This window comes from Pseudophryne corroboree, chromosome 7 (genome assembly GCF_028390025.1).
Source record: "Pseudophryne corroboree isolate aPseCor3 chromosome 7, aPseCor3.hap2, whole genome shotgun sequence".
NCBI lineage: Eukaryota > Metazoa > Chordata > Amphibia > Anura > Myobatrachidae > Pseudophryne > Pseudophryne corroboree.
Window position 1 is genome coordinate 43,195,604 of NC_086450.1, and position 288,358 is coordinate 43,483,961.

The following is a 288,358-nucleotide window of genomic DNA, read 5'->3' on the forward strand; positions in this document are numbered from 1 at the left end:
TCCCCCTCCTCCCTCCTCCCGAGTACCCAGCTCGGGGGGCGGTGTTTCGCGGAATGACGGGATTGCGTCGTGACGTCACGACGCACCGTGTCATTCCGCGAAACTCCGCCCCCCGAGCTGGGTACTCGGGAGGAGAGGGGATTTTAAAGTGTTCAAGAAGTGCTGCGGCGGGCGCCCCATGCGGTTGCACGGCTCGCCCGCCGCAAGAAACGGCACTGGGTCTAGCACAGACCACTCAGCACACATCTCTCCCCCCGCTCAGCACAGTGTGATGTGCTGAGCGAGGGAAGGGGGGGGGGGGGGGACAGACACGGGAGGGCGCTCATTTCACCCAGTGGTGAATGGCCAATCTAGTATCGGCGATACGCGCATTGCTGTCGTCTGCACCCCTACACACGGCGTGATGTTCTAAGCAATCTAGTCAGATTGCTTAGAAATGAGCTGAACATCGTTCCGTGTTTACTCCCCTTAAGACCACATGAGAGCATCCAACTCTCAGGTTCAATAAACTATTTGGGCACTTTTGTAAATGTTCTTTCAGCCTGAGGCATTTATTTATTTATTGGAATTTGTCAGCCTGTATCAGTTATATACAAGGACAATAAATAAAGACCATTATTTAATTCAAGTGAATGTCAATCACAGCCACAGTAAGTGTAAAAAATTAGGGAAACAGTGTCGCTTAAAGGAACTCTGGGGGTCATTCCGAGTTGTTCGCTCGCTAGCAGATTTTAGCAGCATTGCACACGCTAGGCCGCCGCCCTCTGGGAGTGTATCTTAGCTTAGCAGAAGTGCGAACGAAAGATTAGCAGAATTGCAATTAGAAAATTCTTAGCAGTTTCTGAGTAGCTCACAGATTGCGATCAGCTCAGGCCGTTTCGTTCCTGGTTTGACGTCACAAACACGCCCTGCGTTCGGCCAGCCACTCCCCCGTTTCTCCAGACACTCCCGAGTTTTTTCCTGGCACGCCTGCGTTTTTCCGCACACTCCCAGAAAACGGCCAGTTTCCGCCCAGAAACACCCACTTCCTGTCAATCACACTCCGATCACTTCAACGATGAAAATTCTTCGTTCGGACGTGAGTAAATCTACAAAGTTTTGTGTTAAAATACTTAGCGAATGCGCACTGCGTACCATGCGCATGCGCATTTTAGCCTTAATCGCTCCAGTGCGAAAATCGGCAACGAGCGATCAACTCGGAATGACCCCCTCTATACGTCGCTGTAAACAAATGGGCTACATGGCAGGGCCGGATTTAGGGGGGGGGGGCGAAGGGGGCGACCGCCCCCCCTAACACAGTCATAGCCACACCCACTTTTGAGCTGAAGAGAGCTCTCCAGGGAGAGCCTGAGGCAGAACGCTGTCCGCAGCCTATACCACAGCAGCACAGAGGAGCCAGGAGAGCAAGGGTTATAGAGCATATGCCCCTCACTTGCAGGTGTGTGGGTACTAGGGCTAATAAATACCATTACCCCACAGCACAGTAACATGTACATAGAACAATCACAAAGCACTATCTCAGTCTCACTCAAAAAGTTCAGTTTTTCAGGAATTGAGAGAGGAGGAGTTAGGATTTGTGATGGGAGGAGTTGGGACTAGAGAGGGGAGGAGTCAAGATTAAACAGTAAAACCCCCCCCCCTAAAAGAAAAGTCTAGATCCGTCCCTGCTACATGGTTACTGGAGGAAATACTCAGTTATTATGGTTTCACTAGTGACCTCGTAATGCAAAGCTTAATGCTTCAAGGTCAGCAGTGACTGTAAAATCTGACTTAACAGACATAAACAGGGCTCGGTCTGCACGGGCATGAGTCAAGGATTTCAAAATCATTATGACTAAAAGACCAGAAATGTGAGCTATTTAGATGTACAAGGTGCCGTATTACGCAGCAGACATAAACACCCCTTGGTAACAGGATGAGAGACTGCTCCAGGCCAGTTTCTAAGGTGCCTAGAAAAGGAGGCTTTGTTTACTATGTAGCAAAATATGTAATCTCTGAACATTAACTGTGATACTTATACCAAGGATTTCCTTTGTTTTTGTCTGAAAAATACATACCATCCAACATGCAGTCAATGGACGTCTTTATTTAAAATATATCCCTGATAAACAGATAAGCATCGGTCATGCAAAGCAAGATGGCAGGGGATTTTTGTTTAAATCTTTGCAAGGATCATCTTTGGGGACTTTGCAAGGATCATCTTTGGGGAATAGAACTGAAAGGATTACACCTAATACTGAAAATTGAGACTTTAGTGGCACAGCCTTAACAAACTCACGGTTCTCGAAGCTGAATTATCTGACTTACAGGATATCCTGCAGATCCACCTGTGCGCCTTCTGCTGGCCCTGCCCCCTAAACTCATTATATCACGCCTAGGGCCACTGTCTTCGTGTGATAGCACCACTTGCACACCCCTGGTTATGGCCTGTTATGAGTGACTACTGTGATCCTGAGCCTACAGAACCCACATGCCAAGTTCCAGGCCTTTAACAACCCCGTTTCCCAGAACTACTATTCTTCACTGGTACTCGGCTGCCGCCAGGACTTCGCAAACACATATATTTAAAGGGAACATGACACTTCAAACTTACTAAATGACATAAGGCACTAAAAGCACTTGCTAAGTGTATCCTAAGACTAGACTGCACTAAGAACCAAAGTTTCCTAGCTAAATATGCCAATTTACTAGGAATACTAAAACTATATAGAGAAAATTGTTAGCACTGATAATTTACACTGAAGTATGGTGGTCATTCCGAGTTGTTCGCTTGCAAGCTGCTTTTAGCAATATTGCACACGCTAAGCCGCCGCCTACTGGGAGTGAATCTTAGCATAGTAGATTTGCGAACGAAAGATTAGCAGATTTGCGAATAGACAGTTCTTAGCAGTTTCTGAGTAGCTCGAGACTTACTCTGCCACTGCGATCAGTTCAGTCAGTTTCGTTCCTGGTGTGACGTCACAAACACACCCAGCGTTCGCCCAGACACTCCCCCGTTTCTCCAGCCACTCCCGCGTTTTTCCCAGAAACGGCAGCGTTTTTTCAAACACTCCCATAAAACGGCCAGTTTCCGCCCAGAAACACCCACTTCCTGTCAATCACACTACGATCACCAGAACGAAGAAAAAAACCTCGTAATGCCGTGAGTAAAAAACCAAACTTAATAGCAAATTTACTTGGCGCAGTCGAACTGCGGATATTGCGCATGCCCATTAGCGACTAATCGCTCCGTTGCGGAAAAAAATAACGAGCGATCAGCTCGGAATGGACCACCTATATGCTAGCAGGTTTTCTAAGTAGCACAGATAATTATACTGGGCAAATCCTCCAGATGGCACAGGTAATTTGCACAGTGAAGAAAAACTGGCAGGCAAAAAGTTTTCTGCACAATACAGACAACTTCACTGTATAGATATGCTGACAGATAACAAGTTTCCTGCGTCGCCCAGATAATTGCTATCTTTCAAATGACACAGGTAGTTTGCACAATGGAGAAATGCTGCCAAGTAACAGGTTTTTCGCAAAGCACAGATAACTTCACTGTAGGGTTTGCTGACAAGCACCAGTTCCGCTGTACTGCACATATACTTGCATTGTACAGAAATGCTAGCCAGATTTCCCAAATAGCACAGGTGATATACACTGTAAAGAGAGGCTGTGCAGCTCTTCTGAATAGCCCAGATTAGTTGCTGTGGAGACATACTGCCAGGGCTTCAGGCTAAACAGCACAGGTAATTGAACTGTAGAAAGATGCTGGGAAGGTTTTCTCAATAGCCCAGATTCATAACACAGTAAAGAAATACTAACAGATCTTTCAAGTAGTACAGAATGATACATAGCTCCACTAAGCAGAACAGACCAGATGCATCATCGCTTGGAAAGTGATAAAATAGAAAGTGAAAAAGTACCAGCCAATCAGCTCCTAACTGTCTTGTTACAGGCTGTGGTTGAAAATGGGCAGTTAGGAGCTGATTGGCTGGTGCTTTTTCACTCTCCATTTTATCACTTTTCAAGCGATGACGCATCTAGCCCCAGGTATCCAAGCGAACGGCAAAATCAGACTGATTACAACCCGCAAACGAGTGGCAGATGGAAATATCTAAAGCCAGGTTCTGAACTGTAGCAATCAAAAGTCAGAAAATAGATCAGCATGATAACTCCTGGCCTGCACACCTGATTGGTTGCCAGGAGACTGATTAAAGCTACTAGAGCAAGGGTTCCTAACCATGGCCCTCAAGACACACTAACCTTAAAACCAGTAGTCCAGGTTTTAAGAGTTTCCGTACTTGAGCACAGGTGACTTATTACCTCAGTTATATTGATGTAACTATCTCTACTCAAGCATGGATATCACTAAAACCTGGACTGTTAGTGTTCCTTGGGGTGGTTGGGAAACACTGCACTAGAGCTAACCTAACCAGGAGCTGCTGAAGTGTACTTCTTCCGGATTCTAACATGGCCCTGGTCCTGCATGTGCCCAGCCGCATTACCACAGGTCCTGCAGTAGGGGTGGCCATTAACCATTGATGGTTGCACACCATTAACAGCTAACAACTGATGGAAGATGGTTTTGCCATCGATGGGGATGAACCAAATAGTTTTCCACCATCAATGGCACAGAGCCTCCCAATATTTCTCTTCCCCGATTAGGTGATGGGAGAAGGCGCATTACTCTTCTCCCAGAGCACCCACAAAGCCCTGCCCCCAGGCTCTACTTGGCCTGCAGTTCAGTAGGTCATAGAGCAGGGATGACCATCGGTAGGTGAAAACATTGATGGTCTCCATGTGAATGGTTATATACCATCAAGGTTTACTACCATTGATGGTGCTTATCGATAGTTAACCCCCTATAGCCATCCCTATCCTCCAGACAGTGTGCTGGCCTCTTGTCTAAGGCTGGTGGGAAGAAAGAGTCCAGCTTGCTGCAGAACACATACCCAGCAGCCGGCACCTATGGGGATTCGCCTCCTCCTGAGTGTACAATACCCCAGCCCTCACATTCCCTCCTCACAACTGTACAAGGGGACAATCAGTGGCGTATCTATAATGGGTGCAGTGTGTGCAGTGCAAACGGACCCCTGGGTCCAGAGGGGGCTCACACTGCACCCATTTCTCCTATACTTACCTTTCTGGTGTCCATCGGTGTCCGTGTGTGGGCCCCCTCCTCTCCTGAGTCCCGTAGCCGGCAGCGCTGTTAGATCTCTGAGTGAGCACTAGAGACTCTGGCACAGTGCCAGAGTCTACAGCGCATGCTCAGGTCTCCCAAAAAATGGCCGCCGCACCATTTTTTTGGAGACGCACGCATGCGCTGTAGGCTCTAGCACTGTGCCAGAGTCACTAGTGCTCTCTCAGAGATCTAACAGCGCTGCCGGCTACGGAACGGGAGAGGAGGGGGCCCACACACAGGAGTCTGCACACGAGTCCCCTCCTCTCTAGAAACGCCTATGGGGACAATGGCTCCCATATCTGCTGACCCGGCCCCCCGCTGGGCCCCTCCAACAAGCCCGGTCCCGGCTAATTAGTGCCCCCCTCCTCCTCGATACCACTGTAAGGTACAGCAAAACTTGATTTTTTTTGCTGCAAACATCAGTTGCAGTGTTTTCATATCTGTACTTCACAGAGGACAATTAGTCTCATGAAACCCGTAGTCTCAGCTGAGCTGAAGGTGAGTGCAGTAAGGACGATGTAATATGTGTACAGAGCCAAATGTCAGTGTCAATTTTATATCTTACAGACACATCTACGGCAAACTGCTGACATTAGGCAGGCGGCACTGGCATGGGGACCAGATACTGGCAGAGAGAGAGTTCTGATGCCCACTCTCACAGTAAATCCTTCAGCTGCAGGTAACAGGTGACAAACCCCAAAGTCTATCTAATAAACAAGAAACATCCAGAAAGAGAGTTATATTTGTAAAACTGACCCATCCATTCTATTAAAGAGCAATTCCATTCCATCTTAAACATAAAAATGCATATGTTTATATAATCTGACATTATAGTTTTTTTGGGGGGGATCCGGTCTGAAGATCGACACTGTCTAGGTCGACAATGTTTATGTCAACCACCATAGGTCGACAGTGACTAGGTTGACAGGGTCTGAAGGTCGACAGGGTTTCTAGGTCGACATGTGCTAGGTCGTCAGGTCAAAAGGTCGACATGATATTTTCAATGTTTTTTATTTTTTTAACTTTTTCATACTTAACGATCCACATGGACTACGGTAATCTGTGCCGAGCGAAGCGGCAGCGGAGCGAGGCACCTTGCCCGAAGCCGCTCGCCATGCGAGGGGACACGGTGCACTAATTGGGCTTCCCGGTAACTGTACGGAGAAAACGACACCAAAAAAACATGAAAAACTCATGTCGACCTTTTGACTTGTCGACCTAGCACATGTCGATCTAGAAACCCTGTCGACCTTCAGAACCTGTCGACCTAGTAACTGTCGACCTATAGTGGTCGACCTAAGCATTGTCGACCTAGACACTGTCGATTTGATGATCCACACCCTTTATTTTTAGTTTTCTGCTACATTTCATGTCCCTAGCTGATAGAATGGATTAGTTTCACAAAGTATAATAATCTAGGATTGAAACAAAAAATAAATAAATACATAAACAATAAATCAACGTTTTGCAGATGCAAGACACACCTATTGCTTTTTCCTACCCTGTTAATCAAACTGTTTTCAGTTACTGCACAAGAAGACTAGTAATGGTAAACCAAAAATAATTTCACACATGGGCCCTCATTCCGAGTTGTTAGCTCGCTAGCTGCTTTTAGCAGCATTGCACACGCTAGGCCGCCGCCCTATGGGAGTGTATCTTATCTTAGCAGAATAGCGAACGAAAGATTAGCAGAATTGCTACTAAATAATTCCTTGCAGTTTCTGAGTAGCTCCAGACCTACTCCAAGATTGCGATCAGCTCAGTCCGTTTAGGTCCTGGTTTGACATCACAAACACGCCCTGCGATCGGCCAGCCACTCCCCCGTTTCTCCAGCCACTCCCGCGTTTTTACCTGGCACGCCTGCGTTTTTTAGCACACTCCCTGAAAACGCCCAGTTTCCGCCCAGAAACACCCACTTCCTGTCAATCACACTATGATCACTCGAGCGTTGAAAAAACGTCGTTCGAGCTTGTGTAAATCTCCAAAGTTTTGTATTAAATTACTTAACGCATGCGCTTTGCGTACCATGCGCATGCGCAATTTCCACCTAATCGCTGTGTTGCGAAAAACAGCAACGAGCGAACAACTCGGAATGACCACCATAGTTCATGCACGGCAAAGTAATAACCAGATTTATAAGCCTGTATGATAACGACACAGACAGACTACCATTTTTGGAGCTTACCGAGCTACAGCAATGCAGAAATAAGGAATCAAAATACTTTGGGGTCCATTTGTTATCTAGCATCGGAAGGAACACCCTTATCCATTTTTAAATGGCACACAAACGTGCACTCTGCAGTGTCTATTGCATACCTCCCAACTGTCCCGATTTTCGCGGGACAGTCCTATTTTTTTTGGGACTGTCCCGCTGTCCCACCCGCGGGCCGCAGTGTCAAGAGTGGCAGGTGCAGTTTCTCCGTCTGACCGTGGTCTCCAATGCCAGTGCGTCTGTGAACGTGGCACCCGCTACATTCCTATATGACTCACACTGAACAGACCATAAATAAACCTTGAACTTACCATGCCCAAATTACTCTAGGGGTGCAAAAATATGTACACTAATGACGGCCTTATGGAATTCTAAAAGACATGGATTAAACTATTTTTTTTTAATGCTGTTATAATAGCTGCACATGCGTGCAGATCTGCTACCTACAGTAATATTGCAGTACAGCTTAGTTCTGAAGGGTAGTCCTAAAACCATAGCATACTGATAGCCACAGCAGACACTAAAACCTATTTTCCACTAGCTTTAAAAAGACGGGTAAATGCGCCGGGGCGCGCATTTACCTGTGTTTTTTCCTAGTGGAAACGGCCCCCCCTGCAAATTCCCGGATCAAGTGATCCGGGAATCCAACCCGGGGTGGCTTGCCGGGTTTAACACGTGTTCAACCCGGCAAGCTGTGTAGTGTGAACACAAGCCGTGTCGATGCGACACGGCTCCAGCTCACAGTGTATGGAAGGGCGGCGCTGGGAGATCATGTGATCTCCCAGCGCCGCCCCTGCCACGTCACTAGCAGTGCCACCAACCCGGCAATATGCCGGGTTGGTGAGCGCTGTGGGAAAGGGGGCTGTAGCACGGGTCGCAGCCGTGTCAGGCTCCCGGCTGCGATCCATGCTACAGATGGAAAAGGGGTATAAGACAACTATAAGATACAACAGCACCTAGGTCCAGGGTCACCGATCCCTAGAGCACAGAAGCCTCTCCTGTAAACAGGAGCATGCAGTCTTGTACAATATCGTTAGAATTCAAGGAAAGAACTAAAGATACAGGTTGAGCAACCCTTATCCAAAATCACATATTTTTGGTTCCACTACTGAGATAATGACACATATATATTATATAATATATCTATATATACACATAATAGATCTGCCGGATCGGACGATGTATCGCCAAGTGTGTCCCCAGCCTTAGTGGACCCACCAGATGAGGTCCCCTGGTCGCGGTTGGTGGGGGGCCCATATTTTTGGCCACAATTATGCTAAGCACCTCAATTTTGATCTAAGCTAGATTGCAGAGTTTATTATAATTGTTCTGACTAGCAGTGCTTAGTATTATAGTGTGCACCTGCATGTTCTCTTCTTTTTCTTTGTGAAGCTACAAGTCTCAGCATGGTAGCACCTCTTATTATATTTAGAATTAAGATGTGCAGTCTGCCCCCCCCCCAATATATATTGACATAGTGACCCTGCTTTACCAAACCAGGAATAGTAACTTTGTGTTGCGGGGACCACAATGACTCAATAATAGCGCAACACCCCTGTACCACTCGCCGGCAGCCCCCTCCAATCATATCCTAGCTATCGTTTTACTGCCAGTACTTGGTAAATGATAGCAAGCAGCTGATTGGATGCGATTGGCAACACTTCTACTTGTTCTTTCTAGAATGTTTGATGCATCTTCTCCTATTAGAACCTTGCATTGTCACAGAGTGGGATATACACACACAACTCCCCACACACCACATATTATTATTATTATTATTATTATCATTATCATCAGCTGTTATCAGTTGCCAGAGGGATCACAGCTGCTGCTGCTGCTGCTGCATCTCTTCCTGACACGATGACACATTTCCGGACCATAACCAAGATGTCGCCTTCCAGGCTTCAGGCGGAGACGCGACGTCACCCGGGAACGCCCACTCCAAGCGCTGCATCTTCCATTGCCGGCGGGCGCGCGCGGTGTGTTGGAGGCAGCGACCTCCGATTGGCTGGAGGAGGATGGCGCGCTCCAACGACATGATCGGGAGGAGGAAGGTACGCGCAACACCAGGCACCACCACCGATACACGCTCGCACTCATCCACAGTCAGTCACCCAGCACCAGCAGCAGAAGCGGCGGCACAGCGCTGAGCACACAGCACGGAGAGGGAGCAGCTGACGGGCAGCACGGAGCCGGCGCGCAACCTCCTCCATCTGACGGTGAGTACAGGTACGCCGCTGCTGGTGTACTGCTGCTCTCCCCGGTCATGTGCGGCTGCTCCCGGTGTCTGCACAGCAGTAGCGGGGACACTGCTAATAATAATCAGGCTAGTGCTCACTGTAGTAATGGCAGGAGTATTAAAATTAGCAATAACCGCATTAACACTAGTAGTAATAGCAATTGTAATAATGATAGTAATAACAGCAGTAGTAATAATGGTAGTACTAGCTATAATAGTGCAGTAATAGGAATAATAATGGTAATAATAGGAGTAGTAATGATGATGATGATAATAGTAATACGGTAATAATAGCAGTAGTAATACCTATAAAAGTGTAGTAATAGGAGTAGTAACAATAGCAGTAGTAATAATGATGATAGTAATAGCTATAATAGTTTAGTAATAATAATAGTAGTAATAATTATAGTAATAGCTATAATAGTCTAGTAGTAGAAATAATAACTAATGGCAATAGTAATAAACACTGTAGTAATAATGATAGTACTAGCTATAATAGTGTAGTAATACTAGCTATAATAGTGTAGTAATAGGAATAATAATGGTAATGGCAGTAGTAGTAATGATGATAATAGTAATAGCGGTAATAATAGCAGTAGTAATAGCTATAAAACTCTAGTAATAGGAATAGTAACAATAGCAGTAATAATGATAGTAATAGCTATAATAGTATAGTAATAGCTATAATAGTCTAGTAATAGGAATAATAGGCCTGCACGGGGGGGGGTGATGTAATGTGGTATGTAGGCGCTGTATAGCACGTCATTGTATGGCGATGCAATATACATCACATTGGTGGGTCGCACCGTCGTTCAGGTGCGTACCCAGCATTACCTAACAACATATGTAAACTAGTAATTGAACATAATTAACGTTTACTAGCTGTCTAGATATATCTATGGTGAAAAGTTAGCATACCCCATCTTGTGATCGTTAGCCTGCAGCCACCTCCAAGTCCTGCTCGTTATAGGGTGGTAGGTACCTGCTGGTGACAGTGATATCTCCTGCCTGTGATAGGGCGTTACATACCTGCCTGTGTTACCTGCTGGTGACAGTGATGACTCCTGCTGGTGACAGTGATGACTCCTGCCTGTTATAGGGTGGTAGGTACCTGCTGGTGACAGTGATGACTCCTGCCTGTAATAGGGTGGTAGATACCTGCCTGTGTTACCTGCTGGGGACAGTGATGACTCCTGCCTGTTATATGGTGGTAGATACCTGCCTGTGTTACCTGCTGGTGACAGTGATAACTCCTGCCTGTTATAGGGTGGTAGGTACCTGCTGGTGACAGTGATAACTCCTGCCTGTTATAGGGTGGTAGGTACCTGCTGGTGACAGTGATAACTCCTGCCTGTTATAGGGTGGTAGGTACCTGCTGGTGACAGTGATAACTCCTGCCTGTTATAGGGTGGTAGATACCTGCTGGTGACAGTGATAACTCCTGCCTGTTATAGGGTGGTAGATACCTGCCTGTGTTACCTGCTGGGGACAGTGATGACTCCTGCCTGTTATAGGGTGGTAGATACCTGCCTGTGTTACCTGCTGGGGACAGTGATGACTCCTGCCTGTTATAGGGTGGTAGATACCTGCCTGTGTTACCTGCTGGGGACAGTGATAACTCCTGCCTGTTATAGGGTGGTAGGTACCTGCTGGTGACAGTGATAACTCCTGCCTGTTATAGGGTGGTAGATACCTGCTGGTGACAGTGATAACTCCTGCCTGTTATAGGGTGGTAGATACCTGCTGGTGACAGTGATAACTCCTGCCTGTTATAGGGTGGTAGGTACCTGCTGGTGACAGTGATAACTCCTGCCTGTTATAGGGTGGTAGGTACCTGCTGGTGACAGTGATAACTCCTGCCTGTTATAGGGTGGTAGATACCTGCCTGTGTTACCTGCTGGGGACAGTGATGACTCCTGCCTGTTAAAGGGTGGTAGACACCTGCCTGTGTTACCTGCTGGTGACAGTGATGACTCCTGCCTGTTATAGGGTGGTAGATACCTGCTGGTGACAGTGATAACTCCTGCTTGTTATAGGGTGGTAGATACCTGCTGGTGACAGTGATAACTCCTGCCTGTTATAGGGTGGTAGGTACCTGTTGGTGACAGTGATAACTCCTGCCTGTTATAGGGCGGTAGGTACCTGCTGGTGACAGTGATAAATCCTGCTTGTTATAGGGTGGTAGGTACCTGCTGGTGACCGTGATAACTCCTGTCTGTTATAGGGTGGTAGGTACCTGCTGGTGACCGTGATAACTCCTGTCTGTTATAGGGTGGTAGGTACCTGCTTGTGACAGTGATAACTCCTGCCTGTTATAGGGTGGTAGATACCTGCCGGTGACAGATTCTAAAACGTATATCGTCCAGCTTCGGAGTAAAACTTTCCCTGTCATCTTTATCTAATCAGCATATGGTAACAGGACGGCTACCCACACTTTCCAGCGTCTTCTCCCATTTACAATGCTTTTGTTATCTTTTACATATTTGTATCTGTTCAATAAAGTTGCTACATATTTACGAACGTTTACTTGTTAATATTCCATGGCACTTTACTATTGCAAGCATATATGAAGCAAGACTTGCATATGGGTGAAAGGGCCCTGCTTGCAATCTGTAGGTATACACTGGATTTAGTTTACTGCTAAACAGGCCCAACCCACCCTTTAATGCTTCTAATACTGATTTATTTAACTGTAGATGTGGCAATACCAGTTACTTGGATATAGTTGTTTGTCGGTGTGCTTTAAGGAGATGGTTTGGAATTATCAACGTCAGACCCCCCCCCCCCCTTCTCTCATTGGTTACTGGTGTCTCTTTGAGAGGTCTTTTAAGCAGTGGTGTTATTGTGTCAGCTTAATGTATGGGCTTGTGTGACCATCTGCTGCTTTCTTCTCGGGGCCGGCACACACACCCACACTGAATGACCCAGTGTCCCCTATGAAGTAATCACGTGAATTCTTCCACGTTACGTTGCATTGAACGAGAATAAAAAAAATTGCAATGTGCATCAGATTAAAACCTCTGCGCATTTAATATTCTTGATTTATGTCCGAATACCTATTACCGATTCTTCAGTTTTGCATCAAGTCATAACGTCCGCACCATGCCCACGTTATCTGTGTAGATGGGTTGGCCTACGCTGTAGGTAAACACGGTGTGTTTTTGAGATGGAAATGCGGCACGCCGGGTCCCTGATGTAGTTATATTCTAGAGCTGTAAAGTTGGTAAGGCGATCTGGAATGAATGAGTCGCCTGCTTTGGATTAACATCTAGATTGCTCTGCATATAGAAGACCTGCTGCAGTATTCTTGTCCCATCCCCCACGCACAGATCCTGTCATTAGAAAACTGATCACAGCATCCTTTAGCTCCGTGTGAGCGTATACGTTCACAGCTTATATGTGGCATGCACCAACCCTGCAGTGTCCTGATCAGATTAAAGAACAGGGATTCTTGCAAGACTGGACTGTGCAGTATTTATTTAATGTTGCCTTCAGAAATGAGTGCCTTGTCTAAATATGTGCTGTGCATCCTTTAGCAATGCCTTGCGTGCCCCACTGTCAGGTAAAGTGTGGGCCAGCTGCTCTTTGGCTTTAAGCTGTTTAGGTCCCTTCTCCCACTCCGATTTAGAACCAACCATTTATCAACCGTTCTTTTGGGGAGTGGTGTGCTACACACATCTGGGTTTACAATTTAACTTTGGATCATGCTTTCACAAGGTTATATGGGGCGCTAACATTATTGTACAATAAACAGCTTAAAGCCAAAGAGCAGCTGGCCCACACTTTACCTGACAGTGGGGCACGCAAGGTATTGCTAAAGGATGGTTGGTTCTAAATCGGAGTGGGAGAAGGGACCTTCTAATGTCACTAGGGGAGGAGACACGTCGGCAGGGGGAGGAGCTACGGCCGAACAGGGTATCCGAAAAGTACCCTCGCGGGCTCGCTTCGCTCGCCACGCTTCGGGCTCGGTGGTTCGCTCCACTTCGCTCGCCACCTGATTACTAAAGGTAATAGCTAGTGGCATGGATAGTAGAGGAACTATTCCGGTGGCCCAGCTCCTCCCCCTTGTGATGTGGCTCCTCCCCCTGACATAAAAGATCCCTTAGGCCACTTGAATCTAGCATCTACCGTTGATAAATACGTGCTCGAAATAGCGAACATTGCTCATTGATCTCTCTTGGGCTATTCGGGTGTGATTCAATTGTTTGAGAGAATTACAGTAGCTCCCGTCTACAGTGGCTGGGAGCTGATTCAGTTGTACTGAGCATCCATCCCCTAGGTTGCACTTAAACATCGAAACATAGGGGGCAATTCAATTTTCTCTGACGTCCTAGTGGATGCTGGGAACTCCGTAAGGACCATGGGGAATAGCGGCTCCGCAGGAGACAGGGCACATCTAAAGAAAGCTTTAGGATCACCTGGTGTGCACTGGCTCCTCCCCCTATGACCCTCCTCCAAGCCTCAGTTAGATTTTCTGTGCCCGACGAGAAGGGTGCACACTAGGGGCTCTCCTGAGCTCTTTGTGAAAGTTTTAGTTTAGGTTTATTATTTTCAGTGAGACCTGCTGGCAACAGGCTCACTGCATCGAGGGACTAAGGGGAGAAGAAGCGAACTCACCTGCGTGCAGAGTGGATTGGGCTTCTTAGGCTACTGGACATTAGCTCCAGAGGGACGATCACAGGTTCAGCCTGGATGGGTCACCGGAGCCGCGCCGCCGGCCCCCTTACAGAGCCAGAAGAGCGAAGAGGTCCGGAAAAATCGGCGGCAGAAGACTTTCCTGTCTTCAGATAAAGGTAGGCGCACAGCACCGCAGCTGTGCGCCATTGCTCTCAGCACACTTCACACTCCGGTCACTGAGGGTGCAGGGCGCTGGGGGGGCAGCGCCCTGAGACGCAATAAATCGATAGAAAACCTTTTATGGCTAAAATAAATGCATCACATATAACTCCTGGGCTATATGGATGCATTTAACCCCTGCCAAAACCTAAAGAAAACGGATGATAAGGATGCCGAGAAAGGGGCGGAGCCTATCTCCTCAGCACACTGGCGCCATTTTCCCTCACAGCTCAGTTGGAGGGAAGCTCCCTGGCTCTCCCCTGCAGTCACTACACTACAGAAAGGGGTTAAAAAAGAGAGGGGGGCACAAATTAGGCGCAGTATAAACAATACAGCAGCTATAAAGGGAAAAACACTTATATAAGGTTATCCCTGTATATATATATAGCGCTCTGGTGTGTGCTGGCAAACTCTCCCTCTGTCTCCCCAAAGGGCTAGTGGGGTCCTGTCCTCTATCAGAGCATTCCATGTGTGTGTGCTGTGTGTCGGTACGTTTGTGTCGACATGTATGAGGAGAAAAATGATGAGGAGACGGAGTAGAGTGTCTGTAATAGTGTTGTCACCCCCTGGGGGGTCGACACCTGAGTGGATGTACTGTTGAAATTGCGTGACAGTGTCAGCTTTGTATAAAAGACAGTGGTTGACATGAGACAGCCGGCTACTCAGCTTGTGCATGTCCAGACGTCTCATACAGGGGCTCTAAAGCGCCCGTTACCTCAGGTACAGACGCCGACACGGATACTGACTCCTGTGTCGACGGTGAAGAGACAACCGTGATTTCCAATAGGGCCACACATTGCATGATTGAGGCAATGGAAAAAGTTTACACTCTTCTGATAATATAAATACCACCAAAAAAAGGGGTATTATGTTTGGTGAGGAAAAACTTCCTGTAGTTTTCCTGAATCTGAGAAATAAAATGAGGTGTGTGATGATGCGTGGGTTTCCCCCCGATAACAATTGATAATTTCTAAAAAGTTATTGGCAGTATACCTTTTCCCGCCAGAGGTTAGGGTGCGTTAGGAAACACCCCCTAGGGGGGATAAGGCGCTCACACGCTTGTAAGAACAAGGGCTCTACCCTCTCTGGAGATGGCCGCCCTTAGGGATCCTGCTGATAGAAAGCAGGAGGGTATCCTAAAATGTATTTACACACATACTGGTGTTTATACTGCGACCAGCAATCGCCTCAGCCTGGATGTGCAGTGCTGGGTTGGCGTGGTCGGATTCCCTGACTGGAAATTTGATATCCTAGATAAGGACAGTATATTATTGCCTATAGAGCAATTAAAAGATGCATTTCTATATATGCATGATGCACAGCGGAATATTTGCCGACTGGCATCAAGTATAAGTGCGTTGTCCAATTATACCAGTAAAGTGGTCAGGTGATGCGGATTCCAAACGGCATTTGGAAGTATTGCCTTAAAAAAAGGTCGCCTCTCAAAATAAGACGCCGTATTATCAGGCGCAGTCCTGGTTGACAAGCGGACAAAAGGGTTCCTCTTTTCTGCTCGTGACAGAGGGAGAGGAAAATGGCTGCAGAGATCAGCCAGTTCCCAGGAACAGAAACCCTTTTCCGCCTCTGCCAAGCTCTCAGTATGACGCTAGGGCTTTACAAGTTCAGGCACGGTGGGGGCCCGTTCTCAATGAATTTCAGTGCGCAGTGGGCTCACTCGCAAGTAGACCCCTGGATCCTTCAGGTAATATTTCAGGGGTACAAATTGGAATTCGAGACGTATTCCCCTCGCCGTTTCCAAAAGTCTGTTTTACCGACGTCTCCCGCTGACAGGGAGGCAGTTTTGGAAGCCATTCACAAGCTGTATTCCCAGCAGGTGATAATTAAGGTACCCCTCCTGCAACAGGGAACGGGGTATTATTCCACACTATTGTGGTACCGAAGCCAGACGGCTTGGTGAGACCGATTTTAAAATCTAAAATCTTTGAACACTTACATACAGAGGTTCAAATTCAAAATTGAGTCACTCAAGAGCAGTGATTGCAAACCTGGAAGAAGGGGACTACATGATGTCTCGGGACATCAAGGATGCTTACCTTCATGTCAAAATTTACCCTTCTCACCAAGGGTATCTCAGGTTATGGTACAGAACTGTCACTATCAGTTCAGACGCTGCCGTAGGGATGGTCCACGGCACCCCGTGTCTTTACTGAAGTAATGACCGTAATGATGATATTCCTTTGAAGGAAGGGAATTTTAGTTATCCTTACTTGGACGATTCCCTGATAAGGGTGAGATCCAGGGAACAGTTGGAGATCGGTGTAGCACTACCTCAGGTAGTGTTGCGGCAGCACGATTGGATTCTCAATATTCCAAAATCGCAGCTGGTTCCGACGACTTGTCTTCTGTTCCTGGGGATGATCCTGGACACAGTCCAGAAAGAAGGTGTTTCTCCCGGAGGAGAAAGCCAGGGAGTTATCCGAGCTAGTCAGGAACCTCCTAAAACCGAACCAAGTCTCAGTGCATCAATGCACAAGGGTTCTGGGTAAAAATGGTGGCTTCCTACGAAGCAATCCCATTCGGCAGATTCCACGCAAGACTTTCCAGTGGAACCTACTGGACAAATGGTCTGGGTCGCATCTTCAGATGCTTCAGCGGATAACCCTGTCACCAGGGACAAGGGTATCCCTCCTGTGGTGGTTGCAGAGTGCTCATCTTCTAGAGGGCCGCAGATTCGGCATGCGGGACTGGGTCCTGGTGGCCACGGATGCCAGCCTGCGAGGCTGGGGAGCAGTCACACAGGGAAGGAATATCCAGGGCTTATGGTCAAGCCTGGAGACATCACTTCACATAAATGTCCTGAAGCTAAGGGCCATTTACAATGCTCTAAGCTTAGCAAGACCTCTGCTTCAAGGTCAGCCGGTGTTGATCCAGTCGGACAACATTACGGCAGTCACCCACGTAAACAGACAGGGTGCCACAAGAAGCAGGAGGGCAATGGCAGAAGCTGCAAGGATTCTTCGCGGGGCGAAAAACCATGTGATAGCACTGTCAGCAGTTTTCATTCCGGGAGTGGACAACTGGGAAGCAGTTTTCCTCAGCACGACCTCCACCCGGGAGAGTAAGGACTTCACCCAGAAGTCTTCCACATGATTATAAACCGTTGGGAAAAACTCGACAGGTATTGCGCCACGTCAAGGGACCCTCAGGCAATAGCTGTAGATGCTCTGGTAACACCGTGGGTGTACCAATCAGTGTATGGGTTCCCTCCTCTGCCTCTCATACCCAAGGTACTGAGATTGATAAGATGGAGAGGAGTAAGCATTATATTAGTGGCTCCGGATTGGCCAAGAAGGAATTGGTAACCGGAACTTCAAGAGATGCTCACGGAGGATCCGTAGCCTCTACCTCTAAGAAGGGACCTGCTCCAGCAAGGACCTTGTCTGTTCCAAGACTTACCGCGGCTGCGTTGACGGCATGGCGGTTGAACGCCGGATCCTGAAGGAAAAAGGCATTCCGGATGAAGTCATCCCTATCCTGATCAAAGCCAGGAAGGATGTAACCGCAAAACATTATCACCGCATTTGGCGAAAATATGTTGCGTGGTGCGAGGCCAGTAAGGCTCGACGGAGGAAATTCAACTGGGTCGATTCCTACATTTCCTGCAAACAGGAGTATCTATGGGCCTGAAATTGGGGTCCATTAAGGTTCAAATTTCGGCTCTGTCAATTTTCTTCCAAAAAAGAACTAGCTTCAGTCCCTGAAGTTCAGACATTTGTTAAAGGGGTACTGCATATACAGCCTCCTTTTGTGCCTTTAGTGGCACTTTTGGGATCTCCAGGTGGTTTTTGGGTTCCAAAAGTCACATTGGTTTGACACACTTAAATCTGTGGAGTTAAAATATCTCACAGAAAAAGTGGTCATGCTGTTGGCTCTGGCCTGGGCCAGGCGCGTGTCAGAATTGGTGGCTTTATCCTGTAAAAGCCCTTATCTGATTTTCCATTCGGACAGGGCGGAATTGAGGACTCGTCCTCAGGTTCTCCCTAAGGTGGTTTCAGCGTTCACCTGAACCAAACCTATTGTGGTGCCTGCGGCTACTAGGGACTTGGAGGACTCCAAGTTGCTAGACGTTGTCAGGACCCGGAAAATATATGTTTCCAGGACGGCTGGAGTCAGGAAATCTGACTCGCTGTTTATCCTCTATGCCCCCAACTAGCTGGGTGCTCCTGCTTCTAAGCAGACTATTGCTCGTTGGATTTGTAGTACAATTCAGCTTGCACATTCTGTGGCAGGCCTGCCACAGCCAAAAATCTGTAAATGCCCACTCCACAAGGAAGGTGGGCTCATCTTGGGCAGCTGCCCGAGGGGTCTCGGCTTTACAACTTTGCCGAGCAGTTACTTGGTCAGGAGCAAATACGTTTGTAAAATTCTACAAATTTGATACCCTGGCTGAGGAGGACCGGGAGTTCTCTCATTGGGGGCTGCAGAGTCATCCGCACTCTCCCGCCCGTTTGGGAGCTTTGGTATAATCCCCATGGTCCTTACGGAGTTCCCAGCATCCACTAGGACGTCAGAGAAAATAAGAATTTACTTACCGATAATTCTATTTCTCGTAGTCCGTAGTGGATGCTGGGCGCCCATCCCAAGTGCGGATTGTCTGCAATACTGGTACATAATTATTGTTACCAAAAAATTCGGGTTATTGTTGTAGTGAGCCATCTTTTCGAGAGGCTTCTCTATTATCATGCTGTTAACTGGGTTCAGATCACAAGTTGTACAGTGTGGCTGGTATGAGTCTTACCCGGGATTCAAAATCCTTCCTTATTGTGTACGCTCTTCCGGGCACAGTATCCTAACTGAGGCTTGGAGGAGGGTCATAGGGGGAGGAGCCAGTGCACACCAGGTGATCCTAAAGCTTTCTTTAGATGTGCCCTGTCTCCTGCGGAGCCGCTATTCCCCATGGTCCTTACGGAGTTCCCAGCATCCACTACGGACTACGAGAAATAGAATTATCGGTAAGTAAATTCTTATTTTTTTATTTTTAGGCATCGGCCACCAGGTGGTGCTCGGCGGCAGCAATTCAATTATACTGCCATTCAGACGCGATCACCTCAGCCTCCTGAGGTGGCAAGCAGAAATGTGAAAAGTCTTTTTGCGGGGGCTACTTTAAATGGGATTAGCCGCTATTTGCGGCTAATCACGTATATATGGGCACCCTAAAACAACAATTGAAGCACCCCCATAGAATTTGACGGCAGATAAGAACCACATGGCCCATCCAGTCTGCCCTTTAGGGTTAGTTAGTTTTAGGGGTTTGGGTGATTAGGGATAGGGGTGTCAGGGTTGGGTTAGGGTTGCGGACTAGAGGTGCTAGGGTCAGGATAAAGGAAGGAATGTGATGCGTCCTTGATTTACTGGGATTGTACTGGATTCGGGGCGTGTGCCCCAGCATCCCTGAAATAAAATAATCCAAAATGAAATGACATTCAGTATCTCGGACCATTTCTGAATGGACCACTTGGCGCCAAGGCACCAGCTGCAAATGTATTGCAGCATCCCGGTGCGGCCTGTCCCAGCATGCAGTGAAAGGCTGTCCTCTGTGAGATGCCAGGGCACTGCATAGACAAGTTCCAGTGTTAACAGTAATGCTCACAGACCTAAACTAAACTGCATTAAAAATATATCTATAGCTGTAAAGCACTTACCACAGTTCTCTGCTCTCACCCCCAGATGTGCGAGTGCAAATCAGATAATGAAAATGCATGACGCAAGCCTACTATATGTACGCAATATTTGTGCTTTTTTTTTTTTTTTTTTTTAAATGTACGTTTTTACGATGTATGGTCGGACTTGTAGACAAACTTTGATCTACAAGTAAAATATGATGGTTTCTGGCCTTGGCTTGTACTAGCTGTATTCTCCACTTCCCTTGTGAATCATGTCAGAACACAATTGTGCTTTAATGGCAAGCTTTTACAGGGGTGGTATTAATATAATTGGGGGATGTTGTGGGACGGATAAAGGACCGCGCGGATATCGGCGAGCGTAAGCATTCACAAATCCTAAATCTGCACACAGCTGAACACAGGGAAAGCCTAAAGCTTTATCTAACATAATGAGTTCCTCTATTCTGAGCACAATGAGGCAACGCAAAATTGAGGTTAATGCCTTTAGTATATATTTGCCACAAACCACAATTGTTTTTTTTTTTTCTTTATCTGTTTGAAGAGCTGATAATGCTTCAGTGAATTGTCTTAACATTGGATTATCAGTGTTGTGAAGAACTGCCTGTTATGAACAGTGTTACAGCCTAGTGCATTCAGGATTAAACTATACGCCAAAAAATTTAGTTTTCCCCTTTATACCGCTTTCACATTGCAAACCAAGGGGGGCATGTACTAAGCAGTGATAAAAGTGGAGAATTGAGCCAGTGGTGAAGTTGCCCATGGCAACCAATCAGCATTGATGTAACATTTATAATTTGCATACTATAAAAGTAGACTGAGCAGCTGATTGGTTGCCTTGGGCAACTTCTCCACTGGCTCACTTCTCTACATTTATTACTGTTTAGTATATGACCCCCAAAGGTAGGACCTGGCTTTTGAACCTGGGTCCGACCCAGATCTAAGCAGCCCAAGACTCTTTCACATTGCAGTTTCAACCTGGGTTATTCCCGGGTTATTCCAGGGCTGGTGCCTTTCACACTGAGACCGGGTCACCCATGTTAAACACTGTGATGTGATATAAAATGGACTTTTCTGGCTCACATTGATGAGGTTTCAAAGGAAATAAAAGGAGGGGCGGGGACTGCTCTGAGCAGACACATAAACAGCTAATCAGCACCATTTTCTGAGACCCGGGTTGAATATCCCGGGTCAGAGGTTTTCACACTGCACAGTGACCCGTGTTTAACCCTTTTTTTAACCCAGTTTGAAATGCAGGGTTGCTCAACCCGGGTTATTCACTTTGGCGCTTTCACAATGCACCTCGACCCGGGTCGACCTGGCATCAACCCGGTATTAACCCGGGATATTTTGGCGATGTGAAGGGGTATTATTTGTCTTGTGCTGATGTGTAACTATACACTTTACAAATAATTTCTCTTGAAGAAGAGAAATCAGGTTTTCTCTGACGTCCTAGTGGATGCTGGGAACTCCGTAAGGACCATGGGGAATAGCGGCTCCGCAGGAGACGGCACAAAAAGTGAAAGCTTTAGACTATCTGGTGTGCACTGGCTCCTCCCCCTATGACCCTCCTCCAAGCCTCAGTTAGATTTTTGTGCCCGAACGAGAAGGGTGCAAGCTAGGTGGCTCTCCTGAGCTGCTTAGAAGTAAAAGTTTAAATAGGTTTTTTATTTTCAGTGAGTCCTGCTGGCAACAGGCTCACTGCATCGTGGGACTAAGGGGAGAAGAAGCGAACTCACCTGACTGCAGAGTGGATTGGGCTTCTTGGCTACTGGACATTAGCTCCAGAGGGACGATCACAGGTTCAGCCTGGATGGGTCCCGGAGCCGCGCCGCCGGCCCCCTTACAGAGCCAGAAGAGCGAAGAGGTCCGGAGAAAGCGGCGGCAGAAGACGTTCCTGTCTTCAAATAAGGTAGCGCACAGCACTGCAGCTGTGCGCCATTGCTCTCAGCACACTTCACACTCCGGTCACTGAGGGTGCAGGGCGCTGGGGGGGAGCGCCCTGAGACGCAATAAAAACGATATGTAAACCTTATATGGCTAAAAAAAATGCATCACATATAGCTCCTGGGCTATATGGATGCATTTATCCTCTGCCAGTTTCCTGAAAAAAGCGGGAGAAAAGGCCGCCGTGAAGGGGGCGGAGCCTTTCTCCTCAGCACACAAGCGCCGTTTTCTTTCACAGCTCCGCTGGAAGGACGGCTCCCTGACTCTCCCCTGCAGTCCTGCACTACAGAAACAGGGTGAAACAGAGAGGGGGGCACTATTGGCAGCTAATATATAAATACAGCAGCTATAACAGGGAGTAACACTTATATAAGGTTATCCCTGTATATATATAGCGCTCTGGTGTGTGCTGGCAAACTCTCCCTCTGTCTCCCCAAAGGGCTAGTGGGGTCCTGTCCTCTATCAGAGCATTCCATGTGTGTGTGCTGGGTGTCGGTACGATTGTGTCGACATGTATGAGGAGGAAAATGATGTGGAAGCAGAGCAATTGCCTGTGTTAGTGATGTCACCCCCTAGGGAGTTGACACCTGACTGGATGGTGGTAATTAAAGAATTACGTGACAATGTCAGCACTTTGCAAAAAACTGACGACATGAGACAGCCGACAAATCAATTAGTGCCTGTTCAGGCGTCTCAGACACCGTCAGGGGCGCTAAAACGCCCGTTACCTCAGATGGTCGACACAGACCCTGACACGGATACTGAATCCAGTGTCGACGGTGACTAGACAAACGTAATGTCCAGTAGGGCCACACGTTACATGATCACGGCAATGAAGGAGGCATTGAACATTTCTGACACTACAAGTACCACAAAAAAGGGTATTATGTGGGGTGTGAAAAAACTACCAGTGGTTTTTCCTGAGTCAGATGAATTAAATGAGGTGTGTGATAAAGCGTGGGTTTCCCCCGATAAAAAACTGCTGATTTCTAATAAATTATTGGCACTGTACCCTTTCCCGCCAGAGGTTAGGGCACGTTGGGAAACACCCTCTAGGGTAGATAAGGCGCTCACACGCTTATCAAAACAAGTGGCGTTACCGTCTCCTGATACGGCCGCTCTCAAGGAACCAGCTGATAGAAGGCTGGAAAATATCTTAAAAGGTATATACACACATACCGGTGTTATACTGCGACCAGCGATCGCCTCAGCCTGGATGTGCAGCGCTGGAGTGGCTTGGTCGGATTCCCTGACTGAAAATATTGATACCCTGGATAGGGACAGTATATTATTAACTATAGAGCATTTGAAGGATGCATTACTATATATGCGAGATGCACAGAGGGATATTTGCACCCTGGCATCTAGAGTAAGTGCGATGTCCATTTCTGCCAGAAGAACGTTATGGACGCGACAGTGGTCAGGTGATGCGGATTCCAAACGACATATGGAAGTATTGCCGTATAAAGGGGAGGAGTTATTTGGGGTCGGTCTATCGGACCTGGTGGCCACAGCAACGGCTGGAAAATCCACCTTTTTACCCCAGGTCACCTCTCAGCAGAAAAAGACACCGTCTTTTCAAACCCAGTCCTTTCGTCCCTATAAGGGCAAGAGGGAAAAAGGCCGCTCGTTCCTGCCCCGGGGCAGAGGAAGGGGAAAAAGACTGCACCATGCAGCCTCTTCCCAGGAGCAGAAGCCCTCCCCCGCTTCTGCCAAGTCCTCAGCATGACGCTGGGGCTCTGCAAGCAGACTCGGGCACGGTGGGGGGCCGTCTCAAGAATTTCAGCGCGCAGTGGGCTCACTCGCAAGTGGACCCCTGGATCCTGCAGGTAGTATCACAGGGGTACAAATTGGAATTCGAGACGTCTCCCCCTCGCCGGTTCCTGAAGTCTGCTCTACCAACGTCTCCCTCCGACAGGGAGGCAGTATTGGAAGCTATTCACAAGCTGTATTCCCAGCAGGTGATAATCAAGGTACCCCTCCTACAACAGGGAAAGGGGTATTATTCCACGCTGTTTGTGGTACCGAAGCCGGACGGCTCGGTGAGACCAATTTTAAATCTAAAATCTTTGAACACTTACATAAAAAGGTTCAAATTCAAGATGGAGTCACTCAGAGCAGTGATAGCGAACCTGGAAGAAGGGGACTATATGGTATCTCTAGACATCAAGGATGCTTATCTCCATGTCCCAATCTACCCTTCTCACCAAGGGTACCTCTGTTTTGTGATACAAAACTGTCATTATCAGTTTCAGACGCTGCCGTTTGGATTGTCCACGGCACCCCGGGTCTTTACCAAGGTAATGGCCGAAATGATGATTCTTCTTCGAAGAAAAGGCGTATTAATTATCCCTTACTTGGACGATCTCCTGATAAGGGCAAGGTCCAGGGAACAGTTAGAGGTCGGAGTAGCACTATCTCAGGTAGTGCTACGTCAGCACGGGTGGATTCTAAATATCCCAAAATCACAGCTGATTCCAACAACACGTCTACTGTTCCTAGGAATGATTCTGGACACAGTCCAGAAAAAGGTCTTTCTCCCGGAGGAGAAGGCCAGGGAGTTATCCGAGCTAGTCAGGAACCTCCTAAAACCAGGACAAGTGTCAGTGCATCAGTGCACGAGAGTCCTGGGAAAAATGGTGGCTTCTTACGAAGCGATTCCATTCGGAAGATTCCATGCAAGAACTTTTCAGTGGGATCTGCTGGACAAATGGTCCGGATCGCATCTTCAGATGCATCAGCGGATAACCCTATCTCCAAGGACAAGGGTATCTCTCCTGTGGTGGTTACAGAAGGCTCATCTTCTAGAGGGCCGCAGATTCGGCATTCAGGATTGGATGCTGGTAACCACGGATGCCAGCCTGAGAGGCTGGGGAGCAGTCACACAGGGAAGAAATTTCCAGGGCTTGTGGTCAAGCATGGAAACGTCTCTTCACATAAATATCCTAGAGCTAAGGGCCATTTACAATGCCCTAAGTCAAGCAAGGCCTCTGCTTCAGGGTCAACCGGTATTGATCCAGTCGGACAACATCACGGCGGTCGCCCACGTAAACAGACAGGGCGGCACAAGAAGCAGGAGGGCAATGGCAGAAGCTGCAAGGATTCTCCGCTGGGCGGAAAATCATGTGATAGCACTGTCAGCAGTGTTCATTCCGGGAGTGGACAACTGGGAAGCAGACTTCCTCAGCAGACACGACCTCCACCCGGGGGAGTGGGGACTTCATCCAGAAGTCTTCCAAGTGATTATAAACCGTTGGGAAAAACCAAAGGTGGACATGATGGCGTCCCGTCTCAACAAGAAACTGGACAGATATTGCGCCAGGTCAAGGGACCCTCAGGCAATAGCGGTGGACGCTCTGGTAACTCCGTGGGTGTTCCAGTCGGTATATGTGTTCCCTCCTCTTCCTCTCATACCAAAAGTACTGAGAATCATAAGAAGGAGAGGAGTAAGAACGATACTCGTGGCTCCGGATTGGCCAAGAAGAACTTGGTACCCGGAGCTGCAAGAGATGCTCTCGGAGGATCCGTGGCCTCTACCTCTAAGGAAGGACCTGCTCCAGCAGGGACCTTGTCTGTTCCAAGACTTACCGCGGCTGCGTTTGACGGCATGGCGGTTGAACGCCGGATCCTGAAGGAAAAAGGCATTCCAGATGAAGTCATCCCTACCCTGATCAAGGCCAGGAAGGATGTAACTGCAAAACATTATCATCGCATTTGGCGAAAATATGTTGCGTGGTGTGAGGCCAAGAAGGACCCTACGGAGGAATTTCAACTGGGTCGTTTCCTACATTTCCTGCAAGCAGGATTGTCTATGGGCCTAAAATTAGGATCCATTAAGGTTCAAATTTCGGCCCTGTCGATCTTCTTCCAGAAAGAACTGGCTTCAGTGCCTGAAGTTCAGACGTTTGTCAAAGGGGTACTGCATATACAGCCTCCTTTTGTGCCTCCAGTGGCACCTTGGGATCTCAATGTAGTTTTAGGGTTCCTAAAATCACATTGGTTTGAACCACTTGCCACAGTGGATTTGAAATATCTCACATGGAAAGTGGTAATGCTTTTGGCCCTGGCTTCAGCCAGGCGCGTATCAGTATTGGCGGCTTTATCCTATAAAAGCCCTTACCTGATATTTCATTCGGATAGGGCGGAATTGAGGACTCGTCCTCAATTTCTCCCTAAGGTGGTTTCAGCGTGTCACATGAATCAACCTATTGTGGTACCTTGTGGCTACTAGGGACTTGGAGGACTCCAAGTTGCTGGACGTAGTCAGGGCCCTGAAAATATGTTTCCAGGACGGCTGGAGTCAGAAAATCTGACTCGCTGTTTATCCTGTATGCACCCAACAAGCTGGGTGCTCCTGCTTCTAAGCAGACTATTGCTCGTTGGATTTGTAGTACAATTCAGCTTGCACATTCTGTGGCAGGCCTGCCACAGCCAAAATCTGTAAAAGCCCATTCCACAAGGAAGGTGGGCTCATCTTGGGCGGCTGCCCGAGGGGTCTCGGCTTTACAACTTTGCCGAGCAGCTACTTGGTCAGGGGCAAACACGTTTGCTAAATTCTACAAATTTGATACCCTGGCTGAGGAGGACCTGGAGTTCTCTCATTCGGTGCTGCAGAGTCATCCGCACTCTCCCGCCCGTTTGGGAGCTTTGGTATAATCCCCATGGTCCTTACGGAGTTCCCAGCATCCACTAGGACGTCAGAGAAAATAAGAATTTACTTACCGATAATTCTATTTCTCATAGTCCGTAGTGGATGCTGGGCGCCCATCCCAAGTGCGGATTGTCTGCAATACTTGTATATAGTTATTGTTACAAACAAATCGGGTTGTTTATTGTTGGAAGCCATCTTTTCAGAGGCTCCTACGGTTATCATACTGTTAACTGGGTTCAGATCACGAGTTGTACGGTGTGATTGGTGTGGCTGGTATGAGTCTTACCCGGGATTCAAGATCCTTCCTTATTATGTACGCTCGTCCGGGCACAGTATCTTAACTGAGGCTTGGAGGAGGGTCATAGGGGGAGGAGCCAGTGCACACCAGATAGTCTAAAGCTTTTACTTTTTGTGCCCAGTCTCCTGCGGAGCCGCTATTCCCCATGGTCCTTACGGAGTTCCCAGCATCCACTACGGACTATGAGAAATACTATGAGAAATAGAATTATCGGTAAGTAAATTCTTATTTTTTTTTTTTTTTTTGGAGCACCCATAAGTAATGGGTGCCCAATATTCAGTAGTTTTGCAGGTGGGCACGATTGCTGCGGGCTCCCGGTCACGCCCAAATGCATCGGGTTTAGTCTCGTAAAGTGGATAAACCTGTGCAAAACATCAGTTTGGGCGCCCAAAATCCTAACTTTGGGTGGATTTCTGCATGCCACCTCAAGAGGGTGTGAACAGAAAGTCTGGACGCTCGGCAAAATAATTGGATAGCTCCCATCGGGCACACTTTGCAGCTCGCAGCCTCCTGGTGTGGTATGCTGAGATGTGTGAAAACTCAGCTTTTTGGGCGCCCAAACTCCATTTTGAATATTTCCCCGCCATCTCCTGTTACTTTAAAGAGCAGTTCGGGATCCAACTAGAACTTAGCGTAAACAGCATTCGCGTGAGAACTGGTGCTACTGCTGTTAAGTGTAGTTGAAAATGGGGAAATCTGCCTGTACCCCTCCCCCCAAAAAAAACAATATAGGATAACAGTATAGAAGTGGCCATAATAAAAGTGAGTTCTTAATTGTGTCTGGCTGTTATAATCAATGATAAATGACAGGGGTTTTCTACAAGATACTTAAATTTGGAATACATAAAAATGGGTCTTTATGTTTCGGTCATTTTAAGCCACTTTAAAAAATAAAAAAAATTAAACCCCTTTCCCCAATAACTACTGGGTATGGATCATCAGATGTACATTGAATAAGGTCTACAGTCAATCAGTTGACCACTATTGGTCGACATGCATTAAGTAGACAGGCTGAAAAGGTTGACATGACAAAAGGTCAACACATGAAAGCAGGTTGACACAACATATTTAAGTGTTTTTCCTGCTATTGTTTTTGCTGTCAAAGGTCATAGAACCCCAATTATTGTGCCACATCCCTCGCATGGCTCGCTTCGGTCTCTTTGCCTCGCTCCGCTACTGCTGCGCTTGACGCTGAACGCTATTCCCAATCGTAGTCTGCATGGATGGTAAAGTATGAAAAACCTGATATACGATGCTAACTCCCCCCCCCCCCCCCCCCCTTAAAAAAAAAAAAAAAAAAAAAAAAAAAAAGCTGTGTCGACCTTTTGCACCTGTCGACCTTTTGCATGTCTACCTTTACATGGTTGATCTAGAGCCTGGATACCATAACTCACACCAGCAAGTCTAAAAACACTTGTTCCACTCATAAAACACTCCCATATACCTGTCCATACCTTGTACCCTACTTTTCTGCATTTTACATTTGTTCACCCCCAAAATTGTCATTGGGGTCGATTCTATTCGGCAACTTAAGAATAGCGCCGTGAATTATCTCCCGACGCTATTCAATTAAGCTCCAGTTAAGTCGGCGATGTCCCGTTCTCGCCGACTTAACAGGTAGTTTTGTCGGGAGAACGGGCATTCTCCGACTTAACTACCCGCGGCGATGCTGATTCCCGACAGAATCAGCCTCGCGCCGGCCGCGAGGCAGCACTTTTGTCGGGTTTCTTCTCTCATCCCCCGGGGATGAGAGAAGAATTCCCGACAATTGCGGGTCACTAGCAGCTGAATTGAATAGCGTCGGGAGCTAATTCCCGGCGCTATTCTTAAGTTGCCGAATAGAATCGACCCCATTGTTAGATAATGAAAGACTAAGTGCCTATTTAGTCATTAAGGGGGGGATGTCCTAGAGGGTTGGGGTCGGGTGACGGCGATCGTGGACACCCACGAGTGGGAATAGCCCTGGGCCCCTTGCCGGCATCCTGACGTTCGGTATGCTGACCGCCGGGATCCCAACTGCCAGTCATCTGACTACATCCCGTCCCAGAGGTTCTGAACCAAGGACCTAATTCAGAATGGATTGTTATTTTGAGAAATTGCCGTTGTCTGCGAGTAGAAAGGCGCCGCCCCCGACAGGAAGAGCAAACGCCCTGTGCAAATTTACGAATACATCACAGATCGCTATCCATTTGCAGATGCATACGCAAATCCCGAACCATTGTTTTTGCCGCCTGTGCAAATGTGAGTAGGTCTGAGGCTACCAGCAGACTGCGACTGAGAAGGGCTGGAAGTGGTCTGCGCTGTCAGAGAACCTCCCCAAAAATGCCTGGGCACACCCAGAAAATGGCAGGATTCTGCCCAGAAACTCAGGCTACCTGTCAGTCAGCGGCTACATTGCGATTACGATCTGTACCCGATTTCTGTCGCTATTACCCATTGTGCATGTGCGATGCGAATGCTATGCTTGCACAGTCGTTCAATAATCGATCAATTTATGAATTCTCTGAATAGCAACACCATGCTGTATTAGGCGCCAAGTTCAGACATTTTGACCTTTTAAAATAGGTATTTTCCCCAACTTTTCATCTGCTCAGGAGGAGGTAAAAAGAAATTTGCAGTAAGCCTATGGAGAATTATCACCAGGATTTTTTTCCAGTTAATTGGATAGGTCCGTTTTTGCGAATCGCGATAAGTCAGTTATTCGTGTGAAAACGGGTCATCGCAGACAATTGAATGTCGCCCCTTTATTGTGTTGGACCATATTATTGTATATACCATGATAGAGTTTTTACCATTACATTTGGTTTAAACACAACTATTTTGTAAATGTTTAGGTCAGGCGGGTTATCATTGTGCTGATTGATGAGAAATGCTTGGTGTGGTGTTTATAGCTAGCTGCCCTAGTATAAAAAAAAAAATTATGTTGTGTTGATAGAAAGCTTCTATCTTCAAGACAGAGGGTCATAGTATTTTATTATTTTAACCTGCTTTGTGGGTCAACAAGACTTTGTTTTTCTTCCATTTACAATCTTTGCGTTTTATAAATGTGTGCAGTGTAAATTAACTCTTGTACCTTACACCATGAGGAGCGTGATTAATCTGCTGTATTGTACTGGTGGTGGATCTATCTCTTTAGAAACAAACAGAAGTAAATCAAAAGTATCGCTGTTAAAAGATTTGATTAAGAGCGTCCATGAATAATACAGCACTGACGGAATGCATTCTGTATTGCATCAGGTCAGAATACGTTTGTAGACCGATTGGCAAGCTTACCAGTCACGTACTGTACACTCGCATGAAATAGGTGTTGCTATGTAATCCTTGTGCAATATAGATTAGTATCGGTGATTGCTAGTAAGATGGAATTGCATAGCAGATAATGAGCGCGGTCCACGTGACTGTACATGGCGCTAACAACCTTCTCGCCTATTTGGAGGGGTCATTGCCCCAAATTTTTATTTACAACCTGTACTGAGTATTTGACATGCGACCCTCCAGCTGCCGTGGAACTACACATCCCAGCATGCTCTGCCACCGTTTTGCTATTAGGACATGCTAAAATTGTGGAAGGGCATGCTGGGATGTGCAGTTCCACAGCCGCATGTTAAATACCCGTCATATATAGTGGCTGGATTGCATCTCGCTAATGCCGTGTTTCACACCTGTCCATGCTTAAACACAGGTGACTTGAGGAGTCAGTTTGCTGTAACCATGTCTGCTCAAGCATGCCTATCCTTAAACCCTGGAAGGTCGGGGGGGGGGGGGGGGGGGATTTGCCAGACCTCTTAAAGAGGACATGTGCAAGCCCATAGCAACCGATCAGTTTTTGAAAATCATTGCATAGAATGTGCCATATAAGCGATCGCTAAAAGCTATATTTAGAAGGTTTGATACATGGTAGGTAACCTGTAGCACTACGGATGCAGTAGGACTACACATTCCAGCATGCTTTGCCACAGTTATAGCAATTTGGGAAACACTGCTCTGGTGGGGTGTGGTATGGCTGACCAATGGTTTCCTGACCGCAGGTCAGCATGCCGACGCCAGGATCCCGGCAGCATACGACAGGGAGGGGCAAGTGCAGCAAGCCCCTTGCGGGCTTGGTGCGCTCACCACGCTGTGGGCTCGGTGGCGACCTGCAGTTGCCACGGGTTCTATTCCCACTCTATGGGTGTCGTGGACACCCACGAGTGGAAATAGTCCCTGTTGGTCGGAATGCCGACCGTCGGGATAGTGAGGGGGCAGGATTTTGGGGGAGGTCATGTGACAGTCGGTCTGCTGACTGCCGGTCACACGAATACCACCCCTCTGGTGGTTAAATAGCACATGGTCACATATCACATTTGCTTTGTCTTTCCGTTCTGTTTTTAGCATAGGATCCTCCAGTTCTATTAAAGCTGTATTGTTAGCTCTATTGGTGTTTCCTGGTGGTCAATCTTATCTTGTCCGCACTTGTCCCACCTCAACAAATAACTATTTCATGCACGTCCTAAAAAGAAATTAGACTCCTACCTTGGTAAAAGTGGGACATGGAATGGTCTGAAATCCATCCCACGTGATTGAAAGTGGATACGGGCCTTAGGTCGACAGGCATTAGTCGACATGCGGTCAATTTTTTTTTTTTTATACATTTTTTGAACTTTCATACTTTATGATCCACGTGGTCTACAATTGGGGATAGTAACCTTTGCCGAGCGCAGCAAGGCACCTTGCCCGAAGCATGGCGAGGGGACACGGTGCACTAATTGGGGTTCCCCCTCACTTTACGAAGAAATAGACACCAATAAAAGGAAGAAAAAACCTCATGTAGGCCTTTCCCATGTCAACCTTGTTCAGGTAGACATAGGGGTCAATTCAATTCGGCAACTTATGAATAGCGCCGGGAATTAGCTCCCGACGCTATTCAATTCAGCTGCTAGTTACCCGCAATTGTCGGGAATTCTTCTCTCATCCCTGGGGATGAGAGAAGAAACCCGACAAAAGTGCTTCCTCGCGGCCGGTGCGAGGCTGATTCTGTCGGGGAGTTAAGTCGGAGAATGCCCGTTCTCCCGACAATTCAACCTGTTTAGTCGGCGAGAACGGGACATCGCCGACTTAACTGGAGCTGAATTGAATAGCGTCGGGAGCTAATTCCCGGCGCTATTCATAAATTGCCGAATCGAATTGACCCCATAGTGACCATGTCGACCTAGTGACCCATACCAATTGAAAGACCTGTGAAAATCAAATCCACTTTCATTAGCTTTCCTTCTATTTTTTTTTTTAATGCAACTAGGCTCATTAGTGGGTGAGGACCTTTGCAAGAGTTTGTATGGTCAGTATAGTGGAATACAGGCTAGCATTTCCCTGAATAATACAATATAAACAAAGGAGTTAATCCAATAAGCTGTAATGTTCGCACAGCAACAGATGCACTTTACAGCAACCCGACTGCACTCAAAACTGCATAAAATTAGCAATTTGACTTGGAGTGCGTCATAAGAGGTGCGCGATGCAGTACTATTACCAGCGTTTTTACGCCACTGCAACCTGAACCCTTCACGGCTAATTGGATTGTCCTCAAAGCCTGCTGGTTTGAAAAGTTTGCAATTCTCCAAGAATACTGTAGCGGTGTCGCAGTCCCCTGCGCAGCATAGAATGGGAAATTAGGCGTTGGATTACTGGTTTCTCTGCAGAATGTCGGAAAGCCATTACCAGTCTAGCTATCGTTATATATTCATGGTTATATGATTAATTTAGCTCTGGCAAATACAAATGACTAGCTGTACAAACAAAAGCAAATGTAATTAAATATTCATGTCTGTCTGAGGGTATTTGTTGGACATGTAATGAAATACATTCTTTCGGTTACATGTTCTGCTGTAAATACCATCTAGCTTATTTGTCAGGTGTAGGCCGTTTGTTCTTCGTCTCAGTTTCCAATTTTGGAACTGTGCTTGCTTTTCGTTCGCACAATAACCTGCTTTGACTGAGATCCAAGCCTCAAGGTGCCGCCCGTGCAAGGAATAAGCAAAAAAAAATGTTTTACATGCTTTCCGAAGTCCCTGGTTTCACCACCAATTCTGCAATGGGTGACCGTTTTTATTAGGTCCTTCAGTAACAAAAGATCTGACTGGTGCTGAGAATGACAGCTTGCCTGCTTTGTTCCTCGCTTGGTCAGGATGTGACACGGTGTCCTGCAGCACTGCCATCTGTTACCCCTTATACTGTGTGGATGTAATTGTAAATAAAAAAAATACTACGTTTGTACATAGACGTGTATGTATGTATGTGTATATAAATTGATTACCGTTTTTTCCAACGTGACTTTGGATTCACCATGAAGAACTAACAGACACGTGTCCCCCAAAGTCCTCGCCTGACGCCCCAGCTAATTACTGCTTTGTGATATTTTGTTTAAAAGTCCTGCTGATCTGTTATGACAGGTGTTTCTCATTGGGGTCGATTCTATTCGGCAACTTAAGAATAGCGCCGGGAATTAGCTCCCGACGCTATTCAATTCAGCTGCTAGTGACCCGCAATTGTCGGGAATTCTTCTCTCATCCCCGGGGGATGAGAGAAGAAACCCGACAAAAGTGCTGCCGCGCGGCCGGCGCGAGGCTGATTCTGTCAGGAATCAGCATCGCTGCGGGTAGTTAAGTCGGAGATTGCCCGTTCTCCAACAAAACTACCTGTTAAGTCGGCGAGAACGGGACATCGCCGACTTAACTGGAGCTGAATTGAATAGCGTCGGGAGCTAATTCCCGGCGCTATTCTTAAGTTGCCGAATAGAATTGACCAGAATTGACCCCATTGATGGAGTGTATTCATTTAATTTACTGCGAAGATTAAGGGCGATAACCAGTTAGCCGCCAAATCACGACAATTTTGTAGCGCATATTTTATCAGCTTCTATCGCATGAAAACGGTTGCAAAACCAACTTTTCGTGGGTTTGCGCGCTCCCGTTTTTTTCGCCCTATCCTATTCCAAGCATGCAAAAACGGGACTTGGGCGGAAAAAAAAAAAAAGTGAAAAATCAGCGTGAAAATAGGGAAATCGGCCTGTATTTAAAAAAAATGGGAGTGGGAGATTAGGGAGAGGGGGGGGGAGGGAGATTCTGAACCAAATACAGACATTTTAAGCTTAATATAGGGATCTCCAAATTTTCCACCTGCTCAGAGTAGGTGAAGTGAGATTGCGGTAAAATTATTGCTGGAAAAGTTTTCACAGCTAGTTGGATACGTTTTTTTTTTCACAACCTGCAGTAAAAGTCCGATTCTTCACATGAAAACTGTTTATCAGCGCGGGTGGGATACCCCCCCTAAGAGTGATGTGCGCCACTTCTGAAGGTTAGAAGGCCGCCCAGTGTGTACCCGGGAGTGTAGCAAGCTAACATTGGTGGAGACGGACAGCAGTCGCAGCATCCGTGGTCTTATAAAGCTCCGCTTGCATTACATGTGCAAAAGTCAACCTAAATTTTCTATTGTCAGTTATCTGTTTACATTATTATATTATCCAGCGAGAATGACCTATGCCAGTGGTTCCCAAACTTTTTTGAATAACAGCTCTCTAGAGAATCAGAATTTTTTTCACAGCACCCTTAGGCCAAAAGTTTGTTATGGAAAATTCATAAGAATATATTAAATTAAGTAAATTGTACTTATATATGATCCTTAGGTTCAGTTATGTGGTGAGAGAAAGGGTTCGCTTCTGTTTGTCCACATATTTCATGATTGGAAGCACTAACAACTGGTTTTGCCTATTGCATTGACCAAAAATAATTTGAATTGGTCCTGGACCACCAACCCAAGGCACCCCTGCAAGTTCTCCGAGGCACCCCAGGGTGCTACGGCACACAGTTTGGGAAACACTGACCTATGCATTTGTTTTCTTCCTGTCCTATTTGCACCGTCTGTTTACGTACTTTGGGGCAAATGTATTAAGCCTGGAGAAGGGATAAAGCAGTGATAAGTGGAAGGTGATAACGCACCAGCCAATCAGCTCCAATATGTAAATTGACCGTTAGGAGTTGATTGGCTGGTGCGTTATCACCTTCCACTTATCACTGCTTTACAGGGCTGGCTCCAGGCATGTTCGAATAGAGTGGCCACGCGGGGCGCCACCATATTCGAACCTGGAGCCGGCCCTGTGCAGCATTACCCTGTCCCGGCCTGTGTGCCAGTGCGGCATCGGTGTCTGACGTCGGCATAGCGCACACAGGCGCTTTGGAGCCCGCCCGACCCCTCAGACAGCAGCACTCCTCCCCCTCCCAGCGCCGCAGGTATTGTTGGGGGCATTTATGGCTGGCATTGTGGGGGTCATATCTGCACTGTGGGGGCATTTTTGTATCTGGCCCTGTGGGGGCATTTTTGTATCTGGCACTGTGGGGGCATATCTGGCACTGTAGGGGCATTTATGTATTTGGAACTGTGGGGTCATATCTGGCACTGTGTGGCCATTCATGTATCTGGCACTGCTGGGGGGCATGTCATGTGTAGCTGGCACTGCTGGGGAGCATATTATGTAGTGTTTCCGCTAGGCGTCTGTGGCTAGGCAGTGTGTCTCAGTGCTCTGCCTGGCGCAGTGTGTCTCAGTGCTCTGCCTGGCGCAGTGTGTCTCAGTGCTCTGCCTGGCGCAGTGTGTCTCAGTGCTCTGCCTGGCGCAGTGTGTCTCAGTGCTCTGCCTGGCGCAGTGTGTCTCAGTGCTCTGCCTGGCGCAGTGTGTCTCAGTGCTCTGCCTGGCGCAGTGTGTCTCAGTGCTCTGCCTGGCGCAGTGTGTATTAGCTGCACTACTGTGTGGTGTAATGCGAATTGCCACTATTTTGTGGCCACACACCTTCTCCATGAAGCAACGCCCCTAAATTTTTGCTGCGCACTGTCCATGCTTTAGCATGTAGGTAGATGAGCACCAAGCATTACAGTATGTACATCATTTTGCCCTCCTAACTAAAAAATGTGCCCTCCCTGTGATCAGCACCCTGCCCTAAAAAGTGAACACTATCATGTGTAGCTGGCACTGCTGGGGGGCATATTGTGTGTAGCTGGCACGGCTGCGGGGCATGTCATGTGTAGCTGGCACGGCTGCGGGGCATGTCATGTCTATCTGGCACTGCACATTATGTGTATCTGGCACTATACTGGAGACATTGTGTGTATCTGGCACTATGCTGTAGACCAGGGGTGTCCAACCTTTCACCTTCCCTGGGCCACATTAGAAGATGAAAATTTAGATTGGGCCGCACATAAAATAAAATAACAGTAACGATACCTGATCATCCCAAAAAACCATAGAAAACATAGTTAACATATTAAACTTACTTGTAGCTGTGCCCCTGTAGCTGCGTCCCTTGTAGTTGTGCCCCTGTAGCTGCGCCCCTTGTAGCTGTGCCCCTGTATCTGCGTCCCTTGTAGTTGTGCCCCTGTAGCTGCGCCCCTTGTACTGTGCCCCTTGTAGCTGTGCCCCTGTAGCTGCGCCCCTTGTACTGTGCCCCTTGTACTGTGCCCCTTGTAGCTGTGCCCGTGTAGCTGCGCCCCTTGTAGCTGTGCCCCTGTAGCTGCGCCCCTGTAGCTGCGCCCCTTGTAGTTGTGCCCCTGTAGCTGCGCCCCTTGTAGCTGTGCCCCTGTAGCTGCGCCCCTGTAGCTGCGCCCCTTGTAGTTGTGCCCTTGTAGCTGCGCCCCTTGTAGTTGTGCCCCTGTAGCTGACCCCTTGTACTGTGTCCCTTGTAGCTGCCCCCTTTTACTGTGCCCCTTGTAGTTGTGCCCCTGCAGCTGTGCCCCTTGTACTGTGCCCCTGTAGCTGCGCCCCTTGTAGTTGTGCCCCTGTAGCTGACCCCTTGTACTGTGTCCCTTGTAGCTGCCCCCTTTTACTGTGCCCCTTGTAGTTGTGCCCCTGCAGCTGTGCCCCTTGTACTGTGCCCCTTCTAGTTGTGCCCCTTGTAGTTGTTGCCCTGTAGCTGCACCCTTGTACTGTGCCCCTTGTAGTTGTGCCCCTTGTAGTTGTGGCCCTGTAGCTGCCCCCTTGTAGATGCCCCCTTGTACTGTGCCTCTTGTAGTTGTGGCCCTGTAGCTGCCCCCTTGTAGCTGCCCCCTTGTACTGTGCCCCTTGTAGTTGTGCCCCTGCAGCTGTGCCCCTTGTACTGTGCCCCTTCTAGTTGTGCCCCTTGTAGTTGTTGCCCTGTAGCTGCACCCTTGTACTGTGCCCCTTGTAGTTGTGCCCCTTGTAGTTGTGGCCCTGTAGCTGCCCCCTTGTAGATGCCCCCTTGTACTGTGCCTCTTGTAGTTGTGGCCCTGTAGCTGCCCCCTTGTAGCTGCCCCCTTGTACTGTGCCCCTTGTAGTTGTGGCACTGTAGCTGCCCCCTTGTATTGTGCCCCTTGTAGCTGCGCCCATGTACTGTGCCCCTTGTAGCTGTAAAAAAAAAACACACACGCACAGACACATACTTACCGTTCCTGCAGCGCTGCCTCCGTCTCCGTCCGCCGCTCCACGTGTTCTTGTACAACCAACTTCTCTGCTGGGCTCCTCTACTCTCGCGCTGCTCAGTCACGTGTGCCGCTATGCAGCGGAGGAGGGCTACACTGTGACTGACAGCGGAGAGGGCGTGAGCTGGTGCTGGTCCCAGCAGCAGCAATCCAATCAGGATGTGCTGACAACTTGCTGGGGCCGGATCAGCCTCACATGTGGTGTCCGTACTCGGGAAAAAAAACAAAAAAACCCTCTGCTGCAGCGCAGCTCCTGGGCCGCATTACTAGCCGACTTGGGCCGCATGCGGGCCGCGGGTTGGACAAGCCTGCTGTAGACTATGTGTATCTGGCACTATGCTGTAGACAATGTGTATCTGGCACTATACTGGAGACATGTGTATCTGGCACTATACTGGAGACATTGTGTGTAAGGAACACTACTATGGCTGCTAATTGTGTGCGTAGAGGGGGTGTGAAAATATATTTATTTATAGTCTAATAATATGAAGTTATGAGGCCACGCCCACTTTTCCAGAAGCCGCACCCACTTTTCCTGGAGCGCGCGCATGTGGGTGGGAGGGGGGGGGGCTGCTAATACATGTTCTTGCTCGGGGTACTAGTAGGCCGGGAGCTGGCCCTGCTGCTTTATCACCTCTGCGGGCTTAGGGGGTAATTCCAAGTGGATCGCAGCAGGATTTTTGATAGCAATTGGGCAAAACCATGTGCACTGCAGGGGAGGCAGATACAACATGTGCAGAAAGAGTTAGATTTGGGTGGGTTATTTTTATTTCTGTGCAGGGTAAATACTGGCTGCTTTATTTTTACACTGCAGATTTGATTGCAGATTGAACACACCACACCCAAATCTAACTCTCTCTGCACATGTTATATCTGCCTCCCCTGCAGTGCACATGGTTTTGCCCAATTGCTAACAAAAATCCTGCTGCGATCAACTTGGAATTACCCCTTTAATACATCTGCCACTTTGTAAGGTGTTACAAAATCTTTCTGGAATCCTATAAATAATGATACAATAGAACAGGGATTGCAGGCAGCCGGTGGAAGTTCAACTGTATCAAACAATCAGCTGTTGAGCCTATTTCAACATTTATTTATTCTGTGGGCAGGTCACATTCCGTCATCATTGTCTGTAGTTACAGTATTTATGCAGTACCCACACAAATGTAATTACATCTCTGCAGTGCTTGGAATGAGGCCTTTAGCAGTGATGAGGTTAAAGCACTGCTACTTGGATATTTGTATTGCCTATATTTGCCAGTCAAATGTCAAAGTACACCTTAATAAAATGAGTGCATGTAGCCTGTTGGTAAACAGGGAGGATCTAAGTATTTGGTAGAAGACAATTCAGAGCTTTCTTTTAAGCATGTGTGTGCATTACATTTTGATCATGGCCACTGAGTCCTGTATTTTTACATATATTGTCAGCCTGTTTTGATCATGTTGGGTATAATACGTCACTAAGGTAGGATCCGTGTTTTTACTTTTCTCATGCTATTTCGTGCTCCACAAAATCTGTCTTCATATACCTACCTCTTTGCGCCATATTATGCGAGAAGCCTGGCTCGACTAAGATGCTCCGTCACAGGTTAGCGATTGTCTTAATTCACTAATAATGCGCACTAGGTCCTATAGGACCTGTGTCTTTTGCCTGTGTACCCAGGTTCCATATTTTTCAGTGTTTCACAACTTAATGTGCTCGTCAGAGCAATTCACCGATCAGGCACTTAAAATCGTCGGGTTTAGGGCGTGTCAGACTAAAATACTGGGTGTGGATTATTGCATCGACCGTTTCTAGGTCGACAATGTTTGAGTCGACCATTATAGGTCGACAGGCACTAGGTCGACAGGGTTGGAAAGTCGATAGGGGTTCTAGGTCGACATGGTGTAGGTCGACAGTTCAAAAGGTCAACATGAGTTTTTCATGTTTTTTTTTTTTTGGGTGTCATTTTCTCCGTACAGTGACGGGGAAGTCCAATTAGTGCCACGTGTCCTCTCGCGTGGCAAGCGAGCTTCGGGCAAGATTACCGTTCCAATTGTAGTCCACGTGGATCGTTAAGTATGAAAAAGTGGAAAACAAAAATGTGAAAGTCATGTCGACCTAGAAACCATGTCGACCTTGAGACCATGTCGACCTAGTGGCTGTCAACCTAAACATTGTCGACCTAGACAGTGTTGATCTTCAGATCGGATCCCAAAATACTACCCACATCATGAAAGGTCCCATTGGGACCTGAAATTTCTCCACCTGCCGCTCTTTGTGCCCAAAAGGTGCAACAATTGAATTGCTGTCATGTAGCAGCCACGGGGTAAAACAATTGAATCGTCCTCCGCATAGGAGACAATTCAATTGAAGGCGAATTGAATAGCACCAGGAAGGAGGTCCCGGCTCTGTTCAATTCAGTGTGCTGCTTTGCCGTAGAAGGCCCGTACTCGCGCCTTAGACAGGGTGTGCCCTACTGCAATGCGGCCACATTGTCCAGGCTCAGCTGGGGTCCTGTGATGCGTCATCTGTCATGGATTGGTTGGGAGTGTGCCACACAGTGATGTCACCACGTAGTACACTCCCAGCCGATCAGTGACTGACATATCTATAATGGGGCTCCATCTATTAATATGGGCAGCTTGGAGAGCCTGAGGACTGGATAATGCGACTGGAACACAAAAGTTAAGTATTATCCCACTGCCCCCAGCCCAATGCACAGTGTGTTTTTGAGTACTGTAAAACTCGGGATTTACGGATTGTACTCCTGGGTGTATTTGGACCTCAGACGTTCTGGATCCGAGATCCCAGGGCTGGCTTTCCTTCTAGCCTGTTTTTGTTTTGCTCCCTAGTCAGCCCTATAATTGTGGTATTATGATAGCGCCAGAGTTCACCACAAAACTTCTTTTCCTTGTTAGTTATGAGGCGTGGTGTCCCTGTGATGTCATCCCAGCTGCAGTCATTTGGGAGCACATATATATGCCTCCTATTTATCTAGAACGTGCGGCCGGCAGACCACGGTGATGCAGGCAGCTAGCAGTGATCCGCGCTCATCTTCTGTCCACACGTACCAGCAACATTGCTTTATATCTGTTTAGAATCGTTTTCAGGCCACGTGTGACATGGTTACGCATGTGTGCTCAGCATTTACTTTGTAAAGTAGGAACATCGCACACGTATACATTCTGCACGCAGCACAGCAGAGCTGTCACTGTGCATTCAGTGTCAGAGAGGCGGACGCCAGGTTCTAAGCACTGTGCTTTATCCTTGATCATCCTCCACCCTGGCGTGCAGACAGGACAGGGGCGACAGTATAGCTTGTGCTGACAGCCCGACTGTAGCTCAGCTGATGGACTGAGCGTTTGCTGCTTTACTTGCTCTCTCCAGGGTCACTGTGGGCAGGAAGGAACCCATTATGGGGTATATTTTCCTTACGACGGTGCGTGACAGACTGATATGGGTAGCAGACCTAAGGGTATCACAGTTTGGGTCACTAATAACACTGCACTGTTATCTACCGGTGTACCGCTTTATACTGCTGTTCCGCCACTTGCTGTTTCGGTGGAACATTAACGTTGCTAGTGCTTTAGGTCCTCCAGTCCCTGCAGTGTATAGAGGGGCAGATTTATTAAGCCTGGTGAAGTGATAAAGTGGAAGGTGATAACGCACCAGCCAATCAGCTCCTAACTTCCATGTTACAGGCTGGGTTTGAAATATGACAATTAGGAGCTGATTGGCTGGTGTGTTATCACCTTCAACTTTATCACTTCACCAGGCTTAATAAATCTGCCCCAGAGTCTGTTATTGTAAAGACTTCTATATTAGCACTTGAAACCGAGGAGGATGTCTGTTCAGGTATATTCCTGGGTTTCAGGGGAGAGTCTGATGGGATTTGCAACTCAAATAGCAGCACACTTACATTGTCCAGGCACATCCATGCACCCACCACGCCCTACATCGCCCTGGCAGACCGTTTGGTTATTATCCAAGTCCTAATAATAAAACTAATTTTTGTCCTTTGTTTCCTTGCTGTTGCATCTATGTATTTTGTAGGTCTTTGCTAGAAGAGCCCTATGTTTGGTTAGTACAGCAGTATCAATCAGTGCTGTATATCATCACCCAACTCTTCACTTAGATTTGTTTAACCGAGTAGTACGCTGCTGTAATCCAGCAATTATTTACTAAGAACAGCCCTGATCTTTGTTAATGCTGTTTTATGATGTTGGTCTGTTTATTTATATATATATATATATATATATATATATATATATATATATATATATATATATATATATATATATATATATATATATATATATATATATATATTTAAAAATAAGTCTCCATCTGAACATGTTACACACAAAGGGGTGGGTATGAGGCGGTAGTAAAGCGAATAAGTGCAAGTAAAGCAGGGTACACACTATAAGGTAGTGCGTTCCATTCTGATAGACGCTCTGATCTGATGGAGTGATTATTGGATCGGTGGGAAAGAGGTGCAAATGTATGTGGTCGATTCAATTCACCGACTGTTGATTAGCGCCGGGAATTAGCTCCTGGCGCTATTCAGTGCAGCGCCAAGTGACACTAATTGTCGGGAATTCTTCTCTCATCCCCGGGGGATGAGAGAGGAAATCCGACAAAAGTGCTGCCGCGTGGCCGGCGCGCGGCTGATTCTGTCGGGAATCAGCATCGCGGCGGGGAGTTAAGTCGGAGAATGCTTGTTCTCCCGACAAAACAACCTGTTAAGTCCCGGAGAACCAGCATTCGCCAACTTAACTTGAGCAGAATCGAATAGCACCGGGAATTAGCTCCCAGCGCTATTCAACTGTCGGTGAATTGAATCGACCCCTTTGTGTATGTATATCTAGCTATATTTTTTATTTTTTCTATGGTAAATCCTGGCTGCTTTTGCATGGAACCCACAAATGCTGGGCAGCTATAGACACACCACTCCCAAAAATCAAAGTCTCTCTGCACATTTTACATCTACCCCACCTGCAGTACAGCATGAATTTACCCAGGTGTACAGTTGCTTGCTTGGAGCAGTGCCAGGTTAGTAATGGGCTTGCTGGTTAGTAAGTAGTTGCTGTAAGTTAGGTGGGAGATAATAAGGTGCCTTGCTGGTTAACATCTGATGAAATTTCACATGGGAGGATATGTAAATTGAGAAAGGAAGGGGCTTGGCGCTGTTCCCTGGGGAACTCCTTCTGGATGAGGGTGCAGTGGTAGAACCATCAAAGGAGTGATTGGTTATATCGGAGAGATATAAGACTGACATTATGCTAAAGGTGCTTAGTATGTATGATTGGCCGATCATCTGTGTGGAAAGCAGCTGTCAAGTGAAGGGCCATAAAGAGTGATGAAGTTTTCAGCTGTGTTTAGGAAAGACTTTGGTCAGAGCAGCTTCAGTAGGATACACAGGGACTAATTCAGAGTTGATGGCAAATTTGTTAGCAGTTGGGCAAAACCATGTGCACTGCAGGGGGGGGCAGTTTTACCCAACTGCTAACAAATTTGCTAATGCGATCAGCTCTGAATTACCCCCACAGAGCGGGGAGCAGTTTGTAAGGGGAGGGCACCTCTCAAAGTATAAGGGGTAGAGCTCTACATTGGCTTTCTGTGTACTGTAATACAGTAGCTGAATTTAGTCCACAAAATCATGTAGCAATTGAGTTGGACAAAGGAACATTGGGGGAGAGTCCGTTATCACTGCAGGGATGTAGCTCTATGGTTTAGTGCCTGTGGATTCCTGTTCACACCCTCCTTAGGCTGCGAGCAGGAATCCGTGGTCACTAATGCCTCAGGCCTAGTCACGGTATTAGTGTATGGTTAGAATGTAAGCTGTCGCAAGCAGGGCCCTCAGCCCTCGTGCTTATCCTTCTCTTAAACTCCTCTACGGCACCTAATCCCACGATTTTCTGCCACTCTGATTCTTATGTCAGTGTTATTTACCCTGTACTTGTCCTATATTGTCTTCAACTGTAAGTCACTATTGTCCCGTTTTGATTTTTCATTTATGTAATTGGGCGCTGTGGATCCCTTGTGGCATGATTATAAACAATGGATAATAATGGTATCAGTATTGCTCCTGGAATATAACCCAGGAGATGCAGTTTACCACAACTAAGCCATGGGCATTAGACAGTTAGGTGCATCGCCAGGGGTTAAGTGCAGTCATTTGAATAGTTCCTGGCACTTATCCCCTGGGTACTACATCCCTGTGATGTTAACTGAATCGCCCCCATATTCTTTTTGAAGTTGGCTGCAAACTGACAATCAGGATTTTAGTCCTATCTTTTTATTCTTTTCCGAGTAAAGGTTTTAGTCACAATAATAATTTTTGGTCAGGTTGCTTGTCACGTTTGCTTTGGTCCATGGCTACAGACAAATGCCACTGAATAAACGCACTCCTGTGCCAGCTACTAAAGGTTAGCAGTCATACACTGCTCAAAAAAATTAAGGGAACACTAAAATAACTCATCCTAGATCTGAATGAATGAAATATTCTTATTAAATACTTTGTTCTTTACATAGTTGAATGTGCTGACAACAAAATCACACAAATTATCAATGGAAATCAAATCTATTAACCCATGGAGGTCTGGATTTGGAGTCACACTCAAAATTAAAGTGGAAAAACACACTACAGGCTGATCCAACTTTGATGTAATGTCCTTAAAACAAGTCAAAATGAGGCTCAATAGTGTGTGTGGCCTCCATGTGCCTGTATGACCTCCCTACAATGCCTGGGATGCCCCTGATGAGGTGGCGGATGGTCTCCTGAGGGATCTCCTCCCAGACCTGGACTAAAGCATCCGCCAACTCCTGTCTGTGGTTCAATGTGGCGTTGGTGGATGGAGCGAGACATGATGTCCCAGATGTGCTCAATTGGATTCAGGTCTGGGGAACGGGCAGGCCAGTCCATAGCATCAATGCCTTCGTCTTGCAGGAACTGCTGACACACTCCAGCCACATGAGGTCTAGCATTGTCTTGCATTAGGAGGAACCCAGGGACAACCGCACCAGCATATGGTCTCACAAGGGGTCTGAGGATCTCATCTCGGTACCTAATAGCAGTCAGGCTACCTCTGGCGAGCACATGTAGGGCTGTGCGGCCCCCCAAAGAAATGCCACCCCACACCATTACTGACCCACTGCCAAACCGGTCATGCTGGAGAATGTTGCAGGCAGCAGAATGTTCTCCTTGGCGTCTCCAGACTCTGTCACGTCTGTCACATGTGCTCAGTGAGAACCTGCTTTCATCTGTGAAGAGCACAGGGTGCCAGTGGCGAATTTGCCAATCTTGGTGTTCTCTGGCAAATGCCAAACGTCCTGCACGGTGTTGGGCTGTAAGCACAACCCCCACCTGTGGGCGTCGGGCCCTCATACCACCCTCATGGAGTTTCTGATCATTTGAGTAGACACATGCACATTTGTAGCTTGCTGGAGGTCATTTTGCAGGGCTCTGGCAGTGCTCCTCCTGTTCCTCCTTGCACAAAGGCGGAGGTAGCGGTCCTGCTGCTGGGTTGTTGCCCTCCTACGGCCTCCTCCACGTCTCCTGATGTACTGGCCTGTCTCCTGGTAGCGCCTCCATTCTCTGGACACTACGCTGACAGACACAGCAAACCTTCTTGCCACAGCTCGCATTGATGTGCCATCCTGGATGAGCTGCACTGCCTGAGCCACTTGTGTGGGTTGTAGGGAGGTCATACAGGCACGTGGAGGCCACCCACACTACTGAGCCTAATTTTGACTTGTTTTAAGGACATTACATCAAAGTTGGATCAGCCTGTAGTGTGTTTTTCCACTTTAATTTTGAGGGTGACTCCAAATCTAGACCTCCATGGGTTAATAAATTTGAATTCCATTGATAATTTTTGTGTGATTTTGTTGTCGGCACATTCAACTATGTAAAGAACAAAGTATTTAATAAGAATATTTCATTCATTCAGATCTAGGATGTGTTATTTTAGTGTTCCCTTTATTTTTTTGAGCAGTGTATAAACTTTCATAAGTTGAAGTCTGTACAGTGTTTAAGAATAAAAAAAATAAAAATTGGTGGAATTGAATAGCGTGTGAACGCCTATCATTCTGTATTATAACGTGTTGATATAAACAAGGAATTTAGGCCGCTTTTGCTGGGCATTAAGTTTTTAAAAATGTGTAGTCTCCATCCTCAATGGTTCTCTGTAATGACTATGATGTATGGCCGTCATAAGACTAGGGGGGATATCCAGTTAGCCCTGGGAATTTACCGGGGCTAATTGTCCCGCCGGGGGCTTTCCTATTACCTCCGGTAAGCCAGCACAAGCGGTGGCTTATCGGGGGTTACCTGATGCTGTACCGGGTGCCATCTGCTGACAGCTCCCGATGCAGCACTGCTCCTCCGGTTCCCCCCGGTCACATGGGCGCTCCCCCGTCATGTGACCGCTGGCGGGGGGAGCGGTCACGGCACTGCATCGGCTTACCTGCTAGGGGTCACCGCGCCGAGTGGCAGCTTCCATGCCGCGGCGCCATGCCTGCGGTCCCAGTCTGCTGCAGCGGGCATGGGACGCTGCAGGTTGTCTGTGGTCATCGGGGATTTCTGAGGCAGGCGAAACCAAATCCCCAGAAACAGCCCTGTTTTGAGCGAAAACGGGGCTGTTTCTACCAAAAACACACAGGTTTCACTGAACCTGTGTGCTTTTGGGAGAAAGGGCATTTTTTGTTTTCTTTTTGTTTTGTTTTTACAGGTGATCAATCTGGATAGCCTGTAAAAACAAAAAGGGAAAAATCACGAAAAACATACGTTTTTCGCACCCGATGTTTTACAGAGGCTGATTGGATATCCCCCTAATACTTAACATTAACTTGTTCTTATTTTAAAAGTTTTTATTTTTATTTTTTATTACATCTGAGTGTATTTTGTATGTATTAATATGTATAGTCTATCTACATATATTCAGATGTAATAGGAATAATAAGCTGTAAAAAAATGGTTTTATTGAAATATGTAAAAAAAAAAAATCAATCAAAGACTAGTAACATTCTTAATGTTAGAAATCATTAAAACATGGTTGATCAATGTTCCTAATACATGCTAAAATTTTTTTTTTCATTAATGCAAAAAATAAAATAAAAACTGGTTTAAAAAAAACCCTGCATCTTCCCCTAAGTGACATAAAGCTCCAGACAATGTTTTTTTTTGTACGTAAAGGTCACACAGGATGCTACCAATGTTGTACTGCAGGGACCATTACCTATTTATTCGGTATCCGGGTGGTATGTCAACGGTACTTGGGTCAATATGTTGACCACTATTGGTCGACATTGGAAAAAGGTTGACTCGGGACAGGTCAACACATGAAAAGTTCGACACTACTTTTGTACAATTTTTATTTTTAACTTTTCCATACTTCACCATCTTCGTGGACTACGATTAGGAATAGTAACCTTTACCAAGCACAGTGAGGCACCTTGCCCGCAGCATGGCAAGCGAAGCGCTACACTAATTGGGGTTCCCGGTCATGTTGCGCAAAAAAAGACACCAAAAACATAAAAAAAAATAATTTATGTCGACCTTTTCATGCATAGGCCTGTCCCATGTAGACCTTTTCACTGAGTCTGCCTTTTTCCCATGTCAACCAATAGTGGTCGCTCCATTGATCCGTAACCCTTTATTCTGTCTTCCTATTGCCTCAATAAGGAATCTTTTGCACTAACATTTGATATACTCCGACTTTCTAGTGGGGATTTCCCTACTTGCAGAAAGTGTTTGTGAACACGATGTAGACTTGTTATGCAATACAATGTAGATTTATACGTCCCTCCAAATCACATGGTACTGTCCAAGCCATATGTGGCAGTAGAGTGAATCCGCTTTCAAGTAAGAAACACGCAAGACATTCTAACATGTTAAGTACTACACACTGTATTTATTGCTGGGGCATGTTTATCTTGGATGCATAAGCAAAGGAAGAGATGAATTTGTTCTAATAAAGATTGCTATATGCTTTTAACACTTTCTGCGCAACGTTTAACGCGCGGGACAGTTTGCATCCTATAATGATGAACACTATTTTAATTCCAGGATTGGAGAACAAAAATGTTTTGTGTAGCTTATGTTTTAGACAAGTTCTAGGCAGCATTTTGGCAAAATTGGCAAGTAATAGGATTAGGGGCCGATTCAATTGTTTTACCACACGTGGGCTGATCTTTTTTTCTCACAGCCTCCTGAGGTGTGAGACAAAATGTGTGGAAACTCGGCACTTTGGGCATCCTAACGGGATTTTAGACTGCATGCGCGATCTGCGTGGGCGCCCAAACACAATTGAATTGTGACAATTGTTTGGGCATCTGAAAAGTCCCGTTTAGAAGGGATAGATGCATAAAACAATTTAAACGACCCCTTAGTGTCCAGTTTGGCCACAAGCTATTAGACCAAATGCAACAATCAAAATAGAGGTCATGTTTTAACATTATGTACTAACATTATCGATAATGACCCTATCGGATTTAGGCCACTCAAAGTGATATTAAGCCAGTTGCCAGGTGACTGCTGCAGTATGTGTGGCCAATGTAGGGTTACTCACTCCGCTAGCAGACTAATTAAATGTAGACCTAGTTATAATATACAGTAGAACAACTTTCTATACTATGCGCTCTGTTGGTTTTTGACATCTAAAGTTGACCTTCGAGACGTCTTCTATGTCTCTTTACGTGTTTTAGACTATTAGGCGGTGATTCAATTGTTTTAATGGCCTTAATAATTACTGGGTGCTTGATTAGACCAGATTTTGCCATGTATAGTGGCTTAACCCGTCTAAACGCTCAACTTTTTGCACACTTTAGCTCTCCACCTGAGGAGGCTGCAAGTAGAAGTGTCCCATCTACCGCGGTAACTCTCACCCGAACAGAGCAAAAATGGAATTGCTCTGTTAGTGGTAACCACTAGGGAAAACACTTGAATCGCCGCCCCCTTTAAAGTATTTTAAATGGCATATGTATAGAAATGTATAAGCATTTAACAGAAGGGTAGGCCTAACTGGTACAAGGATGTGGTGTTTTTATATTTAAACCACAATCTGTTCAGTACAGATGCAGGTGAATGACTGCAAGACTTGTGCTGGCAAAACATATTGGACAGTTGGCAGTGTGTGGGCCCAAAGCAAATCTTGATGTCCACTAATGCTCCATTTGTAATTCTAATTGGGCAAGTTGGAAATAGTCATAAGATAAATCCATCTGTGTAACTCCATTAACTACGGATACATCAATATTTTCTAATGCACTGGTTCCCAAACTCTGTTCTCAAAGCAGCCTAACAGTCCAGGTTTAAAGTAAATCCATGTTTAAGCACAACGTGCATCAACCCGAGATTTCTCCGGCAGGGTCCACAGGATAACATTGGGATATGATGAAGCGACAGCGGATTTGAACCAATTGGTCAAAGCTTTTCGGCCTCCCAGCATGTAGCGGGCCCGTCCATATAGTCCCCGGCTCAGGCAAATCAGTTTTTTGTTTGGTGCGGCAGGAGCCGGACCATGGTCAGAGGGATGCTGGTTTTTAGCAGCCCTAAGCGTTCTTATTTTTTTTTCTTTTACGTCCTAGAGGATACTGGGGTTCCATTTAGTACCATAGGGGTATAGACTGGTCCACTAGGAGCCATGGGGACTTTAAGAATTTAATAGTGTGGGCTGGCTCCTCCCTCTATGCCCCTCCTACCAGACTCTATTTAGAAAATGTGCCCGGAGGAGCCGGTCATGCTTACGGAAGCTCCTGAAGAGTTTTCTGCATTTATTTTATATGTTTGTTATTTTCAGGCAGGGATGGATTGCACCAGCCTGTCTGCTTTGTGGGACTTAAGGGGGGTGGGGGGTGGGGGGAACGGCCCAACCTCTTGAAGGGTTAATGGTCCCGTTCCCCGCTGACAGGACACTGAGCTCCCACAACACTCCGCCACCCCTAACAGAGCCAGAAAAAATAAGAGTGGTGAGTACTAAGATGGCGTCCCGTCTAGCGGGTGGCCGGCCATTATGGCGGCATGAGGGTACGGAGATGCACGGCTTCTAACTGGGGCGGAATGCGTCTCCAGACACAGTACACAGCTGTGTCTCTGTACACAGTACCCACACTGGCAAAAACAGCCCTAGAACGGTTTTCTCTCCATTTTAAGCAGCAGATTACCTCAGCCAGTATAAAAAAAAAGCGGGAAGACCGTGTGCCATTGAAGGGGCGGGGCTTCACTATGAGAGGATTCAGTAGCTCACCAGCGCCGTTTTTCCTCTGCAGTGGACACAGATGCTGACTGACAGGGATGCGCAGCTCCTCCAGTGTGATTCCAGATTACCTCAGCGGTACCAGGGGGTCATAGCAGGAGAAGAGCAATTATTTGTGTATTTAGTCCCCTATCGGGGTACTTTGGGGTATATGCAATTACCGGTGAATCGCGGCAATTTTTCGGCCGGTTTTTAATTTGACACAATTCGACCGTCGAATTCCGGCAAGTGGGTGTTGAAATTCACCATATTCAATAAAAAACGTATTCGACAGTCCCGCTGTTGAAAAACGGCCGATTTGATGGATTTTGATCCGATTTTTAAAAAACGGGAAAAAACGGGTAAAAAGTAAAACCCGAAAAAAAAATTGCGTGGGGTCCCCCCTCCAAAGCATAACCAGCCTCGGGCTCTTCGAGCCGGTCCTGGTTCTAAAAATCCGGGGGGAAAAATGACAGGGGATCCCCCGTATTTTTAAAACCAGCACCGGGCTCTGCGCCTGGTGCAAAAAATATGGGGGACAAAAAGAGTAGGGGTCCCCCGTATTTTTTACACCAGCATCGGGCTCCACTAGCTGGACAGATAATGCCACAGCCAGGGGTCACTTTTATACAGCGGCCGTGGCATTAAATATCCAACTAGTCACCCCTGGCCGGGGTACCCTGGGGGAGTGGGTACCCCTTCAATCAAGGGGTCCCCCCCCAGCCACCCAAGGGCCAGGGGTGAAGCCCGAGGCTGTCCCCCCCCCCCCCCCCCCCCATCCAAGGGCTGCGGATGGGGGGCTGATAGCCTTGAGAAAATTGAAAGAATATTGGTTTTTCCAGAAGAACTACAAGTCCCAGCAAGCCTCCCCCGCAAGCTGGTACTTGGAGAACCACAAGTACCAGCATGCGGGTGGAAAAACGGGCCCGCTGGTACCTGTAGTTCTACTGGAAAAAAAAATACCCAGATAAAGACAGGAGACACACACCGTGAAAGTAAAACTTTATTTCACACCTGCCGACACACACATACTTACCTATGTTGACCCGCCGACTGCCACGCCCCCCTAGTCACTGAAGAATCCTATACTCACCTGATCCAGTGTCCAGATTATAATCCACGTACTTGGCAAAAAAAAAAACGAACACCCGGACTAGGCGGACTGAAAGGGGTCCCATGTTTACACATGGGACCCCTTTCCCCGAATGCCGGGACCCCACGTGACTGCTGTCACAGAAAGGTCTCTTCAGCCAATCAGGAAGCGCTACTTCGTGGCACTCACCTGATTGGCTGTATGCGCGTCTGAGCTCAGACAGCGAATCGCACAGCTCCCTCCATTACTTTCAATGGTGGGAACTTTGCTGTCAGCGGTGGGGTTACCCGCGGTCAACCGCTGACCGCAAAGTTCCCACCATTGAATATAATGGAGAGGCTTTGTGATGCGCTGTCTGACCAGACGCGCATAGCCAATCAGCAGAGTGCCAGGACGTTGCGCTCGCTGATTGGCGTAAGAGACCTTTCTGTGACAGCAGTCACAGGGGGGTCTCTGCATTCGGGGAAAGGGGTCCCATGTGTAAACATGGGACCCCTTTCAGTCCGTTTGGTCCGGGTGTTCGTGTTTTTTTCTTTTGCCAAGTACGAGGATTATAATCTGGACACTGGATCAGGTGAGTATAATTTTATTCACAGGTACACGTGGATTCTACTTGGACAAGTGGACCGAACGTCGTGTCAACATAGGTAAGTATGTGTGTGTGTCGACATGTATGTAATAAAGTTTTACTTTCACGGTGTGCGTGTCCTGTTTTTATTTGGGTATTTTTTTCCAGTAGAACTACAGGTACCAGCGGGCCCGTTTTTCTCCCGCATGCTGGTACTTGTGGTTCTCCAAGTACCAGCTTGCAGGGAGGCTTGCTGGGACTTGTAGTACTACTGGAAAAAACAATATTCTTTACATTTTCTCAAGGCTATCAGCCCCCCATCCGCAGCCCTTGGATGGGGGGGGACAGCCTCGGGCTTCACCCCTGGCCCTTGGGTGGCTGGGGGGGGGACCCCTTGATTGAAGGGGTCCCCACTCCCCCAAGGTACCCCGGCCAGGGGTGACTAGTTGGATATTTAATGCCACGGCCGCAGGGCGCTGTATAAAAGTGACCCCGGATGTGGCATTATCTGTCCAGCTAGTGGAGCCCGATGCTGGTGTAAAAAATACGGGGGACCCCTACTCTTTGTCCCCCGTATTTTTTGCACCAGGCGCAGAGCCCGGTGCTGGTTTTAAAAATACGGGTGATCCCCTGTCCGTTTCCCCCCCGGATTTTTAGAACCAGGACCGGCTCGAAGAGCCCGAGGCTGGTTATGCTTAGGAGGGGGGACCCCACGCAATTTTTTTTTCGGGTTTTTACCATTCCATTTAAAAAAAAATATTTTTAAAAATATATAAATAATACTAGTGCCTCCAAAAAAGACAAACCAAGTACCTAATCCCTTCTAATATAAATAGATATGCTATTACCAATAAAAAAAACACCCAAAAAAACATGTTTTAAATTTTTTTTATTAGATTCCGCCACCAAAGTGTGGCGGATTGAAAATGACGAATTTACTGTCTAAAAGCACTGTTGTCGAATTTCCAAACTTCAATTGAATATACTTTTGGCGAATTGCCGAATTTGTACCATTGCAGAAATGTCGAATTTCACAAATGTCGAATTTCAAAAAGTAGAATTTGGAAAGTCCGTTTTTTTGACGAAAAGTACTGAATTGCATTGTCGAATTTTTTTTTTTTTTTGGTGAAAAAGTCCAGTTTTTCGACAATTTCGGGTATTCGACCGCAATTGCATATACCCCTTAGTCTGCAACCCGGCTAAGCTTTGCATTAGCGATAAGGGCGCGGTGGGGGCTGGCTCCATATTACTGTCAGTTACATTATGTCAGGCAAAGAATGTGTTTCTTGTACAGTGGAGTGTTCCTCTTCACCAGGGGGCTCACTACTGGGTACCCAGGACAGTGCACCTTCCCAAAATAGCGGGAAATGAACAGGAATGGGTTAATTCCATTAAGGGAATGATCTCAAATATTTCTACAAAACGATCCCGCAATGAGAAAGACGCAATACTTAAGAGACTGTGGATGATTTTATGTATAGAGACTCAGTCCCCAAACCAGCGTCTCAGTCCCCTCCCATTTGTGCGCAAAAACAATCTCTGGCCCATATCCTGTAGTCGGACTCTGACGGGTAAGACATGAAGGAGGGTGAGGTGGATTTGGAGGGGGGATGCCACTCTGTCACAGGGAATAGGGGCTCTTATAAAGGCTATCAGAGATGTTCTGCAAATTCCTGATAAGGTGTCAGGAGTGTGAGGAATCTTATACCCCTTTCACACCGCAGCTTTAACCCGGTAAATTGCCGATTTTTCAGCCTTCCTAAACGGTTCTAGCTGCGATGTGAAAGGGCCACCTTTCTGGTATTTTGAAACGGTTAAAAAGCAGAGTCCTACCCGGTACAGAACCGTTTCACTGTGCAGTGTGAAAGGCTCTGAAACGGTATTTCCAAGCCACAGGAGGTGATAGGCTGTCTCCATGTGTGATGTCACCAGGCAGAAGCAGGAAGCTGGAGGAAAAACACATCAGACACATGAGAGTGGGTTTAGAAGCGTTTTCTTACTGCAAATATATTATACAGTGGCAACTTGGAGTGATGAAGAGGTGAGGGAGCTGCTAAGAATCAGAGGGGATGAGGAAATCTGCAGACAAATAACTGGGACAGTCAAGGATGCACTCGTATATAAAAACATGGTTAAAATGCTTCAAGCTGCTGGGTTCCATCGTACGACTATCCAAATTATTAATAAATCATTAATTAATAATTATTAATAATGTGTGGGCCAGAAAAGTCCATTTATAATGACAACCACTGTTTTCTATGGGTGAAACGGGTTCAGTGTGAAAGGTACCAAAACGGTAATGAAATGGTAATATACTGGTTACAACATGCGATGTGAAGGGGGTTTAACTGCTCAGACCCGTTTAAAGAACCGTTTCAAAAGCAGGTTTTGCGATGTGAAAGCAGCATCATTTTAATGTAAATAAGAAGTCCTCAGTCACTTTTCCTGTGTCTAAGGAATCCAATACCCTGTTTGAAGAACCATGGGGGTGATTCCGAGTTGTTCGCTCGTTGCCGATTTTCGCTATACTGCGATTATCCGCTAACTGCGCATGCGCAATGTTCGCAGAGTGCATGCTCTTAGTTATTTTACACAAAAGTTAGGTATTTTACTCACGGCATTACGAAGCTTTTTCATTGCTGTGGTGATAGTAGTGTGATTGACAGGAAGTGGGTGTTTCTGGGCGGAAACTGGACGTTTTATGGGAGTGTGCGGAAAAACGCAGGCGTTCGAGTTCCAAAACACAGGAGTGGCTGGATAAACGGGGGAGTGGCTGGGCGAACGCTGGGTGTTTTTGTGATGTCAAACCAGGAACGAAAAGGACTGAGCTGGTCGCAATGGCTGAGTAAGTCTGGAGCTACTCAGAAACTGCGGGGTAATCGTTAAGAGAAAATTAGCGAAGCTTTCGTTCGCAATTCTGCTATGCTAAGATACACTCCCAGTAGGCGGCATCTTAGCGTGTGCAATGCTGCTAAAAGCAGCTAGCGAGCGAACAACTCGGAATCACCCCCCATGGGTTAATCCTGATAAGAAATTTATAATCCCTCAAAGGTTGCTCTCATCTTTTCCTTTTCCTCTGGAGAATAGGAAAAAAAAATGGGAAAATCCACCGATAGTGGACGCATCAGTCTCTAACCTGGCAAGAAAAATTGTATTGCTTGTCCCTGGTGCAGCCTCCCTAAAAGATACTGCTGATCGTAAAATTGATACTACACTCAAATCATTGTACACAGCTGCTGGGGTGGCACAGCGACCCACTATTGCATGTGCGTGGACATAAAAGCCATTGCTAAATGGTCTGGTAACCTAATTGAGGGGGTTAGATTTCCTGTCTTGGGATGTTTTACTCCTGCAGAATATACAGGACTCGGCAAACTTTATGGTGGAAGCCATAAAGGAGATTGGTTTGCTTAATGCACACACCACCGCTATGGCTGTGTCAGCACGCAGGGGCTTGTGGCTACGCCAGTGGACTGCTGATGCGGACTCCAGGAAAGGCTTGGAAGGCCTACCATTCACAGGAGAGGCCTTGTTTGCAGACGAACTAGACAAATGGATCTCCAAAGCTACTGCGTGTAAGTTTACGTATCTTCCTTCCGCAGCTGCCCCTGCCAGGGAAGCTTATTCAGCTTCAAATTTACAGTCCTTTCGGACAGCCAAGTTTAAGGGCAAATCCAGAGGTGCTTCTATGGCCTCCAGAGGCGCAAGAGGTAAACCACGCAAACCAGCAACTGCAGGTGCTCAGAAACAGAGCTCAGGCACTGCTTCCTCAAAGCCTTCAGCGTGGCGGTGGACCTCGAGGACTGTCAGGTGGGAGCCCGACTAAAATTCTTCAGTCAAATCTGGTCAAGTTCGTGCCGGGTTCCCTGGGTAAAAGATCCTATTTCCCAGGGCTACAGACTGCAGTTCCATGAGCTCCCACCTCACAGATTCTTCAAATTAGGCTTACCAGCTTCACAAGAGGCAAGTATAACTTTGCAGCAAGCCATTCAAAAACTGGTACAGTATCAAGTCATCGTTCCAGTTCCACCTCATCTACACAACAAGGGGTACTATTACAACTTGTTTGTAGTACCGAGATCGGACGGTTCAGTACTACCAATTCTGAACCTCAAGTCCTTGATCCCGTTCTTAAGAGTGTTCAAGATGGAATCTCTGAGAGCAGTGATCTCATGTCTGGAGGAAGGGGAATTCCTAGTGTCTCTGGATATCAAGGATGCGTACCTTCACATTCCGATCTGGCCGCCTCAGGCTTATCTACGGTTTGCACTGCAGGACTGTCACTACCAGTTCCAAGCCCTGCCATTTGGTCTCTCCACGGTACCAAGGGTGTTAACCAAGGTGATGGCAGAGATGATGTTTATACTCCGCAGGGAGTGAACATAATTCCGTACCTGGACGACCTACTGATAAAAGGCTTTCTCCCTGCAAGGATCCACACTGTTATCAGCTGCCGTTGGAATCTTTCATCCGTGCATAGGAGCCCGGTAATACATTACCGCTATCGGGAGCACTTGCACTGCAGCTCCAGTCCCCGTGGCCACAGCCGACTACGTAACCTGGGGAAGCGAAAACAACGGGTGCCGCTCCTTCTCATCCCGGCGCAGACCGGTAAACTCCGGATCACCAGCTAAACAGCCTCCCGTCTGCAAGTGCGGAGGTACCGGAGGTGGCGTGGACCATCTGGAACGGCTCGTTGGGGCTCCCTGCACGGCGCAGCATCAGTCATACCCGCTGAGGCTCTGGTGTGTGTCTCTGACGGGTCGGTGAGACGACACCAGGGAGCAAGGATAGAACAGGCTCCTGCCCAGCGGAGGTAATTCTTTCATTTACTTTTAAAGCAGCAATTCACTGCAATGGATCTGTGATGCACGCAATCTCTTCTGGCATACCTAGCCGTAAGTGACTCTTGTATAGATACAATATCTATTAGTTACATACATTCTCCATCAAAATTTTGTGTGTACCAAGTGAACCCAACACGGTTGAAAATCTCCCAGGTGCAGTTACCAAATAAGCATGTGCAAATAGGTTCACCTATTACTAATGGTTTTTTGAGTAATGGATAATGAAGTTATAAAACAGTGCACATTGTTATTGCTGTGAAATCTACACCATTATTTTATTCTCCCGGGAGATTGTTGTAATTTTTACACATTGTATACAAATAAATGTTTTTTAATTTATCTGATTGTCAAGCGCCACTTGTTATTTGTTGGTTAGTGTTTGTTTCAAGGGACTGGCAATTCCCTTTATCAGGAGGCTGCTGACAATCAAAGTGCAGTGCTTCTCACCTAAGCGCTTAGTTTTTTCCTTTTTTGTACTGTCCAGGGAGAGGTTGCTGGACAGCATTGGCCTCTCAACCAAACTTCTCCAGGATCATGGGTGGATTCTGAACCTTCCGAAATCTCATCTAGAGCCAACACAGCGGCTCCCATTCCTAGGAATGATACTGGACACGGAGTCGCAGAAAGTGTTCCTTCCGTTGGAAAATGCATTGGTAATCCAGTCGATGGTTCGGGATGTCCTGAAGCCAATCCGGATATCGGTGCATCTGTGCATTCCCCTTCTGGGGAAAATGGTGGCCTCTTACAAGGCACTTCAATACGGACTGTTTCACGCAAGACCCTTCCAGCTCGATCTGTTGGACAAATGGTCCGGATTGCATCTTCACATGCACCAGAGGATTCGTCTGTCACCAAAAGCCAGGATCTCCCTTCTGTGGTGGCCACAGACCTTTCACCTCGTCGAAGCTCGGAATTCAGGACTGGATCCTGTTACCCACGGATGCATGCCTGCGAAGTTGGGGAGCAGTCACCCCAGGGGGTGCAGTTTCAAGGAAGATGGTCAAGTCAGGAAGTCATCCTTCCAATCAACATTCTGGAACTCGGGGCCATATACAATGCCCTTCTGCAGGCCTCTTATCTTCTTTAGAATCAGGCCATTCAAGTCCAGTCGGACAGCGTGATGGCAGTGACGTACATAAACCGACAGGGCGGAACGAAAAGCAGAGCAGCATTGTCAGAGGTGTCAAGAATTCTCCTCTGGACAGTAAAAAACGCTGTGGTGTTGTCGCCGATCTTCATTCTGGGAGTAGACCACTGGGAAGCAGACTTCCTCAGCAGACACGACCTGCACCCGGGGAAGTGGGGCCTTCACCCGGAAGTGTTCAGGTGCTTGACACGTCGGTGGGGATATCCACACATCGACATGATGGCCTCTCGTCTCAACAAGAAGCTCAGGCGGTATTATTCCAGGTTGAGACACCACAGGCAGTGGCGGTAGATGCTCTGACTCCATGGGTCTATCAAATCCCAAGAATTCTCAAAAGAATAGAAAGGGAAAAGGTTCAAGCAATACTCATTGCTCAGGACTGGCCAAAAAGGGCCTGGTACGCGGACCTTCTGGAGATGCTCCTCGAAGATCCATGGCCTCGACCTCTTCGCGAGGATCTTCTGCGACAGGGCCCGTTCGTCTATCAGGACTTACCACGGCTACGTTTGACGGCATGGAAGTTGAATGGCTGATTGTAGCCAGAAGAGGAATCCCTACTAAGGTTATTCCAACTATGATCCAAGCCAGGAAGGGGGTAACGTCTAAACATTCCCACCGTATTTGGAAGAAATAAGTCTCTTGGTGTGAGAGCAGAACTTAATCTGCGGTGGAATTTCACCTGGGTCTGTTCCTTCTTTTTCTGCAGGCAGGTGTGGATGTGGGTCTACGTCTGGGCTCCATGAAAGTCCAGATTTCAGCCTTGTCCATTTTCTTTCAAAAACAATTGGTCCAGGCGTTTTTGAAAGGTGTTCTGCGCATCCAACCTCCCTTTGTGCCTCCCACGGCAACTTGGGATCTCAATTTGGTGCTGCAGTTCCTCCAATCGGACTGGTTTGAACCATTACAGGAGGTGGACGTAAAATATCTTTTGTGGAAGACCATCACACTGTTGGGCTTGGCTTCTGCAAGACGTGTGTCTGAGCTGGGGGCTTTGTCTCACAAGAGACCCTATTTAATTTTCCATGAGTACAGAGCTGTACTCTTACTAAAGTAGTGTCTGCATTTCACATCAACCAACCTATTGTGGTTCCGGTTATCACCGAGACTTCCACTACTTCAAAGTCTTTGGATGTTGTGAGGGCTTTGAAGGTATATGTAAAGAGTACAGCTCGTCACAGGAAATCCGACTCTGTTCGTTCTATATGATCCCAATAAAATTGGGTGTCCTGCTTCAAAGCAGACAATTGCACGCTGGATCAGTCGCCCTATCCAGCATGCTTATTCCATGGTAGGCTTGCTGGTTCCAAAATCTATACAGGCACACTCTACTAGGTCGGTGGGTTCTTCCTGGGTGGCTGCCCGGGGTGTCTCTGCTTTACAGCTCTGCCGAGCAGCTACTTGGTCAGGTTCGAAAACACGTTTGCTAAGTTCTACAAGTTCGATACTTTGGCCCCTGAGGACCTTCAGTTTGGTCAGTCAGTTCTGCAGGAACCTCGGCACTCTCCCACCCGGTTTGGGAGATTTGGTACATCCTCATGGTACTAAATGGAACCCCAGTTTCCTCTAGGACATAAGAAAAAATAGGATTTTGATTTACCTACCGGTAAATCCCTTTTCTCGTAGTCCGTAGAGGATACTGGGTGCCCGCCCGGTGCTTCGTTATTCCTGCACTGTTACTTGGTTAAGTATTGTTGGTTCAGCTGTTGCTGTTCCTGTTTCAAGTTTGGTTAGCATTAGAGATGAGCGCCTGAAATTTTTCGGGTTTTGGTTTTGGGTTCGGTTCCGCGGCCGTGTTTTGGGTTCGAACGCGTTTTGGCAAAACCTCACCGAATTATTTTTGTCGGATTCGGGTGTGTTTTGGATTCGGGTGTTTTTTTCAAAAAACCCTAAAAAACAGCTTAAATCATAGAATTTGGGGGTAATTTTGATCCCAAAGTATTATTAACCTCAAAAAACATAATTTACACTCATTTTCAGCCTATTCTGAACACATCACACCTCACAATATTATTTTTAGTCCTAAAATTTGCACCGAGGTCGCTGTGTGAGTAAGATAAGCGACCCTAGTGGCCGACACAAACACCGGGCCCATCTAGGAGTGGCACTGCAGTGTCACGCAGGATGGCCCTTCCAAAAAACCCTCCCCAAACAGCACATGACGCAAAGAAAAAAAGAGGCGCAATGAGGTAGCTGACTGTGTGAGAAAGATAAGCGACCCTAGTGGCCGACACAAACACCGGGCCCATCTAGGAGTGGCACTGCAGTGTCACGCAGGATGGCCCTTCCAAAAAACCCTCCCCAAACAGCACATGACGCAAAGAAAAAAAGAGGCGCAATGAGGTAGCTGACTGTGTGAGTAAGATTAGCGACCCTAGTGGCCGACACAAACACCGGGCACATCTAGGAGTGGCACTGCAGTGTCACGCAGGATGTCCCTTCCAAAAAACCCTCCCCAAACAGCACATGACGCAAAGAAAAAAAGAGGCGCAATGAGGTAGCTGTGTGAGTAAGATTAGCGACCCTAGTGGCCGACACAAACACCGGGCCCATCTAGGAGTGGCACTGCAGTGTCACGCAGGATGTCCCTTCCAAAAAACCCTCCCCAATCAGCACATGATGCAAAGAAAAAGAAAAGAAAAAAGAGGTGCAAGATGGAATTATCCTTGGGCCCTCCCACCCACCCTTATGTTGTATAAACAAAACAGGACATGCACACTTTAACCAACCCATCATTTCAGTGACAGGGTCTGCCACACGACTGTGACTGATATGACGGGTTGGTTTGGACCCCCCCCAAAAAAGAAGCAATTAATCTCTCCTTGCACAAACTGGCTCTACAGAGGCAAGATGTCCACCTCATCTTCACCCTCCGATATATCACCGTGTACATCCCCCTCCTCACAGATTATCAATTCGTCCCCACTGGAATCCACCATCTCAGCTCCCTGTGTACTTTGTGGAGGCAATTGCTGCTGGTCAATGTCTCCGCGGAGGAATTGATTATAATTCATTTTAATGAACATCATCTTCTCCACATTTTCTGGATGTAACCTCGTACGCCGATTGCTGACAAGGTGAGCGGCGGCACTAAACACTCTTTCGGAGTACACACTTGTGGGAGGGCAACTTAGGTAGAATAAAGCCAGTTTGTGCAAGGGCCTCCAAATTGCCTCTTTTTCTTGCCAGTATAAGTACGGACTGTGTGACGTGCCTACTTGGATGCGGTCACTCATATAATCCTCCACCATTCTATCAATGTTGAGAGAATCATATGCAGTGACAGTAGACGACATGTCCGTAATCGTTGTCAGGTCCTTCAGTCCGGACCAGATGTCAGCATCAGCAGTCGCTCCAGACTGCCCTGCATCACCGCCAGCGGGTGGGCTCGGAATTCTGAGCCTTTTCCTCGCACCCCCAGTTGCGGGAGAATGTGAAGGAGGAGATGTTGACAGGTCGCGTTCCGCTTGACTTGACAATTTTGTCACCAGCAGGTCTTTCAACCCCAGCAGACCTGTGTCTGCCGGAAAGAGAGATCCAAGGTAGGCTTTAAATCTAGGATCGAGCACGGTGGCCAAAATGTAGTGCTCTGATTTCAACAGATTGACCACCCGTGAATCCTTGTTAAGCGAATTAAGGGCTGCATCCACAAGTCCCACATGCCTAGCGGAATCGCTCCGTGTTAGCTCCTTCTTCAATGCCTCCAGCTTCTTCTGCAAAAGCCTGATGAGGGGAATGACCTGACTCAGGCTGGCAGTGTCTGAACTGACTTCACGTGTGGCAAGTTCAAAGGGCATCAGAACCTTGCACAACGTTGAAATCATTCTCCACTGCACTTGAGACAGGTGCATTCCACCTACTATATCGTGCTCAATTGTATAGGCTTGAATGGCCTTTTGCTGCTCCTCCAACCTCTGAAGCATATAGAGGGTTGAATTCCACCTCGTTACCACTTCTTGCTTCAGATGATGGCAGGGCAGGTTCAGTAGTTTTTGGTGGTGCTCCAGTTTTCTGTACGTGGTGCCTGTACGCCGAAAGTGTCCCGCAATTCTTCTGGCCACCGACAGCATCTCTTGCACGCCCCTGTCGTTTTTAAAAAAATTCTGCACCACCAAATTCAAGGTATGTGCAAAACATGGGACGTGCTGGAATTGGCCCAGATTTAATGCACACACAATATTGCTGGCGTTGTCCGATGCCACAAATCCACAGGAGAGTCCAATTGGGGTAAGCCATTCCGCGATGATCTTCCTCAGTTGCCGTAAGAGGTTTTCAGCTGTGTGCGTATTCTGGAAAGCGGTGATACAAAGCGTAGCCTGCCTAGGAAAGAGTTGGCGTTTGCGAGATGCTGCTACTGGTGCCGCCGCTGCTGTTCTTGCGGCGGGAGTCCATACATCTACCCAGTGGGCTGTCACAGTCATATAGTCCTGACCCTGCCCTGCTCCACTTGTCCACATGTCCGTGGTTAAGTGGACATTGGGTACAGCTGCATTTTTTAGGACACTGGTGACTCTTTTTCTGAGGTCTGTGTACATTTTCGGTATCGCCTGCCTAGAGAAATGGAACCTAGATGGTATTTGGTACCGGGGACACAGTACCTCCAACAAGTCTCTAGTTGGCTCTGCAGTAATGATGGATACCGGAACCACGTTTCTCACCACCCAGGATGCCAAGGCCTCAGTTATCCGCTTTGCAGTAGGATGACTGCTGTGATATTTCATCTTCCTCGCAAAGGACTGTTGAACAGTCAATTGCTTACTGGAAGTAGTACAAGTGGGCTTACGACTTCCCCTCTGGGATGACCATCGACTCCCAGCGGCAACAACAGCAGCGCCAGCAGCAGTAGGCGTTACACGCAAGGATGCATCGGAGGAATCCCAGGCAGGAGAGGACTCGTCAGACTTGCCAGTGACATGGCCTGCAGGACTATTGGCATTCCTGGGGAAGGAGGAAATTGACACTGAGGGAGTTGGTGGGGTGGTTTGCGTGAGCTTGGTTACAAGAGGAAGGGATTTACTGGTCAGTGGACTGCTTCCGCTGTCACCCAAAGTTTTTGAACTTGTCACTGACTTATTATGAATGCGCTGCAGGTGACGTATAAGGGAGGATGTTCCGAGGTGGTTAACGTCCTTACCCCTACTTATTACAGCTTGACAAAGGGAACACACGGCTTGACACCTGTTGTCCGCATTTCTGGTGAAATACCTCCACACCGAAGAGCTGATTTTTTTGGTATTTTCACCTGGCATGTCAACGGCCATATTCCTCCCACGGACAACAGGTGTCTCCCCAGGTGCCTGACTTAAACAAACCACCTCACCATCAGAATCCTCCTGGTCAATTTCCTCCCCAGCGCCAGCAACACCCATATCCTCCTCATCCTGGTGTACTTCAACACTGACATCTTCAATCTGACTATCGGGAACTGGACTGCGGGTGCTCCTTCCAGCACTTGCAGGGGGCGTGCAAATGGTGGAAGGCGCATGCTCTTCACCTCCAGTGTTGGGAAGGTCAGGCATCGCAACCGACACAATTGGACTCTCCTTGTGGATTTGGGATTTCGAAGAACGCACAGTTCTTTGCGGTGCTTTTGCCAGCTTGAGTCTTTTCAGTTTTCTAGCGAGAGGCTGAGTGCTTCCATCCTCATGTGAAGCTGAACCACTAGCCATGAACATAGGCCAGGGCCTCAGCCGTTCCTTGCCACTCCGTGTGGTAAATGGCATATTGGCAAGTTTACGCTTCTCCTCCGACAATTTTATTTTAGGTTTTGGAGTCCTTTTTTTTCTGATATTTGGTGTTTTGGATTTGACATGCTCTGTACTATGACATTGGGCATCGGCCTTGGCAGACGACGTTGCTGGCATTTCATCGTCTCGGCCATGACTAGTGGCAGCAGCTTCAGCACGAGGTGGAAGTGGATCTTGATCTTTCCCTAATTTTGGAACCTCAACTTTTTTGTTCTCCATATTTTATAGGCAGAACTAAAAGGCACCTCAGGTAAACAATGGAGATGGATGGATTGGATACTAGTATTGGATACCTGCCGACTGCCGACACAGAGGTAGCCACAGCCGTGAACTACCGCACTGTACACTGGTTGATAAAGAGATAGTAGTATACTCGTAACAACTAGTATGACACTATGACGACGGTATAAAGAATGAAAAAAAAACCACGGTTAGGTGGTATATATTATAATAATAATAATAATAATACAATTATGGATGGACGGACTGCCTGCCGACTGCCGACACAGAGGTAGCCACAGCCGTGAACTACCGCACTGTACACTGGTTGATAAAGAGATAGTAGTATACTCGTAACAACTAGTATGACACTATGACGACGGTATAAAGAATGAAAAAAAAACCACGGTTAGGTGGTATATATTATAATAATAATACAATTATGGATGGACGGACTGCCTGCCGACTGCCGACACAGAGGTAGCCACAGCCGTGAACTACCGCACTGTACACTGGTTGATAAAGAGATAGTAGTATACTCGTAACAACTAGTATGACACTATGACGACGGTATAAAGAATGAAAAAAAAACCACGGTTAGGTGGTATATATTATAATAATAATACAATTATGGATGGACGGACTGCCTGCCGACTGCCGACACAGAGGTAGCCACAGCCGTGAACTACCGCACTGTACACTGGTTGATAAAGAGATAGTAGTATACTCGTAACAACTAGTATGACACTATGACGACGGTATAAAGAATGAAAAAAAAACCACGGTTAGGTGGTATATATTATAATAATAATACAATTATGGATGGACGGACTGCCTGCCGACTGCCGACACAGAGGTAGCCACAGCCGTGAACTACCGCACTGTACACTGGTTGATAAAGAGATAGTAGTATACTCGTAACAACTAGTATGACACTATGACGACGGTATAAAGAATGAAAAAAAAACCACGGTTAGGTGGTATATATTATAATAATAATACAATTATGGATGGACGGACTGCCTGCCGACTGCCGACACAGAGGTAGCCACAGCCGTGAACTACCGCACTGTACACTGGTTGATAAAGAGATAGTAGTATACTCGTAACAACTAGTATGACACTATGACGACGGTATAAAGAATGAAAAAAAAACCACGGTTAGGTGGTATATATTATAATAATAATACAATTATGGATGGACGGACTGCCTGCCGACTGCCGACACAGAGGTAGCCACAGCCGTGAACTACCGCACTGTACACTGGTTGATAAAGAGATAGTAGTATACTCTTAACAACTAGTATGACACTATGACGACGGTATAAAGAAAGAAAAAAAAATACCACGGTTAGGTGGTATATATTGTAATACAATTATGGATGGACGGACTGCCTGCCGAGTTCCTACTGCCGACACAGAGGTAGCCACAGCCGTGAACTACCGCACTGTACTGTGTCTGCTGCTAATATAGACTGGTTGATAAAGAGATAGTATACAATACATACAACAATATACTACTATACTGGTGGTCAGGCACTGGTCACCACTAGTCACACTGGCAGTGGCACTCCTGCAGCAAAAGTGTGCACTGTTTAATTTTAAATTAATATAATATTATGTACTCCTGGGGGCTCCTGCTATAACAACCTGCAGTGCTCCCCAGTCTCCCCCACAATTATTATAAGCTTTGCCTTTTATACATTGATGTGCAGCACACTGGGCTGAGCTGAGTGCACACAGACTGAGTCACACTGTGTGACTGGCTGCTGCTGTGTATCGTTTTTTTTTCAGGCAGAGAACGGATATAGCAGAGAACGGATATATTAAAATAAATAAAAGTTAACTAACAACAACTGCACTGGTCACTGTGGTAAACTCTGTCTGACTCTGCACAATCTCTCTCTCTCTTCTAATCTAATTTCTAATGGAGAGGACGCCAGCCACGTCCTCTCCCTATCAATCTCAATGCACGTGTGAAAATGGCGGCGACGCGCGGCTCCTTATATAGAATCCGAGTCTCGCGAGAATCCGACAGCGTCATGATGACGTTCGGGCGCGCTCGGGTTAACCGAGCAAGGCGGGAGGATCCGAGTCTGCTCGGACCCGTGAAAAAAACATGAAGTTCGTGCGGGTTCGGTTTCAGAGAAACCGAACCCGCTCATCTCTAGTTAGCATGGCTTTCCTCTGTTTTGTGTGTGCTGGTTCGGAATCTCACCACTATCCTTATCTAGCCTACTCTCAAAGTATGTCCGTCTCCTCGGGCACAGTTTCCTAGACTGAGTCTGGTAGGAGGGGCATAGAGGGAGGAGCCAGCCCACACTATCAAATTCTTAACGTGCCCATGGCTCCTAGTGGACCCGTCTATACCCCCATGGTACAAAATGGAACCCCAGTATCCTCTACGGACTACGATAAAAGGATTTATTTACTATTTTTTTTCTTGAGTGATCTTTCTAAAAAGCATCTTATACGTACCTTCGAAAGAGTCACTCCAACTACTCTCTGCCGGGTCGCTACAACGCTTACCCGCGAGTACAGTGCTGTTTCGGCGGGCGTCTGTATCTGATATACTAGCAGGTCCAGCAGACATTACCAGGCTGTGGCCGGATCTCGGGGAGAAGGTAAGGCATCGGTTCCGCTAAGAAGGGAAATACTGACACAGCCGCAGTTTTTTGGGAGCAGACTATGAAACAGTCGCTGACGAGGCTGCCACCTCGGGTGCACCAGCGCTAGACCCTAGGGATCATAGGCTCCCGACCAGGGTCACGGGGCGGAGTCCCATGAATTTGCTGGCTGCTAGATCCAGCAAATTCTCAGGTCACATGAAAGCATCAGTTTGATTATGCCAAGGGTTTACGAAACCTTTCTTTAATTTTTAACTGTTTTCTGTAAGGTCTCTAATGGGCCAACAAATCAAATTATTTGGTTAACATAATGACCTTTAAAATTGTTTTCAAAAGTTTCAAGGTGATTTTAAAACATATCTGGTAATCACATGAAACTTTGCATAGTTGATCCTCGCTTCCAGGTGTAGGCAACCAGTGGCACTTCAGCAGCTTTGTAACTACACCTTCCAGCATCCCCTGCTACAGTTTTACTGCTAAGGCATGCTAAAACTTACTGTCCTGCTCTAATTCCAAAATATGGACACTTTGCAAATCCTTCCAGGCCTATAATTACATAAAAACGTGTATTTCGATTAATTATCGTATCGCTTTGGCTCCTCTGTGAAGATAAGCTCATTGCAGCTGCTGCCTAGAGCCACTTTTTTACTTGCACCGCCGTAACAGGATTATTGATCGTCTAAACTCAGCCGTTATCATTAGGGCCTATCGATGTGGTGTGGTGGTCTCCCACAATTCAAAAACATGATGGTCATAACTGGTTCCTGACATACTCTGTTCTGATGCGTGTCTGGAATTTTATACTGTGAACTCCCAATGGGGCAGGGACTGATGTGAATAATTCAGGTTACCCTAGAAAGCGTTGCATAAGGTTACGGCACTATTATAAACAAACAATAAGTAAATAGGATTTATTGTTGTCCTTACAAGATGGTTGTCTTTCTGGAACTTGGTCCGTACATGCCTGCAGCAATGTTTAAATTGTTTTTTTTTTTTTCTTTTTAAATGCCCCAAATAAAACATAAGGCCGGGTCACCTTTTCCAGTTTTGTTTTGTTTTGACAGTTGATGCAAATTGCTTTTGAGCGATAGTCAATCTGAGAATCTCTGCAGTGTGTAAATCTCCGTTCCAGCTGTCCTCTTGGAGTCACCCCTCATTAGCCAAGGACATTATTCATACAGCGCATGTGATTGGTTATTTCTGGGCTTTCTGCTTAAGTAGCAGTATGGCAAAATTGGATTAGCAAATTTTTTTTTTTTTTTTGTCGTACTATTTATTTATTTATTTTTTATTATATTTTTTTATTTGTGTTGGCAGAAATATCCCATTGTATTTACTGCCTGGAAAGTGTTTTAATAACCTGCGTTATTGAAATATAATGCATTAAATACTTGTAGTAATGCAGTACTAAAAGCATACTGTGCAAAATACTGTATCTCCTTCACTCTAGAAAGGTCGGGAACCTGTGAAATGTATGAAGGAATGAGAGGCCTAAATTATAAAGGTTCTTTGGCAGTTTCTTTTATATTGTGCTCAGTGCTGTGGCTGGAAAATGGTTTTATTAGGCTGTCAAAATGGCATATTGTTAATGGGCCGTTACAATACAACCCGTTTGGGGACAGAATAAATGTAATTAAATACCCATCTGTTTGGCAGATTAGGCAATAGGAATAAATATGCTTTGATGGGTGCTTTTAGAACTGAGCTTCGTCAATAGTATATATGAATGTTTCATATAAAATGTGGTGTAGTGGTTAGCATTGCTGCATCACCGCCATGAGATCAGTATTCAGTTCCTGACCAAAGTAACTGAGTGGGTTTGTGCGTGCTCTTTAATTCTGTGGGTTTCCACCCATATTCCAGAACATGCTGGCAGGTTAATTGGCTATTGAACCCTAGTGTCTATGGGGGAATTCCATGATCTGCAGTATATACCACTGGATTAGAGCTCTTGGGTTAAGTGCTTGGAGCTATTCAATAATATCTTGTGGTAAGCTGAGCGGTTAACACACACTGTAAGGCATAGATTCTGGGTTAAGTACCTGGAACTACGCAATTACTGAATGCGGAATGCCCCGGGGGTGCACTTAACGTGGATTAATTACTGTTTGCATCTCCTGAGGGCTATAATTGTATAGCTCCAGGAGCTAAATTCTCGCTGTAAAGTCTCGCCGCTAATTGAATCCCAACATTACACTAGGGTTAATTTTGTCAGAAGCCAGTTAACCAGCCAGTATGTTTTGGAGTGTGGGTAGAAACCAACCATCATTGAATGCAGTAATTGAATAGCTCCGGCTAATTGAGTTCCTCTACCTGTGTCTTCATGTAATAGGGAATATAGATTGTAAGCTTTGCGTGTATATAATTTGTCTTTGTGATTATATAATATTGATGACTATATAAGATGAATGCTACAGTTTCTGGAAGCCTCTACTTGGCTGTTCAAAAGCACTAGTTAGCGGTGTAAACATACAGTCATATAAGTAAGTTCAGTAGGACATTTTCAGATATTTCCTGCCGCATGTGTATTATCTATACAGATTTATCTAACGTCCTAGTGGATGCTGGGGACTCCGTAAGGACCATGAGGAATAGACGGGCTCCGCAGGAGACAGAGCACTTTAAGAAAGAATTAGGATACTGGTGTGCACTGGCTCCTCCCTCTATGTCCCTCCTCCAGACCTCAGTTTGAATCTGTGCCCGGACGAGCTGGGTGCACCTTAGTGAGCTCTCCTGAGCTTGCTAAAAAGAAAGTATTTTGTTAGGATTTTTTATTTTCAGAGAGATCTGCTGGCAACAGACTCTCTGCTACGTGGGACTGAGGGGAGAGAAGCAGCCCTACTCACTAGAAGATAGGTCCTGCTTCTTAGGCTACTGGACACCATTAGCTCCAGAGGGATCGTACACAGGAACGCACCTTTGGTCGTCCGATCCCGGAGCCGCGCCGCCGTCCCCCTCGCAGAGCCAGAAGACAGAAGCCGGCGTGAGAAGCAAGAAGACTTCGAAATCGGCGGCAGAAGACTCCAGTCTTCATCTGAGGTAGCGCACAGCACTGCAGCTGTGCGCCATTGCTCCCACACTAAACCCACACACTCCGGTCACTGTAGGGTGCAGGGCGCAGGGGGGGGGGGCGCCCTGGGCAGCAATTGGGAACCTCATGGCAAAAAGCAGCATATATACAGTTGGGCACTGTATATATGCATGAGCCCCCGCCATTATTTTATACTCAAAACGTGGGACAGAAGCCCGCCGCTGAGGGGGCGGGGCTTCTTCCTCAGCACTCACCAGCGCCATTTTCTCTCCACAGCTTCGCTGAGAGGAAGCTCCCCAGGCTCTCCCCTGCAGAATCACGGTAGAAAGAGGGTAAAAAGAGAGAGGGGGGGCACATAAATTTGGCGCAAAAACTGATATACAGCAGCTACTGGGTTAACACTAAGTTACTGTGTGATTCCTGGGTTATATAGCGCTGGGGTGTGTGCTGGCATACTCTCTCTCTGTCTCTCCAAAAGGCCTTGTTGGGGGAACGGTCTTCAAATAGAGCATCCCCTGTGTGTGTGGTGTCGGTACGCTTGTGTCTGCATGTTTGACGAGGAAGGCTGTGGAAACAGAGCGGGTACAAATGAATGTGGGGTCGCCGCCGACACCCGATTGGATGGATATGTGGAAGGTTTTAAATGATAATGTAAATTCCTTGCATAAAAGGTTGGATAAAGCTGAAGCCTTGGGACAGTCAGCGTCTCAACCCATGCCTGATCCTACAGCGCAGAGGCCGTCAGGGTCTCAGAAGCGCCCACTATCCCAAATTGTTGACACAGATATCGACACGGATTCTGACTCCAGTGTCGATGGCGATGATGCAAAGTTGCAGCCTAAAATGGCTAAAGCCATCCGCTACATGATTATAGCAATGAAAGATGTGTTGCACATAACAGACGAAACCCCAGTCCCTGACAAGAGGGTTTATATGTATGGGGAAAAAAGGCAAGAGGTGACCTTTCCCCCTTCACATGAGTTAAATGAGTTATGTAAAAAGGCTTGGGAATCTCCAGATAGGAAACTGCAGATTTCCAAACGGATGCTTATGGCGTATCCTTTCCCGCCAACGGACAGGTTACGCTGGGAATCCTCCCCTAGGGTAGACAAAGCTTTAACACGCTTATCCAAGAGGGTAGCCCTGCCGTCACAGGATACGGCCACCCTAAAAGATGCTGCAGATAGAAAGCAGGAGGGTATCCTGAAATCCATTTATACACATTCAGGTACCCTGCTAAGGCCGGCAATTGCGTCGGCCTGGATGTGTAGTGCTGTAGCAGCATGGACAGATAACTTATCTGAGGAACTTGATACCTTGGACAAGGATACTATAATACTGACCCTGGGGCATATAAAAGACGCTGTCCTATATATGAGAGATGCCCAAAGAGACATTAGCCTACTGGGCTCTAGAATAAATGCTATGTCGATTTCTGCCAGAAGGGTCCTGTGGACTCGGCAATGGACAGGTGATGCCGACTCAAAAAGGCACATGGAGGTTTTACCTTATAAGGGTGAGGAATTGTTTGGGGACGGTCTCTCGGACCTGGTCTCCACAGCTACGGCTGGAAAGTCAAATATTTTGCCATATATTCCCTCAACCTAAGAAAGCACCGTATTACCAAATGCAGTCCTTTCGATCACAAAAAGGCAAAGTCCGAGGTGTGTCCTTTCTTGCCAGAGGCAGGGGTAGAGGAAAGAAGCTGCACAATACAGCTAGTTCCCAGGAACAGAAGTCCTCCCCGGCTTCCACTAAATCCACCGCATGACGCTGGGGCTCCACAGGCGGAGCCAGGCCCGGTGGGGGCGCGTCTCCGAAATTTCAGCCACAAGTGGGTTCACTCTCAGGTGGATCCCTGGGCAATAGAGATTGTGTCTCAGGGATACAAGCTGGAATTCAAAGTGATGCCCCCTCACCGTTACCTCAAATCGGCCCTGCCAGCTTCCCCCATAGAGAGGGAAATAGTGTTAACTGCAATTCACAAATTGTATCTCCAGCAGGTGGTGGTAAAGGTTCACCTCCTTCAACAGGGAAGGGGTTACTATTCGACAATGTTTGTGGTACCGAAACCGGACGGTTCGGTCAGACCCATATTGAATTTAAAATCCCTGAACATATACCTGAAAAGGTTCAAGTTCAAGATGGAATCGCTCAGAGCGGTCATCGCAAGCCTGGAGGAGGGGGATTTTATGGTGTCTCTGGACATAAAGGATGCTTACCTTCATGTCCCCATTTATCCACCTCATCAGGAGTACCTCAGATTTGTGGTACAGGATTGTCATTACCAATTCCAGACGTTGCCGTTTGGTCTGTCCACGGCACCGAGAATATTTACCAAGGTAATGGCAGAAATGATGGTGCTCCTGCGAAAGCAAGGAGTCACAATTATCCCATACTTGGACGATCTCCTCATAAAGGTGAGGTCCAGAGAGCAGTTGCTGATCAGTGTAGCACGCTCTCGGGAAGTGTTACAACAGCACGGCTGGATTCTGAATATTCCAAAGTCGCAGCTGATTCCTACGACGCGTCTGCCCTTCCTGGGCATGATTCTGGACACAGACCAGAAGAAGGTTTTTCTCCCGACGGCGAAGGCACAGGAACTCATGACACTGGTCAGAGACCTCTTAAAACCAAAACAGGTGTCTGCATCACTGCACGAGAGTCCTGGGAAAGATGGTGGCGTCATACGAGGCCATTCCCTTCGGCAGGTTCCATGCGAGGACCTTTCGATGGGATCTGTTGGACAAGTGGTCCGGATCGCATCTACAGATGCATCGGCTGATCACCCTATCGCCCAGGGCCAGGGTGTCTCTTCTGTGGTGGCTGCAGAGTGCTCACCTTCTCGAGGGCCGCAGATTCGGCATTCAGGACTGGGTCCTGGTGACCACGGATGCAAGCCTCCGAGGGTGGGGGGCAGTCACACAGGGAAGAAATTTCCAGGGTATGTGGTCAAGTCTCTGGAGACTTGCCTTCACATCAATATCCTGGAACTAAGGGCCATATACAACGCCCTAAGTCAAGCGGAGACCCTGCTTCGCGACCAATCGGTGTTGATTCAATCAGACAACATCACCGCAGTGGCTCATGTAAACCGCCAAGGCGGCACAAGGAGCTGGGTGGCGATGGCGGAAGCCACCAGAATTCTTCGATGGGCGGAGAATCACGTACGAGCACTGTCAGCAGTGTTCATTCCGGGAGTGGATAACTGGGAAGCAGACTTCCTCAGCAGGCACAACCTCCACCCGGGAGAGTGGGGACTTCATCAAGAAGTCTTCACGCAGATTGCAAGGCGATGGGAACTGCCACAGGTGGACATGATGGCATCCCGCCTCAACAAAAAGCTACAGAGGTATTGAGCCAGGTCAAGAGACCCTCAGGCGATAGCTGTAGACGCACTAGTGACACCGTGGGTGTTCCAGTCGGTTTGTGTTTCCTCCTCTTCCTCTCATACCCAAGGTGCTGAGAATCATGAGAAAAAGAGGAGTGAGAACAATACTCATTGTTCCGGATTGGCCAAGAAGGACTTGGTATCCAGAGCTGCAAGAAATGCTCACAGAGGACCCATGGCCTCTGCCTCTAAGGCAGGATCTGTTGCAGCAGGGGCCCTGTATGTTCCTAGACTTACCGCGGCTGTGTTTGACGGCATGGCGGTTGAACGCCGGATCCTAGCCGAAAAAGGGATTCCGGATGAGGTTATTCCTACGCTAATAAAGGCTAGGAAGGACGTGACTGCTAAACATTATCACCGTATATGGCGAAAATATGTTGCTTGGTGTGAGGCCAGAAATGCCCCTACAGAGGAATTCCAGCTGGGCCGTTTCCTTCACTTCCTACAGTCGGGAGTGACTTTGGGCCTAAAATTGGGGTCCATTAAGGTCCAGATTTCGGCCCTATCCATTTTCTTTCAAAAAGAACTGGCTTCTCTTCCTGAAGTTCAGACATTTGTAAAGGGAGTGCTGCATATTCAGCCCGCATTTGTGCCTCCAGTGGCACCTTGGGATCTTAACGTGGTGTTGAGTTTCCTGAAATCACACTGGTTTGAGCCACTTAAAACCGTGGAGTTAATATATCTCACGTGGAAGGTGGTCATGCTGTTAGCCTTGGCTTCGGCTAGGCGTGTGTCAGAATTGGCAGCTTTGTCACATAAAAGCCCCTATCTGGTTTTCCATATGGACAGGGCAGAATTGCGGACTCGTCCACAATTTCTGCCAAAAGTGGTGTCATATTTTCATATGAACCAACCTATTGTGGTGCCTGTGGCTACTCGTGACTTGGAGGATTCCGAGTTGCTAGATGTAATCAGGGCCTTGAAAGTTTATGTAGCCAGAACGGCTGGAGTCAGGAAAACTGAGTCGCTGTCTATCCTGTATGCATCCAACAAGCTGGGTGCTCCTGCTTCAAAGCAAACTATTGCTCGCTGAATCTGTAACACGATTCAGCAGGCTCATTCTGCGGCTGGCTTGCCGCTTCCAAAATCCGTAAAAGCCCACTCCACAAGGAAGGTGGGCTCTTCTTGGGCGGCTGCCCGAGGGGTCTCTGCATTACAGCTTTGCCGGGCGGCTACTTGGTCAGGTTCAAACACCTTTGCAAGGTTCTACAAGTTTGATACCCTGGCTGAGGAGGACCTTGTGTTTGCTCATTCGGTGCTGCAGAGTCATCTGCACTCTCCCGCCCGTTTGGGAGCTTTGGTATAATCCCCATGGTCCTTACGGAGTCCCCAGCATCCACTAGGACGTTAGAGAAAATAAGATTTTACTTACCGGTAAATCTATTTCTCGTAGTCCGTAGTGGATGCTGGGTGCCCGTCCCAAGTGCGGACTTCTTCTGCAATACTTGTATATAGTTATTGCTTAAATAAGGGTTATGTTATGGTTGCATCAGGGTTATCTGATGCTCTGTTGTTGTTCATGCTGTTAACTGGGTAAGTTTATCACGAGTTATACGGTGTGGCTGGTATGAGTCTTACCCTGGATTCCAAAATCCTTTCATTGTACTGTCAGCTCTTCCGGGCACAGTTTCCTGAACTGAGGTCTGGAGGAGGGACATAGAGGGAGGAGCCAGTGCACACCAGTATCCTAATTCTTTTTTAAAGTGCCCTGTCTCCTGCGGAGCCTGTCTATTCCCCATGGTCCTTACGGAGTCCCCACCATCCACTGCGGACTACGAGAAATAGATTTACCAGTAAGTAAAATCTTATTTTTCGGTCTACATTGTGATATCATGTCTGTCTGTGTGTGTGTGGGTATGTATGTGTGTATATGTGTGTGTATGTTTGTAGGTATGTGTGTGTATATATGGATATAGATATAGATATATATTATATCTATTTCTATTTCTATTTCTCTGGCTGGGTCCACAGGATAACATTAGGATATTGTCGAGCGACAGCGAAAATGGCACCAACACGGTCACGAGCTTTCTGACCTCCCAGGATGCATTGGGGCCTCCACTATATAGTCCCGCCCACTGACTCAGTCAAATCAGTTTTTTGCTTGGTGCGGCAGGAAGCCGCATGGTCACAGGGCTGCTGTGAAAGCAGCCTCAAGTTTTCATTACTTTATTTTTATAGACTTACTATAATGTTTTTTTGAGCGACTTCTCTTAACAGCGTCTTAAACGCATATTAGAGTCGCTCCAACAACTCCCCACCGGGTCGAAACAACGCTTACCTTCGGGTATCAGTGCGGTCTCGACGGGCGTCTGTGTCGGATGTTCTAGCAGGTCCAGCAGACGTAACCAGGCTGTGGCCGGAGCATGGGGAGACGGTGAGTCTATGGACTTCCTCTTACTAGAGGAGTCAGGACACAGCTACACTGATTTGGTGGAGACTACAAACAGTGCGTTGATGCGCCGAACATCTCGAGTGTGACAGCGCTACGCTCCAGGGATCATAGGCGCCAGGACTAGGTAGAGGCCGCGATCCTGGGAGTTTAAGTCAACGGGGGGATTCAGATGCTCTCCTGGCCGCCCCTTCTCCGAGTTCATGGCCAGTTCCCGCGTGTCTCTCGTTTCATGAACTGAATGACCTCACTTCCGGCTCAGACGCTACCACGAGGGTACTCTGTCGCAGCTTAGACGCTGCGGTTGTGTACACTGGAGATGAAACCCGCCAGACCGTGTCGCCGGCCTTAGCGTCTGCATACACGTGGAAGCCGATCAGCGTCCGTGTCCGTTGGTGAGCGTCCGTGTCCGTTATCAGTTACCAAGAGCGGCAGTGTACACCAGTAGCGTCTGAATCCACTCAGCGTCTTACGAGCTTATTTGCTTGGATATGGAAGTGTGGTGAGTCTCCCTGTATCCCGCTCTCCGGAGGCAGGGTATACAGTACTAAAAATTCCTTCTACTTTTTAGTATGCATTGTTAATTTCTCTGACGTCCTAGTGGATGCTGGGGACTCCGTAAGGACCATGGGGAATAGACGGCTCCGCAGGAGACTGGGCACATCTAAAGAAAGCTTTAGGACTATCTGGTGTGCACTGGCTCCTCCCCCTATGACCCTCCTCCAAGCCTCAGTTAGATTTCTGTGCCCGGCTGAGCTGGATGCACACTAGGGGCTCTCCTGAGCTCCTAGGAAGAAAGTATATGTTAGGTTTTTTATTTTCAGTGAGACCTGCTGGCAACAGGCTCACTGCACCGAGGGACTAAGGGGAGAAGAAGCGAACCTACCTAAGTGGTGGTAGCTTGGGCTTCTTAGGCTACTGGACACCATTAGCTCCAGAGGGATCGAACACAGGACCCGACCTCGTCGTCCGTTCCCTGAGCCGCGCCACCGTCCCCCTTAGAGCCAGAAGCAAGAAGGTGGTCCGGAAAATCGGCGGCTGAAGACTTCGGTCTTCTCCAAGGTAGCGCACAGCACTTCAGCTGTGCGCCATTGCTCCTCATGCACACCACACACTGCGGTCACTGATGGGTGCAGGGCGCTGGGGGGGGGCGCCCTGAGCAGCAATATTAACACCTTGGCTGGCAAACTGACACCATATATAGCCCCAGGGGCTATATAGGTGTTTATTAACCCCTGCCAGAACTTTTACAATAGCGGGAGAAAGGGCGGAGCCATCTCCCTCATCACACTGGCGCCATTTTCCCTCACAGCTCTGCTGGAGGGATCGCTCCCTGACTCTCCCCTGCAGTCCTGCACTACAGAAAAGGGTTAAAAAGAGAGGGGGGGGCACAAATTAGGCGCAGTATATATATATATATATATATATATATATATATATATATATATATATATATATATATATATATATATATATATATATATATTATGCAGCTATAAGGGAAAACACTCTCTACAGGTGATATCCCTGTGATATATGGCGCCCTGGTGTGTGCTGGCATACTCTCCCTCTGTCTCCCCAAAGGGCTTTGTGGGGTCCTGTCCTCTGTCAGAGCATTCCCTGTGTGTGTGCTGTGTGTCGGTACTGCTGTGTCGACATGTATGATGAGGATAATGATGTGGAGGCGGAGCAAATGCCTGTGAATGGGATGTCACCCCCTGCGGGGTCGACACCGGTGTGGATGGACTTATGGAAGGAATTACGTGACAGTGTCAACTCCTTACATAAAAGGTTTGACGACATAGGACAGCCGGCTGCTCAGCTTGTGCCTGTCCAAGCGTCTCACATGTCATCAGGGGCTCTAAAACGCCCGCTACCTCAGATGGCAGAAACAGATGTTGACACGGATACCGACTCCAGTGTCGACGACGATGAGACTAGTGTACCTTCCAATACGGCCACCCGTTACATGATTGAGGCAATTAAAAATGTATTACACATTTCTGATAATACCCCAGATACCACAAAAAAGGGTATTATGTTTGGTGACAGAAAACTACTAGTAGTTTTCCTGCATCTGAGGAATTGATATGAGGTGTGTGAGGAAGCGTGGACTTCCCCCGATAAGAAATTGATAATTTCTAAGCAGCGTACCCTTTTCCGCCAGAGGATAGGTCACGTTGGGAAATAACCCCTAGGGTAGATAAAGCGGTTACACGCTTATTAAAAAAGGTGGCACTACCGTCACGGATACGGCCGCCCTGAAGGACCTGCTGATAGAAAGCAGAAAACTACCCTTAAAGCTATACACACACACACGGGCATTATATTGAGACCTGCTATTGCCTCGGCATGGATGTGCAGTGCGGCAGCTGCGTGGTCAGATTCCCTGTCGGATAATATTTATACTATAGATAGGGACAATATTTTGCTGAAAATAGAGCATATAAAAGACGCTGTCTTATACATGCGTGATGCACAGAGGGATATTTGCCGACTGGCATCACTAATAAGCGCTATGTAAAACCATTGCCGCCAGACGGGGGTTATGGACTTGGCAATGGTCGGGCGATGCCGATTCAAAACGGCGCATGGAAGTTTGCCCTAGAAGGGGGTGGAACTGTTTGGGGATGGGTTTTCAGACCTCGTTTCCACAGCTACGGCTGGGAAATCAAAACTTTTGCCACAAGCTACCCCACAGCAAAATTAAGCACTGTATTGTCAGGTACAGTCCCTTCGGCCCCAGAAAAGTAGAGGGCTAGAGGCTCATCTTTTCTGCCAAGAGGAAAAGGTAGAGGGAAAAAGCTGCAGCACACAGCTAGTTCCCGGGAGCAGAAGTCCTCCCCTGCGTCCGGTAAGTCCACAGCATGACGCTGGGGCTGCTCAGGCGGACCCGGGTACGGTGGGGGCCAGTCTCAGAAATTTTCAGCGCACAGTGGGCTCTCTCACAGGTGGATCCCTGGGTTCTTCAAACAGTATCTCAGAGGTACAGGCTGGAATTCGAGACGTCTCCCCCCCGCCGTTTCCTAAAATCTGCCTTACCGGCAACTCCCTCTGCCAGGGAGGCAGTGTTGGTGGCTATCCAAAAAACTGTATTCACAGCAAGTGATTATCAAGGTACCCCTCCTTCAACAGGAAAAGGGTTACCTTTCCACAATGTTTGTGGTACCGAAACCAGACGGTTCGGTGAGACCCATCTTAAATTTAAAATCCTTGAACACATATAACAAAAGATTCAAGTTCAAGATGGAATCGCTCAGGGCGATTATTGCGATCCTGGACGAGGGGGATTACAGGGTCTCTCTGGACATCAAGGATACTTACCTGCATGTTCCCATTTACCCTCCTCACCAGGAGTACCTCAAGATTGTGGTACCGGACTGTCACTATCAGTTCCAGACGCTGCCGTTTGGATTATCCACGGCACCGAGGGTCTTTACCATGGGTAATGACCGAAATGATGATACTCCTTCGCAAGAAGGGAGTTTTAATTATCCCGTACTTGGACGATCTCCGGATAAAGGCGAGGTCCAAGGAACAGTTGGTAAGGGGGTAGCACTTACTCGGGAAGTGCTGCAACAGCAGGACTGGATTCTCAATTCCAAAGTCAAAGCTGGTCCCGACGACACGTCTTCTGTTCCTGGGAATGATTCTGGAAACAGACCAGAAAAAAGTGTTTCTTCCAATGGAAAAAGCCGAGGAGTTGTCATCTCTAGTCAGAAACCTCCTAAGACCGGGACATGTGTCGGTACATCAATGCAAACGAGTCCTGGGAAAAATGGTAGCTTCGTACGAAGAAATTCCATTCGGAAAGTTCCTCGCAAGGATTTTCCAGTGGGACCTGTTGGACAAATGGTCCGGGTCCCATCTCCAGATACAGCAGCGGATAACCCGGTCGGCAAGAACCAGGGTGTCGCTGCGGTGGTGGCTGCAGAGGGCTCATCTACTAGAGGGCCGCAGATTCGGAATACAGGACTGGGTCCTGGTAAACACGGATGCCAGCCTTCGGGGCTGGGGTGTAGTCACACAGGGAGTAAAATTCCAAGAACTGTGGTCCAAACAGGAGATTTCACTTCACATAAATTTTCTGGAGCTAAGAGCCCTTTACAAGGCCGTAAGCCAAACAAGACCCCTGCTTCAAAACCAGCCGTACTGATCCAATCAGACAACATCACGGCGCTCGCCCATGTAAACAGGCAGGGCGGCACAAGAAGCAGGAGGGCAATGGCAGAAGCCACAAGGATTCCCCGTTGGGCGGAAAATCATGTGGTAGCACTGGCAGCAGTGTTCATTCCGGGAGTGGACAACTGGGAAGCAGACTTCCGCAGCAGACTCCACCCGGGAGAATAGGGACTTCATCCAGAAGTCTTCCAAATGCTGGTAAACCGTTGGGAAAGACCACAGGTGGACATGATGGCGTCCCGCTTCAATAAAAAAGATATTGCGCCAGGTCAAGGGAACCTCAGGCGATTGCTGTGGACGCTCTAGTGACACCGCGGGCGTACCAGTCGGTTTATGTGTTCCCTCCTCTCCCTCTCATACCCAAGGTACTGAGGATAATAAGGAAAAGAGGAGTAAGAACTATACTCATTGTTCCGGATTGGCCAAGAAGGGCTTGGTACCTGGAACTTCAGGAGTTGATCTCAGAGGACCCATGGCCTCTGCCACTCAGACAGGATCTGCTGCAGCAGGGGCCCTGTCTGTTCAAAGACTTACCGTGGCTGCATTGACGGCATAGCGGTTGAACACCGGATCCTGAGTGAAAAAGGCATTCCGGAGGAAGTCATTCTTATCCTAATCAAAGCCAGGAAGGATGTCAGCCTGAAGTGCAGACGTTGTAAGGGAGTGCTGCATATTCAGCCCCTTTTTTTTGTGCCCCAGTGGCACCTTGGGATCTCAATGTGGTTTTGAAGTTCCTGGAATCACATTGGTTTGAGCCACTTAAAACCGTGGATTTGAAATATCTCACATGAAAAGTGGTCATGTGTTGGCTCTGGCTTCGGCCAGGCATGTGTCAGAATTGGCGGCTTTGTCATAAAAAAGCCCTTACCTGACTTTCCATATGGATAGGGCAGAGTTGAGGACTCGTCCTCACTTTCTCCCGAAGGTGGTATCAGGTTTTCACTTGTACCAACCTATTGTGGTGCCTGCGGCTACTAGGGATTTGGAGGATTCCAAGTTACTGGACGTAGTCAGGGCCCTGAAAAATTATATTTCCAGGACGGCTGGAGTCAGGAAAACTGACTCGCTGTTATCCTAGATGCACCCAACATGCTGGGTGCTCCTGCTTCTAAGCAGACTATAGCGCGCTGGATTTGTAGCACTATTCAGCTTGCGCATTCTGCGGTGGGACTACCGCAGCCTAAATCTGTAAAAGCCCATTCCACATGGAAGGGGGCTCATCTTGGGCGGCTGCCCGAGGGGTCTCGGCTTTACAACTTGGCCGAGCTGCTACTTGGTCAGGGGCAAACACGTTGCAAAATTCTACAAATTTGTTACCCTGGCTGAGAAGGACCTTGAGTTCTCTCATTCGGTGCTGCAGAGTCATCCGCACTCTCCCGCCCGTTTGGGAGCTTTGGTATAATCCCCATGGTCCTTGCGGAGTCCCCAGCATCCACTAGGACGTCAGAGAAAATAAGATTTTACTCACCGGTAAATCTATTTCTCGTAGTCCGTAGTGGATGCTGGGCGCCCATCCCTAGTGCGGATTGTCTGCAATACTTGTGAATAGTTATTGTTACACAAATCGGGTTGTTATTGCGAACCATCTATTCAGAGGTTCCATTGTTATCATACTGTTAACCGGGGTTCCTATCACGAGTTATATGGTGTGATTGGTGTGGCTGGTATGAGTCTTACCCGGGATTCAAAATCCTTCCTTATTGTGTCAGCTCTTCCGGGCACAGTGTCCTAACTGAGGCTTGGAGGAGGGTCATAGGGGGAGGAGCCAGTGCACACCAGATAGTCCTAAAGCTTTCTTTAGATGTGCCCAGTCTCCTGCGGAGCCGTCTATTCCCCATGGTCCTTACGGAGTCCCCAGCATCCACTACGGACTACGAGAAATAGATTTACCGGTGAGTAAAATCTTATTTTTTAGTACCTATTGCATATGAGACCTGTGTATTAGTGTGTTTTCTGCATGTTATGTTGAAAAATAGAGCCAGTTAAAACAGAAGTACAATTTTCCTACTTATGTATAAGTTGTTATGGAGGTTGTATTCTCATATGACAATGTCTAATGCTTTGACATGTGACTGACTGCTAGTATGTGTGATGACTTTTCTGTGTAATGTTAGTCCTGTTCTGACCCTCAAATCAGGTGCACTGTGGTCAGATTGATCTCACCTCTATATACTGACATATAGGGTGTTTTTCAGTCACAAAATTGTGTAGTCAATAACAGATTATTACCATGTCTGTGAGCGGCAAAAGTGATGAGAATTTATCAAGCACTCCCATAGCCCTAACATGCTTATCTTGTAAGTCAGGGGTAATTGATATGAATCAATTGGTCACTTATGAGGGTTTGTGTGCAAACTGTTTCGGTTTTCAGCGAAGTAAAAGACAGGAGTTGGTTCAACCACCAACAGAGCCACCATGGAATATATTCGCAAAGACTCTATCTTCTATAGCGACAAGTTAACTACAGTAGCACCACCTCAGGGGTTAGGTTACACTATGAACCCATACATGCTGCTCCCTTCCTACGGCTTGGTTCCAGTAGCCTCTACAAGCAACCAAGAGACAGTTAAGACTAAGACAGATACGTCTATGTGCAGACTACACAAGATGATACATCGGACGATGAGACAATAGATTCGACTCCGTATGATGATCAGTCGCAGAGTTTTAGTTCAGATGATGTAGCTGAACTTATTAATGCTGTGAAAGCTGTTCTCTCGTTGGAAGAGCCAGCCAAGACAGTGTTAAAATCTAAAGCACCTGTATTTAAACGAACAAAATCAGTGAAAGCTGAATTCCCAGCATCAGATGAGCTGACAGAAATGATGGATCAGTCTTGGGCAGCGCCCAGTAAAAAGTATAAGATTCCTAAGAGATGGGATTCTTATTATCCATTTCCAGCTGTGGATTGTTCGAAAAGAGAAGTTCCTCCAAAAGTAGATGCACATGTTCTGCGACTCGTGCATAAATCTGCTTTACCACTGTCATCTACCTCACTAAATGATGTCACAGACAGAAGGGTAGATAGCCTTTTGAAAAATATTTTTTTTCTAGTAGGAGCAGTGGTAAGACCTGCTATGGCTTCAGCCTGGGTAGCAAAGGCAATGGGCGAATGGATAGAGGAACTAGAGAATAGCATCCCTTCTCCTACTAGGGAGCAAGAGGATCATTTTTGCCGTTTAAGACAATCTGCCCAGTATGTGGAAGAAACAGCAGTTGATGTAGGTACAGTTGCTTCTAAAGCTTCAGCCTTGACAGTAGTCGCTCGTCGAGCAATTTGGCTACGTACCTGGAAGGCAGATGCGGAATCCAAGAAAGAATTGGAAGCATTGCCTTTTGTGGGTAATATATTATTTGGAAAACCTTTATCGGATATCCTAGAATCAGAGGCTGAATCGAAAAAGGTCAGATTTCCGGCTGCTTATAACCCTAAGTCCAAGGGTTTAAAATTTCGCTCATTTCGCTGGCAAAGCAAAGCAAAAGCTAAAGAGGAGCCTAAGCAACCCCAGTTTAAATCCAGGGGTAGGAAGCAGTGGGCTTGCAAAGACGTTACTCTCCATAATGTTGGCTATGGAACCGGGAGATTACATGGAATCTCTGGATGTACTGGATGCTTACCTACATGTGCCTATAGCACTGTCACATCAGTGTTACCTCAGGTTTGCCATCCTCCAGGAACATTTCCAGTTCCAAGCTCTGCCTTTCGGGCTAGCTACAGCACCCAGGGTGTTTACCAAGATCATGGTGGTTATGGCAGCTTGTCTGCGCAAGCAGGGGATAAGAATATTCCCATACCTCGACGATCTGTTAATCTTAGCACAGTCGCAAGATTTACTGTTGAGCCATCTTCAACAGACGATAGTTTGTTTACAGAGACACGGGTGGCTCATAAATTGGGAGAAGTCGTCCCTGAATTCGTCACAGCGGATGGTTCATTTGGGGGCCATATTGGATTCAGACCTACAGAAAGTTCTCTTACCAGAGAATAAGATAGTCAAGGTGCAGGCCATGGCTCAGGAAGCGTTGCAAGCCCAGACAATGTCAGTCCATGCAGCAATGCGACTTGGGTCTGATAGTATCAACCTTCGACATGGTGGAATATGCACAATTCCACTCCAGACCGTTGCAGCACCTTATTCTGACCAAATGGAACGGAAATCATCAGACGATAAAGAAGCAGATGATAAAGATTCCAATAAATGTAAAAAAGTCTCTAGCGTGGTGACTACAGACAGACCATTTAAACAAGGGGAGACCCTTTTGGATAAGAGTGGCAAGTCCTGACAACAGATGCCAGCCTGCAGGGCTGGGAGGCGGTACTCGGAAGCCTATGGTTCCAGGGAAAGTGGACCGCAAGGGAAAGTCGCCTGCCGATAAATCTGTTGGAGATAAGGGCCATTTATTTGGCTCTAGTTCAGGCTAAGGACAATCTACAAGGAAGACCAGTCAAGATCCGCTCAGACAATGCGACGGCAGTAGCATACCTCAATCATCAAGGAGGAACTCACAGCAAGAGTCTGATGGAGGAAGTAACTCCCATTCTAAAATGGGCGGAACTCCATCTCCCGGCATTGTCAGCAGTATTTGTCCCGGGTGTACTAAATTGGGAAGCGGATTTTCTCAGTCGGCACACCATTCAGGAAACCGAATGGGCACTACACCCAGAAGTGTTTCAGACACTGGTGAACAGATGGGGTCTACCGGAGATGGACCTTATGGCGTCTCGTCTAAACAACAAAGTTCCGAGGTACGGATCAAGAACAAGGGACCCAGGAGCGGTCCTGGTAGACGCACTGTCAGTAGAATGGAGGTTTCAGCTGGCATATCTGTTCCCTCCGATATCTCTGTTACCCAGAGTTGTGAGAAAGATAAAACAGGCAAAAGAAGCGATTATTCTAATAGCTCCAGCTTGGCCAAGAAGGCATTGGTACACAGATCTGTTGAGAATGTCTGTGGAAGCACCGATACTGCTCCCTCAACGTCCAGATCTGTTAATGCAGGGTCCTTGTTATCACAGTCATCTGAATCGCCTATCTTTGACGGTGTGGCTGTTGAAACCTCTATCTTAGAGGCTAAAGGATTTTCAAAACAAGTAATCCAAACCATGCTTAGAGCAAGAAAGCCTTCTTCGGCCCGTGTGTATCATAGAATATGGCAAGCCTATATTCACTGGTGTACTGGAAAAAATTACAATCCGAGATCTTTTAAAGTAGCTAGGATTTTGGATTTCCTCCAGGCAGGATTGGATAAAGGGTTGAAAGTTGCTTCCTTGAGGGTGCAAGTCTCTGCGTCGACTGTATGGTTTCAGCAGAAGATTGCTGATTTACAGGATGTACGTACATTTTTCCAAGGAGTAGTACATATTCAACCTCCATTTGTTCCTCCTGCAGCTCCCTGGGATTTGAATTTAGTTCTTAAGTTTCTCCAGGGTCCTTTGTTTGAACGACTTGAGAGAACAGATCTGAAGTGGTTAACGGTTAAAGTTCTTTTTTTACTGGCAATGGCGTCAGCCAGAAGAATGTCAGATTTAGGAGCATTATCATGTAAGTCTCCTTTCCTAAGTTTTTTTCCAGACAGAGCAGTTCTCAGAACGAGATCTGGTTATCTTCCAAAGGTGGTATCAAAGTTTCACCTGAATGAAGAAATTGTAGTCCCAGCTTTTCAGATATCGGGACTATCTGCCGGAGAAGCGTCGCAGGATGTGGTCCGAGCTTTAAGAATCTACATAGATCGTACTAGTGCAATCAGGAAAACAGATTCTCTCTTCATCCTCTACGGATTCCATAGGAGAGGTTGGCCTGCTAGTAAACAGACGCTGGCGAGATGGCTCCGAATGGTAATATCAGAAGCTTATTCTCATGCAGATCTCCCTATTCCGGCTAATGTCTCTGCACACTCTACACGTAAGGTAGGTCCGTCTTGGGCAGCACAGCAGGGTACATCAGCAGAACAGATATGTAGGGCAGCCACATGGTCTTCCATAAACACATTCATCAGACATTATGCCTTGGATACTTTTGCCTCTCATGACGCAGACTTCGGGCGAAAGGTCCTCCTGTGCAATTAGGAGCGTCCCCACCACTAAAATGGCTTTGGGAATCCCAATGTTATCCTGTGGATAATCCTGTGGACCCAGCCAGAGAATTATACGTTATGGTAAGAACTTACCGTTGATAACGTGATTTCTCTTATGTCCACAGGTATCCACAGGGATCCCACCCTGACACATCTGATTTGAGGATCTAGACCATCACTAAACCTCTTCCTTCTTGTATGGAAGGGTTTGCATGCGTGTTCTTATCGCCTGTGCAGGTCTCTACCTAATGTTCCTGCCTAAAATCGCTGTGGAAAGAACTGATCTGACTGAGTCAGTGGGCGGGACTATATAGTGGATGCCCCAATGCATCCTGGGAGGCCAGAAAGCTCGCGACCGTGTTGGTGCCATTTTCGCTGTCACTCGACAATATCCCAATGTGTGTGTATATATATATATATATATTATATATATATACACACATATATACACATATATATTATATATGTATATATATATATAAAATATATATATATTTTTTTAATATAATGTGTAAATCAAGCCACGAATCCAGATATTTGTGAAGTCGATGTTCGCTTTAAGCAGCTCTGGGGTGAAATCTACAACACAAGCTTAAGCCTTTGTTTTAAATGACATAAATATGTCATCTCTGTTCAGAAGCCATTTATTATGAGTAATGCATTGCTGGACCCGGGAGAGATCACATTGCAGTACAGTGAGAGCAGACGGGCTTCATCCGTGTGTATACAGGAGCTTATTTGTATGCATGTGAATAAACGCACATTGGCAAACTGTGGGTATAGCCTTGATGGAGACCCACAATAGTGACGACCCTGACCCAAGCCTGTGGCTAACATCTAGGTGTCGCGGAGATGGTTGCAAACTTGCATTTACCTGAGATGCCGACTGGAAACCAGTTTGGTGCATGAGGTTTAGCTTAAGCTTGCGTAGCAATAATGTCATCTGCTTTGGTAAAGCCAAATCCGGTAATATTGCACCAGTCCGGCACTCCTTACCACTGAAATTTGTTGCAGACATTTAGTACGGTTGCTGCTTTTGAAATGGTTTGGACAGAACCCAGATTGAAAAAGTGTTTAATAAATGTTGTGTCGGGGATAATGCTATTTCTGCTGTGAGGTACACTGGGCTCCTCAGGGAATGACATTGGGTGTAGAGTAGGATCATGATCCGAGGCACCAACAGGCTCAAAGCTTTTGACCTTCTTCCTAGAATGCCTAGCGCCGCCGCCTCTAACCCCGCCTCCGTGTACAGGAGCTCAGTTTTGTAGTTGGTGCCATGCAGTAAGCAGGCATACAACGGGGGCTGCTCCAGCAGCCCTGAGAAGAAGCTTTTAATGAAAAATGAAGACTTCAAGGGCTGCAGCAGAGACACTGACTGTGTTAGATGTCAGTCAGACATCTCCAGCTGCAGCTCCATCACCTCCCCCAGCGGCGCTGTATACTCCCGCGCCCTGGTTGCCGGGTGCTTACAGCGGAGGCTCCGGTGTCTTCCAGTCAGTCACACACACACTACTGCTGTTCTCCTGGATCGCGTGGCCGCACTCAGGGAGTATGTAAGTGGGTCCCCTTGGCGGGACCCGCTGTAAATTACGATCCCGCGCGGCAGTGGACACTGTGGCAGTAGAGGGACCCCACTAGACCACCAGGGCAAGGGCACAGGTCGGTTTCCTCTCATAAACCATTTTTATAAGCCCACAGTACCCAGTGGTGAAGTCCAGCAGGGGGATAAGACTTTGACCTGTAACCCCTCCCTCAGCCCCAGGGCGCCATTTAGCGTAAATGTTCCCGCCCTGGAGCTGTCTCTCTCTCTCTCAGCGTTTGGCCGCCATTAGGACAAGCTGGGCTGATCCTGGGACTGTTTGGGCAAATCCTCCTCTGTAAAGCTGCCTGCATGTCAGCACTGTGCATTTTCCAGGACACTTAAGTATTCTACATGTCTGCTGACAGTGTTAGTTGAGAGAGTGCGTTTAGTCAGGGTTATATAGTACAAGCACTCTGATATACATCCAGTCTTTACTGTGCATTGATATATCTATTGAGTGTATAGCTATACTTAGTACTACTTTGTATTGCTAGTCCAGTGCAGTTTTATTGCATGTCATAATTTCTGCATTGTGTAATGTGACTGTGTGTGAGCATATAGCTGCTGTGACCTCCATTTCGTGTATCTCACTCAGATTGCTATCCCTATATTCTATAACCTGAGGGGGCTAAGTGCGTCAGGTTTATCATTTAATATAGGTGTTTCACATGATGTACGCAGTGTGTATTTTTCTCTGTGATTTTTAGTCACCATATACCTCTTGAATTCCCTGTTTGTGCTGTTACACTGCACAGGAGGTTCTTGTCAGGTATTGTGCTGCTGATATTGTACTGGGTTGCCCTGCATTGAGCTTTTGGATATGTCCGCTACAAGGGACAATGGAGCTGGGGCTGATACCACATTGTGTGGTGGTGACGCTGTGGATGCATTTAAGTAAAATATAGCAGCTGAGGGTTCAGGTTCTGGGGGCTCCCCAGTGGGATTGTAACAACGGGGGTTCAAAATGACCCGCCTTGGGCTACTTTCTCCATGCTTTTGAATACGCTGGTAACTAGATTAACGCCCCCTGTGGGACCTCCTGTGCCGGTACAACCGCTTATGGTCCCCGCGGTTAACCCGCCTTGGGCAGATCAACTGTCTGCTCAGTTACAGCAATTGAACCAATCACTGACTACTAAGAAGTCTAACCATCGCCCACCTAAGACCAAGGGGTCCTCTAAATACCCCTTTCACACCAGAAATGCAGGGACAAAACCCGGGAATTCTGCCACGGGCTCATGCAGGGACATTCCCAGGTTGGCACCTTTCACACCAGCATTTTTTGCAGAGACATCCCGGGTCTGCACCTTTCATACTGAACCCGGGATGGCCCTGCATTTTCTGTAAATGGATGTCTCAGAAAAACCACAAGACCAGGAAGTGCCCTGAATAGCCAATCGGCATCAGCAGAGGCAACCCGGGAAGGTGGGACATGTCCCTGCACCATTCACACTGTCCAGGTTCCAGGGACGATCCCGGGACCAACCCTGGTCGTTTGCAGGGTTGAAATGCAGGGACAGAAATCCCGGGTTTTTGTCCCTGTACCCTCTCACACCAAGAAATTTCCCGGGTTGATGCGCTTTCATGTGTTTTAACCCGTGAAAGGGGTATTAGCGGGCTATTACTTCCTCACAATTCACCAACGTCCCAGACACCTGATGAGGATGGCGTTTATACTGACCCCACAGATTCTGATCCTGATGCTTCTGATGGGGAATCTGTTTCACAGGATGTTCTTGACTTGTTGCAGGCTATCGGGCTCATTCTTCAGATTAATGATGACCCGGAGCCTGATGCTGCCCCTAAGAAACCGGACAGATTTAAACGCCAGAAAGTGGTTAAACAAGTTTTACCACAATCTGATCATTTAGTTGACATACGTCAGGAGTCCTGGGAAAATCCAGGAAAGAAATTCACGCCTCAATAGATGAAGCTGGCTTGCTATCCCCTCACTGCGGAGCTAAGTAAAAATTGGGAATCACCCCCGCCAGTGGATTCGCAGGTGGCGCGGCTAGTGGTATCCTCAGCTCTGCCAGTAACTACCGTCACGTCTTTGAAAGAACCGACGGATAAGCGTGTGGAGGTTTGTTTAAAGGCGATTTACACCTTAGCAGGTGATGCACACCATTGCAGCAACGGGATGCAGTCCGTTTACCTCCAATCAAAATCCCGACGTTCAAAATCCCGACACCAATTGACTGATGGTCAAAATCCCGACAAGGTCAAAATCCCGACATGTACAAAATACCGACATTTAAAATACCGACAAGGTCAAAATACTGACATGCAAAATGCAGACAGGTCAAAATACCGACATGAGTTTTTCATGATTTTTTTCATTGAAACCGACTTGTTCATACTTTACCATCCCAGTGGACCTGGAGGGGGAATAGGAATATAATAGTGTGCCGAGCGCAGCGAGGCACCGTGCCCGAAGCATGGCGAGCGCAGCGGTACACTTTATATGGTGTCCATGTTGACTTATGTCGACATACACACAAAGAAAACAACAAAAACGTATGTCGGTATTTTGATCTGTCGGCATTTTTCATGTCGGCATTTTGACCTTGTCGGTATTTTAAATGTCGGTATTTTGACCTTGTCGGGATTTTGACCATCGGTCAATTGGTGTCGGGATTTTGAACGTCGGGATTTTGATTGGAGGTATTTCATACCGATCCCGCAGCGACATGGGCTGCAGAGTCTATTGAAGCATGGACTCAGGAGTCTGAAGCTGAGATGTCTTCCAACGCTTCTGATCATGCTAGACAATGCTTATCGTATATTGTCTCAGCTTCTCATTACATTAAAGAGTCGGCTTCTGATCCTGGCGGCCAAGGCTTTTACTACGTCCATACTGGCTTGCCGGTTTCTATGGTTGCGGTCCTGGTCCGTGGATCTGGACTCTAAGAAAACCCTGGAGGTACTCCCTTTTAAGGGAGACATCCTTTTCGGAGAAGACCTCAACAAGATTGTGGCTGACTTGGCTTCTGCTAAAACAGCTTGTCTACCTAGTACTGCTCCTTCGGTACAGAAGGCTGAGTACTTTTCGCTCCTTTCATCCTTCAGGGAAAGCAAAGGGTCAGGCGTACCCGAAACAAAGGCCCCTGTATATATCAGGATTTAGCCCAGTTGGCTTTGACGGCGTGGCTCTTGAAGCTGCCGTCTTGAGGGCCAAAGGTTTTTCTGAGGCGGACATTCAAACTATGTTGAAGGCCCGGAGACCGGCTTCTGCTCGGATTTATCATAGGGTCTGGAATTCTTACTTTGCTTGGTGCGCATCTAACAATCATGACGCTTACAAGTTTAGCACGGCAAGCTTTTGGACTTTCTACAACAGGGCCTGGTCTTGGGCCTTCATCTGGCTTCCATCAAGGTTCATATTTCTGCCTCGTCTGTTTGGTTCCAGAGGAAAATTGCTACGTTACCTGATGTACATACGATCACTCAGGGTGTGTTGCGGATTCAACCTCCCTATGTCCCGCCTGTGGCCCCTTGGGACTTGTTGGTGGTTTTGGAGGCCTTGCAAGGGTCTCCGTTTGAGCCCCTTGAATCTGCAGACCTTAAGTGGCTTTCTCTTAAGATGTTGTTTCTGCTGGCTATTGCTTCTGCTAGACGGGTGTCGGATTTGGGTGCCTTATGTTGTAGGTCACCGTATCTGATTTTTCACCGTGATCGGGCAGTTCTTAGAACACGTCCCGGGTATTTACCTAAGGTGGCGTCTTCTTTCCACCTTAATCAGGAGATTGTGGTTCCGGCCTTTGCCTCTGCTGAATTGTCTTCCAAAGAGCGGTCTTTGGATGTGGTATGGGCTCTCCGTATCTATGTGAAGAGAACTGCCTCCATCAGGAAGTCTGATTCTCTTTGTTCTGTTTTGGTTTTCACAAATGTGGCTGGCCTGCTCACAAGCAGACCCTAGCCAGATGGATTAGAATGGTGATTGCACATGCTTATGTACAGGCTGGCCTTCCAGCTCCTGCTACCATAAAGGCCCATTCTACTCTGTCGGTTGGTCCTTCTTGGGCGGCCCGTCGTGGTGTGACCCTTGAACAATTGTGCAAGGCGGCTACGTGGTCCTCAGTGAACGCGTTCATAAGGTTTTATGCCTTTGATACTTCCGCTTCCCAGGATACTTCCTTTGGACGCCAGGTTCTTGTGCCCGCTACAGTGCGTCCACTCCCATAAGGAACTGCTTTAGGACATCCCCCAATGTCATTCCCTGTGGAGCCCAGTGTACCCCGCAGCAGAAAACAAGATTTATGGTAAGAACTTACCGTAGTTAAATCTTTCTGCGAGGTACACTGAGCTCCACAGGGCGCCCACCCTGACGCACTTAGCTTCTTTGGGTTGGAATGGTATTAGCCGCTGACACTTTCTCCTGTCGTGAGACTGTGGTGTATGTGGCTACTAACAGTTGTCGTCTCTCTTGCCTGCAACTGCATTGGACTGGTTAACAAAAACTGAGCTCCTGTGCACGGAGGCGGGGTTATAGTGGAGGCGGCGCTATGCAGTCTGGGAAGAAGGTCAAAGCTTTGAGCCTGTTGGTGCCTCGGATCAAGATCCTACTCTACACCCCAATGTCATTCCCTGTGGAGCCCAGTGTACCTCGCTGAAAGAGCTTTAACAACGGTAAGTTCTTACCATAAATCTCGTTTTTACATGGCATTGGGTACAATAAGTATCAAAGAGAATGCTGTGTAGTTTGAGATGGCTTTAATCACCACTTTTAAGGCTAGGAATACAGAAAGCATGCACCGTGCTATTCTGGTTAAGGCTACTTTCAAGTTTACATGGTCAGAAGTGACCCTTAATATTCCATTAATATCTAAGATCTATCCTATGCCTGTACATTCTTTTTGTAGTGTATTGCATTCAGGTGCTACAAAGGACCTTTGTGACCTGGAGCATATGAGAATATGCTCCAGGTCACAAAGCAATTGTTAAATAAAAACAGGTTATTAAAAGTGTATAGAAACCAATGATGGAGGTACTGACAGACGAAGGACTTAACAAGTAACTACAAGTGCATAATTGCTTTGCTTGAATGAAAAGTAATCTTCTAATTGTGCTATTGTTGTACCTGCTGTTTTTACATAAAGCAGAGTTTACAAGTGCCAGGTTATCCCCCCCACCCCCCGAGGAGTCCAGAGCATATTTGTAGTTTTGGTTGGCTATGGCTGTAATAGCATTTTGGAGGTCCATATATAGGGGATAATTCCAAGTTGATCGCAGTAGGAATTTTGTTAGCAGTTGGGCAAAACCATGTGCACTGCAGGGGAGGCAGATTTAACATGTGCAGAGAGAGTTAGATTTGGGTGTGGTGTGTTCAATCTGCAATCTAATTTGCAGTGTAAAAATAAAGCAGCCAGTATTTACCCTGCACAGAAACAAAATAACCCACCCAAATCTAACTCTTTCTGCACATGTTATATCTGCCTCCCCTGCAGTGCACATGGTTTTGCCCAACTGCTAAAAAAATTTCCTGCTGCGATCAACTTGGAATTACCCCCATAGTGCAGCCACAGTAACTATTAGTACAGTGCCACCTGGTGGTTAAAAAATATCACAAATGCAGTGTTAGATTATTATTTATTTTTTAATAACTTAAACGATAAGGTACTCTGCAAGTGTGTATTAGGTATACATTTTATTCCAAATAATTCTTAATAATGTTTTTGGTTTTTAAAAAAATCTAAAATAGTTTTGTTTTTTCCCTTTTTTTTTATTGGTGGAATGATCATTCTGTACTAGTTTCGCTGGAGAAAAAATAGTTTTGCATTTCTTAAGGAAGTATTTATACATTGCTAGAACTCGCATTCCTTTAAACAAAACAAAAAAATGATCTGAAAACACTCTTTCAACAGGTTTCTCATGATAAAACTATTTAAGCAGAGCTTATGAAGAAAGTACTTTTTGCATCTGAACTTTTGGTTATTTTAGATAAAGCCTTATAAGGGTAAGCATTGGAAGAATGAAGTTTGGGGGCATACTGTCAGATGCCAAGCATTTTTCTTAAAGTATTTTTATTTTCTCTCTCATTTTCCATTGTATTGAAACCTAAAGATGCAAACCGTTTCCCTGAAAGGCTATGGGGAACGTGGTGTGCTATAGGCAGTAATACATTTGGGTTGTTCAGAGAACCTTCATTTAAGTATTGTTTGGGAAATCATGGAATATTTAATATGTGTGTGTATATATGTGTGTGTGTATCTATCTATCTATCTATCTATCTAATCTATCTATCTAATCTATCTATCTATCTATCTATCTATCTATCTATCTATCTATCTATCTATCTATCTATCTATCTATCTATCTATCTATCTATCTATCTATCTATCTATCTATCTATCTATCTATCTATCTATCTATCTATCTCCACAAGGATTCAGTGTTGCGCACCAGGATCTAATAGTATCCAGAGTTAATGTCCAATTGAGTGCAGCTTCAAAATCCTCTCCGTGCCAAGGAGTGTTTGTACAAACTGTTAAAAAAGTGGAGAGCGCACTCATAAGTGTATTAAAAGTAACAACTTTACTTATAACATATGCTCACATACATTGAAGTTAAAATTCATCGGCAATAGTATTGCATTAGACTTAGCCACTCCGATATTCAGGTCCACGGCTCGTCTCTGCACCGGAAACAGAGCCGGTGCAGAGACGAGCCGTGGACCTGAATATCGGAGTGGCTAAGTCTAATGCAATACTATTGCCGATGAATTTTAACTTCAATGTATGTGAGCATATGTTATAAGTAAAGTTGTTACTTTTAATACACTTATGAGTGCGCTCTCCACTTTTTTAACTATATATATATATATAATATATATATATATATATATATATATATATATATATATATTCACACTCCTGTGGTGCTATCATATCCCAGAGCACAAATTGTCAACTGGTGTAGAAACATGGTTGTGAAGCACAGAAGGCGGTACACATGAGAGAGAAGGTTTTTAGTAAAAGTTGCAGGAGAGCCTGTTTTGACCAGTAACTTAATGCTGGAGTAACAACGGAGTATGGTTTCTCAGGGGGTAAATTTATGAAGGTGGGAGTTTTTTTTAGAATTGGTGATGTTACCACTAGCAACCATTCAGATTCTATCTATTATCTTCTGGATGTAGCTAGAAAAATGGTAAGTAGAAACTGGTTGCTATGAGCAACCACCAATTCTTAAAAAAACAAAACAAAAAAAAACAACCTCCTCCCACCTTAGTAAATTTACCCCTCATACTCTAGTTTACTACAGTCTGACACCACAGCCCTGGGTGTGCAGTATCGACCTTGAGATCATGTCGGCTTTTTATACAACACCCTATTTTACGGATATATTAACTATTCTTATTAGAGTTTACATTCTAGATTTAAATAATAAAAAAAACAAATTGGACATTGTACTGTATGGTAGTATAGTTAATATACAATTAAAATAATAGATCTGTAAATAGTACCAGTACTACAGCTAACGGGATGAACGCTAGAGTTTTCCTACCTCACCTTACAACACTGCCATGCTGCAGTCGGGAGCCCTGGGAATGGACACGATTTTCATCTAAGCCTGGAAGTAATCCTAACCTGCTTTCTATTAAACATTCGCAGGCTGTGTCCTTTTTGCATTGTGGTATTGCTGTCATTTTTTTTATACTTGCGTCGCGGCACTGTGTTTTCCATCTTATCAGTAGTGTCATCAGGACGGAGGACTCCCCTGGCGATAGCATTACATTGCCTTGTGCAGTCGGGACTGATCACTTACGTTCAGCAGCAGGGAAGATTGCTGGTGCAATCTGTAAATAGAATACGTGAAGCCAGTTTGGAAAAGATACCACCCCCGGGAACACTGGGTAGCTGCATGTTACTGTATAAACCATGATCCACAGCCGGCTTTAGTGTTTCTATTCATCTTTTAGCAGCCATGTGCACTAAATAAATCTCCGGCTGACTGATGATTTTACGTCTCTATTTGTCTCGTATTTTAGGCGGTGCAACGTAGAACTTTCATATAATTTAGACTTTTTATTGTAGGATCAGTCTTTTGGGCATCTCATTATTGTGTTATCAATATAATTACCGGGTCCTGCCTTTGAAAAGGTCTCAATATGAGCACTGATGGTTTTTCTTATTTAAACATAATATAGGAATCCACGGCACTCGCCATTATAGAAATCCACAGCACCCGCCATTCCCAGGAAAGGGACTCTCATGTACTCCCCATCCCAAGGTTGGGGTGCAGTGGGCTGTGACCACCTGCTCACATATACAGAGAACCCAGCACTCTCCTCAGTAACCTCATTCACTTCAAAACTTTAATATATACAGTAACTGAATAAAGGGGGTTTTAGTTCATGAATTGCACAATGCATTTAAGCTTGCAGCCCACATCACGGGACCCCACTTCACTGCAAGTCCTACTCTCACATGACAACTGGTATCCAATAGGAGAAAATGTGACTGATGTATGTAGGAAAGAAAAGTTTTCACTATGTATTGTCATTGTATAACTACCCACCATCTCTGCTGGAGTAGTATTCCTTGGGGTTAGAATACCCTTTTCTCTGACGTCCTAGTGGATGCTGGGAACTCCGTAAGGACCATGGGGAATAGCGGCTCCGCAGGAGACTGGGCACAAAAGTAAAGCTTTAGGACTACCTGGTGTGCACTGGCTCCTCCCCCTATGACCCTCCTCCAAGCCTCAGTTAGATTTTTGTGCCCGGCCGAGAAGGGTGCACACTAGGGGCTCTCCTGAGCTTCTTAGTGAAAGTTTAGTTTTAGGTTTTTTATTTTCAGTGAGACCTGCTGGCAACAGGCTCACTGCATCGAGGGACTAAGGGGAGAAGAAGCGAACCTACCTAAGTGGTGGTAGCTTGGGCTTCTTAGGCTACTGGACACCATTAGCTCCAGAGGGACCGAACACAGGCCCAGCCTCGGTGCTCGGTCCCAGAGCCGCGCCGCCGGCCCCCTTACAGAGCCAGAAGCAAGAAGAGGTCCGGAAAAATCGGCGGCAGAAGACATCAGTCTTCAACAAGGTAGCGCACAGCACTGCAGCTGTGCGCCATTGTTACTCAGGCACACTTCACACTTCGGTCACTGAGGGTGCAGGGCGCTAGGGGGGGGCGCCCTGAGCAGCAATGTAAACACCTTGGCTGGCATAAATACACCACATATAACCCCCAGGGCTATATGGATGTATTTTAACCCCTGTCAGAACTCACCAAAAAGCGGAAGAAAAGGCCGCCGAGAAGGGGGCGGAGCCTATCTCCTCAGCACACGGGCGCCATTTTCCATCACAGCTCCGCTGGAAGGACGTCTCCCTGACTCTCCCCTGCAGTCCTGCACTACAGAAAAGGGTAAAAAAGAGAGGGGGGCACTAATTTGATAATAATGAATACCACATAATAAAAAATATCACAATCTGAAGTCCCACATTAGGCAAGACAGTAAACCCTTCCAGGGCATAAGAACAGCAGCAGCAGATTACACTGAATGCATTCTGTTTTTATTTATTTCTCTGACGTCCTTGTGGATGCTGGGACTCCGTCAGGACCATGGGGAATAGCGGCTCCGCAGGAGACTGGGCACAAAAGTAAAAGCTTTAGGACTACCTGGTGTGCACTGGCTCCTCCCCCCATGACCCTCCTCCAAGCCTCAGTTAGATTTTTGTGCCCGAACGAGAAGGGTGCACACTAGGTGGCTCTCCTGAGCTGCTTAGTGAAAAAGTTTAAGTTAGGTTTTTTATTTTCAGTGAGTCCTGCTGGCAACAGGCTCACTGCATCGAGGGACTAAGGGGAGAAGAAGCGAACTCACCTGCGTGCAGAGTGGATTGGGCTTCTTAGGCTACTGGACATTAGCTCCAGAGGGACCGATCACAGGCCAAGCCATGGATAGGTCCCAGAGCCGCGCCGCCGGCCCCCTTACAGAGCCAGAAGACAGAAGAGGTCCGGAAAATCGGCGGCAGAAGACGTCCTGTCTTCAATAAGGTAGCGCACAGCACCGCAGCTGTGCGCCATTGCTCTCAGCACACTTCACACTCCGGTCACTGAGGGTGCAGGGCGCTGGGGGGGGCGCCCTGAGACGCAATAAAAACACCTTGGATGGCAAAAAATACATCACATATAGCTCCTGGGCTATATGGATGCATTTTAACCCGTGCCAGTTTTCCTTAAAAAAGCGGGAGAAAGGCTGCCGAGAAGGGGGCGGAGCCTATCTCCTCAGCACACAAGCGCCATTTTCCCTCACAGCTCCGCTGGAAGGACGTCTCCCTGACTCTCCCCTGCAGTCCTGCACTACAGAAACAGGGTAAAACAAGAGAGGGGGGGCACTAAATTGGCATAAGAATCTATACAGCAGCTATATTAGGGAGAAACACTTATACAAGGTTGTCCCTATACATTATATATAGCGCTCTGGTGTGTGCTGGCAAACTCTCCCTCTGTCTCCCCAAAGGGCTAGTGGGGTCCTGTCCTCTATCAGAGCATTCCCTGTGTGTGTGCTGTGTGTCGGTACGTTTGTGTCGACATGTATGAGGAGGAAAATGGTGTGGAGGCGGAGCAATTGCCTGTAATAGTGATGTCACCCCCTAGGGAGTCGACACCTGACTGGATGGTCTTATGGAAGGAATTACGTGATAGCGTCAGCACTTTACAAAAGACTGTTGACGACATGAGACAGCCGGCAAATCAGTTAGTACCTGTCCAGGCGTCTCAAACACCGTCAGGGGCTCTAAAGCGCCTGTTACCTCAGATGGTCGACACAGACCCAGACACGGACACTGACTCCAGTGTCGACGGTGAGGAAACAAACGTAATGTCCAGTAGGGCCACACGTTACATGATCACGGCAATGAAGGAGGTTTTGAACATTTCTGATACTACAAGTACCACAAAAAAGGGTATTATGTGGGGTGTGAAAAAACTACCCGTAGTTTTTCCTGAATCAGATGAATTAAATGAGGTGTGTGATGAAGCGTGGGTTTCCCCCGATAAACTGCTAATTTCTAAAAAATTATTGGCATTATACCCTTTCCCGCCAGAGGTTAGGGCGCGTTGGGAAACACCCCCTAGGGTAGATAAAGCGCTCACACGCTTATCAAAACAAGTGGCGTTACTGTCTCCTGATACGGCCGCCCTCAAGGAACCAGCTGATAGGAAGCTGGAAAATATCCTAAAAAGTATATACACACATACTGGTGTTATACTGCGACCAGCTATCGCCTCAGCCTGGATGTGCAGTGCTGGGGTGGCTTGGTCGGATTCCCTGACTGAAAATATTGATACCCTGGATAGGGACAGTATATTATTGACTATAGAGCATTTAAAGGATGCATTTCTATATATGCGAGATGCACAGAGGGATATTTGCACTCTGGCATCAAGAGTAAGTGCGCTGTCCATTTCTGCCAGAAGAGGGTTATGGACGCGACAGTGGTCAGGTGATGCGGATTCCAAACGGCATATGGAAGTATTGCCGTATAAAGGGGAGGAGTTATTTGGGGTTGGTCTATCGGACCTGGTGGCCACGGCAACGGCTGGGAATTCCACCTTTTTACCCCAGGTCACCTCTCAGCAGAAAAAGACACCGTCTTTTCAGGCTCAGTCCTTTCGTCCCCATAAGGGCAAGCGGGCAAAAGGCCACTCATTTCTGCCCCGGGGCAGAGGAAGGGGAAAAAGACTGCATCAGGCAGCCTCTTCCCAGGAACAGAAGCCCTCCCCCGCTTCTGCCAAGTCTTCAGCATGACGCTGGGGCCTTACAAGCGGACTCAGGCACGGTGGGGGGCCGTCTCAAGAATTTCAGCACGCAGTGGGCTCACTCGCAAGTGGATCCCTGGATCCTGCAGGTAGTATCTCAGGGGTACAAATTGGAATTCGAGACGTCTCCCCCTCGCCGGTTCCTGAAGTCTGCTTTACCAACGTCTCCCTCCGACAGGGAGGCGGTATTGGAAGCCATTCACAAGCTGTATTCCCAGCAGGTGATAATCAAGGTACCCCTCCTGCAACAGGGAAAGGGGTATTATTCCACGCTGTTTGTGGTGCCGAAGCCGGACGGCTCGGTGAGACCTATTTTAAATCTGAAATCCTTGAACACTTACATACAAAGGTTCAAATTCAAGATGGAGTCACTCAGAGCAGTGATAGCGAACCTGGAAGAAGGGGACTAATATGGTGTCTCTGGACATCAAGGATGCTTACCTCCATGTCCCAATTTGCCCTTCTCACCAAGGGTACCTCAGGTTTGTGGTACAGAACTGTCACTATCAGTTTCAGACGCTGCCGTTTGGATTGTCCACGGCACCCCGGGTCTTTACCAAGGTAATGGCCGAAATGATGATTCTTCTTCGAAGAAAAGGCGTCTTAATTATCCCTTACTTGGACGATCTCCTGATAAGGGCAAGGTCCAGGGAACAGTGAGAGGTCGGAGTAGCACTATCTCAAGTAGTGCTACGACAGCACGGGTGGATTCTAAATATTCCAAAATCGCAGCTGATTCCGACGACACGTCTGCTGTTCCTAGGGATGATTCTGGACACAGTCCAGAAAAAGGTGTTTCTCCCGGAGGAGAAAGCCAGGGAGTTATCCGAGCTAGTCAGGAACCTCCTAAAACCAGGCCAAGTGTCAGTGCATCAATGCACAAGGGTCCTGGGAAAAATGGTGGCTTCTTACGAAGCGATTCCATTCGGCAGATTCCACGCAAGAACCTTTCAGTGGGATCTGCTGGACAAATGGTCCGGATCGCATCTGCAGATGCATCAGCAGATAACCCTGTCTCCGAGGACAAGGGTGTCTCTCCTGTGGTGGTTGCAGAGTGCTCATCTTCTAGAGGGCCGCAGATTCGGCATTCAGGACTGGGTCCTGGTGACCACGGATGCCAGCCTGAGAGGCTGGGGAGCAGTCACACAGGGAAGAAATTTCCAGGGCTTGTGGTCAAGCCTGGAAACGTCACTTCACATAAATATCCTGGAACAAAGGGCCATTTACAATGCCCTAAGTCAAGCAAGGCCTCTGCTTCAGGGTCAGCCGGTGTTGATCCAGTCGGACAACATCACGGCAGTCGCCCACGTAAACAGACAGGGCGGCACAAGAAGCAGGAGAGCGATGGCAGAAGCTGCAAGGATTCTTCGCTGGGCGGAAAATCATGTGATAGCACTGTCAGCAGTGTTCATTCCCGGAGTGGACAACTGGGAAGCAGATTTTCTCAGCACACGATTTCCACCCGGGAGAGTGGGGACTTCATCCAGAAGTCTTCCAATTGATTGTAAACCGTTGGGAAAAACCAAAGGTGGACATGATGGCGTCCCGCCTCAACAAAAAACTAGACAGGTATTGCGCCAGGTCAAGGGACCCTCAGGCAATAGCGGTGGACGCTCTGGTAACACCGTGGGTGTACCAGTCAGTGTATGTGTTCCCTCCTCTGCCTCTCATACCCAAGGTACTGAGGATTATAAGACGGAGAGGAGTAAGAACTATACTCGTGGCTCCGGATTGGCCAAGAAGGACTTGGTACCCGGAACTTCAAGAGATGCTCACGGAGGATCCGTGGCCTCTACCTCTAAGAAGGGACCTGCTTCAGCAAGGACCCTGTCTGTTCCAAGACTTACCGCGGCTGCGTTTGACGGCATGGCGGTTGAACGCCGGATCCTGAAGGAAAAAGGCATTCCAGATGAAGTCATTCCTACCCTGATCAAAGCCAGGAAGGATGTAACTGCACAACATTATCACCGTATTTGGAGGAAATATGTTGCGTGGTGCGAGGCCAGGAAGGCCCCGACATAGGAATTTCAACTAGGTCGTTTCCTGCATTTCCTGCAAACAGGACTGTCCATGGGCCTAAAATTAGGATCCATTAAGGTTCAAATTTCGGCCTTGTCGATTTTCTTCCAGAAAGAATTGGCTTCAGTTCCTGAAGTCCAGACTTTTGTAAAGGGGGTACTGCATATACAGCCGCCCTTTGTGCCTCCAGTGGCACCCTGGGATCTCAATGTGGTTTTGGGATTCCTAAAATCTCATTGGTTCGAACCACTTGCCACAGTGGATTTAAAATATCTCACATGGAAAGTGGTAATGCTGTTGGCCCTGGCTTCAGCCAGGCGCGTATCAGAATTAGCGGCTTTATCCTATAAAAGCCCTTACCTGATATTTCATTCGGATAGGGCGGAATTGAGGACTCGCCCTCAATTTCTCCCTAAGGTGGTTTCAGCGTTTCACCTAAACCAACCTATTGTGGTGCCTGCGGCTACTGGGGACTTGGAGGATTCCAAGTTACTGGATGTAGTCAGGGCCCTGAAAATATATGTTTCCAGGACGGCTGGAGTCAGAAAATCTGACTCGCTGTTTATATTGTATGCACCCAACAAGCTGGGTGCTCCTGCTTCTAAGCAGACTATTGCTCGTTGGATTTGTAGTACAATTCAGCTTGCACATTCTGTGGCAGGCCTGCCACAGCCAAAATCTGTCAATGCCCATTCCACAAGGAAGGTGGGCTCATCTTGGGCGGCTGCCCGAGGGGTCTCGGCTTTACAACTTTGCCGAGCAGCTACGTGGTCAGGGGAAAACACGTTTGTAAAATTCTACAAATTTGATACCCTGGCTAAGGAGGACCTGGAGTTCTCATTCGGTGCTGCAGAGTCAACCGCACTCTCCCGCCCGTTTGGGAGCTTTGGTATAATCCCCATGGTCCTGACTGAGTCCCAGCATCCACAAGGACGTCAGAGAAAATAAGAATTTACTTACCGATAATTCTATTTCTCGTAGTCCGTAGTGGATGCTGGGCGCCCATCCCAAGTGCGGATTGTCTGCAATACTTGTACATAGTTATTGTTGCCAAAAATTCGGGTTTTTGTTGTAGTGAGCCATCTGTTCTGGAGGCTCCTCATGTTATCATACTGTTAACTGGGTTTAGATCACAAGTTATATGGTGTGATTGGTGTGGCTGGTATGAGTCTTACCCGGGATTCAAAAATCCTTCCTTATTGTGTACGCTCGTCCGGGCACAGTATCTTAACTGAGGCTTGGAGGAGGGTCATGGGGGGAGGAGCCAGTGCACACCAGGTAGTCCTAAAGCTTTTACTTTTGTGCCCAGTCTCCTGCGGAGCTGCTATTCCCCATGGTCCTGACGGAGTCCCAGCATCCACTACGGACTACGAGAAATAGAATTATCGGTAAGTAAATTCTTATTTTTTTATTTTTGGTGTTGTAATCTTCATGTCTTAAGTTCTGCTTCCAATACGTTACAAATCTTTTTATATATTGTGATTTGCTTGATCCTTCCTGTGATACACTAGATCAGTGTTTTTCAACCACTGTTCCGTGGCACACTAGTGTGCCCTGAGCAGTCTCCAGGTGTGCCGCCATATAAGCAGAGCCAGGCCCGTCAGTGTTTTGCCGCTACTGAGGCCCTGGAACGATCAATACTGGTGAGTTTAGTGGTTGCAGAGCCAGTTCTAATTTTGGGCCCAGGCAGTGTTGGACTCTTCTGGCTTTCTCAGATGTGGCTCAGGCGTTACCTATGGAGAAGCTGCGATATGACATGCTAGGACACGCAACTGCACCATGCATCACCATTATATTTGTGTGCCTTGGCAATATTTAAATCTTGTTCAGTGTGCCGCGAGTTGTAAAAGGTTGAATATCTCCGCACTAGATGTGTCAAAGTAATGCACTATTGTCAAACGGTCACATCCTATATTACAGCATCTACCTCAATAGAAACATCTTGCCTCAATACTTCACACAGCGTGAGATTTCTGCCGGGGAGTGAGCTGCCAGGACCCGCGCAATTCTACAATGCCGGCTGTCTTTTTGCCGGAAATGCGTCTTAGTCGCAATGCAATGCGACTAGGATGCACGGGGAGACTGCGGATTAATATAATGTATTTTGTGTGTGATGAGCCTGTATACGGAGCAGAACAGAACTTTTATTGGAAAAAAGCTGTCTCTGCTACATTGTAGCACTGCGTGTACAGATTCAGAGACTCTGTTGCACACGTGTCGTATATATCACATTACTCAGCATAGTCTCCTCGTGCATCCTAGTCACGTTGCTTTATAGCAAAAAAGATGCCCAAAGCTAGAAGATTCTTGCGTGACCCAGAGGGGCTATTTGCAAAGATGTATGAGGACATATCTGTACTATAATTTAATTGGCTGATGTTTAGTGTACCCAATTTATAACCGACATCTTTTGCTCCTCCCGACACACGTTCTCCACGGTAAGACGTGTCATGTGTCACCCATTGTTTATCATTGATCTCTTAGTGTACATGAAACAACACAGAGTGTTTGCACAGTCCCTGGTCTCCGACTTGGTGGAATCTGACATGCTTGGCTCATTGCTTATGTACAATGGCAACGCAACGGCCAACTCTTCTGCTGTGTTGCAGAGGGTTACTGTTCTGGAGCCATCTGCTGTCAAGTTCCGAAAATAGATTGATCTCTTTTCTTGTTTTGCAGGTTGCATACACGCTGCAGATTATTATATCGGTTTCTGCACCAGACTGAAACCTTTGTGAAAACCACTACCTAAGTGACGCCTCAGAAGGTATGTATTGCAATTTTGTTTGTTTTTATTTTTGTGGTACAGTTTATAAAAAAAAAAAGAATATAGAAGTGTAGTACTCACCGTAGGTACAGTGTGCTGATTAGTGAGGGGGACATTTTAATTTTCTACAACAAAATAGTGCACGTAAAGCTATGATAACTGTAGCGATACATCACCTCTACATTTGGGCCCATCAAAAATAAAATATGCCGGTCTCGCAAACCAGCACACTGCACCTAGAGTAAACATTAGGTGCAGAATACAAATGTTTACCGCCGGCAGCCAGTAGATGGCGCCCAAACGGAGCTGTTCAATTGTAGCTCCATGCGGGTGTGATGGCTGCCAGCTAAACACGACCTCTATGAGCTCGATAAAGTGACACAATTGAATATCGCCCAGTGATCTCCCATCACTTTAAACGGAAGATCGAATACGATAATCAAATTCCACCCTTTAAGTATGCTAGTTATTTACATTAACAAAAAACTTCAGATCTAACAAAGTCACGGTCACCCTTTGGTAATGGATTTGTACGCATATGGGAATCATTCGGGATGCTTTATACTTGGGGTTTCCCGGATAATGGGTTTCCAGCAATTTACAAGCTTAGTTTCTGTTACAACTATATTGTTCAGTAAGATTCGAGTGTAAATTACTGTGCATAGAAAGCTGCATTTATTTGGTGCTGAACGACTGTGGATGGCTCTTAACCACATAACTGACTATTTCAATAAAAACCGCTCCGAAATTGTCGTTTTTTTTTTAATGAGTGAATTAGGTGAAGAACATGAATTTAACCCTATCCCAAATGTTTTTAGTTACAAAAAGGAAAAAAAAATATATATTTTATTTTAGAAAAATAATATTTTTCAAACATCGAAACATCGATCGGGAACATCGCTGCTTTCATTTTGAAAGCCGGGACAGCCAGCAGGTATACAGGGGGGTCTGGGGGTGGCTTGAGAGGGTTCATTTACTCTTCCCAGCGACTGCCATTGTCTGCAGCCGCTGGAGGGTGGGGGGGGGGAAATCCTGCCGTGCTGACCGATCAGTGATCGGCAGCACGGCAATCAGTGGTGGAGAGTGCTGGAAGGCAGAGGGACCTTCCAGTCCCTCTGACAACAGCAGCGGAGGGATGTTTATCTTTCCTGCCGCTGCTAACACTATCTGACTGATCGCATCCTGTGCGACCAGGTCAGATAGAGCACTTGCAGGCATGGTCGCATCTGATGCCACCATGCCAGGCAAGTGGTTAAAGTACATATTGTGTATATATAGCAGTCTCCTGGTTTTAGTATAACAGACAAAAAAAAAAATGTAATGGTTAATTTATTGATTTAAAGTTGGAACAGATATAGTTGCTTTTCATGAAACATTGAGTACAGTGTAGGATGATGCCCCTTTTTTTGCCAACCGTAAACTGGTTTTAATGTACTTCTGGTGTTTGTAAACACTCACGTATTCAATTACCCGCAAGCTGCGTGGAAAGCTCAGTGTTTAAAGGCCACAGCTGTTGAATAATTCTGAATGATTTTTTTCCATTGCAGTAACCCATAGATTCTGCATAAAGTGCTGGAATCTACGAGTTTTCCCGCACATTAAACCCCAGAGGGTGCATTAACCACAGATTATTTTTCTTACAGCTCCTGAGGCTGTGAGAATAAATCATTGTATACGTGGGGATGTAGGACCTAATTGAATAGCCATGGGATAAACCCTGTTATAATTGATATATTTTATAAAGTTTGTAGTCGAGAATAAACTGTGTGCAGCAATGAAATTCGCAGGGGTGCCTAACCCTGCTTTCCATTTCTGCGTTCACCTGTAACTCCGAGGACAGAATTTGCTGGAGGGCTAGGACTCCATTCCTGCATGTACTGCAGTAAGATCCTTGTGAATGAGTATTGTCCACGATTTAATCCTGCAGCAGGTTATTGAGAGAAGTAGATAAGATGTAAAGGCTTCAAAGAGCCGATCAGATCTCCGGTGATGACTGTTGCACCTGCAATGCAAGATTAAGCAGATGATTATTTTAGAAGTGTGCTGACCTTTATATTTTTTGCTGAAAAATAGAATACATAAGTGTTCAATTAGACTTTGTTTGCGTATATTTATTCTGTGTTGTAAGGACAGCAGCAGTAATAGATTTCTTTTCATTGTACTTTTTAATTTTAAATGAAGTAAAACTGAAGCGGATAAACTCTGTAGCACTCTGGGTGGCTCCATGTTTGGTGACACCCATTGGGGCTTCCCTGGGGTTCAGTGGAGATAATGATACGTCTGTCTGGAAGGCAAATATGGTAAATGATTGGAGTAGGAAACCCAATCTTTTGCATTTTCTACATCTACAATCCTAGCCAATGGAACCCCCCCCCCTCCCCAAAACAGGTTTGGTCTTCAGCGCCGCTTTCCCCTGCTTGCTGGCAGTTGCATTCAGATAGGTGGGTTTCCTGTGGTCGGAACCTCTTTTCAGCGTGTTAATTGCTGCATATCATCGGGCAATCAGACCTGTATCTCTGAGGGTGTGGCTTACAAATACAAGCGCATTGCCCAGTAATGAGATGAGTTCATAGTCTGGTATGCTGAGTAGTGCGGTTGTGTAAATATTCTCAGTTATTTTATGACCTCTTAAGGAAGCCGTGGTGCAGACCAGACACGTGATTTAATCTGGGCTGTGGTTTTACCTCCTGCTCCTGTTTTGCCGTCTTAACTAGAACAAGGTAAAATGGAATTATACCATACCAAACTGAACTGCGGTGACCATGTGATGGAACACTGTAGTTTTGCTTTATCTAGTAAAGAAATCTGGAATGTAGCCAAGGATTGTTCCATGTTTAATGTTCTAAAACATATTTTGTGTTTTGCATTTTTAAGCATGTAATATATTAAAGGCTCCATATAATAATGATACTAGTTGCTGGTGACATATATTCAGTTTAGTTTCACAGTGATGCTTATGAATATGCCGTCGGTATTTACTATAACTTACCTGTCCAGCGCTGTCTTCCTCCTCCGCAGTGACCCCTCCTGTGCTGTAATATGGTGGGGGGACTCTGCAAAGCCCGGAATTCTAGATGGAATAAGCCGTATAGTCATACACAGCTGTAATGTTAATGCTGTTTTCTGAAAAATAAACCTGTCGTAACCCTTTTTAGGAGGTACGTCATGTTCTTAATTGGAGATCTTAGTACTAGTATATTGGACCCAAAATTGACTGGGACCTCCCCTCCCCCTCTCTTTTATATATCAAACGTGCAATGCAAAAATATCAATTTGGCATCTGGATCTCCTGCAGCCCGCTGGGGTAGAATCGGTAGATCCCTCTCTGCAGGACTGCCCTATTTAAGGTAATGAGCTAGCACCATCTGAAAATGGCCAAAGCATGCACGATCTGGAAAAGCTGTGCCTAGTTTTCTATGGTGTTGGCAACTGGAGATCAGGAGATATTTCTGATATACCTAAAAGGTGATTAGTTAGAAAACAGGATATTTCATTCTGCCCTTAAGCATGCGGATACGGTTTCCATATATTTAAGGACCGAATTTCTTGATGAATACGCCCCTAAAGGGAATATAAACGTAAATAGGAATATTCAATACCACTACACTATACAAACATACACAGTATATGGGGACATTTAGAGTAGCAAAAATATAATATCACAATATACTATGCCAGTGGTTTCCAAACTTTTTTGAATCACGGCGCCCTAGAATATCAGAATTTTTTTTCTCACGGCACCCCTAGGCCAACAATTTCTTATTGAGAAATTTAGAAATAAATATTACATTAAGTATATCGCGTTTATATGTCATCCTTAGTGTCAGTTGTGCGGTGAGGGACAAGATTTGCTTCTGTTTGGCCACATATTTTATGACTGGCAGCCACCAGCACTGGTTTTACCTATTATATTGACAATGAATAATTTGAATTGGTCCTGGACCACCAACCCAGGGCACCCCTGCAAGTGTCCCGAGGCACCCCAGGGAGCCACGGCACACAGTTTGGGAACCTCTGTACTATGCACATTAGTGTGAAGTCCGTCACTGGCAGCATTAAGAGGACACTGCCCTTGGCGGACAGGTGAATTCTGTTAAATCCCTGCGACATATTCGTTAGTATCACTGTGATACTAAATTATACTGCTGGCAACTAGTATTGGTGTGAAATTGGAGCCCAGTATCTGCATCGAAACAGTAGGGAGGGCACAAATGAGGTATATTTCCTGGAACCGCTGAGGGAATGGTAGATGCTAGATCCAGGTGGCCTAAGGGACTTTTTACGTCAGAGGGAGGAGCTAGGCCAGCGGGATAGTTCCTCTACTATCCTCGCCACCAATTATTACCTTTTAGTAATCAGGTGGCAAGCGGAGCGAACCACCGAGCCCGAAGAGTGGCGAGCGAATCGAGGGTACTTTTTTCGTGTATCCTGTTCGGCCGTAGCTCCTCCCCCTGTTGACGTGTTCCCTCTCCTAGTGACGTCAGAAGGTCGCTTCTCCCACCCTGATTTAGAACCAACCCTGAGGGAATCACTGGTTATTTGGAGACTCCCATTGCGCGGAACCACCCAACCAAACCTGAGAATTACCTTCCAATCTGTCTGTGGGGTGCAGGTGCTTTCCAACCTCTGTCAGTGATTTACAGCACCGTGCTACGTTTTTGTCCGGTATGCAGGGATTTTTCTGGCGGTTATATGGTTCAGGCCAAGCTCCCCCCCCTCCCCAGTAATCGTGTTATTAATATGGACAGCTCAGTAGCTGTATTAAAAAAAAAAAAACTTGAAGTCTGAAGTAGTAACATCTGATTGGGGGCTGCTTTTAGGATTGCATTGCAAAATCTAAATTATCTAGAATTTAGGAATCAACCAGTCAAATCGAGGAGCCAGAAGAACCTTTTTAAGAGCCAAATTAAGATGTGCACCCATTGACATCAATAGCAGCTGCTTTAAATTAAGTTTTATAATGATTTCCTAAAATAGAAACAATTGTTCAGAACCCCCAATGTTCCCTGCTATCTCTGTCTCACTCTTGGCTATCTAGTCATTTACCCGGTGACAGCAGATGGTATAATAGTGAGGTAGGGGGAAGTTTAGTTCTGCAGCTGCTCTCTCAGGATTAAAGAATATATTAAATCATTGGGTTTAACAAATGATAACGTGCGGCAATGAGCTCATGAGCGTCGTATTGCGGTAATGGTTCACTGTCCGTAATTGTCTATATCCTATCCATAATCCACAGATCCTTTCCTCATGTTACTGAATTATTGTAATTGAATGTCTCTAGATCAACATAGCCTGCTGATTTAAAGCACTCTAAACAGTTTCTAGAAAATTGCAGTATGTCCCTCTTCCTCACTGTGTATAGTCCATGGAGATTTATTTGTACGCTCTAGAACTTAGGTGTACTCGGTTTCATTCAAACTCAAATCTAAATTCCATGTTAAAATTTAAGCTGCCCAGTATTTGTGGGCTACATCAAAAACAGCCAATATTTACCCTGCATGCAAAAATGTATAAATGTTTTTGTAGTGCTACATGGTTTGTTCCATATACAAAGTTACTTGCTAAGTTTATATTTAGGGGATGGAGTGAAATGATTACTAAACTATTTCAGGGCGATGCTTTCATGAATAGACGTTTGGTTTGTTTGTGTGGGGGTTGTTAACACATTTCTTTTTATAAATGCAAATTTAGAGATCAGTCGGAATAATCTGATTTCAAACTTGTGCAGATGTAATAGCCACTTTCTCACTGAAGCCCAGCTGGGGCTTCAGCTATACTAACCCCATTCGCATTGCCGCGACTCGTCACTACGCACACAGGACACTTGGAAATTACATCTACAAGTGCTACTGAGCCAGCCAATCGACAGCCTATTATGTGTGACCCGAGTCATCAGTGACCCTGGATCTGCCCTTCGCACTGCAGTCAACCCGGGTCGGCCCTGGGAATAACCCTGGTCTCGATCCGGGTCGACCATTTCACAACTGGACCGGCGTTGTGGCTGCTTTTCTCTGCTATAATGCGGATTCTCAGCTCTCTGTAAAAGCGGTATCATTTTCCTTCTTGAAATAACCAGATATTGCAGTTTGTCTTGGAGTGAATTTGCTCTTTAAGAAATTTATTTATTTATTTTAAATCCCAGGAAGATACAAAAAAAAAAGAAAGTATTGGGTGACGTAAAGGTAAGGTTGAGCAGCAACAACCATCGTTTCGTTGGGTGTATAGATAGCCAGATATGCCAGGGCCCCCATGGCTGTGACTATTGACTTCCTCTGTTTTGCCCTATCTGCTTAGGGCAAAGCAGGGTTGGCATCTCGCCCCATAGATGAAATATGCACAAAGTAAATACAGTAACTGCTTGAATGTAGAAATTGTATACAAGAGTTTTTGCTCACCTGGTCAAAATGCACGTTTCACTGCATATCTTAGTGAAAAGAACTTATTGCAACCTCTACAAAAGTAAACATGACATTTGTGCACACAAGACCTCGGTATTTGCTGGGTTTAACAAATTGTGGGAAAATTCATATGTGCAAATATTTATATGCACCCTTCCTCTGCTTATTTGGGCCTCCCGTTAAGCTGCGTGAAGACAGTTTTTATGCTGAATAACTACTGACGGCGACCTCTCAGGATGTTTTGCCTGCTGGAAAACTCTGTGCTCCTCTAAGTAGCTGAAGACACATCAGTAACGCTAACTTACGGTCACCGAGCAGGTGGAGGCTATTAAAGATCTCTAAATGCTTACAGATTGACATCTGCTCTGTCAAAAGTATTCAAAAATGGGGGATGTGGAAGGGGGCGTTGTTACAGATGCAGAAAAATGACTTGCAGTAAGATTAATCTGAGAAGTAAACCGAAATACAGCATTGCTTACACACAAAATGCAAGGAACAGTTTTCAGAAAGAAACCTTGGACACTAATCACTCAAGTCAGTCTGATTTATGCAAGGTAATATAGTACTTGGACATGCCAGGAGCTTTTTTTTGCAATGAAGTGGTGTGGACAAACCTCAAACTTGATTTACTAACATGAACGCAGATATTGAGGTACTAGGTGCTTCATCGCGCCCTACGGGCGCTCTTCACACCGTCGCAAGGGGCTACGCCCCCTTAACCCTTGCATGCCTTTCTGGGGTTCAATATTTGTATTATATGGAGTATTAACTGCATTCCTTTGTTAGTGGTTAAATATTGCACAATGAAAGGGCGTGCCATGGTGAAGGAGGCGCAGCCCCTTGCGACGGCGTGAACAGCACCTGCAGGGCACGATGTACAGAATGTAGCGGGTGCGGGGGGGGGTCTGCGGATGGTGTCTGTAGATGGTGGGGGTGGGGCCCGGATGGGGAAGGGTCGGGAGGTGCTGCGGGTGGGGGAGGGGCAGAGGAGGGAGGGATGCAGATGGGGGATGGGTCCAGAGGCACTGCATGTGCGGGAGGGGCAGGGGTGCCATGGGTGGGAGAGGGGCAGGTGTGGGGATGTTGTGGATGGGTGAAGGGTTCCGGAGGTGCTGTCGGATGGGAAGGGGTGGGAGTGCCGCTGGTGGGGTAGGGGTCCGCAGGCGCCATGGGTAGGGGAGGGGCAGGTACGGGTGTTGCGGCGGATGGGGAAGGAGGTCTGGAGGTGCTGCAGGTGGTGGAGGGGCAGGTGCGGGGGTGCCATTGGTGGGGGAGGGGGGGGCCGCGGATGGAGGAGGGTGTCTGCAGATGCTGCGGGTGGAGGGGGGCAGGTGTGGGGGGAGACATATAAGGGGGGTGAATGGTGGAGGGGGCCTGGAGGTGCTGGGGGTGGTGAAGGGGCGGAGGAGTGGGAGCCGTAGGTGGTGTAGGGGGTCTGGAGGCACCGCATGTGGGGGAGCGGTGGAGTGCCGCATGTGGTGGAGGGGGAGGTGCGGAGGTGTGGTGCATTGGGGAGAGGTCTGGAGGTGCTGCGGGTACTGTACATGCCAAAAAGGTAGTTGGAGGGTATGCAGTAACAGGGCCAGAACAGGGTTGACGGGGTCAGGACAGGGTTGACGGGGTCAGGACAGGGTTGACGGGGTCAGGACAGGGTTGACGGGGCCAGGACAGGGGTGACGGGGCCAGGGTAGTGGCGGCAGGACCAGGACAGGGGCGACGGGGCCAGTATAGGGTTGACAGGGCAAGCACAGGGGTGACAGGGCCAGGATAGGGGTGACAGGGCCAGCATAAGGGTGACAGGGCCAGGATAAGGGTGACAGGGCCAGGATAAGGGTGAAAGGGCCAGGATAAGGGTGGCAGGTCAAGGCCAGGGGTGACAGGGACATGACAGAACACAGGGCACGGGAGAGATTGGTATTAGGGACAAAACAGTGGTGACAGACAGATGTGTCTTACCGGAGTCACTGCTGCTGGCTGCTGCTGTTCCACTCCAACCTGTTGGGATCTGCTGCTGGTGGAGACTTGGCATGGCTGATTCTCTTAGGCTGAAGTCCTGCTTCCTCTGCCCGTCCGCATCCCTCCCCCCCCTCCTCAGTCACACACCGCAGACCTCGCGCAGCTGCCGGGCACTGTGGTAAGGGGAGACTGGGAGTGACTGGTTAGCTCCCAGGAGATGCTGCAGCTGGAGGGAGGAGGGGGTCATAGCATGCACGTGGCGCGAACCTCGCGGCTGCTGGGCACTGTGGTAAGGGGAGACTGGGAGTGACTGGTTAGCTCCCAGGAGACGCTGCGGCTGGAGGGAGGAGGGGGTCAGAGCCTGCAAGCAGCTCGGACTTCTGCAGCGCTACCCGCCGGTTAAAGTGTGTGAAGGAGCTGGGCGCACCTCACTGCGGGTGGCAGCGCTTTAGCTAGCGGTGGGGTTGCCGGGGCTGGAGATAACAGAGGCAGTACGGAAAGTGCACAGTGGCTGGTGACCCACAAAACTGCAGCTAAGAAGCGTGGAGTGTGCCAGAAAGTGACGCTCCTCCGCGCCAGAGAGACCCTGCTGAGTATGCCGATGTGGGGGGTCAAGCACACAGTGAGCCGGTGCCCGTCTGTCTGTACGGCATACCCCCTCACACACCCCCATAACTCCCAAATGTCCCGATTTTCACGGGACAGTCCCATTTTTTGGGGTCTGTCCCGCTGTCCCACCCGGGGGGCAGTTGGAAAGCACCTGTACTCGCTGTTCTGCTTAGCAGAGCAGCGGTGAATAGTGGAGACAGAGGGAGAGGGGGCATCAGGGGGTACGGATTAAGGGGGGGTTCCAGCAGCAGAGCCGGATTAAGGGGGGGGGGGGGGGAGGCGGTACATACTGTTGACCCCACAGTTTTAGGGGTCTCCCCGGCTCGAGTAGCTCTGTCCCAGCTCAGAAGCTCCCCCGTCCGGCCAGTAACAGCAGCAGCAATGTGCTACAGTCAGCACATGCTGCTGCGTATTGGCAGGTCTGTGGTGTTGCAGGGAGGCAGCAGTCTCCCTGCTTTCTTCTGCCTGTGTGGGTGTGTAGGGGGGAGCGACCACCTCCTCTGGATTTAGCCCTAGCTGAGGGGCCAAAATTCCATTGAAAAAAAAAACAAAAAAACGGAATTTGCATAAGGGGGCGTGGCCTCGCGCGCACGATTAGGCCACGCCCCAAACCCCATAGCAGGCACAGCAATGATATAGGGCTACCCTGTCTCAAGTGCCCTGGGCCCCCCGGACTCATAATCAGCCCCTGGGGGCATGCCAGCAGCTCACAGAGCGCTGGGCAAGCCCCCTCACTGACGAAAACGGGGGCCCTCCTGTGAAGCCACGCCCCCTTTTTCGCTGTGTGTGTGTGTGTGTGTGTGTGTCCCTCCTGCCTGAAGAAAGCTCCTGAAGAAAGCTGGGAGGTATGCATCCCTACACAGGGTGGGAAGCTGCTCAATCAGATTGTAATGTCACTCAGGTGCTAAAAGGGGAGGGGTAATTCTGTGTAGGAAAAAAACTGTGTTCCCTAATGCACACCGAGTGAATAATATTACTATATAATAATAGTCAGATAATACGGAGATCTTAGTTGCGTATATCTGCAGATATAGGGTTAAGCCCCCAGGCCGATCGACAAGGCTTCTCCGTCACTGGGGGTCCCTAATACTAGGTATGGGCCTGGGGTGCAGCCCAGGCCCATACCTAGTATTAGGGACCCCCAGTGACGGAGAAGCCTTGTCGATCGGCCTGGGGGCTTAACCCTATATCTGCAGATATACGCAACTAAGATCTCCGTATTATCTGACTATTATTATATAGTAATATTATTCACTCGGTGTGCATTAGGGAACACAGTTTTTTTCCTACACAGGTATGCATCCCTGCCTGTGCCATGCCCATACTATCTGCTTCTGCTCCTAGTCTCCTATAGATTTGGTCAGATCTGTGACTCATTTGACTAACTCCGCCCAATTTTGTGACTCCACCCAGCGTTGGCAAATGAATCACAAAGTCACAGATCTGGGCTATTATATAGGAGATAAAAAAAATTAATCGTTAGTGTTTAATTTTTTAAATTATTCTGTTAAATTGGCTGTCATCAAATGAGAGCTTATAACCAATCAATAAAAATAATAAAATTAGGCAGGTGCGGTGAGTCATTACTGTTGTGCCTAGGGGCGCCATCACCCCTAAATCCGCCCCTGGTTGTGTTCATTACTTTATCCTTAGATGCAGTGAAACGTGCAGTGTAACCATGGGGTTCCCCCTATGTTTGCTTGCAGCTGTGTGTGTGTATAGTGCATGTAAAGCTTGCCACATGAATGTATAGATCTGCATTTTGGTAAGTTCTCCTGTGAAGTCTGGGCAGACACGCATGGGATGACTGTGACCCTTATACAGAAATCATTTGCCAAATATAAAAGTGTCATTGTTAACTATTTGGTTCCTGCCATGCTATCCCTGTATAGTCCATCCAGTGACCCGACTGCGCATGCACCCTCACAGAAGTCGCTGCCTGGATTCTCCCTACCAGTTCCTGACTGCCTTCTAGTCCTTTGCCAATGGTACCGTGCTGCGCAACCACAGGACTAGTCTGTTCAATAATCTACTGATCTGTGACCGGCTCTGTGTCTATATTAGCTGCTGGGATATCCGCTGTGGGTGACTCAATACAAATCCAGGTGCCTGTGGCATTTGCATATTTTCGCACAGAATCTGCGTACACATTTGCAGCTGCGGCAGCTTTAGCATACAACGCTGAATCAGACGCATATATTTTTATTGAATGTAATGTGTTTACCTATTGTAAAATATATATATATATATATATATATATATATATATATATATATATATATATATATATCATTTTCCTAGAAACTGAGTGATCCAACAATGAAATACTGTTTTTTGCCATCTCTCTGCCTGTAATAAATTGCATAAGGATGAGTCTGTACCGCTCAGTTCAGCTGAATGCTGTTCATGTTCATTATAAGTTTGGTGAGCCATGAATGCTGTTGGAATCCAGTCCAGGGACATGTGGCATTGAAATAAACCATGTTTTATTATCCTAGTATTTATTTTTTCCAGTGGATTTTAGTTGACGGGTGTTTACAATTTTGAGATTGCGTTATTTATTGTTTTGCTCCTGTCGTGCTTTCCTGATGCTGCTGTGTCCCACTGATGTAGTCTTATTTTTGTAATAAAGAACCATCAGCACCTAGAAATGCAGTAGATACGTGTAATAAAATGAAGTGAAAGTGATATTGGACTTACAAACTTTTAATATCAGGCTAAAATAAGCAACTTTTGTATTTAACAAACTGTACAAAGAAAATGCTTCTGGAACGTGTTCAACACAGGTACTGGGATTTGTAAAGTAATTCGGCTTGCAGTCACTGATCAGTGTTGCGGTAAGGTGGGTGTCGCCGATCGCACTTGTTTGTGCTTTTCTCAGCGCACTAAATGTTCTGTAACAGGACAGAAATGCCACTTACTGCTGTATTCACGGAGTTGATTTAACAAACAAAACCAAAAAAGGGTCAGAATTAAAAACCACATACTGGTGAAAACTTAGTTTCCTACTGGACAGTGTGCTGGCTTTTTCATAGCTAGTCCAATAGGTTGGTTGGTGGAAGCCATGATTCTTATATAGTCTATGCGAACATTTACTTGGTGATTTCTCAAGTTCAAGTGTTTTGTTTAGTTAGCAAACGTGTACTTTACTACAGGGATTAAATGGGTGCTTTAAACCAGCACACTGTATTGTGTTTTCTTAACAAGCTGCATCGTGTTCTTAAAGGATATGACAGAACTGACCACAAATATAAGTGGCTGCATGTGCATTTTATATACAATTTTAACATCGAAAGAAACCTGCAGAGAACATCCAAACAATGGGGCAGATGTATTAATCCTGGAGAAGTGATAAAGCAGTGATAAGTGCAAGGTGATAACGCACCAGCCAATCAGCTCCCAACTGCCAATTTACATATTGGAGCTGATTGGCTTGTGCTTATCACTGCTTTATCACTTCTACTGGCTTAATACATCTGCCCCAATGTTCTTGTATGCAAGCCTTAATTATAATAATTTTAGGATGTTGTGATGTGCTCACATTTTATTCAGAATTTAAGAACCACTGCCCTTGTATTAAAGTCTTCTAGTAGCTTGCTTCTTACATGGTGATTTGTGAATGAATGGCGCCACCTTGTGGTGTAACCTTTCATAGCAGCTGATTTTCACTGCACAGTGCTTTGGTCTGTTAAGTGTTGTTCTTTAGAAGCTATTTTGCAATATATGAGTGCTGTTGTTGGTTGGAACATCCTGAAATTTTTTTTGGGACTGCTGTGACCGCTCCCTGTAATCATGTACTGAGGCTGCTAGCAGTACTTGGCTGGCACAGGATTGTACTACCAGAGCCTAGGAGCTGTTTGATTTAAGATATGAGGGATGCGGTTGGTACTAGTGAGATGTTGTCTGCAAGTGGTATTTCCCTGTGTATCATGTACGGCACTTGTCGTCTTGACTTGTTGCCATCTATTACTGTAAATCGCAGTCAAATGCTTTTAAAGTGCTGAGGTGTTTGGCTTAGATGAGTCCACTGTGCAGTCTAGTAACAAATAATATGATTAAAATACTCCTGTCCTTCCAGCTCGCTCCCCAGTGTCTTCAGAAGGTGCTGCCCATACTGCGTCACAACACTGATGCGCTGTGTGAGTGTTACGCACCCTGTACTGATGGGTCACTGACCTACAGAATGTATAAACTTCAAAATCTGCCATTTACAGTCCAGGTTTTAAGGATATCCGAAATATAGTCAAAGGGGCGGCAGTTGACTGGTAACATGTTGACATTGGGGTTAAGCAGTAGGGGGAATGTCAGGGAGAGGGGAAATATACTTACCGGAACGCTGGAGACCCGCAGGTCCACATGACTGCTGGGACCGGGAAGACGCCTCTGTATTCACGATGAATATTGACATTTTGTACCGCACATAGATATCTATGCTATGCTTGTACACAGGTGACTTGAATAGTACTTCAGTCAATTTGATTTACCCATCTGCGTTCCAACATGGATGTCCTTTAAAACCTGGAATTTAATGGCGGATTTTGGGATACTCTTGTCTAAATTCACAAACAAAGTTTTGGGTTTAAAGTTGTTTAAAATACCACATTGTGTAGATTGACAAATGTGGGTAAAGGACCTAAGGCTGTTAAGCGTGCGTACGTACGTAAGAATTATGGGGTGGTCTTCAGTATGCCGAATGTCGGGATCCCGGCGCACAGTATACTGGCGCCGGAATCCCAACACCCTGCATACCGACAGCTATTCTCCCTCGTCCACGACCCCCCTGGAGGGAGAATAAAATAGCGTAGCGCGCCACCGTGCCCGCAGCGTGGCGAGCCTGCAGGGGGCTCCTTTGCGCCCGCCACGCTGTCGGTATGCTGGCGGTCGGGCTCCCGGCGCCGGTATGCTGGTCGCCGGGAGCCTGGCCGCCGGCATACCATACTACACCCGAATTATGATCTTTAACGTGTTAAAGCAGTCACATTGAAACTCTCACAATGGGCTTTTGTGAAAATTGGTGTTTTCACTATATACTAATTGGCATGTGGTCGTCCTGTGCTGCATGTGCAAAGCTGATCTATATGGTGGCAGCCTATTAGCTGCAAAAATGCTGTAGTTTTTCACATGGAAGGTATTCACGGTTATCACACGAAAAAGGCAGTGAAAAAACAGCTTTTCAACAAAATGCGCGCTCCCGTTTTTCAACCTATCCTTTTCCAAAATTGCGAAAATTCGTGGCCTCAAAACCAGTGAAAAGTTTAGGAAAAATGGGAAAATTAGCCTATACCCAAAAAAATTACAAACTAACATAGGAGAACAGTATAGAAGTGTATTAGAGGTCATATAAGATTTTGGGGACTTAAATTGGGTCAAATGCATTTTTTTTAATGTTAAACTATTAGGTTTTTTTTGTGCAAATGAAATGCTTTCATTACATGCACAGGAAAATGGGTAAAAGTATATATTTGGGTTACTTTATAGTGCTTAAAAAAAAAAAAAAAAAAAGTCTGAATTGCAAGCCACCCCAATATACCTGTATTTTTCTACAAAAAAAACTAATTGGCCAATTAAAAATGATGAAACTTCTATTTATTTAACAGTTTCTTATATAGCGCAGCATATTCCGTTGCGCTTTACAATTAGAACAACAGTAATAGAACAAAACTGGGTAAAAACAGACAGGCATTGAGGTAGGAAGGCCCTGCTCGCAAGCTTACAATCTATGCGGGCTGCCTACTTAGTCATGCAGGGAGGTGTACCAGGGGTTATGAACCAAATCTCTATATTTTACCCTAAAATAGGGATTTTGCACTGCTGACCACCTGCTCACAGTAGTGAGATCAAATTTGCAATAAAACCCATGGAGACTTTTTGCTGATAACTATTCGCAGCTAATTGGACACCTGGTTTAAGCAGTCGTGATACAAACCCTTGCTTTTATCGTGAAACTGCATTTTTTTGCGGCTAATAGGATGTTTCCCCCTTAGTCCCAAAGTTCTGTAAATGAAAACAAACTTTGTATTGGACAGAACCAAATCTGTTTTGGCAGATTCCAACACCAGACTTTACAGGAGAGCAAGTGTTGGAAAAGAAATATGGCCTCTACTGTCCCAGGATTATAGGAATAAGAGTGGACAACTTCTCCACTGTTTCTTTTTAATTATTTTAAGTCCACTCCTAACCCCCTTGCATACCGCGCTGCATTCCTTGCCTGCCAGTATTAAGTCCCCTTGTAAGTTATTTAAAACAATAAAATTACATGTTTTTCTTTAAACTCCTTCCATTGGGTTTTGGATAGTTGCACTCAGAGCCACCACCCATTCCAGTATGCAAAAGCAAATGTAGTTAAAGTAATGTTAGACTAACTGCCATTGGAGGAAGGTACATTTGCAGGAAGATTTGCCTTACTTAAAGCAAATGCAAAATATTAAAGGGAAAAGTCAGCCGGTTATGTGTGAATACTTGGCAGCGTACGTTGTCTCCCAGGCATTGTTACTATATGTTTACATTGTTTTGGGATGATTTGTTAAGCAGATAAAGTACACCACAAATTGCTGTATGAGGTACTATAGAAAAACCAGCCAATCCTGCCTTACACCATCTAATAGGTTACCTGCTGTATTGTGACGGCTGTACTGTACCTCGCTGTGCTTCTGTTTGTCTTGTTCTAAATGTGAATAAAAGCTGTTGGATTAAAAACAGAAATGAATAAAAAATGGACTCTGTCCAAACCTATAAAGTTAGTTTTGGATGACATTGTGTAAAAGGAAAAGGTACTTACCTACGACCGCAGGCCACTGCATTTTGGAAGGGCCACTAGCTGCTGATGGGTAGAACAGGTGTTTTTAAAACTTTTGTCGTTGCTGCTACATGGAGTTATCCTGTAACGTGGCTGGAGTAGGAGCATAACATGGACTGTGTAACTTGGCTTGTATGCTGATAGAACAAAATATTTTGATTTCAGGAAGGTATTCTCCAGGTCTTCCAAAAAGCATCCTGATGCATACTGATAACTAACCAGTAGGTGGTGCTGTTGTCTCATACTTGTCGCATGTTCTATACTGCAGAAGCTCCTGTGTTGTGAGCGGAGAACTGCAGCAAGTCGCGTAAGGTGTTTGTAGATCATTTTAGGTATGCTACTATTTATATACAGCAACTCCATTCCTGTAGAGACCTAAAAGACTCAGGACGTGATTCAGAGGTGTCTGCAGCTGCGTCTATTGCTGGTTGTCCATCTGGCACGCTATGGAAATGCTGACAAACACCTTCTCTTGTGTACATCCGTGTATGGTGAGTGTGCAAGGGCTGAGGCACCCACTTTTGGTGTCTGTACACTCTGCACTACCTATTAGTCTGACCTTAGACGCCACCTTTGCTCGCACCATACACGGGAGGTGCGTTTTCTCTTCTGTGTGTGGCCTTCAGTGTGGGCGGTCTAGCGTCTCTGTGCGCAAACACTTTCACCCATAGCACAGACCATCTCCATGCCTGCGCTAAGACACCGGCCAGGTATGGCCACTACTTTCTCACTACACTTCTCCCAGCGTGCCCGGAGCAAGGGTATGTTTCAGCGCCCACTTCCTTTTACTGAATTGGGTGAATGTTATGTTTGAAAAGAAATATATTTAAAAATCCTAAATTGGTGGCAGGGCCGGTTCTAGACTTTGTGGAGCTCAGGGTGAAAGTTTCCTTTGGTCGCACCTATGATTAGCATAGGAACGCCTAAAAATATAAGAGTGTGGCTTTATGGGGAAGGGTGGTGGCCACAGAATAGTACCAATTGAGATTACACAGCACAGTAGTACCCCTTATACACTGTATGCCACGCGGTAGAGCCCCTTATACACATTACACAACATAGTAGAGCCCCTTTTACTTGCTACACAACACAGAGAGGTGCTGCAGCAGCCGGGACATAGAGGTGCTGCAGCAGCTAAGGCATAAAGAGGTGATGCAGCAGCTTGGACAGAGAGGTGCTGCAGCAGCCGGGGCAGAAAGAGGTGCTGCAGCAGCCGGGGCAGAGAGTGGTGTAGCAGGACAGAAGTAACCCTGCTGCACCGCTACAAGCAGACTCTGAGACATATAAAGAGGGCGGCAGAGCTCCGGCATGTGCCTGCTGTCTGTGTCTCCTGCTGTCTCCTCCGACCTGCCCTGTTCCCTACCTAGTCTCTGAGTCAGTGTGTGCCCCTCTGCTTCTTCTCCTTCTGCCATGCGGCTGCCTGTACAGTGGCATGCAGTTTTAGCGGGTGAAGGGGGGGTCAGGCGTGAGCACGGCCTCTAACTTTTCCAGTGGCAGGATCCAGCCTTGCTACACCCCTGCGTGCACTGGATATTAGACCTGCGGTTCTGCACGGACAGTCGGGACTCGTGCATTGCGTGCACCTCTGAATCAGACCCTCATTAAGCTGTTTAAATGTATGATTTATAAAGTGTGCGATGGAGAAAGTCCCCTCTTCCCACAAACCATTTCTAGTCCACCTTCTTCTTTATGTTAATCTCCGTCTTCCGTTGTACTCTGCAAAACCTTAAGGGAAAAAAAAAAGGAATTTCAGAAATTTGTCCATACACGGAGGCAGAATGTCAAAATAAGGCTTAAACTCCATGAAATCGTTCCATCTTCATTTTTTGTTTTTAAATCCTTTTGTGAAGAAAAAGGAAATATCGGAAGTGTAATAATCTGGTTTTCCATCTCTTGTTTAGCCCTATAAAAGGGGTTGGTATCGATATACTGACGCCCGTCATTCCTGCGGTCAGAATCCAGACAGCTGGAAGCCGGGCGCCGGAATGCCAGCAGTGAGGCGAGCGCAAAAAGCCCCTTGCTGGCTCGCTGCGCTTGCCATGCTCTGGGCATTCTTCCTCCAGGGGTGTTTAGGACACCCCAAGAAGAATAGGTGTCGGTATCCCGGCGCCGGTATAATGAACGCTGTGATCTCGACAACCGGGATATTGAATGCATAGCCTATAGAAGGCTGTCCAACCAGTTACCCTGTGTGTTTCACGTGAGCTGCCCGCTACGCTCAGGAGCTTACACCTCACTCGGATTCTTGCTGTGCAGTGTGTGACCGGAGATACTACTGAGACGGACATGGAGGACAGCTTGCTATATATAGGTTATGCTTTGCACTGTAACACCATAATGTCTTAATCTAGGGGATCCGGTCTGAAGATCGACACTGTCTAGGTCGACAGGGTTGGAAGGTCGACGGGTCAAAAGGTCGACATGAGGTTTTTTTTTAAATCTTTTTTTGAATTTTTTCATACTTAACGATCCACGTGGACCACGATTGGAATGGTAATCTGTGCCGAGCGGAGCGAGGCACCTTGCCCAAAGCATGGTGAGCGAAGCGAGCCATGCGTGGGGATACGGTTCACTAATTGGGGTTCCCAGTCACTCTACAAAAAAAACGACACAAACCCCCCCCTCATGTCGACCTAGCACATGTCGACCTAGAAACCCTGTCGATCTTCCAACCCTGTCGACCTGGTGACTGTCGACCTATAGTGGTCGACCTAAACATTGTCGACCTAGACACTGTCGATCTAATGAGCCACACCCCTAATCTAGTGCCTACACAGAAGGATGGCAGTCATTATAGATTTACAACTATTCTATTCACTTGCACCTGAGACCTCACAGCATTATATAGCCCAAAGGTCCTACATATGCCGTCTCAGTTTTAACAGCCTTAGGCGTCTTCATAACATTACCAGCTTCTGCTCTCCAATTGTCCTAGCAGTAACCTTAATTATGCCAGCAGGAAGCAATCAAATTGGCTCAGAGAGACAGAATTTTATGAATTTATTTTAATTCGCCCTTTTTCTCTCTAGATTATTTTGTTTATTGGAAGATGTTTCTGTTTGGCAAGGAAAAAATACTTAAGTGTTAATTTATTACCCTATGCAATTTTTCCCTCCTAACGAACTTGTCCGCTATTTGCAGAGAAAAGAGACGTCGTAGATATTGACGTTGGAAACCGTTGGTTAGCAACCATCGATGTTCATGATTTGATCAAAGCACTTTTTCCATCGAATAGCGTGTTTGCAATGGTTGCCAGACATCAGATTTAAAATGGCTGACTTCTGGAATTCGGCTGCCGACACCCTGAATTGCTGTCCACAGCTCAGTTTGTGCGCGCATGCGCAGAGCCCTGACTGCTTCCACGCATGTGTACTATATAACCATTGATGGTTATGATGCGATGGCTAGTAGCAACACATTTTGATGTCTGAGGCCTGGTGGCAACCATTCAATGTTGAGCTTCTGATGTCCGTCCCTAAGAGATTGTGTCGGGGCAATTTACCATTATGTTGGGGCAGCTGTTCCAACACCGCTGCCTCTGTGAATGGTAGAAATGACTCCCCTAACTAAGATGACCCTTCCAGTATCCTCCCCCTGCTTACCCGCTGAGCATGTTTTCAGCTGTGCATGGCACAGTATACTGGAGAGGGATTTAAAGGGGATCTGTATGGAAAATCGACGGCCAGGGTATGTTAGCAGTGGGGCAAGCCGCTAACCAGCCCCTTGCGAGTTCACTGCGCTCGCCACTGGTTTATATTCTCGCTCTGTGGGTATCGTGGACACCCATCGAGGGAGAACAGAGTTTGGAAAATTGACCAAGATCACACTTCTCATTAACAAAAAATGTGGGCTATGGTACCCTGCATAATGTAGCTGAACAGAAGAGGTATCTCTGCAGCTCTAAGTAAATAGCAGGTATACTTTAACTATTATGAAAACTATAATTTCCTCATGACTTTCAAAGGGTAGGAGGGGTGGGGAGACGTACTGTAATAAAACAGGCCATTAAGTGGATGACCGCAAAATTAGTATGTCTCATACACACAATTGTTATATTTAAGAGTGTAACGCTGGTTTCTTAAGGCCTGTTAAATGTTTCTAATCATCTAAAATATGTAAGCACACCCACTTTCTGGCGAGCGTTCACTTTGCGGAAGTTTGGATGAGCTGCAGCGTTCATACCCAGTAACCCTTGGTAACATGCTCTGGAGTTCTATGGAAACGCTTACCAAGTACATAATGCTTGGTAACAGAATATGCTGCGCTATAGAAGAAGCTGTTAATAATAATAATAATAATGCACTGTGCTATAGGGAAGGTTTGCGATTGGCTAATGAGCGCTCTTCGGTGAAAGATGGAGTAGTAGGATTTGTCTGTGCTATTACCTAGTGCTTCCCTTAAAGTATTAAGTATTTATTCCCTAACTTGACTGATATCATGTAGAAGCATTTATTTGGCCTGGGTTATTTTTTAGTTGTTGGTCTTCTCTTTATACCGTAGGTGACGTTATAGTAATAGATGGGAATTCTTTCTGCCAGTACTTTTAAATGATGATTCCTGGTTGCATATGATGTTGCAGTTGCTGCTGCATGCTTTGTGTGTATCTGTGCAGAGCCAGCGCAAGCCGTTCAGCAAAGGGATGCAGTGCAGGGAGGCGCCAGGGGCGGGAGAGGCGCTCTCCCTGCGCTGCATCCCTGTACTGAGCTAATGTCCCCCTGCTGCTCCCGCCGCCGGCTGTCGCACTTTGACAGGCAGCGGCGCCGGCAGCATGAAGCCTTATCTTTCCTCCCCTGTGTCAGTGCAGTGTGCGGGCGTAAAAGGGGGCGGGGTCACACTGAGCGGGGGGGGGGGGGGGGGGGGGGCGGAGCTACATGGGACCAGGCTGAACAGGAGGATGATTTGCTCCAGCTCCGGCCTGCCAGACTTCCTTAGGTACGAGGATGGAAAGAGTGAGTGAAAGTGTGTGTGCATGTGTGACTGTGTAATGTATGTACAGTGTGTGTGTGTGCAGCATAATGTGTGTAAGCGGCACTGGTACAAGGGGCGTTACGTGTGTAAGCGGCACTGGTACAGGGGGGCGTTACGTGTGTAAGCGGCACTGGTACAGGGGGGCGTTACGTGTGTAAGCGGCACTGGTACAGGGGGGCGTTACGTGTGTAAGCGGCACTGGTACAGGGGGGCGTTACGTGTGTAAGCGGCACTGGTACAGGGGGGCGTTACGCGTGTAAGCGGCACTGGTACAGGGGGGCGTTACGCGTGTAAGCGGCACTGGTACAGGGGGGTGTAACGCGTGTAAGCGGCACTGGTACAGGGGGGCGTTACGCGTGTAAGCGGCACTGGTACAGGGGGGCGTTACGCGTGTAAGCGGCACTGGTACAGGGGGGCGTTACGCGTGTAAGCGGCACTGGTACAGGGGGGCGTTACGCGTGTAAGCGGCACTGGTACAGGGGGGCGTTACGCGTGTAAGCGGCACTGGTACAGGGGGGCGTTACGTGTGTAAGCGGCACTGGTACAGGGGGCGTTACGTGTGTAAGCGGCACTGGTACAGGGGGCGTTACGTGTGTAAGCGGCACTGGTACAGGGGGCGTTACGTGTGTAAGCGGCACTGGTACAGGGGGCGTTATGTGCGCTGTCCCTTTGTAAAGTATGGCAGGGCGCAGAACACCCTAGCACCGGCCCTGTATCTGTGTGTTGTATTTTACTCCAGGCCAGTGCAAGTAAGACATGGTGCTTTCTGGGCATCTGTTCCAAGCGCGGATCCCTTGGCTCAGATTTGTATTACAGATCATCGGTGTCCATGTCAAACATATGGGACGTGTGAACCAGATTTCCTATAACAGATCCCTGCGATGTCCTCTTGTTCTAATCATTCCTTCTGCGCTTCGTCATCCAATCAGAAGGGAGTCAATATACAGCAAATCTAAAATCCAGTTCCAAGTCCTGCATTTATTATTACCAGTTATTTATATAGCGCACACATATTCCGCAGCGCTTCACATTTGATTGTCTGGCTAGCTAGCTGCCACCTCCATCCACAATGTGGTGTTCAGCTGTGAACTGTTTATACAAGAGAAGTTAAAGATCATGTTGAAACAATAGAACCATTAACCTACTGTAAAGAACGTAAGACTGATAGTATAACTTTTCTCTGATCCTTAAAGACGTTTTATTTATTTAAACTGTGACATGCATAAGGGGCATTGTGGTCCAAATGTAATACAATGCATTTACACATACAGCAATACACAAGGGCAGCTTGGAATAAAGGGGATGAACCTATTTGCCATCACACGGGTGACATACGCTTAGATAAATCCTGCTCTGTACTACAACTTAAAACGGGCACTTGCAGATAAATGCAGCTCCTTAGTAACCTGATGGTTGGGGATGAGACAAATGGGAGGATGACAGATGTTTGTACATTCCCACCATGCATGCTCTCCTCCTCAGCCACCTCCCCTACCTCCCCTGCCTGCTTAGTGTGTGAGTGATGGCACATGTGCCTCGAGAGTCTGCCTCCACTGCTGAGCTAGGAAGGAGGAGGGGGGTGCCTGTGCTGCTGCCTGGCCGGATGACAGAGGGTTAACTGCTTGCTATAAAGAGACTCCGTTACTCTGTAGCTGAGTACTAGCAGCGCCCTGACCCCCAGCCTGCCATGGCATCGCTCCTGCTGACTGCTGCCTGTGACATGGGCAATCTCTTCAGCCTGGTCAGGCGGCGCTTTAAGCGGAGGAGGAAGAAGCGCTCGGAGAGGAAAGGTAGGAGCTGGCCGCGTCTGGGTAATGTAGCTGCGCTGCCGCTGTTTGTGAAGTGTAACAACGTAACACTCAGGGAGTTTGTAAAGAGACATAGGGGGAGAGTCAAATGTTTGAAAAGTCAGTTGGGTGTTTGTTTTTCCCATCTAATAGACAGACACCCAACCGACACTTCACACATTTGAATTTCCCCCCTAAAGTTTTACATGAGCGTGTGTAGCCGGCTTTGTCGCATCCCGCTGTGCGTTGTACCGACTTAGTTGCCGCTGGGTAATAGCAAGATCTTAAGACTTATAAATGTCTTCAGTTATCCTTAGGACCTCTATGTATGTATGTATGTATGTATTTAATTTATTTAATTTATTTAAACTGTTACATGCATAAGGGGCAGCTTAGAACCAGTGAGCCTGGGAATTTGTGTTGGATACTTTTCCCAGAACTGATGTGAGAGTTGGGTTGTAGATGGTTACACCTGTAGTTATACTGTACTGGATCTCCTACATTGCAGTACAGATGTATAGATGTGTTCTTAGGTTGCTGAACCTTTTATTTCTCTCATTATAAGAGTACAGGGTTATAGGGGTGTACTTCCACCACCACCCCAATGTGTGGTCGGTACTGTACCTCTTTGTCCTACTTGTCTGTACAGCTACAGTATGAGTTTATTATTAAGGTACTGTAGTAGTGCAATAATGCCAGCATGTTACTGTTAGTCATGAAGTGTAATCCATATGTAATAATCTGATCCAACTATTAGTTCTCAGCTCTACTAGCCTGACATAACACTGTGTGCTGAGTGCTTCTTCTTGTGGTTCTATTTCTATTCTGAAATAATTCACATATGATGCACTTTAAGTATGTAGCGTCCAAATCCTTGTACACTATCCTTATATTTGTATTTATCTAAAGTGAGTGACACACATTTTAAACAAAAACATTGTGTGTGTGTGGGTATATATAGACATATATATAATGTGTACATGTATATGTGTATTTGTGTGTGTGTATGTATATATATATATATATGTGTGTGTGTGTATATATGTGTGTGTATATATGTATGTGTGTATATATGTGTGTGTGTGTGTGTGTGTATATATATATATATATATATATATATATAACAAAATTTTGCATGAAGGCACTTACCCCAAGAACGGTGTCAATGACAGCCTGGAGCTTGATTGTATATTAATTTGTCCTCTGAGTCCATTATATTCAAGGGACGGAGGATCAAGGCTTCATTCCTCCTTTTTACAGATGGTATTTCGAATCTCTAAAGGAAAATTTCTATTAAGTAACAGCTAATGGCATTGCAGTTAAGGTTGATTTAGAAATCGGAATAATCACAGCTGCCCGTGGACAAGTTAATTTGAAAATCCAAGGCTTCCTAAAATCCATTAGCATGACAGATTTAGTGTGATAAACCCAGTGTGTGTCATCCATTGGCTCTTGCAGGATTATGAGTGATAACTATAGCAAATGGGCTGAGGGACTGACTTTCCCCTTCTCTGCTCACCTGTCACTGGGAGCCTTATCTTAAGCACAATGTCTCGGGTGGCTATGGTGTAAAAATAGGAAGCTCATTCTGATTGCCTACTGTAGCGTCCTTCCCCACTGCTACTTTATCAATGGGTTCCACACACATTGCAACTTCACTGCATTTAATATCAATAAGATGCTGTGTCTTAATGGACTTCAGCTCTTTTACACACTGGGGTTAAATAAAAAAAGCGAGTTTACATTATTTATATATATATATATATATATATATATATATATATATATATATATATATATAAAATTCAGTTTCTTTGGGTTTTGGAAAGTAATGATTACAATTAAACCCCATATACACCTGTGTTCAGGAGAGGTAGCACATGTTGGGGTAACCAGTGTGGTGTTGCCCTTTTTTACAGCTGCATTGCCCGGTATTTGGAAGGAATGGGCAGCAAAACTTTTTTTAATATCTTTTCTAGACTTTCATTGACATGCTTTCCAGATTCTTTACTACTTTTTCTCCCATAATGTATTCAGTCTGTAGAGCTTATCTGCTAAGTTCCCGCTGAAACGCCGGCTGCGCTTCACTGACCTTTCCATCCCAATGTCTCGCTGACTGGAGCGAGCAGTTATCGGTACACTAGGCAGAGGATTGAGTTGCTAGAACTTGCCCGTTGGTAAAAGGCAGGTGTCTTCCGACGGCTTTTTGTTTTCCAGATAACAAAGGTGCAGAACATAATTACCATAAGATGCATAGAACGAGTCGTGTAAGGCCATATACATGGGGTAATGTGGAGAAGGCGTGCTCACTCACCACTGTAAACTATGATAAGAAGAGCAAATAAAATACAATGAGCTGCTCTTTCTTTTGGTGGGCAGTTTGTCTTTTTATTTTTATTTTTTTAGCATCCATCCATCCATCCATCCATCCCAAAAATCAACTGACAGCTGTACAGCACTGTTACCTGGCTCTTGGGATCCGTCCATGTTTTTTGAATGGGAAGCTCATAAGGCGTGGAACTTGACAACACATCTGGAATTGCGGGCAAGAAGAGGCCCTCCTTGTGCATGATAGTGTGTGTGTATCTGCGTGCGTGTACATATCTATAATGTGTATTCGTAGGAACGGCACTAACAGGAATTCAGTTATGAATAAAGAAGCTAGAACACTGCGGTCAATTCACGTTTCAGTTTTTTAAACTTACGTCAGAATTGATAATACAGTGAAAAAGTGCTTATCTAAATATACTCTTCTCTAGGACCGTGCCGCCAGCGTCCTTCGCCCGGGGTCAGGGCTTGATGACGTCATCACTGATGGCGTACGTCTCCCACGCTCCCCACCTGCTTTGTGCGTTGCTTAGCAACCCGGTCTGTAGAGACAAACAGGACAAAACATACAAAATGTGCAGTACAAAGGCTAAAAAATACAGTGAAACAATAACCAATGATAGAATGTCTTCTCATCAGCTCGAAAGCAAGAAAGGTTAATCTGTGTGGAGTTTATACGAACTCCGGCTCCAATGTCAAACTACCATGAATATTACTGAATCGATTTTTAAATATCAAGAAAATACATCAACCAATAAAGGTCAAAAAGGAAATACGATTATAACTAAGGCACAAATATAGAGTCCCGATATATTAGTAACTGATGTGTTTAGAGAAAGCAACTAAGACTAAGGCCGTGTACACACGGTGAGATTCGGACTTATTCGATTCTCACTGTGCGACGGGGGGCCGTGTCAGCACATAATGAGTGTGCTTGCGATCCTGGTTCTGTGCGAATTTGGCTAAGTGTCAATCCTGACTATCTCTTCTATAGAGATAGTCAGGATTGACTTGCCTGCACAGCCTATTTTTTCGGCCGATGCCGACCGCGCATCGGATCGGGATCGCAAGGTGACTGTCACCTTGCGATCTGCACTATCTTTTCTTCCGATTCTGACTATATAGTCAGAATCGGAAGAAAAGATCTTACTGTGTGTACACACCTTTAGTTGCTCGTTAAGACCATAAGGTGTCACAGTATTAAGACGTAACAACGTAACTATTAAGTGATCTTCTACCATACCTCCATGGTACATTAGGCTGATACAAAATATTTGCAGTATATTTGTAATTATGTAAGTAAGCTCCTGTTCCTCTTTACTTAACCACTTAGGGGTCTATGCAATTGATCCGACAAGTCTGAACAAGGGCTTTTTCCGACTTTTTTAGGTCGAACCTGGATTCGACCTATTCAAGTCATTTGCTGTCTTCCCGACTTGTCGGAATACACATGGATCGATGGGTTAGCAGCGGATCCACGGATATTGTCGAATTTGCGGACATTTCCGACAGGTTTTTGGCCCGTTTTCTTCAATGCCGATCCGACTTTATAGAAAAGTTGGATTGGCATTGTCGAAAACGGGCTAAACCTGTCGGAAATGCCCGGAAATTGAATAGTGCAGTGTCTGATCCTCTCCATCGGAGAGGATCCAACACCAATTGAATAGACCCTTTTACTGGCAATTTTTTCTTTCCAAAAACACTCAAATTGTCAGGATTTTTTTTTTCTTTTTTTGGGGGTGATAACATCTCCTGCATGCATTATTGTGTGCATTCCCCAGTTATGCAAAATGCGTCAGATAATGGGGGACAGTGTCTCATTAGGCTGAACGTTGGTTGAGTGGATATCCAGGTTCCCTCAATACTGTTGGGTCACTGGTACTAGGGATCTAATACTTGCTGGGCAGTTAGTGATCTGTTGCCCAGGAACGTAATTAGGCTAACACTGACATAGTAGTGAAAACATATTTTCATAGCAAGTTCATTGCACCAGTAGAGTATTTGGGGGAGATGTATCAAGCAGCGGAGAAGTTGGCAAGTTGAGAAGTTGCCCATAACAACCAATCAGCTTTGAGGTACAATATATATATATATATATATATATATATATATATATATATATATATATATATATATATATATATAATCTCTAACGTCCTAAGTGGATGCTGGGGACTCCGTCAGGACCATGGGGAATAGCGGCTCCGCAGGAGACGGGGCACAAAAAGTAAAAGCTTTTGGACCTAGGTGGTGTGCACTGGCTCCTCCCCCTATGACCCTCCTCCAAGCCTCAGTTAGATCTTTGTGCCCGGCCGAGAAGGGTGCAATCTAGGTGGCTCTCCTGAGCTGCTTAGAAGTAAAAGTATACTTAGGTTTTTTTATTTTCAGTGAGTCCTGCTGGCAACAGGCTCACTGCAGCGTGGGACTAAGGGGAGAAGAAGCGAACTCACCTGCGTGCAGAGTGGATTGGGCTTCTTGGCTACTGGACATTAGCTCCAGAGGGACGATCACAGGCCCAGCCATGGATGGGTCCCGGAGCCGCGCCGCCGGCCCCCTTACAGATGCTGAAGCAAGAAGAGGTCCATAAATCGGCGGCAGAAGACTTTCCTGTCTTCATAAGGTAGCGCACAGCACTGCAGCTGTGCGCCATTGCTCTCAGCACACTTCACACTTCGGTCACTGAGGGTGCAGGGCGCTGGGGGGGGGGGGGCGCCCTGGGAAGCAATGAATTTACCTTATTTGGCAAAAAATACATCACATATAGCTCCTGGGCTATATGGATGTATTTAACCCCTGCCAGTTTTCCAGAAAAAAGCGGGAGAAGAGCTCGCCGAGAAGGGGGCGGGGCCTATCTCCTCAGCACACAGCGCCATTTTTCCCACACAGCTCCGCTGGTAGGAAGGCTCCCAGAATCTCCCCTGCATCCTGCACTACAGAAACAGGGTAAAAAAGAGAGGGGGGCACTTATTTGGCAAAATAACAGATATAAGCAGCTATAAGGGATAGACACTTATTGTAAGGTTGTCCCTATACATATATAGCGCTCTGGTGTGTGCTGGCAAACTCTCCCTCTGTCTCCCCAAGGGGCTAAGTGGGGTCCTGTCCTCTATCAGAGCATTCCCTGTGTGTGTGCTGGGTGTCGGTACGTGTGTGTCGACATGTATGAGGAGGAAAATGATGTGGAGGCGGAGCAATTGCCTATAATGGTGATGTCACCCCCTAGGGAGTCGACACCTGAATGGATGGCCGTAATTAAGGAATTACGTGACAGTGTCGGCACGTTACAAAAAACTGTTGACGACATGAGACAGCCGGCAGCTCAGTTAGTGCCTGTCCAGGCGTCTCAAACACCGCCAGGGGCTATAAAACGCCCGTTACCTCAGTGGGTCGACACGGACCCAGACACAGACACTGACTCCAGTGTCGACGGTGAAGAAACAAACGTATTTTCCAGTAGGGCCACACGTTACATGATCACGGCAATGAAGGAGGTTTTGCACATCTCTGATACTGCAAGTACCACGAAAAGGGGTATTATGTGGGGTGTGAAAACTACCCGTAGTTTTTCCTGAATCAGAGGAATTGAATGAAGTGTGTGATGAAGCGTGGGTTACCCCCGACAAAAAACTGCTAATTTCTAAAAAATTATTGGCACTATATCCCTTCCCACCAGAGGTTAGGGCTCGTTGGGAAACACCCCCTAGGGTAGATAAGGCGCTCACACGCTTATCAAAACAAGTGGCGTTACCGTCTCCAGAAACGGCCGCCCTTAAGGAGCCAGCAGATAGGAGGCTGGAAAATATCCTTAAAAGTATATACACACATACTGGTGTTATACTGCGACCAGCAATCGCCTCAGCCTGGATGTGCAGTGCTGGGGTGGCGTGGTCGGACTCCCTGACTGAGAATATTGATACCCTGGATAGGGACAGTATTTTATTGACTATTGAGCAATTAAAAGATGCATTTTTATATATGCGAGATGCACAGAGAGATATTTGCACTCTGGCATCAAGAGTAAGTGCGATGTCCATTTCTGCCAGAAAAGGGTTATGGACGTGACAGTGGTCAGGTGATGCGGATTCAAAACGGCACATGGAGGTATTGCCGTATAAAGGGGAGGAGTTATTTGGGGTCGGTCTATCAGACCTGGTAACCACGGCAACGGCTGGGAAATCCACATTTTTACCTCAAGTCACCTCTCAACAGAAAAAGACACCGTCTTTTCAGCATCAGTCCTTTCGTTCCCATAAAGGCAAGCGGACAAAAGGACAGTCATATCTGCCCCGGGGTAGAGGAAGGGGAAAAAGACTGCAGCAGACAGCTTCTTCCCAAGAACAGAAGCCCTCTTCCGCTTCTGCCAAGTCCTCAGCATGACGCTGGGTCCTTACAAGCAGACTCGGGTACGGTGGGAGGTCGTCTCAGAAATTTCAGCGCGCAGTGGGCTCACTCGCAAGTGAACCCCTGGATCCTGCAAGTAGTATCTCAGGGGTACAAATTGGAATTCGAGACGTCTCCCCCTCGCCGGTTCCTGAAGTCTGCTTTACCAATAGCTCCCTCCGACAGGGAGGCGGTATTGGGAGCCATTCACAAGCTGTACTCCCAACAGGTGATAATAAAAGTACCCCTCCTACAACAAGGGAAGGGATATTACTCCACACTGTTTGTGGTACCGAAACCAGACGGTTCGGTGAGACCGATTTTAAATCTAAAATCTTTGAACACTTATATCAAAAGATTCAAATTCAAGATGGAATCACTCAGAGCAGTGATAGCGAACCTGGAAGAAGGGGACTATATGGTGTCTCTGGACATCAAGGATGCCTATCTCCATGTCCCGATTTGCCCTTCTCACCAAGGGTATCTCAGGTTCGTAATACAGAACTGTCATTATCCGTTTCAGACGCTGCCGTTTGGATTGTCCACGGCACCCCGGGTCTTTACCAAGGTAATGGCCGAAATGATGATTCTTCTTCGAAGAAAAGGCGTATTAATTATCCCTTACTTGGACGATCTCCTAATAAGGGCAAGGTCCAGAGAACAGTTAGAAGTCAGAGTAGCACTATCTCAAGAAGTACTACAACAGCACGGGTGGATTTTAAATATTCCAAAATCGCAGCTGATTCCGACGACACGTCTGCTGTTCCTAGGGATGATTCTGGACACAGTCCAGAAAAAGGTGTTTCTCCCGGAGGAGAAAGCCAGGGAGTTATCCGAGCTAGTCAGGAACCTCCTAAAACCAGGAAAGGTGTCAGTGCATCAATGCACAAGGGTCCTGGGAAAAATGGTGGCTTCTTACGAAGCGATTCCATTCGGCAGATTCCACGCAAGAATTTTTCAGTGGGATCTGCTGGACAAATGGTCCGGATCGCATCTTCAGATGCATCAGAAAATAACCCTGTCTCCAAGGACAAGGGTATCTCTTCTGTGGTGGCTGCAAAGTGCTCATCTCCTAGAGGGCCGCAGATTCGGCATTCAGGACTGGATCCTGGTGACCACGGATGCCAGCCTGAGAGGCTGGGGAGCAGTCACACAAGGAAGAAACTTCCAGGGAGTGTGGTCAAGCCTGGAGACTTCACTTCACATAAATATACTGGAACTAAGGGCAATTTACAATGCTCTAAGCCTAGCAAAGCCTCTGCTTCAGGGTCAGCCGGTGTTGATCCAGTCGGACAACATCACAGCAGTCGCCCACATAAACAGGCAGGGCGGCACAAGAAGCAGGAGGGCAATGACAGAAGCTGCAAGGATTCTGCAATGGGCGGAAAATCATGTGATAGCACTGTCAGCAGTGTTCATTCCGGGAGTGGACAACTGGGAAGCAGACTTCCTCAGCAGACACGACCTACACCCGGGAGAGTGGGGACTTCATCCGGAAGTCTTCCTCATGATTGTGAACCGTTGGGAAAAACCAAAGGTGGACATGATGGCGTCTCGCCTCAACAAAAAACTAGACAGGTATTGCGCCAGGTCAAGAGACCCGCAGGCAATAGCTGTGGACGCTCTGGTAACACCTTGGGTGTTCCAGTCAGTGTATGTGTTCCCTCCTCTGCCTCTCTTACCCAAGGTACTGAGAATTATAAGACGGAGAGGAGTAAGAACTATACTAGTGGCTCCGGATTGGCCAAGAAGGACTTGGTACCCGGAACTTCAAGAGATGCTCACAGAGGACCCGTGGCCTCTGCCGCTAAGAAGAGACCTGCTTCAGCAGGGACCCTGTCTGTTCCAAGACTTACCGCGGCTGCGTTTGACGGCATGGCGGTTGAACGCCGGATTCTGAAGGAAAAAGGCATTCCAGATGAAGTTATTCCTACCCTGATTAAAGCTAGGAAGGATGTAACCGCACAGCATTATCACCGTATTTGGCGAAAATATGTTGCGTGGTGCGAGACCAAGAAGGCCCCGACAGAGGAATTTCAACTAGGTCGTTTCCTACATTTCCTGCAAACAGGACTGTCCATGGGCCTAAAGTTAGGGTCCATTAAGGTTCAAATTTCGGCCTTGTCGATTTTCTTTCAGAGAGAATTGGCTTCATTTCCTGAAGTTCAAACTTTTGTAAAAGGGGTACTGCATATACAGCCTCCCTTTGTGCCCCCAGTGGCACCTTGGGATCTCAATGTAGTTTTGGGATTCCTAAAATCACATTGGTTTGAGCCACTTGCCACGGTGGAATTAAAATATCTCACATGGAAAGTGGTAATGTTGTTGGCCCTGGCTTCTGCCAGGCGAGTATCTGAATTGGCGGCTTTATCCTATAAAAGCCCTTACCTGATATTTCATTCGGATAGGGCGGAATTGAGGACTCGTCCTCAATTTCTTCCTAAGGTGGTTTCAGCGTTTCACCTAAACCAACCTATTGTGGTGCCTGCGGCTACTAGGGACTTGGAGGACTCCAAGTTGCTGGATGTAGTCAGGGCCCTGAAAATATGTTTCCAGGACGGCTGGAGTCAGGAAATCTGACTCGCTGTTTATCCTGTATGCACCCAACAAGCTGGGTGCTCCTGCTTCTAAGCAGACTATTGCGCGTTGGATTTGTAGTACAATTCAGCTTGCACATTCTGTGGCAGGCCTGCCACAGCCAAAATCTGTAAAAGCCCATTCCACAAGGAAAGTGGGCTCATCTTGGGCGGCTGCCCGAGGGGTCTCGGCTTTACAACTTTGCCGAGCAGCTACTTGGTCAGGGGCAAACACGTTTGCTAAATTCTACAAATTTGATACCCTGGCTGAGGAGGACCTGGAGTTCTCTCATTCGGTGCTGCAGAGTCATCCGCACTCTCCCGCCCGTTTGGAAGCTTTGGTATAATCCCCATGGTCCTGACGGAGTCCCCAGCATCCACTTAGGACGTTAGAGAAAATAAGATTTTACTCACCGATTAAATCTATTTCTCGTAGTCCGTAGTGGATGCTGGGCGCCCATCCCAAGTGCGGAGTGTCTGCAATACTTGTACATAGTTATTGTTAACAAAATCGGGTTTTTGTTGTAGTGAGCCATCTTTTCAGAGGCTCCTCTGTTATCATACTGTTAACTGGGTTCAGATCACAAGTTGTACGGTGTGATTGGTGTGGCTGGTATGAGTCTTACCCGGGATTCAAAATCCTTCCTTATTGTGTACGCTCGTCCGGGCACAGTATCCTAACTGAGGCTTGGAGGAGGGTCATAGGGGGAGGAGCCAGTGCACACCACCTAGGTCCAAAAGCTTTTACTTTTTGTGCCCTGTCTCCTGCGGAGCCGCTATTCCCCATGGTCCTGACGGAGTCCCCAGCATCCACTACGGACTACGAGAAATAGATTTATCGGTGAGTAAAATCTTTTTTTTTATATATATATATATATATATATATATATATATATATATATATATATATATATATATATATATATATATATATATATAGTACATTCCATAAATTGAAGGGTAGAAGCTGATTGGTTTGGTATGGGCAACTTCTACACTTGTTCACTTCTCTATGCTTTCCAATGTTTGGTACATATCGCTCTGTGTACCCCCTATATCGCTTACATTGCTAGCCAAGGATTGTTCTCTCCAGTTTCTAAACATAGAGATGGCCTAGGTGCACGTAAGAACCTGAGAAATGAGGAATGGCACTGATGGGACCTCCTGAGAAATATGCAGAAATGAGATCAGTGTCACATTGCTGGTTGGTTCTTCCACTTGTCTTAAGACTGGGTTAGGAGCAGAATATTCACACATAAGAGTCGGGCATTAATGGTGGTTGCTCAGACACGGGAGGGGAGGGGGGAGGGGGGGGGGGGGAGGGGAGGCAGGGGGGAGGGAGGGGGGAGGGGGGGAGTCGTCCAGCCTATAGGATAACTGAGAAAAAGATGTTTGATGTGGTGCTCACCTGAACTCCTTTTTATTCACAAGTGCCGTTCTCGTTGTATTTGTCATCACCAATATGAAGCCACTTAATAGTGTTGTCATCCCTTGCGGGACGCACAGTATGCACATTGGCTCAGAGTCTTCCAATGTCCGGGTGCAGCATCGCTCCTCCACAAGAGTCCTCGCTGATGCTAGGCTGGCAGGGCCTAGTTTTCTAAGGCAATGAGTGCACTCCAATCATTCCTGGAAAATATGCAGACCCACCGGAACCCAACCCTATGGTGGGTCTGCATATTTTCCAGGCATGATTGGAGTGCACTCATTGCCTTAGAAAACTAGGCCCTGCCACGTGTGAAGGATGTGGTACCATGTGGCCCTGCCACATGTGAAGGTTGGTGCCACATGTGAAAGATGTGGCACCCACTGACCTCATCACCTTCATCCACTGGCGGTAGAATATTGCTCCTTTCCAAGCATGTACAGCTCTTGCACTACAATCTGACGTGACTCCCCAAGCTCTGGAGGTCTCCTGGGACCCTTTCTGATGGAGTTAGCTGCTGTCAGTTGATAGGCTGTTGCTTACCGGTCTTATTTTGCACTTCGAATAAATGCATATGAAGGTCCTGTTGTCTCCACATACTGTTCCCCTTTGATATATGGATTTGGAAAACTCGTAAGATTGCATTACTAGTGAAACATTATAAAGTTAAGCTGACTTGGCCACTGAAGCTCCCCCTAAACACTGCCAAACAATTGCCCCTCCTTCAAGTTCCCGGAGGTCTGCTTATAATTCTATGCAACTGGCGCAATCCAGCATTTTTAGACATGACTGATCATGCTTATACAAATGTCCATTCTGTACTACGTTTGAAGTTTAGTTTTTATGTACAGTAATTGGCTGGCCAAATGGTTAATGTCCCACAGTGTATAGTAGACCTACTTCTTGCTGGAGCAATGGCTGAGAATGATGGAAAATTGTGTCTAGGAAGAAAATGCTGAATTGCGCTTTCAATTTAATTTTTTTTTTCTTGTCCATAATTCATGGTTAGTTACCACAAATCGAATTGTTTGTGATTTATTACCCCATTATTCTCTGGTTAAAACAGTGTGTACTCATGATATGAACTTTTCAACCGAAGCAATTCTGTCTTTTATTTATGCATTTTATTTATTAATTTATTTTCAAATCTTAATGAAGCAGTTGGGCTAAATGTAACCTTTTTTTTTTTTTTTTAATCAAGGAGCCAACTGAAAAATTGTAGGGAGCAAGTAAAGCGACTTATACATTTACCTATAGAAATGTATCTCTTCTAAGGTACTGATTATGCCTCTGTATTAATACTTTCAAGTAGGCATTGTCCATTAGTTAACAGGCTTGCCGAAATATTTTTCGGTTCAGGAGTATTTTACCAGACATATACACGGCTAAGGTGTTAGAAACCCCCAAAGCCCGCACCCCAACCTCCCCTCCCGGCCAAACCCTAACCCTCCCCGCTATACTTGCCTTCGGTATTCCGGCGTCAGTGTTCTGATGGGCGTTTGTATTCCGGTATCAATATTTCGACTGCCGAGATCCCGACAGCCAGTATCTTGAACATATACCATGAGGGAGTATCATCATAAAGTTTCAATTATCACTATGAAGTTATTGAGATATCCACATGTACTGTAATTTAATCAACATAATTATTAATCCCTATGTGTATGATGTTGTAAATTACAGCTACCTATGTCAGCTTGTTTCGTTTCAAGAGCTGATAGATGTCAGTAACCTGCATAACTGAAGCCTGCAGTGTTAAGTTCCTCCATTTTAAGGGTAGCAGTGCCCACCAAATCCATGATGAAATGGTGGCTTTGTATGGTGAAGAAAGACCATCATATAACAGTGTTGTGAGGTGGAAAATAAACTTTCAAACTGGACACATGTCCCTTTCAGATGAGCCTTGATCCGGGAAATCATCAATCATGGATCTTGACATGGTGAAGAAAGTAGAAGCGCTTGTCCTCGAGGACAGATGACTAACCATTGAAGTGGTTATGGACGAAGTTGAAGTTATGGAAGTATGTGGAAGATTATATATGAGCAACTGCACATGTCTAAAGTGTCATCACGATGGGTTTCCCGCTTGCTGACCCCGAACTCCATGTTCACATTTGCAGCGGATGTTGTCTCTGCTGGAGCAGGATGAAGAGAATTTCTTTGCACGTCTCATGACTATGGATGAATGCTGCGTCTACCTGTACGATCCGGAGACCAAATAAATGAAAGGCTGAGGTGCAGAAATCTGCAGGGAAGATCATGCTGACCGTTAATCCTAATGTTTACCTTCCGATGGGTCAGACTATCACCAGCGCTTACTGCTCCACCCTTCCAGGGAAGTTGCAAGATGACATGAAAGAAAAATGTTGTTGTATGATCAGCAAAGGCATTAATCTCTTAGTCAAAAATATACCCGCACATACCTCCCAAGCATCCGCTGTGAAAGCCGACAAGTGTGGCAATGAAATTTTGCCCCGTCAGCCCAATTTACCTGATCTCTCAACCAGCGACTTCCTTTTCTTCCCTGAGATTAAGAAGCCACTACAGGGTAGGTCACTTGACAACACAAATTATGTCATTCTGGAATTGGAACAGTGGTTCTTGAGGCAATCACAGGACTTCTATAATGATGGGCTGCTGAAGGTCAAAAAATGCTGGCAGAAATGTGTGGCTCTGCAGGGCAACTACGTGCAGAAGACATTTAATCTGGTCTTACTCTGTTTATGGTGAAAATTATATATAGAAACGGAGGTATGTATGGTCTAAATGTAACCTCAGGGAGAGGAGCAATAGAGGAAAAACCAGACGCTTGACAGTCCGTGCACTGAAAGTTGGTGCTTCTGCAGAACTTGACTCTAGTTATGCAGTGGAACCCAACTTAGTGACTGCTCTGCAGAGGAACCTATTTGAGGCCGAGGTTCTAACGGGATTTGGTGCAGGATAATGCCATGTATCCCCTTATCCCCAACATTTTTCCTTTTCAATTCAAGCGCCTGCAGTTTCCTGTAAGCGTCTGTTTTGCTGTGATGATTAACAAGTTGCAGGGGCAAAAGTTCACTCCTGCAGGCGTAGGACCAGTTGCTTCTCCCATGGGCAGCTTTACATGAAGGAAAAACTGCAAATATTGTTTACAAAGAAATTTTTATAATATACTAGCATTTGCCCACGGCTTTGCTCTTGTTAATCCTTCAGGGATTAACACAAAAAGATGCTTGGGGCTAATAACTCGTGAGCAAGCCATGTAAAGCTGCCCGTGGGAGAAGCAGCTGGTCCTTAGATCTATGCCTGCAGCCCTGAGCGTTTACCTCTGCGACTTGCTGACAGTCATAGTTAAGCAGACGCTCACAGGAAACTGGAGACTCGTGAATTGAAAGGAAATTTGTTGGGGATGAGAGGTATAGGTGGTGTAAACAGTCTCACCTGCACCACATCCCGTTACAGGGGTGTATTCAATTGGTGTCAGATCGATCCGACACTGCACTATTTAATTTGCGTGTGTTTTCAACAGGTGTAGCCCATTTTCTACAGGTGTAGCCCATTTTCGACTTTTTAAAGTCAAATCGGCATTGTCGAAAATGGGTAAAAAATGCCCGCACATTTGCAAAACAAGTCGTAAAAACGGCACTGGACTTAAATAGGTCGAATCCAGATTCGACCTATAAAAGTCGGGAAATGCTGCTTCTCTGACAATAATTGAATAGACGCCATAATCTCTGCCTAAATTAGGTTCTTCTGCAGAGCAGTCACGTCCGGTGCCGTTGCATAACTTGGGCTGAGTCAAGTTCCGTACCTGATGTCACACTGAGATCACACATACCTCCGTTTCTCTATCGTCCTAAGTGGATGCTGGGGTTCCTGAAAGGACCATGGGGAATAGCGGCTCCGCAGGAGACAGGGCACAAAAAAGTAAAGCTTTACTAGGTCAGGTGGTGTGCACTGGCTCCTCCCCCTATGACCCTCCTCCAGACTCCAGTTAGATTTTGTGCCCGAACGAGAAGGGTGCAATCTAGGTGGCTCTCCTAAAGAGCTGCTTAGAGAAAGTTTAGTTTAGGTTTTTTTCTTTACAGTGAGTCCTGCTGGCAACAGGATCACTGCAACGTGGGACTTAGGGGGAAAGTAGTAAACTCACCTGCATGCAGAGTGGATTTGCTGCTTGGCTACTGGACACCATTAGCTCCAGAGGGATCGAACACAGGCCCAGCCGTGGAGTCCGGTCCCGGAGCCGCGCCGCCGACCCCCTTGCAGATGCTGAAGCGTGAAGAGGTCCGGAAACCGGCGGCTGAAGACTCCTCAGTCTTCATAAGGTAGCGCACAGCACTGCAGCTGTGCGCCATTTTCCTCTCAGCACACTTCACTGGGCAGTCACTGAGGGTGCAGAGCGCTGGGGGGGGGCGCTCTGAGAGGCAAATATAAACCTTATACAAGGCTAAAAATACCTCACATATAGCCCATAGGGGCTATATGGAGATATTTAACCCCTGCCTGACTGGAAAAATAGCGGGAGAAGAACCCGCCGAAAAAGGGGCGGGGCCTATCTCCTCAGCACACGGCGCCATTTTCTGTCACAGCTCCGCTGGTCAGAACGGCTCCCAGGTCTCTCCCCTGCACTGCACTACAGAAACAGGGTAAAACAGAGAGGGGGGGCACATTAATGGCTATATATATATATATTAAAGCAGCTATAAGGGAGCACTTAATATAAGGATATCCCTTGTATATATAGCGCTTTGTGGTGTGTGCTGGCAGACTCTCCCTCTGTCTCCCCAAAAGGGCTAGTGGGTCCTGTCTTCATTAGAGCATTCCCTGTGAGTTTGCGGTGTGTGTCGGTACGTGGTGTCGACATGTATGAGGACGATATTGGTGTGGAGGCGGAGCAATTGCCAAATATGCAGATGTCACCCCCCAGGGGGTCGACACCAGAATGGATGCCTTTATTTGTGGAATTACGTGATGGTTTATCTTCCCTTAAACAGTCAGTTGAGGACATGAGGCGGCCGGACAATCAATTAATGCCTGTCCAGGCGCCTCAAACACCGTCAGGGGCTGTAAAACGCCCTTTGCCTCAGTCGGTCGACACAGACCCAGACACGGGCACTGATTCCAGTGACGACGGTAGAAATTCAAACGTATTTTCCAGTAGGGCCACACGTTATATGATTTTGGCAATGAAGGAGACGTTACATTTAGCTGATACTACAGATACCGTAAAACAGGGTATTATGTATGGTGTGAAAAAACTACAAACAGTTTTTCCTGAATCAGAAGAATTAAATGACGTGTGTGATGAAGCGTGGGTTGCTCCTGATAAAAAGTTGATAATTTCAAAAAAGTTATTGGCATTATACCCTTTCCCGCCAGAGGTTAGGGCGCGCTGGGAAACACCCCCTAAGGTGGACAAGGCGCTCACACGCTTATCCAAACAAGTGGCGTTACCCTCTCCTGAGACGGCCGCACTTAAGGATCCATCAGATAGAAAGATGGCAGTTATTCAAAAGAATATATACACACATGCAGGTGTTATACTACGACCAGCTATAGCAACTGCCTGGATGTGCAGTGCTGGAGTAGTTTGGTCAGAATCCCTGATTGAAAATATTGATACCCTAGATAGGGACAATGTTTTACTGTCGTTAGAACAAATAAAGGATGCATTTATCTATATGCGTGATGCACAGAGGGATATTTGCACACTGGCATCTCGGGTGAGTGCTATGTCCATTTCAGCCAGAAGAGCCTTATGGACACGACAGTGGACAGGCGATGCGGATTCAAAACGTCACATGGAGGTTTTGCCGTATAAAGGGGAGGAGTTATTTGGAGTTGGTCTATCAGACTTGGTGGCCACGGCTACTGCCGGGAAATCCACTTTTTTACCTCAAGTCACTCCCCAACAGAGAAAGGCACCGACCTTTCAACCGCAGCCTTTTCGCTCCTACAAAAATAAGAGAGCAAAGGGCTTGTCGTACCTGCCACGAGGCAGAGGAAGAGGGAAGAGACACCAACAGGCAGCTCCTTCCCAGGAACAGAAGCCCTCCCCGGCTCCTGCAAAAACCTCAGCATGACGCTGGGGCCTCTCAAGCGGACTCGGGGACAGTGGGGGGCCGTCTCAAAAATTACAGCGCGCAGTGGGCTCACTCGCAGGTAGACCCCTGGATCCTGCAGATAATATCTCAGGGGTACAGGTTGGAATTAGAGACGGATCCTCCTCATCGTTTCCTGAAGTCTGCCTTACCAACCGTCTCTTCCGAAAGGGAGAGGGTGTTGGAAGCCATTCACAAGCTGTACGCTCAGCAGGTGATAGTCAAAGTACCCCTATTACAACAAGGAAAGGGGTATTATTCCACTCTATTTGTGGTACCGAAGCCGGATGGCTCGGTAAGGCCTATTCTAAATCTGAAGTCCTTGAACCTCTACATAAAAAAGTTCAAGTTCAAGATGGAGTCACTCAGAGCAGTGATAGCGAACCTGGAAGAAGGGGACTTTATGGTATCCTTGGACATCAAGGATGCGTATCTACACGTTCCGATTTACCCCGCACACCAGGGGTACCTCAGGTTCATTGTTCAAAACTGTCACTATCAGTTTCAGACGCTGCCGTTCGGATTGTCCACGGCGCCTCGGGTCTTTACCAAGGTAATGGCCGAGATGATGATTCTTCTTCGAAGAAAAGGCGTATTAGTTATCCCATACTTGGACGATCTCCTAATAAGGGCAAGGTCCAGAGAACAGCTGGAGACAGCTTTAGCACTATCTCAAGAGGTGCTAAGACAACACGGGTGGATTCTGAATATTCCAAAATCCCATTTAATCCCGACAACTCGTCTGCTGTTCCTAGGAATGATTCTGGACACGGTTCAGAAAAAGGTTTTCCTTCCAGAGGAAAAAGCCAAGGAGTTATCCGATCTGGTCAGGAACCTCCTAAAACCAGGAAAAGTGTCAGTACATCAATGCACAAGAGTCCTGGGAAAAATGGTGGCTTCTTACGAAGCAATTCCATTCGGCAGATTCCATGCAAGAATATTCCAAAGGGATCTGTTGGACAAATGGTCAGGGTCGCATCTGCAGATGCACCTGCGAATAACCCTGTCACCAAAGACAAGGGTGTCACTTCTGTGGTGGTTGCAGAAGGCTCACCTATTAGAAGGCCGCAGATTCGGCATTCAGGATTGGATCCTGGTGACCACGGACGCCAGCCTGAGAGGCTGGGGAGCAGTCACACAAGGAAGAAACTTCCAGGGAGTATGGACGAGTCTGGAAAAGTCTCTTCACATAAACATTCTGGAACTAAGAGCAATCTACAATGCTCTAAGCCAGGCGGAACTTCTCCTGCAAGGAAAGCCGGTGTTGATTCAGTCGGACAACATCACGGCGGTCGCCCATGTAAACAGGCAGGGCGGCACAAGAAGCAGGAGTGCAATGGCAGAAGCTGCCAAGATTCTTCGCTGGGCGGAGAATCACGTGATAGCACTGTCAGCAGTGTTCATCCCGGGCGTGGACAACTGGGAAGCAGACTTCCTCAGCAGACACGATCTTCATCCGGGAGAGTGGGGTCTACATCCAGAAGTCTTCAACATGTTAATAGACCGTTGGGAAAGACCAATTGTAGACATGATGGCGTCTCGCCTCAACAAGAAACTGGACAAATATTGCGCCAGGTCAAGAGATCCACAGGCAATAGCTGTGGACGCACTGGTAACTCCTTGGGTGTACCAGTCAGTGTATGTGTTTCCTCCTCTGCCGCTCATACCAAAGGTATTGAAGATCATACGGCAAAGAAGAGTAAGAACAATACTAGTGGTTCCGGATTGGCCGAGAAGGACTTGGTATCCGGAACTTCAAGAGATGCTCACGGACGAACCGTGGCCTCTACCTCTGAGAAGGGACCTGCTACAGCAGGGTCCCTGTCTTTTTCAAGACTTACCGCGGCTGCGTTTGACGGCATGGCGGTTGAACGCCAGATCCTAAAAGGGAAAGGCATTCCAGAAGAAGTCATTCCTACCTTGATTAAGGCACGGAAGGAAGTCACCGTGAAACATTATCACCGCATTTGGCGAAAATATGTAGCGTGGTGCGAGGATCGGAGGGTTCCGACGGAGGAATTCCAACTGGGTCGTTTCCTACATTTCCTGCAATCAGGATTATCTATGGGTCTCAAATTGGGATCCATTAAGGTTCAAATTTCGGCCCTGTCAATATTCTTCCAAAAAGAATTGGCCTCTGTCCCTGAGGTCCAGACTTTTGTCAAGGGAGTACTGCATATACAGCCTCCTGTGGTGCCTCCGGTGGCACCGTGGGATCTAAACGTAGTTTTAGATTTCCTCAAATCCCATTGGTTTGAACCATTGAAAAAGGTGGATTTGAAATATCTCACATTGAAAGTGACTATGTTACTAGCCCTGGCCTCTGCCAGGAGAGTATCTGAATTGGCGGCTTTATCTTATAAAAGTCCTTATCTAATCTTCCATTCGGATAGGGCAGAACTGCGGACTCGTCCGCATTTTCTCCCTAAAGTGGTATCAGCATTTCATCTGAACCAACCTATTGTGGTGCCTGCGGCCACTAGCGACTTGGAGGACTCCAAGTTGTTGGACGTTGTCAGAGCCTTAAAAATATACATTGCAAGGACGGCTGGAGTCAGAAAATCTGACTCGCTGTTTATATTGTATGCACCCAACAAGTTGGGCGCACCTGCTTCTAAGCAGTCGATTGCTCGTTGGATTTGTAACACAATTCAACTTGCACATTCTGTGGCAGGCCTGCCACAGCCTAAAACTGTAAAAGCCCACTCCACAAGGAAGGTGGGCTCATCTTGGGCGGCTGCCCGAGGGGTCTCGGCATTACAACTCTGCCGAGCAGCTACGTGGTCGGGGGAGAACACGTTTGTAAAATTTTACAAATTTGATACCCTGGCAAAGGAGGACCTGGAGTTCTCTCATTCGGTGCTGCAGAGTCATCCGCACTCTCCCGCCCGTTTGGGAGCTTTGGTATAATCCCCATGGTCCTTTCAGGAACCCCAGCATCCACTTAGGACGATAGAGAAAATAAGAATTTACTTACCGATAATTCTATTTCTCGGAGTCCGTAGTGGATGCTGGGCGCCCATCCCAAGTGCGGATTATCTGCAATACTTGTACATAGTTATTGTTAACTAATTCGGGTTATTGTTAAGGAGCCATCTTTAAGAGGCCCTTTCTGTTGTCATACTGTTAACTGGGTTTAGATCACAAGTTGTACGGTGTGATTGGTGTGGCTGGTATGAGTCTTACCCGGGATTCAAAATGCCTCCCTTATTGTGTATGCTCGTCCGGGCACAGTACCTAACTGGAGTCTGGAGGAGGGTCATAGGGGGAGGAGCCAGTGCACACCACCTGACCTAGTAAAGCTTTACTTTTTTGTGCCCTGTCTCCTGCGGAGCCGCTATTCCCCATGGTCCTTTCAGGAACCCCAGCATCCACTACGGACTCCGAGAAATAGAATTATCGGTAAGTAAATTCTTATTTTCTGTTTAGGTCACAAAGCTATACAATAATGAAAATGCTATCCAAATTCATCAATTAGTATTTGTGTGGTGCCGGAATGAACAGACAGACAACATCTCTGGGTTTTTTCCGTCTCCATAGTTCATAAAAAGTCCATAGAGAGGTGTATGTATATATGTGTGTGTATGTGTATACTAGGGGGTCCCCCGGTTCACACTTCGGCTGAAGCGCGGGTGAGGTGTACGGGTCCCTCCTGAGGGGAGGGGGGACCCGCTGTAGCCCTTGCGTGAGACTGGCTAAAATGCATTGTACCAAGCATTTATGTGAGGCTACAAACATAGGGAGACATGGTCAGTATAAATATAAAACAGCAGCTCCGGCGCCATGGCAGGGGGTGGAGCTACATAAGAGCGGGCTCAGCGACGTTTTGGCGCCTTCCTCTGCATAGCAGTAGCCTCAACAACTCCTCCATAAGTCCATGGATCACTGGTACCGGGTGTAGAGGTGGAGAGCCGCTATAGTGTGCACAAGTAACATACCTCTCGGGGATTATATAAAAAGCTGACAGACTCACTGGGCTGTGCAGCGCTGGTGTCCTCTCTCCTGTTTCTCCTCTCGCATGCAATAGGACAAGCTTGTGTTGTATTTCAGGCTGTGTTGCATGTGTATTGTACCTGTTTTTCTTGTTCAGTATGATAAAAATAAGAATTTACTTACCGATAATTCTATTTCTCGGAGTCCGTAGTGGATGCTGGGGTTCCTGAAAGGACCATGGGGAATAGCGGCTCCGCAGGAGACAGGGCACAAAAAAGTAAAGCTTTACTAGGTCAGGTGGTGTGCACTGGCTCCTCCCCCTATGACCCTCCTCCAGACTCCAGTTAGGTACTGTGCCCGGACGAGCATACACAATAAGGGAGGCATTTTGAATCCCGGGTAAGACTCATACCAGCCACACCAATCACACCGTACAACTTGTGATCTAAACCCAGTTAACAGTATGACAACAGAAAGGGCCTCTTAAAGATGGCTCCTTAACAATAACCCGAATTAGTTAACAATAACTATGTACAAGTATTGCAGATAATCCGCACTTGGGATGGGCGCCCAGCATCCACTACGGACTCCGAGAAATAGAATTATCGGTAAGTAAATTCTTATTTTCTCTATCGTCCTAAGTGGATGCTGGGGTTCCTGAAAGGACCATGGGGATTATACCAAAGCTCCCAAACGGGCGGGAGAGTGCGGATGACTCTGCAGCACCGAATGAGAGAACTCCAGGTCCTCCTTTGCCAGGGTATCAAATTTGTAAAATTTTACAAACGTGTTCTCCCCCGACCACGTAGCTGCTCGGCAGAGTTGTAATGCCGAGACCCCTCGGGCAGCCGCCCAAGATGAGCCCACCTTCCTTGTGGAGTGGGCTTTTACAGTTTTAGGCTGTGGCAGGCCTGCCACAGAATGTGCAAGTTGAATTGTGTTACAAATCCAACGAGCAATCGACTGCTTAGAAGCAGGTGCGCCCAACTTGTTGGGTGCATACAATATAAACAGCGAGTCAGATTTTCTGACTCCAGCCGTCCTTGCAATGTATATTTTTAAGGCTCTGACAACGTCCAACAACTTGGAGTCCTCCAAGTCGCTAGTGGCCGCAGGCACCACAATAGGTTGGTTCAGATGAAATGCTGATACCACTTTAGGGAGAAAATGCGGACGAGTCCGCAGTTCTGCCCTATCCGAATGGAAGATTAGATAAGGACTTTTATAAGATAAAGCCGCCAATTCAGATACTCTCCTGGCAGAGGCCAGGGCTAGTAACATAGTCACTTTCAATGTGAGATATTTCAAATCCACCTTTTTCAATGGTTCAAACCAATGGGATTTGAGGAAATCTAAAACTACATTTAGATCCCACGGTGCCACCGGAGGCACCACAGGAGGCTGTATATGCAGTACTCCCTTGACAAAAGTCTGGACCTCAGGGACAGAGGCCAATTCTTTTTGGAAGAATATTGACAGGGCCGAAATTTGAACCTTAATGGATCCCAATTTGAGACCCATAGATAATCCTGATTGCAGGAAATGTAGGAAACGACCCAGTTGGAATTCCTCCGTCGGAACCCTCCGATCCTCGCACCACGCTACATATTTTCGCCAAATGCGGTGATAATGTTTCACGGTGACTTCCTTCCGTGCCTTAATCAAGGTAGGAATGACTTCTTCTGGAATGCCTTTCCCTTTTAGGATCTGGCGTTCAACCGCCATGCCGTCAAACGCAGCCGCGGTAAGTCTTGAAAAAGACAGGGACCCTGCTGTAGCAGGTCCCTTCTCAGAGGTAGAGGCCACGGTTCGTCCGTGAGCATCTCTTGAAGTTCCGGATACCAAGTCCTTCTCGGCCAATCCGGAACCACTAGTATTGTTCTTACTCTTCTTTGCCGTATGATCTTCAATACCTTTGGTATGAGCGGCAGAGGAGGAAACACATACACTGACTGGTACACCCAAGGAGTTACCAGTGCGTCCACAGCTATTGCCTGTGGATCTCTTGACCTGGCGCAATATTTGTCCAGTTTCTTGTTGAGGCGAGACGCCATCATGTCTACAATTGGTCTTTCCCAACGGTCTATTAACATGTTGAAGACTTCTGGATGTAGACCCCACTCTCCCGGATGAAGATCGTGTCTGCTGAGGAAGTCTGCTTCCCAGTTGTCCACGCCCGGGATGAACACTGCTGACAGTGCTATCACGTGATTCTCCGCCCAGCGAAGAATCTTGGCAGCTTCTGCCATTGCACTCCTGCTTCTTGTGCCGCCCTGCCTGTTTACATGGGCGACCGCCGTGATGTTGTCCGACTGAATCAACACCGGCTTTCCTTGCAGGAGAAGTTCCGCCTGGCTTAGAGCATTGTAGATTGCTCTTAGTTCCAGAATGTTTATGTGAAGAGACTTTTCCAGACTCGTCCATACTCCCTGGAAGTTTCTTCCTTGTGTGACTGCTCCCCAGCCTCTCAGGCTGGCGTCCGTGGTCACCAGGATCCAATCCTGAATGCCGAATCTGCGGCCTTCTAATAGGTGAGCCTTCTGCAACCACCACAGAAGTGACACCCTTGTCTTTGGTGACAGGGTTATTCGCAGGTGCATCTGCAGATGCGACCCTGACCATTTGTCCAACAGATCCCTTTGGAATATTCTTGCATGGAATCTGCCGAATGGAATTGCTTCGTAAGAAGCCACCATTTTTCCCAGGACTCTTGTGCATTGATGTACTGACACTTTTCCTGGTTTTAGGAGGTTCCTGACCAGATCGGATAACTCCTTGGCTTTTTCCTCTGGAAGGAAAACCTTTTTCTGAACCGTGTCCAGAATCATTCCTAGGAACAGCAGACGAGTTGTCGGGATTAAATGGGATTTTGGAATATTCAGAATCCACCCGTGTTGTCTTAGCACCTCTTGAGATAGTGCTAAAGCTGTCTCCAGCTGTTCTCTGGACCTTGCCCTTATTAGGAGATCGTCCAAGTATGGGATAACTAATACGCCTTTTCTTCGAAGAAGAATCATCATCTCGGCCATTACCTTGGTAAAGACCCGAGGCGCCGTGGACAATCCGAACGGCAGCGTCTGAAACTGATAGTGACAGTTTTGAACAATGAACCTGAGGTACCCCTGGTGTGCGGGGTAAATCGGAACGTGTAGATACGCATCCTTGATGTCCAAGGATACCATAAAGTCCCCTTCTTCCAGGTTCGCTATCACTGCTCTGAGTGACTCCATCTTGAACTTGAACTTTTTTATGTAGAGGTTCAAGGACTTCAGATTTAGAATAGGCCTTACCGAGCCATCCGGCTTCGGTACCACAAATAGAGTGGAATAATACCCCTTTCCTTGTTGTAATAGGGGTACTTTGACTATCACCTGCTGAGCGTACAGCTTGTGAATGGCTTCCAACACCCTCTCCCTTTCGGAAGAGACGGTTGGTAAGGCAGACTTCAGGAAACGATGAGGAGGATCCGTCTCTAATTCCAACCTGTACCCCTGAGATATTATCTGCAGGATCCAGGGGTCTACCTGCGAGTGAGCCCACTGCGCGCTGTAATTTTTGAGACGGCCCCCCACTGTCCCCGAGTCCGCTTGAGAGGCCCCAGCGTCATGCTGAGGTTTTTGCAGGAGCCGGGGAGGGCTTCTGTTCCTGGGAAGGAGCTGCCTGTTGGTGTCTCTTCCCTCTTCCTCTGCCTCGTGGCAGGTACGACAAGCCCTTTGCTCTCTTATTTTTGTAGGAGCGAAAAGGCTGCGGTTGAAAGGTCGGTGCCTTTCTCTGTTGGGGAGTGACTTGAGGTAAAAAAGTGGATTTCCCGGCAGTAGCCGTGGCCACCAAGTCTGATAGACCAACTCCAAATAACTCCTCCCCTTTATACGGCAAAACCTCCATGTGACGTTTTGAATCCGCATCGCCTGTCCACTGTCGTGTCCATAAGGCTCTTCTGGCTGAAATGGACATAGCACTCACCCGAGATGCCAGTGTGCAAATATCCCTCTGTGCATCACGCATATAGATAAATGCATCCTTTATTTGTTCTAACGACAGTAAAACATTGTCCCTATCTAGGGTATCAATATTTTCAATCAGGGATTCTGACCAAACTACTCCAGCACTGCACATCCAGGCAGTTGCTATAGCTGGTCGTAGTATAACACCTGCATGTGTGTATATATTCTTTTGAATAACTTCCATCTTTCTATCTGATGGATCCTTAAGTGCGGCCGTCTCAGGAGAGGGTAACGCCACTTGTTTGGATAAGCGTGTGAGCGCCTTGTCCACCTTAGGGGGTGTTTCCCAGCGCGCCCTAACCTCTGGCGGGAAAGGGTATAATGCCAATAACTTTTTTGAAATTATCAACTTTTTATCAGGAGCAACCCACGCTTCATCACACACGTCATTTAATTCTTCTGATTCAGGAAAAACTGTTTGTAGTTTTTTCACACCATACATAATACCCTGTTTTACGGTATCTGTAGTATCAGCTAAATGTAACGTCTCCTTCATTGCCAAAATCATATAACGTGTGGCCCTACTGGAAAATACGTTTGAATTTCTACCGTCGTCACTGGAATCAGTGCCCGTGTCTGGGTCTGTGTCGACCGACTGAGGCAAAGGGCGTTTTACAGCCCCTGACGGTGTTTGAGGCGCCTGGACAGGCATTAATTGATTGTCCGGCCGCCTCATGTCCTCAACTGACTGTTTAAGGGAAGATAAACCATCACGTAATTCCACAAATAAAGGCATCCATTCTGGTGTCGACCCCCTGGGGGGTGACATCTGCATATTTGGCAATTGCTCCGCCTCCACACCAATATCGTCCTCATACATGTCGACACCACGTACCGACACACACCGCAAACTCACAGGGAATGCTCTAATGAAGACAGGACCCACTAGCCCTTTTGGGGAGACAGAGGGAGAGTCTGCCAGCACACACCACAAAGCGCTATATATACAAGGGATATCCTTATATTAAGTGCTCCCTTATAGCTGCTTTAATATATATATATATATAGCCATTAATGTGCCCCCCCTCTCTGTTTTACCCTGTTTCTGTAGTGCAGTGCAGGGGAGAGACCTGGGAGCCGTTCTGACCAGCGGAGCTGTGACAGAAAATGGCGCCGTGTGCTGAGGAGATAGGCCCCGCCCCTTTTTCGGCGGGTTCTTCTCCCGCTATTTTTCCAGTCAGGCAGGGGTTAAATATCTCCATATAGCCCCTATGGGCTATATGTGAGGTATTTTTAGCCTTGTATAAGGTTTATATTTGCCTCTCAGAGCGCCCCCCCCCAGCGCTCTGCACCCTCAGTGACTGCCCAGTGAAGTGTGCTGAGAGGAAAATGGCGCACAGCTGCAGTGCTGTGCGCTACCTTATGAAGACTGAGGAGTCTTCAGCCGCCGGTTTCCGGACCTCTTCACGCTTCAGCATCTGCAAGGGGGTCGGCGGCGCGGCTCCGGGACCGGACTCCACGGCTGGGCCTGTGTTCGATCCCTCTGGAGCTAATGGTGTCCAGTAGCCAAGCAGCAAATCCACTCTGCATGCAGGTGAGTTTACTACTTTCCCCCTAAGTCCCACGTTGCAGTGATCCTGTTGCCAGCAGGACTCACTGTAAAGAAAAAAAACCTAAACTAAACTTTCTCTAAGCAGCTCTTTAGGAGAGCCACCTAGATTGCACCCTTCTCGTTCGGGCACAAAATCTAACTGGAGTCTGGAGGAGGGTCATAGGGGGAGGAGCCAGTGCACACCACCTGACCTAGTAAAGCTTTACTTTTTTGTGCCCTGTCTCCTGCGGAGCCGCTATTCCCCATGGTCCTTTCAGGAACCCCAGCATCCACTTAGGACGATAGAGAAACAGAAGTTATGCAGTGTTTGTAATGCTAGATTCTCTCCTAGTTCATCTGGCTCAATATCGCGTGAGCAGTGTAGTCCGTTATCTCAGAATGCTGATAACAATGTGGGGGAGAGTCCAGAGACCTCCTGGTTGGGGGCTATCAAAACTATGATGTCTGATATGTCATCTCAACTCACTGCAAATGCCAAGAAGACTCAGGAACTGCAACAAGCAGTGGCAAGTCTAACTGCTAAACATTCCCCCCCTGTCTGCTACAGGGGCACAAAAACGTGCTCTACCTGCACTCCTATCAGATACTGATGATATACAGGATGATGTGGACCCCATAAGTGGGGTATTGAACCCCTCATATTGGCTATTCGGGATGTGTTAAAGCTCCCCCTGGAGGATGCTAATACTCAGCAGTCATTTTTCCTCCCACAAGACAAAAGGACAGTCTCACATTTCCTGATTCCAAGGAATTGGATGACTTATTTAAAATAGCTTGGAAAAATCCAGATAAAAAATATCAGGTGTCCAAACAGTTTCTACATACACTCCCCTTTGCCCCTGCAGGCAGAAAATTCTGGGAAGAATCTCCAGCAGTGGCTGTCTCAGTTTCTCGCCTTTCTAAAAAGGCGTTACTTCCTGCAGCTGGCTCCTTTACGGTAAAGGACCCGGCAGATAGATTTTAGCGTGGCCTCAATTTTCCGATCTACACTGCTGAAGGTGTAGCTCAAAGACCGGTCATTGCAGGTTGCTGGATGACACATGCAATTCATTCCTGGGCTACTCAAATTCAGGAAGGTCTTTCGGGTGATATGACCTTAGTTACTACTGTAACATTTCTAAAACACATTCAGGACATGGCTAGAGTCCTCTGTGACTCCCTTAAAGAGATTGGCAATATTAATGCTAGGACCTCTGCTATGGCTGTGTCCACGCGCAGAGCCATATGGTTGTCAGTGGATTGCTGACTCCAAACGTAATATGAAATCTCTTCCCTTCACAGGCGAATGGCTCTTCGGAGGGGAATTGGACGCATGGATTTCCAAAGCTACTGCTGGAAAATCCATGTTTTTCCCTTCAGGGGCTCCGCCTGCTAGACGTACCTACCCAGGACGTTTACTCAGTCCTTTTGGTCCTCCAGATTTCGATCTAGGTCTCGGGGTGCCTCCAATGCAGCTAGAGGCTCCAAAGGTAAGCCTAAGAAACCAGCCGTTGCCGGCTCTCGGGACCAAAGCACCAGTTCAGCTTCCACTAAGACTTCAGCATGATGGTGTCCACCCACCCACCCCGAGGGGATCTCGATTACATCACTACAGCCACATCTGGGATGGTTCCTGCCAAGATGCCTGGGTAAGGGACCTTATCTCTCAGGGTTACAAGCTGGAATTCGACGGTGCTCCTCCCCAATGATTTTTCAAATCAGGCTTGCCAGCTTTGGAAAATATGCGTGTTACGCTACTACTGGCCATCGACAAATTGGTCCAATCCCAGGTCATTGTTCCAGTACCCCTGCTACAGCAAGGACAAGGTTACTACTCTAGTCTGTTTTTAGTGCCAAAACCAGACGGGTCTGTGAGACCCATTTTGAACTGAAGTCCTTGAATCCTTACCTGAAGGTTTTCAAATTCAAGATGGAATCTTTGAGAGCGGTGATCGCGGGCCTGGAACATCAAGAATTCCTCGTGTCCTTGGATTTCGAGGACGCCTACCTGCATATCCCGATTTGGCCTCCTCATCAGGCCTATCTATGGTTCGCCCTACTGAACGATCACTACCGGTTTCAGGCGTTGCCCTTCGGCCTGTCTACAGCTCTGAGGGTGTTCACGAAGGTGATAGTGGAAATGATGTTCCAGCTCCGAGTCCAGGGGGTCAACATTGTACCTTACCTGGATGATCTCCTGATAAAAGCAAGTTCCAGGGTGCTTCTATTGCTTCATATAGATCGCACTGTCCAACCTCTGTCTCACCACGGGTGGATCCTCAATCTACAGAAGTCTCAACTGGAACCGTCTCAACGCTCCTGTTTCTGGGTGTGATACTGGATACTGTGGCTCAAAGAGTGTTTCTCCCAGAGGACAAGATGAGAACACTTCAAGAGATGGTTCGCATGGTTCTCCGTCCTGCTCGAGTTTCCATTCATCTTTGCATACAGTTGTTGGGGAAAAATGGTGGACTTGTACGAGGCGATACAGTTAGTCAGGTTCCATGCCAGACCTTTCTAATTGGACATCCTGAACAAGTGGTCCTTTTCACATCTACAGATGCACCGAATGATTCAGCTGTTACCCCAGGCCAGGGTTTCGCTCCTGTGGTGGTTACAGTCTAACAACCTGCTGGAAGGTCGATGTTTCAATATTCAGAATTGGTCCCTCCTCATGACGGATGGGGAGCTGTCATCCAAGGGGCGCAGTTCCAGGCTTCCCCTCTGCTCAGGGATCGGGCAATCCAGGTTCAGTTGGACAACGCCACGGCAGTGACGTACATCAATCGACAAGGAGGGACAAAAAGCAAGGCCTGCATGCGAGTGTCAAAAATACTTCTCTGGGCGGAAAGAAATGAAAGAGCACTGTCCGCAATCTTCATTCTCTGAGTGGACATCTGGGAAGCGGACCTCCTGAGTCGCCACGACCTCCACCCGGGGGAGTGGGGATTACACCGTCAGGTGTTTCAACAGATTGTCGACAGGTGGGGATACCCGCAGATCGACATGATGGCGTCTCACCTCAACAAGAAGCTTCGCTGCTACTGCTCGCGAACCAGAGACCCTTAGGCGAGTGCAGTGGATGCACTGATGTCACCTTGGCCTTACCAGCTGGTCTACCTATTTCCTCCGATCCCATTGATCCCAAGGGTGCTCCAACGGATCAGACATCAGAGTCCAAGCAATCCTGATTGCACCGGATTGGCCCCGAAGGGCGTAGTATGCAACTCTTCTGGACATGACCATAGAAGACCCTTGGCCTCTGCCGCTAAGAGAGGATCTTCTTCAGCAAGGACCGTTTGTCTACCCGGACTTACGGCGGCTTCGTTTGACGCCATGGAAGTTGAGCGGAATATCCTAGCTCACAAAGGGTTTTCCAAAAAGGTAATTGCCACTATGGTGCAAGCCAGAAAACCTGTGATGTCAAAACATTATCATCATATCTGGAGGAGATACGTATCTTGGTGCGAGGAACGCACGTATCCGTCTGCGGAGTTTCACTTGGGACATTTCTTGCGTTTCCTGCATGCTTGTGTGGATAAAGGCTTACGTCTGGGTTCCGTTAAGGTCCAGATTTTAGCTTTCAATCTTCTTTAAAAAAAAATTTGGCTGTGTTGCCAGAATTTCAGCCCTTCTTACAAGGGGTGCTCCACATACAACCTCCCTTTGTGCTGCCTACGGCACCCTGGGCTTTTGATGTGGTGTTGCAGTTTCTACAGTCCTCCTGGTTTGAACCTCTGATGACAGTAGAAGACAAGTACCTCACATGGAAGACAGTGATGTTGTTGGCTCTGGCTTCTGCTAGACGCGTCTCAGAATTGGGGGCCTTATCATGTAAAAGTCCCTACTTGGTCTTTTACGAGGACAGAGTGGAGTTCCGAACTAGACAGTAGTTCCTGTTGAAGGTGGTCTCCGATTTCCATCAACCTATTGTGATTCCGTCTTGTTCTGACCCTTCGGCTCCTCCGGAGTCTTTGGATGTTGTGCGTGCTTTGAAGATCTGTGTCAAACGCACTGCTCAGGTCAGGAAGACGGATTCCTTATTCATGCTCCATGATGCGCAAAAGAAGGGTTGTCCTGCTTCAAAGCAGTCCATTGTTCGTTTGATTAGGCTTACTATCCAACAGGCCTGTGTCGGCAGCCTTACCTGTTCCACAGTCTCTGAAGGCCCACTCTACAAGATCGGTGGGATCTTACTGGGCGGCTGCCCGTGGAGTCTCGGGCCTACAACTATGTCGAGCTGCTACCTGGTCAGGGAAGAATACCTTTGTAAAGTTCTACAAGTTTGATATCCTGGCCAAAGAGGGCACCCAGTTTGGGCAGGCAGTGCTGCAGCAGTCTCCGCACGTTCCTTCCCGTTCTAGAAGCTTTGGGACATCCCCATCGTACTGATTCTGTCCCCAATATCCCTTTATGGATGCTAGACAAAATAGGATTTTAAATACCTACCGGTAAATCCTTTTCTCGTAGTCCATAAGGGATATTGGGCGCCCGCCTCTGTGCGGTTACTCTCTGCAGGTTCTCTGTTCTGTTACCTGTTTAGTTGTTGCTGTTACTGTTGCCAGATGTTGCTGGCCCGGTTATGTTTTGGTGTGTGTATCTCACCACCATTATTGTTATGTTATGTCATTCTCCTTCGGGCACTATTTTACCTATAACTGACCTGTAGGAGGAACCATAGAGGGGAGGAGCCAGCACACCCAGTTTAAGAAATTTAAAGTGCACTGGCTCCTTTGGACCCGTCTATACCCCATCGTACTAATTCTGTCCCCAATATCCCTTATGGACTAAGAGAAAAGGATTTACCGGTAGGTATTTAAAATCCTTTTCTTGTTGGATGATTTGCAGGATACTAAAAAAGCTTGCCTGGCCATGCTGGGACTTGCTGCCCAACACCAGATTGCGGCAGCCCATGTTTCATGTTCCTGTGCCAGAATGAGGTTCCCTGCAGGAGACCTGGGTTAAATGACTTATTTGCAATCTTGTCAGAAGCGATCAGGTTTGGCATTATGCTGCTCCCGTTTAACCTAGCTGCATTTCTGTCCCCAGTTCATGAATGAAATTGAAATAATGTGGTACATAGCTGAGAAGCCATCGGGGACCGGTGGCACAAATTAGAACTGTCACAAATATTCTACAGCAGCTGTGCTGAAAAAGGCTGACTAGTGTGCACTAAATGTCCTTGAATATCGGCCTAAATGAGTTTTTTTTATTAGAACCTCTTACTGAATCATTACCCAATTTGCTAGTAGCTGTGTTTCCCCCTGATTCACCTACATATTAGGATCATACTCTTACAAGTAATTACATTTCCTATTTCATTAGTATCTTTTTCTCACAGCTAATTAAATTGAATATATGCTATTTGCCGGCGGGCGTGATGCCGGCTGTCAAGATTCCTACAGCGGCATCCCTCCCACCAGAATGCCGGCAGTGGGGTGAGCGCCAAAAGTCCCCTTGCCGGCTCGCCACGAGTTCTATTCTCGCTCTATGGGTGTTGTGGACACCCACGAGTGGGAATAGCGCCTGTGCGCCGAGATTCCGGTTGTCAGTATTCTGGCGGCAGTATCCTGACCGCCGGGAGCCCGACAGCCTGCAAACTGATTGTACCCCAATGAAATATTGCATGTATATAGCATGTGTATATTAGTGACTTGTGCTTAGGCCATTTAGATGGTTGCATATAATTTGTGGTACAGTGGTGTGACATCCACACAAGATTTGTGATGCCTCATCCGGGCTTCAATGTCAGGCCCAGTCCCAGGGATACACATACCCTATGAGGTATACCTTTTTCTCTTACGTCCTAGAGGATGCTGGGGACTCCAAAAGGACCATTGGGTATAGACGGATCCGCAGGAGCTTGGGCACACTATAAAGACTTAAACTGGGTGTGAACTGGCTCCTCCCTCTATGCCCCTCCTCCAGACCTCAGTTAGACTTTGTGCCCAGGAGTGAATGGACACACATTAGGGGAGCTCTACTGAGTTTCTCTGAAAAGACTTTGTTAGGTTTTTTTATTTTACAGGTTCCCTGCATCGAGAGAGGTAAGCCGCTGCGCTCCATGCTCCCACACAACAGCACTCACAGGGTGCAGGGCGCTGGGGGGGAGCACCCTGGGAAGCAGTTACTGAGGTAAAAAAATTTTAACTGGCAAAAGACTACTACGGGCCCCGGGCGCCGCGTACGATACCCCTGCCAGTTTCATAGCAGCGGTCGCGCTGCGTTCCGTCCTCCCACTCACCAGCGGTACTCATAGGGTGCAGGGCGCTGGGGGAGAGCGCCCTGAGCAGCAGTTACTGAGGCTATGGGCCCCGGGCGCCGCATGCGATACCGCGCCAGTCATAACGGCGGTCGCGCGGCGCGCCGGTGCTCCCACACACCAACGATTTACTTGGGTGCAGGGCGCAGAGGGGGGCGCCCTGAACAGCATTTTCAGGTGGTATATAGTGTGTTTACACTATATACGACCCCCGGCCTGCATATTTAAGTTAACGGGGCTAGAGCGTGCTGAGGGGGGCGGGGCTTAGCCCTCACACACACTGGAGTCAGCGCCATTTTCTCTCTGTCACCGCCAAAGGGGGGGGGGGGGGCACAGTCTTTTAGTGTTATTTGGACTTTTATAACACTAGTTGATTCAGAGATGAGTATGAAATCATGCTTGTGTGTATTTTGTGTGCTCCCTGTCAGTAATACCCACTTTAGTTCACTTGTCGACAGGCGTGAGTGTTCTGTCATCGCCGACGTATGTGGGTACTTGATCAGGTCGGTAGTGGTATGCTTGTGGAAAGTTAATACTATATGGGAGGCACAGTAGTATGTGGGTGGCCCTGCCGGCACCAACTGTTTTCACCGGGTGTTAATGGTCATGCTGTAACTGACTTATACCTGTATATATACTTTATAAGTATATGTATGGTAGGTTCCATGGACCTGTAGCTTGAGCACAGACATGGTGGTTTTTGTGGGGGAGATATATTTGTATAGGTATACTTCCCACGGACCCCTTGGGGTCGCAGGAATAAAATTTTGCCTGGTTACTAATCCCTGCTGTCGACTAATACGGGTTTTCTGTCGACTATAATGTTTCCTGGTAGATCCACAACTGTGGCTTTTCAGTACATGGTCATACACGTTCAGAACACATTGATGTCACGGGGGACCCGAAGGCTCCGGACAATCCGCTTATATGTATTATATATATATATATATATATATATATATATATATATATATATATATATATATATAATATATTTAGGATATGTGTGTATATGTGTATTACAATATGTACATTCATATTATGATTTATAATGAATACTAAAGTAATAGTATTCCTTCTCATGTGCTGGTCGCTCTGTTGATAAAGCTCTAGGTCAGCCGTGACTCACACCCTCTCCAGACGTCCGAAGGTTTATTCTTTTCCTGCCACGGATAGAATACTGTGATGGTCAACTCCTGGTCGACACGGGGCCCTATCTCAAAGGATATACAGGAAGCTAAGTGATATTATATTTCTATGCTGTGGGCTTATTTGCATTACATGCACATGAGGGAGTGTTTGTATTCGGTAAGACATCAGATAGATTTACCCTAAAGAGACAGGGGAGGTTCCTCAAGTTGGTTCTTCTCTATAACATTGCGGCAGGCTGCCGTACGTATACAGGAAGTGTGGCCGGGGGAATGCTGAGGCTGACTCAGAGTACTGGACTTTTTCCCTTGGACGGTGTCCCGCTGTTTGGGGGGATGTCTCAGTTCAGTCAATCTCGGGGGATATTCCTGGTAAGTCTAACTTCGGGAGTTAGTTTCCCTCACAACGGTTGGTGACGCCTTCTCTTGTGGGATGCAGTCATTTTAATCGGTTAGATACAGTTATTTTTTCCTTTTCTGTACAGCCTGTGGAAGGTGAAAAGGTAAGCGTTCTGCAGCCTTATTAGGGTCGCAGAAGAGGATGTCTGTTCTGTTTCTACCACATACACCCCATGTCGCAGAGTCTATATGGTGGGACCCCGCTCCGGTGAGGACTCAGTTACTACTTTCACTTAGTCTGGGAATAGACTAGAACCGGGGAGTTATTTATGGAATCCAAAGGGGGACATTCTGGAGTTAGATGTTTCACCTCTCTGATTTTCTAATTGATATTGCCGTTGCCCCTCTGAAAGGGGAGGTAGGTAGTACGCGATGCCATACAGAGGTGCGCCAGGTTCAGGGTCTTGTCCTCCTGTCCCGGTTATATATAAAAAAAAAAAAAAAAAAAAGTTTACCTGCATTGTTCTGCGAATTCACATTACCTGGAGGGAAAGCCAGGATTGTCTTTGCCTTTTCACTGGAGTGAGGGTAGTATGATGGTTTTCTTTCAATAGTAAGAACCATTGTTATTCTGTACTGAGATGTTCGCCTGATTGAGGCGAGGTCAAGAAACAAGTGGTGCAAATCGTTGTTTCTCTCTGACTGTTCTTCAACACAGGGAAGGGCTGTTCCCAACGACGCAGATGTCGGAGGTGGTATCAGGGTTGATACGGAAAGGTTGAGGTTCTGTGTTTTCCTGTGGGAAGAAGTCTGAGGATCCTGAGTCGGATCAGATTTGCAGTGCCACTCCATCAATGTGTTCCGTTGATGAAGAAGTTGGGTGCGGCCTAGGAGGCCTTTTCGGTGAGCAGGTCGAATGCCAGAGTGATTTCACGGGACCTGTTGGGAATGTGGTCCGGGTTTCACCGGCACAGGCACTGGAATATATTTCTAATGGCCAGGATATCACTTCAGTGGTGTCTGCTCAGCTCTCACCTCCTGGAGGGACGAAGGTTCGGGATCCAGGATTAGATCCTGGTGTCCATGTGTGCAGATCTCTGAGGCTGGGGAGCAGTCCTTACATGGGAGTGTTTCCAGAAGAAAAGGTCAAGCTGGGAAGCTTGTCTACAATAAGTTTTCTTGAATTAAGAGTTGTTTTCTACGAACATATTCTTCGTGATCTACCCGTGTTAATTCTGTCAGATGTCTTGACAGCGGTGGCGTATGTAAGTTGCTAGGACGGAACAAGGAGCAAAGCGGCAACGGCAGAAGCTGAAATAGTTTTCCGCTGGGTGGAAAGACTGGTAAACGTTATATTAGCAGTCTTCGTTCCGGACGTAAATGACGGAGAAAAAGATTTCCTCTGCAGACGCGCTGAGAAATTCTGTTGTCATCGAGAAGTTTCACAGAAGTGACAAGTCTTTGAGGAATGCCTCATTTGGGCATATTGATGTCTCACCTCAACAAGAGACCTCAGGAATATGGTTCCAGGTTAAGGGACACAAGCTATAGCAGTGGACGCCCTCGTGACACCTTGGGTGTTTTTAGTCGGTCTATGTGTTCCCTCTGCTTTCACTCTGCTGAAGGTGATAAACGTAAGAGGGTCAGAGGTTCCGGCGATCCTCATTGTTCCGTTCTAGCCAAGGAGGGCTTGGTATCCAGTTTTTCAAGATATATTCATAGAAGATCCCGGGCCTCTTCCTCTACGGGAGGAACCCTTACATCGAGATCGGGGCGTGTATCAGGACTTACCGCGGCTGCGTTTGACGGCATGGCGGTTGAACGCCATATCCTAGTCCGAATGGGTATTCCCAGTGTGGTCATTTCCACACTTCTTTAGGCTATAAAAGAAGTATCGGCGAAGCCTTACCACCGTATTTGGCGTAAATATGTGTCTTAGTGTGAATCTAAGAAGGTTCAAGCTGCAGACTTTCAGCTGAGTCTGTCTTTTCCATTCTTTGCAAGCAGGTGTGGATGTAGGCCTAAAGTTTGGCTCCGTTTCAGGGCAGTTTTGGCCTTATAAAATTGTATGGGCCACCTATCCGGAAGTTCCGACTTTCGTGAAAGGAGTACTACACATCCAACCTCCATTTGTGCCCCATGGGCACCGTGGGACCTTGACGTAGTGTTGCGTTTCTGGTGTCTCACTGATTGGAACCTTTACTGAAGGTTGTGTATAAAATTTCTCTCTTGGAGAGTGGTCATGCTTTTGCCTTTTGGGTGACCGCAAGGCGGTTGTCTGAAGTAGCGGCTTTGTCTCACAAGAGCCCCTGTTTGTTTTTCCAAGTGGATAGAATGAGAACTCTGTTAGGGGTTCTACAGAAAAGGGTTTTCGGTGTTTATCGAAAACCTGCCTATTTTGATGTCTGTGGTAACTTCAGCATTGGTTGATTCTACGTCGTTCGATGTAGTCAGGGCTTTGAAGATTTATGTCACTAATTGGGCTCAGTTTGGGGTAACAGAGACTGTTTGTCTGGTATGATCCCAGCGTGCTTGGGGCGCCTGCGTCTCTGCACTCTGTTACACGCTGGATCTGTGATATGATTCGGCGTGCTAGTTTACGTCTGGATTGCCGTGACTGAAGTCGGGGGAGACCTATTCTACTAGGTAGATGGGCTCTTCTTGGGAGGATGCCCGAGGTGTCTCGGCGGGTTACCTTTGCCGAGTGGCTACTTGGTCGGGTTTCAAACACCTTTGCTAAGCTCTCTAAGTTTGATACCCTGGCTAATGGGGACCTCATGTTTACTCAATCGGTGCTGCAGAGTCGTCCGCACTCTCCCGCCCGTTCTGACGCTTTGGTATAGACCCCATGGTCCTTTTGGAGTCCCCAGCATCCTCTAGGACGTATGAGAAAATAGGATTTTAATACCTACCGGTAAATCCTTTTCTCCTAGTCCGTAGAGGATGCTGGGCGCCCGTCCCAGTGCGTACTGTGTCTGCAGTTATTGATTTTGGTGACACTTTGTGGTATTTCTTATCTGTCAGGCTAATGCTGACGTTGTTCATGCCTTGGCATGTGGTTTCTTATTATTGGTTGGGTTGACACACAGGTTGTTACATATTCTCTTGGCATATGGCTGTATGTTTTTTATACCGTGGGCTGGTATGCTGTTGAAGGCCATGTCTTGCAGTATGTTTGTGGTGTGAGCTGGTATAACACTCACTGTGTTTGAATTATAAAGTCTTTACTCGAAATGTCCATCTCTCCTGGACACAGTTTTCTAACTGAGGTCTGGAGGAGGGGCATAGAGGGAGGAGCCAGTTCACACCCAGTTTAAGTCTTTATAGTGTGCCCAAGCTCCTGTGGATCCGTCTATACCCCATGGTCCTTTTGGAGTCCCCAGCATCCTCTACGGACTAGGAGAAAAGGATTTACTGGTAGGTACTAAAATCCTATTTTTTTTTTTTCTTTTTTTTTTAACCTTAACCTGTTATTTAAAATATATATGAGAGGGCTTTTCTTTTTTTGTGCCCTGATTGTGCCCAGACAGTCCGGTTTTAGCCACATAAAGCTGCTAAACATGACCAAAGTGCTGGGCACAACACAAATGTGCCGTTTCGGGCCCCCAAACAAGTCACTTTTTTCTCTCATTTCAACTCACCAGCACAGGGAGGGTTTGCTGCGAGCTGAAATGCAAGCACCAGCAGCTGTTCTTGCCTGAACAGAGCAGCACTTGGGCCGGAATTCAATTGTTTCTCTGCACCGGCAGCCAGTAGATGGCCCCCAACGGAGCTATTTAATTGTTTCTTCAGTTGGGCGCGATCAGCTACCGATGCCAGCATTTCAGTCCGCTAACCCCTGGGGTGGCGAGCTGAAATGAGTGAAAAGTGGACCATTTGGGTGCCTCACGGGACTTTATGCGTTGTGCCTATTGCTTTGGTCTGGTTTAGCTGCTTTACAATTGAATCTCTTCCCCCCCAATCTCTCATTACAGGTGCTGGTGGTGGAGGGGCGGTTGCAGAGGATGCGCAGGTGGGGAAGAGGGTCCAGAGGTGGTAGGGTAGGGGCGGATGGGGGAGGGGGTCCAGAGGTGCTGCGGGTGGAACGCGGATGGGGGAGAGGGTATGTAGATGCTGCTGTTGGGGAGGGGCGGGTGCACGGGGCCGCTGATGAAGGAGGGGGTCTGGAGGTGCTGTCCTCCGTGGGGGAGGGGCAGGTGCGTTTGGGGAGAGATGGTGGTAGGATGGGATGTGTTTGGGGGAGGGGATTCAGAGATGCTGCGGATGGGGGAGGGGTGGTCGCGGGGTGCATGCCTGCTGGCCCTCTCTCCTCCCCCCTCCCCTCTTCTCTCTCCCCCCTCCCCCCTCTCTCCCCCCTCCTCTCCTCTCCATATTAGCGTTTGCTGTAACAGCAGCCGGCCAGGGTTCACAGTTGTTAAACATTGCACGTAACACAGGCCGGCGGCAGCTGCTGTTACAGCAATCGCTAATACGGGGAGGGGAGAGGCCAGCAGACGCGCCATCAGCCCTCATGCCCGCCGAGTACACGTGACACAGCTGGACACTGCTGACTACCAATGATATACCTATACCAGTCACCTGTGTGCTATACAGCGGGATAGCATGTGCCGCTAGCTATCATTACACATCTGCAGTCATGGTTCACAACAGTTACATGTACTGCACCACATATAAAAGTTAATACAAACGGAGACAGTGTGCTATGTATATCATATGCATTACAGTGGAAGATAAGTGTGCTGCGTAAGTGTCAGATAATATTCTCCTGCTGTACAGGCACCGCAGCTTTCCTCCAACGGCGAGTCCCTCTGCAGCCCAGTGAAGTCCAGGGAACACACAGCATGGAAAGGGCAGAGGCTCCAATTGGATGTAAACAGTGTGGGAGGGCGTTTCTTGTCCAATCAGCTGCGGGCTGGGTGTGATAGACATAGCGCTATCCCAATGAGAACTCCTAGCCACGCCCAGCGTTATCCACACAGTCACAGATTGACAGATCTGGGCTATTATATAGGAGATGTTCTTGCTCATATGCTGATCTTTGCAGAAAGACTGGTAGATACAAGCTCAATAACTATTGATAGCAATAGTATTTATTTCAGTTTGGCTTTATTTGCTGTTTAAGTTAAGTAGTTAAATTGATAACTATATTGCACAGTAACTAGTTTTTCTTTCTGTCTGTAGAAAAACAATAACTTTCCAGCTCTGTGACGCCCCTAGTGCTACAGGTGTTAAACAGTTTAGATGTTCCTGACATCTAAAGCTATGTTCCTGCAAGTTTCCCCATGCTATTGCATGATCGTTTATAGAAGAGATTAAAATGACCTCTTAGCCGGATGTCCAACCCCCACTCCAAATGCAAAAAAGTGTTATACTTCCTTTGTTTCTGCCAATTATACATTTTTCATCTCTGTAATAGACTGTAAAACAAATTTCTCTAACGTCCTAAGTGGATGCTGGGGACTCCGTAAGGACCATGGGGGAATAGCGGCTCCGCAGGAGACTGGGCACATCTAAAGAAAGCTTTAGGACTAACTGGTGTGCACTGGCTCCTCCCCCTATGACCCTCCTCCAAGCCTCAGTTAGATTTCTGTGCCCGACGAGAAGGGTGCACACTAGGGGCTCTCCTGAGCTTCTTAGTGAAAGTTTTAGTTTAGGTTTGTTATTTTCAGTGAGACCTGCTGGCAACAGGCTCACTGCATCGAGGGACTAAGGGGAGAAGAAGCGAACTCACCTGCGTGCAGAGTGGATTGGGCTTCTTGGCTACTGGACATTAGCTCCAGAGGGACTAACACAGGTCCAGCCTGGATGGGTCCCGGAGCCGCGCCGCCGGCCCCCTTACAGAGCCAGAAGAGCGAAGAGGTCCGGGAAAATCGGCGGCAGAAGACGTTCCTGTCTTCAATAAGGTAGCGCACAGCACTGCAGCTGTGCGCCATTGCTCTCAGCACACTTCATACTCCGGTCACTGAGGGTGCAGGGCGCTGGGGGGGGGGGCGCCCTGAGACGCAATAAAACATTACAGAAATACCTTACATGGCAAAAAATGCATCACATATAGCTCCTGGGCTATATGGATGCATTTAACCCCTGCCAGAATATACAAAAAACCGGGAGATAGGCTCCGCCCCCTTTTCGGCGGCCTTATCTCCTCAGCACACTGGCGCCATTTTCCCTCACAGCTCAGTTGGAGGGAAGCTCCCTGGCTCTTCCCTGCAGACAGAAAGGGTTAAAAAAAAAAAGAGAGGGGGGCACTAATTAGGCGCAGTATTAAAACATACAGCAGCTATAAGGGGAAAAACACTTATATAAGGTTATCCCTGTATATATATATAGCGCTCTGGTGTGTGCTGGCATACTCTCCCTCTGTCTCCCAAAAGGGCTAGTGGGGTCCTGTCCTCTATCAGAGCATTTCCTGTGTGTGTGCTGTGTGTCGGTACGTTTGTGTCGACATGTATGAGGAGAAAAATGATGTGGAGACGGAGCAGAGTGTCTGTAACAGTGATGTCACCCCCTAGGGGGTCGACACCTGAGTGGATGTACTGTTGAAAATTACGTGACAGTGTCAGCTCTATATAAAAAAACAGTGGTTGACATGAGACAGCCGGCTACTCAGCTTGTGCCTGTCCAGACGTCTCATAGGCCGTCAGGGGCTCTAAAGCGGCCGTTACCTCAGATGGCAGATACAGACGCCGACACGGATACTGACTCCTGTGTCGACGGTGAAGAGACAACCGTGATTTCCAGTAGGGCCACACGTTACATGATTGAGACAATGTTTTTATACATTTCTGATAATACGAGTACCACCAAAAAAGGGGTATTATGTTCGGTGAGGGAAAAACTACCTGTAGTTTTCCTGAATCTGAGAAATAAAATGAGGTGTGTGATGATGCGTGGGTTTCCCCCCGATAACAATTAATAATTTCTTAAAAAGTATTGGCTGCATACCCTTTCCCGCCAGAGGTTAGGATGCATTGGGAAACACCCCCTAGGGGGGATAAGGCGCTCACACGCTTGTAAGAACAAGGGCTCTACCCTCTCATGAGATGGCCGCCCTTAAGGATCCTGCTGATAGAAAGCAGGAGGGTATCCAAAAAAGGTATTTACACACATACTGGTGTTATACTGCGACCAGCTATCGCCTCAGCCTGGAGGTGCAGTGCTGGGTTGGCATGGTCGGATTCCCTGACTGGAAATATTGATATCCTAGATAAGGATAGTATATTATTGCCTATAGAGCATTTAAAAGATGCATTTCTATATATGCATGATGCACAGCGGAATAATTGCCGACTGGCATCAAGTATAAGTGCGTTGTCCAATTCTACCAGTAAAATGGTCAGGTGATGCGGATTCCAAACGGCCTTTGGAAGTATTGCCTTTGAAAGGGGACATTTGGGGTCGGTCTTTTAGACCTGGTGGCCACGGCAACAGCTGGGAAATCCACGTTTGTACCCCAGGTCGCCTCTCAAAATAAGACGCCGTATTATCAGGCACAGTCCTTTGTTGGCAAGCTGACAAAAGGTTCCTCTTTTCTGCTCGTGACAGAGGGAGAGGAAAAAGGCTGCAGAGATCAGCCAGTTCCCAGGAACAGAAACCCTTTCCCGCCTCTGCCAAGCCCTCAGTATGACGCTAGGGCTTTACAAGCTCAGGCAAGGTGGTGGCCCGTTCTCAATGAATTTCAGTGCGCAGTGGGCTCACTCGCAAGTAGACCCCTGGATCCTTCAGGTAATATCTCAGGGGTACATATTGGAATTCGAGACGTCTCCCCCTCGCCGTTTCCAAAAGTCGACTTTACCGACGTCTCCCTCTGACAGGGAGGCAGTTTTGGAAGCCATTCACAAGCTGTATTCCCAGCAGGTGATAATCAAGGTACCCCTCCTGCAACAGGGAACGGGGTATTATTCCACACTATTGTGGTACCGAAGCCAGACGGCTCGGTGAGACCGATTCTAAAATCTAAAATCTTTGAACACTTACATACAGAGGTTCAAATTCAAGATTGAGTCACTCAGAGCAGTGATTGCGAACCTGGAAGAAGGGGACTACATGATGTCTCGGGACATCAAGGATGCTTACCTTCATGTCAAAAATTACCCTTCTCACCAAGGGTACCTCAGGTTATGGTACAGAACTGTCACTATCAGTTCAGACGCTGCCGTAGGGATGGTCCACGGCACCCCGAGTCTTTACCAAGGTAATGGACGAAATGATATCCCTTCGAAGGAAGGAAATTTTAGTTATCCCTTACTTGGACAATTCCCTGATAAGGGTAAGATCCAGGGAACAGTTGGAGGTCGGTGTAGCACTATCTCAGGTAGTGTTGCGGCAGCACGATTGGGTTCTCAATATTCCAAAATCGCAGCTGGTTCCGACGACTTGTCTTCTGTTTCCTAGGGATGATCCTGGACACAGTCCAGAAAAAAGGTGTTTCTCCCGGAAGAGAAAGCCAGGGAGTTATCCGAGCTAATCAGGAACCTCCTAAAACCGAACCAAGTCTCAGTGCATAAATGCACAAGGGTTCTGGGAAAAAGATGGTGGCTTCCTACGAAGCAATCCCATTCGTTAGATACCACGCAAGAACTTTCCAGTGGAACCTACTGGACAAATGGTCCGGGTCGCATTTTCAGATGCATCAGCGGATAACCCTGTCACCAAGGACAAGGGTATCCATCCTGTGGTGGTTGCAGAGTGCTCATCTTCTAGAGGGCCGCAGATTCGGCATTCAGGACTGGGTCCTGGTGACCACGGATGCCAGCCTGCGAGGCTGGGGAGCAGTCACACGGGAAGGAATATCCAGGGCTTAGGGTCAAGCCTGGATACATCACTTCACATAAATATCCTGAAGCTAAGGGCCATTTACAATGCTCTAAGCTTAGCGAGACCTCTGCTTCAAGGTCAGCCGGTGTTGATCCAGTCGGACAACATCATGGCAGTCACCCACGTAAACAGACAGGGTGGCACGAGAAGCAGGAGGGCAATGGCAGAAGCTGCAAGGATTCTCCGCTGGGCGGAAAATCATGTAATAGCACTGTCAACAGTATTCATTCCGGGAGTGGACAACTGGGAAGCAGACTTCCTCAGCACGACCTCCTCCCGGGAGAGTGGGGACTTCACCCAGAAGTCGTCCACATGATTAAAAAACTCGACAGGTATTGCGCCAGGTCAAGAGACCCTCAGGCAATAGTTGTAGACGCTCTGGTAACACCGTGGGTGTACCAGTCAGTGTATGTGTTCCCTCATCTGCCTCTCATACCCAAGGTACTGAGCTTGATAAGATGGAGAGGAGTAAGCACTATATTCGTGGCTCCGGATGGGCCAAAAAGGACTTTGTAACCGGAACTTCAAGAGAGGCTCACGGAGGATCCGTGGCCTCTACCTCTAAGAAGGGACCTGCTCCAGCAAGGACCCTGTCTGTTCCAAGACTTACCGCGGCTGCGTTGACGGCATGGCGGTTGAACACCGGATCCTGAAGGAAAAAAGGCATTCCGGATGAAGTCATCCCTATCCTGATCAAAAGCCAGGAAGGATGTAACCGCAAAAACATTATCACCGCAATTGGCGAAAATATGTTGCGTAGTGCGAGGCCAGTAAGGCCCGACGGAGGAAATTCAACTGGGTCGATTCCTACATTTCCTGCAAACAGGAGTGTCTATGGGCCTGAAATTGGGGTCCATTAAGGTTCAGATTTCGGCTCTGTCAATTTTCTTCCAAAAAAGAACTAGCTTCAGTCCCTGAAGTTTAGACGTTTGTAAAAGGGGTACTACATATACAGCCTCCTTTTGTGCCTCCAGTGGCAATTTGGGATCTCAATGTAGTTTGGGTTCCAAAAGTCACATTGGTTTGAACCACTTAAATCTGTGGAGTTAAAATATCTCACATGGAAAGTGGTCATGCTGTTGGCCCTGGCCTGGGCCAGGCGCGTGTCAGGATTGGCGGCTTTATCCTGTAAAAGCCCTTATCTGATTTTCCATTCGGACAGGGCGGAATTGAGGACTCGTCCTCAGTTTCTCCCTAAGGTGGTTCCAGCGTTTTCACCTGAACCAACCTATTGTGGTGCCTGCGGCTACTAGGGACTTGGAGGAATCCAAGTTGCTGGATGTTGTCAGGGCCCTGAAAATATGTTCCAGGACGGCTGGAGTCAGGAAATCTGACTCGCTGTTTATCCTGTATGCACCCAACATGCTGGGTGCTCCTGCTTCTAAGCAGACTATTGCTCGTTGGAATTGTAGTACAATTCAGCTTGCACATTCTGTGGCAGGCCTGCCACAGCTAAAATCTGTAAAAGCCCGTTCCACAAGGAAAGGGGCTCATCTTGGGCGGCTGCCCGAGGGGTCTCGGCTTTACAACTTTGCCGAGCAGCTACTTGGTCAGGGGCAAACACGTTTGCTAAATTCTACAAATTTGATACCCTGGCTGAGGAGGACCTGGAGTTCTCTCATTCGGTGCTGCAGAGTCATCCGCACTCTCCCGCCCGTTTGGGAGCTTTGGTATAATCCCCATGGTCCTTACGGAGTCCCCAGCATCCACTTAGGACGTTAGAGAAAATAAGAATTTACTTACCGATAATTCTATTTCTCGTAGTCCGTAGTGGATGCTGGGCGCCCATCCCAAGTGCGGATTGTCTGCAATACTTGTACATAGTTATTGTTACAAAAATCGGGTTATTATTGTTGGGAGCCATCTTTTCAGAGGCTCCTCTGTTATCATACTGTTAACTGGGTTCAGATCACAAGTTATACGGTGTGATTGGTGTGGCTGGTATGAGTCTTACCCGGGATTCAAAATCCTTCCTTATTGTGTACGCTCGTCCGGGCACAGTTTCCTAACTGAGGCTTGGAGGAGGGTCATAGGGGGAGGAGCCAGTGCACACCAGTTAGTCCTAAAGCTTTCTTTAGATGTGCCCAGTCTCCTGCGGAGCCGCTATTCCCCCATGGTCCTTACGGAGTCCCCAGCATCCACTACGGACTACGAGAAATAGAATTTTCTCTGACGTCCTAGTGGATGCTGGGACTCCGTCAGGACCATGGGGATTAGCGGCTCCGCAGGAGACAGGGCACAAAAATAAAAGCTTTAGGACTAGGTGGTGTGCACTGGCTCCTCCCCCTATGACCCTCCTCCAAGCCCCAGTTAGGTTTTTGTGCCCGTCCGAGCAGGGTGCAATCTAGGTGGCTCTCCTAAAGAGCTGCTTAGAAAAAGTTATTAGGTTTTTTATTTTCAGTGAGTCCTGCTGGCAACAGGCTCACTGCATCGAGGGACTTAGGGGAGAAGAAGTGAACTCACCTGCGTGCAGGATGGATTGGCTTCTTAGGCTACTGGACACCATTAGCTCCAGAGGGATCGAACACAGGCCCAGCCATGGAGTCCGGTCCCGGAGCCGCGCCGCCGACCCCCTTGCAGATGCCGAAAAGTGAAGAGGTCCAGAAACCGGCGGCAGAAGACTTTTCAGTCTTCATGAGGTAGCGCACAGCACTGCAGCTGTGCGCCATTGTTGTCAGCACACTTCACACCAGCGGTCACTGAGGGTGCAGGGCGCTGGGAAGGGGGCGCCCTGGGCAGCAATGATACCTTGTTCTGGCTAAAAATACATCACATATGGCCCCTGGGGCTATATGGATGTATTTAACCCCTGCCAGGTCTCACAAACACCGGGAGAAGAGCCCGCCGAAATAGGGGGCGGGGCCTATCTCCTCAGCACACAGCGCCATTTTCCTGCACAGCTCCGCTGCGAGGAAGGCTCCCAGGACTCTCCCCTGCACTGCACTACAGAAACAGGGTAAAAAAACAGAGAGGGGGGGCACTATTTTGTCGATATTGATATATTAAGCTGCTATAAAGGAAACAACACTTCTGTAGGGTTGTTCCTATATATTTATGGCGCTTGGGTGTGTGCTGGCAAACTCTCCCTCTGTCTCCCCAAAGGGCTAGTGGGGTCCTGTCTTCGATAAGAGCATTCCCTGTGTGTCTGCTGTGTGTCGGTACGTGTGTGTCGACATGTATGAGGACGATGTTGGTGTGGAGGCGGAGCAATTGCCGGTAATGGTGATGTCACCCCCTAGGGAGTCGACACCGGAATGGATGGCTTTGTTTATGGAATTACGTGATAATGTCAGCACGTTACAAAAATCAGTTGACGACATGAGACGGCCGGCAAACCAGTTAGTACCTATCCAGGCGTCTCAGACACCGTCAGGGGCTGTAAAACGCCCTTTACCTCAGTCGGTCGACACAGACCCAGACACGGACACCGAATCTAGTGTCGACGGTGAAGAAACAAATGTATTTTCCAGTAGGGCCACACGTTATATGATCACGGCAATGAAGGAGGCTTTGCATATCTCTGATACTGCAAGTACCACAAAAAGGGGTATTATGTGGGGTCTGAAAAAACTACCTGTAGTTTTTCCTGAATCAGAGGAATTGAATGAAGTGTGTGATGAAGCGTGGGTTAACCCCGATAGAAAACTGCTAATTTCAAAGAAGTTATTGGCATTATATCCTTTCCCGCCAGAGGTTAGGGCGCGCTGGGAAACACCCCCTAGGGTGGATAAGGCACTCACACGCTTATCAAAACAAGTGGCGTTACCGTCTCCTGAAACGGCCGCCCTCAAGGATCCAGCTGATAGGAGGCTGGAAACTACCCTGAAAAGTATATACACTCATACTGGTGTTATACTGCGACCAGCCATCGCCTCAGCATGGATGTGCAGTGCTGGGGTGGTTTGGTCGGATTCCCTGACTGAAAATATTGATACCCTGGATAGGGACAGTATTTTATTGACTATAGAGCAATTAAAGGATGCTTTTCTTTATATGCGAGATGCTCAGAGGGATATTTGCACTCTGGCATCGAGAGTAAGTGCGATGTCCATATCTGCCAGAAGAAGTTTATGGACGCGACAGTGGTCAGGTGATGCGGATTCCAAACAGCATATGGAAGTATTGCCGTATAAAGGGGAGGAATTATTTGGGGTCGGTCTATCGGATTTGGTGGCCACGGCAACAGCCGGGAAATCCACCTTTTTACCTCAGGTCCCCTCCCGACAGAAAAAGACACCGTCTTTTCAGCCGCAGTCCTTTCGTTCCTATAAGAACAAGCGGGCAAAAGGACAGTCATATCTGCCCCGAGGCAAAGGAAAGGGTAAGAGAGTGCACCAAGCAGCTCCCTCCCAGGAGCAGAAGCCCTCCCCGGCTTCTGCAAAGCCCTCAGCATGACGTTGGGGCTTTACAAGCGGACTCAGGGGCGGTGGGGGGTCGACTCAAGAATTTCAGCGCACAGTGGGCTCACTCACAGGTGGACCCCTGGATCCTGCAGGTAGTATCTCAGGGTTACAGGTTGGAATTCGAGAAGTCTCCCCCTCGCCGGTTCCTAAAGTCTGCTCTGCCAACGTCTCCCTCAGACAGGGCGACGGTATTGGAAGCCATTCACAAGCTGTATTCTCAGCAGGTGATAGTCAAGGTACCCCTCCTACAACAGGGAAAGGGGTATTATTCCACACTATTTGTGGTACCGAAGCCGGACGGCTCGGTAAGACCTATTCTAAATCTGAAATCTTTGAACCTGTACATACAAAAATTCAAGTTCAAGATGGAGTCACTCAGAGCAGTGATAGCGAATCTGGAAGAAGGGGACTTTATGGTGTCCCTGGACATCAAGGATGCTTACCTGCATGTCCCAATTTGCCCTTCACATCAAGGGTACCTCAGGTTCGTGGTGCAAAACTGTCATTATCAGTTTCAGACGCTGCCGTTTGGATTGTCCACGGCACCTCGGGTCTTTACCAAGGTAATGGCCGAAATGATGATGATTCTTCGAAGAAAAGGTGTATTAATTATCCCTTACTTGGACGATCTCCTGATAAGGGCAAGGTCCAGAGAACAGCTGGGGGACGTAGTAGCACTAACCCAAGTAGTGCTGCAACAGCACGGGTGGATTCTGAATTTTCCAAAATCTCAATTGACCCCGACGACACGTCTGCTGTTCCTGGGAATGATTCTGGACACGGTTCAGAAAAAGGTGTTTCTTCCGGAGGAGAAAGCCAGGGAGTTATCCGAACTTGTCAGGAACCTCCTAAAACCAGGAAAAGTGTCTGTGCATCAATGCACAAGAGTCCTGGGAAAAATGGTGGCTTCTTACGAAGCGATTCCATTCGGCAGATTCCACGCACGAACTTTTCAGTGGGATCTGCTGGACAAATGGTCCGGATCGCATCTGCAGATGCATCAGCGGACAACTTTGTCTCCACGGACAAGGGTGTCTCTTCTGTGGTGGTTGCAGAGTGCTCATCTGTTAGAGGGCCGCAGATTCGGCATACAGGACTGGGTCCTGGTGACCACGGATGCCAGTCTGAGAGGCTGGGGAGCGGTCACACAGGGAAGAAACTTCCAGGGAGTGTGGTCAAGCCTGGAGATGTCTCTTCACATAAATATACTGGAGCTAAGAGCGATTTACAATGCTCTAAGCCTGGCAAAACCCCTGCTTCAGGGTCAGCCGGTGTTGATCCAGTCGGACAACATCACGGCAGTCGCCCATGTAAACAGACAGGGCGGCACAAGAAGCAGGAGGGCAATGGCAGAAGCTGCAAGGATTCTTCGCTGGGCGGAAGATCATGTGATAGCACTGTCAGCAGTGTTCATTCCGGGAGTGGACAACTGGGAAGCGGACTTCCTCAGCAGACACGATCTACACCCGGGAGAGTGGGGACTTCATCCAGAAGTCTTCCACATGATTGTGAACCGTTGGGAAAAACCAAAGGTGGATATGATGGCGTCCCGCCTCAACAAAAAACTGGACAGGTATTGCGCCAGGTCAAGAGACCCTCAGGCAATAGCTGTGGACGCTCTGGTAACACCGTGGGTGTTCCAGTCAGTGTATGTGTTTCCTCCTCTGCCTCTCATACCAAAAGTACTGAGAATTATACGGCAAAGGGGAGTAAGAACGATACTCGTGGCTCCGGATTGGCCAAGAAGGACTTGGTACCCGGAACTTCAGGAGATGCTCACGGAAGATCCGTGGCCTCTACCTCTAAGACGGGACCTGCTTCAGCAGGGACCGTGTCTATTCCAAGACTTACCGCGGCTGCGTTTGACGGCATGGCGGTTGAACGCCGAATTCTAAGGGAAAAAGGCATTCCGGAAGAGGTCATCCCTACCCTGGTAAAAGCCAAGAAGGAGGTGACTGCACAACATTATCACCGCATTTGGAGAAAATATGTTGCGTGGTGTGAGGCCAGGAAGGCCCCGACGGAGGAATTTCAACTGGGTCGATTCCTACATTTCCTGCAAACAGGATTGTCTATGGGCCTCAAATTAGGGTCCATTAAGGTTCAAATTTCGGCCCTGTCGATTTTCTTCCAGAAAGAATTGGCTTCAGTTCCTGAAGTCCAGACTTTTGTAAAAGGAGTACTACATATACAGCCCCCGGTTGTGCCCCCAGTGGCTCCGTGGGATCTTAATGTAGTTTTGGATTTTCTCAAATCCCATTGGTTTGAGCCACTCAAATCGGTGGATTTGAAATATCTTACATGGAAAGTAACCATGCTACTGGCCCTGGCTTCAGCCAGGAGAGTGTCAGAATTGGCGGCTTTATCGTATAAAAGCCCATATCTGATTTTCCATTCGGACAGGGCAGAACTGCGGACGCGTCCTCAGTTTCTGCCTAAGGTGGTTTCAGCGTTTCACCTGAACCAGCCTATTGTGGTGCCTGCGGCTACTAGCGATTTGGAGGATTCCAAGTTGCTGGACGTTGTCAGGGCATTGAAAATATATATTTCAAGGACGGCTGGAGTCAGAAAATCTGACTCGCTGTTTATACTGTATGCACCCAACAAGCTGGGTGCTCCTGCTTCTAAGCAGACGATTGCTCGTTGGATTTGTAGCACAATTCAACTTGCACATTCTGTGGCAGGCCTGCCACAGCCTAAATCTATCAAGGCCCATTCCACAAGGAAGGTGGGCTCATCTTGGGCGGCTGCCCGAGGGGTCTCGGCATTACAACTCTGCCGAGCAGCTACGTGGTCGGGGGAGAACACGTTTGTAAAATTCTACAAATTTGATACCCTGGCTAAAGAGGACCTGGAGTTCTCTCATTCGGTGCTGCAGAGTCATCCGCACTCTCCCGCCCGTTTGGGAGCTTTGGTATAATCCCCATGGTCCTGACGGAGTCCCAGCATCCACTAGGACGTCAGAAAATAAGATTTTACTTACCGATAAATCTATTTCTCGTAGTCCGTAGTGGATGCTGGGCGCCCATCCCAAGTGCGGATTGTCTGCAATACTTGTACATAGTTATTGTTACAAAAAAATCGGGTTATTGTTGTGAGCCGTCTGTTCAGAGGCTCCTACGTTTGTCATACTGTTAACTGGGTTCAGATCACAAGTTGTACGGTGTGATTGGTGTGGCTGGTATGAGTCTTACCCGGGATTCAAAATCCTTCCTTATTGTGTACGCTCGTCCGGGCACAGTATCCTAACTGAGGCTTGGAGGAGGGTCATAGGGGGAGGAGCCAGTGCACACCACCTAGTCCTAAAGCTTTTATTTTTGTGCCCTGTCTCCTGCGGAGCCGCTAATCCCCATGGTCCTGACGGAGTCCCAGCATCCACTACGGACTACGAGAAATAGATTTATCGGTAAGTAAAATCTTATTATCGGTAAGTAAATTCTTATTTTCTATATATTTTTGGGGGGTTCCTATGTGTAGACATAGTGTCTAGGTTGACAGTCATTAGGCCAGCCCCATATGGGCCGACATGCATTATGCCGACACTGACAAAAGGCCGATATGTATTGGGTTGACACTGACAAATGGGTGACCCTGGAAAGTGTCCACACTTTCAAATGGTCGACGTGGCAATGGTCGACACAGCTTTTTAAGGGGGTCTCTTTGCAATTTATTTATTTTTTATACACCTTTTTCATACGTTATCCACGTAGACTGCACCTGGGAATAGTAACCTGCCAGCAGCATGGCGAGTGAAGAGAGCAGTAATTGGGGTTCCCTGTGCTCTGACGGTGAAAACGACAACCAAAAAAAAAAAATTGTCTACTTTTTCTTGTCAGTCATTTCATTTGTCGACCTTTTCATGTGTTGACCTTTTGTACATGTCGACCTTTTCCTTGTCGACCATATGGTGTCGACCTAAACATTGTAGATCTTCTATACCAGACCAATTTGTAAGTCAAATTGTGTAAAAGCTGGTCATTTTTTTTTTCTTGTTTTTTTTATAGTCTAGTATGCTAGTTATTCCCTATGTAACACCAAGGAACAAAATAACAAAATTTATCCAGCGATGGCACCCAAAGACGAACCTATCTATCCGCTGTCCGGTAGGAAGTAAATGTTAATGCCTGGCGAAACAGACAGTGCTCGTATATGAAAATAGGCCTGGCCCCTTCTCAGTGAGCACATAAATACGGCTGGCGTTAAAAGGGTTAATTGTCCGTAAACCGTTATCAAATGTCAATTTCGTATTTCTAAAATAGCCATAACCTAAACTGAGATTGCGCCGTGACCCGTAAAGCAGCCGTCGGCTATATTGCTAAGTACTAGACCGTTGAAGCCAAACAGAATGTTCTAGCTGACTAGATCAGATATTCATGTATAGTCTCGTCAGGCCCTCCTGCCGCCTGTGTGCTGCTTTGTCTTCAGGTCTGGGCTGCCTTTTTTTTTTCTTTCTTTTTTTTTTTTGTTCCTTCCTTACACAGTACTGAACACCTGGGAGTAAATGGTTTTTATATACCTGCAGTTTACTTAACTTCCGTTCAGTTTTGTATCTTTAAAGTGCATTGATAATCTTGCCCAACATTGTCCACTTAATGAAATTGTTCTTTCCTGGGTTTTCGCCAGTTTAGGCATTAACTGGGCCTTCCAACACCGAGTTTATTTCCAAAGCGGCATCCTTAGCAAGCCACCGCTTCTCGGCGGGTTTGATGTCTTTATTTAAAGCCGCGCTTATATTAAGTGAAAAACCTGCCGTGTTTTGCACAAAATCTTACACAAAATATGCTGACGTTTCATGTAAGCTACTTTGTGCGATGCGAAATTAAGGTATAAGTACGAAAGTATGATGATTGTTACCAGTGGTCGCACCAAGCCTCTATGGCACAAGAACGGCAGGTGAATTAGGGCACATTAATATGATCTTCTTAATAAGTAGACTTAAATATTTGTCCCATGCATCATTAACTCCTTTACTATAGGAGTTCTAAGTACAATTTATATAAGTAGCATTTCCTTGTCTTTTGTCATCTACGTCTATTCATAGTTTTACTTCTGTGTAATACGTTTTTCCTTGATTTTATGATATATTGCAAGGTTTTTTTTGTGCTTGAACTGTAGTCCTAAGATTTGCAGGGTAACACTTCCTTGGCTAACTGGTCTTATTTGAAAAAAAAAAAATGTAAAGATAGCGCTTTAGTTCAAAGGTGCTGCAGTCCACCAGCCGGGATGGTCAACTATATCCCAAAAAAGTCAGTTTGCACAGTCCAATTTTGCTGTGTTGCGCTCCCTGGGTTACTAGGGCAATATTCGATCTTCAGAAGGAGAGTGTTAAGCTCTGATGAGGTTATTCTGTATTCGGCAAAGACTCCCAACTCCAATTCACATGGTTGAGGCAATCATACATTAAAAGGGAATTCAAGGAGCAGAGCATTCTGTCCCTCCTGGAGATGGTCATGTTGGGAGGGTAAAACCATGTGAATTGGAGTGGGGAGTATTTGCCGAAGATCGAATATTGCCCTAGTAACCCAGGTAGCGCACCACAGCAAAATTTGACTGTACAAACTGTAACTGGTCTTATTTGTCTATTTGGAATGTAGTCCGTGAAGTGTTGATTCTTTTTGATTTCCCCCAGTTCATGGTCTGTCTTGAGTTATACATAGTTGCATATTTGTTGGATTCCACTCAGGGGGTATCCTAGAGGGGTAGATCCTGGGGCAATAGAGTGGCCACCAGGGGCATGTCTCCATGAATCCGGTCTTCTCACCTTTTGATGCAGTGTGATGTGGTGGCAAAACAATTAGCTTCTTCACACCCTCACCCTCTTCAAAGTGGGTGGGATGCAGCAGCGTTGTCTACTTTCCCAGGATGGGAATGTTAGATTGCTATCAGATTCTGAATATTTTCAAGCACCACTTATATAAAAGAATGAAAGCAAAGAATGTTACAAATTTGTTACGTTTCCACGTAATTGGTATATATATTTTTTTAACACATTGCTGCGATCCCAAGACTAATTCCACTTTGCATTAGATATTTAACTAGATGGCGGGAGACCACCTCTGTAACCTACAATTATTTCCCAAACATAGCTTAAAAGCACAATGCCTTGTTTTAAAGTTTTGTCAGAGTTCTTATCTACAGGAAAACCCCATCTACAGACTGCCTTGTATTTCATCTGTCATCTTCCTTTATATATAGAAAAAGTCTCGGCTCCATCAAACTATAATTCTTTTACTTTTCATTTCCTTGACCCTGTGAGCCTGTAAAATTTACAGGCTGTCCCTGAAATACAGTCTCTGGTCATAGATCTTGAGAGATTGGTACAATGAATTATTCACATTTTGTTGGATAACGTAGCCTTGAACACGAAGCCATTTTATTCCACATTGGAAAATGAGTCTTGAAAAATGTATTCATTACAGCAAGGTTTAGCCAGGCATGATATGAAGCACTGCTATTCTCATCTGCATTATAACTTTATAGCAAATGACTGGTAATCAAGACTTTCACTTTGCTGAATATGCTTACTACTTTTATAATGTTTGACGTTGACCTAAAGTGCTTTTCATTACATCTTTTCCTTCTTACCATTTTCTTCATTGCTGTTTCTGCAACTTTTTTTGTCTTTTGGCTCCTAATAATACAGTTTACGGTAGGACAGGAGAACAAAAAGGAATACCACCGCATAATAAGAAGTGTAGACTATCTGTATAAACACCGTTAATAGTAACCATATCAACAGCTCCTTGGTTCTAAATGCAAAGTGCCATCCCTATCGATAACTACAGATCACCGTGCCTGTTTCCACACTCACGACCCAGTGAAGTGAAGCTGCTGCAGTTACCTCTTGTTGAGATGCAAATTTACACTTTTAGCTTATCCCCCTCCAAATTGTTTCCATTGATCTTTAACGCAAAAATATAAAAAGTGTGAGAAGTGTTCATCGTAATATCATTGACACTGCCTCATGGCAATTGGAATACCATTTTACAATAATCTCATTGGCAATAGTCTAAGGGTGGCCAATACAGCTGGACTGTGCCCCGTCACCCCAATGTTTTTTTTAACAGCGTAACACACGGGTCCTTCGATCAAAGGATTCAGCTCCTTTACTCAGCAAATGCTTCATCTCCAGCCAAGATTTTTTCTTTTCTTCATAAAGTATGTATCGTGAAATTTCAGCCTTGAAAACAAAATTAGATAAGTTTGGTAGTAAATTGTTTGAAGCCCATATATAGTAATATTTGTTATCGTGAGTACACTGTACTTGATAATGTTATGTTGCTTTTGTATGTTTCACGTTTTTGTTTTTCTCTTTTTTTTTTTTCCCCCCATAGGTATAATCCCGAAAGCAATGGCTGAAGGTATGCATCTACTGATACACATTTTATTCATATTATTAAACAGGAAAAGTATCATTTCTGCCAATAGAACTGTTGTGACTTGAACTTTGCATATCATTTGTCTTTATGTCGCCAGGTCCAGTTTATGGGCTGTGGACAGTATGATGGTCTCTAAGTGCATACAGCAGACCTTTTGTGTCACGCGCTAAATAAACCTTTAACCTTTTACGTCTATTTTTATTTAAAATTGGAAGAGGCGTTTGAATGGTGCAACAGCACAGGTGTATTCAGTGATGGTGGTCTGTGCTGTGGGGGCACCTTACCTTGTTCCTGTGATGGTTCTTGCAGAGTGGCGACGTTCCGCTGGTGTTTGGGGTACATGTATCAAACCTTCTAAAGAGTGGACAAATGAAGTTACCCATAGCAACAAATAGTCTTCCGCCTATCATTTTATAGCATGTACTAAACGGGTGTGGTATAGCTCATAGATAGTTAAAAGATAGACATTCATTAGTTAGACACTATATGGTCGACGGTCAAAAGTCAGACAAAAAAAAATGTTGGTTTTTTTTTGTGTGTTTTTAAACATTTTTAACTCAAATTTGGTGAAATTCGGCCCCTCGCGGGCTCTCTGCGCTCACTAAGCTTCAGGCTCGGTGTCTCGCTCCGCTTTGCTCGCCACAACTTTACTAAAAGGTAATAGTTTGTGACATGGATAGTAAATGAGGCAAACATTGTAAAAAAAAACACAGGAAAAAAAAACAATTTTTTTTTTTGTGTCTGACTTTTGACCCTGTCGACCATATAGTGTCTGTCTAATGACTGTCGACCATATAGTGTCTAACTAATGACTGTCGACCATATAGTGTCTAACTAATGACTGTCGACCATATAGTGTCTAACTAATGACTGTCGACCATATAGTGTCTAACTAATGACGGTCGACCATATAGTGTCTAACTAATGACGGTCGACCATATAGTGTCTAACTGACTGTCGACCATATAGTGTCTGTCTAATGACGGTTGACCATATAGTGTTTAACTGTCGACCATATAGTGTCTAACTAATGACTGTCGACCATATAGTGTCTAACTAATGACTGTCGACCATATAGTGTCTAACTAATGACTGTCGACCATATAGTGTCTAACTAATGACTGTCGACCATATAGTGTCTAACTAATGACTGTCGACCATATAGTGTCTAACTAATGACTGTCGACCATATAGTGTCTAACTAATGACTGTCGACCATATAGTGTCTAACTAATGACTGTCGACCATATAGTGTCTAACTAATGACTGTCGACCATATAGTGTCTAACTAATGACTGTCGACCATATAGTGTCTAACTAATGACTGTCGACCATATAGTGTCTAACTAATGACTGTCGACCATATAGTGTCTAACTAATGACTGTCGACCATATAGTGTCTAACTAATGACTGTCTATCTTTTAACTGTCTATCTATAGACCGGAACCCGTACTAGACAAATTCTATATTGAAGATGCTATGGGAAACTTCTATACTCACTCTCACCCATTGGTACTGATTGTCTTCAAAGTGCTTTCCTCTATTTCTCTTAGTGGCCAGAAGGCTCTCTTAATGTTTAAACGCTCTACTTGTTTAAAGCTTTTGGTGAGGCTTAAAGTTTGTGCTTAAAATGAATTTCTCCTTTGCTTGCTGAAAGTACAGGGTTGGGACCCATTAGCCGTAATGCTTGGGACTTAGCGTTTTCCAGTAAGGGATTCTGCATAACTTGGGGTTTGCTCTGAATGGTTAGACAATAAATAATGAGCACAGACAGTTATTTACCAATTCTTTCATATAAAGTCTTGGAACTTTATGGGAAAACTGATTTATGGATGAAAAGTTCCATACCTGTGATTATTCCTTTCATCTACATGACAGATGTGGAGGCTTCTAGATTAAATATGTGGCTGTCACTGAAGGAGAAAGGTACACCTGGCTAGAAGGTCAAGTGGTCAAGTTCTCTCCTGTTTGCAAATCTGCTGCTCTGGTCGTAGGATTTGCAATGTGCACGCACGCCATATACAACTTTATAAATGTTTGCCCTATATTGACTTAAAGAAACCCCATTTTGTGTTTTCATGTTGAATTCTTCAGTCACTGTGAAATTGCAGAGCTTGGCTGTATAGAAGCTGCATTTATCAACCTGTTGGAAAATCGCTGAGATAATGAAGTATAGGAACTCCTGCATCAGCAGTTGTAGGGAAGCGTGGTATTATTTTCTTGGCTTCAATAGTTAGAGAGCAGTAAGATTAAGAGGTGCTACAAGCCCGTTTGGAATTGTTCTTGGTGTACAGCCCAACAACCCTTTGATGCCAAAGCGTACCTGGAATGCAATACGCACTGTAGTCTGGCGTACTGCGTCTCACTTGTACACATAAATATCTAGCATTCAATGTACGTTCCTGGAGTGAAGGGAGTAAGGGAGATGGTTTTACTGCAATAGGTGATTATACAGTACACATACATTGTAGTATTGTACAATTTTGCTGAATAAAACAACCAAAACCCGTTTTAGAAATGCTCCACCAACCTATAATGATGGCAGCAGCCTATCAGGAGAAATATGAAGGTATGATGTGTAGCTCTGGTTATAGCGCTGAAGAACTGTATGTCAGACTCGCACTAAAGTCACAAACGCCTCCAGAAAGGAAAAGGACTCGAGTGAATCATTGTAATTTCCAGAGCTTAATCCACTGTCCAAAATGATAATCCCACAGGAGAGGAAGAAAAATGTTCCAGCTCTTCCTAATTAGACTAGAAAAGACGTGCAAGGAAAGTGACCCGGGCAGGGTGGCAGTTATAGAATCAGTATTTGGTGCTGGTTTGCTCTCATCCATGGCATGAGGGCGAATCAGCACAAGGTATCGCACTTTGTTCTGTAACTGTTTGTACTGTTATGTGGATTCCAGTTTTATGTGTCGTATAAGCAGGGTAGCGCTAATACAGCTGTCACGTATAAACCAGCAACCCTAGAGGTACATGATTGACCTTTCCCTGTAAAGCAGGGGTATTCAACCTGCTGCCCTCATAGAGAAGGGTATCTGGTCTCTAGGTTGACACTATTGGTCAACTGGGACTCTAGGTCGACTGGAACTCTAGGTCAACATGACAAAAGGTCGACATGAGTTTTTCCCATTTTTATTTTTTTTTAACCTTTTTCATACTTTAAGATCCACGTGGACTACAATTGGGAACACTAACCTGTGAGTGCAGCGAGGCACCTTGCCCGAAGCATGGCGAGCGGACGTGGTTCACTAATTGGGGATCCCGGTCACTGTACGGAGAAAACCACCCCAAAAAAGTGCAAAAACTCATGTTGACCTAGTACATGTCGACCTAGAGTCCCTGTCGACCTAGAAACCATGTCGACTTAGACACTGTCGACCTAGGTGTGATTGACCTTGCATACCACACCCATAGAGAATAGAGAGAATAATTTTTACAGAAATATCCACTTTTGTTTTTGTCTTTTATACCTCCGAATACTAGTATTTGTGAGTGTTACTCTTGCATATTATTTGTCCAGTTCAGATAGCAGTCTATTGAGGCTACTATTGTGCGGATGTTATCAATCAGTCCCTTGTGAAATGCAAAACGTGATGCAGGGTTTTGGCTACTATGAAAAATGTGTGCGGTGCAGTCGGCAAAAAAAAACACCCGCTCTAAAGTCCAATCTGCTCAGACCCTCCCATTGCATGGTGTAAATGATTACAAGTTGACATAGTGCCAAATTGGCTTGCAAACCCATATGTTTACCTTTTGACATGGCGTCAACATCTGACAACTGATTTTGGACGTTCCCAAATGAGCTGTAATGCATGACACCCCCTTCCCCCCCTTTCATAAGTGAAGCAGTTCCAGATCAGAAAAACATGGTTAAAACATTGACTTTCAAAATACTGTACATTAAATGCGTGAGCAATATTTTAAAAATAGTAGAGAGGTTCTTTCATGGCTTTTACATCATTAATCGAGATACATATTTTAATGGTTGCTCACATCCAGTGTAGCGGCAGTGTATTTCGCAGGGGTGTGGTTCATCAAATAGACAGTGTCTAGGTCGACAATGTTTAGGTCAACCACTATAGGTCGACAGTCACTAGGTCGACATGGATGGAAGGTCGACAGGGTTTCTAGGTCGACATGTGCTAGGTCGACAGGTCTAAAGGTCGACATGAGGATTTTTTTATTTTTTTTGGTGTCGTTTTCTTCGTAGAGTGACCGGGATCCCAAATTAGTGCACCGCGTCCCCTCGCATGGTGCCTTCGCTCCGCTACCGCTTGGCACTCTTTACCGTTCCAATCGTAGTCCACGTGGATCGTTAAGTTTGAAAAAAAAAATGTGAAAAACTCATGTCGACCTTTAGACCTGTCGACCTAGAAACCCTGTCGACCTTCCATCCATGTCGACCTAGTGACTGTCGACCTACTATAGTGGTCGACCTAAACATTGTCGACCTAGACACTGTCGATCTTCAGACCGGATCCCATTTCGCAGATGATCATTTAAGTTTTTTGTTTTTTTAATTTAATTTAAAATTCGTATTGTATCCATTCATCAAATAACACATGCTAATGGAATGCCGGAGCCACGCATTCTCAAACACAGACGTATGAGCGGTGGTTGGAAAGTAGAATTCTCTTGCCACAACAAGCCTCAGCTTAGTATTTGTGACGTGTGGTTGTGAAAGGGTTAATCAAAGCAAAGCCGCCTGGTCTGTGTAATAAAATTAAAATATCCCACAGCTCTCTCACGGGTTCTCTTAAACTTTAGGACAAATGTCTGAGGGCAATTCAATCACCCATGTTAAGTTAATGGGGGTGAAAAAAGGAGGTAGACGCTGGGTTTTATGCCCGTGGCTATTCAATTGTACTTCCTTTTTTTTCACCCTGGACCTTGTTAAATTAACATGTTAAAACACAGACTCCATGAAAGGTGTGTTAAGGTCACGGCACCCATTAACCCGCTGGTTATTGGCAAGTAGCTGGTGAATATTCACCCATTTATTGTACGTAAATACATTGCGTACAATAATAGCAAAAATGTGACCATACCACAGAGTCTAATACACTGGAAATGACACGCTCCTATACCTCACCACCAGCATCCCAGTTGTTCATGCAGCCTTCTGGTTGCTGAGACACACTGTTCACTCCTCTGCCCATGTGCTGGGGACCGAGTTCAGTGTCCTGCTTTTGACAGGTCTACAAAGAACACAAGTCCATAGACCGGAACAATCCTGGACATGTCCAACAGCAGTTAGTGACTCTTAGGGAACACTGCACTTGCATCTCACACTCTGCCCTGCGTGTGCGAATCATTAAACACCTCACTGACCGTGTAACTTGCTCTGTACTCTGCTCACTTGCAGGCGGCTCCAGCATGTCTGATAAAGCATGTTCGTTCTCAGTGAGAAGCCTGCATCCAACATATGCATTAGGCAGGAGGCATGTTAAAGTATGCTAACAAATGGCATGTTTACACAGTAGTAGCTGGCAACATTTCAGAAGTGTACAGTTTGTCTGTAGTGGATTCCTATATCCCAGCTTCCATGCTCTATTCTCTTCATTCCCACCCTGTCCCCAATCATACTTCAGAACTTATCAAGTTCATTCTAAATGCCAAATTGCTCTCCATTCGGAAAGACCCTACTCTACCCTTTTTTTATCAGCCACCATAAATGCAAATTGGTCGTCCTACCACATAGAACACATTACAACTACTCTCCATGACATTCCCTAGCACTTTATAAAAATAATTTGGTCACCATGGGCTGAACACTGAGGCTAAGCTACCCCTAGAAACTGACTTAACACCTGCTCAATTAGACTATATATCATGACATGATGCAATGGCGCCCCAAACCCTCCCCCCAAATACTTTCCTACTCTTGCTTTTCCTCTTGCCCTCTTCTCTCCTTTCCTACTCCCAGCAAAGCACAAAAGTGCTTGTAACCTCTGACTTTTACGCCCAGAACTATTCAATTATAACCCCTTATCCTTGCGCGGTAAATCTGCAGTTACTGCGTGTCGTCCCCTAGATTCTGGGATCAGTCCCTGGAGCTATGAGTTAGCATAAGCCTGCAGTTAATTCCCAAGGCTAATTGAATCCGGCCCATAGAGTTATTTCTTTTATTGATTTGTCGATCCTGAGGACATTTTACATTATCCTCTTTATAATACTGTAGTTTAGCATTTACTAGTTTCTGTTTGAGTACTGCTTCTCTCGATACCTCTGACTTTATCTTGTAGCTTTGTTATTGCTTTACTTTTTTTCTGTAATTTCATGTTTAAAATCATTATTAAAAAGAAAATTATTAAAGTGTACAGTGAATATGAAATACATACATGCACTTTATTAAGTTGAAGTCTGATTTAATTGTAACTTTTTTTAGCTTGCTTGCTTGACTTGTCCTCTTTGTGGGGCTACTAATGTCCATGTTTTATTTCTTACCTTTGACAATGTGACTGTGTCAGTGCAGTACTTATGTTTAATCAGTCTATTGTGTTCCTTCATGTTGGGCCTTCTTGACTGTGAATATGCAAATATTCCGTTGTACCCTGTTCAGTGATGCATGCGTTGCTTCAATAAAAAATATTACAAAAATACTTGCATATATACATACATATATAACATTTAGTACGATCAACGTTAAGCTCCATTTGGATGAGAGTTGAGGTCCAACAGGCTAAATCCCTTGTTATAAGCGTCTGACTTCCCAGATCTCATCACTCATGAACAGTTACTTTTTAATCGTTTGTGCGACAGATGAAACACAGAAACTTAGAATTTGCCGCCAGATAAGAACCACTTGGCCCATCTAGTCTGCCCTAAACACATGTACAGGTACATGCATGCATTTACACATTAGGGTTACTTTGTTTTGGGAGATAATTGAACTACCGGTATATTTTTGTATTGTGGGAGAATACCTGAGTACACGGAGGAAACCTACAACAGCATGGGGAGAATATACAAACTCCACACAGGGCCATGGTGAGAATCGAACCCATGACATACTGTACTTCATTGCTGCGGTCGCACATAAACATGGCACGCCAGGTCCCGTGAGACTCTTCGAACTTTGGGCGTCTTTTTTTTTTTTTTTGTGTGCAGAAAATGCATCTTAGTCGCATGCCGATGTGGCTAGGACACACCAGGAGACTGTGCTGATTAATTTGATATAACACTTGTATATCTGTGTACGAGTCTCTCTGAATATGCACAAAGTGCTACAATGTAGCAGCCACAACCTTTTTCCAGTATAAGTTCTGTTGTGCTCCATATACAGGACACAGTCACGCACAATATTCAGGTGTCCTGTAATATCAAGTTACTGTCTCCCCGTGCATCCTAGTCGCACCCCATTGCTAATAAGACACATTTTAGGCAAAAAAAGACCCCAGATATTGGCAGAGTTGCACGGGGCCTGGCGGCTCACTCACACCAGGCATCTCGTGATATGTCGTATTGAGGCTAGATATACTGTATGGGGGCACATCTGTATGTGATTTCTAACTTTAGTTAACTGTTCTATTGGTTGTACTTCTCACTACATTTTTTTATCTGTAAAGTGTTTACTTTGCGTTATTATATGCACTTATAGGTATTAGACCTCATGACAGGTGTCGTTTTTGCAGGCACAGTGCCTTGAAGCCTGTTTTGTAATAAATACACACAATGATTAATTTTACATTAATGTTTAATTGCTACCGCGTATTTGCTGTCACCCCCCATTAGTTCAGATTAATTCGCCCATTTGCTTATGCTGGAGTAGACAGAAGATGAATAACGACTTAGGCATGAATGCATATCAGCTGTAAGTGTGGTTGGAGTAGACCAAGGTCACTGCGGATGAGCTTACCCCTCTAAGCCGTTACTAGGAGACTGACCTCGCTGTGATTCTGTCATTCAGAGATCTGCTTAAATGTAGTCGTTGACTAGTTTCATTTCTGAACGCAACATCGTGTGGTGAATAGGGCAGGGATTTCGGTCACCTGGACAAAAAAAAAGTTGAAATATAAATTTAGATTTTTCACAAAATTCTCTCTGAATCTCCCTTTAGTGGAAGATTGAAGAAAAAAATAAAATAAATATATATATATATATATATATATATATATATAAAATGTTCGTTACTCTCATTCTCAAATGGCAGAAGAATTGCACATGTGACGCGCGTGCATTTCCAGGTTTGGAAACTTGGAACTCCTCAGTATTTCCTTGTACCTGTAGAAACTCTGTGTGATGGCACACAATGTTAGAGGCGTGCTTTGAAGGAAGCCAACTCAACAAGAAAGCAAATTGAAAATCTTCGAATATTGCTTCATGTCCGGAGAGAGTCCCTTATCTTGCAGACTGTTAGATAACCACTGCGCATTTCAGTATGTTATGAAGTGTGTTGCTAACAATTTTGTCCGTTTACTTTCCCCTTTGCTTGGCTCTAATTCCTGCGGTTAGTCTCATTGTCTGAAGCACATAACAAAGTTCCATACTGTACCTACAGCTTCCAGGCGAGTGATTGCACCTGATATTGAACATTTCCCAGTTCGCTCCGAAACGTGGCCACCGGCAGCACATATGAGGGATTTGTTTTATAGGAGGACCTCATGAAAAAAATCCTGGATAATGAGCCTGTTTTGAAGGAATTGGACTTATCACGGATTCTGTGGGTTTGTTTTTTTAACCCGAAAACAGATAATTTTTCAGCCGTGTGAATTGCACAAAGTTAAGAAATGCAAATAAATCCCGTTTCTTGCACCTGAAAAGTTATCAGGGCTAACTGAATTCCCCCTTTTTAGTTTGATTATACCGTATTTACTCCTGGTCTCCAGCTAAGGTTTTCGTAAAGGGTTCTTGCCGCATCTCAACAGCGGAAGAGTTATATGATGGAGGAAGAGGAAGATTTTTCAGTCTTCTCCAAGGCATCGTAATTTGTGCAATAATACAAGGCAATGATGAGCCAAGTCCCCAATCGCGAAGGTGGCGCTTTCATAAACGTTTTCTTTGTTTGCTTTCAGTTTGTCAGTTTGTCTACAACTGAGTGGTTGCTCCAAATCTCTTTGACCACTCTATGAAGGGCAAGTGCAAAGCATAGGGCACGGACCACTTTACAGAATGTAGACGTCCTGCTGCTTCCGTCGTCATTTTGTCTTGTGGCATAGATTGCAAACAAGAGGGCATCCTCTGTTTTTACGACATAAAGCTACTTAGCAGTCGCACGTCACCAGGCCAAAGAGGTCTGAGGGGTAAATGTATGAAGCAGTGATAAGCTTGGAGAAGTGAGCCAGTGGAGAAGTTCACATGGCAACCAATCAGCAATGAAGTAACCTTTATAATTTGATTACTATAAAATTATACAGAGCAGCTGATTGGTTGCCATGGGCAATTTCTCCACTGGCTTACTTCTTCTACTCCACTCTTATCTCTGCTTCATACATTTACCCCAGAGTGTGTTCACATGTGAGAAATGGAGCGTGCTGCGTTCTAAAGCAATAATAATAAAAATGTAGAACACAGGGGTAGGGTATTGAGCCTCATTTGTCCAATTTTAACTTATGTTAATGTGCTAATAAAAAGATGCTAAATGAACATGGATAGTAGTGAGCAAACAACTTTGGCTCTCTCCCTGTCCTTTGCGTGATTGTGCACTGCATGTGTGCAGCCACATCGATGAGACGTGCATGAGTAGTGAAAAATTCTATTCATCCGTTCTACAAAGCAGATGCTCTTCTCTCCCTCCTCTTGTTTAGTAATTATGGATAAAAATGTCAGCTGTATATATTTCACTCCAAAATTGTTACTTGCAAAACTTATTCAGAAGCAGATTTATAAGGCAGAGAATTTAAAATTCTTTTATGCCGTGAAGCATTAAATTATTAAATGTTAAATAATGCCTTATCTGCGAAAACCACAAGTCCACCTACACAGCTTTTTTTTTTTTTTTTTAATCGTTTCTAAAAATGCTCCTTTAATAAATGTACCGCATAATCATATAAATGAGCGTGGCAGTATTGGCACCGAGCACGGTGTTGTTTTAAATGGGAAGGATGCACCCTGCATAAGTATCTTCAAATAATATGCTGACGATATATCATCTTCAAGTAATCTGTTCGTCAAACTGTCCATGGCTGTGCGCTACACCGCTGTATTTCTTGCATAGTGATATTTTGGCACACACGTAGTAATATGTTACAGCATTACTGTACATAAAAAATTTGTAAATCTGAAAAAAAAGGAAAAAATAAATATACACATACATACACATACGCACGCGTGTGGAAGAAATGGTACAAAGTGAGAGTGCTTTAAAAAATAGACATTTGTTTATTTTTAGCAAATGCAAAGTGAATAAACAGAAGAGAAATTGAAATCAAATCAATGGGTTCAGTTCAATTCAGTGCAGATTGAATAGTGTTGGGAATTAGCTCCCAGTGCTATTCAATTCAATGCGCTGTGACACCCGGCGAGAGCAACTGAATTCTGATTTCTGCCCTTAGCGTAGCGGAAACAGCATTGCGCCGGGCACTAGAATGTCGGTTCTCATGGCAAGAACCAGACTCCCCTTACATGACAGCACGCTGAATTGAATAGCACCAGGAGCTATTTTTTTTCTTTGCTATTCAATCTGTGCTAAATTGAATTGAGCCCAATATTTTAAGTGTGATCACCCTTTTGCCTTCAAAACAGCATAAAGTCTTCTAGGTACACTTGCACACAGTTTTTGAAGGTAGTCTGCAGGGAGGTTGATCCAGACATCTTGAAGAACTAACCACAGATCTTCTGTGGATGTAGGCTTGCTGAAATATTTGTGTCTTCATGTAATCCCAGACAGACTTGATGTTGAGATCAGGGCTCTGTGGGCGCCATATCATCAATTCCAGGACTCCTCGTTCTTCTCTATGCTGTAGATAGTTCTTAATGACATTGGCTGTATGTTTGGGGTCAATTTCCTGTTGCCAGAATAAATTTGGAGCCAGTTAGACGCCTTCTTGATGGTATTGCATGATGGATAAGAACCTGCCTGTATTTCTCAGCATTGACGTTTTGATTATAGACTTCAAGAGGTACTTTCCGAATAAAATAATTTGAGTTGCCTTGTTTATATACAGGTAAAACTCAGAAAATTATATTATCATTCAAAAGTTCATTTATTTCAGTAATTCAATTTAAAAGGTAAAACTAATATATAGGGGTATATGCAATTCACGGCGAATCGCGGCAATTTTTCGCCGTTTTTTAATTCGACTTAATTCGACAAGTGAATTCCGGAAGGTGGCTGCCGGAATTCACCATATTCAATGAAAAACGGATTCGCCAGAACCGCGGGCGAAAATCGGCCGATTTGGCGGATTTTGCCGCGATTTTAAAAAAACGGGGAAAAACGGGAAAAACCCGGGGGGAAAAATGGCGTGGGGTCCCCCCTCCAAAGCATAACCAGCCTCGGGCTCTTCAAGCTGGTCCTGGTTCTAAAAATGCGGGGAAAAATTGGGCAGGGATCCACCGTATTTTTAAAACCAGCACCGGGCTCTGCGCCTGGTGCTGGTGCCAAAAATACGGGGGACAAAAAGAGTAGGGGTCCCCCGTATTTTTAACACCAGCATCGGGCTCCACTAGCTGGACAGATAATGCCACAGCCGGGGGTCACTTTTATGCCGTGCCCTGCGGCCGTGGCATTAAATATCCAACTAGTCACCCCTGGCTGGGGTACCCTGGGGGAGTGGGGACCCCTTCAATCAAGGGGTCCCCCCCCCCCAGCCACCCAAGGGCCAGGGGTGAAGCCCGAGGCTGTCCCCCCCCCCCCCCCCCATCCAATGGGCTGCGGATGGGGGGGCTGATAGCCTTTTGTGATAATGAAAAGAATATTGTTTTTTCCAGCAGTACTACAAGTCCCAGCAAGCCTCCCCCGCAAGCTGGTACTTGGAGAACCACAAGTACCAGCATGCGGGAGAAAAACGGGACCGCTGGTACCTGTAGTACTACTGGAAAAAAAATACCCAAATAAAAACAGTACACAGACACCTTGATAGTAAAACTTTTACACACTACCGACACACACATACTTACCTATGTTGACACGCCGACTGCCACGGTCTCCGACGATCCGAGGGTACCTGTGAAAAAATTATACTCACCTTCCAGCGTCCAGAGGTACATCCACGTCCAGAGTATAATCCACGTACTTGTTAAAAAAACAAACCGCAAATACCCGCTCCATACCGGACTGAAAGGGGTCCCATGCTGACACATCAGACCCCTTTCTCCCGAATGCCGGGACATCACGTGACTCCTGTCACTGAAGTCCCTTCAGCCAATCAGGAAGCGCTACTTCCGTGGCGCTCACCTGATTGGCTGTGCGCTGTCTGTGCTGTGACAGCGCATCGCAAAGCCGCTCCATTAGTTTCAATGGTGGGAACTTAGCGGCTAGCCGGGGGGTTACCCGCGGTCAGCCGCTGACCGGCGGGTGACCTCACCGCTAGCCGCTAAGTTCCCACCATTGAATAAAATGGACGGGGCTGTGCGATGCGCTGTCTGAGTTCAGACAGCGCACAGCCAATCAGGTGACGCAACGAAGTTGCGCTTCCTGATTGGCTTTAGAGACCTTTGTGTGACAGCTGTCACTGACAGGTCTCATTCGTGGAAAGGGGTCTCATGTGTCAGCATGGGCCCCTTTTCAGTCCGGTGGCCCGTGTGTTCGTTTTCTTTTTTTGCCAAGTACGTTGATGTATCTCTGGACCATGGCTGAGGTGAGTATATTGATCTTTTATTTCTCTAACGTCCTAGTGGATGCTGGGGACTCCGAAAGGACCATGGGGAATAGCGGCTCCGCAGGAGACTGGGCACAAAGTAAAAGCTTTAGGACTAGCTGGTGGGCACTGGCTCCTCCCCCTATGACCCTCCTCCAAGCCTCAGTTAAGATTTTGTGCCCGAACGAGAAGGGTGCAATCTAGGTGGCTCTCCTGAGCTGCTTAGAGTAAAAGTTTAAATAGGTTTTTTATTTTCAGTGAGACCTGCTGGCAACAGGCTCACTGCATCGAGGGACTAAGGGGAGAAGAAGCGAACTCACCTGCGTGCAGAGTGGATTGGGCTTCTTAGGCTACTGGACATTAGCTCCAGAGGGACGATCACAGGCCCAGCCATGGATGGGTCCCGGAGCCGCGCCGCCGGCCCCCTTACAGATGCTGAAGCAAGAAGAGGTCCATAAATCGGCGGCAGAAGACTTTCCTGTCTTCATAAGGTAGCGCACAGCACTGCAGCTGTGCGCCATTGCTTTCAGCACACTTCGGTCACTGAGGGTGCAGGGCGCTGGGGGGGGGGCGCCCTGGGAAGCAATTAATTTACCTTATTTGGCAAAAAATACATCACATATAGCTCCTGGGCTATATGGATGTATTTAACCCCTGCCAGTTTAAAAAAAAAAAAAAGCGGGAGAAGAGCCCGCCGTGAAGGGGGCGGGGCCTATCTCCTCAGCACACAGCGCCATTTTTCCCACACAGCTCCGCTGGTAGGAAGGCTCCCAGAATCTCCCCTGCATCCTGCAACTACAGAAACAGGGTAAAAAAGAGAGGGGGGCACTTATTTGGCAAAATAACAGATATAAGCAGCTATAAGGGATAGACACTTATTGTAAGGTTGTCCCTATACATATATAGCGCTCTGGTGTGTGCTGGCAAACTCTCCCTCTGTCTCCCCAAGGGGCTAAGTGGGTCCTGTCCTCTATCAGAGCATTCCCTGTGTGTGTGCTGGGTGTCGGTACGTGTGTGTCGACATGTATGAGGAGGAAAATGATGTGGAGGCGGAGCAATTGCCTATAATGGTGATGTCACCCCCTAGGGAGTCGACACCTGAATGGATGGCCGTAATTAAGGAATTACGTGACAGTGTCGGCACGTTACAGAAAACTGACGACATGAGACAGCCGGCAGCTCAGTTAGTGCCTGTCCAGGCGTCTCAAACACCGTCAGGGGCTATTAAACGCCCGTTACCTCAGTGGGTCGACACGGACCCAGACACAGACACTGACTCCAGTGTCGACGGTGAAGAAACAAACGTATTTTCCAGTAGGGCCACACGTTACATGATCACGGCAATGAAGGAGGTTTTGCACATCTCTGATACTGCAAGTACCACAAAAAGGGGTATTATGGGGGGTGTGAAAAAACTACCCGTAGTTTTTCCTGAATCAGATGAATTGAATGAAGTGTGTGATGAAGCGTGGGTTACCCCCGACAAAAAACTGCTAATTTCTAAAAAATTATTGGCACTATATCCCTTCCCACCAGAGGTTAGGGCTCGTTGGGAAACACCCCCTAGGGTGGATAAGGCGCTCACACGCTTATCAAAACAAGTGGCGTTACCGTCTCCAGAAACGGCCGCCCTTAAGGAGCCAGCAGATAGGAGGCTGGAAAATATCCGTAAAAGTATATACACACATACTGGTGTTATACTGCGACCAGCAATCGCCTCAGCCTGGATGTGCAGTGCTGGGGTGGCTTGGTCGGATTCCCTGACTGAAAATATTGATACCCTGGACAGGGACAATATATTATTGACTATAGAGCATTTAAAGGATGCATTCCTATATATGCGAGATGCACAGAGAGACATTTGCACTCTGGCATCAAGAGTAAGTGCGATGTCCATTTCTGCCAGAAGAGGATTATGGACGCGACAGTGGTCAGGGGATGCGGATTCCAAACGGCATATGGAAGTATTGCCGTATAAAGGGGAGGAGTTATTTGGGGGCGGTCTATCGGACCTGGTGGCCACGGCAACGGCTGGGAAATCCACCTTTTTACCCCAAGTCACCTCGCAGCAGAAAAAGATACCGTCTTTTCAGGCTCAGTCCTTTCGTCCCCATAAGGGCAAGCGGGCAAAAGGCCACTCATATCTGCCCCGGGGCAGAGGAAGGGGAAAAAGACTGCAACAGACAGCTTCTTCCCACGAACAGAAGCCTTCCCCCGCTTCTGCCAAGTCCTCAGCATGACGCTGGGGCCTTACAAGCGGACTCAGGCACGGTGGGGGCCCGTCTCAAGAATTTCAGCGCGCAGTGGGCTCACTCGCAAGTGGACCCCTGGATCCTGCAGGTAGTATCTCAGGGGTACAAATTGGAATTCGAGACGTTTCCCCCTCGCCGGTTCCTGAAGTCTGATTTACCAACGTCTACCCCCGACAGGGAGGCGGTATTGGAAGCCATTCACAAGCTGTATTCCCAGCAAGTGATAATCAAGGTACCCCTCCTACAACAGGGAAAGGGGTATTACTCCACGCTGTTTGTGGTACTGAAGCCGGACGGCTCGGTGAGACCCATTTTAAATCTGAAAGCCTTGAACACTTACATAAAAAGGTTCAAGTTCAAGATGGAGTCACTCAGAGCAGTGATAGCGAACCTGGAAGAAGGGGACTACATGGTGTCTCTGGACATCAAGGATGCTTACCTCCATGTCCCAATTTGCCCTTCTCACCAAGGGTACCTCAGGTTTGTGGTACAGAACTGTCACTATCAGTTTCAGACGCTGCCGTTTGGATTGTCCACGGCACCCCGGGTCTTTACCAAGGTAATGGCCGAAATGATGATTCTTCTTCGAAGAAAAGGCGTCTTAATTATCCCTTACTTGGACGATCTCCTGATAAGGGCACGGTCCAGAGAACAGTTAGAGGTCGGAGTAGCACTATCTCAAATAGTACTACGACAGCACGGATGGATTCTAAATATTCCAAAATCGCAGCTGATTCCGACGACACGTCTGCTGTTCCTAGGAATGATTCTGGACAAAGTACAGAAAAAGGTGTTTCTCCCTGAAGAGAAAGCCAGGGAGTTATCCGACCTTGTCAGGAAACTCCTAAGACCAGGCCAGGTGTCAGTGCATCAGTGCACAAGGGTCCTGGGAAAGATGGTGGCTTCTTACGAAGCGATTCCATTCGGCAGATTCCACGCAAGAACTTTTCAGTTGGATCTGCTAGACAAATGGTCCGGATCGCATCTTCAAATGCATCAGCGGATAACCCTGTCTCCAAGGACAAGGGTGTCTCTCCTGTGGTGGTTACAGAGTGCTCATCTCCTAGAGGGCTGCAGATTCGGCATTCAGGATTGGGTCCTGGTGACCACGGATGCCAGCCTGAGAGGCTGGGGAGCAGTCACACAGGGAAGAAATTTCCAGGGCTTGTGGTCAAGCATGGAAACGTCACTTCACATAAATATCCTGGAACTAAGGGCCATTTACAATGCCCTAAGTCAGGCAAGGCCTCTGCTTCAGGGTCAGCCTGTATTGATCCAGTCGGACAACATCACGGCAGTCGCCCACGTAAACGGACAGGGCGGCACAAGAAGCAGGAAGGCAATGACGGAAGTGGCAAGGATTCTTCGCTGGGCGGAAAATCATGTGATAGCACTGTCAGCAGTGTTCTTTCCGGGAGTGGACAACTGGGAAGCAGACTTCCTCAGCAGACACGATCTTCACCCGGGGGAGTGGGGACTTCACCCAGAAGTCTTCCACATGATTGTAAACCGTTGGGAAAAACCAAAGGTGGACATGATGGCGTCTCGCCTCAACAAAAAACTGGACAGATATTGCTCCAGGTCAAGGGACCCTCAGGCAATAGCTGTGGACGCTCTGGTAACACCGTGGGTGTACCGGTCAGTGTATGTGTTCCCTCCTCTTCCCCTCATACCAAAAGTACTGAGAATCATAAGAAGGAGAGGAGTAAAGACTATACTCGTGGCTCCGGATTGGCCAAGAAGGACTTGGTACCCGGAAATTCAAGAGATGCTCAAAGAAGACCCGTGGCCTCTACCTCTAAGACAGGACCTGCTCCAGCAGGGACCATGTCTGTTCCAAGACTTACCGCGGCTGCGTTTGACGGCATGGCGGTTGAACGCCGGATCCTGAAGGAAAAAGGCATTCCGGATGAAGTCATCCCTACCCTGATCAAAGCCAGGAAGGATGTAACCGTACAACATTATCACCGTATTTGGCGTAAATATGTTGCGTGGTGCGAGGCCAGGAAGGCCCCTACGGAGGAATTTCAACTGGGTCGATTCCTGCATTTCCTGCAAACAGGACTGTCTATGGGCCTCAAATTAGGGTCCATTTAAGGTTCAAATTTCGGCCCTGTCGATATTCTTCCAAAAAGAACTAGCTTCTGTTCCTGAAGTTCAGACGTTTGTCAAGGGAGTACTGCATATACAGCCTCCTTTTGTGCCTCCAGTGGCACCTTGGGATCTCAATGTAGTGTTGGGATTCCTAAAATCACATTGGTTTGAACCACTCACCACTGTGGACTTGAAATATCTCACATGGAAAGTGGTAATGCTGTTAGCCCTGGCTTCAGCCAGGCGTGTATCAGAATTGGCGGCTTTATCCTATAAAAGCCCTTACCTAATTTTTCATACGGACAGGGCAGAATTGAGGACTCGTCCTCAATTTCTCCCTAAGGTGGTTTCAGCATTTCACTTAAACCAACCTATTGTGGTGCCTGCGGCTACTAGGGACTTGGAGGATTCCAAGTTGCTGGACGTAGTCAGGGCCCTGAAAATATATGTTTCCAGGACGGCTGGAGTCAGAAAATCTGACTCGCTGTTTATCCTGTATGCACCCAACAAGCTGGGTGCTCCTGCTTCTAAGCAGACGATTGCTCGTTGGATTTGTAGTACAATTCAGCTTGCACATTCTGTGGCAGGCCTGCCACAGCCAAAATCTGTAAAAGCCCATTCCACACGGAAAGTGGGCTCATCTTGGGCGGCTGCCCGAGGGGTCTCGGCTTTACAACTTTGCCGAGCAGCTACTTGGTCAGGGGCAAACACGTTTGCTAAATTCTACAAATTTGATACCCTGGCTGAGGAGGACCTGGAGTTCTCTCATTCGGTGCTGCAGAGTCATCCGCACTCTCCCGCCCGTTTGGGAGCTTTGGTATAATCCCCATGGTCCTTTCGGATTCCCCAGCATCCACTAGGACGTTAGAGAAAATAAGAATTTACTTACCGATAATTCTATTTCTCATAGTCCGTAGTGGATGCTGGGCGCCCATCCCAAGTGCGGATTGTCTGCATTACTTGTACATAGTTATTGTTACAAAAATCGGGTTATTGTTGTTGTGAGCCATCTTTTCAGAGGCTCCTTCTGTTATCATGCTGTTAACTGGGTTCAGATCACAAGTTGTACGGTGTGATTGGTGTGGCTGGTATGAGTCTTACCCGGGATTCAAAATCCTTCCTTATTGTGTACGCTCGTCCGGGCACAGTATCCTAACTGAGGCTTGGAGGAGGGTCATAGGGGGAGGAGCCAGTGCACACCAGCTAGTCCTAAAGCTTTTACTTTGTGCCCAGTCTCCTGCGGAGCCGCTATTCCCCATGGTCCTTTCGGAGTCCCCAGCATCCACTACGGACTATGAGAAATAGAATTATCGGTAAGTAAATTCTTATTTTTCAGGTATCCGTGGATTCTACATGGAGAAGAGGACCGATGTCGGCGTGTGAACATAGGTAAGTATGTGTGTGTCGACGTATGAAATAAAGTTTTACTGTCACGGTGTGTGTGTCCTGTTTTTATTTGGGTATTTTTTTCCCAGTAGTACTACAGGTACCAGCGGGCCCGTTTTTCTCCCGCATGCTGGTACTTGTGGTTCTCCAAGTACCAGCTTGCGGGGGAGGCTTGCTGGGACTTGTAGTACTGCTGGAAAAAACAATATTCTTTTCATTATCACAAAAGGCTATCAGCCCCCCCATCCGCAGCCCATTGGATGGGGGGGAACAGCCTCGGGCTTCACCCCTGGCCCTTGGGTGGCTGGGGGGGGGGGGGGGGGCTTGATTGAAGGGGTCCCCACTCCCCCAGGGTACCCCGGCCAGGGGTGACTAGTTGGATATTTAATGCCACGGCCGCAGGGCACGGCATAAAAGTGACCCCCGGCTGTGGCATTATCTGTCCAGCTAGTGGAGCCCGATGCTGGTGTGAAAAATACGGGGGACCCCTGCTCGTTTTGTCCCCCGTATTTTTTGCACCAGCACCAGGCGCAGAGCCCGGTGCTGGTTTTAAAAATACGGGGGATCCCCTGTCAATTTTCCCCCCGCATTTTTAGAACCAGGACCAGCTCGAAGAGCCCGAGGCTGGTTATGCTTTGGAGGGGGGACCCCACGCCATTTTTTTAAAGGATTTTACCGTTCCAGCAATTTAAAAAAAATAATATTTTACAAAATATATAAATAATATTTGTGCCTCCAAAAAAAAAAAAAAGTACCTAATCCCTTCTAATATAAATAGATATGCTATTCCTAAAAAAAAAAACACCAAAAAAAACATGTTAAAATTTTTTTTTATTGTTTTCACCCTCCAAAGTGTGGCGGATTGAAAATGACGAATTTGCTGTCTAAAAGCACTGCTGTCGAATTTCCAAACTTGAATTGAATATGCTTTGGTCGAATTGCAGCACTTGTATCATTGCAGAAAAGTCGAATTTGCAAAAATTCGAATTTCAAAAAGTCGAATTTTGAAAGTCCGTTTTTTGGTCGGAAAGCACTGAATTGCATAGGCGGATTTTTTTTTGGGGCGAAAATGACCCGAAATTCGACAATTTCGGGAATTCGACCGCAATTGCATATACCCCATAGACTCATTACATGCAAAGTGAGATATTTCAAGCCTTTATTTGTTATAATTTTGATTGTGGTTTACATCTTAAGATAAACCCAAATCCAAAATCTCAGAAAATGAGAATATTACATAAAATCAATAATAAAAAAAAAGGATTTTAAATACAGAAATGTTGGCCCTCTGAAATGTATAATCATGCATATGTACTCAGTACTTGGTTTGGGCCCCTTTTACATGACTTACTGCCTCAATGCGGCGTGGCATGGATGCTGAGGTATTATGGAAGACCAGGATGCTTCAATAGCGGCCTTCAGCTCTTCTGCATTGTTCGGTCTCATGTCTCTCATCTTCCTCTTGGCAATGCCCCATAGATTCTCCGTGGGGTTCAGGTCAGGCGAGTTTGCTGGCCAATCCAGCACCGTAATCCCACGGTCATTGAACCAGCTTTTGGCAGTGTGGGCAGGTGCCAAGTCCTGCTGGAAAATGGAGTCTGCATCTCCCTAAAGATTGTTTGCTGAAGGAAGCATGAAGTGCTGTAAAATGTCCTGGTAGACGGCTGTGTTGACTCTGGACTTAATAAAGCACAGTGGACCAACACCAGCAGATGACATGGCTCCCCAAATCAACACAGACTGTGGAAACTTCACACTGGACTTCAGGCATCTTGGATTGTGTGCCCCTCCATTCTTCCTCCATACTCTGGGACCTTGGTTTCCAAATTAGATGCAAAATTTGCTCTCATCAGAAAAGAGGACTTTGGACCACTGAGCAACAGAGCAGTTCTTTTTTTCTTGTCGGGAAAAGGCCATTCAAAGTGTGGGGAGCTTCACAAGTAGTGGACTGAGGCTGGAGTTAGTGCATCAAGACGAATCCTGGACATGGGCTTCAAATGTCGTATTCCTCTTGTCAAGCTGCTCCTGAACAAAAAAAGTGTCTGAAGCGTCTTACCTGGGCTACAGGAAAAAGAGAATCTGTGGGGCATTGCCGAGAGAAAGATGAGACATGAGACCGAACAATGCAGAAGACCTGAAGGCCGCTATTGAAGCATCCTGGTCTTCCATAACATCTCAGTAGTGCCACAGGCTGATAGAATCCATGCCACGCCGCATTGAGACAGTTATTCATGCAAAAGGGGCCCAAACCAAGTACTGAGTACATATGCATAATTATACTTTTCAGAGGGCTGAAATTTCTTTATTTAAAATCCTTTTTTATTGATTTTATGTAATAATCTAATTTTCTGAGATTTTGGATTTGGGGTTTTCTTAAGCTGTAAACCACAATCATCAAAATTATAACAAATAAAGTCTTGAAATATCTCACTTTGCATGTAACGAGTCTATAAAATATATCCGTTTCACCTTTTCAGTTGTATTAGTAAAAGAAATAAACTTTTGCTCGATATTCTAATTTTCTGGGTTTCACCTGTGTTTACGATCCTATTTTGTTTTGTATTATAGTGAAGTTGCTGTGTGTGTATTTTGTAGAGAGGGGGTTTATTGCTCATTTGGAGGAAGTGCTCCTGTACACTTCAGGGCATGTTGCGTTAGTTGGCGTGATGGCCTGGCAGATTTGAAATGTTTCTTTTCCTTTCTCCATCTAGAAGGCACATGGTTGTGAGGTGGCTGGAGAGACGGGCTTATTCTGAGTTTGTACGGACACAAATACAGAGTTTTAGTGTGTAGTGCAATCATAGGTGCGAATTGAAGTGTGTTTTAGAGTTGGACAGATATTGGCTGCATCTGGGTTTTCTGTGAAAGACATTTTGGGGAAGCAGTGTGATCACGGAACTGTTCTGTCCTGTGGGAGAGCCATGGGCGTGTAGCTAGGCTTCCGTGCTACGTATCCGGAGTTGTGCATACAGGGATTGGAAGCTTGCTTCAGGTAGCATTGTGACTGTTGCAGCTGTGGAGGGGAAAAAAATAATGGGCGGTGCAGCTTCCTGCTTGAAGCTGCATAAATCCTCATATTAGGTCCGGGTATGGGTCGTTGGGTCGATACACATTAGGTCGACATGCATTGGGTCAACCACTGAAGGTCGACAGGGTGCCTAGGTCGACAGGGTCGTTATGTCGACTTGTGCACGGTCGACATGTTTTTTTTTTTACTATTTTTGGTGTCGTTTTCTTCGTACGGTGACTGGGAAACCCAATTAGTGCACCACGTCCCCTCGCATGGCGAGCGAAGGTTCCTCGCTCCGCTGCGCTTGGCACAGATTACCGTTCCCATTAGTAGTCCACGTGGATCGTAAAGTATGAAAAAGGTCAAAAAATGAAGAAGAAAAAATAGTGGAAAACTCATGTCGACCTTCTGACCTTGCACATGTCGACCTACTGATCCCGTCGACCTAGTGCATGCCGACCTTTAGTGGTCGACCTAACGACCGCAACCCTTAAGTCCCTGGGAAGTCACATTAGCGTAAGGTAGTTACTCAGGCTTCCCCTGCATCACACAAGCACCGGCAGTTTACACCTGACTCCGAATCGGCCCCGGAAATGTGACCGGAGGGATTATGGTGAAATCGCTGTATGGCGTTGAAAATGATTTCTCAGGATAGCAATGTTTGGACCAAATCTGAGGCATCCTTTTGTGGCAGAGGGGAAATGTTTCTAGAGTCTTCTTTCCAGAGCTGGAAGTGCGTTCTGCTCCCATCCTGTAGAATCCTGCCTCTTTACGTCTGTGACCATCTGAGTTTGACTTGATGATTTTATTGAGCCCACTGTGTGTGTGTGTGTGTGTGTGTGTGTGTGTGTGTGTGTAGGGGGGGGTTACTATTATATTTCTCAAAGTCACAAAGTGTGAAAACAACGGATTGAAAAATATATATTAATTGGAAGGAGCCCTTTCGGTTTGTGTGACGTTCTGACATGAAAAACATGATGGATGTGCTCTTGAATTATTATTTTTTTATTTTTTTTGCCCATTAACTTCATATTTGCAGATATCTATGAAAACAGCTGATCGTTAAGAGACTGCTACTCAGGCACTGTTAGTCACAGAACATTATGCCGTTTCCGTGTGTTTGGAAATGAATATATAATTACATGAAGTGTGTCCTGTGTTTCCTTTGTCTTAGCATGCTCCGTAATGAGTGGAATTATTGTGCTGTGTACCTAGACCTGCCAGGGTGGGCACCAGCTATTCTGGGATGGTTTTTCTCATACAGTACCCTCTAAACGTATAATTACATTGACATAATACTTGTCCAGATTATATTAAAATAGCCGTATACCCATCTTTATTGCAGAGCGAAGCAACCCTCGCCAGTCAAGAAAGCAGCAAAAGTATTTCACCATGGAAGTGGATGATGAAGAAAACATGAGTAAGATGTAATTGATAATGGAATCTAGCGATTTAGCTTCACTACGAAGCATCAGTCAATCTCCTAGCGGTATACATTAGGCACTTCTCCTCAGGGTAACCTGCGCAGCCCCTCCAATCAGCTGCCCAGTGCTTACATTTACATTGGGGAGGTGTTGATGTGAGTGGAATTTTCCTTCTTACCTGTACAGTATTCATAGATATTATGGCTGACCACCGGCGACATTCACTTTGTACTGTAGTCTTCAAACATTTGCGGGAGTATTTAAGACCCATTATTTATGAGGGTATTTAGATAACACCCTATCGATGCAACATTCTCAAAATGAAGAGAAGCAATAGGACACGAGGACATGCACTGAGACTGGAGGGGGGAGGTTTAGGGGAAGTTTAAGGAAAAATTACTTCACAGAAAGGGAAGTGGATAAGTGGAATAGCCTCCCATCAGAGGTGTTAGAGGCTGAGACAGTAGAGCAACGTAAACATGCATGGGATAGACATAAGGATATCCTTACAAAAAAATAAGGATCAAATAAGGTTTGAGATAAAAATATGGTGTAAAAAAAAAAAAATGGGGGCAGATTAGATGGGCCAAGTGGTTCTTATGGGATGCGGTCAACATCCTGCCGGACGGAATCCCGGCGGTCGAAATACCGACACCGGAATCCCGACCGGCACAATCCCGACATATTCTCCCTCCGTGGGTGTCCACGACACCCATAGAGGGAGAATAAACTAGTGTGCCGAGCATAGCGAGGCACCGTGCCCGCAGCGTAGCGAGCCCCAAAAGGGGATGCGTTCCGCTCGCCTCCCCTGTCGGGATTGTGCTGGTCGGGATTCCGGTGTCAGTATTTCGTCCAGCGGGATTTCGTACTAATCCCTTTCTTATCTGCCGTCAAATTCTAATACATTTTAATCTATATACCCGCTGTAACGACTTGCCTAGGAGCCATGAGCAGTCGTCTGCATTACAGAAAATGAATACAACTCAGATTTAGTAATGTAATCTTTTATACAGTCATCAGCTACAATGCTAGTAATTACTGCTGTGTTATGAGGAACAATGGGGCAGATGTACTGTACTAAGCCAGGAAAAGTGATAAAGCAGTGATAAGTGCACGGTGATAACACAGCCAATCGGCTCCTAACTGTCAATTTACATATTGGAGCTGATTGGCTGGTGTGTTATCACCTTACACTTATCACTGCTTTATCACTTCTCCAGGCTTAATACATCTGCCCCAATGACGCCAGATTCAATGTTATTGCTATAGGAGATCTTGATGATAATGAAGTGTTTTACAGTTTGGGCTGCTGTTTAACTCAATAAGCCATAGATTTATCTCGTGGTTCAGGCTAGTTGTGGGCCAAATGGTCCTCTCTCGCCATATAAGCATGGCATATAGGAGGTGATAAATGAGGCTAACAAAATACACATATTAATAGAAATTATCTGCAAACTGCACCTCCAAGGACTATTTAAAAGGATAGATGATTAAATACTATTAAAACTCATTAATAATCATGAGAAAATTCATGCCCCCTTTTCATCAGGGTACACCAAGCATCGCAACCAATCTCATTTAGAAAATAAATATAATCCAAATATATGAATTGTCTATTCTAAGTGTGACTGTTTAAATTAGAAAGGTTTTCAATTGAAACCTGTTAATACTTTACAAAATGAAATGAGCAGGAGTATACGCTATAAAGGAATATCTGAAGTTCTCATACCAAATAAGTGCATCAAGTAATTCACGTGTGTAAGATTTTATTGAACAAATACTCCAATTTAATGACTCCATATGACATCCAGAGAGGATGATTCCGGTGCTCATTGCCCAGTCTCCATTTAACTTGTGTCTTTACCGTTCCAAGCATAGGTTATTTATTATAGCTTTTCGTCTGTGAGGTGCCACCAAGTGTCCATAGCATTGTACATTGAGTATTATAATAGAATAAACAGTACAGGGTAAAATGGTATCGGACAGGCCGTACAGGGGCAAAAATCCAAGCAATGCAATTATTTTTCAACAAAATGAGTTATTAAGGGAGCAATCTGTGTATACTGCTACTGGGAAGGGTGCACAGAAGGGATCAGAGGCAGAATGTGAGTGGGAATGCACTGGAGAGATGGAGTGGAGGGCCCTGCTTGTGAGAGCAATAAAGTAAGGTTATCATGGGTCTCGTTGCTCACAAGTATCTATGTATGGCAAATCTCTTCATCTTTCTGTGATCTCACTATTTTGATTGCATCATACAGATGACTTTCATGTCACGTTTATAATCTCTATGTAGAATGTCTATTTCTCTAGCGTTCTAGTGGATGCTGGGGACTCCGTAAGGACCATGGGGAATAGACGGGCTCCGCAGGAGACTGGGCACTCTAAGAAAGAATTAGTACTACTGGTGTGCACTGGCTCCTCCCTCTATGCCCCTCCTCCAGACCTCAGTTAGAATCTGTGCCCGGACGGAGCTGGGTGCATTTTAGTGAGCTCTCCTGAGCTTGCTAATAAGAAGTATTTTAGTTAGGTTTTTTATTTTCAGAGAGCTTCTGCTGGCAACAGACTCTCTGCTACGTGGGACTGAGGGGAGAGAAGCAAACCTACTAACTGCGGCTAGGTTGCGCTTCTTAGGTTACTGGACACCATTAGCTCCAGAGGCATCGAACACAGGAACTTAACCTTGGTCGTCCGTTCCCGGAGCCGCGCCGCCGCCCCCCTCGCAGAGCCAGAAGACAGAAGCCGGCGGGTGAAGCAAGAAGACGTCAAAATCGGCGGCAGAAGACTCCTGTCTTCATATGAGGTAGCGCACAGCACTGCAGCTGTGCGCCATTGCTCCCACACTAACCCACACACTCCGGTCACTGTAGGGTGCAGGGCGCAGGGGGGGGCGCCCTGGGCAGCATTTGAGTACCTCCTGGCAAAATAGGGCATATATACAGCTGGGCACTGTAATATGCATGAGCCCCCGCCATTATTTTTACACAAAATCGCAGGACAGAAGCCAGCCGCTTAGGGGGCGGGGCTTCTTCCTCAGCACTCACCAGCGCCATTTTCTCTCCACAGCTCCGCTGAGAGGAAGCTCCCCAGGCTCTCACCTGCAGAAGCACGATAGAAGAGGGTGAAAAAGAGAGGGGGGCACATAAATTTGGCGTAAAAACAATATATACAGCAACTACTGGGTTAACACTAAGTTACTGTGTGATTCCTGGGTCATATAGCGCTGGGGTGTGTGCTGGCATACTCTCTCTCTGTCTCTCCAAAGGGCCTTGTGGGGGAACGGTCTTCAAATAGAGCATCCCCTGTGTGTGTGGTGTGTCGGTACGTGTGTGTCGACATGTCTGAGAAAAGGCTCCCCTAAGGAGGAGATGGAGCTAATATGTGTGTGAGAGGGTGTCTCCGTCGACAACGCCGACACCTGTTTGGATATGTGTAAGTGCTAGGGTGAATTTATTGCACAAAAGATTAGAGAACAGACAGGAAATCTACCCATGTCTGTCCCTATGTCGCAGAGACCTTCAGAGTCTCACAATGCTCACTATCCAAGATAATAAACACTGATATCGATACGAAGTTTGACTCCAGTGTCGACTACGATAATGCAAAGTTACAGCCAAAATGGCAGAAAAGTATTCAATATATGATTATTGTAATAAGATGATTTGCATATCACTGATGACTCATTTGTCCCTGACACAGGGGTACACATGTTTGAGGGGAAGAAAGCTGAGGTAAATTTCCCTCCTCTCATAAGAAAAATGAGCGGGAATCTCCAGACAAGAGACTGCAGCTTCCCACAAAGAATTCTCAGGCAGTATCCTTTCCCCACTAGGGCCAGGATGTGATGGGAATCTTCCCCTAGGGTGTCACGTTTGCCCAGAAGGTAGCCCTAGCTATTCTCAGGGATCCTGCAGATAGCGTGCACATTCTGGTACACTACTCAGACCGGCGATTGTGTCGGCATGGGTTTATAGCGCTGGGGCGGCGTGGACAGGTACCTTATCAGCAGAAATTGAGACCCTAGTATATATGTGTGTGTATGTATATATATATATAGATATATATATATATAGATATATATAGATATATATATATATAGAGAGAGAGAGATATGTATATATATTAAAGATGCTGTCTTAAGAGATATATATAATCAAACATGCCCAAAGAGACATGAGTATACTGGGTCCTAGAGTCAAAGCTATGTCGATTTCTGCTTGACGTGTCCTGTAGAATATGCAATGGACAGATGATGCCAACTTAAGTGGCATATGGAAGGCTGAGGATTGTGTGGAGAAGGGTTCTCGGACCTGGTCTCCACGGCTATAGCTGGTAATTCTGATATTTTGCCTTATATTCCTGCACAGCCTAGGAAAGCACGTCATTATCAAATGCAGCTTTTCGAACAAAGAAACAAGAAAGTCGGAGGTGCGTCCTTTCTTGCCAGAGGCGGGGCCAGAGGAAAGAAGCTGCACAACAGCTAGTTCCCAGGAACAGAAGTCCTCCCCGGCCTCTATGAAAATCCACTGCATGTAGCTGGGGCTCCACAGATGGAGCTAGGCCCGGTGGGGGCACGCTTTCGTAAGTTCTGCAACAAGTGGGTTCACTCCCTGTTAGATCCCTGGGCAATAGATATTGTGTCTCAGGGATACAAGCTGGACTTTGAGAAGAGGCCTCCTCACTGACAGCCCTGCCGGCTTCCCCCCACGAGAGGGAAACAGGGTTAACTGCAATTCACAAATTGTATCTTCAACAGGTGGTGGTCAAGGTTCCCCTCCTTCAACAAGGAGGGGGTTATTATTCGACCATGTGGTAGTCCCGAAACCAGACGGTTCGGTCAGACCCATATTGAATTTAAAATCCCTGAACATATACCTGAAAAGGTTCAAGTTCAAGATGGAATCGCTAAGAGCGGTCGTTACAAGCCTGAAAGGGGGAGATTTTATCGTGACTCGGGACATAAAGGAGGCATACCTTCATGTCCCCATTTATCCACCTCATCAGGCGTACCTCAGAATTGCGGTACGGGATTGTCGTTACCAATTTCAGACGTTGCCGTTTGGTCTCTCCACGGCCCCGAGAATATTCACCAAGGTAATGGCGGAAATGTTGGTCCTCCTGCGGAAGCAAGGTGTCACTATCACGTACTTGGACGATCTCCTCATAAAAGCGAGATCAAGAGAGCAGTGGCTGAACAGCGTATCACTTTCTCTGGAAGTGTAACGGCAACACGGCTGGATTCTAAATATGCCAAAGTCGCAGTTGGTTCCTACAGCTCATCTGCCTCTCCTAGGCATGATCCTAGACACAGACCAGAAAAGGGTTTATCTCCTGATAGAGAGAGCTCAGGAGCTCGTGACACTGGTCAGGAATCTATTAAAACCAAAACAGGTGTCAGTGCATCACTGCACTCGAGTCCTGGGAAGGATGGTGGCTTTATACGAGGCCATTCCTTTCGGCAGGTTCCATGAGAGGACCTTCTAATGGGACTTACTGGACAAAGTGGTCCGGATCACATCTTTAGATGCATAGGTTAATCGCCCTATCCCTCGGGGCCAGTGTGTCTCTCCTGTGGTGGCTGCAGAGTACTCACCTTCTCGAGGGCCGCAGGTTCGGCATTCAGGACTGGGTCGTGGTGACCACGGATGCAAGCCTCCGAGGGTGGGGGGCAGTCACTCAGGGAAGAAGTTTCCAAGGGCTGTGGTCAAGTCAGGAGACTTGCCTTCACATCAATATCCTGGAACTAAGGGCCATATACAACGCCCTAAGTCAAGCGGAGACCCTGCTTCGCAACCAATCGGTGCTGATTCAATCAGACAACCTCACCGCAGTGACCGCAGTGGCTAATGTAAACCGCCAAGGCGGCACAAGGAGCAGGGTGGCGATGGCGGAAGCCACCAGAATTCTTCGATGGGCGGAGAATCACGTACGAGCACTGTCAGCAGTGTTCATTCCGGCAGTGGAGAACTGGGAAGCAGACTTCCTCAGCAGGCACGACCTCCACCCGGGAGAGGGGGGACTTCATCAAGAAGTCTTCGCGCAGATTGTAGGTCGGTGGGAACTGCCACAGGTGGTCATGATGGCATCCCGCCTCAACAAAAAGCTACAGAGGTATTGCGGCAGGTCAAGAGACTCTCAGGCAATAGCTGTAGACGCACTGGTGACACCGTGGATGTTCCAGTCGGTTTATGTGTTTCCTCCTCTTCCTCTCTTACCCAAGGTGCTGAGAATCATAAGGAAAAGAGGAGTGAGAACAATACTCATTGTTCCGGATTGGCCAAGAAGGACTTGGTATCCAGAGCTGCAAGAAATGCTCACAGAGGACCCATGGCCTCTGCCTCTAGGGCAGGGACCTTGTCTGTTCCAAGACTTACCGCAGCTGCGTTTGACGGCATGGCGGTTGAACGCCGGATCCTAGTAGAAAAAAGGGATTCCGGATGAGGTTATTCCTACGCTGATAAAGGCTAGGAAGGACGTGACGGCTAAACATTATCACCGTATACGGCGAAAATATGTTGCTTGGTGTGAGGCCAGGAATGCCTCTACAGAGGAATTCCAGCTGGGCCGTTTCCTTCACTTCCTACAGTCGGGAGTGACTTTGGGCCTAAAATTGGGGTCCATTAAGGTCCAGATTTCGGCCCTATCCATTTTCTTTCATAAAAAACTAACTTCTCTACCTAAAGTTCAGACATTTGTAAAGGGAGTGCTGCATATTCAGCCCCCTTTTGTGCCACCAGTGGCACCTTGGGATCTTTACGTGGTGTTGAGTTTCCTGAAATCTCACTGGTTTGAGCCACTGAAGACCGTGGAGCTAAAGTATCTCACGTGGAAAGTGGTCATGCTATTGGCCTCCTTAGCTTCGGCTAGGCGTGTGTCAGAATTGGCGGCTTTGTCATGTAAAAGCCCCTATCTGGTTTTCCATATGGACAGGGCAGAATTACGGACTCGTCCGCAATTTCTGCCGAAGGTGGTGTCATCTTTTCATTTGAACCAACCTATTGTGGTGCCTGCGGCTACTCATGACTTGGAGGACTCCAAGTTGCTTGATGTAGTCAGGGCTTTGAAGATTTATGTAGCCAGAACGGCTGGAGTCAGGAAAGCTGACTCGCTGTTTATCCTGTATGCATCCAACAAGCTGGGTGCTCCTGCTTCAAAGCAGACTATTGCTCGCTGGATCTGTAACACGATTCAGCAGGCTCATTCTGCGGCTGGTTTGCCGCATCCAAAATCAGTGAAAGCCCATTCCACAAGGAAAGTGGGCTCTTCTTGGGCGGCTGCCCGAGGGGTCTCGGCATTACAACTTTGCCGAGCAGCTACTTGGTCGGGTTCAAACACCTTTGCAAAGTTCTATAAGTTTGATACCCTGGCTGAGGAGGACCTTGTGTTTGCCCTTTCGGTGCTGCAGAGTCATCCGCGCTCTCCCGCCCGTTTGGGAGCTTTGGGATAATCCCCATGGTCCTTACGGAGTCCCCAGCATCCACTAGGACGTTAAAGAAAATAAGATTTTACTCACCGGTAAATCTATTTCTCTTAGTCCGTAGTGGATGCTGGGCGCCCGTCCCAAGTGCGGACTTCTTCTGCAATACTTGTATATAGTTATTGCTTAACGAAGGGTTATGTTATGGTTGCATCAGGTTTGTCTGATGCTCTGTTATTATTCATACTGTTAACTGGGTATAGTTATCACAAGTTATACGGTGTGATTGGTGTGGCTGGTATGAGTCTTACCCTGGATTCCAAAATCCTTTCCTTGTAATGTCAGCTCTTCCGGGCACAGTTTCCTTAACTGAGGTCTGGAGGAGGGGCATAGAGAGAGGAGCCAGTGCACACCAGTAGTACTAATTCTTTCTTAGAGTGCCCAGTCTCCTGCGGAGGCCGTCTATTTCCCATGGTCCTTACGGAGTCCCCAGCATCCACTACGGACTACGAGAAATAGATTTACTGGTGAGTAAAATCTTATTTTTGATATCTTACTGTTTTCATCTTTAATTTAGTTGGTGTATGTTTTTACTGGTACCTTTTATGAATTGCCTTTGATAAAACTATGTATTGGAGCTTTCTTTGGCTTTTAGTTAAAAAAAAAAAAAAAGGGGGGGGGGGGCAATTTTTAAATTTTTTTAATTTGTGTGTGTGTAAAATCATATTTCCAAATGTCACTTTTTATTTGTGGTAACTTCTATGGGTGTGGTCGACCGTGACAATAAGTTGACGCAGAAAGGTCGATATGAGGGTTTTTTGTTTTTTTTTAGTTAATTTTGGTGTCATTTTCTCTGTATTAGCGTCATGTTGAGTTTTTCCATCTTGCTAAAACTTCATCCTCACAGGAGTTGCAGACAGTAACCAAAAATTATACTTTTTTTTTTTTTTTTTTTCCTTGTTCCAATTTCAATTTTGTTCCCCTTGGTCTGTTGAGCGCCGAAAGGAGTAACCTATCGAGCTTTTGCTGGAGGATGTTATAAATGAAAATTTAGCAACCATTCCATCAACTTTGTTAGCTGGGTTAAGTGGTGTGTGTTTGCTCAATTTAGTGGTAGCTGACAAGGTTTGGAACGCCTCGGAATTCCGCCGTAATAAAAGGCACGTGTTTAAGAGAAGCTATACCTTTACAGTCCCTGGAGGCGATAATTGATGGCTATCAAATTATTTCCGATAACTTTCTATTATCTACATGTACATACAATGTATCCTATATAAATAGCTCTGTGTCTCTTGGCAACTGAGTTTTAAGTACATATAAACTGTTTGTTTTCAAACCTTCTAAATTGGGTTTGTAGGACTTCCTCCCATACGTTGACATTAACCCAAGTGTAGCTAAATGTCTTTGACGGCTGTACACAAAGTGACAAGTACCATTTGCCAACAGTGATCTAGATCTCCCGGTTGGTTGTAAATAACTCCTGATTGTCATAATAAGCTTCATATAAACTTTATATGGATTGAAAGCATTTCTATAGAGAACAAAAGACTTCAAGGCTTTTTTAGAACGTTTTGATTACATTTTAAATGGTGATTTAGCATTTGCCATTAGGAGAAAAAGATATTTCGTGACCACACATCACTGAACCAGTGACAAAGATAGATAAAGGAATCTATAAATTTTGCATTTACAAGATCCTGCAACGAAGGCGTTGTAAGTTACTCTTTCTGGGCACCGCAGGTTCAAGCAGCACTGACGTTAAAGAAAATCGTAACATGGACGGAGTGTCGACAAAGGATAGGGAAGGCCAAGAGGTCGGGGAGTGGACTCCACTATCCAATGGGGGTGAGGGACGCAACAGAAAACGACCCCTGGAGGAAGGTAACAATGGCCATTCCAAGTTTCGTCCGAAGAAGAGGAAGAAAACACCCGGGCCAGTGTTACCAAAGAATGCTCTCATGCAGCTGAATGAAATAAAGCCAGGTTTGCAATATAAACTTCTCTCTCAGTCTGGACCAGTTCATGCACCGGTTTTCATTATGACCGTTGAGGTTAATGGCCAAGCCTTTGAGGGTTCAGGACAGACTAAAAAGAAAGCCAAGCTTCACGCAGCTGAAAAAGCTTTACGATCCTTCGTGCAGTTCCCCAATGCGTCAGAAGCCCACATTGCAATGGGAAGGACTCTAGCTGTAAATACGGACTTTACGTCCGACCAGGCCGACTTTCCGGACACATTGTTTAATGGATTTGAGAAGCCCGAGCAGTCTGATCATACGTTTTTCTTGGGCTCCAATGGGAATGAACTCTATAATTCTACAAGTGACTATAACATGTCATTGGCTGGGTCCTGTAATCTAATCCAGTCTCCCCTTCCAGCCCTATCTATATTCCCACCGTCCAGTGGGAAAAATCCTGTAATGATCTTAAATGAACTGCGGCCTGGTCTGAAGTATGACTTTGTCTCAGAGAGCGGAGAGAGCCACGCTAAGAACTTCGTCATGTCCGTCACTGTGGACAACCAGACGTTTGAGGGGTCTGGGAGAAATAAGAAGCTTGCTAAGGCTCGGGCGGCTCAGTCATCCCTGGCCTCGTTATTTAACATACAGTTGGACCAGACCCCCTCCAGACAACCTATTCCAAGTGAGGGGCTACAGTTGCACTTACCCCAGGTAGGATTGTTACTACATGTGTCAAATTGTATACATTTTTTGCTTGTATTATTGTCCAACACCCCTTCTCCTTATTGTAGTTCTTGTTCATTAAGCAACCAACCCATTTTGTCCCTAATAGGTTATTTTAATTTTTCATTAGAAAATCCATTAGGCTCATGTATCACTGCAGAAATCTAATATAACCATTCCCTATTTACTAAGCTGCTTTTTATGCATGCAGCACCTGGGTCACAAGGCTCGGAAGAAATAACTGGCTTCTCCAGATTATACGATATAGTTAGTGCTCTATGGTCTCTCATATTTAGGGGTATATTCAATTGAAGTCTGATCCATTCCGACATTCATTTGTCGGAATGGATCCGACAAGGGCTATTCAATGTCCTCTCAATTCGACTTTAAAAAAAAGTTGAATTGAGATGCGGGAGATGAGACGGGGGAGAGCCGCGGGCAGACTGAGAGAGCAGCGCTACAGCAGCGTAGCCGGAGGATGTGTCACAGCCGCCGCTCATGGCAGCGTCCACCCGGCTTCAGCAGGTCTCGCTTGTGGTCTCCCCGCCTCTCCTCCTCTCGGCTTCCTCATCTCAATCCGACTCTTTTTAAAGTCGGATTGAGATGGTCGAAAAGGGGGCCAAAACCGACAGCACGCATATCGGCAGCTATTCCGCCGATCCACGTGCTTTTCGACAAGTTGAATTCCTCGACCTGTCGACTAATTTGGGGTTATATTGAATAGGTCGGAACCCCTTCCGACCTAAGAAAGTCGAAAATGGCAGTCTTTTCGACAGACGGCTGCTTTCGACTTCAGTTGAATATACCCCTTAGTGTATTATATTTTGGCTTGAGAGAACAGGTATACTTCACATTGGCATGCAGACTGTCGACTTTGACGTTGATGCTGGATTTACCAGAATGTTGACCATTATGGGGGGTAAATGTTATAGGGTCTGAGTTGCCGGAAGTCCAGGTTTTCGTCCTAGAATGGCCGTATTTTGAAAGCGCCAGTCATTTTAAAAATGGAAAAACCAGGTTGTTGTGTTTTGTTTTTTTTTTTAAATTTTAAATGACTGCCACTTTAAAAATAAGCCATTCTCGGACAAAATCCCGGACATCCGTCAAGTCGGACCCTATTAAATTTAACCTGTGATGTCAACATGGTAAACATGTTGACATCATAAATGTTGGCACCTGGAAATGTCCAGGACAGAATGCCAACACTGTTAAAATGTCAAAAGTTCTGTTGCGATTAGGGTTAGGGGGTAGTTAGTGTTAGTGATATGCAACACATTGTAAACATTCACACTACGTCAGCATTTCATCAGTGTCAACATGGACAATGTTAACGGTCAACATTATGACCATGTTGGCATTATCGGTACCCCTTCCTAACCCCTTCACATACCATGTTGGCATTATCAATACCTCTTCCACACCCCTTCACATCATCATGTTCTGCATGTAGAATGATTAAGTGGGTTTCCTACAGTAAAGGAAGTTTATAGGGCAAGACTGTACGTCTTCATTATTAATAGATAAACCTGCGCTCACCGCAGCGGCATTTTATTATTATTACCAGTTATTTATATAGCTCACATATATTCCGCAGCGCTTTATGTAAACTGATGAGTACCGGTAGCAGCCGCCGTGTGTGTTTTTATAAAGTATATGAACCAGCTATTTTTATGGTCCATTATAGCGAGAGATTAATAGAGGAAACTCTCAGCACATGTAGTGGATGAGACCGTACTAAGGATGCTGTTTTCCATCTACTGCATTGTCAGAGGAATTGTCACAGGAGGAAAAGCAGCTCTTTAACCGCTCATGCGGCAGGTGCTGGAGAAGTGACCTAGATCTCTACTTGGAGGGTTTTTTCTTTTTAGGATTGTTTTGTACTTTTCAAATGCCGCTCTTAGCAGATCCGAAAATCTTATGTTGTGCGTCACTCGCTCATTCCAATAAGAGGCATTAATAAGAAGGATATAGAACAGGGACGGCGCCAGAGAAATCTAACCGCGTTCCATTCGCATTTTATACTTGAAGGTCCTGGCGGATGCGGTTTCACGTCTGGTGGTGGACAAGTTCAGCGAGCTCACGGATAACTTCACATCCCCGCATGCACGGCGAAAAGTCCTAGCTGGCGTTGTCATGACAACAGGTACATTTTAAAGTCCGGTGCAGTTATTCTTTTGTGGTCACTTTTTAAAAATCATAAACTAAACTCAGACTGTGGTGTGTTGGTCGTGCGCTCAGTGTTCTCACCGGGGGAGGGTGGTTATGAAATAACGCTGCTGATTTGTAAAATCATTTAAATATTTCAGGGATTGATGTGAAAGACGCCCAGGTCATCAGTGTGTCCACTGGGACAAAATGCATCAATGGAGAGTATATGAGTGACCGCGGCCTGGCTCTCAATGACTGCCATGCTGAGATCGTGTCTCGCAGGTCACTACTTAGGTTTCTCTACATTCAGCTTGAGTTAATGCTAAGGTGAGTGAAAGCTGTATCAACGGATAATGAAAGTACATAGCAAAATGTATATGCATAAAATGCTCTAGTAATTATTATTTCATTTTATTTCTGCGGCTCCGTAAGTGTTTCGCAGAGGCGTACATACGGCACACATTAGAACATTACAGGGAAGTAATATGAAACTTCAGCTTCCTCACATTCATTTCATACCTGTAATAATACAAAGGTTAATGTTGGGGATGTCCAGGAGCCCTTTAAGAAAATATTGGGCCTGTGTGCAGTGGTCATTAGTGGGACCCCCATGGCACTTGCCTCGGTTACTAAATACATTGTTTCGTCGTTCTCCGTTTTTCATCAGTGGCTTAGAGCTATCAGACAGCACTGACCTCTGCAGTGTCATATCAAAACAAATTAAAAAGAAGCAAGTTTTCCTGGTAGATGTAAAGGCCTTGCTCAAAAGCACAGAAAATAAGGCAAAAGATAAAATCACTAGGCCGTGCTGGAGCAGTATGGAACACAAGCCGTTCTCTTTGTTTATATCATTCATCTGACAACAGTGAAAAATGGTAGCTGCAGGGTGGGCTGCCCCGGGATCACACACCTGAATATTGTACACACCACTGAATTTTCGCTAAAAGGACCTGTGTCCTCGTCCGCTTAATAGTATTATCAGAAAGCAGTTCAGACTGAAGCGTTTGTGTGGCATCTCTTTTTAACAATTGCAATCCATTTTCACAAACGTTTGCGTCAGCAGTCCACTTGCATTGAGGTATTCAGTCTCTGGGGTATATTCAATTAGGGTCGGATCCATTCCGACATGCATTTATCGGAATGGATCCGACAACCCCTATTCAATCTCATCTCAATTCAACTTTTAAAAAGGGGGGAGACGGTGGACAGCCGCGGGCAGACGGAGGAGATCAGCGTTATAGTAGCGCTGCAGGAGGATGTCACACAGCCGCCAGACCTTACTGCAGTGTCCACCCGGCTCCAGCAAGCGTGACATCACTTGCTGGAGCCAGGTGGGTGCTGCCGTGAGCGGCGCGGCTGTGAGACATCCTGCTGCTGTGCTGTAGCGCTGCTCAACCCCCCTCTCCCCGCGGCTCCCCCCCTCTCCCTGCCCCCCCTCTTCCCCCCCCTTCCCCCCTCTTCCCCCCCCCCTCTCCCCCCCCCCCTCTTCACCCCCTCTTTCCCCCCCCTCTTCCCCCCCCCCTCTTCACCCCCTCTTTCCCCCCCCCTCTCCCCCCCCCCCCCCCCCCCCCCCCTCCCCCCACCCTCTTCCTCCCCTCTCCTCCTCTGGGTCCCACATCTCAGTCCGACATTTTTTTATGTCGGACTAAGATGGCCGGAAACGGGGCCAAATCCTGTCGAATTTGGCCCCGTTTCCCTCAAAAGTACGTGAATCGGCAGCTATACTGCCGATTCATGTACTATTCGACAAGTCTAATTCCACGACTTGTCGAATAAAAACTGCAGGGATTGAATAGGTCGAATCACTGTTCAACCTTAAAAAGTCAAACTGCCGTCTTTTCGACAGATGGCAGTTTTCGACCCTAATTGAATATACCCTTCTGATGGCTAATTATATATTTGCATATAAATGATAGCAATGTAACGGAAACGTTGATCATTTTAAGCGCGCATTTGTTATTCTAAAATGAACTTCATGTCGAATGCTATTACATGTTTCTTTCCTATAAGCTGTGTTTCCACGTATTATTCTGAAGTTTAACGCCTCTGAATGAGCAATACCTGCAAAGGGACCGCTTATTACTCTGCAGAATATACTTTAAAGCACTTTATTGCGTCACTCTCCACAGCACAAAAGAAGATCAGCAAAGATCCATATTTATGAAGTCAGAACGCGGTGGCTTTAGGCTGAAGGATAATGTCCAGTTCCATCTGTACATCAGCACGTCGCCGTGTGGGGACGCACGCATATTCTCACCACATGAAGCTGGGCAGGAAGGTAATAGAACACTCGCCCATTTCCTGTATGCTGTAGTAACACGCATGCCATTCCCTGACTTGCAGCATTACTCAAACAATTATCTCGCTTTTACAGAACAGGTACATTAAATCCCCTTCGTTATTGCTCTCTACGTGTGCTGCTGCATGCAAGAAAGTAAGGCCCAGATTTATCAAGCCTTGGAGAGTGATCAATTGCACGGTTATAAACTACCAACCTATCGGCTCCTAACTGTCATTTCTCTGACGTCCTAGTGGATGCTGCGGCTCCGTCAGGACCATGGGGATTAGCGGCTCCGCAGGAGACAGGGCACAAAAATAAAAGCTTTAGGACTAGGTGGTGTGCACTGGCTCCTCCCCCTATGACCCTCCTCCAAGCCTCAGTTAGGTTTTTGTGCCCGTCCGAGCAGGGTGCAATCTAGGTGGCTCTCCTAAAGAGCTGCTTAGAAAAAGTTATTAGGTTTTTTATTTTCAGTGAGTCCTGCTGGCAACAGGCTCACTGCAACGAGGGACTTAGGGGAGAAGAAGTGAACTCACCTGCGTGCAGGATGGATTGGCTTCTTAGGCTACTGGACACCATTAGCTCCAGAGGGATCGAACACAGGCCCAGCCATGGAGTCCGGAGCCGCGCCGCCGACCCCCTTGCAGATGCCGAAAAGTGAAGAGGTCCAGAAACCGGCGGCAGAAGACTTTTCAGTCTTCATGAGGTAGCGCACAGCACTGCAGCTGTGCGCCATTGTTGTCAGCACACTTCACACCAGCGGTCACTGAGGGTGCAGGGCGCTGGGGGGGGCGCCCTGGGCAGCAATGATAATACCTTGTTCTGGCTAAAAATACATCACATATAGCCCCTGGGGCTATATGGATGTATTTAACCCCTGCCAGGTCTCACAAACACCGGGAGAAGAGCCCGCCGAAATAGGGGGCGGGGCCTATCTCCTCAGCACACAGCGCCATTTTCCTGCACAGCTCCGCTGCGAGGAAGGCTCCCAGGACTCTCCCCTGCACTGCACTACAGAAACAGGGTAAAAAAAACAGAGAGGGGGGGCACTTTTTTGGCGATATTGATATATTAAGCTGCTATAAAGGAAACAACACTTCTGTAGGGTTGTTCCTATATATTTATAGCGCTTGGGTGTGTGCTGGCAAACTCTCCCTCTGTCTCCCCAAAGGGCTAGTGGGGTCCTGTCTTCGATAAGAGCATTCCCTGTGTGTCTGCTGTGTGTCGGTACGTGTGTCGACATGTATGAGGACGATGTTGGTGTGGAGGCGGAGCAATTGCCGGTAATGGTGATGTCACCCCCTAGGGAGTCGACACCGGAATGGATGGCTTTGTTTATGGAATTACGTGATAATGTCAGCACGTTACAAAAATCAGTTGACGACATGAGACGGCCGGCAAACCAGTTAGTACCTGTCCAGGCGTCTCAGACACCGTCGGGGGCTGTAAAACGCCCTTTACCTCAGTCGGTCGACACAGACCCAGACACGGACACCGAATCTAGTGTCGACGGTGAAGAAACAAACGTATTTTCCAGTAGGGCCACACGTTATATGATCACGGCAATGAAGGAGGCTTTGCATATCTCTGATACTGCAAGTACCACAAAAAGGGGTATTATGTGGGGTCTGAAAAAACTACCTGTAGTTTTTCCTGAATCAGAGGAATTGAATGAAGTGTGTGATGAAGCGTGGGTTAACCCCGATAGAAAACTGCTAATTTCAAAGAAGTTATTGGCATTATATCCTTTCCCGCCAGAGGTTAGGGCGCGCTGGGAAACACCCCCTAGGGTGGATAAGGCACTCACACGCTTATCAAAACAAGTGGCGTTACCGTCTCCTGAAACGGCCGCCCTCAAGGATCCAGCTGATAGGAGGCTGGAAACTACCCTGAAAAGTATATACACTCATACTGGTGTTATACTGCGACCAGCCATCGCCTCAGCATGGATGTGCAGTGCTGGGGTGGTTTGGTCGGATTCCCTGACTGAAAATATTGATACCCTGGATAGGGACAGTATTTTATTGACTATAGAGCAATTAAAGGATGCTTTTCTTTATATGCGAGATGCTCAGAGGGATATTTGCACTCTGGCATCGAGAGTAAGTGCGATGTCCATATCTGCCAGAAGAAGTTTATGGACGCGACAGTGGTCAGGTGATGCGTATTCCAAACGGCATATGGAAGTATTGCCGTATAAAGGGGAGGAATTATTTGGGGTCGGTCTATCTGATTTGGTGGCCACGGCAACAGCCGGGAAATCCACCTTTTTACCTCAGGTCCCCACCCAACAGAAAAAGACACCGTCTTTTCAGCCGCAGTCCTTTCGTTCCTATAAGAACAAGCGGGCAAAAGGACAGTCATATCTGCCCCGAGGCAAAGGAAAGGGTAAGAGAGTGCACCAAGCAGCTCCCTCCCAGGAGCAGAAGCCCTCCCCGGCTTCTGCAAAGCCCTCAGCATGACGTTGGGGCTTTACAAGCGGACTCAGGGGCGGTGGGGGGTCGACTCAAGAATTTCAGCGCACAGTGGGCTCACTCACAGGTGGACCCCTGGATCCTGCAGGTAGTATCTCAGGGTTACAGGTTGGAATTCGAGAAGTCTCCCCCTCGCCGGTTCCTAAAGTCTGCTCTGCCAACGTCTCCCTCAGACAGGGCGACGGTATTGAAAGCCATTCACAAGCTGTATTCTCAGCAGGTGATAGTCAAGGTACCCCTCCTACAACAGGGTAAGGGGTATTATTCCACACTATTTGTGGTACCGAAGCCGGACGGCTCGGTAAGACCTATTCTAAATCTGAAATCTTTGAACCTGTACATACAAAAATTCAAGTTCAAGATGGAGTCACTCAGAGCAGTGATAGCGAATCTGGAAGAAGGGGACTTTATGGTGTCTCTGGACATCAAGGATGCTTACCTGCATGTCCCAATTTGCCCTTCACATCAAGGGTACCTCAGGTTCGTGGTGCAAAACTGTCATTATCAGTTTCAGACGCTGCCGTTTGGATTGTCCACGGCACCTCGGGTCTTTACCAAGGTAATGGCCGAAATGATGTTTCTTCTGCGAAGAAAAGGCGTATTAATTATCCCTTACTTGGACGATCTCCTGATAAGGGCAAGGTCCAGAGAACAGCTGGAGGACGTAGTAGCACTAACCCAAGTAGTGCTGCAACAGCACGGGTGGATTCTGAATTTTCCAAAATCTCAATTGACCCCGACGACACGTCTGCTGTTCCTGGGAATGATTCTGGACACGGTTCAGAAAAAGGTGTTTCTTCCGGAGGAGAAAGCCAGGGAGTTATCCGAACTTGTCAGGAACCTCCTAAAACCAGGAAAAGTGTCTGTGCATCAATGCACAAGAGTCCTGGGAAAAATGGTGGCTTCTTACGAAGCGATTCCACGCACGAACTTTTCAATGGGATCTGCTGGACAAATGGTCCGGATCGCATCTGCAGATGCATCAGCGGATAACTGTCTCCACGGACAAGGATGTCTCTTCTGTGGTGGTTGCAGAGTGCTCATCTGTTAGAGGGCCGCAGATTCGGCATACAGGACTGGGTCCTGGTGACCACGGATGCCAGTCTGAGAGGCTGGGGAGCGGTCACACAGGGAAGAAACTTCCAGGGAGTGTGGTCAAGCCTGGAGATGTCTCTTCACATAAATATACTGGAGCTAAGAGCGATTTACAATGCTCTAAGCCTGGCAAAACCCCTGCTTCAGGGTCAGCCGGTGTTGATCCAGTCGGACAACATCACGGCAGTCGCCCACGTAAACAGACAGGGCGGCACAAGAAGCAGGAGGGCAATGGCAGAAGCTGCAAGGATTCTTCGCTGGGCGGAAGATCATGTGATAGCACTGTCAGCAGTGTTCATTCCGGGAGTGGACAACTGGGAAGCGGACTTCCTCAGCAGACACGATCTACACCCGGGAGAGTGGGGACTTCATCCAGAAGTCTTCCACATGATTGTGAACCGTTGGGAAAAACCAAAGGTGGATATGATGGCGTCCCGCCTCAACAAAAAACTGGACAGGTATTGCGCCAGGTCAAGAGACCCTCAGGCAATAGCTGTGGACGCTCTGGTAACACCGTGGGTGTTCCAGTCAGTGTATGTGTTTCCTCCTCTGCCTCTCATACCAAAAGTACTGAGAATTATACGGCACAGGGGAGTAAGAACGATACTCGTGGCTCCGGATTGGCCAAGAAGAACTTGGTACCCGGAACTTCAGGAGATGCTCACGGAAGATCCGTGGCCTCTACCACTAAGACGGGACCTGCTTCAGCAGGGACCGTGTCTATTCCAAGACTTACCGCGGCTGCGTTTGACGGCATGGCGGTTGAACACCGAATTCTAAGGGAAAAAGGCATTCCGGAAGAGGTCATCCCTACCCTGGTAAAAGCCAGGAAGGAGGTGACTGCACAACATTATCACCGCATTTGGAGAAAATATGTTGCGTGGTGTGAGGCCAGGAAGGCCCCGACGGAGGAATTTCAACTGGGTCGATTCCTACATTTCCTGCAAACAGGACTGTCTATGGGCCTCAAATTAGGGTCCATTAAGGTTCAAATTTCGGCCCTGTCGATTTTCTTCCAGAAAGAATTGGCTTCAGTTCCTGAAGTCCAGACTTTTGTAAAAGGAGTACTACATATACAGCCCCGGTTGTGCCCCCAGTGGCTCCGTGGGATATTAATGTAGTTTTGGATTTTCTCAAATCCCATTGGTTTGAGCCACTCAAATCGGTGGATTTGAAATATCTTACATGGAAAGTAACCATGCTACTGGCCCTGGCTTCAGCCAGGAGAGTGTCAGAATTGGCGGCTTTATCGTATAAAAGCCCATATCTGATTTTCCATTCGGACAGGGCAGAACTGCGGACGCGTCCTCAGTTTCTGCCTAAGGTGGTTTCAGCGTTTCACCTGAACCAGCCTATTGTGGTGCCTGCGGCTACTAGCGATTTGGAGGATTCCAAGTTGCTGGACGTTGTCAGGGCATTGAAAATATATATTTCAAGGACGGCTGGAGTCAGAAAATCTGACTCGCTGTTTATACTGTATGCACCCAACAAGCTGGGTGCTCCTGCTTCTAAGCAGACGATTGCTCGTTGGATTTGTAGCACAATTCAACTTGCACATTCTGTGGCAGGCCTGCCACAGCCTAAATCTATCAAGGCCCATTCCACAAGGAAGGTGGGCTCATCTTGGGCGGCTGCCCGAGGGGTCTCGGCATTACAACTCTGCCGAGCAGCTACTTGGTCGGGGGAGAACACGTTTGTAAAATTCTACAAATTTGATACCCTGGCTGAAGAGGACCTGGAGTTCTCTCATTCGGTGCTGCAGAGTCATCCGCACTCTCCCGCCCGTTTGGGAGCTTTGGTATAATCCCCATGGTCCTGACGGAGTCCCAGCATCCACTAGGACGTCAGAGAAAATAAGATTTTACTTACCGATAAATCTATTTCTCGTAGTCCGTAGTGGATGCTGGGCGCCCATCCCAAGTGCGGATTGTCTGCAATACTTGTACATAGTTATTGTTACAAAAAAATCGGGTTGTTATTGTTGTGAGCCGTCTGTTCAGAGGCTCCTACGTTTGTCATACTGTTAACTGGGTTCAGATCACAGGTTGTACGGTGTGATTGGTGTGGCTGGTATGAGTCTTACCCGGGATTCAAAATCCTTCCTTATTGTGTACGCTCGTCCGGGCACAGTATCCTAACTGAGGCTTGGAGGAGGGTCATAGGGGGAGGAGCCAGTGCACACCACCTAGTCCTAAAGCTTTTATTTTTGTGCCCTGTCTCCTGCGGAGCCGCTAATCCCCATGGTCCTGACGGAGCCGCAGCATCCACTACGGACTACGAGAAATAGATTTATCGGTAAGTAAAATCTTATTTTTTCAAACATAGCCTGTGACATGGAAGTTAGGAGCTGATTGGTTGGTACTTTATCACCGTGCTATTTATCACTCTCCAAGGCTTGATAAATCTGGGCCTAAATGTGATATTAATGTTCTCCTTAATGATTTAAATGTATTCTGTAGCAACAGGTGCTACTATAAAGTTATACATATTGGGGTATATTCAATTAGGGTCGGATCCATTCCGACATGCATTTGTTGGAATGGATCTGACAACCCCTATTCAATCCCATCTCAATTCGACTTTTTTAAAAAAGTCGAATTGAGATGAGACCTGAGAGCGGAGGAGGGGGGGGGGAGCCGCGGGCAGACGGAGGAGAGCAGCGCTGCAGAAGGATGTCTCGCAGCCGCCAGACCTCAAGGCAGTGTCCACCCTGCTCCAGAACGCATGACCTCACTTGCTGGAGCCGGGTGGACGCTGCTGTGAGCGGCACGGCTGTGACGCATCCTCCTGCAGCGCTGTGCTGATCTCCCATGTCTGCCTACGGCTCTCCCCCCTCTCCTCCTCTAAGGTCCCTCATCTCAGTCCAACATTTTTTTGTCTCAGTGAGATGGTCGGAAACGTGGCCAAATCCTGTTGAATTTGGCCCCGTTTCCCTAAAAAGTACGTGAATCGGCAGCTATACCGCCGATTCACGTACTGTTCGACAAGTCGAATTCCTCGACTTGTCGAATAAAAATAGTGGGGACCGAATAGGTCGAATCACCATTCGACCTGAAAAAGTCGAAAACTGCCGTCTTTTCGACAGATGGCAGCTTTCGACCCTAATTGAATATACCCCATTGTACATGCATGCAACATCATAACTTTTTTTTTTTAAAGCTGATGCAACTTGTCGACCAGAGTTTCCCAAACTCCAACCTTACCGACCAAGTTTTAAGAATATCTCTGCTTGAGCAGAGGTGGCTTAATTAGTACCTCAGTCAATTCCATTCAACAATCTAGACTCCAGCATGCATATCCTTAAAACCTGGACTGTCATGGCAGAGCTTGGGTAACTGCTGTAGTCTAGACCGTACAGAAGCAAGTAATCTGCGGATTCATGCCTTTTCACAATGGTAGAATTATAGTGGATGCGACTACTACGGGTACCAGCGGAGAGGCAGGCCCTGAAATGATATGTGTTCCCTTCATTAAGGCCTCCCCGTTTCTCCGAGATCTCACCCTGGTCTTATGACAGTAAGCTTTTGCTTTTGTACGGTCCAGAGGTTGTGTTGGCTTTCTAGAAGTGAAGATGTAGCATGCCGGCACAATTTCTCTGTTAGTACATGTCGTTACGCTTTTCAGCAAGTACTTGTCAGGGAGGCTAGAGTCTCTTTGCCAGGGCACTTCCTGATTTTTGCTGTGTAGATACATAGAACGTGACGGCTATGGTGGCCAATACCGGGATCGGCGGGATCCCGGAATTTAGGGCCAAAAATGGGCAGGATTCAATCCCGGGATTGGAAGCTCCAATCCCGGGGATTGATCGATCAGCGTTGAGCATCAAATGCTGCCCTGCTTCCTCCTTCCGGCTCCCCAGCGCAGTGCGAGAGGTCACGCTGCGCTGTCAGCCGCTGATGGGAGCCGCCAGCAGCGTTCAAAGGATGTTCCACTCCCGCCCGCCCCCGGTATATGGTGAGTTGTATGTGTGGGGTGAGGGGGAGGCCACCTAGCTAAAAGCCAATCCTGGGTATCCCGGGATTGGCCATTTTTCAATCCCGATACCCGGGATTGGCTTCCCTAATGACTGCAGATAAGAACCATTTGGCCCTATCTAGTCTGCCCATGTGCACGCACAATAGGGTTCTACCAGTATATTTTTGGAATGTTGGAGGAAACCAGAGGACTCAGAGGAAACTCACGCAAGCACGGGGAGAATATACAAACTCCACACTGGGCCATAGTATTGAACCCATGACCTCAGTGCTGTGAGACAGTAATGCTAACCATTACACCATCCATTCTTCCCACCATCCGTGGTGCAGCAATTCTCTTTTCCTGTCTCCGCCTTCACAGCACTCCTCCCTGGCTTCCTTTCCAGATTTGACTCCATCATTCGGTTTAATTCCCCTCCCCATTTCTTCTAGTTCATAGTAGTAGTAGTAGTATTAATATTATTATTATTATTATTATTATTATTATTATTATTATTTAATCTCCCTGATAATTCAATCATGTATTTCTCTGACGTCCTAGTGGATGCTGGGGACTCCGAAAGGACCATGGGGAATAGCGGCTCCGCAGGAGACTGGGCACAAAAGTAAAAGCTTTAGGACTACCTGGTGTGCACTGGCTCCTCCCCCTATGACCCTCCTCCAAGCCTCAGTTAGATTTTTGTGCCCGAACGAGAAGGGTGCATACTAAGGGGCTCTCCTGAGCTGCTTAGAGTAAAAGTTTAAACTAGGTTTGTTATTTTCAGTGAGACCTGCTGGCAACAGGCTCACTGCACCGAGGGACTAAGGGGAGAAGAAGCGAACTCACCTGCGTGCAGAGTGGATTGGGCTTCTTAGGCTACTGGACATTAGCTCCAGAGGGACGATCACAGGCCCAGCCATGGATGGGTCCCAGAGCCGCGCCGCCGGCCCCCTTACAGAGCCAGAAGACTGAAGAGGTCCGGAAAATCGGCGGCAGAAGACGTCCTGTCTTCAATAAGGTAGCGCACAGCACCGCAGCTGTGCGCCATTGCTCTCAGCACACTTCACACTCCGGTCACTGAGGGTGCAGGGCGCTGGGGGGGGGGCGCCCTGAGACGCAATAAAAACACCTTATATGGCAAAAAATACATCACATATAGCTCCTGGGCTATATGGATGCATTTAACCCCTGCCAATTTTTACATAAAAAAGCGGGAGAAAGGCCGCCGAGAAGGGGGCGGAGCCTATCTCCTCAGCACACTGGCGCCATTTTTTCCTCACAGCTCCGTTGGAGGGAAGCTCCCTGACTCTCCCCTGCAGTCCTGCACTACAGAAACAGGGTAAAACAAGAGAGGGGGGGCACTAATTTGGCAGATAAATCTATACAGCAGCTATATAAGGGAAAAACACTTATATAAGGTTATCCCTGTATATATATATATATAGCGCTCTGGTGTGTGCTGGCAAACTCTCCCTCTGTCTCCCCAAAGGGCTAGTGGGGTCCTGTCCTCTATCAGAGCATTCCCTGTGTGTGTGCTGTGTGTCGGTACGTTGTGTCGACATGTATGAGGAGGAAAATGGTATGGAGGCGGAGCAATTGCCTGTATTAGTGATGTCACCCCCTAGGGAGTCGACACCTGACTGGATGGTCTTATGGAAGGAATTACGTGATAGTGTCAGCACTTTACAAAAGACTGTTGACGACATGAGACAGCCGGCAAATCAGTTAATACCTGTACAGGCGTCTCAAACACCGTCAGGGGCTCTAAAGCGCCCGTTACCTCAGATGGTCGACACAGACCCAGACACGGACACTGACTCCAGTGTCGACGGTGAGGAAACAAACGTATTTTCCAGTAGGGCCACACGTTACATGATCACGGCAATGAAGGAGGTTTTGAACATTTCTGATACTACAAGTACCACAAAAAAGGGTATTATGTGGGGTGTGAAAAAACTACCCGTAGTTTTTCCTGAATCAGATGAATTAAATGAGGTGTGTGATGAAGCGTGGGTTTCCCCCGATAAAAAACTGCTAATTTCTAAAAAATTATTGGCATTATACCCTTTCCCGCCAGAGGTTAGGGCGCGTTGGGAAACACCCCCTAGGGTAGATAAGGCGCTCACACGCTTATCAAAACAAGTGGCGTTACCGTCTCCTGATACGGCCGCCCTCAAGGAACCAGCTGATAGGAAGCTGGAAAATATCCTAAAAAGTATATACACACATACTGGTATTATACTGCGACCAGCAATCGCCTCAGCCTGGATGTGCAGTGCTGGGGTGGCTTGGTCTGATTCCCTGACTGAAAATATTGATACCCTGGACAGGGACAATATATTATTGACTATAGAGCATTTAAAGGATGCATTTCTATATATGCGAGATGCACAGAGGGATATTTGCACTCTGGCATCAAGAGTAAGTGCGCTGTCCATTTCTGCCAGAAGAGGGTTATGGACGCGACAGTGGTCAGGTGATGCGGATTCCAAACGGCATATGGAAGTATTGCCGTATAAAGGGGAGGAGTTATTTGGGGTCGGTCTATCGGACCTGGTGGCCACGGCAACGGCTGGGAAATCCACCTTTTTACCCCAGGTCACCTCTCAGCAGAAAAAGACAGTCTTTTCAGGCTCAGTCCTTTCGTCCCCATAAGGGCAAGCGGGCAAAAGGCCACTCATATCTGCCCCGGGGCAGAGGAAGGGGAAAAAGACTGCAGCAGGCAGCCTCTTCCCAGGAACAGAAGCCCTCCCCCGCTTCTGCCAAGTCCTCAGCATGACGCTGGGGCCTTACAAGCGGACTCAGGCACGGTGGGGGCCCGTCTCAAGAATTTCAGCGCGCAGTGGGCTCACTCGCAAGTGGACCCCTGGATCCTGCAGGTAGTATCTCAGGGGTACAAATTGGAATTCGAGACGTCTCCCCCTCGCCGGTTCCTGAAGTCTGCTTTACCAACGTCTCCCTCCGACAGGGAGGCGGTATTGGAAGCCATTCACAAGCTGTATTCCCAGCAGGTGATAATCAAGGTACCCCTCCTACAACAGGGAAAGGGGTATTATTCCACGCTGTTTGTGGTACCGAAGCCGGACGGCTCGGTGAGAGCCTATTTTAAATCTGAAATCCTTGAACACTTACATACAAAGGTTCAAATTCAAGATGGAATCACTCAGAGCAGTGATAGCGAACCTGGAAGAAAGGGACTATATGGTGTCTCTGGACATCAAGGATGCTTACCTCCATGTCCCAATTTGCCCTTCTCACCAAGGGTACCTCAGGTTTGTGGTACAGAACTGTCACTATCAGTTTCAGACGCTGCCGTTTGGATTGTCCACGGCACCCCGGGTCTTTACCAAGGTAATGGCCGAAATGATGATTCTTCTTCGAAGAAAAGGCGTCTTAATTATCCCTTACTTGGACGATCTCCCGATAAGGGCAAGGTCCAGAGAACAGTTAGAGGTCGGAGTAGCACTATCTCAAGTAGTACTACGACAGCACGGTTGGATTCTAAATATTCCAAAATCGCAGCTGATTCCGACGACACGTCTGCTGTTCCTAGGGATGATTCTGGACACAGTACAGAAAAAGGTGTTTCTCCCGGAGGAGAAAGCCAGGGAGTTATCCGACCTTGTCAGGAACCTCCTAAAACCAGGCCAAGTGTCAGTGCATCAATGCACAAGGGTCCTGGGAAAAATGGTGGCTTCTTACGAAGCGATTCCATTCGGCAGATTCCACGCAAGAACTTTTCAGTGGGATCTGCTGGACAAATGGTCCGGATCGCATCTTCAAATGCATCAGCGGATAACCCTGTCTCCAAGGACAAGGGTGTCTCTCCTGTGGTGGTTACAGAGTGCTCATCTTCTAGAGGGCCGCAGATTCGGCATTCAGGACTGGGTCCTGGTGACCACGGATGCCAGCCTGAGAGGCTGGGGAGCAGTCACACAGGGAAGAAATTTCCAGGGCTTGTGGTCAAGCATGGAAACGTCACTTCACATAAATATCCTGGAACTAAGGGCCATTTACAATGCCCTAAGTCAGGCAAGGCCTCTGCTTCAGGGTCAGCCGGTGTTGATCCAGTCGGACAACATCACGGCAGTCGCCCACGTAAACAGACAGGGCGGCACAAGAAGCAGGAGGGCAATGACGGAAGTTGCAAGGATTCTTCGCTGGGCGGAAAATCATGTGATAGCACTGTCAGCAGTGTTCATTCCGGGAGTGGACAACTGGGAAGCAGACTTCCTCAGCAGACACGACCTCCACCCGGGGGAGTGGGGACTTCACCCAGAAGTCTTCCACATGATTGTGAACCGTTGGGAAAAACCAAAGGTGGACATGATGGCGTCCCGCCTCAACAAAAAACTGGACAGATATTGCGCCAGGTCAAGGGACCCTCAGGCAATAGCTGTGGACGCTCTGGTAACACCGTGGGTGTACCAGTCAGTGTATGTGTTCCCTCCTCTGCCTCTCATACCCAAGGTACTGAGAATCATAAGAAGGAGAGGAGTAAGGACTATACTTGTGGCTCCGGATTGGCCAAGAAGGACTTGGTACCCGGAACTTCAAGAGATGCTCACGGAAGACCCGTGGCCTCTACCTCTAAGAAAGGACCTGCTCCAGCAGGGACCATGTCTGTTCCAAGACTTACCGCGGCTGCGTTTGACGGCATGGCGGTTGAACGCCCGATCCTGAAGGAAAAAGGCATTCCGGATGAAGTCATCCCTACCCTGATCAAAGCCAGGAAGGATGTAACCGTGCAACATTATCACCGTATTTGGCGTAAATATGTTGCGTGGTGTGAGGCCAGGAAGGCCCCTACAGAGGAATTTCAACTGGGTCGTTTCCTGCATTTCCTGCAAACAGGACTGTCTATGGGCCTAAAATTAGGGTCCATTAAGGTTCAAATTTCGGCCCTGTCAATATTCTTCCAAAAAGAACTAGCTTCAGTTCCTGAAGTTCAGACGTTTGTCAAGGGGGTACTGCATATACAGCCTCCTTTTGTGCCTCCAGTGGCACCTTGGGATCTCAATGTAGTTTTGGGGTTCCTAAAATCACATTGGTTTGAACTACTCACCACTGTGGACTTGAAATATCTCACATGGAAAGTGGTAATGCTGTTAGCCCTGGCTTCAGCCAGGCGTGTCTCAGAATTGGCGGCTTTATCCTATAAAAGCCCTTACCTAATTTTTCATACGGACAGGGCAGAATTGAGGACTCGTCCTCAATTTCTCCCTAAGGTGGTTTCAGCGTTTCACTTAAACCAGCCTATTGTGGTACCTGCGGCTACTAGGGACTTGGAGGATTCCAAGTTGCTGGACGTAGTCAGGGCCCTGAAAATATATGTTTCCAGGACGGCTGGAGTCAGAAAATCTGACTCGCTGTTTATCCTGTATGCACCCAACAAGCTGGGTGCTCCTGCTTCTAAGCAGACTATTGCTCGTTGGATTTGTAGTACAATTCAGCTTGCACATTCTGTGGCAGGCCTGCCACAGCCAAAATCCGTAAAAGCCCATTCCACACGGAAAGTGGGCTCATCTTGGGCGGCTGCCCGAGAGGTCTCGGCTTTACAACTTTGCCGAGCAGCTACTTGGTCAGGGGCAAACACGTTTGCTAAATTCTACAAATTTGATACCCTGGCTGAGGAGGACCTGGAGTTCTCTCATTCGGTGCTGCAGAGTCATCCGCACTCTCCCGCCCGTTTGGGAGCTTTGGTATAATCCCCATGGTCCTTTTGGAGTCCCCAGCATCCACTAGGACGTCAGAGAAAATAAGAATTTACTTACCGATAATTCTATTTCTCATAGTCCGTAGTGGATGCTGGGCGCCCATCCCAAGTGCGGATTGTCTGCAATACTTGTACATAGTTATTGTTACAAAAATCGGGTTATTATTGTTGTGAGCCATCTTTTCAGAGGCTCCTCTGTTATCATGCTGTTAACTGGGTTCAGATCACAAGTTGTACGGTGTGATTGGTGTGGCTGGTATGAGTCTTACCCGGGATTCAAAATCCTTCCTTATTGTGTACGCTCGTCCGGGCACAGTATCCTAACTGAGGCTTGGAGGAGGGTCATAGGGGGAGGAGCCAGTGCACACCAGGTAGTCCTAAAGCTTTTACTTTTGTGCCCAGTCTCCTGCGGAGCCGCTATTCCCCATGGTCCTTTCGGAGTCCCCAGCATCCACTACGGACTATGAGAAATAGAATTATCGGTAAGTAAATTCTTATTTTTCAGATCCGGGCGATCGCCATCCAAACCGCAAGGCGCGAGGACAGCTCCGGACAAAGATAGAGTCTGGAGAAGGTACAATCCCTGTGAGGTCCAGCAGCACCATCCAGACGTGGGATGGAGTATTACAGGGAGAGAGATTGCTGACAATGTCTTGCAGTGACAAAATTGCCAGGTAACTACAGCGAGCAATCCAGATAATAATAATTGCAGAATCCAGAGATCCCCACTGTACGTTCTACACGTTTGTTCTGTGCCCCTATTAAGCCAGGAGAATATTAGCAGATTTTATGGTAATGTTAATTGATGAAACTAATGCCGGATTAAACATAGATTAGTATCTTGTAAATTAATACTATATATTTTATTATCTGACACTTTATATAGAAAACTAGCATTGCAGCTATTACCTCTTACTGAGTCTTTTATAATCGCATACACACAGTTCTTCTTCCAGTTTGTTTAAATGGTTTCAAATTTCCTGGAGGAATCCAAAATGTTGCATCACTATTATTACTGTATGTTCTATCTTCATACAAGACTAATCCCCCTCCCAATGCTAATTTAGTTTTGTGTGAAATTAGGAACACTAGGGGGGGATATCCAATTAGCCCCGGTAACTTACCGGAGCTAATTGTCCCGCCGGGGGCTATCCGATTACCCCCGATAAGCCAGCATGGGCAGTGGCTTATCGGGGGTTACCTGAAGCTGCATCGGGTGCTGGCTCCCGACAGCGCATATTGCAGCGCTGCTCCTCCAGCTCCCCCGGTCACATGGCCGCTCCCATGTCATGTGACCGCTCGTTTTATTTAAGTTTTTTTTTATACAGGCGATCAATCTGGATAGCCTGTAAAAAATAAAATAAAAAAAATCTGTAAAAAATTGCGAAAAACATGTTTTTCGCACCTGATATTTTACCGGGCCTAATAGGATATCCCCCCTAGGACTTGGAGGATAGTACTATACTGTTTCCCCAGTGCATGTACTGGTTCATGCAGGGTTTCCTCTGCAGTCCCCGCGTGCACTCTGTCACTCGCACAAGACCTCTGCTTTGCCTGTAAGATGCAAGGCAGGGCCCCTGCAGTTACTGACCGTTGATTAGTGACAATTTGTGTCTTATTTTAGGTCTTTTAAGTCTTCCCAAAACGGAGATCCCTGTGGTTGGCTTTGAGGTTTACGTTCTGAAAATCTGTTTCTCATTAGAAAAAGGGATCAACCCATAATTTAAGAACTCTCGACACTTCCCGTTGGCTACTCCTTTTTTATGTAATGCGTCCACGTCCTCTAATTATAGCTGTGCTCCGCATGACAAATACATTTTGGAAGTGAGGCAGAAAGAGACTAGAAACTAGTACAGGTTGAGTATCCCATATCCAAATATCCGAAATACGGAATATTCCGAAATACAGACTTTTTTGAGGGAGAGTGAGATAGTGAAACCTTTGTTTTCTGATGGCTCAATGTACACAAACCTTGTTTAATACACAAAGTTATTAAAAATATTGTATTAAATGACCTTCAGGCTGTGTGTATAAGGTGTATAAGAAACATAAATGAATTGTGTGAATGTACACACACTTTGTTTAATGCACAAAGTTATAAAAAATATTGGCTAAAATGACCTTAAGGTGTATATGAAACATAAATACATTCTGTGCTTAGACTTGGGTCCTATCACCATGATATCTCATTATGGTATGCAATTATTCCAAAATACGGAAAAATCCCATATCCAAAATACCTCTGATCCCAAGCATTTTGGATAAGTGATACTCAACCTGTATATGAAAATGTAACTCAACAAAAGCAAGCCTGAACTGCAGCCCATTTTAAACCTATTGCTTTACAGACCTGAGCATCACACCTGATCTGTATTGGGTTTTTTACAGTGCTTATCCTCCTCATAATACGCATGCGATGCATATATAGTAATATCTGTAATTAAACTTTGACATCACTTTGGGGGGAATTCAAACCTTATCGCACCCCCTATCTCCTGTCTAAAGAGACTGTAAATAGAGGGGTGATATTGAAATGTCCCCCGTTATTGCGCAGATTGCACCCATTATAGTCTGATTTAGGCGCGCAAAGCACCTAAACCCAACTAAAGTAATAGTCGCGATCATGAAATGAACCATTTGCCCAAACTGGTATCTTTAGGCGCGTTTCAGCTCATTATCCCCAGGGGTAGTGAGCTGAAATTTAACTTGTCTCCCCCGTCGACATTAGCATTAGAATACTGCCGGTGGGTGCGATCCCAGGGGAGGGGGGAGCGCATTTGAATCCGACCCTTTGTGTTGATTAGGAATATAAATTGTAAGAAATAAGTCGCACTTTGCAGTAAATTCTATGGGGTCCATTCCATCCCCCACTAGGTGGACAACTTGTTGCTGTTACTGCATGGAGATGCTGCCAGTGGCCTATCCGCCCCTCGTGGCTCAATCTTGCCCTGGCCTCATGGATTTTTGGATACAGCTCCAAAATCCGCAAGTCTTGTGGTACTGTAAGTGCAGTATATAGCTGCACTTGCGTATGTGACTGTCTTGTCTAATTGAATCACCCCCTGAGAGTGTTAGAAGCCACCTCCGATATCCCTGACCGTAGGAAGCCACAAGACGCACAGTGGTTAGATTTTTTTTTTTTTTTTTTTTCATATTGGCTTCTTGCTGTGGATGGGTAACTTTGTATAAAATTTCCGCACATCATCCGCCGTGTGCAGCAGCGCCAGACCTCCACCGCTACTCCCGAGCCCACTCATTTGGGCAGCTTACGAGATAAGTACTCCCAGAATCATTGAAGCGCTCGGCAGAAATGAGAGCAAGTGCTCTCATTATACAGTAACGGGACCTGCTGGGACACTTAGAGTATCGCCTATTATACACTGTATATAAGGAATAATGTACTCTGTATGGTAAATTACAAATTCATTCCACAACCTCTGCTCTAGCACTCGTGCTTCTCTATGGCCAGGGAACTCCGCTGGGACGTCTACTAACCTAATTACTAGTAAGGGGGGAGCGTGCAGTCCTACATACTGTATGTCGTCAGGCAGTTTTTTGTAGACTGGCATAAAAATGCATCAATAGCAATATGTGGTACAAGGCTGTTCCCTGGGTACAGCTGCTTCCGGTGCATACCGACAGAGCTGCATTGTAAATCATAGAAATTAACTCAAAATGATGATCTGCTTAAAGCTGTAGGACCTACAAGTCTATAAAGGAATCCTCAAGGCAGAGATCAGATCACCGTTTGAAGTAATACTTTGAAATGAGAATAGTGCTTATAGAGAAGTCTGTACAGATGGTTTTACTCCTCTAATTACTCTCTCATTCATTACAGGTGGAACATTGTGGGCATTCAGGGTTCCTTGTTCAGTCTGTTTGTCGAGCCAATTTATTTTTCCAGTATTATCCTGGGCAGCCTGTACCACGGCGATCATCTCTCACGGGCCGTGTACCAGAGGATAGCGGATATAGAAGACTTGCCGCCACTCTATGCGCTCAACAAGCCTTTACTGAGTGGTAGGTGTCTCTCCTACTGGTGGTAGTATTGTGTGCTGGCGCTCAGGGGATCTTTAAATTAAGGTTCTACAACAATCATGGATGGGATTATGTACTTGCAGTTACAAAGGGGTTTCACACTTTGGGACAATCCCCTTCCCAAAGGTACAGTAACTAAATCTATATTACTTTGCTTATTACATAGCTGTGAAAAACCTGTGGAAACCCTTGTTGATAAGCAAAGTATCCAGGATGTTCCTTGTTGGGGATGTGGTACCGTAGCTTCTGCTTGCCCCACCGCTGTCTAAGGAACATGTTACACTATTACCATCACCTTGTACCCCTTTTGTCCATTAGTATGTATTTATTCTTTACCCTCTTCTGGCAAATACCTTGCTGCTTTCCTCTCTCTGCAAACGGTGCCAGCAACTCTCCCTAAGAAAGACAACATCCCTCTTTGCCAATTCTTCAAACCGCTCCATGTACACGTACCTGACCAAGACTCCCTTATGACCACATTTCTTCTACTGTAAGGACCCATGGGCTATACGTCCCACACTGCTCGCTGTACATCCTGCATCCGTCAATGCTGCCAATCCTACAGTCAGTGGCGTGTGCCAGCACAGATGGGGTAAGCTCCAGAGATACATTATGGGGGCATGTGCTTAGCTGTGACACTGAAATCTGAAGGAGCTTTATTCTAAGATTAGTAGCATAGCTAGAGAAAGTGGAAGGGTCCAGAACAGAGCCTTGCGGAGCTCCAGCTGATGTGGCCAGGGAAACGGACTATAAAGAAGGACTGGGTCACTGGGTGTAAGACTCATCGCCCAGCACGCCATTGTGTGACTGCTACAAGTGCTGTATGAAGAAGTTGGTTGTCTTGGTCAGAACGCAGTGGGCGTCTGTGTAGTTGGTGCGTGTGTTACGCAGTGATCAGAGTCTGGTTGCACACCAGTGTAAGTATAATTATATGGGGCAGGATGCACACAATACTGACACTTATACTATGCCGTCATAAAAATACCATTGCCATTCAGGGTCGTTAATGAGACATGCAGCGCACTCTTCCTATACAGCTGCTTGGCACCGTTGCTTGGCACACCTGTGCAGGAGGAAGCAACCACTTAAATGCATTAAATTCTACATTAAATTATACCTGCCTTAACCTAGGAAGCTTGAATTCTTACAGAATAACATTAAACAGCAATAATCACCTCTGCATTTTACAGATGTTAATTTAACACAAACTGAGATCTATATATATATTTTGTATATTGTATTCCTATTTGAACCATTTCCCACTCTGAATGCGTTGCAGTGTCACAGCTTATTATCATACTGTACGTTTAGGGCCCTTTAGAACGTACAGACACACACAAGCTTCCAGCACTGAGGTTAAATGGTATCGCCCAGCCCCTATTTAGCACCATGCACTGGTTCATATGGAGACTTATACACTTGCTTAGTACGTCATAATGGCAGCGCTTGCAGACTTGCACGTTTTTTGTTTATCTTAATGCGCACATTTTGGCGTAAGTCAGAACTGCTCCTCGTGTTGCCCCCCCCCCTGGGAGTTGTGCATCTTGGGTGGATGTAATACAGTTCAGAACCCCCACAAAACAACTTGATTTTTACACAACTCCTGAAAATAAGTGTCTTTTGCACACACTGTTCACAGCTGAATTCACTGCACTCTTGTATTTTGTGAATGGCATTTACAATATCTGATCTTCACAAATGCAGTCTACTCCATTTATGAGAAACTAACTGTATCCTGGTGCAGTGATGTCCAGAGAGACCCTGTCATTCCGTTACTGAGCCCGGCCCCTAACAATGTAAATGTAATAGGGTGCGAGAAGGCAGATGTGCGGCAGTTTGTGCGAGAATGCACTCATTTGTAAAACGGCAATCCTTAACCTCGTATCTACGTTCATCCATTCAAACACAGACTTGTTATCCCACCAGGTATTAGCAATGCTGAAGCCCGACAGCCAGGCAAGGCTCCAAGTTTCAGTGTCAACTGGACAGTGGGAGACACCGGCCTTGAAGTCATTAATGCCACCACAGGCAAGGATGAGATGGGCCGCGCGTCGCGCCTGTGCAAGCACGCGCTGTACAGCCGATGGATGCGCATCCATGTAAAGGTGGGTTTCATGTGGACAGACCAGACCATGGCCGCTCTGCAGAATTACTACAACCAGGCCAGGTGGGGGTTTCGCAATCCCCTTTCATTGCTAAGCAGACCCTTTTCTCAAATGAGGTCGCAGGTCGGCTTCGCACAAGCTGGCGGGAAGATTGCATCTCCTCTCCACGTCCCTGGACAAGTTTGGGTGTACCCATGTAGTGATCTCTAATACTATAGATTGTTATACGTATCCTGTGTGCCAGTATGTGTGTCAAATATTGGGCCTGATTATGAGACGCACATAAGTCAAAGTGTATGCCCCCTAGTGAGTCTTTGCAAACTGCGCATGCGCCACACCCTGTGTCCGCTGCATGACGGGAGATGTGACCTCTGGTGCCGTTCCTGGGTGGCATCTGGGCAGCTACCATCTGTGTTATTCTAAGGCACGTGTATTGCTAAGGGTTAATGATGGCGGTTGTGAAGCTGGGCTACATTAGCATATGTTACGGATCATATTATGGCTGCCGCGGCCATTTAGGCTTGCACCCGCTAACTGCAATTCGGAATCAGACGGTCCGGCGTTAAATTACCTTCAGGCGTTAAATTACAAAAATTTTATTTTTTCCCCCACAGCTTTCCTCCAGTATGAGATCTAAAATCGGAAAACCCAACTTATACTACGATACAAAGCAGTCGGCCACCGAATACCAAGCGGCAAAGGAGTGTGTCTTCAAAGCCTTCCAGAAGGCAGGACTTGGAGCCTGGGTTAAAAAACCTATAGAACAGGACCAGTTTCCTCTTACTGTGTAGACCCACTATATTATCCGTATTTGTCAGGCAGGGGTATATGGACACTGTTTGTAAACCTCGTTATGATTTCCTCATGTCTCTGATGTGCCAATCATACTCAACTGCCTTTTATACTTCCCAACCACTCCACATCCAAACCCTCTACCCCCCCCCCCCCCACTTCCTACCCAACCCAATAACTTCTAGGACATACCTTGCGCTAGAAGTGTGATTTTATTTATTCCTTAGTGACCAAAGGCAGCATCATTTTATTTTATTTTTAGTTTATTTTTAATTTTTTTTTTGTGTGAAGCACCTGCCTCAGTTTTTATTTTAAGTGAAATGCGTCTCTGGCTGGTTCTCTGAATCGTCTGTAAATTGTAGATAATTACAACAGCACCAGTGTGCTAAACAGTGGGCAGCTGAATCGATCTTGGAAAAGTGATTCTTTCTTCATTGCAGATATGTTATTGGTAATGGTTCTACACTGTATTATTATTATTATTATTATTATTATTATTATTTTTTTTTTAAAGTTTGACGACCTATTTTCTTTTTGTAGTGAAATCTAGCCTGCTGTTGACCCTAAAGTAACCAGCAATATCTCCGTTTTTAGTTTGTAACCTTTTACCTAACCCTACAAACGTTTTACTGTCTGAAGAAGTCGGATAGCACCCTTTTGCGGTTCTTAGAAAAAGGGTTAAAAACCAGCTGCTAACATTTGTGTCCCAGTTGTCTGTCTATGTGCTGTTTTTAGATTTCTCTGCAGCTTTTGTGTGTGCTTCTCATTTACACAAGTGAATTCAGATTTTTCACCATTGGTTAACTGGAAAAGAACGCATTTGTGTTTTCCTTTGATCTCTAGACTGTAGTTGTGAGACACAATTTGATCTCTAGACTGTAGTTGTGAGACACAACGTGTTTGCTCAAAGTGCAGCAATATATGCATGTATACTACAGATATTATTCCAGAAAGAAGCCCTTCATGGAAATCTTCTGGTAGGAAAGGAACATTCGTGTGCACTTGCCTATATTTTGTGTGTGATGTCCTTCTACCAAAAGATCTTGCTTTTAACATACTTTAGCGTAACGTTGTTCGAGATGAAACGAGATGTCTGCTTAGTAGCATGATTTTACCACTTTAAAAATATAGGCATTTTATCTCAGAAGCTGACAAATGGGGCTCGTTGGCAACTCGTTAGCGGTGGCCTAGCTAAGAGTTCTCAGTGGTAGTCCGTCCACACTTGCTGTATCTCATTAACCTATAAATGTGTGCAATTGTGGATCAGCGGTATCGAAACATGGCATGTGTTTTAATTGGCGTTTTTATATTTTTTGGACACGTAAGTGGAACGTTTCTCACTCTATCATGATGATGCAAAAGTTTGTCATGCCTGCTTACTCTAGATCTATTTGGGGGGGGGGGGGGGAAGTTGTCAATAGTGGAGACTCCACGTTCTCTCAAGTTTGTCATGTTAGGGTTGTTAGTTGTTGGGTCCGAGAGAGAAGCTCTGGCCTGTGTACACAAAACCAGCCAGGAAGACTATTCTCTCAGAGTCTTGGATCCCTGTTATTGGGACATTCTTCACACTAGACTCTAGTGATCTGTTTCCTGAGACACCTAAACCACTTTGATTCTTAATGCATTTCAGCAAATAAAGACTCTCATGGAGTAATCCCACAGCATAAAACCCAACAAACATACATCACTTACCTCTCCACATCTGGTTTTCAGAGTTTTTACATTGACACCGTGATACGATCCTCACTCATGAAGAACCTGCAGTCCCCACTCAAGTCATCTGCTGCTGTTTGTACGTAGAATATTCTCAAATCTGTGGGCTCACCTGCTGCGCTTTGTCTGTGGAACATGCAGAGTAAACTTTTGAGGGTTGTATGTAACTAAGCAGGGATTGTGTGTGTATATATACATATATAAAAGACTATATCTCTGCATTCCCGTTGTATGTGGTTATTTGCATGCATGTCACAGAAAATAACAAGTTATAAAAGTTACAAAACTTTACTCCTGTGCATTGTATGAAAATGTGGCGAACAGAGAATGGCCAACTTAAGTTTCTCTGACGTCCTAAGTGGATGCTGGGGACTCCGTCAGGACCATGGGGATTAGCGGCTCCGCAGGAGACAGGGCACAAAACTAAAGCTTTAGGATCAGGTGGTGTGCACTGGCTCCTCCCCCTATGACCCTCCTCCAAGCCTCAGTTAGGTTTTTGTGCCCGTCCGAGCAGGGTGCAATCTAGGTGGCTCTCTTAAGGAGCTGCTTAGAAAAAGTTTTTAGGTTTCTTATTTTCAGTGAGTCCTGCTGGCAACAGGCTCACTGCATCGAGGGACTTAGGGGAGAAAAGTTCAACTCACCTGCGTGCAGGATGGATTGGCTTCTTAGGCTACTGGACACCATTAGCTCCAGAGGGAGTCGGAACACAGGTCTCACCCTGGGGTTCGTCCCAGAGCCGCGCCGCCGACCCCCCTTGCAGATGCTGAAGATTGAAGGTCCAGAAACCGGCGGCAGAAGGCTTTTCAGTCTTCATGAAGGTAGCGCACAGCACTGCAGCTGTGCGCCATTGTTGTCACACTTCACACCAACGGTCACGGAGGGTGCAGGGCGTTGCTGGGGGCGCCCTGGGCAGCAATGTATAATACCTTATTCTGGCTAAAAATACATCACATATAGCCCCTGGAGGCTATATGGATGTATTTAACCCCTGCCAGGTCTCAGAAAAACGGGAGAAGAAGCCCGCCGAAAAGGGGGCGGGGCCTATTCTCCTCAGCACACAGCGCCATTTTCCCTCACAGAAATGCTGGTGGGAAGGCTCCCAGGCTCTCCCCTGCACTGCACTACAGAAACAGGGTTAAAACAGAGAGGGGGGGCACTTATTTGGCGATATGTATATATATATATATATATTAAAATGCTATAAGGGAAAAACACTTATATAAAGGTTGTCCCTGTATAATATAGCGTTTTTGGTGTGTGCTGGCAAACTCTCCCTCTGTCTCCCCAAAGGGCTAGTGGGGTCCTGTCCTCTATCAGAGCATTCCCTGTGTGTGTGCTGTGTGTCGGTACTTGTGTGTCGACATGTATGAGGACGATGTTGGTGAGGAGGCGGAGCAATTGCCGGTAATGGTGATGTCACTCTCTAGGGAGTCGACACCGGAATGGATGGCTTATTTAAGGAATTACGTGATAATGTCAACACGCTGCAAGGTCGGTTGACGACATGAGACGGCCGGCAAACCAATTAGTACCTGTCCAGGCGTCTAAAACACCGTCAGGGGCGTTAAAACGTCCTTTTATCTCAGTCGGTCGACACAGACACGGACACTGACTCCAGTGTCGACGGTGAAGAAACAAACGTATTTTCCTTTAGGGCCACACGTTACTTGTTAAGGGCAATGAAGGAGATGTTACATATTTCTGATACTACAAGTACCACAAAAAAGGGTATTATGTGGAGTGTGAAAAAACTACATGTGGTTTTTCCTGAATCAGATAAATTAAATGAAGTGTGTGATGATGCGTGGGTTTCCCCCGATAGAAAATTATTGGCGGTATACCCTTTCCCGCCAGAAGTTATGGCGCGTTGGGAAACACACCTTAGGGTGGATAAGGCGCTCACACGCTTATAAAAACAAGTGGCGTTACCGTCTCCAGATACGGACGCCCTCAAGGAGCCAACTGATAGGAGGTTGGAAAATATCCTAAAAAGTATATACACACATACTGGTGTTATACTGCGACCAGCGATCGCCTCAGCCTGGATGGGCAGCGCTGGGGTGGCTTGGTCGGATTCCCTGACTGGAAATATTGATACCCTTGACAGGGACAGTATTTTATTGACTATAGAGCATTTAAAAGATGCATTTCTATATATGCGAAACTCTGGCATCAAGAGTAAGTGCGATGTCCATATCTGCCAGACGATGTTTATGGACACGACAGTGGTCAGGTGATGCAGATTCCAAACGGCACATGGAAGTATTGCCGTATAAAGGGGAGGAGTTATTTGGGGTCGGTCCATCGGACCTGGTGGCCACGGCAACAGCTAGAAAATCCACCTTTTTTACCCCAAGTCACATCTCAGCAGAAAAAGACAGTCTTTTCAGCCTCAGTCCTTTCGTCCCCATAATATCTGCCCAGGGATAGAGGTAAGGGAAGAAGACTGCAGCAGGCAGCCCATTCCCAGGAACAGAAGCCTTCCACCGCTTCTGTCAAGTCCTCAGCATGACGCTGGGGCCGTACAAACAGGTGCGGTGGGGGGTCGTCTCAAGAGTTTCAGCACGCAGTGGGCTCACTCGCAAGTGGACCCCTGGATCCTACAAGTAGTATCCCAGGGGTACAGATTGGAAATTCGAGACGTCTCCCCCTCGCAAGTTCCTGAAGTTTGCTTTACCAACGTCTACCTCCGACAGGGAGGCAGTATTGGAAACAATTCACAAGCTGTATTCCCAGCAGGTGATAATCAAAGTACCCCTCCTACAACAAGTAAAGGGGTATTATTCCACACTATATTGTGGTACTGAAGCCAGACGGCTCGGTGAGACCTATTCTAAATGGAGTCGCTCAGAGCAGTGATAGCGAACCAGGAAGAAGGGGACTATATGGTGTCCCTGGACATCAGGGATGCTTACCTCCATGTCCAAATTTGCCCTTCTCACAAAGGGTACCTCAGGTTCGTGGTACAAAACTGTCACTATCAGTTTCAGACGCTGCCGTTTGGATTGTCCACGGCACCCCGGGTCTTTACCAAGGTAATGGCCGAAATGATGATTCTTCTTCAAAGAAAAGGCGTCTTAATTATCCCTTACTTGGACGATCTCCTGATAAGGGCAAGGTCCAGAGAACAGTTGGAGGTCTGTGTAGCACTATCTCAAGTAGTTCTACGACAGCACGGGTGGATTCTAAATATTCCAAAATCGCAGCTGTCTCCGACGACACGTCTGCTGTCCCTAGGGATGATTCTGGACACAGTCCAGAAAAAGGTGTTTCTCCCGGAGGAGAAAGCCAGGGAGTTATCCGAGCTAGTCAGGAACCTCCAAAAACCAGGAAAAGTGTCAGTGCATCATTGCACAAGGGTCCTGGGAAAAATGGTGGCTTCTTACGAAGCGATTCCATTCGGCAGATTTCACGCAAGAACTTTTCAGTGGGATCTGCTGGACAAATGGTCCGGATCGCATCTTCAGATGCATCAGCGGATAACCCTGTCTCCAAGGACAAGGGTGTCTCTTCTGTGGTGGCTGCAGAGTGCTCATCTACTAAAGGGCCACAGTTATGCATTCAGGACTGGGTCCTGGTGACCACGGATTCCAGCTTGAAAGGCTGGGGAGCAGTCACACAGGGAAAAAATTTCCAGGGAGTGTGATCAAGTCTGGGGACTTCTCTCCGCATAAATATACTGGAGCTAAGAGCAATTTACAATGCTCTAAGCTTAGCAAGACCTCTGCTTCAAGGTCAGCCGGTATTGATCCAGTGGGACAACATCACGGCAGTCGCCCACGTAAACAGACAGGGCGGCACAAGAAGCAGGAGGACAATGGCAGAAACTGCAAGGATTCTTCGCTGGGCTGAAAATCATGTGATAGCACTGTCAGCAGTTTTCATTCCGGGAGTGGACAACTGGGAAGCAGACTTCCTCAGCACGACCTCCACCCGGGAGAGTGGGGACTTCATCGAGAAGTTTTTTCCACATGATTGTGCACCGTTGGGAAAGACCAAAGGTGGACATGATGGCGTCCCGCCTGAACAAAAAAATGGACAGGTATTGCGCTAGGTCAAGAGACCCTCAGGCAATAGCTGTGGACGTTCTGGTAACACCAGGGGTGTACCAGTCGGTGTATGTGTTCCCTCCTCTGCTTCTCATACCAAAGGTACTGAGAATTATAAGACGTAGAGGAGTAAGAACTATACTCGTGGCTCCGGATGGGCCAAGAAGGACTTGGTACCCGGAACTTCAAGAGATGCTCACAGAGGACTCAGGGCCTCTGCCGATAAGAAGGGACTTGTTTCAGCAAGTACCATGTCTGTTCCAAGACTTACCGCGGCTGCGTTTGACGGCATGGCGGTTGAACGCCGGATCCTAAGGGAAAAAGGCATTCCGGAAGAGGTCATTCCTACCCTGGTCAAAGCCAGGAAGGAGGTGACCGCACAACATTATCACCACATGTGGCGAAAATATGTTGCGTGGTGTGAGGCCAGGAAGGCCCCACGAAGAAATTTCAACTCGGTCGATTCCTGCATTTCCTGCAAACAGGAGTGTCTATGGGCCTCAAATTGGGGTCCATTAAGGTTCAAATTTCGGCCCTGTCGATTTTCTTCCAGAAAGAATTGGCTTCAGTTCCTGAAGTCCAGAAATTTGACAAGGGAGTACTGCATATACAACCCCCTTTTGTGCCTCCAGTGGCACTGTGGGATCTCAACGTAGTCCTGGGATTCCTCAAATCACGTTGGTTTAAACCGCTCAAATCTGTGGATTTGAAATATCTCACATGGAAAGTGACCATGATGTTGGCCCTGGCCTCGGCCAGGCGAGTGTCAGAATTGGCGGCTTTGTCTCACAAAAGCCCATATCTGATTGTCCATTCGGACAGGGCAGAGCTGCGGACTCGTCCCCAGTTTCTCCCTAAGTTGGTGTCAGCGTTTCATCTGAACCAGCTTATTGTGGTACCTGCGGCTACTAGAGACTTGGAGGACTCCAAGTTGCTAGATGTTGTCAGGGCCCTGAAAATATAGATTTCCAGGACGGCTGGAGTCAGGAAAACTGACTTGCTGTTATCCTGTATGCACCCAAAAAACTGGGTGCTCTTGCTTCTAAGCAGACGATTGCTAGTTGAATGTGTAGTACAATTCAGCTTGCACATTCTGTGGCAGGACTGCCACAGCCAAAATATATAAATGCCCATTCCACAAGGAAGGTGGGCTCATCTTGGGCGACTGCCCGAGGGGTCTCGGCTTTACAACTTTGCCGAGCTGCTACTTGGTCAGGGGCACACCCTGGCTGAGGAGGACCTGGAGTTCTCTCACTCGGTGCTGCAGAGTCATCCGCACTCTCCCGCCCGTTTGGGAGCTTTGGTATAATCCCCATGGTCCTGACGGAGTCCCCAGCATCCACTTAGGACGTCAGAGAAAATAAGATTTTACTTACCGATAAATCTATTTCTCGTAGTCCGTAGTGGATGCTGGGCGCCCATCCCAAGTGCGGATTGTCTGCAATACTTGTACATAGTTGTTGTTACAAAAAAATCGGGTTGTTATTGTTGTGAGCCGTCTGTTCAGAGGCTCCTACGTTTGTCATACTGTTAACTGGGTTCAGATCACAAGTTATACGGTGTGATTGGTGTGGCTGGTATGAGTCTTACCCGGGATTCAATATCCTTCCTTATTGTGTACGCTCGTCCGGGCACAGTATCCTAACTGAGGCTTGGAGGAGGGTCATAGGGGGAGGAGCCAGTGCACACCACCTGATCCTAAAGCTTTAGTTTTGTGCCCTGTCTCCTGCGGAGCCGCTAATCCCCATGGTCCTGACGGAGTCCCCAGCATCCACTACGGACTACGAGAAATAGATTTATCGGTAAGTAAAATCTTATTTTTCTTTATAGAATAGGTATAATATAAATCTGTTACCGATAAACAAAATGCAGGTTGAGCAGCCTCTTGTGAATCCCACAGGTGTGTGTGTTTCTGATCTGAGCTTTTCATAATAAATAATTTATTAGAAGTTTTATAACAAAAAGTAAATGTACAACATAGTGTGGTATTCAATTCTTGTCTGAAACTGCCGTCTTGTCGGAAAGACGGCCGTTTCCAACAGTTTTAGGTTGGACTGTTTTATTTTAGTTTTTTTCCCCCCGACAAGTTGTGAATTCCTGACTTGTCGGAAAACACATGGATTGTCAGAGGCCAAACCTGACAATGTCAATCCAACTTTTAAAAAAAAAGTCGGGTTGGCCTTGTCGGGAACTTGCCAAACCTGTCTAATTTGCCCGATTATTGAATACTCGCATGTCGGATCATTTCCGTTGGAAAGGATCTGACATGAATTGATTATACCCCATAGTATAGAATGTAACAACAGCTTTAAATGCCATAAGTAAGCATACACCATGTACAGGTCACAAATGTGCAGACCCCATAATCCGGCCCTATGTGTACAGCCAGCACTCAGTATTCAGGCCTCTGCTCACAATCTATCATTATATTATATCACATTCAGCCTTGACGGTGACTGTTCTGCCTTCGCCCATGTCTGCTTCTCCCAAGGAGGTTCTCGATCTCCTGATACTATATCGTATGACACTTTCATTAGTGGTACAGAAGAAAAAACAGCTGGTACAGTAGAGAGGTAATCGGAAGCATGGTCATCATTTATATAAATGTAGCTGACCCTTACAGTCTTTCAACTAGAGGCAAAATAGTTTCTGCTAGCTTTTCACATTACTATTTGATCTTGTGGAATAGTCACATTTTTAGTCTCCCTTATTGATAGTGACCTCCTTATAGTTTATTTTTCCTCCCCTACAGGATTTATGTGGGAGAATGGTAGGACTACAGGTGGTTCCAGCCTAAGGAGACAAGTATTTGCAGGGACAGACTAACAACCTATAGCCAGTAAGATCATTCAGCGCTTAAGGAAAAAGTGAACGGGAGAGTGGAGCAAAGCCACATCCCTTTTCATAAAATGCAGCTACATTTAACATCTAGTGAGATGTATGATGTATATTCAATTATAATCCTTTGTAGACAGCTCTACACTTTATCCTGCCGACGTCACAAGTTTTGGGGCGAGGCCGGCACAGGGTGCCGGAGAGGCCGTTCTCCGGCGCCGGAATAATTTCTAACATAACAGAATAGAAGTGCATAAAAATGACAATACAAACCAGGCAGAATGCTGCAGGGTACAAACAAACGCAAACCTTTCTGCATACACAGTCACTAGGACCTGTACCTTAGTCGATGGGAACAGTGTGTTTGTCTGGCCTGATACCTCTGGTCACCATTGCGATACTCCTGAATCCGTTGGTCACTGGTTATCTATCACTTTCTGTGTGTGGAGACTTCTGCTCTTGGAACTGAAGATGAAGCAGCATTTACTAAACCTGGTAAAAAGTCGGCTTGTCCATATGGCTCTGCTGTCAGCTCTGTTTCCCATTATGTGCAAGACGGTAGCTAGTACAGAAATGCAGAGGGATTGAGAGATTTACAAAAAAAAAAAAAAAAAAAACACCTTTCAAAAAATTGCTTGCAGTTCTTATAACGTGCGGAATTAGAGATGCGTAACACTGGGAAATGTGCTGATTGGTTCTTGTGAGATGTTCTGGAGCTATGCTGTGTTGAGGCGAGTGTTCTTAGTGCAGTGACCTTACTGTCCAGCAGGGGCAGAGTTGAGGTGTATAGACTTATTTTTTTTAAATCAAGGTTTTGTAGTTCTTAATCGTCTTGCATATGGAATAATCATCACCTCCACAAAATTACTGGATTAATGCCCAATTGGCCATTGCACAGTAGATGGCTAGCTGACTCAAACATACATAACCCTATTCAGTTAGATAGAATATAGATGCATTGGTATTGATAGCATTTTGGTGCCCTCTGACTGTTCTTCATAGTACAGATTGTAGCAGCTTCTATATTTCAGCTATGGTCTTAGTTGGGAATTGAATTTCTCAAAACAATATGGGTACCAGCATACACTGACCTCCTTAAATGCTTCACCATAGAATGTAACATTACATTAGTATTGTAAATGAATGTAGATGTGTCCAGTTACACCTATCATCAAATAGCACCATTTACTGTAGCTTGCGATGAACTTTGTGCTATATATATATATATATATATAGCAAAAGAAATGTACAGGTGCGCTGGTTGATCTTAATTGATGGTTTGCTGTCCACAGGTAATTCCACCCCTTGGCTGTTACACTGGTGAACCACCACCGCTGCAATTCTCCAAAGAACTCGGGACCCCTTGAGCAAATTTCTGGAAAAAAGGAATTCAGGAGAATGCGCCCATAGTGTAAATCAGATTTATTTCTTAAAACATTTCGGGTGGCCGGACGGGCTTCTGACTGCAGCGCGGTGCATGGTCCCGGCTTCTGGACACAGTGGTTGGTGTAATAGCCTTGTGGATTTTGTTCATGCGCACAAACTGGCCCAAAGAGTGGGTCTAAAAAGGTATCAGTACACCTATACCTGTGATTCGTTTTTAATGAAATGTTTTAAGAAATAACTCTGATTTACACTATGGGCGCATTCTCCTGAATTCCTTTTTTTCATATATAGATATAACACATGGCTCATCCAGTCTGCCTTAAACACATGTACATGTGCACACACGAGTACCCAGAGGAAATCCATGCAAGCACAGGGGGGATATACAAACTCTACACAGTTAAGGCTGTGGTGGGAATAGAACCCAAGACCTCAGCACTGTGAGGCAGTAATGCTAACTGTTGCATCAGGACATTCCCAACCTCTGTCCTCTAGGCACGCTAACAGGGCAGGTTTTAGGGATTTCCAGCCTTCAGCACAGATGGTTATATCAAAATAACTGAGGTACTAACTGAATCACCTGTGCCCAAGCAGGGACCTTACTAAAACCTGGACGGTTAGTGTGCCTTGAGGACTGCGGGTTGGGCAGGCCTGCATTACACCATCCATTCTGCCATGTAAAACCACTAATCCTAAAGTACCAAGTGCACTATAATACCCCTTTCAGACAGAAATGTCTGAAAGTCCCGTAAGTTACCCGGCATTCCAGTGCCGGGTGGTTTTGCCTGGACCTGTCGGGCAAATTACCAGGTCGACAATTTTGACCTGGTAATTTGAAGATCAACACTGGTATTTTGTGGTGTGAAAGGGTCGACCCGTGTCATAATTCCTGTCTCTCTGACCCCGGAAAAATTCTTGGGTCGAAGTCCCGGGAATTACAACACGTCTTGACCCTTTCACACAGAAAAAGGACCCGTGTGTTTCATGAAATTTTCAGGTGGAACTGCTTCACCCGGTAATTTCATGTTCTGTCTGAAAGGGTTAGCAGTAGGCTTATCATACTATCCCTGTACATCGGGACACTCATGGGTTACACAGGTTCTGTGGCTGACTTAAACCAGGTGAAGTGCAGCTACAGTACCTGTGTAATTCATTTGTGTTCGTGTTTAAAATGATAGTATAGTAAGGTTACCTATAAGCTAACGAAGATGCCAAATTGAGGAAAAAGTACAATATTTAGGGCAGTGGTTCCCAAACTGGGTGCCGCCTGGCTCATGCAGGGGTGCCTCGGGTTGGTGGTCCAGGACCAAATCATATTATTTCTCTAACGTCCTAGTGGATGCTGGGAACTCCGTAAGGACCATGGGGAATAGCGGGCTCCGAAGGAGGCTGGGCACTCTAGAAAGATCTTAGACTACCTGGTGTGCACTGGCTCCTCCCACTATGACCCTCCTCCAAGCCCCAGTTAGATTTCGTGCCCGGCCGAGGTTGGATGCACACTAGGGGCTCTCCTGAGCTCTTAGAAAGTTATAGTCTTAGAATTTGTTTTTTTCAGTGAGACCTGCTGGCAACAGGCTCACTGCAGCGAGGGACTAAGGGGAGAAGAAGCGAACTCGCCTGCTTGCAGCCGGATTGGGCTTCTTAGGCTACTGGACACCATTAGCTCCAGAGGGATCGACCGCAGGCCCAGCCTTGATGTTCGGTCCCGGAGCCGCGCCGCCGTCCCCCTTACAGAGCCAGAAGCAGGAAGATGGTCCGGAAAATCGGCGGCATGAAGACGTCCTGTCTTCACCAAGGTAGCGCACAGCACTGCAGCTGTGCGCCATTGCTCCTCATACACACTTCACACTCCGGTCACTGAGGGTGCAGAGCGCTGGGGGGGGGCGCTCTGAGGCAGCAATAAAAACACCTTGGCTGGCTAAAATACCTCAATATATAGCCCCTGGGGCTATATATGAGGTAAATACCCCTGCCAGAATCCCAAAATAAGCGGGAGAATAGGCCGCGAAAAAGGGGCGGAGCCTATCTCCTCAGCACACTGGCGCCATTTTTCCCTCACAGCTCGGCTGGAAGGAAGCTCCCTGGCTCTTCCCTGCATTTCTACAATACAGTAAGAGGGAAAAAGAGAGGGGGGGCACTAAATTGGCACTGTATACAGTATAAGCAGCTATTAGGGACATAACTCAGTTAGTCCCTGTATATATATATAGCGCTCTGGTGTGTGCTGGCATACTCTTACTCTGTCCCCCCAAAGGGCTTTTGTGGGTCCTGTCCTCTATTTGAGCATTCCCTGTGTGTGTGGAGTGTGTCGGGACGGCTGTGTCGACATGTTTGAGGAGGATAATGATGTGGAGGGGGAGCAGATGCCTTTAGCAGAGATGTCACCCCCTGCGGGGCAGACACCTGAGTGGATGGTATTATGGCAAGAAATGAGTGCACGTATAGACTCCTTACATAAAAAATTTGACGACATGCCGACTGTGGGACAGCCGAGTCTTCAGCTCGTGCCGGTCCAAGGGTCTCAAAAGTCATCAGGGGCTCTAAAACGCCTGTTATCTCAGGTGGCACAAGTAGATGTCGACACGGATACTGACGCCAGTGTCGACGACGATGAGTCAAATTTAATGCCCGTTAAGGCCATTCGCTGCATGATTGAGGCAATGAAAGAGGTGTTAAATATTTCTGATTTACATCCAGGTACCACAAAAAAGGGTATTATGTTTGGGGAGAAAAAACTACCTGTAGTTTTTCCCCCGTCAGATGAATTAAATGAAGTGTGTGAAGAAGCTTGGGCTTCCCCTGATAAGAAATTGGTGATTCCTAAGAAATTACTAATGGCGTTCCCTTTCCCGCCAGAGGATAGGTTACGTTGGGAAACACCCCCGAGGGTGGATAAAGCGCTCACACGTTTGTCAAAAAAGGTGGCACTACCGTCCCAGGATACGGCCGCCCTTAAGGAACCTGCTGATAGAAGGCAGGAGGCGATCCTGAAGTCTGTATATACACACTCAGGCATTATACTCAGACCAGCAATTGCGTCAGCTTGGATGTGCAGTGCTGCCGCTGCATGGTCAGATAACCTGTCAGAAAATATTGACACACTAGACAGAGACACGATCCTGTTAACAACTGACCATATCAAAGACTCAGTCTTATACATGAGAGATGCACAGAGGGAAATCTGCCGGCTGGCATCTAAAGTAAGTGCACTATCTATCTCTGCTAGGAGATGCTTATGGACTCGCCAGTGGACTGGAGATGCAGATTCCAAAAGGCACATGGAAGTTTTGCCTTATAAAGGGGAGGAATTATTTGGGGATGGTCTCTCCGACCTAGTTTCCACAGCAACGTCTGGGAAGTCAGCATTTTTACCCCATGTCCCCTCACAGCCTAAGAAGGCGCCATTTTATCAGGTTCAGTCCTTTCGATCCCAGAAAAATAAGCGGGGAAAAGGAGGGTCTTTTCTGTCAAGAGGCAGAGGCAGGGGAAAAAGGCTGCAGCAAACAGCAGGTTCCCAGGAACAAAAGTCCTCCCCCGCTTCTTCTTCCAAGTCCGCCGCATGACGGTGGGGCTTCACAAGCGGAGCCAGGTACGGTGAGGGCCCGCCTCAGGAATTTCAGCGATCAGTGGGTTCGCTCACAGGTGGATCCCTGGATCCTTCAAATAGTATCTCAGGGATACAGGCTGGAATTCGAGGCGATTCCACCCCGCCGTTTCCTAAAATCCGCCTTGCCGATTGCTCCCTCAGACAGGGAGGCAGTGCTAGCGGCAATTCACAAGCTGTATTTCCAGCAGGTGATAATCAAGGTACCCCTACTTCAACAAGGCCGGGGTTACTATTCCACACTATTTGTGGTACCGAAACCGGACGGTTCGGTGAGACCCATTCTAAATTTGAAGTCCTTGAACACATACATAAAAAAATTCAAGTTCAAGATGGAATCGCTCAGGGCGGTTATTGCAAGCCTGGACGAGGGGGATTACATGGTATCCCTGGACATCAAGGATGCTTACCTGCATGTCCCCATTTACAATTCTCACCAGGAGTACCTCAGATTTGTGGTACAGGATTGCCATTACCAATTCCAGACGCTGCCGTTTGGACTCTCCACGGCACCGAGGGTATTTACCAAGGTTATGGCGGAAATGATGATACTCCTTCGAAAAAAAGGGAGTTTTAATTATCCCATACTTGGACGATCTCCTAATAAAGGCACGATCCAAGGAACAGTTGTTAGTGGGAGTAGCACTATCTCAGGAAGTGCTGAGCCAGCACGGTTGGATTCTGAATATCCCAAAGTCACAGCTGGTCCCCACGACACGTCTAATGTTCCTGGGAATGATTCTGGACACGGCCCAGAAAAAAGTGTTTCTCCCGGAGGAGAAAGCCAGGGAGTTGTCTTCTCTAGTCAGAGACCTCCTAAAACCAAAACAGGTATCGGTGCATCACTGCACGCGGGTCCTGGGAAAGATGGTAGCTTCTTACGAAGCAATTCCATTCGGCAGGTTCAATGCCAGAATCTTTCAGTGGAACCTGTTGGACAAGTGGTCCGGATCGCATCTTCAGATGCATCGTTTAATAACCCTGTCTCCACGAACCAGGGTGTCTCTTCTGTGGTGGCTGAACAGTGCTCATCTTCTGGAGGGCCGCAGATTCGGCATACAGGACTGGGTCCTGGTGACCACGGATGCCAGCCTACGGGGCTGGGGGGCAGTCACAAAGGGAAGAAATTTCCAGGGACTATGGTCAAGTCAGGAGACTGCCCTTCACATAAATATTCTGGAACTAAGGGCCATTTACAATGCCCTAAGTCAAGCAAAATCCCTGCTCCTACACCAGCCGGTGCTGATCCAGTCAGACAACATCACGGCAGTCGCCCATGTGAATCGACAAGGCGGCACAAGAAGCAGGACAGCGATGGCAGAAGCCACAAAAATTCTCCGATGGGCGGAGAATCATGTACTAGCACTGTCAGCAGTGTTCATCCCGGGAGTGGACAACTGGGAAGCAGACTTTCTCAGCAGGCACGACCTCCACCCGGGAGAGTGGGGACTTCATCCAGAAGTCTTCCAAATGATTGTAAATCAATGGGGTCGTCCACAGGTGGACATGATGGCGTCCCGCATAAACAAAAAACTAGAGAAGTATTGCGCCAGGTCAAGAGACCCTCAGGCGATAGCGGTGGACGCCCTAGTGACACCGTGGGTGTACCGGTCAGTGTATGTGTTCCCTCCTCTACCTCTCATACCAAAGGTACTGAGAATAATAAGAAAGCGAGGAGTAAACACAATTCTCGTGGTTCCGGATTGGCCAAGAAGAGCGTGGTACCCGGAACTTCAAGAGATGATCTCAGAGGACCCTTGGTCCCTGCCGCTCAGACAGGACCTGCTACAGCAGGGCCCCTGCCTGTTCCAAGACTTACCGCGGCTGCGTTTGACGGCATGGCGGTTGAACGCCGGATCCTGAAGGAAAAGGGCATTCCGGAGGAAGTCATTCCTACGCTTATTAAAGCCAGGAAAGATGTTACGGCAAAACATTATCACCGCATATGGCGGAAATATGTTGCATGGTGCGAGGCCAAAAAGGCCCCAACAGAGGAATTTCAACTGGGTCGATTTCTGCATTTCCTGCAAGCAGGAGTGAATATGGGCCTAAAACTAGGCTCCATTAAAGTACAGATCTCGGCTCTGTCGATTTTCTTTCAAAAGGAACTAGCTTCAGTACCTGAAGTTCAGACATTTGTGAAAGGAGTGCTGCATATTCAGCCCCCATTTGTGCCTCCTGTGGCACCGTGGGATCTCAACGTGATGTTGAATTTCTTGAAATCACATTGGTTTGAGCCACTAAAAACCGTGGATCTGAAATATCTCACGTGGAAAGTGGTCATGTTATTGGCCCTGGCATCAGCCAGGCGAGTGTCAGAATTGGCGGCTTTATCATGTAAAAGCCCTTATCTGATTTTTCATATGGATAGGGCAGAATTGAGGACTCGTCCCCAGTTTCTCCCTAAGGTGGTGTCAGCGTTTCACCTGAACCAGCCTATTGTGGTGCCTGCGGCTACTAAGGATTTGGAGGACTCCAAGTTGCTAGACGTTGTCAGGGCCCTGAAAATATATGTTTCCAGGACGGCTGGAGTCAGAAAATCTGACTCGCTGTTTATCCTATATGCACCCAACAAGCTGGGTGCTCCTGCTTCTAAGCAGACTATTGCTCGTTGGATTTGTAGTACAATTCAGCTTGCACATACTGTGGCAGGCCTGCCACAGCCTAAATCTGTCAATGCCCATTCCACAAGGAAGGTGGGCTCATCTTGGGCGGCTGCCCGAGGGGTCTCGGCTTTACAACTTTGCCGAGCAGCTACTTGGTCAGGGGCAAACACGTTTGCAAAATTCGATAAATTTGATACCCTGGCTGAGGAGGACCTGGAGTTCTCTCATTCGGTGCTGCAGAGTCATCCGCACTCTCCTGCCCGTTTGGGAGCTTTGGTATAATCCCCATGGTCCTTACGGAGTTCCCAGCATCCACTAGGACGTTAGAGAAAATAAGAATTTACTCACCGGTAATTCTGTTTCTCGTAGTCCGTAGTGGATGCTGGGCGCCCATCCCAAGTGCGGTCTATCTGCAATACTTGTACATAGTTATTGTTAACTAAATCGGGTTATTGTTGAGCCATCTGTTGAGAGGCTCTATCGTTTCATACTGTTAACTGGGTTTCATATCACGAGTTGTTCGGTGTGATTGGTGTGGCTGGTATGAGTCTTACCCGGGATTCAAAATCCTTCCTTATTGTGTACGCTCGTCCGGGCACAGTACCTAACTGAGGCTTGGAGGAGGGTCATAGTGGGAGGAGCCAGTGCACACCAGGTAGTCTAAGATCTTTCTAGAGTGCCCAGCCTCCTTCGGAGCCCGCTATTCCCCATGGTCCTTACGGAGTTCCCAGCATCCACTACGGACTACGAGAAACAGAATTACCGGTGAGTAAATTCTTATTTTCTTGTCAAATTGATGGACAATAGCAGTGCTCGTGGCTGACAATCATAAAATGTGGACAATCAGAAACAAGGCTGGACACCACCACTCATCTGACCATAAGGATGACAGGTCGGCACAATTTACGGGATGTGGTTATGCGCCAGTCACTATACCAACCCCGGGATCCCGAATGCTGAACAGCCCAAGGGTCTGCATGCTGACCAACAGGGACTGTACCCACTCGTGAGACCCATAGAGTGACAATAGAACCTGTGGCGAGCCTGCAAGGGGCTTTGTTGCGTTAGCCCCCCTGCCAGTAATCTAAAAGACGAGATCCTGCTGTCAGAATAGTGACTGGTGGTCTCCCAACCGCCGGTCACACAAACCCAATTTACCTAACTCAATATTTTTTTTTCAAAATGTATTGATAAACTTTTAGCCAAGGGGTTCCGTGAAACAAATGCTATTGTTCTAAGATGTGATTCAAGAAAGGGAACCACTGACTAGGGTAAGATGACAAAAAACTGGTCCGACGTGTGATAGAAAAATTAATCCTATGTAACTTATGCACTATGGGCAAGAATTTGAGCCTGACGCGGTGTCGATGTTGCAACCAGTTGGCCGATGTGTTAAGTCTGCACGTGTCTGAGTCGTGCAGCGCATGCGTCTGGAGTTGCAGTACAGAATTGGACGCACGGTCTATGAATTTTAGATGGTGATTCTGGGAGGTAATGGAAGTGGCCGTCTCAGCTTCGTGATCACTGGTAGGTAAACGAATCCCGGGCTCTTTTTTTTTTTTCTTCTCAATCCCGGGTATCTGAATTGAAAAATATACGTTATGGTAAGAATTTACCATTGATAATGGTATTTCTCCTAAGTCCACAGGATAACAATGGGATATGATGAAGCGACAGTGGATTTACACCAGGCATGTCTAAACTGCGGCCCTCCAGCTGTTGTGAAACCACATGTCCCAGCATACCCTGACACAATTTTGCTGTCAGCGAATGCTAAAGCTGTGTCAGGGCATGCTAAGATGTGTAGTTTCTCAACAGCTGGAGGGCCGCAGTTTGGACATGCCTGATTTACACCAATCGGTCAAAGCTTTTCTGGCCTTCCAGCATGCAACGGGCCCGTCCATATATCACCGCCTCCTTGTTCAGGCAAATCCGTTGTATTCCAAAGCTCAAGGCAGGAGCATCATACACTGCTCAAAAAAAAATTAAAGGAACACATCCTAGATCTGAATGAATGAAATATTCTTATTAAATACTTTGTTCTTTACATAGTTGAATGTGCTGACAACAAAATTGCACAAATTATCAATGGAAATCAAATTTATTAACCCATGGAGGTCTGGATTTGGAGTCACACTCAAAATTAAAGTGGAAAAACACACTACAGGCTGATCCAACTTTGATGTAATGTCCCTAAAACAAGTCAAAAATGAGGCTCCGTAGTGTGCGTGTGTGGCCTCCACGTGCCTGTATGACCTCCCTACAACGCCTGGGCATGCTCCTGATGAGGTGGTGGATGGTCTCCTGAGGGATCTCCTCCCAGACCTGGACTAAAGCATCCGCCAACTCCTGGACAGTCTGTGGTGCAACGTGGCGTTGGTGGATGGAGCGAGACATGATGTCCCAGATGTGCTCAATTGGATTCAGGTCTGTGGAATGGGCAGGCCAGTCCATAGCATCAATGCCTTTGTCTTGCAGGAACTGCTGACACACTCCAGCCACATGAAGTCTAGCATTGTCTTGCATTAGGAGGAACCCAGGGCCAACCGCACCAGCATATGGTCTCACAAGGGGTCGGAGGATCTCATCTCGGTACCTAATGGCAGTCAGGTTGGCGAGCACATGGAGGGCTGTGCGGCCCCCCAAAGAAATGCCACCCCACACCATTACTGTCAAACCAGTCATGCTGGAGGATGTTGCAGGCAGCAGAACGTTCTCCTTGGTGTCTTCAGACTCTCACGTCTGTCACGTGCTCAGTGAGAACCTGCTTTCATCTGTGAAGAGCACAGGGCGCCAGTGGCGAATTTGCCAATCTTGGTGTTCTCTGGCAAATGCCAAACATCCTGCACGGTGTTGGGCTGTAAACAGAACCCCCACCTGTGGACGTCGGGCCCTCATGGAGTCTGTTTCTGATCGTTTGAGTAGACACATGCACATTTGTGCCTTGCTGGAGGTCATTTTGCAGGGCTCTGGCAGTGGTCCTCCTGTTCCTCCTTGCACAAAGGCGGAGGTAGCGGTCCTGCTGCTGGGTTGTTGCCCTCCTACGGCCCCCTCCACGTCTCCTTATGTACTGGCCTGTCTCCTGGTTGCTCCTCCATGCTCTGGACACTACGCTGACAGACACAGCAAACCTTCTTGCCACAGCTCGCATTGATGTGCCATCCTGGATAAGCTGCACTACCTGAGCCACTTGTGTGGGTTGTAGACTCCGTCTCATGCTACCACTAGAGTGAAAGCACCGCCAGCTTTCAAAAGTGACCAAAACATCAGCCAGAAAGCATAGGAGCTGAGAAGTGGTCTGTGGTCACCACCTGCAGAACAACTCCTTTATTGGGGGTGTTTTGCTAATTGCCTATAATTTCCACCTGTTGTCTATTCCATTTGCACAACAGCATGTGAAATTGATTGTCAATCAGTGTTGCTTCCTAAGTGGACAGTTTGATTTCACAGAAGTGTGATTGACTTGGAGTTACATTGTGTTGTTTAAGTGTTCCCTTTATTTTTTTGAGCAGTGTATATAACCCTAATCAGGCAATAAGAACACACATGCACACCCTTCTGTACAAGAAGGAAGATGTTAGTGAGTAAAAGGATCCTCAGGTGTGTCAGTGTGGGATCCTGTGGACTTAGGAGAAATACCGTTATCAACAGTAAGTTCTTAACATAACATATATATTTCTCCAGCAGGGCCCACAGGTTATCAACAGGATAACAATGGGATTTCCCAAAGCAATTTAGTGGTGGGGACGCTACTAATTGGACAGGAGAATCCTTCGCCCGAATTCAGTGTCATGAGAGGCAAAGGTATCCACTGCATAATGTCTAATGAATGTGTTAATGGAAGACCATGTGGCTACCTTACATATCTGTTCTGCTGAAGCACCACATTGTGCTGCCCATGATGGACCTACCTTATGAGTAGAGTGAGCAGAGACATTAGCCGGAACAGGGAGATCAGCCTGAGAATATGCTTCTGAAATCGTCATCCGGAGCCATCTTGCCAGCGTCCGCTTATCAGCAGGTCATCCTCTTGTGAAATCCGTAGGGAATGAAGAGAGAATCTGTCTGATGGCACTGGTACGATCCATGTAGATCCTTAATGCACGGACCACATCCAGCGATACATCTCCCGCAGAAAGGCCCGTTACCTAGAAAGCCGGGACTACAATTACTTCAATTACAATTAAGTGGTTAAAACGGGGCAACTTGAAGGGCTTTCAGGACTAGACTTAAGTCCCAAGGCACTGTAGGAGGAACAAAAGTATTTTGAATGTGCAGCATTCCCTGGAAAAAAGTATGCACATCCTGTAAATTGGCAAATTTCTTTTGGAACCATACAGTTAATGCCGACACTTGCACTGTCAAGGAAGCCACCTTCAAACTTTTATCCATTCCTGCCTGAAGGAATGCTAAGACTCTGGAAACTCTAAAAGACCGAGGGTCCATTTTCTGTTCACTGCACCAATGAATATAGGTTTGCCATATTCTGTGATAAATGCGAGCTGAGGAAGATTTCCTTGCTCTGGAACATAGTTTGAATTACCTGTTGTGAGAATCCTCTTGACTTCAGGATAGAGGTTTCAGAGCCACACCATCAAAGACAATCGATCCAGATATCTGTGATAACAAGGACCCTGCATCAGTAGATCTGGATGTTGAGGGAGCAGAACTGGAACATCCATCGACATCCTCTGCGGATCTGTGTACCAATGTCTTCTGGGCCAAGCCGCAGCTATTAGTATCATGGCACCTTTTCCTTGCTTTATCTTTCTCACCAACCTGGGTAATAGGGTGATTGGAGGAAACACATAAGCCAGATGAAAATCCCATCTCACCGACAGGGCATCCACAAAGATCGCTCTGGGATCCTTTGTTCTTGACCCATATGTGAGCACTTTGTTGTTCAGACGGGACGCCATGAGATCCATCTCTGGCAACCCCCACTTGTCTACTAGAGTCTGGAAGACCTCCGGGGGTAGAGCCCATTCGCTTGCCTGAATGGCGTGTCGACTGAGAAAATCCGCTTCCCAGTTTAGGACTCCCGGAACGAACACTGCGGACAAGGCTGGATGATGAACTTTTGCCCACTTTAGTATGTGACTTACCTCCTTCATCGCTTTTCGGCTGCAAGTTCCTCCCTGATGGTTGAGGTACGCTACCGTCGCATTGTCCGAGCGAATTTGTACTGGTTTTCCCAGAAGAATGTCCTTTGCCTGAATCAGTGCCATGTATATGGCCCGAAGTTCCAATATATTTATTGGCAAGCAACTTTCTTCCTTGGTCCATTGCCCCTGAAAACACAACCTTCCTGACACTGCTCCCCAGCCCTGGAGACTGGCATCTGTCGTCAGAATATCCCAATCTGATATCCAAAAGGGTCTCCCCTTGTCCAGATGGGGTGACTGTAGCCACCAGGCTAATGACCTTCTTACTTCTATCGTAATAACCATAGCCTGTGTTTTTATCATCTGATGCAACCCACTCCATTTGTCAAGAATCAGACACTGCAGAAGCCTCGAGTGGAATTGTACATACTCCACCATGTCGAATGCTGACACCATCAAACCCATCACGCTACGCGGATGGATACATTTTGACTGTAACAAGTCCTGAATCCTTGACTGAACCTTGGTTATCTTGTTCAGAGGTAAAATTACTCTCCGAAGACTTGAATCCAGTACAGCCCCCAAGTGAGTTATCCGCTTTGACGGAACCAGAGACTAGTTTGCCCAATTTATGAGCCACCTGTGGTTCTGCAGACACGTTATTGTCTGTTGCAGATTATATAAGTGCAATTCCGGCGTCTGTGCCAGGATTAAAAGATCGTTGAGGTATGGAAATATTCTTATCCCCTGCTGGCGGAGATAAGCTGCCATTACCACCATAATTTTGGTCAATACTCTAGGAGCTGTGGCTAACCCAAAAGGTAGGGTCTGGAACTGAAAATGCTGTTGGAGAATAGTGAACCTGAGATAGCACTGATGGGAGAGTGCTATAGGAACATGTAAGTAAGCATCCTGTATATCCAGGGATACCATATAATCCCCTGGCTCCATGACCAAAATGATGGAACGTATCGTCTCCATGTGAAATCGAGGTACCCAAATGTATTTGTTCAGTAGTTTGAGATTGAGAATGGGTCAAAATGACCCATTCGGCTTCTGAACTAAAAACAGGTTCGAGTAAAAACCGTGTCCTCATTGTGCAGGAGCGACTGGAATGACTACTCCTGACTGAAGCAATTTCTGAACTGCCTCTAACAAAGCCCTGCCCTTTGTCTCTACCTGAGACTGGCTGGTACAAAAAAGTCTTTGAGGAGGGTGCTTCTTGAAGGCAAAAGCATAACCTAGAGATACCGCTTCTTGCACCCAGACATGTGTTGTAGATTGCTGCCAGATCTGTGCAAACTGAAGAAGTCTGTCCCCCAGGTGGAGGCCCGCACCATCAGACTGGTGGCTTATCTGTTTTCCCAACCGGTCCTCTGGGTAGCCCAATGCTTTTTAGTGTTACCAGACTTGTATTGGGACTACCTGCCTTCACTTTTTCCTTTAGCTTTTCCATGAGACCGAAAGGGCAGAAAAACCGGAACTTTAGGTTTGAAATTGTATGCGGAAGGAAACTTGACCTTCTTGGAGTCTGCTTCTGACTCCAGAATATCTGTCAATTCTTTACCAAAAAGAATATCTCCAGAAAAGGGCAAAGATTCCAAAACCACCTTAGATTCTGAATCGGCTTTCCACCTACGTAGGCAAACTGCTCTGCGAGCAGCTATTGTTGAAGCTGATGCCCTGGAGGCAATAGTACCCATATCCAATGCTGCTTCTTCGAAGAACATAGCCTGTTTTATATGTGCTATATGGGATTTTTGCTCTTTAGAAGCTATAGAAAAATCCCCCTTCAATGCATCAGCCCAGTCCGCCACTGCCTTTGCCATCCAAGCTGAAGCCGTGGCTGGCCTTATGACTGCCCCAGAACGTGAGAAAATGGTTTTTAAAAAAACCATCCACTCTTCTATCCGTGACAACATTTAATGATGTTGAAGGCAAAGGTAATGTAGATTTTCGTACTAATCGAATTACATGTGTATCTACTTTAGGAGTCCCTTCCCTTTTTAAACAATCCCCAGCTGGAAGAGGATAATTGGAATTCCATTTCTTAGGATTTCTAAACTTCTTATTGGGCGTAGCCCAAGCCTCTTCTGTAATTTCCGTCAGCTGATCTGACTCGGTCTTAACTGTTTTGGGATGTTTAAACACAGGTGCCTTTGTTTTTAACACAGGCTCTGCTGAATCGTCTAAGGATAGAATGGCTTTCATTGCTTTGATTAACTCAGATCTATCCCCTGAGCTGAGACCTTCCTCCTCTTTGTATGCCGAAGTAGAATTATTTGAGCTTTCATCTTCCGATTTAATTCTTATCTGAATCATGTGTAGTCTGTGAAGGTGAAGATTTACTTACCACTGGCTTATTAGCTTGTTCTTTTGAGAGGCTGCTGCTGGAAGTGATACACCATAGGTGGGGATCTGCATGTAAGGGTTAATAGTGTAACCTATCCCTACTACAGGAGTTGGCGGAATTATCCATTCAGTTATACTGGTTAAAGTCTGTGCAAACATAGCCCAAGGTGGATCCATCTGCACCTGAATCTGCCTTGTATTTTTCAATAACCCTGGTGTAAGCTAAAACAATTTGCACACAAACCATCCTGAACCAGATCCTGAGAGGATAACACTTCTTTGCAAGACAAACATGATATGAGTGTTGGTATTGCTGTGAGTGTACCTTCCTCACCTTTGCCGCTCTTAGACATGATAAATAATCAACACTTCCACAGTGTACTACACAATTTGTGACTGTAATCACTTTAAACTTCTTAAAGTGACATACAATCCGACCCTACCCATGTACCAGCATTGAGGATCTGAATAAAACAAACTGACAGAAATAAAGTCAGCAATCACACTAGCAGTCAGTCACATGTTCTACATTAATATATTAAGCAATATGAGCACATCAACTGCAACTACATTTTAAGTATGTAGGAGAACATATTACTGCATCATGTTTAAACAGATCTAACGTATACAGATGCATTGCCAAAGAAACCGTAAATGCATACCTCCCAACATGACCCTCTCCAGGAGGGACGGAATGCTCTGCTGCTGGACTTCCCTCTTAATTTATGATTGACTTCAATCTGTTGAACACAGGTGCTGGCAATCAGATTAAGAGAAAATTCACGAAGCAGAGCATTGTGTCCCTCCTGGAGAGGGCCATGTTGGGAGGTATATAAATGTACACAGACTCGTATGCAATAGGCATTTATCTAACTTCGTACTCAAAAGGGTAGATAGAGACTTAGGGGGTAATTCCAAGTTGATCGCAGCAGGAAGTTTGTTAGCAATTGGGCAAAACCATGGCCCTCATTCCGAGTTGTTCGCTCGCAAGGCGATTTTAGCAGTTACACACGCTAAGCCGCCGCCTACTGGGAGTGAATCTTAGCTTCTTAAAATTGCGAACGATGTATTCGCAATATTGCGATTACAAACTACTTAGCAGTTTCAGAGTAGCTTCAGACTTACTCGGCATCTGCGATCAGTTCAGTGCTTGTCGTTCCTGGTTTGACGTCACAAACACACCCAGCGTTCGCCCAGACACTCCCCCGTTTCTCCAGCCACTCCCGCGTTTTTTCCGGAAACGGTAGCGTTTTTATCCACACGCCCATAAAACGCCGTGTTTCCGCCCAGTAACACCCATTTCCTGTCAATCACATTACGATCGCCGGAGCGAAGAAAAAGCCGTGAGTAAAAAAACTATCTTCATAGCAAAATTACTTGGCGCAGTTGCAGTGCGAACATTGCGCATGCGTACTAAGCGGAAAAACGCTGCGATGCGAAGAAAATTACAGAGCGAACGACTCGGAATGAGGGCCCATGTGCACTGCAGGGGAGGCATATTTAACATGTGCAGAGAGAGTTAGATTTGGGTGTGGTGAGTTCAATCTGCAATATAAATTGCAGTGTAAAAATAAAGCAGCCAGTATTTACCCTGCACAGAAACAAAATAACCCACCCAAATCTAACTCTCTCTGCACATGTTATATCTAGCCCCCCTGCACTGCACATGGTTTTGCCCAACTGCTAAAAAAATTTCCTGCTGCGATCAACTTGGAATTACCCCCTTAGGGGGTAATTCTGAGTTGATCGCAGCAGGAACTTTAGTGCTGTATTACCCGTACTCAGTACAGTGGGATACAGGGAGACTCGCCTTCGCTTCCAGGACCGATCAATACGTTAGCGAACGCCCGCTCCATGAACCTATAGTGAACACTGATGCACCAGTCACACAGCCGCCTATGCTGCGACCGGGTCCCCTTCGTGTACAGCGTCTGAGATGGAAGCGGGAAACAGTTCATGGCGGGAGACTCGGAGGAAACTGGTCATGAACCGGGGGAGGGGCGACCAGGAGAGTGTCTGACTCCCCACTGCTGACATCAACCCTAGGGATCGCGGCCTCATACTATTCCTGGAGCCTCTGATCCCTAAGGCCTAGCGCTGGTGCACCCGTGGTGGCGGCGCGTCAGCGACTGGTAGTCTCCCCGCAAAACAGTGCGGCTGTGTCCATATTCCCCTACTAAGCGGAACCGATGCCTTACCTTCTCCCCGTGCTCTGGCCACAGCCTGGTAACGTCTGCTGGACCTGCTAGTATATCCGACACAGGCGCCCGCCGAAACAGCACTGTACTCGTGGGTAAGCGTTGTCGCGACCCGCGGAGAGTTGGAGCGACTCTTTCTAAGGTACGTATAAGACGCTGTTTAGAAAAATCACTCAAGAAAAAATAGACTAAAAAAATAAAATAAGAAAGCTTAGGGCTGCTAAAAACCAGCAGCCCTCTGACCATGGTCCGGCTCCTGCCGCACAAAACAAAAAACTGATTTTCCTGAGCAAGGAGGCGTGGATATATGGACGGGCCCTTTGCATGATGGGAGGCCGGAAAAGCTTTGACAGATTGCAAATCCGCTGTCTCTTCATCATATCCCATTGTTATCCTGTGGACCCTGCCGGAGAAATGGTCAATCCCGGGATTAGGTTGAAGATTTTAAAATTAAAATCTTCAGTGATATCCCCCAGACCCTCCCAGCCCCACAAATACCATCCTAGACAGGAGGGTTCACAGGCTGCGGACGGCGATGTGCGGTCTGGCCAGCGCAGGCGGCTGCTGTCTGAGTACAGCGTGACCTCTGACATCATGTCCCACTGCGCAATACGCACAGCCGGAGGCAGAGGGAACTGGGAGGAGGCAGACGGGCAGTGTCTGAGCCTGCTAAAGAGGTTCAACGCTGCCTGGCACTGAAAAAAACTGGACTGGCTAATCCCCCAATCACTGTATTGGTCCCTGCCAATTTTTGGCCTAAATCCTGGGATCCCGCCGATCCCGGTATTGTCCACCATAATCACTGGTTGCAGTATTATTAGCAGGCGCGACTGCGTCCGACTACTAATTGGGCCCTATATGCGAACTTAGATGCAGAATTCAGGGAAAAGTGCACAACGCAGGAGAAAAGAACGTATAAAAGAACTAGCTTTTACACGGGTATTAAATATTCATAACAGATTTGAATGAATTTTACAAAGAAATCATTTTCCTTGTGCCTTCAAAGAGAAATAATGTGATATTTTATGTCTGCGCATGTTCATCTGCTTTTAAATGACGGTTTCTCTTCTCGGAGGCGGAGTAATAGGATGCTGTAGCCAGCTATCAGCACATTGTGGTGATAAACAGTTTCCAGAATCTGGTAATGCTCATGACCACAATTATATAATATTCAGTTTTCTTACCACGGAGTAAATGTGTATAAAATAGTAACAGGCTTTTCAAAGTTACAAGCCTGGACAGTTTTTTTTTTTTTTTTTTTAGTTTTTTTTTTTTTTTTAGTTTTTTTTTGCCGTTTGCAGCTAATTTTGGTTTAGGCCCATAATATATCAAGATAGTAATAAAATCCGGATGATGTGGTTGGCATTTGTGCCAGTAATAATGATGGCTGCAGATGGAAAAACATGGCCAGGTGTGACCTTACACCTGAAGACGTGTGGATACTGGCATTACTAGAGTAGTCTCGGTCATCCATACATGCCGGCACTTTGCGTCCAATTCAGAATTAAGCCAATAATATCACAACAGCAGCCGTATTGCCCATTAAATGAGGAAGGGGCCACATCCCCCAATGTATTGTGCTGTACTCCCGCCTCTTGTTTTTAATTTAAACCATTTTAAAATTCCATTGATTCTTATCTGCTCGACGGCTGTGAACTTATTCACAGTACAATCAATAAACCTCGACTGATTTGTAATCTAGAACCTGTACAGGAACTCGCTTATGCATATTTTGTGTATAATTTGCGTATTTAATTTAAAAAAAATACTTGGGGACTACGACTTGATATTTTCTTTTTTTATGGGTTTGTTCAATGACGGCGACTGTTCACATTTTAGAACCCCAATGTGTCTCCTACTGCTCCTCCCCTGCCCCCCAATGTGTTATCTAGCTCTTCCCTGTCTGAAGATCTGGCTGGCCGCTCGTGCCGCAAGAAAGCTAAATATCCAGACGATATCCTCCTGTGGTTGGGCATGGTAGCCATGGGCTGGGGTAAGGCCATGGCCGGTGAGAATGCTGGTTATGGGGGATCTTCAGCGAGCGTCACGGAGATAGGTGTACCCCTTCTCTACCATTCCACTCTCACTGTTCATGTTGTGTGGCTATGGCAGCCAGGGCCGCACTGCATGTCACTCCTGGCAGCCCCTAAGCTGTGTGAGGGGGCAATTCCTTAGATGGGCGTTTTGATTGACTATATTATAGACTAGTACTTTTGACCCATAATTTGCCAGGTCATCAGTAGTGCCACATCCTGCTTCCCAGTGTGTCTTTCCAGCTTACTCCCTCAACTTCCTCTCCAGCCTCATGCCATCATGTCTCTTCCCCCTGCCCCCCCATATCCCTCTGATCTCATTACCCCCTCACGCCTTTGGACGGGGGTAAGGGTTGCTGCGGTTGGCAGCGACAGTGTGGGCTGGTTGAAGCACTGACCAGTGACTTTCCTCACCTCAATATGTTGGCCTTCAAGTCTCTCTCAAGTCTATCCCCCCCTCTCTCCTTTGTCCCCTAACACCCCCCCCCCCCACCTCCCTTCTCTCATCTCTGTCCCCTTTCTTCTCTGACCTTGTAAATGGAACCTAGGTCTATTCTAAACTGTCCAGCAGCCCTCCCCGTGGCCACCAAGCCACGAATGGGTTGGAGGTTTTTGAGCATCAATAGTAAACTAACATCTGGAGGCTGAGAGAAGTCTGTGCCTTACTCCATAATGAGGGGGGAGCATTGTGGAAATCATTACTGTAATCAACACAATGCATTTGTTTCTAATTATATGGTAAAGAGTAGTTTTAATCATACAGTGCATATTCCAAACGTTCCTATTTATTTATTGTTATCCGTTACACTGGGCCTGAAGCCCTAGCGGGTTCTGTCTGGCCTTGAAAGAGCTCGCTAGATTGTTTTCATGTCGACCTTCTCTCCGTATTGACATTTGTTGATATTTTATATCTAAGCGGCTTAACTCCCAGCCTGGTGGTGTAAAAACAGATATTGGTTCTTTGAACTGTGGATGCGCACTAAATAGATAACACAAAGATGGCTGGCTGTTTGGCTCTGCAATTCTATTTGTATACATACTATTTCACACAAACCTAGAACTCTGGGTTATAAATGAACATAAAATAAAGCAATTATCTCACACACTGACTGGAGATAGGGTGCACGTCTGTAAAAGTGCAGATATTCCACAAGATTTAAAATGGTTTCTTTTAACCGCAAATAAAAAATATTGCTACTTCAATTCCCATTGCATAGTTTCAGAAAAATAGTCCATTTTACAAGCTTGTAGCATGTTATATTCCTAGGCTTACCATACTGTCCCTTTATACCGGGACACTTATAAATTATACAGGTTCAAGACTGCATTTCACCCATTTTTAGTAAGCCACAGAACCTGTGTAATTCATGAGCGTCCCATTTCAAGGGCACATGGTAAGCCTATATATCTTTCTGTTCCGGTATGAATGGTCGACCATGTTATGGTCGACAGTCATTTGGTCAACATGGACACATGGTCGACACATGAAAGGTCGACATATGAAAAGGTCGACATGAGTTTTTTTACTTTTTTGGTGTCGTTTTTTGCGTAAAGTGACTGGGAACCCCAATTAGTGCACCGCATCCCCTCGCATGGCTCGCCATGCTTCGGGCATGGTGCCTTCGCTCCGCTACCGCTTCGCTCGGCACACTTTACCGTTCCAATCGTAGTCCATATGGATCGTAAAGTATGGAAAAGTTCCCCAAAAGAAAAAAAAGTTAAAAAACTCATGTCGACCTTTTCATGTGTCGACCATTTTCATGTGTTGACCATGTGTCCATGTCGACCATGTCAATGTCGACCAATAGTGGTCGACCTAATGACTGTCGACCATAACATGGTCGACCATGTGAACGGATACCATATCTTCCCCCCCTCCTCTTTAGTTTCTTACCTGATCTTTGGAGCAGAGGTAATCAGCTTTTGATTCTTGCAATGCTGGCTATAAAGACATGTAGGGAATTGTAGTTCTTCCACTATTGGCTACAAAAGCATTCTGAGCATTGTAGTTCCACAGCTTCTGGAGATTCACAGGCAGTGCTGCAAAAATAACCAGGAGAATGGCGCAGCAGACTTTTTTCCGGCATTTCGCACATGCAAAGTAAGAAAATCTTAGACTCTGGGATAGCGCTATCGGAGGCTGCAGCGCTGCATGCTAGAGGGGAGGGGGCCCAGATGCAATCTGCACACGGCCTTCTCTCTTAAAGGGCCCCTGGTACCACCCCTTAGTACATGTACCTTTATGGTTTTATCTGTTAACATTGCTTTTACAATATGTGCAAAATCATCTCTAAACCATGTAAACTAACCATATTTTGTTATTTTTAAATTTGGTGTAACATGCTCCACACTGTCAGCCCGTCAAAATGACAGAGCGGGATAATAGTAATTTGCGCACCTGAGCAAGCAACACTTGAATTGCACCTTCGGTCGCCATCTAGTGGCTGCCGGCACGCAAAACACTTGTATTCACCCACAGAGGTGAGAAGCAGCGTTATCCCTATTTTTGGCTGAAAATATTCTCTCTTTGGATATGGACATTACCTGGGTGCCACATTCATTATTTATGCATTACTTCTGCTTTTGTTAGGTGAATATAGCATAAGGAATACAGGGGGAGATTTATCAAATGATAGAGACAAAGTACTAACCAAGTAGCATTAGTGTGTCATTTTACAGGCAGTGTTTGAAAAATTACAAGAGCTGATTGGTCGGTACTTTTATCTCTTTCCTCTTTATCAGTCTCCAAACTTTGATAAATCTCCCCAATAGTTTCAGTGGAACCAATTTTACACAGCTCTCTCTCTATATTTATTACAAACCGCATCTCTGATGACGTGCGAAATTCACCGCAATGCGATAACTGAATACATTGCAGGGACGTGTCAATGATGACATGCAGAACTTGTGAGAAAGCTGTTTCTCTGCAAATCCGCTCTCTGCAATTCTCAGGGTATTTGTTGTGAAAATTACCCTAAGATTGTACCATGCATGCATCACCACTGCCAGGTACCCCCCCTTTCCCCCCTCCCTTCCTTTTATACTTACCAACATGGTGGTAGGTAAGTGTCTCCACTGGCAGCTGTGGCCGGGCTACTGCTCTGAGACCCTGGTCAGCTGTGCTGTAAACCGGCATCTCATATGCTGTAAAGTGAGATGCCGATTTAAAGCACACCTGACCGAGGTCGGAGCGCAGGTGCCTGGCGACCAGCTGACCGGAAGAGAGAGCTCACTGGACCCCTGGGTGCAGGTATTTTATTTGTAAACTATTTTTTCCCCTTTTTTACAGTGATCAGCTTGTGGTCTATTTAGGGTATCCGGACTCCAGGTCAACACCAATTGGTCGACACCAGAAATATGTTGACATGGAAAAAGGTTGACATGAGTTTTTCACTTTTTTTTCTTTTTTTTTTAACTTTTGAACTTTTTCAAACTTTACGGTAACCTTTGCCGAGCGCAGCGAGGCACCTTGCCCGAAACATGGCGAGGGGACAATGTGCACTAATTGGGGTTCCCTGTCACTTTACGAAGAAATCAACAACAAAAACAGTAAAAAAAAAAAAAAAAACCTCATGTCGACCTTGTTCATGTCAACATTTTGTCTGTGTTGACCCATTTCTGGTGTCGACCAACTGGTATTGGCATAAGTGGTGTCGACCTAATTGTTGTCGACCTTGAGTCCCAGACTCCTATTTAGATAAGGGACCCGATCTCTAAGTCGACAGTAACTAGGTCGACAGTGTCTAGGTCGACCACTATTGGTCAACAGTAACTAGGTCGACAGGGTTTCTAGGTCTACAGGGTCTCTTGGTCGACATAAATATACAAATAGAGTGCGCTGTCAACTGCAGCCTGTACAGGGAAGGTCAATTCCCTTAGAAATATATATATATAAAGAAGAAAAAAAGTACTGGCGCCGGCTGAAATTCAAAAGCACAATATATAAAAATATAAAATAAATCTTTAATAAATTTATCTGGGAGATTTTCTTATCTCACAAGGGTAAAACAACAACAATAAAAATGAACACTGTAGGAAACCACAAAGAATTTACCCTTTCAATTTGAATGTCCACAGTTCCTGGCTAGGACACTAATCCACATTTGCCCACAAGTAATTTCATGTATAGCTTTTTACCAGACTTGCTTCCGGATAAAGTCCCCTAGGAATCCCATGCAAATGGAGTCCAGATGGCAATTGGGGATAAGTCCGGGTCTGTGGATAAACTTGTGCCGGAATTTGATCCAGTGGATGCTAATGAGTCCAGATGACGCCAGGAAGTGGATATGGGTGCTGGTACTTGTGGTCCTACAAGGAAAAGCTCAACGCGTTTCGCTGGTCTAATGGATGCCAGCTTCCTCAGGAGCATGAGTCCAGTGTCCAATTGATGAACTATATATACCCTTAATAATTAGGGATTGATTGGAAACATCTGTTAACCCTGCTAACACATTAGAATCTATTACACAAAATCAATGTATGGCTACAGCAGAAGGCAATCAATAATAAAATATCATTAATAGGGATCTTTATTTGTAAAAACGAGTTGTCAAAATGTCAAAAAAATGTAAATTTGAAAGTACAGAGTTTGTATCATGTGATCGCTCCCGATCACATGATGCTCAATGGCCAATGAGACAGGTGTTACTAATACAGTATGATCGCGCCCCGGACCACGTGACCGGCTCCGATCACGTGGTCACACTGGCGCGTCATGCGTCTCACAGACCTGCTTGTCTCATGTAATTCCGCCCGGGACCACGTGACTATCTCCGATCACTTGATCCCGCTAATACGTCATGCGGTTCACGGACCAGGAAGAGATGACATCGCTCCGTGGAGCGCACACACATATAGGGAAATGCATCCCGCACTCCTAGATCCTTGGAATACAGTTATCATTTGTGGATACCAAGAATAGGCACAATTTAGGTAAAAACACATATTGATATGGAAGATGAAAAAATAAATAAAATAAATTAAATCCCAAAGTATTCATATATTATAGTGTAAAGTTAGACAGCACATATGAACAGATAAAACGTCCAACCATATTTAAACAGAGATGTCGGAGAGACCTCAATTGAAGCAACATATAAAGATTCTAGTCTGTCAAACTCTATAAAACATATATTGCTGTTATCATCAAACTGGATGAGAGGACAGTGCTATTGTTAAAAAACATGTATCATTTTTCTTATCTAACCTTTGGTTACATATATTCCAAGGAGACCCACATATAAAGCACAATCTTATTTCTATCTCTATTGTACTTGAATATATATATCTCTGATTAGAAGAGGGGAGGGAATATAATAGCTATAAGGGGGATAGGGGAGAGCAGGAGAACGGATATGATAAAATGAATATCAATTGAATATCACATACGGAGACCCTTATCAGTACTATTATTATCGAATTGTATTCAAATCGATTGTCTCATTCAGCCCATCTGGGTGCAGGGAGCCGAATTTTAAAATCCAATATACTTCCCTGCAACACAGCTTATTGAACCTGTCACCCCCCCCCCCCCTTGATGTGGGTGTGACATGTTCCAAGCAGATCAAAGACAGACTTTTCGGATCTCCCATATGTGCCTGTGAGAAGTGTCTTGATACACTATGTTTTTCATATCTCCTAATAATATTCCTGCGGTGCTCCATAAATCTTGTGTGTATGGGTCTTGTGGTTCTCCCCACATAATTAAGCCCGCACCCGCAGGTTAGGAGATATATTACATAGTTGGTATCGCAGTTCATAAATGTTTTCAATTTATATTGTTCATTATTCCCCGGTATAATTAAAAAGCATGTTTTTTTGGGCATATATGTGCATGTAGTGCATCTCGTTTTCCCACATCTAAAGCACCCATTCGGTTTAGTTGACAGCCATGAACATCCTGTAGGTGTTTCCTTTTTTGGCCCTATGGGATCCAAGAAGGAAGGGGCGAGTATGGTTTTCAAGGAACGATTCTTTTTAAAAACCACTGAAGGTTTAGAGTAGGGGTGGGCAAAATACGGCCCGCGGGCCGGATGCGGCCCGCAAACCGATCCTGCCCGGCCCACTGCCACCCACCAGCGAGCAATGACAAGCGGCCCGACCGGCTGAGCTGCTTGTCATTGCTCTGCACTGCAGTACCTCCAAGCTGCCAGCGGCGCCTCTCTCCCCTGCTGCTGTGTTGTAGCAGCCTCCTCCAGAGTCCCCAGTGACAACTAGAGATGTGCACTTGAAATTTTTCGGGTTTTGTGTTTTGGTTTTGGGTTCGGTTCCGCGGCCGTGTTTTGGGTTCGACCGCGTTTTGGCAAAACCTCACCGAATTTTTTTTGTCGGATTCGGGTGTGTTTTGGATTCGGGTGTTTTTTTTTAAAAACACTAAAAAAACAGCTTAAATCATAGAATTTGGGGGTCATTTTGATCCCAAAGTATTATTAACCTCAAAAACCATAATTTCCACTCATTTTCAGTCTATTCTGAATACCTCACACCTCACAATATTATTTTTAGTCCTAAAATTTGCACCTAGGTCACTGGATGACTAAGCTAAGCGACCCTAGTGGCCAACACAAACACCGTGCCCATCTAGGAGTGGCACTGCAGTGTCACGCAGGATGGCCCTTCCAAAAAACACTCCCCAAACAGCACATGACGCAAAGAAAAAAAGAGGCGCAATGAGGTAGCTGTGTGAGTAAGATAAGCGACCCTAGTGGCCGACACAAACACCGGGCCCATCTAGGAGTGGCACTGCAGTGTCACGCAGGATGGCCCTTCCAAAAAACCCTCCCCAAACAGCACATGACGCAAAGAAAAAAAGAGGCGCAATGAGGTAGCTGTGTGAGTAAGATAAGCGACCCTAGTGGCCGACACAAACACCGGGCCCATCTAGGAGTGGCACTGCAGTGTCACGCAGGATGGCCCTTCCAAAAAACCCTCCCCAAACAGCACATGACGCAAAGAAAAAAAGAGGCGCAATGAGGTAGCTGTGTGAGTAAGATAAGCGACCCTAGTGGCCGATACAAACACCGGGCCCATCTAGGAGTGGCACTGCAGTGTCACGCAGGATGGCCCTTCCAGAAAACCCTCCCCAAACAGCACATGACGCAAAGAAAAAAAGAGGCGCAATGAGGTAGCTGTGTGAGTAAGATAAGCGACCCTAGTGGCCGACACAAACACCGTGCCCATCTAGGAGTGGCACTGCAGTGTCACGCAGGATGGCCCTTCCAAAAAACCCTCCCCAAACAGCACATGACGCAAAGAAAAAAAGAGGCGCAATGAGGTAGCTGTGTGAGTAAGATAAGCGACCCTAGTGGCCGACACAAACACCGTGCCCATCTAGGAGTGGCACTGCAGTGTCACGCAGGATGGCCCTTCCAAAAAACACTCCCCAAACAGCACATGACGCAAAGAAAAAAAGAGGCGCAATGAGGTAGCTGTGTGAGTAAGATAAGCGACCCTAGTGGCCGACACAAACACCGGGCCCATCTAGGAGTGGCACTGCAGTGTCACGCAGGATGGCCCTTCCAAAAAACATTCCACAAACAGCACATGACGCAAAGAAAAATTAAAGAAAAAAGAGGTGCAAGATGGAATTGTCCTTGGGCCCTCCCACCCACCCTTATGTTGTATAAACAGGACATGCACACTTTAACCAACCCATCATTTCAGTGACAGGGTCTGCCACACGACTGTGACTGAAATGACGGGTTGGTTTGGACCCCCACCAAAAAAGAAGCAATTAATCTCTCCTTGCACAAACTGGCTCTACAGAGGCAAGATGTCCACCTCATCATCATCCTCCGATATATCACCGTGTACATCCCCCTCCTCACAGATTATCAATTCGTCCCCACTGGAATCCACCATCTCAGCTCCCTGTGTACTTTGTGGAGGCAATTGCTGCTGGTCAATGTCTCCACGGAGGAATTGATTATAATTCATTTTAATGAACATCATCTTCTCCACATTTTCTGGATGTAACCTCGTACGCCGATTGCTGACAAGGTGAGCGGCGGCACTAAACACTCTTTCGGAGTACACACTTGTGGGAGGGCAACTTAGGTAGAATAAAGCCAGTTTGTGCAAGGGCCTCCAAATTGCCTCTTTTTCCTGCCAGTATAAGTACGGACTGTGTGACGTGCCTACTTGGATGCGGTCACTCATATAATCCTACACCATTCTTTCAATGGTGAGAGAATCATATGCAGTGACAGTAGACGACATGTCCGTAATCGTTGTCAGGTCCTTCAGTCCGGACCAGATGTCAGCATCAGCAGTCGCTCCAGACTGCCCTGCATCACCGCCAGCGGGTGGGCTCGGAATTCTGAGCCTTTTCCTCGCACCCCCAGTTGCGGGAGAATGTGAAGGAGGAGATGTTGACAGGTCGCGTTCCGCTTGACTTGACAATTTTGTCACCAGCAGGTCTTTCAACCCCAGCAGACTTGTGTCTGCCGGAAAGAGAGATCCAAGGTAGGCTTTAAATCTAGGATCGAGCACGGTGGCCAAAATGTAGTGCTCTGATTTCAACAGATTGACCACCCGTGAATCCTTGTTAAGCGAATTAAGGGCTCCATCCACAAGTCCCACATGCCTAGCGGAATCGCTCCGTGTTAGCTCCTCCTTCAATGTCTCCAGCTTCTTCTGCAAAAGCCTGATGAGGGGAATGACCTGACTCAGGCTGGCAGTGTCTGAACTGACTTCACGTGTGGCAAGTTCAAAGGGCATCAGAACCTTGCACAACGTTGAAATCATTCTCCACTGCGCTTGAGACAGGTGCATTCCACCTCCTATATCGTGCTCAATTGTATAGGCTTGAATGGCCTTTTGCTGCTCCTCCAACCTCTGAAGCATATAGAGGGTTGAATTCCACCTCGTTACCACTTCTTGCTTCAGATGATGGCAGGGCAGGTTCAGTAGTTTTTGGTGGTGCTCCAGTCTTCTGTACGTGGTGCCTGTACGCCGAAAGTGTCCCGCAATTCTTCTGGCCACCGACAGCATCTCTTGCACGCCCCTGTCGTTTTTTAAAAAATTCTGCACCACCAAATTCAAGGTATGTGCAAAACATGGGACGTGCTGGAATTTGCCCATATTTAATGCACACACAATATTGCTGGCGTTGTCCGATGCCACAAATCCACAGGAGAGTCCAATTGGGGTAAGCCATTCCGCGATGATCTTCCTCAGTTGCCGTAAGAGGTTTTCAGCTGTGTGCGTATTCTGGAAAGCGGTGATACAAAGCGTAGCCTGCCTAGGAAAGAGTTGGCGTTTGCGAGATGCTGCTACTGGTGCCGCCGCTGCTGTTCTTGCGGCGGGAGTCCATACATCTACCCAGTGGGCTGTCACAGTCATATAGTCCTGACCCTGCCCTGCTCCACTTGTCCACATGTCCGTGGTTAAGTGGACATTGGGTACAACTGCATTTTTTAGGACACTGGTGAGTCTTTTTCTGACGTCCGTGTACATTCTCGGTATCGCCTGCCTAGAGAAGTGGAACCTAGATGGTATTTGGTAACGGGGGCACACTGCCTCAATAAATTGTCTAGTTCCCTGTGAACTAACGGCGGATACCGGACGCACGTCTAACACCAACATAGTTGTCAAGGCCTCAGTTATCCGCTTTGCAGCAGGATGACTGCTGTGATATTTCATCTTCCTCGCAAAGGACTGTTGGACAGTCAATTGCTTACTGGAAGTAGTACAAGTGGGCTTACGACTTCCCCTCTGGGATGACGATCGACTCCCAGCAGCAACAACAGCAGCGCCAGCAGCAGTAGGCATTACACTCAAGGATGCATCGGAGGAATCCCAGGCAGGAGAGGACTCGTCATAATTGCCAGTGACGGCCTGCAGGACTATTGGCATTCCTGGGTAAGGAGGAAATTGACACTGAGGGAGTTGGTGGGGTGGTTTGCGTGAGCTTGGTTACAAGAGGAAGGGATTTACTGGTCAGTGGACTGCTTCCGCTGTCACCCAAAGTTTTTGAACTTGTCACTGACTTATTATGAATGCGCTGCAGGTGACGTATAAGGGAGGATGTTCCGAGGTGGTTAACGTCCTTACCCCTACTTATTACAGCTTGACAAAGGCAACACACGGCTTGACAAATGTTGTCCGCATTTCTGGTGAAATACTTCCACACCGAAGAGCTGATTTTTTTTGTATTTTGACCAGGCATGTCAATGGCCCTATTCCTCCCACGGACAACAGGTGTCTCCCCGGGTGCCTGACTTAAACAAACCACCTCACCATCAGAATCCTCCTGGTCAATTTCCTCCCCAGCGCCAGCAACACCCATATCCTCCTCATCCTGGTGTACTTCAACACTGACATCTTCAATCTGACTATCAGGAACTGGACTGCGGGTGCTCCTTCCAGCACTTGCAGGGGGCGTGCAAATGGTGGAAGGCGCATGCTCTTCACGTCCAGTGTTGGGAAGGTCAGGCATCGCAACCGACACAATTGGACTCTCCTTGTGGATTTGGGATTTCGAAGAACGCACAGTTCTTTGCGGTGCTTTTGCCAGCTTGAGTCTTTTCAGTTTTCTAGCGAGAGGCTGAGTGCTTCCATCCTCATGTGAAGCTGAACCACTAGCCATGAACATAGGCCAGGGCCTCAGCCGTTCCTTGCCACTCCGTGTGGTAAATGGCATATTGGCAAGTTTACGCTTCTCCTCCGACAATTTTATTTTAGGTTTTGGAGTCCTTTTTTTACTGATATTTGGTGTTTTGGATTTGACATGCTCTGTACTATGACATTGGGCATCGGCCTTGGCAGACGACGTTGCTGGCAATTCATCGTCTCGGCCATGACTAGTGGCAGCAGCTTCAGCACGAGGTGGAAGTGGATCTTGATCTTTCCCTAATTTTGGAACCTCAACATTTTTGTTCTCCATATTTTAATAGGCACAACTAAAAGGCACCTCAGGTAAACAATGGAGATGGATGGATACTAGTATACTTATGGATGGACTGCCGAGTGCCGACACAGAGGTAGCTACAGCCGTGGACTACCGTACTGTGTCTGCTGCTAATATAGACTGGATGATAATGAGATGAAATCAATATATATATATGTATGTATATATAATATCACTAGTACTGCAGCCGGACAGGTAGATAATATATTTATTAGGTAATGATGACTGATGACGGACCTGCTGGACACTGTCAGCTCAGCAGCACCGCAGGCTGCTACAGTAAGCTACTATACTATAGTAGTATGTACAAAGAAGAAAGAAAAAAAAAAACCACGGGTAGGTGGTATACAATTGTGGATGGACTGCCGAGTGCCGACACAGAGGTAGCTACAGCCGTGGACTAATGTACTGTGTCTGCTGCTAATATAGACTGGATGATTGATAATGAGATGAAATCAATATATATATGTATGTATATATAATATCACTAGTACTGCAGCCGGACAGGTAGATAATATATTTATTAGGTAATGATGACTGATGACGGACCTGCTGGACACTGTCAGCTCAGCAGCACCGCAGACTGCTACAGTAAGCTACTATACTCTATAGTAGTATGTACAAAGAAGAAAGAAAAGAAAAAAAACACGGGTAGGTGGTATACAATTATGGATGGACTGCCGAGTGCCGACACAGAGGTAGCTACAGCCGTGGACTAACGTACTGTGTCTGCTGCTAATATAGAGTCTAGACTGGATGATAAATTATTGATAATGAGATGAAATCAATATAATATCACTAGTACTGCAGCCGGACAGGTACTATATATATTTATTACTAGGTGCTTCATCGCGCCCTACGGGCACTCTTCACACCGTCGCAAGGGGCTACGCCCCCTTAACCCTTGCATGCCTTTCTGGGGTTTAATATTTGTATTATATGGAGTATTACCTGCATTCCTTTGTTAGTGGTTAAATATTGCACAATGAAAGGGCGTGCGATGGTGAAGGAGGCGCAGCCCCTTGCGACGGCGTGAACAGCACCTGCAGGGCATGATGTACAGAATGTAGCGGGTGCGGGGGGGACTGCGGATGGTGTCTGTAGATGCTGCGGGTGGAGGGGAGGCAGAAGTGGGGGTGGGGCCCGGATGGGGAAGGTTCGGGAGGTGCTGCGCGTGGGGGAGGGGCAGAGGAGTGGGGGATGCAGATGGGGGAGGGGTCCGGAGGCACCGCAGGTGGGGGAGGGGCAGGGGTGCCACGGGTGGGAGAGGGGCAGGTGTGGGGATGTTGTGGATGGGTGAAGGGTTCCGGAGGTGCTGTGGGATGGGAAGGGACGGGTGTGCCGGGGGTTGGGTAGTGGACTGCAGGCACCATGGGTAGGGTAGGGGCAGGTACGGGTGTTGCGGCGGATGGGAAAGGAGGTCCGGAGGTGCTGCAGGTGGTGGAGGGGCAGGTGCAGGGGTGCCATTGGTGGGGGAGGGGTGGGTGAGGGGGAGACCGCTGATGGAGGAGGGTGTCTGCAGATGCTGCGGGTGGAGGGGGGCAGGTGTGGGGGGAGACGTATAAGGGGGGTGAATGGTGGAAGGGGCCTGGAGGTGCTGTGGGTGGTGGAGGAGTGGGAGCCACGGGTAGTGTAGGGGGTCTGGAGGCACAGCATGTGGGGGAGGGGTGGAGTGCCGCATGTGGTGGAGGGGAAGGTGCGGAGGTGTGGTGCATTGGGGAGAGGTCTGGAGGCGCTGCGGGTACTGTACATGCCATAAAAGGTAGTTGGAGGGTATGCAGTAACAGGGCCAGGACAGGGGTGACAGGGTCAGTACAGGGTTGACGGGGCCAGGACAGGGGTGACGGTGCCAGGATAGGGGTGACGGGGCCAGGACAGGGGTGACGGGGCCAGGACAGGGGTGACGGGGCCAGGACAGAAATGATAGGGACAGGATAGGGGTGACAGGGCCAGGGTAGGGGCGGCAGGACCAGGACAGGGGTGACAGGGCCAGTATAGGGTTCACAGGGCAAGCACAGGGGTGACAGGGCCAGGATAGGGGTAACAGGGCCAGCATAAGGGTGACAGGGCCAGGATAAGGGTGAAAGGGCTAGAATAAGGGTGGCAGGGCAAGGCCAGGGACATGACAGAACACAGGGCACGGGAGAGATTGGTATTAGGGACAAAACAGTGGTGACAGACAGATGTGTCTTACCGGAGTCACTGCTGCTGGCTGCTGCTGTTCCATTCCAACCTGTTGGGATCTGCTGCTGCTGGAGACTTGGCATGGCTGACTCTCTCAGGCTGGAGTCCTGCTTTCTCTGCCAGTCCGCATCCCTCCCCCCCCCTCCTCAGTCACACACCGCAGACCTCGCGCAGCTGCCGGGCACTGTGGTAAGGTGAGACTGGAAATGACTGGTTAGCCCCCAGGAGATGCTGCGGCTGGAGGGAGGAGGGGGTCATAGCATGCACGTGGCGCGGACCTCACGGCTTCCGGGCACTGTGGTAAGGGGAGACTGGGAGTGACTGGTTAGCTCCCAGGAGACGCTGCGGCTGGAGGGAGGAGTGGGTCAGAGCCTGCAAGCAGCTCGGATTTCTGCAGCGCTACCCGCCAGCTAAAGTGTGTGAATGAGCTGGGCGCACTCCACTGCGGGTGGCAGCGCTGCAGCTAGCGGTGGGGTTGCCGGGGCTGGAGATAACAGAGGCAGTATGGAACCTGCACAGCGGCAGGTGCCTCACTAAACTGCAGCTAAGAAGCGTGGAGTGTGTCAGAAAGTGACGCTCCTCCGCACCAGAGAGACCCTGCTGAGTATGCCGATGTGGGGGGTCAAGCACACAGTGAGCCGGTGCCCGTCTGTCTGTATGACATACCCCTCACACACCCCCATACCTCCCAAATGTCCCGATTTTCGCGGGACAGTCCCATTTTTTGGGGTCTGTCCCGCTGTCCCACCCGCGGGTCGCAGTGTCCTGCGGTGGGGGGGGGGGGGCAGTTGGAAAGCTCCTGTACTCGCTGTTCTGCTTAGCAGAGCAGCGGTGAATAGTGGAGACAGAGGGAGAGGGGGCATCAGGGGGTACGGATTAATGGGGGGGTTCCAGCAGCAGAGCCGGATTAAGGGGGGGGGGGGGGCGGGGGATATGTACCGTTGGCCCCACAGTTTTAGAGGCCCCCCCGGCTGGAGTAGCTCTGTCCCAGCTCAGAAGCTCCCCCCCCCCCCGTCCTGCCAGCAACAGTGGCAGCATTGTGCTACAGTCAGCACACGCTGCTGCATATTGGCAGGTCTGTGGTGTTGCAGGGAGGCAGCAGTCTCCCTGCTTTCTTCTCCCTGTGCGGGTGTGTAGGGGGAGCGACCACCTCCTCTGGATTTAGCCCTAGCTGAGGGGCCAAAATCCCATAAAAAAAATAAAAACAAAAATTGGAATTTGCATAAGGGGGCGTGACCGCGCGGTCCGCGATTAGGCCACGCCCCCAACCCCCAGCAGGCACAGCAATGAGATAGGGCTCCCCTGTCTCAAGTGCCCTGGGCCCCCCGGACTCATAATCAGCCCCTGGGGGCATGCCAGCAGCTCACAGAGCGCTGGGCATGCCCCCTCACTGACGAAAACGGGGACCCTCCCGTGAAGCCACGCCCCCTTTTCGCCGAGTGTTTCCCTCCTTCTGCCTGGAGAAAGCTCCTGCAGAAAGCTGGGATGTATGCAGCCCTGTCTGTGACATGCCCAATGTCCATGCTATCTGCTTCTGCTCCTAGTCTCCTGTAGATTTGGCCAGATCTCTGTGACTCATTTGAATAACTCCGCCCACTGTTGTGACTCCGCCCAGCGTTAGCAAATGAATCACAAGGTCACAGAATAGGGCTATTATATAGGAGATGTAATGACTGATGACGGACCTGCTGGACACTGTCAGGTCAGCACAGCACCGCAGACTGCTACAGTAAGCTACTATAGTAGTATGTATAAAGAAGAATGAAAAAAAAAAAAATTACGGGTAGGTGGTATACAATTATGGATGGACTGCCGAGTGCCGACACAGAGGTAGCTACAGCCGTGGACTACCGTACTGTGTCTGCTGCTAATATAGACTGGATGATAATGAGATGAAATCAATATATATATATGTATGTATATATAATATCACTAGTACTGCAGCCGGACAGGTAGATAATATATTTATTAGGTAATGATGACTGATGACGGACCTGCTGGACACTGTCAGCTCAGCAGCACCGCAGACTGCTACAGTAAGCTACTATACTATAGTAGTATGTACAAAGAAGAAAGAAAAAAAAAACCACGGGTAGGTAGTATACAATTATGGATGGACTGCCGAGTGCCGACACAGAGGTAGCTACAGCCGTGGACTAACATACTGTGTCTGCTGCTAATATAGACTGGATGATTGATAATGAGATGAAATCAATATATATATATATGTATGTATATATAATATCACTAGTACTGCAGCCGGACAGGTAGATAATATATTTATTAGGTAATGATGACTGATGACGGACCTGCTGGACACTGTCAGCTCAGCAGCACCGCAGACTGCTACAGTAAGCTACTATACTATAGTAGTATGTACAAAGAAGAAAGAAAAAAAAAAAACACGGGTTGGTGGTATACAATTATGGATGGACTGCCGAGTGCCGACACAGAGGTAGCTACAGCCGTGGACTAACGTACTGTGTCTGCTGCTAATATAGACTGGATGATTGATAATGAGATGAAATCAATATATATATGTATGTATATATAATATCACTAGTACTGCAGCCGGACAGGTAGATAATATATTTATTAGGTAATGATGACTGATGACGGACCTGCTGGACACTGTCAGCTCAGCAGCACCGCAGACTGCTACAGTAAGCTACTATACTCTATAGTAGTATGTACAAAGAAGAAAGAAAAAAAAAAAACACGGGTAGGTGGTATACAATTATGGATGGACTGCCGAGTGCCGACACAGAGGTAGCTACAGCGGTGGACTAACGTACTGTGTCTGCTGCTAATATAGAGTCTAGACTGGATGATAAATTATTGATAATGAGATGAAATCAATATAATATCACTAGTACTGCAGCCGGACAGGTACTATATATATTTATTATGTAATGACTGATGACGGACCTGCTGGACACTGTCAGGTCAGCACAGCACCGCAGACTGCTACAGTAAGCTACTATAGTAGTATGTATAAAGAAGAATGAAAAAAAAAAACCACGGGTAGGTGGTATTCAATATTATATATATATATATATATATATATATATTATATACAATTATATATATATATATATATATATATATATTAAACTGGTGGTGATTGATTATTAAACTGGTGGTCACTTCAGGTCACGTTGCAACTTGCAACTAGTACTCCGAGGCCTAAGCTAGAGATGAGCGCCTGAAATTTTTCGGGTTTTGTGTTTTGGTTTTGGGTTCGGTTCCGCGGCCGTGTTTTGGGTTCGAACGCGTTTTGGCAAAACCTCACCGAATTTTTTTTGTCGGATTCGGGTGTGTTTTGGATTCGGGTGTTTTTTTCAAAAAACACTAAAAAACAGCTTAAATCATAGAATTTGGGGGTCATTTTGATCCCAAAGTATTATTAACCTCAAAAACCATAATTTACACTCATTTTCAGTCTATTCTGAATACCTCACACCTCACAATATTATTTTTAGTCCTAAAATTTGCACCGAGGTCGCTGTGTGAGTAAGATAAGCGACCCTAGTGGCCGACACAAACACCGGGCCCATCTAGGAGTGGCACTGCAGTGTCACGCAGGATGTCCCTTCCAAAAAACCCTCCCCAAACAGCACATGACGCAAAGAAAAAAAGAGGCGCAATGAGGTAGCTGTGTGAGTAAGATTAGCGACCCTAGTGGCCGACACAAACACCGGGCCCATCTAGGAGTGGCACTGCAGTGTCACGCAGGATGGCCCTTCCAAAAAACCCTCCCCAAACAGCACATGACGCAAAGAAAAAAAGAGGCGCAATGAGGTAGCTGTGTGAGTAAGATTAGCGACCCTAGTGGCCGACACAAACACCGGGCCCATCTAGGAGTGGCACTGCAGTGTCACGCAGGATGTCCCTTCCAAAAAACCCTCCCCAAACAGCACATGACGCAAAGAAAAAAAGAGGCGCAATGAGGTAGCTGACTGTGTGAGTAAGATTAGCGACCCTAGTGGCCGACACAAACACCGGGCCCATTTAGGAGTGGCACTGCAGTGTCACGCAGGATGTCCCTTCCAAAAAACCCTCCCCAATCAGCACATGATGCAAAGAAAAAGAAAAGAAAAAAGAGGTGCAAGATGGAATTGTCCTTGGGCCCTCCCACCCACCCTTATGTTGTATAAACAAAACAGGACATGCACACTTTAACCAACCCATCATTTCAGTGACAGGGTCTGCCACACGACTGTGACTGATATGACGGGTTGGTTTGGACCCCCCCAAAAAAGAAGCAATTAATCTCTCCTTGCACAAACTGGCTCTACAGAGGCAAGATGTCCACCTCATCATCACCCTCCGATATATCACCGTGTACATCCCCCTCCTCACAGATTATCAATTCGTCCCCACTGGAATCCACCATCTCAGCTCCCTGTGTACTTTGTGGAGGCAATTGCTGCTGGTCAATGTCTCCGCGGAGGAATTGATTATAATTCATTTTAATGAACATCATCTTCTCCACATTTTCTGGATGTAACCTCGTACGCCGATTGCTGACAAGGTGAGCGGCGGCACTAAACACTCTTTCGGAGTACACACTTGTGGGAGGGCAACTTAGGTAGAATAAAGCCAGTTTGTGCAAGGGCCTCCAAATTGCCTCTTTTTCCTGCCAGTATAAGTACGGACTGTGTGACGTGCCTACTTGGATGCGGTCACTCATATAATCCTCCACCATTCTATCAATGTTGAGAGAATCATATGCAGTGACAGTAGACGACATGTCCGTAATCGTTGTCAGGTCCTTCAGTCCGGACCAGATGTCAGCATCAGCAGTCGCTCCAGACTGCCCTGCATCACCGCCAGCGGGTGGGCTCGGAATTCTGAGCCTTTTCCTTGCACCCCCAGTTGCGGGAGAATGTGAAGGAGGAGATGTTGACAGGTCGCGTTCCGCTTGACTTGACAATTTTGTCACCAGCAGGTCTTTCAACCCCAGCAGACTTGTGTCTGCCGGAAAGAGAGATCCAAGGTAGGCTTTAAATCTAGGATCGAGCACGGTGGCCAAAATGTAGTGCTCTGATTTCAACAGATTGACCACCCGTGAATCCTTGTTAAGCGAATTAAGGGCTCCATCCACAAGTCCCACATGCCTAGCGGAATCGCTCCGTGTTAGCTCCTCCTTCAATGTCTCCAGCTTCTTCTGCAAAAGCCTGATGAGGGGAATGACCTGACTCAGGCTGGCAGTGTCTGAACTGACTTCACGTGTGGCAAGTTCAAAGGGCATCAGAACCTTGCACAACGTTGAAATCATTCTCCACTGCGCTTGAGACAGGTGCATTCCACCTACTATATCGTGCTCAATTGTATAGGCTTGAATGGCCTTTTGCTGCTCCTCCAACCTCTGAAGCATATAGAGGGTTGAATTCCACCTCGTTACCACTTCTTGCTTCAGATGATGGCAGGGCAGGTTCAGTAGTTTTTGGTGGTGCTCCAGTCTTCTGTACGTGGTGCCTGTACGCCGAAAGTGTCCCGCAATTCTTCTGGCCACCGACAGCATCTCTTGCACGCCCCTGTCGTTTTTTAAAAAATTCTGCACCACCAAATTCAAGGTATGTGCAAAACATGGGACGTGCTGGAATTTGCCCATATTTAATGCACACACAATATTGCTGGCGTTGTCCGATGCCACAAATCCACAGGAGAGTCCAATTGGGGTAAGCCATTCCGCGATGATCTTCCTCAGTTGCCGTAAGAGGTTTTCAGCTGTGTGCGTATTCTGGAAAGCGGTGATACAAAGCGTAGCCTGCCTAGGAAAGAGTTGGCGTTTGCGAGATGCTGCTACTGGTGCCGCCGCTGCTGTTCTTGCGGCGGGAGTCCATACATCTACCCAGTGGGCTGTCACAGTCATATAGTCCTGACCCTGCCCTGCTCCACTTGTCCACATGTCCGTGGTTAAGTGGACATTGGGTACAACTGCATTTTTTAGGACACTGGTGAGTCTTTTTCTGACGTCCGTGTACATTCTCGGTATCGCCTGCCTAGAGAAGTGGAACCTAGATGGTATTTGGTAACGGGGGCACACTGCCTCAATAAATTGTCTAGTTCCCTGTGAACTAACGGCGGATACCGGACGCACGTCTAACACCAACATAGTTGTCAAGGCCTCAGTTATCCGCTTTGCAGCAGGATGACTGCTGTGATATTTCATCTTCCTCGCAAAGGACTGTTGAACAGTCAATTGCTTACTGGAAGTAGTACAAGTGGGCTTACGACTTCCCCTCTGGGATGACCATCGACTCCCAGCAGCAACAACAGCAGCGCCAGCAGCAGTAGGCGTTACACGCAAGGATGCATCGGAGGAATCCCAGGCAGGAGAGGAATCGTCAGAATTGCCAGTGACATGGCCTGCAGGACTATTGGCATTCCTGGGGAAGGAGGAAATTGACACTGAGGGAGTTGGTGGGGTGGTTTGCGTGAGCTTGGTTACAAGAGGAAGGGATTTACTGGTCAGTGGACTGCTTCCGCTGTCACCCAAAGTTTTTGAACTTGTCACTGACTTATTATGAATGCGCTGCAGGTGACGTATAAGGGAGGATGTTCCGAGGTGGTTAACGTCCTTACCCCTACTTATTACAGCTTGACAAAGGGAACACACGGCTTGACACCTGTTGTCCGCATTTCTGTTGAAATACCTCCACACCGAAGAGCTGATTTTTTTGGTATTTTCACCTGGCATGTCAACGGCCATATTCCTCCCACGGACAACAGGTGTCTCCCCGGGTGCCTGACTTAAACAAACCACCTCACCATCAGAATCCTCCTGGTCAATTTCCTCCCCAGCGCCAGCAACACCCATATCCTCCTCATCCTGGTGTACTTCAACACTGACATCTTCAATCTGACTATCAGGAACTGGACTGCGGGTGCTCCTTCCAGCACTTGCAGGGGGCGTGCAAATGGTGGAAGGCGCATGCTCTTCACGTCCAGTGTTGGGAAGGTCAGGCATCGCAACCGACACAATTGGACTCTCCTTGTGGATTTGGGATTTCGAAGAATGCACAGTTCTTTGCTGTGCTGCTTTTGCCAGCTTGAGTCTTTTCATTTTTCTAGCGAGAGGCTGAGTGCTTCCATCCTCATGTGAAGCTGAACCACTAGCCATGAACATAGGCCAGGGCCTCAGCCGTTCCTTGCCACTCCGTGTGGTAAATGGCATATTGGCAAGTTTACGCTTCTCCTCCGACAATTTTATTTTAGGTTTTGGAGTCCTTTTTTTTCTGATATTTGGTGTTTTGGATTTGACATGCTCTGTACTATGACATTGGGCATCGGCCTTGGCAGACGACGTTGCTGGCATTTCATCGTCTCGGCCATGACTAGTGGCAGCAGCTTCAGCACGAGGTGGAAGTGGATCTTGATATTTCCCTAATTTTGGAACCTCAACATTTTTGTTCTCCATATTTTAATAGGCACAACTAAAAGGCACCTCAGGTAAACAATGGAGATGGATACTAGTATACAATTATGGACTGCCTGCCGAGTGCAGACACAGAAGTAGCCACAGCCGTGAACTACCGTACTGTACTGTGTCTGCTGCTAATATAGACTGGTTGATAAAGAGATGTCTATGTAACTATGTATGTATAAAGAAGAAAGAAAAAAAAACCACGGTTAGGTGGTATACAATTATGGACGGACTGCCTGCCGAGTGCAGACACAGAGGTAGCCACAGCCGTGAACTACCGTACTGTACTGTGTCTGCTGCTAATAATATAGACTGGTTGATAAAGAGATGTCGTAGTAGTATGTATGTATAAAGAAGAAAGAAAAAAAAACCACGGTTAGGTGGTATACAATTATGGACGGACTGCCTGCCGAGTGCAGACACAGAGGTAGCCACAGCCGTGAACTACCATACTGTACTGTGTCTGCTGCTAATATAGACTGGTTGATAAAGAGATGTCTATGTAACTATGTATGTATAAAGAAGAAAGAAAAAAAAACCACGGTTAGGTGGTATACAATTATGGACGGACTGCCTGCCGAGTGCAGACACAGAGGTAGCCACAGCCGTGAACTACCGTACTGTACTGTGTCTGCTGCTAATATAGACTGGTTGATAAAGAGATGTCTATGTAACTATGTATGTATAAAGAAGAAAGAAAAAAAAACCACGGTTAGGTGGTATACAATTATGGACGGACTGCCTGCCGAGTGCAGACACAGAGGTAGCCACAGCCGTGAACTACCGTACTGTACTGTGTCTGCTGCTAATATAGACTGGTTGATAAAGAGATGTCTATGTAACTATGTATGTATAAAGAAGAAAGAAAAAAAAACCACGGTTAGGTGGTATACAATTATGGACGGACTGCCTGCCGAGTGCAGACACAGAGGTAGCCACAGCCGTGAACTACCGTACTGTACTGTGTCTGCTGCTAATATAGACTGGTTGATAAAGAGATGTCGTAGTAGTATGTATGTATAAAGAAGAAAAAAAAACCACGGTTAGGTGGTATACAATTATGGACGGACTGCCTGCCGAGTGCAGACACAGAGGTAGCCACAGCCGTGAACTACCGTACTGTACTGTGTCTGCTGCTAATATAGACTGGTTGATAAAGAGATGTCTATGTAACTATGTATGTATAAAGAAGAAAGAAAAAAAAAACCACGGTTAGGTGGTATACAATTATGGACGGACTGCCTGCCGAGTGCAGACACAGAGGTAGCCACAGCCGTGAACTACCGTACTGTACTGTGTCTGCTGCTAATATAGACTGGTTGATAAAGAGATGTCTATGTAACTATGTATGTATAAAGAAGAAAGAAAAAAAAACCACGGTTAGGTGGTATACAATTATGGACGGACTGCCTGCCGAGGGCAGACACAGAGGTAGCCACAGCCGTGAACTACCGTACTGTACTGTGTCTGCTGCTAATATAGACTGGTTGATAAAGAGATGTCTATGTAACTATGTATGTATAAAGAAGAAAGAAAAAAAAACCACGGTTAGGTGGTATACAATTATGGACGAACTGCCTGCCGAGTGCAGACACAGAGGTAGCCACAGCCGTGAACTACCGTACTGTACTGTGTCTGGTGCTAATATAGACTGGTTGATAAAGAGATGTCTATGTAACTATGTATGTATAAAGAAGAAAGAAAAAAAAACCACGGTTAGGTGGTATACAATTATGGACGGACTGCCTGCCGAGTGCAGACACAGAGGTAGCCACAGCCGTGAACTACCGTACTGTACTGTGTCTGCTGCTAATATAGACTGGTTGATAAAGAGATGTCTATGTAACTATGTATGTATAAAGAAGAAAGAAAAAAAAACCACGGTTAGGTGGTATACAATTATGGACGGACTGCCTGCCGAGTGCAGACACAGAGGTAGCCACAGCCGTGAACTACCATACTGTACTGTGTCTGCTGCTAATATAGACTGGTTGATAAAGAGATGTCTATGTAACTATGTATGTATAAAGAAGAAAGAAAAAAAAACCACGGTTAGGTGGTATACAATTATGGACGGACTGCCTGCCGAGTGCAGACACAGAGGTAGCCACAGCCG

General features: G+C 46.8%; 1 protein-coding gene across 6 annotated transcripts; it reads left to right on the top strand.

Moving 5' to 3' along the window:
* The first annotated feature begins 9,299 nt into the window (after positions 1–9,299).
* On the top strand, positions 9,300–239,770 carry ADARB1 (adenosine deaminase RNA specific B1). 6 transcript variants are annotated; one of them, XM_063933087.1, is made up of 12 exons: positions 9,300–9,598; positions 103,021–103,108; positions 180,184–180,210; positions 203,063–203,137; positions 212,296–213,224; positions 215,265–215,379; positions 215,543–215,711; positions 217,514–217,662; positions 231,407–231,575; positions 234,740–234,921; positions 236,866–237,044; positions 237,659–239,770. In XM_063933087.1, the coding sequence occupies exons 3-12, from the start codon at positions 180,201–180,203 to the stop codon at positions 237,833–237,835; spliced, it is 2,154 nt and encodes a 717-aa protein (XP_063789157.1). In that variant the 5' UTR covers positions 9,300–9,598; positions 103,021–103,108; positions 180,184–180,200; the 3' UTR covers positions 237,836–239,770. The 6 variants fall into 6 exon arrangements, with proteins under 6 accessions (XP_063789157.1, XP_063789158.1, XP_063789156.1 ...); XM_063933088.1 differs by lacking the exon at positions 103,021–103,108; XM_063933086.1 differs by lacking the exons at positions 9,300–9,598; positions 103,021–103,108 and adding an exon at positions 125,411–125,625.
* The last annotated feature ends 48,588 nt before the right edge of the window (positions 239,771–288,358 follow it).

Bases quoted from the DNA above. Each gene is read 5' to 3' on its own strand.
- ADARB1 (XM_063933086.1), top strand. From the start codon at position 125,523: ATGGCATCGCTCCTGCTGACTGCTGCCTGTGACATGGGCAATCTCTTC. The intron at 217,663-231,406 runs GTAATAGAACAC...CTTATTTTTCAG, and splicing joins ACATGAAGCTGGGCAGGAAG to ATCCGGGCGATCGCCATCCA. The intron at 234,922-236,865 runs GTAGGTGTCTCT...TTATCCCACCAG, and splicing joins CAACAAGCCTTTACTGAGTG to GTATTAGCAATGCTGAAGCC.